A 288,358-nucleotide genomic window follows, 5' to 3' on the forward strand; every position below is an offset into this window, starting at 1 on the left:
ACAAAAATGAAGAAACGGAAAATTTTCAGTGTTCCTTTCCAATTTTCAAAAGAAATGTTAAAGAACTCCTGGTGAAGAGTGATATCGTTTATGAATGAGGAACATAATCTGAAAATGGCCTTTTTTGATGTAACTAGTATTCTTTTTTCAATCGTGTTAAATCTGGTACAAGTGTTGATTATAAATGTTTTTGGTTCTGCATGTGCATTGACAGATGTCCTGTTTTGCGCTGTACTGTAATGGGAGGTAGAGGCCTCGTCAAGCTGCAATGCCAGCTTTTTTTTCTCTACCTCCCTTCCTCCCCTTGTTTGGAGAGAAATAAACAAACTGAACTAAAGATTTGGTTGGAGGATTTTTTTTTTTTTTTTTTACTTCAATTTTTATTTGGTTAAGCTAATTTCTGCCAAGTATGTTCACTTTGAAGTCTTCTCTACTTTGTTTCAGCTCCACTCTGGGCGTGGTGGATGTTACGAACTGAGGAACGAATCAAAGAGTGCGAAAAGCGACGCCTTCTTCGAGCAAGATTGGATGATCCGGCTGAGGGGTAGGCACAAAATGACGGCGAGAGATCGCGCGCCGTCAAGTTTCGTTTTTTTCCCCTGTTTGATGGGCCCCTTGGCTCGTAACATAGGCCGTGCTCGGACGGAAGGTTGTTCGATTGAGCGTCAAGTCAAGGAGCAGATCTTCCGCTGTCACCGGAATAGCGCTTCCACGAGATGAGACGCACCGTTCGTGTATTTCATGCAGGCCTGGTGAGAACTGTACAACCATAAAGGTGCAGATAAAAGGCACAAAGTCCTTGCGAGTAAATTCTGCTTATTAAAGGAATTTGATAGATCATTTAAAAAACGAAGAGGAAAAGGTGTCTATGTTAGGAAGTTACCGCCAGCCCGCTTGATAGCAGTGTTACGGAGTTGCCACTCCCGAGTTGGAATGGTTTCGGAATCGTTCCGCCCTTCTGCGACCCCGGAATGGAATGGAAATAAAATGGCAGCAGCACTGGGAGGAATGGAATGGAATGGCGATGGTATTAGATGCAATTTGCCCGGAAGGGAGTGGGAATAGATTGGGCTCTGTTTTTATACGACCTGAGCCGATCTGGTCAAAGGGGCTTTTAAAACAGCACCATTGCGTTTTCTTTGTAACTGACGGCAGGGTTATCTGACCGGCTCATATTCCTTCGAGGATGGAAGGGAGAACTCCAGGGAAGCAACCAAAACTGTAGAGTTGCAGGCGGACAATGTCTCGTTCCTGGCACCGCAAGACGTGACAAGGTGGCTGTTGAGACGGTTATGTACCAATACGGCTGAAGTGTCCATTCAGCCGAAGCCCCCGTCAGGCTTAAAGTTTCGGTTACGTACCAATTCGGCTGAAGTGTCCATTCGGCAGACGGATCAAATCGGCTTAAAGTTTTGATTCGGCTGGGCGCTCCAATTCGGCTGGGTACGCAGTTCGGCTGGATGTTTCAATTCGGCTCGACGTTCTCAATTGGGCTTAATTCTCGGTTCAACTGAAGCACCTTAATCTGGCTATGGCTGGCTTGAGTAGTCCTTATTTGCCTTGGCAGACTAAAGTTTCACAGCAGCTCAGGAAGAAACAAGACAAACACAAATGGTAAATAAACACGGGCAGTTCGACTAGTACCAGAACTGTATTGATTTGAAACTTCAGTGTGCCAAGGCAAATGAGGAGTACTTAAGCCATCCATAGCCAGATTAAGGTGCTCCAGCTGAACCGAAAATTAAGCCCAAATGAGATCGTTGAGCCGAATTGAAACATCCAGCCGAACTGCGTACCCAGCCGAATTGGAGCGCCCAGCCGAATCGGGGCTTCAGCCGAATGAACACCTCAACCGAATCGAGATGACACCAAAGTTTTGATGGGGCTTAACGCTCCAATTCGACCGAAGCCCCGATTTGGCTGAAATGTTCAATTCGGCTTAACGCTCCCATTCAGACGAGGCCCCAGTTCGTTTGATTACCCAGTTCGGCTGGAAGCTACGATTCAATTCTGGAAGGGTAACCAAGTTAGATTTCTCAGTACGACTGACTCACTTGTACACGTAGCGGAGCGCGTTGAAAACCACAGAATACACAGAAAGAATAAAACACATGAAGGACGAACACAGACGCACACAGTTCTTTCAATGAGTATTTTGTGTATTTCTGTGTATTTTGACTCACTTGCCGTGGGGATACTTAAAGGGGCGCTGGCACTCCAAAGGTCGTATTTGTTTTTGTTGTCAAAAACGATGCAAGTTGTAGTCACAAACGCGCAGAAAATACCAGAAGGTGCAAAACAATGTTTCCACACGCGACTTGAAATCGCCCTTCTCTTCACCTCCTCGCTTTCCTTTTTTTTTTTTATCTGTGACGTAGTCGAGTACAAAATTTAGACGCTTTGTAAGCGACATTTTTGTAAAATTTAACAACGGCATTCGTAAAACACGTTTTTCATCGCAATTGCGAACGCACTTAAAATACCGAAAATCGGAGTCCGGAGTGATGTCGGCTCCTCCCTCGAAAAACATGGCGGCGCTTGACGCATGTAGCACTGAGGGTGATCGGTGAGTCGGGGAATCGGACGAAGCTCTCTTTTTTAGGTGCAAGACGACCTCTCAGATTTCAAAAAGAAACTCGTCAAACTGGAAAAACGAATGAGTTTGGTGTCTGTGTACCGTATAGTTTTGGTTGTGACTCCGCCGGGGCAGCATTTCACGCAGAACCGGCGCGACGTGGCCCCTCGCGTCGCTCACAAAAGTTTACGGCGTGTTCTCTTCAACCTCACACCGTTTCAAAGAAATTTAGATCGCTGAAAGGGCTCTAAAAGAACTTCAAACTCGAAAGTGATGTGACGACTCCTCACAGCGATAGGCGGCGCGTACGAAAAAAGGCTGATCGCTGGACGCGGGCGAACACGACACGAGGCGTGAGTGAAACTCGAGCTGCAGGACGACCCAATCTTTGACGTCACTGCACTGGCCCGGATAGCGCGGGAACTTCAAATTCGGCTTTTGGAAATTGTTTTATTACTTTACAAATACTGAGTTCCCAAGTTTCGAATTTTGAGGGCAATATTCGGGCATCGTTTTCAATCGTTTCGGATAATCAAAAAATACGATTTTGGCCAGTCAGTGCTTTTGTAAGGTGTGATTCAATACGTTTCTGCATGGCAGTCCCACATGTTTCTGACCGGCATTCTGTTTGTGTTGTTTGTCATGTTGAGCTGCTGTGCACACACCAAGTCTGTCATTCATGGTGAAATGGTTTATGAACTCGCTTACGGTACAATTCAGATGACCGAAGTCCGCGTCTTTTAGTGCTGGCCCCCCATGAGCACCAAGAAAAGAAAATTCCGGCAGTTCCGCTTGTCAAACTCACATGAAGGAAAAACAAAATGCAAGCATCAGTCACATGAAAAAGCACCGTAGCAATAACATAGCTAGGGTCCTTCGTATTCAGGTTTTATTTTTATTTTCACGTCAGCGACGTCATTTCCAGAACGGGGATTTTTTTTTTTTTTTTTTCGTTTTGAAGTTAATTTATAAACAATTACTTTTTTGTACTTTTCTTCAAATTGTTTATACTGCCACCCTAAAGAAAATAAAGGTTAAGCCGAATGGCCCGAACACGAAAATGGGCAAAACCCATTCAAGACTGTAGGAGCTTTGAAAGCTGAAACTAGGTGGCACAAAAGAGGGAGGGCAATCTTAAGCGAGAGCACACCGAGGATAATGGGGAAACAACCATCGGAACAAGATAACACTTAGACTAGGTGCTATCTTGTTCCCATGGTTGTCTCCCCATTTTTCTCAGTGTGTCCTTGTTTAGGATAGCCCTCCCGCTTTTTACTTAGTCCAGCACGCTGACCCTGCACTTCCCGAAACTATATCACAAACGGGGAAATAATGTTTTCAGTTATTTTGAGGACAAACGTTAAAATAGTTGTTAACAAAAATAAAACCCGAAAACGAAGGACCCTCCATAATATACGTGGGTTGCACCTATGCCACGGGAGGATACCAAACACCGGCTTACGCCGCGAAATTGTCCGATGCGGAGAAAAGCTCATTGGCCCTTTGACGGGCGCGGAGGAAAGCTCACCTGCGAATCGTTGAACCGAGCATTCACTCAACTGAAGAATATACACTCAACTAAATTGTGTTCGGATTCCATAGGTGCATGTGCTCATTTTGTATTTGACTAACAAATAATATAATTATAACTATATATTAATTATGCAGAATTGGTTGCATGATAAAACTAAAATTAATAAAATTATATATACCTGTAATTCAAGGATAGCCGGGGGGAAGGGGGGGGGGCATAACCTGTGTAGTAGGCTACAGTCAGTTCCTTCCTGAATTGTTATAGTATATTGAATTACCGTTCATATAGTGTTCTCTATTTACAAAACTTCCAATCTCGACATACAAGAAGGCGCGCTTTCCATATTCTAAGCTCTTACCATGAACAGCTCCAACCAAATTTATATTTCTTCTATCACTCACGAGAGAACGGTCGACATAAAAGCGGAACGAAGGCTGCACGGCTAGGAAGATCGATAGGATGACGTCTAAACGACGGTTATCATCCATGGCCGACCGTGGATGGTAATCGTCGTTGAGACGTCATTTGACCCACCTTCGTAGCCATTTCGCCACTGTCAATGCTTCGTCAACTTTCAGCTGGCGAGCCCAAAAATGCGATAAGAATAGCATCCATGGCCTTACCATTGGCTTCGGCAGCGCCCTTTACGTGCTGGTGGGATTTCAGGGCCTGATACACAGAGTGCCTGCTTGTAACATGGGAAGAAAACAAGGATTGAAGAACAATTTAAAGACCCAAGATTTATTTATCGCAATGTCATTAAAATGGCATTCTTTTTTAATACACTGAGTTAATGACCTAAACGTAAACAATGAGTGAAAAAATGGTATTTTCTTGGATATCTGTTAGGTGTGAACTGAAAGAAGAAAAATATTCTAATTTATACGGCCATACAACCAGAACATATATTCTTGTAGCACATTCCATAACATGCACAGAAGAACCTTGCTCGTATGTTTTCTCGGCTGTTATGTTCATGGACACCGGTCCTGTTGAACATCCATAAGTATAGGGTGGTTCAAGTCACCAGGCTCGATCTAAAATGGGCCGCAAAAATGGACATCTGCACGTAGCCATTTAAACTTTTCGTCAAAGGTGCATTTCAAAGGCCAGTTTTTCCTTGTAAAATTACAAAGCGTAGCTCTGCTTCTGTAAAAATAAGGCCAAGAAACTTGCCAGGGCCTACGGCGGGCAGCAACGCAGACGACAGGGGTCCAGTAGAGGGGTGTGTTTGGCGTTCGTATTGATAGATGGCCCTACCTCCTAATCGCGACGGCTCGCGACCACCATGGTTTATTAAAATGTATATAATCTTTTTGAAATGTACCTTCGATTAAAAAATGAATGTGAACAATAAAAAATGACCACACCTCCACGTGGTGAATGATGTTGATTGGGGCGAAGCTCTGGTGGTGCTGATGATACTGATTTTGTTCAAAGGTAGTGCTGATGGTGCTTATTTGTTTTATTGCTCGTTTCATGCAACGTTTCATCCATGACATCCTTAGTTCTTGAGTTACTACCACATTTCAGAGCCCACTGCTCGTCCCGCAGTCGTGGCCGAGTGGTTAAGGCGATGGACTAGAAATCCATTGGGGTCTCCCCGCACAGGTTCGAATCCTGTCGATTGGGCAAACATTTTTTTTTTCTTTTTTAAGAAGACAGATGGGATGGCAATCGATGCGAGCACGGACGCCGAACGTACAGGGCTAAACCCTAAGGAGCTTCGCCCCTAAAAAGACACGCTGATCTCCAGGCATTGTTAGAGTTCGGCTATTCTCATCACCGCAGTGGTTGGACACGAGCCACTACACGAGTGTCCGTTGAGGCATTGATCGTTAGGAGCCGAAGCCGAAGTCTAGGGCTCACGCAGCTCTCATGTCCAATCCATGAGCCGCGCTCGACTTTCGTCAGCTGTGCAAAAGAAGGCAGGACTGAAAGAAAGAGTCCTCTTTCATCCTCGCAATTTCACCGCGAAAAAAAAAAGCTTCTGAATCAGTGGCGGTCTGTGCGAGTCTACTTGGGCCAGACTAAGACCAGTACGACTCTGAAAAATCATGAACATTCCAACCCGATAATGTGTCCTGGCTTTTTTAAGCCTCTAGGGGTTACACCGCTTATACATCAGACAAAAGACAGTGTGCCGACACGAGTCCACGCAGTATCCGTTGTTCGAATGCCGCGTGCCAAGTTTCTCCTTAAACGCATTGCCATGCGGCACTCGATGCGCGGATCTCTTCGTGACTTGCGTTCGAATCTGTTTGCAGACTCTCTTTTGTATGATGTACAAGCAGCAACAAGGTAGAGGGGCTTAGAGCGAAAAACTGCATCCCGTTCACTAAGCAAAAGTGACCCCCACCTGGCTGCTACCATGTCGTACAATATTGACCACTAGACACGTGACCGTACCAAATCCTGAGGCTTTTACGCAAAACTGAGCCGAGATTTGTATTGTGAACGCTGTAAAAAACATGATAACTATTTTTTCCAATAGTGTAAGCCTCAGAGATCAGTGTCTAGCTCCGATAAAAACCCAAAATACAGCACCGCAGCTGACAGCATCTAGCGGAAGCATTGCGAAGCTGCCCGACTTTTTGACGTAAAAGCACATTTTGGACTTAAAGCAAACGAAACATGACTTATCTCGTCGGTATTGTTATTAAAGATCAATGAGCAATTATTTGTACGCTGTACTTCGTTAAAATGTAGACGTAAAACTGCAATATCGTGTGTCTATGGTATCAAAAATGTGCAACATGGGGCTGCCAATTAAGGGTTACTTTCAGATGCCACCCTGTCACTCTAAGCCCCTCTACCTCGTTGATAAGCAGTGTGACGCCGGCTTTCCAAGGTCATCGGTGGCCGAGAGTGCGAGCGCACACCAGCTCGGAGCACTTAGAGCGAAAGCTCGTGCTGCAGAATTAAGGGACCATGGGTTCAATCCCAAACCCTGACCTTCTCTATCGTAATTAGCATCGTGTCGGCGTGGGTTCGTGTGTCACTACTGCGTGGTGTTCGTTAAAGACACCAGGCTATCGATTTTACTGCACTGGCTAAATTGCTCATTGCTCAAACATACACGCAACAGAATTACACTTCGTTCGTTACACCATAGCCTGGCCAACGGCAAAACCTACGGTTTCAGCGAGTCAGTCAAAGCATCCAAACAAGACAATTGACCACTATAGCCGGTAACAGGTTAATTAAGAGTTCAGGGGAAACTCGACCCTCCCCTTTCCACTTGAGCAGATCGAACGCTGGGGAAAAGGCGACCTTTTCTCTAGCGCTCGCTCTGCTAAAGTGTAAAGAGGTGGGAGGAGCTTCCCCTGAACACTTAACCTGTTACCAACTAGTCACTATAGTGGCTTTAGTGACTACTTGACGTCATAGATACTCCTTTTGCAGAGAGCTGCCACGTGCTTCCCTCCGTCGTTCTGATTGGCTCGAGGAGGCCGTAGCGTTCGCACTTTGCCAAGCTATGGTGAAACAAAGTATGAACAAAAATATTGGGGGTCCTTCGATTTCACCACCAGACAATCAATCGTTTGATCGATTGGCAAATCGAATCTTAGAATGTTCCCGGTTTCCTTCTATGTTCGGAATCTCGGTTTGGAAGTGGGCGAATTTTGAGAACGCCTTTTTCTCACGTTTCCCTCCAAAACGTATGGCGGCACAAGGAAGCAACGCATTAGGGACTGCATAAAACATGCTGTTCCCGAACTAAGTAATCGATTTGTCCCATAGGCGTTCCCCCGCGGGGGAAGTAACACTTTTGACCGAAAACATATCGCGCGCCATATGTCGACTAATCGATACCGGGTTTGATTTCTTCAAAAGCAGCGGGCTCGGGACCCCCACGGGACACTCCAGCTCTGAGGGCACCGAAGCGACCCAGCTCCGCACCTTCGCTATGTTAGTGCAGACAGGTTCTGAACTGTAGCGTTAATAGAGAGTTTTCGTATATCGTTCCGATAATTCGATAACGATAACAACACGATGCATGCGCAAAGGCGCCGGTGGTGTATCGGGTAGCGTCGATTGGAGATATCAAAATTACCAACTAAAACTCTCTAATATGTTTTGAAGTATTGCAGGCACGAGTCGCGCGATAAACAACTCCCGCTAATGTTGTCAGTATTATCAGTAAACAACCACGAAGAGTTCACCCATTCTTACGCATCTCTTGTCGCTACATTTCCCCGTTAAAATATGCATGGGCTCTTTTCCTCGCTGAAGTCTGCTTCTAGATGAGATAATACCTTTACACGGTAAAGTTTCTTCGTAGGACAGTGTCTTCTTCGCAGTACACAGTTTAAGTAAGTAGTAAAAAGATATTAACTGGGATGTCTTGCACTGGCAGTCACAGCTTCGTTTGGGGACCCGAAGACTTTCAGCGAAACGTCGACTCCGTGTCTCAGCCTGCCCAGGAGGTTTCTATTCTGGCCCTGCTGCCTCTGTACTAACTCCGTGTAGACAGTGCACTTGGAGTTATATGTACGTGTACATCATGCATAGGTTTGCGTTCAATCTTTCCCCTTTAAAAACCACTCGCACATGTACACCAGGGTAGCCTAAGTATTCACCCCGAAATTAAGGTACACCAAAGGGTCGTCCCACGTATATTACGCTTCGGAATCGGTAGATTGAGACGTGATCGTTTATGCACCGAGGTCTTGAACATGCATTCCGATTGTGCTTTCTCGTTTGTTACGCTTTTCCATCTTATGTTTTCGCCAAGCTAAAGCTCTCCAAAACCATATTATACGTTAAAAAGCCACAATATAGCTTGAGGTAACTTCTATGGGCCCATATTAGCATTGTCTTCTACAGGCCCATATTAGTATTGTCACGGCACTCTTTCATCGAGTAAGAGGCAGAGAGATTCATATAAGTCTACATCAACGTTACGTTAGCACCAAGCGATGTGAGTTATTAGGGATCCCTCGATGGCACGTAGAAATCCCAGTGCATTTTTTCGACGACTTTTAAGAGTCATCGCTGGTCTCACGTTCAAAGTTGGAGCCTTTTTGTTACTATCTAAGGGGAGAGGGTTTGTACCCGTGGTGTATTCGAGCTCCCGGTGTACTAGCTAGGACAGTCATGGGCGGTGACCTTGGCCTGAACTGCAAGCAGGCTTCAAGCGCTCGAGCTCGTGCGGAGAGCAAGTCGTCTGCTTCTTGCGCAGGAGTTGCGGTGACGTCAGAACGACGCCGAGCTCTGATTGGCTCTGATGGAAAGAATAGCTGGTAGACCTCAATGCAACATTCCTCGAGGTCTACCCACTATTTTTTTTTTCAGTCAGCCAATAAAAGTTCGGCTTTCTTCCATCATTGCAACCTCTGCGCAGGAAGCAGACGAACTTGCGCTCCGCATATGTACGTTAAGGTAAGGCGAAGTGTAATAATCCCGGCTCAATTTGCTTACGTATCTTAACCCCGCTCTTTAAGTCACGGTAACACTGCTTAATACATCGAGCAATAGACAGCTTGAAGACACTGTTTTGGGTGTGGTTCATCTTCCTATGAACGTCCTGCCACATTGATTGTACAGAAAATACCTGCCGACATGCTAGAAGCACAAATTCGTACGAATCAAACATACTCTGAGAATCTTTTGGGGCATGCGCGCAGATGATTTTGTCATCGTGTATGGTGCATACACGATGACAAAATCATCTGCGCGTACACCGTGTCTTTTGTATGGGGTATGAGCACAGCGTGAGTACGGCTTTCTGGTCAGGTATCGCGACCTGGTCGCGGAGTCTGGAGGACCCGGCTGCGCCGTCATATGCGGGAGGCGTGGCGGCGTGTTCCGCAAGTGCGTCTGGGTCGTCGTCGTCAGCGTGCTGACCACGCTCACGTTCCGGGACTGCATCAGCGTGTTCAAGGAGTACGGGGAGTTCCCGGTCATCATCAACTACAAGTACCAGCAGGAGCTCTCTCCCAGCTTTCCCGACGTGACCATCTGCAACGCGAATCCACTGCGGAGGTCCCGACTCTGCGGAGACGAAGTCCCGAGGAACAGCGGGATTCCGGCTGACGTGCTCAAGAGGAACTGCGCCGACCCGCCGGTCTACTTGGACGTGAGTCTCGAACGAACCCCGTGTGCGCCTGTGCTCGTGACAGGTACATTCCGGCATTGACCTTGAGTATCAGACAACGTCTTTTTTTTTTTTTGTCGACTGGCTTCGTGTGGTATTTCTTTCATGCTCACGCAGAAGGTAGGCAACTCTCCGACTCAGTCTAATTTGGCGAACGGCGAAAGCTGCCATCCCTGCGATCCAATCGCGTCGTAGCGAGGCACGTGGTTAGCCTACCGTCAGAAAGCAGCCGTGTGAAACTGGTAGTGTGTGACGCTGGAGACCCCACCAGCGTCCCGCTGCTCATCTGCCTACCACGAGCCGTTTGCTTTAATTCTGGTCGCTCCCGAGGAGTCAACCGGGTGGAAGAAGAATTGCGCACCGGTAATCGCGCAAGCCGTGGCATATAGATAGCTTATGCGCGTAGTTCTACTGTTCGCTACATTGCGCCGAGGCGGTTAATAAGAATTAAATTAAATAGCACAAACATACGCACAGAGCAAAGAAAATGATACACGAATAAAATTAATTATGTTAATGTAAGCACGCCGCAGTGAAAGAAAATCTCTACGCCCGTTGCAAACAACGGTCAAGCAAATTAACTATACTGTCACGCATAAAAAAACGAGGCAACTTTGCTTCAGATTCATCGAGGTGACATAGCAGAGGGCAGTCTCCCGGACATCCCTTGTAGAAGCAGTCAGAACGGTCAGCAAGAAGCCAGACGACGCCTCCAGCTGCCTCAAGAGGCAGGCTTTAGTGGAGCCAGTAGTAGTATAGTTGCGGAGACAGAGGAATCTAAAGACGCGTTTCGTAGCCAAAGGCCTGTACGTAATACCTCATAAAAAAGGCAGTCTGCAGATACTGCCTGAGGTATTTCTTGCATGACGGTGACCGTCATGCAAGGAATACCTTAGGTCATGCAAAAACCCTCTTCAGACTTGTTCTAAGAAAAAATGCATGAAGCAAAACATTCTTCGAACATACGTGAGGTGTGTACGTAGATGATTGTGTCATTATCGAACACCCTGTCTTTTGTACGATGTATAAACAATGTCACCGCGACTTCAGGTTGGAGTTAAGGGGGGAGTGGGGGAGGAGGCAAGATTCCGGTTGGCTTCTTTTCTCTTAGGGAAGGGCCAGACCCTCTGTAGGACCATCAGCGCAGCACATCTTTACTTGTGGTTTCCATTTGAAATCTACGCGCGCGGCATTTCAGGCGACTTCATCCCTGGGTTTCTTTTGTAGCCGAATGCCGAGGACCTGGATCTGCGCGATAAGCTGAGGCTCTGGGTGGCCCAGATGAAGAAGGACGAACTGAGGACTGTGCAAAAACTGGCGCATCAGTTGGACGACGTTGTAGTCGGCTGCGAGTATGGGCGCAAGAACTGCAACGGACACAGGTATTCGTCCACTCACTCGAACTTCGGCTAAAAGCCATCCTCGTGGTTGATCGTGCATGATACGTACCGTGGTCCCAGCTTGCGTTAAACAGCTGACTATGCTGTGATTTGGCCATCGTACTCTGCTTGACTCTGCTGGTGATGTGGGTGGTGCATTTGCGCACGGAGTGAAACCAGAACGGTACAGCCATCAGCGTCAAGGTGAATATTAAAATCAATACAATTTAAATCCTGATTTGAATCACACCGATTTTTGATATGTTTTTTTTTTTTTTTTTTTTTTTTTTTTTCAAGCATTTTCTGCGAAAGTAATCCCGGAAATGTATTTTACAATTACCGTTCGTGTATAATATGTTGCTTTCTATGTGCACTTGTTTTCATTTAAATTGAAGGATCATCAGGCAAGAGAGATTTATAAGCTGGACACAAGCGAAATAGCAGTGCTCTTCTGAGCAAATCGGAGCGTTCAAATTTGTACCGTCGACTGCGTTTGTCAGTTAAGTAATGTCCTATAGAAAGAAAATCATAATGCGAAAGAAAAAGCAAATAAAGCGTTTTTCAGTGAATAAAACTGAAATTGTTTTGTTTTCTTTTTTTTTTTTGTGGCAGTGTTTACATCGAAAAGACGTTGTTAATTAAATTGTTACACTTACAGTAATTCTTTTTTTCGCGTTGTTTAGAGCGATCTAGCGGATCGATAAATCAATATGTCATGTTTAAAATGCATCTACTGATAAAGAATCACTATTTTTAAGCTACAGTGATGTAAATAATTGTAACCTAATTTTAATCAAATAAATCTGATTTAAATTTAAGAGGTCTGATTTATTTGTTTGACATTAATAAATCGTAATTTTTTTCCACCGTGCACAATAACTTTTCGGAGTCAGTGAAGAACCACGTGATACTCCTTGCATTTTTTGCTTATTCTTATGGCGTATGCGGTATAAACTTTTCTCCTAAACACGGTGCAGATATTTCGCTCCGACGTTCGACTCTCGCTTCGGCAACTGCTTCTGCTTTCATTGCAAAGTCGCCGGCGGTGTCACAGAGGATTTCTACCACTACCAGACTACGTCTAGAACCGAAGACGGTAAGGACATCAGTTCATTCGTCTGAACCCTAATTATTATATTCTTCACACGCGGAGAGCAGACGAAGCCCCAAAAAGGATCAACAGCGAGTGATAAAAAAAAGCAGAAGCACAGTTTGAACGATTAACTTACGAGTGACTGTTAAGCACCTGCCCCACCACTACCTTGGTAACTCTTCTTTTTTCTTCGGGATGAATGTATAGTCGTTGACAGGATAAGCATGCAGGAGAAGCACTTCCCCCTCTTTCCATTTTAGCAGAGCGAACGCTGGGAAGGGAGTGACCTCCTCTCCAGCGTTCACTCTGTTAAAGCAGAAAGAGGTGGGAGGAGCTTCCTTAGAAATCCAAACCTGTCACCGAGTATAGTGTATCTTGCAGGCTTGGTAGTGATGCTTGACCCTCAACTAGACGAATACCTGCCGACGTCCACTGAAGCTGGTTTCATCGTCATGGTTCACGGCCGTGGATTCCAGCCGGACATTTGCAACGACGCCGTGTTCGTGGAGCCAGGCTACTCCACCTATATTGGCCTGCGCCTGGTAAGATACGGTTCCCGATAGGGTACAGTCCCTGGTAGCCGGTACAGTTTCTGGTAGGGTACAGTCCCTGGCAAAGTGCAGCCCCTGATAGGGCACTTCATTGGCCTATAGAAAAAGTATCCACAGGCAGACAGCACAGGCAGAAATTAAGATAAAAATAAAGGTATAGGTACTTTCAATGAAGTGCATACACGATGCAGTTCAGCAAAGGTATATCGTTTAAAGTCATATATGTTCACACAAACAGCGCAGCGCTACATCAGGGCTAAGTTACGTTGAAGTTAGCGCTGCAACAGCGTTTTTCCTAGTATTCATTAGCGCTGCGCTGTTTGTGTCATGCTGGCCTTAATTCAACCCATTCTATATTGTATTTCTCCGCGTCATCGTGGTGACGCATAGACGTGTGCTACATGGTCATGTGTCCCGAGTGCAGAACAAGCGTACCTCCCTGCCAGAGCCATATCAGCACCCGTGCAGGAACACCTGGCCCAAACACTTGAAGCACTTCGTTACCAATGCCACCAGGTACACCAAAGAGGTAAGTTGCCAAAACGCTTCGACGCCACACAAAGGTGCAAAAACTTTTTGTTTCGGCCACACTACAAAAAAAAAGAGTGTGTAGACACTGTCTGTCTTCCTTGTCAGACGGTCCTGCCACATTGGTCATACAAAAACTGTTACAGAGAAGTTCCAAGCGTAGATGAAGGAAGCGTGCTTGGAATATGCTTGAGGCGTGTCGGGAGATGACTCTCATCAAGTCTGCAACGAACGCCGTGTGCCCAGCAAACAATACAGTTTTAAGAAACCGTCTTTGCACATCCGATACGGTACGAAGGGCCCTCCGGTACGCACTGCGCATGCGCGAGCCTTCTGCGGTAGCACATGCGCACTTCGTACCGGAGGCCCCATCGTACCGTATCGGATGTACAGAAACGGTTCCCTAAAACTCCCTAATACAGAGTTTTAAGAAACCGTCTTTGCACATCCCATACGGTACGAAGGGCCCTCCGGTACGCACTACGCATGCGCGAGCCTTCTGCGGTAGCATATGCGCAGTGCGTACCGGAGGGCCCATCGTACCGTATCGAATGTGCAGAAACGCTTCCCTAAAACTCCCTAATACAGAGTTTTAAGAAACCGTCTTTGCACATCCGATACGGTACGATGGGCCCTCCAATACGCACTGCGCGTGCGCGAGCCTTCTGTGGTAGCACATGCGCACTTCGTACCGGAGGGCCCATCGTACCGTATCGGATGTGCAGAAACGCTTCCCTAAAACTCCCTAATACAGAGTTTTAAGAAACTTTCTGCGGTAGCATATGCGCAGTGCGTACCGGAGGGCCCATCGTACCGTATCGGAGGTACAAACACGCTTCCCTAAAACTCCCTAATACAGAGTTTTAAGAAACCGTCTTTGCACATCCGATACGGTACAAAGGGCCCTCCAATACGCACTGCGCATGCGCGAGCCTTCTGCGGTAGCATATGCGCAGTGCGTACCGGAGGGCCCATCGTACCGTATCGGAGGTACAAACACGCTTCCCTAAAACTCCCTAATACAGAGTTTTAAGAAACCGTCTTTGCACATCTGATACGGTACAAAGGGCCCTCCAATACGCACTGCGCATGCGCGAGCCTTCTGCGGTAGCATATGCGCAGTGCGTACCGGAGGGCCCATCGTACCGTATCGAATGTGCAGAAACGCTTCCCTAAAACTCCCTAATAGAGAGTTTTAAGAAACCGTCTTTGCACATCCGATACGGTACGATGGGCCCTCCAATACGCACTGCGCGTGCGCGAGCCTTCTGTGGTAGCACATGCGCACTTCGTACCGGAGGGCCCATCGTACCGTATCGGATGTGCAGAAACGCTTCCCTAAAACTCCCTAATACAGAGTTTTAAGAAACTTTCTGCGGTAGCATATGCGCAGTGCGTACCGGAGGGCCCATCGTACCGTATCGGACGTACAAACACGCTTCCCTAAAACTCCCTAATTCAGGGTTTTAAGAAACCGTCTTTGCACATCCGATACGGTACAAAGGGCCCTCCGGTACGCACTGCGCATGCGCGAGCCTTCTGCGGTAGCACATGCGCACTTCGTACCGGAGGGCCCATCGTACCGTATCGAATGTGCAGAAACGGTTCCCTAAAACTCCCTAATACAGAGTTTTAAGAAACCGTCTTTGCACATCCGATACGGTACAAAGGGCCCTCCGGTACGCACGGCGCATGCGCGAGCCTTCTGCGGTAGCACATGCGCACTTCGTACCGGAGGGCCCATCGTACCGTATCGAATGTGCAGAAACGGTTCCCTAAAACTCCCTAATACAGAGTTTTAAGAAACCGTCTTTGCACATCCGATACGGTACGAAGGGCCCTCCGGTACGCACTGCGCATGCGCGAGCCTTCTGCGGGCGGTAGCACATGCGCACTTCGTGCCGGAGGGCCCATCGTACCGTATCGGATGTGCAGAAACGCTTCCCTAAAACTCCCTAATACAAAGTTTTAAGAAACTTTCTGCGGTAGCATATGCGCAGTGCGTACCGGAGGGCCCATCGTACCGTATCGGAGGTACAAACACGCTTCCCTAAAACTCCCTAATACAGAGTTTTAAGAAACCGTGAAACCGTCTTTGCACATCCGATACGGTACAAAGGGCCCTCCGGTACGCACTGCGCATGCGCGAGCCTTCTGCGGTAGCACATGCGCACTTCGTACCGGAGGGCCCATCGTACCGTATCGAATGTGCAGAAACGGTTCCCTAAAACTCCCTAATACAGAGTTTTAAGAAACCGTCTTTGCACATCCGATACGGTACAAAGGGCCCTCCGGTACGCACTGCGCATGCGCGAGCCTTCTGCGGTAGCACATGCGCACTTCGTACCGGAGGGCCCATCGTACCGTATCGAATGTGCAGAAACGGTTCCCTAAAACTCCCTAATACAGAGTTTTAAGAAACCGTCTTTGCACATCCGATACGGTACAAAGGGCCCTCCGGTACGCACTGCGCATGCGCGAGCCTTCTGCGGTAGCACATGCGCACTTCGTACCGGAGGGCCCATCGTACCGTATCGAATGTGCAGAAACGGTTCCCTAAAACTCCCTAATACAGAGTTTTAAGAAACCGTCTTTGCACATCCGATACGGTACAAAGGGCCCTCCGGTACGCACTGCGCATGCGCGAGCCTTCTGCGGTAGCACATGCGCACTTCGTACCGGAGGGCCCATCGTACCGTATCGAATGTGCAGAAACGGTTCCCTAAAACTCCCTAATACAGAGTTTTAAGAAACCGTCTTTGCACATCCGATACGGTACGAAGGGCCCTCCGGTACGCACTGCGCATGCGCGAGCCTTCTGCGGGCGGTAGCACATGCGCACTTCGTGCCGGAGGGCCCATCGTACCGTATCGGATGTGCAGAAACGCTTCCCTAAAACTCCCTAATACAGAGTTTTAAGAAACTTTCTGCGGTAGCATATGCGCAGTGCGTACCGGAGGGTCCACAGTACCGTATCGGATGTGCGAAAACGGTTCCCTAGAACTCTCTAGCGTCTCCAGTAAACAACGTGTCTGCAACGAAAACCGTGTCTGCCGCAAATACCTTGTCTTCTGTATTACGCATGATCAATGTGACTACTTTACATCGTTCGCATTTCACAGCCGTGGACTGCACAACAAAACACCGCCGTTTATGTAAATGCTTCTGACGGTAAAATGATGGAAAGGAAAAGGAATGAAGACTGACAATGAATAATTAGATGTAACTTCAACCAATTTTTTTTTTTTTACACTTTTACACAGCAAAAGTTTTTTCATTACAGAGATTTGTTCCCAGAGCGTGGGTTTTGCAGCTTGCCGTCCTACCAAGCAATAACATGGCAATGGCAGCGACTTTTATTTCCGAAGTGATTTGATGCATGAAATGCAGTAAATTTGTTTAAAAGACAGAGAACAGTCGTTTCGAAAAAACAAAGGGTGGGGGGGGAGAGAAAAACCAATATTTTTATGAATTTCCCCGCTAAATTAAGTGGGGGGAAACTAAACGCGTATAGGTGTTAACTTGGACTCTAAATTAATGCACGGAAGAACGGACAAAACTTTGGGACAAAATTTTGGGACTGGACTGGGACTGCGGGGGAGGGGGGGGGGGGGGGGGGGGGGGGGGTTGTAGAAGACGCGTTTTATGTTTTAGCTCTCGAAATACGATATCGGCGTATATAGGTACTCGTTTTTTTCCCAGAACTATGCGTGACTGGAATAACCTTCCGCAGAATATTGTGTCGCTAGACTGTTTACAGGAAATTGCAAATGGTATTTCAAATCATGTAATATAATCCGTTAAATACATATATAGTTTTGCTCGTTCTCATAACAGGAAGGGATAACTAGTGTTGACTGTTTGAACTTATATTTTGTACTATTGAAGTGTAGAGTGTTTCAGTTAAAGTTTTACAGGGGAGCTGTTAAGGGCTAGTTTCTCCAGGATCGTGTCACCCGCAAAGAAATGTCGACCCAAAACTCTGGACAACTACCGCCATCTATGAGCAACGGCGGCAAACCACGTATGTCGTTGCCACCGTGGCTCATAGATGGCGGCAGCCTTTCCACTCTGGCTTGCTGACTTGCGGCCGGCCATTACTTTCCATTTTACAGCTCCGCTGGTCTTCCTTCTTCACCAGAGTGGAATTTTATTGCTTTCATACGTTTTCTTGTTTGTTTTGCTTTCTGTTGTATAATTTAAGTGAACATGTATTTTAAACGCTAAAATGTGAAATTCTACTCCGCATAGTTGTCACAGCCCCCGTGAGGGGTGAACGGCATTCAGAAAATAAGATAATAATGAACCAACTCCGATGGCCCCCAGGACTGCATGAGCTTCTGCCATCAGGACCTGGTACGCCATCGGTGCGGCTGCGAGTCCCGGGACTTCCCCATAACGACCAACGCCAAGGGAAAGACGTACCCGATCTGCGAGGGTATACTCAACTAAACACTCCGCTTTCTTTAAGGCTGGTTCACACAGTCGCATTTGCTTACGACCCGGTCCTTGTGATCTCTTGCCCTCTTACGACGAGAGAACACGCTGGCGCCATGAGGTGATCCTGAAACTGCATTTTACTATAGAGCGAAGGTTTTCTGCTATTTGCGAGATCAAATGTAGGTACTATCTATGAGAAAACTTTAAAACTTTTTTCCGAGCCAATGAAGAAAGAATGATGCGCGAAATAATATACGGGAATGGCATGTGTGTTCCGCAGCTACCCGACAGATGGCGCCAGTGTGTTCTTGCCTGTCGCAAGAGTGCGAACCAGGCTAGCAGTCACCTTTTCGGTTATAAATGCACTCGTGAATTATAGAATTTTTTTTTCAGGAGTCCACTAAATAATTGGCGCCGCCATATTTTGGGCATCGCTTTCTGCGAATAGCATGTGATTGGCTTCGACTCACGCCGAACACTCTCGCAGCAGTCGTGTCTAATACGTGCTCACAGTGGATGCCCAAAATATGGCGGCTTCGGAGCAGCTGCTGAAAATGGTTATTTCTTTTATTTATTTATTTTATACCTTCGTTACCCGGTGGGCATTACAGCAATGGGGGAGGGGGTGAAAGAATACACAATACAGCTACAGGCTATGCTACATTATAAAAAGCATAGTTAAGAGCAATACGAAACTATACAAAAGATAACCATCAAAAAATAAGTAAACAGAGGGCAGCTCTATACTATCAAATCGGGCAGCATGTTCCAGTCTTGAACAACTTGAGGAAAACATTCGTATTTTAACTCGTCAGTTCGCGCGGAAAATTCTCGAATCTTCTTATCATTGTATTCACTCGGGAGAAATGCGGTGGGCTATGTATTTCTCGGCTCAATCCACTAGGTTAGCAACTTACTGGCGAAGTCTTTTCGTGTTTCATACTTATTAGGTCACGTGTGAGCCCGTCACTTATTCTCACCCCAGAGCAACATGCCTGATGTAACAATTCTCAGCTTGATTTAAAATTGAGCTTCCTATTGTCACAAATAAAAACATAAACTTGATTCCTATAACTTAAAATGAACGTTTAAGGCGGCGAACTTGTGCCGAGAAGCATAAAGTAACAAGGACCGTGCATTCTTTGACGGCGACGGAAGGACGACTGCCTCAAGCAGCCATGCGAAGCTCCTTTCGTAAGCGCATGGATATCTAGAAGCTCCCAAGCTTGAACAAACAACAAGATCCTCGAGTCATCTGGAACATTTTAGTCATGCAAACAAAAGAGAGACAAAAAGGGAAAAGCGCTGGAGGGGATCAAACCCAAGCCAGCGGCGTGGGAGTCGTGCTCGCTGCTGACTCAGCTCTTGGCAGGCGGCAATATACAGGCACGTTTTATTTTAATTCGAGCATATCTTTTGAAAAAAGGTAAGAGTTAGACGAGTGCCGTCTTCACCGTGCAATTATCAAGCTCGCCCGACATTAGATGAGGGGATAATTGTCGTGTCAATTTGGCTAATTAACTTAAATCCGTTAATTAAATGTGTCATTGCTGGTTTTAGGGGACATGTTGCAATCGGAGTATTGACGGCAATTACTATTATAGAGGCTAGACTAGGCCAGACCAATAGACCGGCGTCACCAGCTCCATGCATTGCGGCCACCGCTTCCGCAATGCATCGAGGGAGCTTTGGTCTTTCTACAGCGCGTGCGACAACCTCGCTGGAGCTCAGCGCGTGCAGAGCACGAGACAACACGAGCCATCTCGTGTACTGCCCATTTTCTTATGTGAACGAAAGCCTAGCCGAGAAGGCTATGACTAAAGTTAGGGCGGCGTCACGCATGCGCCGAACGCTTGGTGACATTGGTCTATTAAAAGGATTTGCGAAAATGTAATTTTTCTTTGGATATTATTTGATACATTTTCACGGTTTTTAGCCCTATGTAAAAATTACGCGCAATAAGAGCGCCGCAAGCCCGGCCCACAGGGACGCTAGGAAGAGTGACGCAGCCGTTCAGCCACGGTTCCCCTTCTGTCGTCGGCGCACCCCTTAATAACACGCTGCCGAGATGGCAGAGGTGGCAGTAATAAAATTAATGCAAAATAATTTAATTACTTTTTGCAATAATGAGTAATGTAAATAACTTATTTTTTCGTGTAAATAATTTAGTAATTTAATAAATTATTTTGTGAGCGGTAAGTTTTGTGCGCGTGCAGAATGCAAAGCAAGCTTAAAATAACGCAGCTCCGAGAAATTTTAAGCGGGCAAAAAGTAAAGCGGAAATGCATCAAGTGACGCGTGGATGCCAAGATTGAAATAATAAAGGAAGAGGGTGACTGTGAAAAGGTGTCATATAAAATCGGAGACACTCCGAATTCTCTGCATTGGTCTAGATATACTTACTGTTCAAGAGATGATTACGTAAGTGCAGAATGAGACTTCAGTAACGTTTCCACTATGGTCAAAAACAAGTTATTTCGGAGTAATGTCATTACTTTTCCGAAGTAATCTGTAATCGTAATTAATTACTCTATGTTGTGGCAACTTGTAGTGCAATTTAAATAGATTTGGAAAGTATTAGGTAAAGTGATTCGTAATAAAACATGCAAGCAATTTGCCAGCTCTAAGGTATAGTGACGACATGACTGAAACGACTACGGCACACTGGCTAGCGGCACTCTTTTTGCGCTCACTGTTTAAATGGGGCTAAATAACGTCAAAATGTATCAAAAACATCTCGAAAGCTATTTTTTCTTTTTTTCTTCTTTTTTTTTTTTTGCAATACCTTTGAATGGGTCTAGCCTCTAATAGAAATTTCCGTCAACACTGCAATTTCAACGCGACTTCTAAAACCAATATCGAAAAGTTAATTAAGTGATTTTAGTTAATTATCAAGTTGACTATGAGGATTATACCGTCATATCTAATGTCTTTCTCGCTTAACAAATACACGGTGAAGGCGCCACTTGTCTAGCTCTCACCCCTTTTTCCCTTCTTTTTTTTTAACAAACTGGTTTTAATTAATATTAAATACCCTGTATAACATTTGACCTGCTTGATGTCGCAATTAAAGGGGTTATGACACGCCAAAAATAAAATATTACATAACTATTCAGCTAGGACCCATTGTATGTTCCTATAATCCTTCTAAATTTGTTTTGAAAAAGACGCGAAAATTTCGTGGATAAATCGATTTATATGCGGGCCCCTCGGAGGGGCAGATCCGGGCGGACCTGGAGGCCGATGACGTAGCCAGCCTCCAGCGTGGTTTCTACTTGCACGCACTCACAGACTCGGCTCTTCTTGGCATATCAACTCTCAGCTTCCTCGTTCACCTTCCACGTTTCCAGCATCCGGTCCGTGACGATTACGTCTACGGCATCGATCGCCTTGTCGAAGTGTTCGACATTGATCGCAGCAGCGATGAGAGTGATTGCTATCAAGAGATGTTGGAAGCTGTTCCTTTTGACTGCGACCCGCTGGCGACGAGCTCCAGCGACGACGAGTTCGCCGTGGTCACCGTCGTCCGGGAATATCTCGCAGGCGCATGCAGGGTGGAAGGTCAACCGGCCGGAGGGCGAGAGCGAGAATAGCTTTCAGTTTACCGAGCTGTTTGAGCGGTTTTGTCCGTACCGCGACGAAAAGAGCTTGGGCGATCATGGGGGCGCCTAGAATGAGAGAGTGTTCATAGTCACGTGGTTTATGGACACCATGGTGTGACTAACTTGAGCAGTGTTGCCTGGTCGCCAGATGAAAATTATAAAAATTCGTAAATTGAATATTGCAATTATCAGAGCTCTAAAAATTGCGTAAAGCCTGATTCACATGGTGCGATTTTCTCCTGCGAAATCGGTGACGCGATGTACCGCACATGCGAAATTTCGCGTTTCCTTTCACATTGATTGAGAACATATGCGATTTTTCGCACTTGCGAAGCACATGGTTGGAAACCTTGAATTCGTTTGGCGATACTAATTTTGATATTTAACAAAATTATAAAATTTTCAGATTTATTTATTAGCTTCTGGTAAAAAGTACGCCGTATACTTATATTTAGGGCCGATTCAGACGTTTGCATCGACTGCATTCGCATCAACGAAAACGACGAAAACAACGAGTACGACGAACGCGACAAGGACACCGGGAGAGTCACAGCTCATAACTGCTTGAGCAAGCTTTGTTGCGTTGCTTGGCATGTCGCGCAAGGCGAACAGTTGTCCCGGTGGCTTCGTCACGTGGACGATGTTCCATATTGAAAGATGGCAAGTAGCAGCGCGTCTTGACTTTCATAGAGCATAATGGCCGCTGATGACAACGAGTTCAGACTGCTCTGTAAAAAGGAATACCTACTTCTGCGGAAAAGAAACTCCTGCTCCTAGACGGCAGCCCGCGGCGATGGCGGGTCAGGCCGTGCTGGCAAAACAGAGCCAAAGAATCGGAGTTTTACTCATTGGTAAGTCGACTTGTGCTTTTCTGCGAGCAGGTTTCTGGAATACTTTTTCTCTGCAGACCCTTTTTATGCTGCACAGCGACCCGGAGCAGCTTCGAAGATATTACTGGATAATGCGGAACGCCTTTGAAAGACTCCACACTCGCCTGGAAACAAAGCCTACGAAGCAATATGTCGTCAGAGAGCCCATTTCGTCGCGGGTGCGGCTTGCTATTACTTTGAGGTAAAACGGTATTCTCTTTAAACTTCACTGTTTGGAGTGAATACGAGGGGCAATTAAACTGGTTTATATGGCGAACTCATTACTAGTTTCTCGGCTTCCAGACATTAATGTACACAGCAATGTTTTGTTTTTATTCAGGTACCTGTCATCGGCAACGTCAATGCAGGATCTTGCACTGCAATTCAAGGTTGGAGTGTCAACAGGGGCATCCATCGTGCATGACAGATGTCCGCATATATGAAAGGTGCTTCACCCAAAACACATGAAGGTAAGCAAAGAAATCTGATTTCGTTTTTGGTAACTTGTGGAAAAGAGGACGGTTTCACATGGAGCGATTTTAGTTGCGATTTCGCAGTCGCGACGGCGCTGTTGCGGCAAACAGGCAGGTTCAATGCGATTATGAAATAATCGGAGCTGCGTCAATTGTCAAACATCTTTCGAGACGTCACCAGCGCCGCTGCGACGGTACGAAAAGACAGCCAATAAAAACGCGCCTCATCAAAAAGCAACCGTATCCTTGGTGTCGCATGCATGCTGTGAAAGAGTCGCTGGCGTGTCGTAATGAAAAAAACACTTGAAAATGGAGGTGGTATTCCGGTCGTGTGGTATTCACTGGGGGCCATAGCTTGCGCCGGTTGCTGTTGAGAGCACGTGCTGTTAGTGAATTTGCACAACGCTTCTGCAACGTATATTTCACACCGTCAAGATTGTTTATCTTTGCCAGCAGTACGTAGCAGTTCTTTTTGAGCTCTAGCTGCGAACAATGCGCGCCAATACGGCGTCCACTAAATACCGCCTTTAAAGATGTAGATCATGACGAACAACAAGACTCACAGTGGTGGTCTTGGGAAATTGATGAATTCAAGTTCCCCCCCCCCCCCCCCCCCCCTGCCCCGGTGTACTCTTTCTACACACTACCAAACCACGTAATCATCCAGAATTCTAAATCAGGGGGTGTTGCAATTATTCGGGGGGGGGGGGGGGGGGGGGGGGCTGTTGGGAGGGGGTGGCCTTAGGTCTAGATGCATTGGTCAAGAAATTCTGAGGGGTGTCGCCCCCAACCTGGAGATAAATAAGAGGGTGTTAGAAGGGGCTGGCTTTAGGTTTATATACATTGCTTAAGACATCCTGGGGGGGGGGGGGGGGGGTGTCACACCCCACCTGGAGATAATTATGGGAGTCGGGTGTACAAATCACTGCAGCTAACTCGTCCTTTGCAGCTGCTCCTAACTATTCGCAGCCGAAATATCTAAATGAATCATGTTGAAGGCTGTACTGTCAAAAATGGTTTCTCAAAAAGTTTACACAACAGAGAGCCATTGATTTATGATTCTAGGGACGAACTTGGGAAGGGAGGGCTGCAGACCTGAGGATGTTGAGGGCCCCAATGCTATTACTGCGCCACCTTCGAAAGACGGGGTCACACATTACGCATCCTACGAATACAGTTTGCAGACAAATAGTAATTTGAGGCACCGCAGCATCCCTGCTTTTTTATGTCGCACGGCAACCAATAAAAGGAGCAGCCTGTCACGCGGCTTATGAAACACAGATGCGTCAGTGAGTCGCGTTCGATCGATGTCTGCAGACTGTTTTTTGTCTTTTGTATAAGCAGTCTGACACCGGCCTGACTTGGGCATAATATGATAGCTTACAAAAGTAAGTGGTGTGTGCCTGGAGCTGGGCTAGTTGGCTAAACATGCTTCTGAAAGTTTCCAGCTGAACGTAGAAAAAAAGGAGCGAGGGAGAAAAAAAAAGACAGACACACAGCTTTTCAGATCCAGTTACAAAATTATTCGCAATTGTTAAGTGTCAACAAGTATTTCTCATATTTGAGGATGCATTTATTACCAGTATTACTATAGGTAAAGATTACATGAACGGCTTTTAAATAACAACGTAAAACCATGTGTGAACTCTGTGCTGTACTTCTAGCTCCCATTAAGAATCACAGACCAAGGGAAATTGCCAAGGGCTTTGAGACAGGGCGGAATTTTCCTCATTGTGTGGGGAACGTTGACGGAAACCACGGACATATCGAAGCCCTTGCCGATTCTTGAAGCCTGTACTATAACTACAAGGTGCTGTTTATGGGTCTACAAATTTACTTTAACACATATCATGTTTTGGAAGAGCGCATGAAGTGACGTAACATTCGGCTTTTCAGGGTAACCTGCTCTGTAGTGCTGATGGCCGTCGTGGACAGCAAGTCGAGGCTTATGGCCACAGACGCTGGAGCGTATGGCCACCAAAGTGATGGTGGCGTCTTCAAGGCATCAAGGATAGGGCAGTGCCTCAGTCAAGCTGCCTTGAATTGTCCACCACCAAATCTGCTGCCATCTTCCCATGTTATCGCCGCGTCCGTCTTCGTTGGAGACGAGGCATTTCAACTGAGGTTGGACTTTCTGAGGCCCTGTCCTGGTTGATATTTCAGCGATTATCTAAAAATATTCAACTATCGACTGTGTAGAGCGAAGTAACCTTTAGAATTGTTGCACTTGCATTATAATAACAAAAATCACAGTGTTGTCTTTGTCCCATTTCCAGAAGGTGCGTCCAGAACGCATTCGAAATTTTGGCTACTAGATTTTGCATCTTCCGCAGGCCAATCGACCTCCTCCCAGACCACGCCACTGGAGTCGCCCGCGCAGCTTGTGTACTGCACAACTACCTACAAGACGACAAGTTACACATGCTAAATGCCAATGCTGATTGAAGTCGACCACTTCGGCAACATCGTTGATGGCCAGTGGCGCAAGGAGGTCTCTCAACAGACAAACGGGTTGCTCCACCTACCGAGGCTGAGATCACGGCACGTCGACCAATCTGTCCGAAAATGCAACATAGTGGCCACCGCAGTGAGAGACCTGTACCGCAGGTACTTGGTAAAGGAAGCTGCAGTGTCATGGCAAAGGAACCGCGCTGGACTCAATTCCTAAGTAGTGTCAGTGGTACGGTGACAAATCTCGAAGTTTTCAAGTTTTTGTGTGTGAGGATCGTCTGGCCTATTTCCGAGTGGAATAGGGAGCTGAGGCCACCATTACAACAATATTCTGCCGCTGCAAGTTAGCCACTTTTGAACGGGCGCTCTGGTGTGAGACGTCTTCCGTGTGAGGCCCACTAGGACTTTGAACAGAGAAAGTGAAACATCTGTATTGTACCAAAACCGGTGCTACTGGAGGGGGATTAAATTAGGGACTCTTCCTGTTCATGTACGCTCTTAATGTGCTTAACTAGGAGTGGACGTGATTTATACTCTGCCGCCCGTGGGGGAGTGACACAGTCCTCTGAGATCCTTGGTTGGATAAGTGGGACGAGTGTTTTCAGTGCACGTTCTGCAAGATCCTGAGCTGAGGCGCAGTCCTTAAAAGGGAGCCGGAACACTTCTTAAAAAAAAAAATGAGATGGAGCTTGATTCTAGCGTAGTTTTATCCTGTCGATATGAATATCGCGTTCGTTTTCTCCGAAGATGTAACTTAACGCGAGAAAACACGAAAAACACCCGACCCGTCGTGGCGTCATAAGAGGGCCCTTCGGCCGCAAAGCTCGTGTCACTCGAGGGCCGCGCATGCAATCCCTAGCTTGCCAGGTGTATTCCCCCGTACTGGCACAAGTGTTGACATCTTTTTATGCCCTTCTTAAAAAAAAAATAGCAAGAGTACGCGTGCATAGCTGTGGTGGACGCTGCTGGAAGGAAGATCCCGAGAACTCCTTTTATGGCGACACGCTCCTGGAAGGAGGGCCTTCGGTGGTACTCTGAAAAGAATTTTCTGCAACCTCCATGCCCCAAATTATAAAAGAAATAATTTCGATATTCGAGATCCTGGAGGTAAAATGAAGCCGACTTGAATGTGTTTCCTCAAATACAAAACCGCTTCAGCTTCCTTTTAACTTGGTGTGTGAGAGTTATTTCAGTAGTCTCCGGAAGTGTGCGCATTTAGGTGGTTCAGGTAAATCTGCAACGTGCTGGAGGTAATGTAGTGTTGAGAGGGAGTGTGTTTGTACACGCCGAAGAAGCGTAGCATCTGCCCTCTCTGCAGTGTGGAGTGGGCTGTAGGGGGTTACGTGGTTACGACGAAACTATAACACAAGGCACGGCCAGTTTCCTTCTCGTCGTGCCTTGCGTTGTAGCTTCCGGGTCACGTAGGGGTCGATTTCGTCTGGCCATTGACAAGGGGTACTCGGATCGTCGGTGGCGTGCGTAGATGAGTGGGCGGCCTTGCAACACCGGCGCACAATGCAAATATTTGCCTTTTGGCGCCGGTGCACCCCATGACTCCAGCAACGTGTTATGTTCCTCTTTATTCATATTTGATGTCTGCCAAAAAGGTGAGCCTGTACTTGATATTTTTTTTCTTTTGTAATTGCATCTTTTTGGTCTTTTGTTAGTTGTTATCTTTCAACATTTAAAGCCAGCAATAAAAAATTGATTTCTGAATCACCCCTGCATCATGTCATCTCTCTAGTTCATTTCCACCCCGAACCTGTTGCCTGCAAATCAGTCAATTTTTTTTTTGTAGAAAATTGGTTGTGGTGTTTGCCCCTTTTACGGACAAACTGGCGGACACTTTTTGCGGCAGGTATAGCCCAAAGTAGATCGACAGAGTACTGGCTGATTCCCCACAGGGTAAGGTGCTATTTTACTGTTTTCGTTGGACCTACGCTGCCCAATCGGGTCTTTACCAAACACAAAATTCGTTTTATCGGCCGACTTTCATGAAATGAACGACACGCTGGACGTGCAAAACACATTCTGTACTTCCTCAGTGTAGGTCAGCATGAACAAGCTAACGTAAATATTAAGCTTTTTTTTTAATTCAAAACAATATTAGCGATTGCGAACATGACCAAAACACTGAAGATAAAGGAAACGACATAAATAAAAAAACCACAGGTTTTCAGATGCAAAAAAAAAGCCAAAACAATCATGTTAGTGAAGTAATCGCAAACTATGCACAAAACCAAATTGTCACAAGATTTCTATGACAAATGTCACGCGTGGCACGTGTGACATTTGCGTAGGGGACTCATTGAATAGTAGAAAGACCCTTTCTTGAAATCTGTTTGGGGATCTGACAGGAAGGTCTGTCCAGAAACAGAGAATCGCTGATCGGCACTTTGTAATTAAAGCCATTTTACACGCGTGTCGCTCGCGTAGCACGCGTCCAGCGCGTTTACATATCAATTAGTTATTTTCACTATACGTAAAAATGTGAAGCTCGATTTTTATCAAATGGCTTTAATAACAAGGTTCTGTTCAGCGTTTCTCAGTTTCTAGACAGACCTTCGAGTCATCTGCAAACAGATTTGAAGAAAGGATCTTTCTTCTATGCCACGAGTCCCTTACGCAAAGTGATCGAACAGAAGCGTCAATTGTTATCGCCTGCAATTTTACAAAGGAAGCAACCACAACCCTCCCGTGGTACGCAAGCGCCAGTTCGTTTTAATGCCGAACTGAAGCTTACATCCCCCGGGGAAAAAATATTCACTTGGAAGAAGCACATCCGGCGCCCCACCCCCGCAGCGAATTTCGAAGACGACGACGTAGGTGACGCATTTTTTGTATTTTTGATTCCCACGTTGCTATGGCCACCGTGACGTCTTTCACGAGCCGCGTTTGTTTGATTGGCTGTCCGTCCCCTTCGCAAGAGCGGCCGTTCGCAAGGAAAGTTTGGCAAAATACGGAGTTGCGAATTAGTCGAATTCGCACCGCAACTGCGTTGTGCCGCAAGAACGGCGTCGCAATTGCGAAATCGCAGGCAAATTCGCACCATGTGAATCAGGCATAACTTGGTATATATACTAAGTAGCCTATGAGCATTCCATTTCAAGAATAATCTATCCGTTTAATTTTCGTGTCATAACCCCTTTAACAACTTAGCGCAACAAATAAGAGCTTGATGTAACGATTACCATCTTGATATAAACAATTATCGTAGTAGGTGCAACGATAGCTGCTCCGAGGCCGCCATAGTTTGGACAAGTTCTTTGGGCATGTATTGAACACAAGTGGTGCGCCACCGTTCGGCGCTTTCTCGGATTCGACACGAGGTGTTGCTTCACCACTCGGCATGAACTCGCATCCAATCAAACGCTTCGCACAGGAAACGATGCCCAAAGTATGGCGGCCGCCAGTGTTGCTTGACAGACTTTTTCAAAGGGTCTAGTAACACGCTTGCTGTAACAATAAATATTCCTGGCGTAAAAATTAACCGGTGGAAGCACGTAATCGGCGGTTCAATGAATCAACTGCCTTTCAACTCCCGATCCATCTTTCTGGTCGCGAGTATGCGCACAAAACGTGGTCACGTGGTACTGGGTGGACGGTTGGCTGGTCCAGTCAGCGCGTAGCTTCCATTAGCTGGCGCAATCTTGTTCTAAGGTCACAGGCCCGAGTCCCACCAGAGCGACAAACAGAAACAACCGACAAGCCTCAAACATGTGCAGCACACCACGCGAAGGTGACTTTGGCAGGCTCGCAGTCACTCGCGCCACGGCCGCTCGCGCTTAGTTCAGGAGCGCCGAGAGACTGCAAGTCCGCCAAAGGTGCCATCGCGTGCATGCTGCGCGTGCTTGAGGCTTGTCGGTTGTTTCTGTTTGTCGCTCTAGTGGGGCTCGGGCATTAGTGCTATTTGAGCCAACAAGAAATGGCTCGCACGTGATGTCACCGCTCCATGCTGGTCGCTGTGATCGTATACTTGTTCTTGTCGAGAAAAGCACGTTCGGTGGTGAGAAATGTGTAGCTCCTTGAGGTACACGCCCAGCAGCGAAGCCACCGTCATGGCCGCTGACGTGACATTCAGAGCAATCCATGTGTAAGGAAGCGACTGCAGCGACGCTTTGTGCACCGGCCAATAACGGCTTGTTTCCCGTCTTGGGGCATTTAGGAGACAAGGAAGAGTGCGTTCTCCAAATCCGCGCCATCATGAACTTGCCAGTCGTCGGAAAGCACTGCCATTGCCACAGGTCTTGCGTGTACGTGAGTCGCATTGGACAGCAGGGAGACGCACCTTGCAACACCTGCTTTCACTCTGTCTTGTAAACGTCGCCATCTAATCTTTTTTTTTTCTTTTGCAGTAGCATTAAGTACAACAAGGTCGTCACCCGGACGCTGATGCCAGAGGTAACGCATGAAGCATGATAAATACATTTTGAAGCTGCGGCTATCTAATAGACCATTCCGGAAATACGCAACGCCTCATCGTTTCTTCGACGCACTACGGCAATCCAATGTACAGTCACGATCAGAAGTAATTGGAACACGGGAGCAGTGGCCCAACTGCATTGCAGCGCGATCTAGCCACGCTAGTGGGAACTGATAGGAGACTACGCGCATGCGTGTGTGCCGGCGCCAATGGCCTCTCCGCTCCTCTCAACCTATTCCTTTTACCGGCGGTTCGAATCGTTCTTTACCGCCTCTGGGACGCAAAGGTACGTCCCCGATGGCGCTGATAGCAGACAGCGGGCACGCTTCCCGCGCTCTTTAATGTCTATAATATCTTTAATATGCTCTTTAATATCTTATCTTGACACAAATAAAATAAAAACGCTGTTCGTTGCTTGGAATTAATGGTCTTTGTCAACTTTGGGTATGATTTTCTGCAGCTGGCGTTGCTATCTACTCGAGAACAATTTAAAGACCTTTTTTACGAAGCGATGCGTCACGCAGCGTTTGCCGCGTCATTGAACCAGCACCGAACCGCTTTAGAGTAGCTCCGTTTCCTCAGTTCGCGCTCGCGGGGAGCGTCCTCGTAACGCTGACGGACGCTATCAACGCCATCACGGTTGCAGTGCTGTATCTGAGAAGCAGCGAAGGATTATTTGCACCGCCGGTAAATGAAATAGATAGATCTGTGCAGAGGGACTGTCGACGCCGGCAGGTAGGCATGCGCTTAGTCTCCTATCAGTTCTTACAAACGCGGCTAGATCGCGCTGCAATGCAGTTGGGCCACCGCTCCCGTGTTCCAATTACTTCTGGTCGTGGCTGTACGGCGCGTGAAGTACCCACGAATACAAATGAGCAGCTCTTGTTGGTCTAGCGTTTTGCGATTTGAGTGCGCGAAGAAGGCAGGACGATAACAAAGCAGGGTACGCATCGGCCTTGTAATATGTTCGCTTAAAGGCCGGTTCTCATATGCAGCGAAGCGCTGATGTAGCGCTCCTCACGTGCCGTCAGCTACTTATCGTCTGCCATGAGCAACAGTTTTGACGGTGCGATACAAAGCTGGTGAACGCTCCCATCAGCACGCGCTTAGCGCGAGGTAAGCGCTATGCTTGTAGCGCTCCGCTGCATGTGGGAACAGGCCTTTACTTTCCTCGTGTTTTAAACTCGCAGTGGAAAGAGCTCGCACGAGCCGACCCAAGCGTATACGTCAGAGCTGTCCCACAATTCTCCGCGCCGCGGGGTGCAGCCTGGGGTTGACAAAAGGCCTCGTGGAATTGTCCGAAAAGGTCTATGAATCGACAGTGACGCGATGCACACCATTACGGTGTGCTAGAACTACCAGAACACCGTATAGCATCTTGTCGCCTCTCGGCGACACTTCGGGAGAAAGCCACAAACAGGATGCTATTTGAGGTGCGAATTCCGGAATTCGTTCGTAAGACACTGGGAATTAAACTTTTGTCAAGTTGGTCAGAGGTCTACTTCTCGGTCCCTAAGCGAAGCGCAGATACCCGTGAACTGCGTGAGAGTCAACGAAAATACAATGTCAGCGCTTTTTCTTTTCTTTTTTTTTTTTTCCTTTTTTTTATGAGCAGAACGGCAGGAAGATTGTTCGGTTGTTTTATACTTCCAGCGCCAGCTTCGTGTTCTCGTGAGCTTCGAGCTTGGACGCGTGTTTCATTTTTATTGCGAAAGCATTAACTACCCCATGGAGTGGAGCAGGCAGAATCTGTAACCGCAAAAGAACGCGAAAGAAATGCCCATTCTCCCATTGGCTGAGCAAAACCGCTCCTAGATAGCCATTGGCAGCCGCTTCACGAGTCGGCCGCCGCTCTCGTGTCAGGCGTTGCCAGAAAGGGGGATGGGGGGGGGGGGGGGGGGGGGGGTTGCAGCGGCCGCTTTACAAGAGCGCGCGCTCGGCAACCTCGCCAGTAGCGAAACGTGACCGTCCACGCCAGTACACCACAGACGAACTAAAGGCCCTTAAAACCTCTTACAACGAGAGCAGAGCCGTTTATTGAGAGAGTTTGGCCATACATTGGTTTGAATACGCGAGCATCTCGGGGCCCATTACAGGCCGCGAAACAGGCCCTAGCAGTGGTCGTGTGCTCTAAATATGTGACACGACTAATTTAAGTGAAAAATTTAATATGTGACACGACTAATTTAAGTGAAATAGAGTGAAACCAGCAGCAAAGCAGCAGAAACCTAGCAAAGCAACGAAAGTGACACATACACAAAAAATATGCAATGCTTGGTGACTGAAAATTTTGCGCATTTGAGGTGCTCGTCACGCCAATATTCAAGTGTATAGAATAAACGAACGTGCGCTCCAAACCAGGGCCGACTTACTAGAAACGGCGTCTCAGCTGAGACGAAGAAAGGAAGCACTGCCATAGCCAGCGCACGAGCCGAGCGTGACTCCGCGTCTCAAGACGCTTGCGCGCCCCACCCTCTGCACTGTTTTCTTTCAGCGTCTTTTAGACGCTTGCTAGAACAGCGTCTTTTAGACGCTGTTCTAGCAAGCCGGACCAGAGCAAGCTGTCACCGGTCCGATACTAATCTGCACAAACATCAGCAGTGCAGACAAAGGCATGGGCACGAGCGCGTGGCTTTGGAAAGTGCCTCCTATGCACGACTTCTCGTACAAACAAAAGCATTTCGCTGAGCTAGGCTCACGCGCCTGTGCTTTTATCTTTATTGCAGACATTTGTGAGATGGTGTAGAGGGGCCGAAACTGAACGCTTCTATTTCACGCTTTAAATGTCGTTTGCAATATTGTGACGTCGCGGTCTCCTGATTGGTCGACGCTGTGTCGTACCTTTACGCTCTAACCGCGGGGGGAGTTTTCGGCGCTGGCGGCGGCCTTGGCTCCGCCCATTGTCCAAACTCTCCTAATATACGGCTCTGAACGAGAGGACACACTAGCGCCATCTATTCGGTAGCAGTGTAAACTTGGCCGTCCGGCATATTTTCAATTTCTCTCGCCCATTACCCTTTCTTTTTTCGCTCCAAAAACTTTTGTCAACGTTATAAACGAGCCTTTCTTATAGGTATTAGGCACATTTGACCTCGGAAATCCCGCGAAACCTTCGCTCTTGTGAAATGCAGTTCCAGGGCCACCGCATTGATGGCGCCAGAATGCCAGTGTGTTCCCTTCTCCTAAAAAAAAAAAAATTAAGAAGTTTTAACAGATCTCGTCTCTCTCGGCCATACTCGGTTGCAAGAGTGTGAACGGGCCTTCAAGGAGCGGAAGAACGTCATCCATGCTTTCGCATTCACAACTCATAAGAAGTGCTTAGGTGTCCTAGGACGTTTTGTTGTCCTCGTATTTTGCGATCGCGACCGTTTCATCCTCCCCCGCATGGGTGCTGCCATCTTGGAATCACGTGACGCGGCTGCCATTAGGTCGCTTCAACTTGCTGCTCCGCTCTCCCCTCCGTGCCTTGGCGGATGCGATGTATTCGTGTTTTTCGTCGCGTTCCACCGCGCTTTCTTGCCTTACTTCGGAAATTGTAGTCCGATACGTCTACTCGACGACTAAGACATCACGAAGATTTAAAGGTCCTTATGACAACTGAGGTTCGTTTACTATTAGTGGCGGAACATTCACAGTAAGAAGCGTGTATATTTATATCGCGCATTTAGGATCGGAAGGCGTCAAGAATAGTCAGCGCAAGGAGACTATCTGTATTTCCTGAAAGTATCGTTCTTTGTATTAATAGTATGTCGAAAACAGTTTATTTTGATTATGTGAGGAAAATCGCGGAGGAGATAGGCGACGAACGTTTAACTTGTATTTTCTCTGAGACTGGAAGATTTGTTTCTTCATAATATCACACCTACATGTGTATCAGGTTTTCAATCATTTTTTTTGCGACGTAAACATTCGGTTGGTCGGTTTACTTATGAAGTTTAAAAAAAATGCATACCGTGCTAGCTCCCATTTCGACAGTCATTTAAGTGACTTATTGATTATATTTAGATAACCGGTGCCATCCACTTAATTTATTTTAACACAAATGTAGGGACTTCCCGCGTTAGAAACTGCCACAGGCAACTTAACGGTAGCGAGTCTTAGAATAGCGTGCACACAGAAATAACGTCGTTTATATTTGCACATCCAAAACTTTTTTTTTTTTTTTTGCGTACGCTGTTGTACTTTTTGCCATTGTCTAAAATTCGCAATATTTGACGCGAAAAAAAAAAAAGAAGAAAAAAGCCGTTTGCACCACAGTTATTTGAGTCTAGGATTGTCGATGTCGAATAGAGGTTTACTTTTGGTAGCTAGCGACGTCGAAATTTGCAAACCGAATGTGTTCAAACCAATAAATATTCGTTCATACAGGTCCGTGAAGTGGTGCCTAGCGCTAGAATTCAGCCAAACTATCCGAGGTATTTCTCCTACGGCGCCCTTTAATTTTATTTGGCCAATTTTACGGAAGACAGAAATGCCAGATTTAATTTGACGGGCCTGTCACTCATATCTTGAGTAAGCAAATGTTCATATAAAAATAATTTATTTCCTAGGGCCAATATTGCGAAATGCTGCTTATGAGTACCTTTAACACGGTTCATATTCAAGGAATTATGAACCGTGTTACCCCCCATTCACGCTGGAAGCGGATCCGCGTTCGCGAAGCGGTTGCGAACGCGGTTGTATAAAGATCCAGTGCAATTGCACGCGCATTTCATGTCATCAAATGCGCGTGCAATTGTACTGAATCCTTATACAACCGCGTTCGCAACCGCTTTGCGAGCGCGGATCCGCTTCCAGTGTGTATGAGCCCTTAGTCGGCCTGTCAAAACATGCTCGATTACTGAATAAAAAATTTAAAAAAGAGGCCGAGACGACACTATTTGTTTGTATAAATTATCTGCGTCATTACACGATACGATTTTAGTCTGCGAAGTTCACTAAAGGTTGAATGCCCACAAAAACCAAACAGTGAGTAGTAAACTCGCGAGTTCATCTGTTCTGGCCGATTTAGCACATTGCTAATCAAGCTGTCAATGTGATTCTTTACATTCCTGTGTTAATCTCTTCAATACTTTGTTTTTCTGTAAACTGGTGCCATCGGGCACGGCCGTAGACGATGTTAATCTTCCCTGTACATCAGTCGGACGTTTCGCAACCAATTGTAATCAGACACATCAAAGGAGTTCGTAAAAAAAAGCCCACAATTTAGGCTAAAATGCACCTCCTAGTCCTCTAGATGGGTCAGTACCACTTTTCATTGGTTGTGTGCTACAAGGGGAATATTTGTATCATAAAAATTAGCAAAAACAACGTAAAACAGCAACATAGCCGCGTCCACGTTGAAACCGAAACCAACTAAATTAAAGCAACCTAATGGCGCCGAGTGCGTCAGCGCCCTCTATCCGCCGGTGAGGCAACTACTAAAATGAAAAGGTCTATACATCATGAACCAATACCAACTCACCGAATTTTCTCTCCCTTCTGCGTGGCCAAAGCACAAGGGAATACAATTAACACGTGCTGGAGGCAGCGCATGCGAAAGATAATAATTCTGCATTACGCATATTATGTTTAGACAGTCTGAAGTAATACGCCTGTCAGACAACGGTCCAAAGCTTCTCTTCATTAACTATCCTTTCCGCTAAGGGATATTCTGATAAAAGAGCTGCTGTCAGACCGTAGGCAAAATGCTATTTATCACCGATATAGATTCCTTTGGGCCTGGTCACACGAAGATAAAACAAACACTAAAATATATTATTCTAAAATTTTATAATCGTGTAAAACATTACAAGTTAATGCTTCTGTTACGAAAATTTTCAGAAACGTAAATAATTCAAATAATAATGAAAGGTAACGTTCGCGAGAAGCTCGTGTGTCATGGCCAGACACTGACAAGCGCGAAAGTGTTCTAAATTTACAGTGCACTGAATTACTGCCTGCTGACTGAAACCTATAAAGCATTGACTAGTAGTATCTTCCCGTAGTTAAAATATGAAAATTACTTATATCCGGGTTTAATGCTTTATACCAGCCTTAGCAGAAAGAGCAGTGAGCTCGCCGGCGAGTTGTTGAATAGCGGCCGAGACGCAGTGGGAGGAGTAAGAAGGTACAGAAGATCTCTGGCACAGTTTAGGTTCTAATTATCAACGAAAGCCCTTTTCAAGGGTACAGTACCGTCAGGCAACGCCTCAAAAGAAAAATATTGAGGTGAGTCTTTCAAAGTTTTAACTCCAAGAAGCCAAAATGATGCGCCAGCTAGCGCCTATACTCTCGAAAGTGTTTTGTTTGTACTAAAGGACGCTAGCTAGCTTCTTTCTCGAAAAAGGTGAATTAGGGGAAGGAGCACTTGCGGTGACGTGTGGCACGAACTCCTTCTCCTTTTAGGAGATTGCCCTTTTCACAGGAGTATTAGACTGCTTCAATGGGCGACTTGTCTCTCAGCTGTAAATAAGAAATTTAGCCGGTGCAGTACAACCGCACAGTACTGATGCATGATCGCACGCCGACGATTATCCAGATCGAAGCAGGCAGGGGTGGGTTGCGAAGGAGACACATTGCGATGCTTGCTCAAGACATATACAAACACGCGATCGCTCGTTGCTGCTATCCGCCTCCAGAACCGGAAGGAAGGTGGAGGGTGGAATCTTTTTTTTTTTCCGAAGTAAAACAGAGTGCCGGGGCCCTAATGTACACGGCGGTCCTACGCGGGACCTGTGCATCGCCACCTGCTGCAATCGGTCAGCGGTACGGAGCTGACCAATCGCAGCAGGCAGCGATGCCCCGGTCTCTCAGTCTCGTCCTGTATACGACCTGGATGCGCATCGTATCGGCGTGCGGTTGTGTATCGCTACTGCGTGGTGCACGTTAAAGACCCCAGGCTAGCGGTTGTACTGCACTGGCTAGATTACAGCTGTGAGACTCGTCGCCCGTTGAGGCAGCACAAGTTTTAGGCTGTATAAACATACACACAACCCAATTTTTCTCGCCATGTAAATTATAGTCCCAGATGTCACTTATTTGCAGATCAAGTTTTTTTCAAAGAGTGAGAAAGAGATAGAGATAGAAGGTGTTGAATCAACACAGCTGGACATTAACAGAACACTGTGTAATTCGTGTTTTCCCTTTTTTTCTTTTCTTTTTTTCCATGCAAGTCTATTGCGTTTGGTAAAGGCACAAAAAGGTACGTTTTCCCCTTTTCCCGCCAACAACAATTACAAAAAGAAAGGTTACTACTTATACTTATTAGGTACTCCAGCCGGGCAGCCGATGCTAGGAGATGATGGGTGCGACCAATCAGACAGCTTCAAAAGTGCCTCATCATGGTGTTCCTCGTGTTTCTGTATACGAGTTATATCGTCGCTTAACCAATCATAAACAAAAAAGGCCTAGTGACTCGCGCTTTTTTTTTTTTTTTTTTTTTTTTGTAGCGTCGGCTGCGTCACGGATGAAACGGAGTATAATAATAGCGTGAAGTGTGTCACGCGGAAACGCACCGTGGTACGTTTTCCGCGTATACGATTATGGGAAAAACGAGTGGAGCGAATAACGAAACGGAATTTCGACGCAGGTTCCTGAGCCGGGTGGTCCTCTACTTTCAAACCGTCACTTCACAGAACATCAAATCCATTCCCAAATACGACGTGAGTATTTACCACCCTGCGTCGCGAAAGCTATCTCTGCTACGTGCAAAGAAAACACTTAATCGAAGTCTTTTTCCGAAAATTTTGTTAGCATTCGAAAATTTGTTTAAGCAAGAGCAATCCAGCAATCTTATGAAAGATACCGACATAGATCAACAAGGGCAAGATTTTTTCGACAGTTTTTTGCGTTGACACGATTACCTTATATTACTTTTTTAATGTCAGAGCTTTGCCAGTTTAGCATATTTTTGACTACGCACCTGGCAATAACAATTACACTCTTCATCATACTAAATGGTGTATTGCATTTATTGTAAAGCCGGGGTCACGCTGCTTATACATCATACAAAAGACAGTCTGGAAACACGAGTCACCGCGAGATCCGTGCTTCGAATGCCGCATGGCAATGAGTTCAAGGAGGAAACTTGTCAAGCGGCATTCGAAACACGGATATTCCGGTGACTCGTGTTTGCAGACTGTCTTTTGTGTGATGGGTATGAGCATTGTGACTCCGGCTTAACCTTTTCCGCTTACTCTCGCCCCCGACCACCATGTAGGCACATTCGGTATGGGCGACGAAAAAATAGAGAGTTTTAGTAGATCGTTCCGATACCTCCGATAGCCCCGATAACGATACTATGCATGCACAAGGGAGGCGGTGGCGGAGTATCGGGTATCGTTATCGAAGTTCATGGGAACGATCTACTAAAACTCTCTAATGTCAGAACGTTTCAACCTGCAAACAGTAAACAAATAGAGGGGAGGCAAAACGAGAATGCGTGACGGTTACGTTTAGGTCCTAAATGCCTTCTATTGGCGTGTCGACGGCAAAACAATGTTTTCGCCCATACTGGAAGTGACGACAATTCAAGATGGCGGCGCCCTTGCGAAAAAGGTCTATAGGCTCGTTCGATTTGCCTGCACCTCCTGCGCCGGGGCAGAAAAGTGTAAGGCTTTGCACTTCCGGTCGTATCTCAATACATATACCGGAAGTAGACCGCACTACACTTTTTTGAACCGGTGCAAGAGGTGCAAGTAAATCGAACAAGCCTAGTGTACCAACCGCGAAATATGCCTTAGATGACACGAAAAAGTGCCTTCTTCACATTCATGCACACGATACAAGAACAAATATCTGGCAGCTTGAAACTTTATTTTGATATATTTTTAAGATGCATAGCCATACAGCTGCACAATTCATACTGAGCAGCAGAACAATACTGATTTGGTGTGTGTTTTTAGTGCAAAGCAGTTGCAAGTTCAGTTGCAAGATACGCCTCGTCCTGTGTACTTTTTTCTCGGCCCCTGTGTTTTTTTGTTGTTGTTTTTTTTTTGCGTATTTACCACCATACATAAGTACCAACCAGCCCAACTTGATGTGTTAATACTAATTCATGTCAATTTTACCGTATGTAGCAGAAATTTGCATAATAGACTCGTTAATATTTAAATAAAACTGGGTCTCGTTTTGTTGTTGTTTTCTCCGCTTTTTATGCCAAGGGAAAACTTAAAGGGGCACTGACACCCCAAAGGTCGTATTTATTTTTATTGTCTAAAACGATGCAAGTTGTAGTCATAGACACGCAAAAAAAACCGCATCGCGAAAAAAAATTTTCCCGCGCGCGCGCGCGCCTTTTTATTTTTGGCGTTTGATTTTCCCGCCTTTCGCCTCCTCACTTCTTTTGATCGGTGACGTCAAAAATCAGGAAATTTAGAAGCTTTGTAGGCGACATCTCTATAACATTTAATTACGGCAATCTTAAAACATGTTTTTTAACGCAATTGCAAACGCACTACGGCCCTTCTTTTTGAAATACCAAAAATCGGGAGTTCGTTGTGGTGCCGTCTCCTGGATTTGTATCCTCCAACGGAAAACAGGCGACACCGCTCAAAACCGGACCGCCGCAACGCCGGCGCTCGCTCCTATCCTCCTCGCTTTGGGTCGCCATGGCAACAGCAGGGAGTGGTGACAGGAAAGTGGACTCTCAGGTCTCCTCAATTTTTGACGTCAAGGCACCGGCGCCGATCGCGCGGGAACTTCGAATTCGGCATTTGGAAATTGTTTTTTTACTTCACGAATACTGAATTCCCAAATCTCAAATTTTGAGGGTAATGTCCCGGCATCGTTTTCAATCGTTTCGGATAATAAAAAAAAATATGATTTTGATGTGTCAGTGCCCCTTTAAGAAACGTTTCCTGCACCCCCCCCCCCCCCCCCCCCATTTTTTTTTCGATCTCTTTTATTAATGAAGGTCGGTCTGTCTTTGAGGTGCGGCGACACTCGGTCACGCTGCAGATGAGAAACTTTGCCAGTGCAGTACCACCGATTAACGTGCATCACGCAGTGATGCTCTGCCATAAGCAGGTATAAGATGCTCATCCATATCGAAATGGGCAGCGGTGAGCACTGAAACCCAGAGTCCCTTCATTCTACCAGCGCGAGCTTTCTCTCCACGTGCTCCGAGCTGCTGTGCGCTAACACACCCTGCCAGCGATCCCCCGAAGCCCTCGCCCTCAAACGCCAGCAGAGCGCAAAATACCGAGTTTTAGTAGACCGTGTTTCCCGCTCCGCTAAACCCCTTCGCTACCCGGAACTCTACAGCCAAGGCCATCGACGCGCAGGCGCAGTGGCGGTTTCTTCGTAGCGGAGGGCTAGCGGAGCGGGAAACACGGTCTACTAAAACTCCCTAATGAAGGGGCAGTCGTGGAGCGGAATCACGCTTTCATTTTCGGAAATTTTACGAGGAGGCACGTTCGTACCCCCGCGAACAACACGAACTGAACCACCCGATTCAGCCTTTTTCTAAGGTGTGTGGTCCGCGCAAGGACTGTTATCTCTCATTTTCCCGGAACGTTTGAAGTATGTGGGACGGCTCTTTCAAAAACTGGCAGGTGCATTCCAAAAGAAGCACGAAGGACTGTTTCAGATCATATTGTTCGCGATAGTATATACTTCGGGATTCTAGCTCACTCCCCTGTTGCAAAATGGCTCCTTCCGAGTTTGAAATGTCGTCTCAAGTTTACATGATGACCAACTTGCCTGCACTTGAACTGCATTTTTATTAACCGAACTACCTACGATAAAAAGTACGCCCTGCCACGCCCGCATACCAGTTTTCTTCTTCTCGGCGTCTTGTAAGGAGTTTCCTTCATCGGGGTACAGCAGCTGTGCATGGACGCCGCCATAACTGACCTTCAGTTTTTGTTTCCTCTTATTTCGTTTATTTCACTTCATCATTACCATAGCAGGCCAGGCTATTGCCATATTAGACTCAACTGTGTCCTTTTCTAAAGCATCGGCCTTTGTAGAGGATCGTCAAGTACCGTTTCAGTTGCTCGGCATCTCGGTAAGACAAGAGAAGGTCAGCAATGGCGGCTGTAATTTGGCGCGTGTGTTGCGCCGCCATCTTGATTTGACGTCACTTCCAGTATGGCCGAAAACATTATTTTGCCTTTGCTACGCCAATAGAAGGCATTTAGGATATAGGCGTAACCGTCACACTTTCTCGGTTTGCCTCCCGTCTATTTTTTTACAATTTACAGGTTGAAACGTTTGATTATTTTATCGTCGCCCATACCGGATACGCCTATTAGGTGGCTGGAGACGAGAGTAGGCAAATTCAGCGTCCTATCCACCCATGCATCCAAAGTGGTCCCCAAGTGGCAACAAACGACGTCACAGAAGCCGAAGTTTCATGCGGTCGGATCCTTGCGGTCAGTCGCAGAAATTCCGGCAAAAAGCACGGATGGATGGATGTAACGGGCGGTAGCTCTCGCCACTTGGCACGAGCAGGCGCGAGTGTCCCTGTCGATGCGGTGCCCCAGCGTCTGGCTGCCAAAGCTTCCGTGGACTGCAACGCTGGAAGACGACTGCAGCAGAACAGGCGTCTGCCACATACACCGCAGCTATTGGTACGCCGCCAGGATCGCGACTGGCGACAGCATGACACTTCTGTGACGTCATCAGGTGGAAATCGAGGGATCACTTTTTAGACGCGGTAAACCATATCAACTGGCGCTAGTGTCTATGCGACTTCCGGGAGGCAAATCGAAGCAGACAGCAACCAATCTACTTTTGCTATGCTCCTGTGCATTCCTATGGGAAAACGCGCGTGCATTTTGTCTCTTCGCCGGGAAATAACATAAATAACTTTCGTTATTTCGGTTTATTAATATTGTGAAAGTGTATTTGCATCAGTTGCAGTATTTGTCTTTACCGCTGAACGATGTTAAACTTCGCTATATTTCAGGCCCAAACCTCTGTACAATGGCAGGTATGTATGTAAAAGCGAGCGAGGATTCTAAACAAAAATAACGATCGAAAGGAATATAGAGTGTGTTCGAGGTTCGCCAGCATTCCGTTGGCGCTTATATATGGCCAATATGCCCGTCCTGTCATTATATGATAATGACTCCGTCGTACGCAATTTTACGATCGGTTAAAAAAACATTCGAACGTAAAAAATAACGTACGTGGGCTACAAAAGTGTGTCTTTTTAGTATGTCCTATGTCGGACAGTTTTTATCGGGCACCTGTTCTCTGGCTTATCCGTATTTGCAAAGATTTGGAGCGTGCGGGTGATGATTTGAATCCAAAACAAGCATCTTCCCACATATTCATCAGCAGAAAGAATAATACAGTAGTTATTTATTGCAAATCAGACCATATTACGTGGCTTTCAATTTATTTTGATCGTCTGCATGCACAAAGAGTCACTTATCCAGTGTTACTGCGAAGTTCTTGCCGTCTCTCTTGGTTTTCCACACCGGCAACACTGCGAGGACGCAGTGTTGCCGCTAGCGCGTCTTGTAGCGTCTCACAGCGATCGCGACGCTATCACGCAGCGACGCCAAGATGGCCAAGACGGGCGCGTCTGCCACTTTAGACCAGCACCTCCTAGACAGCTTTAAAGCCTACGCGTTATGTCACATGACGTCACGTCTGGGAGACCGACACGGGTGCTGATCGGATGCGAGTACCGCGTCAGCGTTCGCTTGAAACTATGGTAGGAAACGAGGCCCACGCGAACGCTGACGCGGCACTCGTATCCAGTCAGCGCCCGGACCGTTCCCCCGGACGTGACGTCATGTGACGTAACGCGCAGGCTTTAAAGGGATACTACAACGAAATTTCGGCGCGCATTTTTTGGTCCATATGTGTTCAAAGGAGCAGTATCACATCGAACATACCAATATCTTGTTAAAAAGTCTCGAAAAGGAATTTTAAAACGAATTAAACGATTAGCAAAGAGCACCTGGTGGATGTCGATAACGCTTCGCTTGTAATGCCTGTCTAGGAACCTTGACAGCTAGTGACGGTGAGTGTCTCGCCTCCGGCCACGACGAGAGAAGAGGGGAAGGAGGAACTCCCCTCATCCCGAGAATGCCTTTTGTGTGTCGCCAGCAGTAGCTATTGTCCCCCTACAAGGTTATAGAAGATTAACCCGTCACTCAAAATTCGTACAAAAGCAGCTGCTTCGGTGGCTGGAACGACTAGGCCATCCTGTCGACGTCAGCCTCGCCGCAGCTTTGCTCGCCCCGAGACGACCTACGTCACGATTGCGTTGGCTGTCACGTGGTCTCCGCTGGGCCTTCTCCGAGCGCTTGCCAGAGTGGGCCGTTTATAACGAAAAATACAGCCACCAGGATCAAAATACAAACGTGCGATTGTCATTTACGGATATTGTGGATCATATTCAACCTATTTTTGAACACGACGGGAATATTTCCAATTTCGTTGAAGTATCCCTTTAAAGCTGTCTAGGAGGTGCTGTTTGGACAGACGTATCGAGCTTCAGCGTGTGTATGCCTCTTGGGGCGAGTCGGGGAACGCACTAATGATGACGTCAGGCTCAGGACTTGTCGTTCACATGGTATCGGTGTGGCCGGGAATAAAGCGAAGCGATTGGTTCTCCAGGGGCAGCGAATCATCGGCAGCTTCGGAGGCATCAACGGCATGTACCTGGGCGTCTCCTTCTTCATCCTGTTCCTGATGCTGGAAACGCTCGTCAGGGGGCTGGGACTCATGCGTAGGAGCAAACCAGCACAAAAGTCGGAGCGGGAACCCCCTGCGGCGCCCGAAATGCTGCCGGTGGAAAGCGTCCTCGGACGCGATCCAGCTGCGCGCGGTCGAGTCCCCGGTCGCCTCGACTATTCCCAGGGAGGTCGCCAACCGACCCTCCGGTCGCACATGGTGACGGTGCCGCCACGGGCCCGCATGCAGCAGAGACCCCCCCAGCGCTGACAAGTTGGGCAACGATTTAAACAGAGCCTCTAACATACACTCCCCCTCCCCCTTCTCCCCCCCTACATACCCAGGTCGAGTCCAACACACACCATACTTTTCTTCGAAGAGTACATAAGCCCACGGTGTACCACCCAATAGGTCTGCTTCTCTTGACCAGGTGGCGCTGTAACGCCCACGAGACGCGACCACAAAAAAGGCGCCTCCGCTAGCGGTCGCGAGACGCGACCACTTAATGGTGACGTGAAATGGCGTCCTAGCGTCCCATTGTGCACAATCTCTGGGCACAAACTAGCGTCGGTAAGGGTCCCTCAGCGCCTGTCCGCGGGCACTTACAGAGCGTTTGAAAAAACGCAACGTGACGCACAGCGGAAGCGCGACCTAAAAACATCCGACTTTAATCTCCAGGAGCGCTACTCAAAACTTCAGAGCTACACGCTTATGCCCCCCACTCCCCTTTTCCTTCCTCTCTCCAGATTGAAAAACCTAAATAAACTCATAAAACCAGAAATGACCCGATTTATGGATTAGAACGGCGAGTTGGGCTAGTTGGTTGTACATGCTTGAAGTGAGGCGCCTCATCCTGTCTGCTTCTCTCCTTGTGTCCTCGTTGTTTTGGCGCCTCACTTCAAACCGATTTATGGACTTTTGCGAATCCGGCTGAGAACAATGCTGGCATGACAATAGACGAGTGTATATTGGACAATAAAAACGCTCACTCGTGCCGTCGTTCCTGGCCAAATAAGTCTCTGACCGACACGTGTTGCCACTTATCTGTAAATCTAAAAACGGAAAAAAAAAAAAGGTTTTTGTCTTTCTTATTTCCAGAAATAATTTAACAATCCGCGACAGAGCAAACCGACATCGCCTGAGCTTCCTGACGTCATCTCTAAGGACCAGAAAGTCGCATTGCACTGAGCACCAAACTGGCGGCGCCGTTTACTAGAAGATCGGAAAACGGAATGCCGATACTCCAAGCCAGTGGTTCTCAAATGGGGTACGCGAAGGCATCCTAGGGGTCCGCGAAGCTCTGCTTCCCGATAATAAGAGTTGTCTTTTATTAGATTAAGAATAAGCGTTCCAATTTTCGGGTAAGTTTCTTCGTGTATATTTCAGTAAGAGAAGTCTATTTCACACTAACCTTTAGTTATATCTATTCATTAAATCACTATCATGATTAACCAATAATATTTTCTTCCCCTCACCTCGAACGGGGTCCTCCGTCACTCCGCCGATCCACAGGGGGTCCGCGAAGCATAAGTGGTCGAGAAACACTGCTCTAAGCCTAGCGGATTGGCTTTGCCATAGGTATACCCCAAAGCACCAATAGCGTCGTGCTTGTAGAGTGGGTTTCGCTGGCGTTCCAGAGGTATAATCCGAGCGCCTCACGATTTATTTTCAGATCATGGCGTAGGCGAAAAAACCGAACCCCCTTTTTTTTTTTTTTTTTCGCACCACAAAAATAAATTAGACATCTCGGAGAACTCAGACTCCAACAGAACATAGCCCCAGCCATTTGAGCAAGGTGCCAAAGTTTCAGCACCAACCGTTATCTTATTCAAAAGTTATAAGCGATTTTCGAAAACATTTCATTAGAAAAAGTGCAGCCGGCGAAGCTCTCGAATACATGGAGCCCTGTGGCGCCAAAAACCGAAAGCAAGCAAAAATAAGCCCCAGTTTCCCATTGAAAATTTCGCAAAATCACTTATAACTTTTGAATAAAATGGCGGTTGGTGGTGAAACTTTGGCATCTTGCTCGAACGGCTGAGGCTATGTTCTGAGAGTGTTTCAGCTCTCAGAGATGTGTCATTTATTCTTTTGTAGTGCGAAAAACAGGGTTCGGTTTTCTCGCAGGCGCGCTCGGTATTTCAGTACGCTGCGTTGGCCCAGACTTCTGCAAGAACACCAATCACCGCAATTTTGCTTTTCTTGGAAAAGGCAGGCGAGGGAAAGGTGCGATATGAAGGTTTTACAGTGCCTGACCACTTCGACACACGCGTCAGGTGTTTGAAAAACAGCGCGGTTCCGCTCAAAAAGAAAACAAAAGTTTGAATTCCCACCGCCAAAAATAGATGGCGCTACCAGTCCACCGTAAAGCTAGATAAAGTAGTTCAGTTTGGATAACATGGATAGGATCTCTCTGGTCAGGTTCTGCTTGGGTTTAGATTACAACGAGTAGGATTACATGTTTTCGGAAGGAACCGGAACCGAACTGGATACCTCACATTCGCCTGGATAAAGTGCCGAGTCAGGGGTCCCAATATGCAGTTACTGCAGTTTCGTCATAGTCTAAACCAGGGGTCTTCACACTTATTGGTTAAACGAGCCACGAAACAATATCGGGTTAGAATGTTCATGACTTTGCGGAGGCGTACTGGTCCTAGTCTGGCCCTAGTATACTCGCAGAGACCGCCACTGATTCAGAAGCTTACTTGTTGCGGTGAAGTCGCAAAGATAAAAGGAGACTATTTCTTTTAGTGTTGCTTTCGCAATGCTAGATGGCGTAATTGTGGGATTGAAATGGAAAAACAAATTGGTTTGTGTATGTTTATACAGCCTTAAGTTAATCTGCCTCAACGGGTCACTTGTCTCTCAGCTGTGCGCAGCGGAGAAACTGAATTTGTTCATATGTGACGTGGCACAAAGTTATGTGACGTAATTTTCCCCGCTAAATTTAGCGGGGAAACTGAATTGGTGTTGATGTCACGAGGCGTCAATTTTTCATCTAAATTTAGCGGGGAAACTGTGGGAGGAGGGGAGGGTGTGGAGGAGGAGGAGGAGCGGGTATGGAAGATGGGAGGGTGCGCAGGAGGCAGGAGGGGATTGTAAAAAGGAGAGGGAGGTGTTACGAGGTAGTAATAAAGACCGAGACAGGCCACGTCCGATGGTGTTCCAGGCGCATGCTGAACTGCTCGCGCCACCGGCGCCCGTGCATTGCACCTCTTTAATTTCTAACGCGCGTGTGTGTCAACGGTGCTTGCTTTTGTATATAGCAATCGTAACACTCCTTCACCCCAGATCGTTGTTCAGAGAGAATAACGACGCACTGTTTTTTTTGTGCGCGTTGATCTGCTTAGAACAGGAGAGTCTTTTGTAGCGATCGAACTCTCGACACGTGTTTGTGGAGGCAACGGCGGTGGCGTTGATGTTCTAGCCTCTGGTGGTTCATTTACTTGCACCACTGTTCCTGCGTTGGCTGGTGGTTGTTCAGCAATTGAAGTGAGTCCATTTCTTTCTGCAACTCAGGTGTGACCGGTGGGAACCTGTCGTCAAGCCTGATATGGTCGCCGTGTCTGAGCCAGTTGGTTCCGTCTTCCAGTTGTACTTCGACGGACGATGAACTTGTCGGTCTGATAACAGTGGCTGGCAACCCCGATGAACCAGGCCTGGAATTCTTTATAATGACGCTAAAGTCAGGCCTCGGCAATTCAGTACGACGTGCTCCTTTGTCCTGGTGTAGCTTCTGCTTCAGTTGTTTTACAACAACATCTTTCCTAAGGTCCGGACGCAGCGCTTTGAAAGGGGTTCTCAGCACCCTTCCCATGACTAGTTCTGCAGGCGATCGACCTGTCAGGTCATGAGGTGTCCGGTACTGAAAAAGTAACCTGGCGATCTTGGTCTGAAAGTCGCCGGGGTCAGCCTTCTTCAACTTATTTTTTACTAACTGAACTACACGTTCAGCAGCACCGTTTGATGCGGGATGGTACGGTGGTACCTTGATACCCCGGATCTGATTCCTTCTGAGGAACTCCAGGAATTTCGCACCCGTAAAGCTGTTCCGTTGTCAGATACGATAATATCTGGTATTCCATGAGTTGAAAAAATGGTCCTTAAGCAAGTTATAGTTGTTTCTGAAGATGGAGAAGACACAGGCATGACCTCAACCCACTTGGAGAAAGCGTCCACTACGACCAAGAAGTAATGACCTTGGAAAGGTCCACCGAAATCAACGTGCAGTCTGGACCACGGTTTTTCTGGAAAGGACCAAGGTGTTGACTGCACTGGTCGACGTAAGTGCTGATGTTCCTGACTAGTCGCACAGGACTTCACCTTGTATGTGATGTCTTCATCTATGTTAGGCCACCATACGTGACTTCGGGCGATAGTTTTCATCTTTTCAATGCCCAGGTGACATTCGTGAATGAGCTTCAGGACTTCCTGTCGAAGAGACGCGGGAATCACGACTCTGGTTCCCCAGAGCACGGAGTCTTCTTGTAGACTGAGCTCGTGCTCTCGAACTTTGTAGGGCATCCATTCGGCCTCCCGAGGGAGGCTGCCACCTTCCAACGAGATGTCATGAAGCCTCGACAAGAGAGGATCCCTCTTTGAAGCCTGAGCTACTACGGCTGACGACAGCACTCGAGGGTAGCACCCTTCCAACATGAAGATGTCGGCTGGCGGCTCCACGGTGATGTGCTTGCTTTTTTAATGGCAATCTGCTCAATCCATCTGCGTGTCCAATTGTCTTGCCGGGGCGGTAGACTAAGGCGTAATCGTACGCAGATAACATGAGGGCCCAACGAACCACTCTCGGAGAGCTTCGATCAGGGATGGCCTTGTTTGGGCCAAGAAGTACAAGCAGCGGCTTATGGTCTGTTACTGCTTCAAAGTGCCTTCCCCAGAGGTATTCACGGAACTTAGTTACGCCGAAGATTAAGGGCAACGCCTCTCTGTCCAGTTAGCAGTAATTCTTTTCGGCTGGCTGTAGGCTCCTGGATGCGAACGCGATAGGACGCTCCACCCCTTGGGCATTGCAGTGGGCCAAAACAGCTCCCAGACCAAATGGGGACGCGTCACAAGTAAGTGTAAGGTCCTCCTTTGGGTTATAATCGACCAACACGCTGGCCGAAGTCAAAAGTTTCTTTGTTTCAGTGAACGAAGTTTCTTGTTCATCTTTCCAGCACCATGGTGTTGCGCTTGCCAGTAGGTGATGCAAGGGATGCAGGACAGAGTTTAGGCTCGGGATAAACTTCCTGTAGTAGTTAACCAAGCCGAGGAAACTTTGTAGTTCCTCGACGTTGTTTGGTGCAGGAGCCTTTAGGACTGCTTCGACTTTGCCTGGAGCAGGGTGCAGCCCTTCTGCGTCGATGATGTGGCCCAGGTATTCGACAGCGTCCATCATGAATTTGCACTCAGTGAATTTCAGCTTGATTCCCCTATCTGACATTTGCTGGAATACCTTAGCGAGGTTGTTGAGATGATCCTTGTCATCCGTTCCCGTCACCAGAATGGCATCGAAATAGACGACGATATGGTTGAGACCTTGGAACAGGGTTTCCATCTCCCTCTGGAAGATTGGTGGTGCCGAAGAGATCCCAAATGGTAACCTCTTGTACTCAAAAAGTCCTTTGGGAGTGTTAATTGTGGTGTATTTTCGTAAAGTTGGATCGATGACCAACTGCTGGTAGGCGTCCTTCAAGTAAAGCTTGGTTGCAGACGCACGTTGCCTAGAGCTTGCGCTTTTCGTGTCTGGTCATCTGGGCATTCATTGCCGCGACTGTGGTTTACCCGACCTCCAACGGCGTGAGGTTGTTAAGCGTCATAGGGACCAGCTTACTCGGGAAATTCTATGCGGAGGGCAAGTTCGTCTGCTTCTTGCGCAGGGGGTAGAGGTGACGTCAGAACGCCGAGCCCTGATTGGCTGATCGCGACCCCCCTATCTGAGCGTCGTCTGCTCCTTTGCAACGTCGTCTGCGTCTGCCTTACCTTTCCTGCGACTTTCGGAAGTGCAGAGGCCAGATTCAAGAAACGACCTAACGCCCAAAATGTGCGTAAGACAAAACGTTAGAACAAATTCGTATTCAAGAAACGAAATTTTTGTAAGTTTTGCGCAGGTTACGACGAAATCCTACGACAGCTCAGAAGCTGTCTGACGCACTTCTTACGATCAAATCAGCATGGCCGACAGCGTCGCGGTCGCGACGACCCACGGAAGTTTATTTTTCTACGTGCGCTTCTCACGCGTCCCGACTTCAAGCAGCAAGAAAACAGTAAAAAGTACTTGAAACAGACTACGACGAACAAGAACGCTGGATCCACAAACACCCGGGAAAAGCTCCAACGTCCATGATTCCTCCGAAAGCGACCAAGCGAGCACGGCAGTTAGGCCTTGCAGGCACTCCGCGACTCGACGGTCGTCTGCCTACGACCGGCTGGCGTGCTGAACGGAATATGCCCGCGCGACCCTTGTGAACCCTTCCCGTATTATACTTTGATCGCTGACCTCAGTTTTAGATTAAGAGGCCAATTTCTTCTGCTTGTTATCTCCTTGTTTCCCGAGGCAACGGTGACTCTCGCCGGTGAAAAAGCGGTGAATCTCCAACAGACGCAGGAAAGGTAAAGCAGCCATCGCTTTGACTAACAGACGTAAAGCAGCCGACCCGCCGGCGCCGCTAAAGAATGAGGGGTCTCGCCGCTCACGAAAGGAGGGAAAAAGTATTTGGAAGGAAACTTGCGGACACAACACGGCTGTAACACGCTCACTCTCGGTTCTTAGCAAATAAACCTCGGCGCCTCGGGACACCTCGCCAGTGAGTCCTTTGATTTCCCTCCTTGATGCGCGTCTGCTAGTTGTTAGGCAAAAACAACGTACCGCTCGAGTTATTTCGTCTGCCCTCTCTGAAAGGCGAAGACGAGCTCGCTCGTAAAGACCTGCACTTTCGAAAGTCGCAGGAGAGGTAAGGCAGACGCAGACGACGTTGCGAGCAGACGACGTTGCAAAGGAGCAGACGACGCTGAGATAGGGGGTCGCGATCAGCCAATCAGGGCTCGGTGTTTTGACGTCACCGCTACTTCCTTTCTCATGCGCAGAAGACGAAAATGAGCCCACTTGCGAGGCGTATAGTTTGTCTCATCCTACGATGGACTAAAGGCCAAAGCCACGGGCCGCAGGTCCAATCACGTTCCACGCTATACTATGACGCGCTTAACATTGATTAGGAGTGGACGAATAATGCTCGAATCCAAAAGCACCGCATCCTTTCTATAGCTTCGACGCTGCAAAGAGCCTATATTTCGTTGCATTCTTTGCGATGTAAAATTGTTGAGTCACTCAGTGCACTTTTATTCGAACCATTGTCCACCCGTCCCCTCATCAGTGATCCGAGACGCAGGCACCGATACGCCGATACCCGTGCACCGAAGCGAAATACCACACAATTTCAAAGTGTCTCGTGATTGGACCTGGCGGTCCGTAGCTTTTACGTTTAGTCCATCGTAGGGTGAGACGAAGTATAGAGGCTGTTGAGATAGCGAGGTTGGGTGCAGCATGTGTAAGCAGTCCTTCTGTGGCCCTATCAGGCAAAGAGATGAATTTTCTGGTTCCCTGACTTGCTCGTTTTTTAGCACCTACTCTGTACGGCTGTGTCATGGCGCATTTTTTTATGTAGATGTATTTTTATCATTGTTTATTTTTATTGGTGATGCATCACATGGGCTGAATTCTCTCTTCTGTTTTGTTCGTGACACCGCAAATATATATTGCGATTTTGCGTTCAATAAACTCAGTTGTAAGTCAGCGCTACGTCCGTATCACTTCTTTGTCTTGTCCTCGTCTTTTCGCGCTGTTTTTAATTCCGAAATAATGCTGACGATTTGCAATGGTTGCGAAAGAGGACACAAAGCGCAATGTATACGAGAACGCGATATAATTTTAACATAGTTACTCAGACATGAAGAAGGGGGCTCAGAATGGTAAAGACAGCGATGGCAATGTTGAATCATAATATGGTGAGAGTCAATTTACTGGTATAGATAAGAGCTTTTGACAAGTAGCGAAATTCAGTGAAGCGCCGACTGCGTGACGGAGCAGGTTTTAGGAAGCAAAAGGCGGCGCACAGCAGAAGACTGAACTGAATGACGCCATCTTGTTATAGTGGAATGTGCTTTGTCATTGGTATTTGTTGTCGTTACTTCACTCTCAAGAAAAAAGGGTGTATCGTTACGCCCTTTGTCCCATATAATACACCCCAAAACTTCATTTCGACGTACAAAGCCCTATAGTCGAACAGACGGCCCCAAATTTTACGAAGGGCTTGATAGCCGTGTGGTACAACTTATGAAAATAGCTAAAGTACGCATCAAAGACCACAAAAAGAAAACACCGAGTTTTTACAGTAGAACCAAAAAAAAGCCCAATTTTTTTTTTTTAACAGTAAAACGTACATTAGCTATTTTAATAAGTTGTACCACACGGCTATCAAGCCCCTCGTAAAATTTCGAGCAGTCTGTTCAACTGTAGGGCGCTGTACGTCGAATTGAAGTTTTGGGGTGTATTATATGGGACAAAGGGTGTAACGGTACACCCTTTTTTCTTGAGAGTGTTGTAGAAAGAAGTGTCAAGAGACTCTAGGTGATAGTACCCGTGTTACGACGCAGTTTCTTTCGTTCTTTTTCGTATCTTAGTTTGCACATTTAGAGCGCGTCGCCGCCACCGTTTCTTCACGCGCACTCCTTTTTGCGCCGCAAGCAGCGGGTGCAGGAAGCCGGCCGCAGGCCCGGCTTCAGTAGAAAAACTGCGGCCAGCCGCGGGCCGGGGTTTGGAGACCAATGAATCCTAAACCCTGACGCGAGGAAAAATAATATAAAATAAGCCAATTTCGGACCAATGACAAAAGGAGGACAACAGGTCAATGCGGAATTTGCTAAACGTTTCACAGTTCCGGGTGCGAGTGTGAACCATACGGTCGGTTCTTACAAGGCAGCGGAAGCTGGGGCATGCAGCTGAAGCTTTTATATTCTCTTCCTTCGAACTGGGCGGCTAGGTGGCCACAATGCTTTATTATCGCATCTGCATCTGCAAGAAGGTTTTTTGCTGTGAAGCCGTGATGAAAGAAAAACGAAAACTTACGTCTGCGTCTCTGTATTTTTGTCTCACTTACCTTCATTTCGTTATACTTTTATTTATTCTTAGACGTAAGAAGATAATTAAATTAAGCTCCGAATTTTGAAATAACTGGGAGTTTAACAAAATTGAAAATACACCAAACACCAAATTTTTGATCAAAAAGTACTCCCGGAAACCCCTCCAAATTTTACGAAAAAATGAATACTGAAAACACGGAGCGAAAGAAAGGAAGAAAGAGTAGGAAAGAAGGAGAGAGGAAAGGGGGAGGGCGAGCCAGGCCAGGCAGGCTGGCACCACGAACGCCACCAACGCGACAATGGAAAAAAATCCCCTTTCCATCAGCCGCAGAACGGTGCATGGTGGCACAAAAGGCGGATAAAACCGGCAGCTGTAGAGCCCAGGGCGTTTACAGGCCGAATCCTCTGGAAGGAGGCTTCCGATCGCCGGATGCTCTCTTCGGGGGAGCCATGCAAAAGAGGGGAAATGGGGAAGAGCGAGGGTTGGGGGGTGGGGGGATAAAGCACGAGAGTTTGGGAGGGATCGGCGGATCGGCTCACAAGGAGGCCTTCGCCTCCTGTGTTCGCTTCCGGACCGGAGGGATCTGGCCGAACTGCAGCTGTTCGTAGGCCGAGCTTTGTCGCCGAAGTGACAGTCGTTCGGCGAGTGAAGAGAGCAGGAGGTGGCGAACACTGCACGCCTGTACCGCGCAATGTTCGACGTCGCAAGGCGACCACCGGCCCTGACAGGATTTGACGGGGCGCCGACGAGCGAACCATGAAACGCCGGGACTCTCGACCCTTCTCATCGCAAATGGTCACCGCCCGTCCACGGTCAGTGCAACAGCCGCCGTTAACTTCGGCTGGAGCATTGTCAACAAGATCTTCCTGAGAATCGAGTCAACCGAGCATCACCCGAACCGGCACAAGGAACCAACTCAACCGCACAGCTGTCACAACAACGGCGCGCAGCATGCTCCGCGTTCTGCGAGCCAATCGCCGTGCGCGACGGTTTCTCATGAGCGCACTCGCGTTCACCCTACTCTTTGCCTGCCGCGCCGACCGAGGCGTCGCTGTGCGGAAGGCGCGGCGGGACAGGGACTCCCAGATGACGTCACGGCCGACGTCACCCTTGACGTCATCAACGATTGCTCCTGCTCCCCCTTCCCACCATTCCTTCCCGTCAACGGCGAGCGGAGAGGGTCGGCAAGCGTTGCGGAGTTCGGACGGCATCTTTCGCGTCGTCGGTGCGGTCGGAGTCGTAGGAATGGTGCGTGCGGGCGTCCAAGACCAACAGGATGCCGTCGCCTGGCAGAGCCAGGCCCTCACTGTGGTCGGCCTTCTGGGCCTGGCAGTGTTCGCGGCCATCGTAGCGGTCGTCGGAAGGAAGCTGTACCGCTCGCGGAGGGACCAGCGAAGTGGTAAGTTCGTGTCCATGTTTGGTCTCGGGGAGCCTTACACAACACGGGATTCCTTCTGGCGTTGTCACGCCAATCCCGATGTTCTAGCTCGGTTAAGCTTCTACGAATGATTCCAGTTCGAAATTTCGTCGGGCACGGAATGAGGGCAACGGGGGATTTCAGTCAATCTGATTAGAGCAGCGACCGACGTTTCGAGGTCATCAGCGATGCGTGGTACGGTTATGAAGCTTTCGTTTCCTCGTGAACTTCTGCATGTAAGTTTAGAAAACGACGCTTCGTTGGTGTTTCTGGCACTATTTCGGGGAGAAGCCAAAGGCCAGCGTTGTGAGATAGAGCGTCTTGAGAAGCGAACGCCCGCGCGGTGCCGGGGCTACGGCGTGAGAGTTGGATTTTCCCACGGCATCGTGTGTACACCTTTCTGGCGAGCGCGAAAAACTCGTTTTGGGACAACCGTCGACGCTCGCGCTGGACCCGATGGAGGACGGGCCGCAACCAATGCCTGTCCACGCCTAGAAGTGCGTAAGAACACCGAAGCGGGCCAACAGACTTCGTAAAATGCAAAAATGGGCGCCTGCGGTTCGACCGGAACGATTCTTTGTCACGCACCCGTGGACGGGCTTGCGGATGTTGTCCAGCGCGACCGCCTGCATTTCTTGTTCTCGAGGGACCAATTTCTGATTTGTTTCGCGTGGTTTCGGACCGCATGCGGCAAACAGCTGTGTAGTTCACGGACAAGTTCGACGGTGCCCTAGTGAATCCACGAAAAGGTGGAGACAGCTCTACATCTCGCTCAAGCTTTTCATTGCATGCGTGTTTAACCTCTTCCACTTCCCTCTAGTGTGCGAACTATGATTATCAGAAAACGTGTGTGAAGTGGATGGTTATTCAGTGTGCGGGTATTCTAATCATTTGATGTCCAAATGTTGTGAATCCGACGGTTTACAAAGTATAAAAAAGTAACAGCGCGCGAGTCTTACAACGGGGAACATGCACTAAATTTCGACCTGTCTTTACACCCTCAATTTTCTTTTTAGGCAGTGATGTTAGGAGGTTATTCAATCAATATTTTTCTACAGCTTCACGCATATTTTTAATAAAATAAAGAAAACGCAACTGCTGGGGAGGACAAAATATGGAGTGTGTTGCCCAAAGTCACGTGGCTGTGCCACTTTTTTTTATTGTTCATTCAACATATATATATTTTTTTTAAATATTGAGTGTGTGTCTTTGATGATTGTGCAAGATTTTGATTATCTTTAGTGGTTGTGTCTAAATTATAGAAGACGGCACGTGACCTCAAAAGAGTGAGCGCGACTCAAACCGGCCAGTTCTCGATCGGCGGTTTTCGGGCGGAAAGAAATTGTGTCGTGAACAAATAAAAACCTAGGCGAGCATAAATACCCTGCCCCTTTAAACCCCGGTCGCACTGCTGATAAGTCGTACAAACGAGTCTGAAGCGTTTCTTGTTTGACGATAAGACTGCCTCCCAACGTATTCCAAGAATACATGAAGCAACATGCTTGAGCACTTGTCCGCGGGTTCGTGCAGGTTTACCAATAGATACTTATTTGACCTCTGCCTCTAGCTGATACACCAGATGAACCCAGCTTACCTAATTCTCGCGAAAAACAAAAATTGTTCGACGAACAACAGTGTTTCCATAGCTACCGAAGTCGTCAAGGGAGGGCGGGTCTACTTTGACTTGTTTTCCAGTGTGAAAGTAACAAGGGGCGTGAATGTTCATAAAGCTCGCGCCATGGACAAAACGAACCAAGGACCAAACGGAAGGAGGCGATACAAAAACGGTTTTGACAGCTACGGCCTTGCCGGGGATCAACGTGTTTTCAAAACTTCTCGAGGACACCAAGGTTATTCCCTCCTCTGAACCGGAACTGTTTGAGCGGGACGTACAGTCCAGACTACAGTCGGGTATTTATCTCTTGTCTCTTCAGTAGTGTAAAAGAGACGACCAAGGGTGAAAAAAGAAAAGAGGGAGAGAGAAAGAGATAACAAAAAGATTCTGATGAAGCACTAGACCGATCTCACAAGGAGTTGCACGACGCCACCGCTGCCGCGGTGCATTCTGGTACCTGTAGTTCTCCCCAGTCTTCTGGCCGCGTCAAGGCGCGTTGTACGTCCGGCGTTTGGGAATTTTCAGGTTAGCACGAAACTTTTAGTCGGCTTTTTACTCACGGTTTTTAATGGGTGTCTTCACCCGTTCTGTGTCAAGGTGCTACAATAACAGCACCAGGCAAAAAGGTATCGGATTTTATGTCTTCCCGGAAGAAAGCAGCCCACGAAAAGAGTGTCTAAAACAGGTAAAGAGAGCGGTAGAAGAGCGGCAGGAAAAAGCGTTTTTAGATTTGTTTCGTTATTTGATTCATAATTTATATTCACCCCATTGCACGATAACTAAAGAGTGTAAGCTTACTCAGGGCATGAGACGTAGTAGGGCGTACCAAAGTGTTCCGTACGTTGGAATCTTTCAGAGCACTCGCTCCGTAGCGGTATATCGGAACTTCCACACTGCCTTGCGGCGACCGTTTTTAATACAATGTTTGGTTGATGCATTTTGATGGTTACAACTGTTATTGATACGACATGTTTTGAGCACAACTGTGCTTCAAAAGATCAGTACAATCACCGAAGAAAGAGCAGCGATTCTCGGTATGTATATATATATAACTTGAAATAAAACAACTTTTTCAATATCAGACTTATTTTTTTTTTTTTTTAGTGGGCTATTATGCCACAATCTGATTTTGCTGGCGTTACTGATCCATTCTGTATTAACACCAATCGACACAGCGGAAAAAAAGCATACCCCGTCGGTCAGCTCTTACCGTTCGGAGCTTGAGCAAACTAAATAAAATTGAATAGAAACTGTACACAAGAGCTCATCTCTACCCGAAGTTCTCAGGCATCTCTCATGGTTACGTTTCATTTTGACAAATGCGAGTTGTTACGGCTCGTCAGGCACGTTCTTTTTGTAGATCGTTTCTTTGTGTGCACGCTTCCCCCCGCAGTTCATATGTACCCTGTCGCAAAGGCTCTCAACCAGAATAGAACGAGTTTTAGAAAACTATTGCTCTCCTAGAGTGTCTATTGAGCTCGTCTTACTTCATTGTCGTATAAAAGTTATGCCCAAGCCTGCGCACAACATAGCTCAGTGTTTCACCGACACGTTTGACGCTGTTCCGCGGTGCTACACCGAGCCGATGGTCCCTCGAATTTCGTGCTCTTTCACGTTGAGGTAGATATTCACTTGCTTCCAAGTTTATTGAGACGTAGGAGCACCCGGAGTGCTCGAGGGAGAAGGGGCCTCGTTGTTTTTGCCGCTGTTGCAGTAAGACCACAGCGTGAACGCAGTGGGTTCACGCGCGTTCACGAAGGCGAAGAAGCCGACGACGACGAAGCAGACGACAAAGCGATTCTAAAGCGATAAGACGACTGAAACTTTTTTTGCGCCTGATGACAAACTAAGACATCACACACAACACAATCTTATAAAGTACTGATATGCAGGAGAATTCAAGCTCACACCAGGGCTTCCCAAACTATGATGTACGCCCACATGAGCCCTTTTCAGCCGGGAAGCCGGGGAGCGATGACTACAAGAAGCATGGCGGCGGCAATACTTCCGGAATGCGCGCGCCTGCGCAGTTCGCTTGGTGGTATCGGCGCTCTCGAGTATCACGACCGTAATATCTGGAGAGATATGACGGTAGTAATATCTATATCTGCTTGTTTTTTCGGCTTGCTTTGCTTTATTTTATAAACACCGAAAGATAGCCCACTTCTTAATCGTAGTGTTTGAATCTATGATGGCTTCGACGCTAATGCGGCTAACCATAAAGCAGGAAACAAAAAAAAAAAAAAAAAATGACGGACAGACCTTGCTCCAAGGTTACCATGTCTTTTAACTAGCTCGCCTGCCTGCTTACTTCAACCTAGTTATGGCGGCATATAAGCAGCACCTTGCTGTCTGGGAAGTAGTCATCTTTGCTTAACTGCCCCTCGCCGCAGTAAAAAGTTTGGCAGTGACACATATTCTAAAATTAGCAATTTTTTTCAACTTTTCTTTATCGCACACATCGCACATTAAAGAGCGCACTCTTTATTTTCATTCGATTTTAGGTGATTTATCTCGGTTCATTACAGTAACTATCCTGGGCTCTTTTTTTCTAGCTTTCTTTTTTTTTTTTTTTATGTGCAGCGTTGCACGCGGTACGAATTATGGGATTCGTTACTCTTTCCCCAAAACACCTAAACGAAAGTCTATTTCTGTTTTAGCGTCGTCCGAATAGCCTGCGCTGAGTTTCCCCATTCCGGTTTCTTTCATTCGCCCGTCTTGCTAACCCAGAGGAGAATATGCGGGGCAAGGAACAAAGTTATCCTCTCTGACAGCAACGTGCACGTTTGGGTTCCTTTTCGCCCACAACGTGCACACATACGGTACCTCCAAGCAGGAGCATTCAACAAAACAGTACACCTACTGTCGGCAGTCGCGAGCGAAGGACCCGGAATGAGCAGAACGAACTAATAATAATAATAATAATAATAATAATAATAATAATACTTTACTTGTACTCAGTAGGGGCTACTAAGGCTCAAAGGGTCACAGAACGAAATCAATGCTGCGCATCCTGGAATGGCTTGTGTACCCAACCTGGGGTCCGTAACTGTCGGATGAGGTGAAATCTTCGTCGAATGACAATTCGTCACACGTCAACTGATCGCAGGGCTATTCGTCACATAGGGCGATTCGTCATAGGGAATTTCATCACTATGACATTTCTTCAAACTATTAACAGACATTTCTTATTTTTGTAGCATTTCTGGTGTTTATCGTTCATAGTTTTTCCAAGAGAGTACAATTACCAGCTACCCCCTCCTCCCTGGATTGAATTATTTCTTTCTCGACAGAAAAAATTCCAGACTTTTACTAACTTCTAATAGACACTGACTAATTATGTCTTGTCCACCAGAATCTTGCACATCTCCCAGTCACAAATAGAAACAATGGATGGCAATTTGCGAGACAATTGTGAGGTGTTGTGTGAAACGTTTCGGTCGTACATGTGCAGTCTGTCTGCTAGTCGCGCACGTGGAAGATTCTTTCCGCGTGCATGCGCAATAGCTGTGTTTCTCTCCATTAAGTTTTATTCTATGCTTCCAAAGTAAACTAAAATATTTACCAACCTAAAAAGAAACGACACCACACGAAAACTGAACAACAAGAGTGACCGAACGCTTAAAAAGATAGTACGCGGGCAACACTATCTTCAAACGTTTATTTCCGGTTTTCCGACGAGTTGTCGCAGTGACGAATCACCCTATGACGAATCGCCCTATGCGACGAATAGCCCTACTACGAGTGGCCCGATTACGAATTGTCTTTCGACGAACGGCCCGTCTCCCGAAATGCTACACTGTAGTGAAATCCACCATTTTAGAAACAAACCTTTCGCCACCTGGCAGAAAACGGGGTTCGAGGATTCCGAAGATGAAACAATGAGTTGATTACGTCTTGGAACGAAATTGCTGTCAAAAAGATAAGTCACAATGAGAACAAAAGAGACTCTTTGGAGGAGCCCAACCTAGGTCAGTGCAGGTCAATAGAGCCAGTAAGATCTTGATTCCTTCCTTGTTCGAGGGAGTGGCCCGCTCGCTTGAGCACGTGTTTATACATTTTCCTAGCAGAACCTCCTGAATCCACGATTTTCTAAACTGGTCCCTTCGCCACGGTGGCATGCTGGAAAAAAAAAAAAGTTATCAGCCCTGCATTCCGGGGGAAAACAGAAAACGATACGCGGAATGTCTCCGAAGCGATGCCCCGAGCCATATGCCCCACCACGAGACCGTGGGCTTCGAGAGGAGAGGGGGCCAAGGAATAAGCGTCGCCTCTTTGTCTGATCTCTCGAGCTGCACCGCGGGAGAGAGAGAAGCTTGTTGGGGGCACGATGACGGCCGTGCTGCTGATGCCTCTCCTTTTCGCAGCGTGAATCAGCGGCTGCCCCCCTCAGAGAAGGGAGGGAGAGGACAACAAGCGCTCCCTCGCCGGCATTTCCGGCGTGGGGCATCCCGCTGCGTCGAGGGCCTTCTTCGTAGGGGGGCAGACCTTGCCGCTCCGTCCGAAGCTCGCTATTTTGAGAGGGAACGGTTCCTTCGCTCACGGGCGGGCAACAGCAGCAGCAGCACCCGCCGGGTCATTGTTCGCCATCGGAATTGACCATTCTCATGACCATACTGTTCCACTTGAAACAACACGCAGGCATCTCAAGTACAACGTGTCCCAAAAAAATAACTACGCTTATTTATTATTATTATTATCTTTTTTTTTTTTTTTTTTTTTTTAAATCTACGATGCATTACGAACGCTTGGTCCCTACCCAACCGAAGCAGATGCCAAAGATTCGGAACTAACAGTTATTCAAAAGTTATAAATTAATATCTGAAGATTTGATTGGGAAACTGGGGCCCGCTCTTGGTGGTAGCGGGCACCATTCAGCTCCATAGATTGAAGAACTCCGTCCGCCGCCATTTAAATTTTCATATAATCGCTCGTAACTTTCGAATAAGTTAACGGTTAGTTCTGAAAGTTTTTCCGTCTGATTCCGGCCTCTAGCACTACATTGGGGCGGAGAATGAGCGTTCGACAATAAATAATTTATATTCGCGACAAAAAAAAAAAAAAAAAGTATATACTTGTTACTTTTTCGGGCCGTGGTGCTTGCATCTGCTGGCCGTAACACTGGTGGGCGACGCGAAGTTGCGAGCTGGGGCGCAAAACTCTCCCTGAAGAAGAAAAAGAAAAGAAAAGAAAAGGGGAGGGGGGGGGGGGGGGGGGGGCGAAGGCATTTCGTCACCCCGACCCTGTTTCGGAGTCCTAGCCCCCTCCGTCTCGGAGCCGTATCGCGTCGACGGGGTTGAATGCCCCTGGGACGAACCGCGTAGCGAGATGAACGCCGCGCAGGCAAAGGGGCGATGATAAACCCTGCCCAAACGTTGACCTCTTATTTTTAGAGCGTGCGTCTTGCGCGAAGGGTGCGAGCGTCACGGACTGACGGTTCACGTTGAGACGCCCGGCGCATTCCGATTGATCGATTGGAGGCTGGGGTCCACCTGTCAGCAGCCCCGTGGCCTGCGTTCATTGACGCCAGCCCATGTTTCTCAAGCCGTGCACCCGAGGCGGATCAGTTCATCGACGGATCGTCGCGTCGACACTGCGATGTTTCACCGGCGGTTCGTTTCGTCGAAAGGTTTTCGAGTTAGTTTCATCCTTGCAACGTTTCGTCGAAAGCGTCTTTCCGTGCACATCGCCTCGGTTGCCGGCATCTGAATGCCGAACCCTCGGCGGTTTCGATGAGGTGTGCTGCAAGCTCGGGCCTGAAATTATATTAACAGAGACCGCGCGTGGCGTGGTCCGTTTGGAAGTTGAGGATTAGTGCTCGCGAATTATGTTTTTTGTCCTATCGGAGCCGGCCGGGTGAGTGAGCTTCAGTTCCGGTATGCTCCCAGCAAACGAAATGAAGCCAGCAATCTAACCAAATCAACTTCGTAAAAAAAAATGTTGTGGACGAAACATCGCAGTGTCAACGTTACGGGCAAAGCGTTGCCTAAATCTCTATTGGTCGCCTAATATTTGTATTTCACTAAAAACTAAACATTCCTTGAAAAAAAAAAATGGTGTAGATGTTTTTTTTTTTTTATTTAAAAAATAGTTGCCCTTGGTCAAGGGAGGGGAGCTCGACCCAACTGATTCATCGATTGATTAATCGAATTAAAGGGTAGCGCCTAATCGGGATAACCTCGACGCCCAGCTCGAATGGTTACGCGTTTAGAAACTTTCAGTAACAAGGTAGCGTCCAAACGCCAAATATGCTGTACGGAGAGGCAGTTTTTCTGCGGGACTACGCCTGCTTTAAATGAGGTCTCCAACGTTCGTTATCATGCAGCAGTTATTATAGAAACCCGCGCCGCTTAAACGTTCTGTTTTTTTTTTGTTTTTTTTTTTTTTTTTTGTATTGTTATAATAAACCACAGTTCGGGTAAACATCCAAAATCCTGCAGTTACATTTTTTTTTTTTTTTGCTCCAAGCAATAATAAATACACACCCGCGGGAGCAGCTTAATCGACCAGAAATTGCCATCTCTGGGTCAAATAATTTCAATTCGCGATTTCTTTTCTCTTTTTTAGTTACTTGGTTTTGTTTATAGTCGCAGCCGACACTGCGATCCGAACGAGCCAATCAAGCAGTCTCAAAAGTGCACAGTCACGCCGGCCCTCGTCGTCCTTGTGCGTTCCCTTTCCCGGCTAAAACCAACCACGCGCACACACACGCTCACGAAAAATGCAGGTTCATGGAGCATTTACTGTGCGTGATTAGTTTAGCCGGGAACGCGAACAAATAATCGTGATAACTTGGGTGTAACTCCTTTTTCACACGACACGAACCTCGCGGGCTCCACGGCTTCCGTGGCGATGCATCTGCGTTGCTGCGCTTTTGGCCAAGGGGAAATAAACTGCCTTTTCGCTGCTACAGACGGTTGCAGACAACGCCGGCTTCGCTCCATGGGACAATTAACGCTTTCGCATTAAAGCAAAGCACGAATAGAAAAGATGGAGGAAAAAAAAAACGTTGGGCAAAAGCAAGCTTCCGGTATCAAACGAAGTTCAAGGTCAAACTAATGTTCCTACGTGGTTGGGTTGCGATAGTTCCTCTGTGCGCAACCGCTGTCGTTTCAGAAACCACTCGCGGATCTCGCGCAGCAAAACTTGAAAGGGGGTCGTCGTCGCCGAAAACGGGAATTGGCGATAAGATGGCACGGCGCCGAGCAATTATATTCCTCGTAACCTGCATCGACTTTCTGCTGTGACTCGGGCTCGGTAAACTCCCGCGCACGCGCGGTGCGCAGTGTCCTCACCGGGGACGCGTTTCTTGCTGTGCTCATTTCAGGCAGATCCTGAAAGATAAACTGGGAAATATCCTTAAAAGGTTAAAACAGCGCAAACGACGAGGGACGACAAGCAGGACACAGACACGGCGCTGTGTAGCTGTCCTGCTTCTTGTCTCTCGTCGTTTGCGCTGTTTTAACCTTTTCAAGATGTCACGCCATCTAACCCAAACTTCAACCTTAACCATAAAAACTATCTACGCGCAACGAAACAAAATAAAAAAATAAAAAGGCGGTAAGTAATATACTTGTTCGTTTTTGCTTCAAAAACCGTAGTAAACAACAACAAAAATAAAAACGTACGGATTTTCGCGGAACGTTACTAATTTTTTTCCTTCGTGGGAAAAATTAAGACACTTTTATGGGTACTTAAAAGCCGACGTGCAGCCTTAATAATGATGATAATACCCGGAGAAGGGGAATAAAGGCTTTAAACTGTTTGGTGGCAAAATAAACGAATTTGAATTTGAAACGCAGCTAAAGTTTTCGATCAGCTAGACCGTGCAACCTTAGTTTTGTGCAGCGAGATAATCCTCTCAGCCTCCCATTCTCCTAAATACAAAAATCGAAAAAAAGGGGGGGGAAGACAATAGAGGCAAGGACGAGGGTTGCAACTTGTCACGTCATCAACATGTACACGTATTAAACCGGGAAAGTAACGACTTTTTGTTTGCTCGTTTCAATTTGATGACAAAACCTCGTAAGAAGTACATACTTCGAGCAGCCAATGCGTAAAACTTTTATCCTTGGCTTTGTTTTTGTGTTTTTGTTTTATTTTTTTCTTTGACGCTGTGCATTGCTAAAACTTAAAAAAAAGTTACCGAACGAATTACCTACGTTAGAAGGAACCTTCTAATTCTAGCGCCTTACAATCAGCAAATAAAAAAATATGCCATTTATTCCCCATCCCAGCTACGTATACATGAAATGCCCGTCGTGCGAAAGAGCACAGCACGTCTGCGGTTCCATGCAGCGCGTTTGGGTTGTATTCAGCAGTCGTCGTTTTCTCGTCCAGAGCGCACGGAGCATCCGTTGCGCGTCGAAGGAGCAATTTTCCCCGGAGCCCGGAAGTGTTTCCCTTGGGCGAGGAGTCGGTGGCGGGTGCACCGATTGCCGCGTTCACGTGCCAGAACGTCCGTTCTAACAAGGGCGACTCGTGGTTCCCGAAATGGGTCGCGGTTTCCATTAGGCGCTTCTGCTCGTCGATTTCCCCGACCGAAACTATTTTTGCGATTGGCGCACGCGGTTTCCGCCTCGCAACGTCCCGGACTGGACGCAGAGATGTTCATTTCGGCGGCCTCCCCGTTAGGGTTCGTTTGTGACGTCACGACCCGGATTATCGATTGCCAGCGGTAATTTCCACAGTGCGTGTGTGTCTACAAAGCACTGTTAGCAAAGCGGGAGCTTGTAGTCGTCGCGTTTTAAATAAATCACCGTCATAGTTGACAATCTGACGTGCGCCAGAAGCCCCGTCGTTGGTTTGGCGCGTAAAACCCCCACATTTGACTTTCACCCGATAGTGCCCAAAAAAATGTAGATAACAGTTTGCAAATATCGGTGTAAAATGGCCAAGGTTGTGCAGTGAGAATATCGCCTCCTGTTCCGTGAAAGGTTGACGCGTGGACGTTTGTCAGCCCGTTTCCGTCGGTCATGACGCGACGAGCGGAGGATGTTTGTAATCGGAGGATGATTCAAGACAGGACACGCAATGAAGCCGACGCGTCAACGCTTTTCTTTACGGAAATCGCTGAACCGCAAGTCGTCTGCCAACGTGTCTTGGCGTCAACGAAAAGACTGACAGGAATCACGCCTCGTTTGTGCGAACAACGACGAAGCTACCAAAGTGCGGATCGATGACAGTGCGTGGACTTGCGAATAAGTTGCCTAAGTCTACGGTCACGCTGATCATAGAAAAGATAGACCGCAGACACTTTCTAATGCGCTTCTCGCGTGACTGTCACATTGGTCATACGACAAACTGTCCGCAGACATGTTCCAGGCATGCACGAAGTAAACGGGCTTCGAAAATACTTGAGACGTATCCGCAGATAGTTTCCGCCACCGTGTCTGCAACGCACACAATTTTTTTTTTTTTTTTTTTGTATATGATGTATGAGCTACGTAACTACGGCTTGAAAGTGTGGCCAGATTAACACGGACACGGCATCTATACGATGCCACTTCGTGTTCCTGCCATGGCGTTTCGTAGGCTCGGAAACCTGTATCGCTCCGGGCATTCTGCGGAGTACGAAAAAAAGAAAAGAAAAAGAAACAGAATCCAAAACAAAACAAGAACGCTGCTCTTTTTCTTTTCTTCTTATTCCTGTGAATGAAAGGGGAGGAAGAAAAAGCAAGATCCAGTTCGTGCTGCTGGGACAACGAGACGGCGCGAAGAAGCAACGCCTCGCAAGACGGCCCGCAACACACGCGAGGCCGCGCCACAGAGCGATGGCGGAACAAACGAAACAAAAACTGGTTCTGTGTACCAGGAGAAGTAGGGGAGGGGTTGCGAAATTCAGATTACTGCCACCGCTGTTCCGCCATGGAATCAAATGAGCTCGAGCGGGGTTACGCAACAAGGCCAGACAGGCTGATGCCGCTGAGTCGCCGAAAACGAGATTGGTTTCCTCGTTATTTGAGATTTCCGCCGCGTGGTTGCGAGCCTACTTTCACGGCTTCCTCTTCAGACCGCCAGGTGCCGTGAATATCTGGTTTGCCCGGAGAAGGCTGGCGATCGCGAACCTGCTGCTCCAGCTTTCTGTTCTAGCCGCTAGGTGTCGTCGGCTCTGCTCTCTGACGTCACGCCTCTGCGGTGGCGCTGTTGTCGGCACTGCGCATGCGCAGACGCTTCACCTCGCGCGAATCCGGCTTCTGCGCACGCGCAATACTCGTGTTTGCCACCCGCCATCTTGTTGCAGACGGCAGCGGTAGTGCGCCATACACGAAACTACTAGAAGCTGGTTATAACTTAAAAAAAACAAACGCCTCCTGAAAAAACCTACGTTTCGCTCAGGGACTTGGCCGAGTCCCGGCGCCATGTCGGCTGAATGTCTTCCTTGGGGTTATTCCTCTCAGCCAAAGCAGGACATCCAGTATTCCGGTACCAGACTTGTCCAGCATCAGTTCTGGTCGAGGACATCAAAGGATCTACTACTTTTATATTGGCTAGCTCCACCCACAAAAGCTATCCTCTCGACATGATTGGTGGTTTCCTCCTCTCGGGCGTTCGCTCTGTTAAAGCGGAAAGTATGCAAGTTGCTTTGAACGAAATGTGTTGCCCTCATTTTGGGTAGTACCGGTTACACTGATTATACCTTGCACTACTTATAACACATTCGCTGAGCGTTTTCTTTTTTTTTTTATTTATATGTATTGCTGGAGATGGGAAAAGCTCGGCATACCGCGTCTGCCCAGCCTTTCTTCACGATGCCCCCTTCTCCCCTTTGTTTCTTTCATCACCGGACAGTTGCTGCCATTACCTATCGCAATAGCGGGAACGGAGAACAGGGGGTATTGTATTTCGACTCTCTGGACATCCTGGTTTCTCCAGAAACTCCGAACGTCTTCGACGCTCCGGTCAATACCACCCAAAAGACAAAGACGCGCACCCCCCCCCCCTCCCCCCCCCCCCCCCAAACAATATCACTAGTGAATCTATGCCTCACCGCCTACACTCTAAAAATAATTAATATAGTCTTCACTGCCATCGACCTGACGGCCCGAACTTTTACAAGAGATTTTGATGACGGTGCGATGTTACTTACTAGACAGCTAAAGTACGTATCGGAGAAAACAACAAAAAAGTTTTACAATAAAACCAAAAAAAAGCCCCATTTTTTTTTTTTTTTTTTTGTAGACCGTAAGACGTACATTACTTATGGTGTAATACGCCAAAACAACAGGGACGAAAACGAAGATAGAACCAGACAGGACGCGGCGTAGTACATTAGTTATTTTAATATGTTGTACCACTATCAAGCCGCTCGTGAAAGTTTGTACCTTGGGCTCGACGGCAGTGTGCTGTACGTCGTACTGAAAGTTTGGTATTATATGGGACAAGGGTTGTAAGCACTACACCCCCCTATATCTGGGGGTGCTTGCGTCAGTATGGCCGCCAGTGCGTCTTGCACCGTCTCGCAACGAGCCAACGTCACGACGCATGCGTCTGCCTCTTTGTGGCGACTCTCGTCGTGCTTTGGCGTTTTTGCCGCTTGGGACGGGTCGGTGGTCCACTAAGGCTGACGTCATACACAGGCCTTGTCTTTTATGTGGTGTTGCTCAGCTGCCTTTGTCGGGGGGAGTCGTTTCCTGTACGCGCCAGGCCACACTCGCAGACGTGGCAGTTTACGCTCGTGGGGACTTGAAACAACATACTGCCTACACCGGTTATAACCAAGTCGGTTATAACGGAAGAGCGGCTAGAGTGAAGCGATCACGATTGCCCAATCCCCTTTTGCACTTCGTTATAACCAAAGTAGGTTATAACGAAATAGTGGATATAGCGAAGTGATTTCCGATTCCCGTTGACTTCGTTAGAACTGGTCTCGACAGAACCTATCTTTTACGCAGACAATAGATACAAATAACACCTTTTTTCTTATTTCTTTCACGTTGATAATTTGAGAAGCTATCGTTCGCACTCAACCTGCCCCGAGATTCCAGTAGAGATAAGACTGAAACACCCCTAACCGCGGCCAGAAGCGTTGCCCCTTTGTGTGACGAGGACATCCGTATCTGCGGCGGCCGTAAAAGGCCGTTGGCGTGGTGTGCGAGATATAAAAGCGACAATGGAAGTGGGCGATGTAGTGACGCGTTCCGTTGTTGACGTGACGTCAGTGATCGCTCCATTCTTTCGGGGAAGGGGTCGTTTCAGAGAGTTCAGCCAACGCGTGGTGGTGGGGTCATTCGTAATGTCTCGATAGGCTTTGAAAACAATCCTTGATCGCACTGCATGTACATCGTACACAAGACCGTCTGCAGAAACTTTCTGAGGGCTTCCTTGTGTGACATTGATCTTACAAAAAAAACCTTCGAAGCATGTATCGAACATGCTTAACGCGGGTGCAGCACGATTGCTCCGCGTGCAGAATTCCTGTCGCAAAAGCCCCGCGTCACCGGCCCCACCTTGAAAAAAAAAAAAAACACCCATTTACTCCGTCTTGTCTTCCCCGCGTGCCAAAAGCACGCGTCCTCGCTGTCCCCGTCCAACCCTCCCCGCGCTTCAACCAGCATTGTTCCATGTCCGACGATCAACCGACGACCAGTTCGCGCTTTCCACTTTTCTAATAATAATAACCGTCAGTACCCAACACTGGCGACACTTGCAAAATTAACTTGAACCGCAGAAAAAAAAACTTACAATGACGTACAAGTGCCCAATCGGATAAATCCGCATCGCCAGCAATGCACTCCGCTGGCATGTAGGTAGCACACACGCAGAATTAAACTTTCTTTATCTAAATAATTATTCTTATTTTTTTTTTTTTTTTTTAGAGCGACGCAAGAAGGTTGGAACTGGTGTTTGGTGCTGTGATAAGTATATTGCAATGAGCTGCAGGTTAACAGTTTCGGCACAACCCATTTTGTCAGATCTGTGAATCCGCGCTTGCTTTAGAGTCGACGAAAGCTTCGGTTCAATGTTTTCAACCACGGTTAAAGCGCTGAAAAGACGAACCCAAGAGAGAAGATAAACAGTGACAAACGAAAATCCCTCTTGTGTTCGTCTTTCTAGCGCTTTTAACCATGGTTCAAAACGTTAATCACCAACTAGCCCAACCAACAAGTACGTTGGTTCAATGCTTATTACAGCGGAGTCGTTAAGGGCTAGTTTCCCCAGTATCGTATCCCCCGCATAAAAATGAAGACACCGAACTCTGGACACCTACCGCCATCTATGAGCGACGGCGGCAAGCCACGTATCTAGGTCCCGCCGTCGCTCATAGATGGCGGCAGCCTTTCCACTCTGGCTTGCCGACTTGCAGCCGGCCATTTCTTTCCATTGTACAGCTTCGCTGGTCTTCCTTCACCAGAGTGGAAAGACTGAAAGTTTTTGATAACAGCCGTCACTTCAAATGTTTTGCCATATGTGACTGATTAACATTTTCTGCTTGTTTTCACATCCAATGTCGCAAGACGTGAATGTGTTTAGCGCACGCCTGAGCAACGGGATTTTGTTATCCAGTACTTGAGTCTTAGGCACGGCATGACACCAGGTCGCGTGCACACTTACTGCTTCTTAGTTAAAAGCAGAATGCTCCGCCGTCAGATTCAGGACCCGGCCACCTGACACGGGAGATTCGCGTCATGGGCTTCTGACACTGGGGCTTTTGAAAGCGGGGTTTTTGACATTGGGTGCCTTCGTGCACCACAAGCTTGACCCGTGACCGCCGAGAATTCTGCCATCATGTCGCCAGGGAACGGCGTGTCTTTTGTATGGTGTACGAGCAGTGCGACTCCGGCATTAGAAGTCGGGTGAAAATGGAGATATTTATTCGAAGCAAGCTCCATTATAATCAATCCATTACCGCGACGAAAGTTTATTAATACCGTTTCGATAAAAGTAGGGACATCTAAACACTGACAGTTCTGACTGGTCGTCGGAAAGATCAGTCGGCTGAGGCGTTGGTCGGCTTGCAAGCTCGAGCAGCGGCCATTTTGAACGGCCGATCGTCTCGGGCTTTGGTCTCGGGCGAGTCGGTGGGTCGCTTCAAAAACGCGATTCCATCTTCCGCTCGTCGATTCGGAGCGGGTCCCACGGAACGGAATTTTGCCTCCCCCTCGCGGATTTCGGAAAGCGCTCCGGATCTACCAGTGGAATTCTCACCGTCAGGGAACATTTTTTTTAAATAAATATTTTGATTTATTACCGAGTTTTGTGAAACTTGAAAAGTTTGGTTAGGTTCTAATACCAGACATGCACGTAACGCGTTACTAGTAACGAGTTTCGTATACCTTGTTACATTTTTTTCGGTAACGAGTAACCTTTGTAGTTACTTTCTTAGAGAAGAAACGAGTAACGTAATTATTGACTTTTTAATTTAAGTCAAGTGACGAGTAACGGTCTTTGGTTACTTTTGAGGAGGAACGTGCACAACTCCGTTTAAACAGCCTTGTTTTAGTCCTAGCCTGAAGGTTCGCTGGTTGAACCTTGTAGAATCGTGTAGAGGCCGAATGTATAAACCCGGAGTTTGCCAACGCGGGAAGGCACAGAATCCATTGTCAACCTAGAACTTTAGAAGCAGAGAAAACAAAAGAGAGAGGGGGGGGGGGGGGGGGGGGGGAGGCAGCGGAATCCCAGATTCATCAGCTCTTTCTGAAGCACAACACTGCCGTTCATTGGATCGCGTCAGTACAACTACTTTTCAGCGTCACCGGAGATGTATTCTCAACGAAGCGGGGGAACATAACGGATAAAAACTTCGAAAGGCAGCTGCTGCTTAAAATGACTACTGAAAAGAAAACAAACTATGAAACAAAAAGCAGTTTTGTTCTTGGTCATTAAAGTAACGAGAAAAGTAACTCGCTACTTTTGAGGTAAAGAACGCGTTCCTTTTGAGAATCAGTAGCGAGTAACGTATTTAGTTACTTTTTGAGCGAGTAACGTGTAACTCCATTTAGTTACTTTCTTTGGGAGCGTATCGTGTACATGTCTGCCTAATACACAAATGGCGCCGGCAGTACGGAAGAGTTGAAATTATGAACACTGGCTAGGTGGCGCAAGCCGCCGCCCGATCCAAATGATTCAGTCGCATACGAATCCATCCGTTCGGTCATCGTTCGCGTGTAAGATTTCAGTTCGTGCTACACTTTTCGTTCGGCATACATACTGATGCTCTTCCCTACGATTTGTTTTCGTTTAGCTTGGTGGTCCCCGTCGCTTACGAGGAAGCGGCGGACAACGTCGTGATCGTCGGTCGAACCGACGCGGAAACGGCCCGAAATATCCGTCTCTGCGCTTCCCTCCCCCGGACTTATGCGTACGAAATGATTTCCCTCTCCATGTTTTAGTCGTCCCGCCGTGGCCGGATCCGCCGAACTGCCGACTTGAACTGTGCGGGGGTCGACATCCAGGAAAAGGATGCCTCCCAAAATGTTTTTGAGTTTGAGGATGATCACGATCATGCCACACCGAGCGATGCGATGCTCATGTTTTAGTCTCGTGTATCTCTGGATATTTATTTTTGTGCATTGTTTGTCTGAATGTTAGATTACCTGCCGAAATCGTATTACTCGTTGGAACTGGAAGAGAAAAATATCGTGTAGCGTACGAACGTGAGGAAATGTTTACTGTTAATGTAACGCGTTCCTTTTTTTTTTCTTTTTTTTTTCTTTCTTTTATCGGGTTACGACTTTTATCTTGTCGGAAACCTGAAAATAAACAAACAAACGAAAAACCCGACATAGCTCTCTTTCTTGTGTATGGAAAAATGTCCTCTATTGGGCAGAAGATCGAACTATAAGGGGCGCTTTATCGAGCTCGTTGTCCCCAAAGCCCAGTGTTTACTAACACAGCATAACGAAGAAATTGAACATCGTCATGCACGGTCCGGGCACGAGCGCTTCGCACTGACCAGTGCTCGTCGCACGAGGAGCGGCTTTCGAATCGTCATCTTCGATTTCTCTGATCAAAAGCAGACAAGAAAAATCGGTTTGATGTCCCCGCAGCTGAAGCGTGCCGCTAGAGGCGTGTCTATTTGATCTCCTCCCCGATACTGACAAAGCCTGGCAGGTCGACACGAGACGCGGCCGCCGAAATTGAAAAGGTAGAGCGGCAGACAACGGATGAGACGAGAGCCACGTGATGGGCGCCCCGCTGCGGCCAGACGCCGAAACACACTTCTCCCGAGCGATGGAATGCAGCTTGCGCATGAACATAGCTCTGGCAAGCTTGAATTTGCACTGGCTTGTGCGCATAAGCAGAGACATGGCGGCGGCCACTGGCCTTGCTTGCGATTGTCAATACTCCGTTCATTTAAGCTCAGACTAGAAGCTCCGCCTTCAGCGCGAGCTCGCTGGCATAGCCTGGCAGTTCGACGACGGAGCCATAGAGTGCCTGGTCGCAGATTTGGTGCGCGAGGATCTGGTAGCACAGAGAATTTCTCGGGAAACCTGGACGTCAGCGCGCATCTTTCGCAGCGGCGAGGACCCGAAACATGGTTTTCAAACCCGACGAGAAAAGAGGCAGTAGGCAGGAGGAACGCGACGAGCTCGAGCGGACATTCCATCGCTCGGGGGAAGTGTGTTTCGGAGTCTCGCCGCAGCGGGGCGCCCGTCACGTGGCTCTTCTCTCATCCGTTGTCTGCCCCTCTACCTTTTCAATTTCGGCGGCCGCTTCTCGTGGCGATCTGCCAGGCTTTGTCAGTATTAGCCGCCAGATGTTTCGGTGGCGCCCTCGTTCGGTTACCTTTCGTGACGTCATTACCTTGTGAACAACAAGTTCGATGGTGTTTGTAATGGGCATGGTGGAAGCCTGAAATCACACCGAACTCAAAGCAACAGTGTTTGTAATGGGCATGGTGGAAGCCTGAAATCACACCGAACTCAAAGCAACACTGCGAACACCGTCAAAATTAAAGTTCTTACATTCCTCTTATTTCCGTCGATGAAACATCCTTTGCTGACGTCATAGTCAGCATTCGGCCAATTGTGGTGGGCCGACCACAGCGACGCTTTCGATCGCTCACGTCGCTAATAGAGGAGGCTATGCTTCCTGCATTGGTTGCGCGTGTCTGCGCGGTCATACTTGTATTAGCAAGAGCAGAAAGCTCGCGCTGAAGGCGAAGCTTCTATTCAAGGGTGAACGGAGTATAGTCGTAATGCCTATGTCCCACTAGAGCGACATACAAACAAACGACAGCGACGAGCCTCAAACGAGAGTCTTTGCCGATTTCAGAGGCTTTGTAGAATAAAGGAGGCTATGCTCAAACACGAGCATCATATGCACGCGAGGGTATCTTTGGCAGACTTGCAACCGCTCGTGCTTACTTCATGAGCACCGAACAACTAAACGCCTGCCAAAGGTACCATCGCGAGCATGCTGCATGGGTTTGAGGCTTGTCGCTGTCTTTTGTTTCTGTCTGTCGCTCTAGTGGGACGCGGGCATAAACATACAGCAAAGGAGTATATATAGACCGTTTTACTGAAAGAGAGCGAGAGAGAAAGGGGGAAAGGGCTACCGGCGCTTTCCTCCTTTCTGATTGTGTAGAACGAGTGAAAGTCCCGGATGAGAGGCTGGGCCGGTGTTGGGTGCCCGCAGCACAACAACTTCGTTCGCACTTTCTTTTCTGTTTTAAACTCGCAAACTTAATTATAGCTACGGGCTTCGATGGCAACAGTCCCCCGGTCATCGGGACACCACTGCTCGGTCATAGGGTGCACGAATAAAAACAGAAAGCGTCGAATACTGTCCGAGGACTTATGTAGCTTGCGAGGAATCCAGCAAGGAGAGAGCGGCTGCAATGTCTTGCAATGCAATATCGGGACCACGTAGAATAAGCGCCATCGCTTTCCATATGACCCCGGTTTCAGGCGGCAGTGGCCTGCGTCCGTAAACGGAAAAGGCGTTTCTTCAACGCCAACCTCTCGACTGTGCTCGGAACAGTTTGTGAATGGAGCGCGCACCGAACGCTGTACCGCCGATGAACATGGGGTACGCTCGCAAGGTGCGTGCAAGTTTTCTCGTGATAACTGCTGTTTGAGCGTGTGAAATTTTGTAACTGAATATATATTAATATTGATAATTTTCAGTGGTGACTGACTCGATTTTATCATCTACAACACTTAGTTGAAGGCTCGTTTCCGCCACCGGGTAAGGCTGGAAATTTTTGAAATGGTAGTTCTATCGGTTTTCCTGAATCGCGATTTGCGTGGTACCAGAGAGCCGGCAAAAGAGCTCCTTGGAGTGGCGCTGGTTTGTTGTTTGCTTTGATTGGGCGATTTGAAACGCCGGACAGTCGCTGCAGGGTACGACTCGTGTGTTGCGATCTGCGTTTTCGAGCCCAGTGTGCAAGTTTCTTTGTTCGAGTCATGGCATCTGTCAGTGCGGCGACGGGGGGATCAGCGGCAGCGAACGTGCCAGCGATAGAAATTGGACGTGAGTACTCAAACTATTGCATCAAATAGTAAAATTATTCGTGGCTGCTTTGAGACTTACTGCGGTTTCATATAAGTACATCTAGAACGTCCTCGTCGTTCATCCATAAGGAAATATAAGAACACGGACACGAAGATAAAAGCAACGCAGCAAAACGATCAGTAGCAGCTCCGGGTGTTTACAAAAGTTAGTTGAGGTTCCCGTTTCGTGTATCGCTTGTTGATTACTAAAATGGCTACGTTGATTACTAAAATGGCTTGTTGATTACTAAAATGGCTACGCTCATTGCAAGGAAAAATTGATAAATGGTTCACCATTTCCAGTCATGCGGAAAGCGATGGAGCATAAAAAACATTACAGCCGCACTCGCCTTGCCGGATTCCATGCAAGCTACTATAGGTCCTCGGACAGTATTCGACATTTTCTGTCATTATTCGTGCACCCTATCACCCAGCAATGGTGTCCCAATGACCGGGGGACTGTCGGCTGTCGCCATTGAAGACCATGGCTCTATAATTAAGTTTTGGGAGTTTGAAACAAAGAAGAAAGCGCGAACGAAGTTGGGGCGCTGCAGACATCCAACACCGGCCCAGCCTCTCATCCGGGACCTTCACTCTTTCTACACAATCAGAAAGGAGGAAAGCGCCGGTAGCCCTTTCCCCTTTTCTCTCTCGCTCTCAAGATGGCGCTACCCACGATAAAACGGTCTATACACCAACTCAACTCTCCTACGTCACGCCGCGGTGGTGGCGCGCCGGACGCACTTCCGGTCTGGGGCGGTGGGCAGAAGTCGCCGTGCCAGACATGCATTCCCGTGTTCCTTTGGAAGAAACGAGACAAAAAGCCTGCCTTCTCGTCAAAATGCTGCGATGGGGGCTTTACCAAGACAGTCTGGAAAGGTTTGAAGATCAGTTTTCATGTGTTTTTGCACCCTCCGTTCGTCCGAGAACGTGGATAGTAGCCATGAGAAGGGCAAACCAGACGCTGTCGAACTACGATTGCGTGTGCGGGCCACAATTTGTGGTCGCCAGATGTATTTGCTTTGTTCTAACATGAACGAGAGAAAACCCCCAAGTTGTCAGGACCACCCACGGGCTCAGCGCGTCCTCAAATTCACACGGCCGCCTGATCGTTCGAACTTTCGTCTGCTCTTTCAAAGTTGTCTGCTTTTTGTCGTCTGCTCGTTCAAACAAAAGTGGGCCGTAGACCAAACTTTGACCCCGTGATTGCAATAAGAAGTAATTGCAGGCCTCAAAAGGCTTAAGTAGGCTCGGTGTAAACAGTAGATACAAGATGTTAATTATTGGTACCGGTGGCCATCACCTACTTGTTACGCTTGGTCTGTTCCCGCTTCCGATTTTCAGTATCGACGTCGATCATCGCCGCTACCTTTTACACTTTTGCAGCACGAGCGACGTCGCGACCGAAAATCGCTACAAAAATCTTATCATGGTTTTGGCGTCCATTCTGCAGCGTTCATGCGAATGAATCGCAGCACGTCAAATTATTTACGGAAAGTTTAGCGGCGTAACGAGCCTTGATAATTTCGCTCAGGTGATTCAAGTGGTAAGACATTGCGATGAGGACGTAGAATCGACAACTCCAACGCGAAAAAGAGTATGCAGACACACACAGACGCCGACAACGTGGCATTCGAATGGTTTGTTGACGCGCGACGCGGTGCTTCCTGCCCGTACTCCATTGCGCGTGCGTTCGAACTGTCGTCTGCTCTTTCAAACTTGGCTGCTTTTTGTCGTCAGCTCGTTTAAACGACAGCGGCCCGTAAGCCAAACGTTGACCCGGTAATTGCGATAAGAACTAAGTGCAGGCCTCAAAACACATTTGAAGGTTGGTTGGGGTAAGTCGGCTAAGTGTAAACAGATACAAGAAGTTGTTGATCATTGTTACCAGTGGCCATCACCGACTTGTAATGCCCGATTCTACTTGCGGTTTTCAGTATCGATGTCCACCATCTCAGCTACGGTCCACGCTTTTGCAGTCCGAGCGACGTCGCGACTGAAAATAGCGAGCAGAATCTCATCGTGGGAGTCAGGCTTTAGCGCCCATTCTGCGGCGTCCACGTGAAATGAATCGCCGCACGTCACATTATTCACGCAAAGTTTTGCCTCGATAGTTTTGCTGAAGCCGCTCAGGTAGTCAGAAATTGCTAGGAGGACGTAGAATCAACAATTCCAACGCGAAAAAGAGCACGGGGACTCCCACCGACGCCGACAACAACGCAATTCAATGGTTTGTTTATGGGCGACGGCGGGCTTCTTGCCCACCATCCACCGCGCATGCGCGGCGCCGGTGGCGTCCGCTAGGGGCGCTCCGGTTTGTTTGTAAACATGAGTTGGTGTATAGTGGTGGTTCACACTTTCTTTCCCTCTTTTATTTCTCAGTGGCAGCAGTTTTCTTCTTTGGAAAGTTGGCCTCCCTTGGTTATCTGGCAACTAGCCATCCGTGAGGTCCGAAGCATTGCATACCGGCGTGTCGTCACGTAATCTTTAATTACCTGTGCCGAAACAGCGAGCTGAAATTTTCCTCGACGGTGTATTTCGTTGATCATCTGGTTCATCTGGTGTAATTTCCAAGCGAGACTATTTCTCATGTACAAGCAGGGAATATATTAAAGCGCCAGTCAGAATTCTGAAACAAAATGCTTCCATTACACTTTTTGTTTTGTTTTAGAGGCGTGATTGGGTTCTGACATTCCTGCTGGTCAGTTCTTATGTCGCGTCAGGCTACAAACGTTAGCGTCACTGTGAAAACGAAAGGGTCCATCTTTTGACACGTTTTGCGCTATTCCTGGTTCCATTTGTCTCCGGGGTAAAAGTTTGGAGTCTCCAAACACAAACCAGCCTGAGGAATGGTCAATTTGGCCTTGAATTGCACGCAGTAGATTAATAGAGAGTTTTAGTAGATCGTTTTGGCTCTCCCGCTACGCTATACGCTAGAGGGACGACGCTACTGCGCATGCGCGCTGCTAGCGGAAACATTGCGGAGCTGCGGAGGCTAGCGGAGGCGCGCTAGCGGGCCAAAATAGCGAGGGGCGTAGCGCGGCGCGCTAGCGTGGCTCTCGCGAGAACGAGTCTTGGCGAGATAAGGGAGACCCAGCGAGGGACGCTGTTCAAGATGGCCGCCACGCCGCGTCTACTCGGTCTGTGCTTTTCGCAATCGTCGTTCTAAGGGGTGGATTATACCTTGCTGCTGCGAGAAGTTCCCGCGACAAAGCCGCTCCACGACTGCAACAGGTAGCGATTCATGGCGGATATACTAAACGCGGCCACGGAAAGGAGAACAAAAAGAAAAAAGAAAAAGCTTCGCAGTTTTTGGTGCTGTGAGCGAAAGGTGCAGCCCCCTGCTCGGCCGCTTTGTCGTGAAGACAAAACCGACTAAGGAAGCGGAGCGAACAGGCGGATATGAGGGATTTCTGTGGCGCTTCATTTTCGGTGAACAACGACGCAACAGATGAGCTACAGTGGTTGTCCTTTATTTTTGAAGATTTTTCTCGGTGGCTTTGGCACTTGACTCATATCGGATTGGCTTGGACAGCTTGGCTGACAGTTGTATTCAATTATAAACATAATAGTCACCTACTTACAAAAGAAGCAATGATTAGCACGTTATTCAATAAAAAAAAACAATATTTTATTAAGATAACGACGTTAATAAAAACAATTGCGAAGGATTGCTTTACAAATCTGTTTTACGCGAGCCCTAGTGTCCGAAAGAGCCGCTAGTGGCGTTGCGTTAGCTCTCGTAACGTTGTAATCCGTAGCGGGTTGCGAACGTTCTACTAAAACTTAAAATGGTAGTTCCGCTACGCTACATATAGCGGAGGTCATAGCGGCTAGCGGATAGCACAGCGGGAGTGAGTGAACGATCTACTAAAACACTCTAATGTTTGGCTGACCGAGTAGCGGCGTTACGTTTGAGAAGCACTGGCTCGTATAAACAGGGGGTTGCCTGTCGCCCGCTAAGGTAACCAGCTACATAGTCGACGCACGCCAAGTGACTCCGGGGCTCTTTCATGCGGACACTGCACGACAGGAATCAGCCAAAGTATGAAGATGGCACATGGCTTCGCGGAGGGGTTTTGAGCGGCTTCTAATTAGGCGCTGGAGGCAGGGCACGGACCCTTCGTTTCCAAGGGAACCGAGGGGAGGGGGGCGAGGACGCTTTGTTCCGTAGAACAAAAGAACGAGGGTGACTGATCCGCGACTGGCCCGTGCGCGCATGCGCGGCGATGCCGGACACGGCCTCGCTTGGCCGATCTAGCGGCTGCAAAATCTGGGACAGGCTCCCAGCGAAACAACAAACAAGAACCGACTCCGGCCGCCATCTTGGACGACGCGAGAGAAGTCCCGCTCTCCCCCCTCTTTGTTTCTGTCCTCCTCGCAGCGGAGAAAGCAGTCGGGCCACGTGATGCGGAACGGCTTCTGCGTGCGTTGACTTGAGTCGGAATCGTCAAAGGGGGGGTCACGGCGTACGAAACGGCAAGCAGACGACGGAAACCGACCAACCCGTATCGTTGAGCTGCTCGAGGGACCCGCCATGTTCCTTTCGCTGGTACCTGTTTGATCGGAGGCATTAGCAACGTCCCAGTGGGCGTGTGCATTGCCCCATTCACCCGGTTCCAGACTCGGAGTGTTTCCGGGTGAGATATGTGGTCATCGTTATCGCTCGAGTACGACACGTCGAATCGCACATCCGGACACAAGGTGCGTCTGATATCAACGGGAAGCGATAAGGCCGAATTTAAAGTCGAATTTCGTTTGTTTTGAGTAGGAAAATTAATTGTATTCACAGTTTAAAACTTTTCGGCGAGCAAAGAGTCCAACTTCTTTTATATTCTTGTTTTTTCTTTTTTTTTTGTTAGCAGGTGAGTAGAAGCACTGTCGAGCATATCCATTCTGTCAGTTTGACATTTGTCGTAATCACCGAAGCGAGTCTGTTAGCATGATGTCTCCAAACATAACAAAGCCAGAGAGATAAAGATGCTGCATACGACACTCCAAATCACTGCGTCTGCGGGAGCGCTGAAGTAGGACACTGATTCGCCACGTTTTGTAGAAACAAAATGAGCTCGAAAAATAGCCAGTCACGTTTTCGTCTGTCTCGAGGGTGTGGAAGAAATCGCCTACGGCACAATGCAGCGAATCAGTGGTGATGCTTGTTGCTTGCAGGCAGTCGCGGAAGAAGGAAAGGTGCTTTGTGGCGTCACCTATCCCTTGGTGATGTTCTTTGTCAAGGTCGTCTGTCGCAATTGGGTCCTCGTAGAACCAATCGAAGTCGTCGTTAGATAATTCCATTAGGCGCTTCTAAGTGCTCAGAAGACTCATTACAGAACGTGATGGACGCTTACTACGTTGAGTCGTTAAGTTTTGACATCGAGCGTCTTTGGGGCGTTCTGGTACGAACTTCCGATGTCAACAGTGAGATTTCTTCGGTATCAGACCACGGCTGTCGTTTGGGGAGAGTTACTCAGATATGTTCATCCTTAACTTCCGTCTCAGATATAAAGAATACCGGCGTTTCTCGTGTACTAGTGTACAAGGGAATACCACGATTTACGCAGTTGGTTTTAAGCTTTGGTATGCGTTTATGAGAGATACAAGACAAAGGACGTGAACCAAGTGTGAGTAATAGAATAATTTCTGAAACACAACATCGAATATGTATTTCGCCACAACGTCTTCTGTATTAACCAACAAACACGAGAGAAAAAAAGTGGGAGACATTTTAAACCGTATCACCAGAGAAGCACAACTTTTAATTTTCATACTCTAGGATGATAATAAAACTATCTAAAGTTGTTGTTTCCCCAAATAAAAAATAAAAAAGTGCACATGTTTTTTTTTATGCATAGTATAGCTCTTACAATATTTGGTTGTCAAAGAAAAAAACAATTACGCTTTTTGTATTATTTACATTTCGATAAACTAGCAGATAACTGAGCTTAAAGGGCCCATGAAACGAATTTTGGGCTGGAATAAATCAATTAACATTGGGATTTTACTAATAGCACATCGTTCAGTGGGCCAAAAGAAAAAAGGTAGAAAGTCAAAGGCCCGACTTTCAGTGAGAAAATTTGAAAACACAGCGGACTATTTCGTACCTCCTCCCTTTCGTAAGCTCTCTGCCTTTTCACTGTGATACATCCATAATCACAAAAAAGCGTCATCGGGTCCAAACGCACGTCACACGAAACCGGACCTCACTTATTCCCTTCGCCCCTAAGCTGACATTGTGGTGGAAGCTACGCGCTTGCCGGACCAATCAGCCACCTCCCTCTCATCACCTGACCTCATTTCCTGCGCGTGGGTATCCGCGAAGGAGCGTGATCACGTGGCACGTCTGGCTGGCCCAACGAGCACGTAGCTTCCACAGCACTGTCAGCTTCGGGGTGAACGGCTTGGGGAAAGCAACCTTTGTCTGAATTTTGAGCCACGGGCTGATCTTCTAGGGTGACAGTGGCTCTGTCCGGGTAGTCAAACCACATTCCGAGCAAGAGCGGCCTCCCGTCTTTTCGTCTTCTTGAACTGTTTGGTGGAATGCGGGATTTATGAGTTGAGGAGGAAAGCTAAACAGGACAAAGTTGGAAAAGCGTTTCATGACCCCTTTAAAGGCACTTACAGGTATCTGGGTACAGAACGTAAATACGAGTAATGCTCCGCGGGAAGCGATCTTTCTAAAGCGGTAGCATTCGAGAGTTTTAGTATATCGCGTTTTCCATCCACGCTATTCGTCGCGGGAGCTCGCGCTGCCACTTTGACGGATGTTCCGAAGCGCCCGCTCGTAGCGGTTGCGAGCCTTTGAAAACGATACATTTAAACTCCCTATAATAGGGCCAACCAACCTCAGTAGCCGTGTAAGCACGAAATCTGTAGGTCGGTCAGTCCGTAACCGCTAAACGATCTTAAAAAGAAGACGGCAACCGGTGCCAGAGATCGAACCCCGGTCACCGGCGTGAAAGCCGAATGCGCTGCTGACTCAGACCCAACACGCGTGAGCGGGAGGAGCAGAACCAGGTGGTGTGAGAAAGCGCGCGGAACGGAAGGGTTGAAAAGGGCTAGCAAGAAAGGAGCAGAAACAGGTGGTGTAGCAGGAGCGCTCGGAACGAGGAGTGGAAAGGGCAGCGAGGCGCGCACCTCTCTCTTGGTGGCCCAAAGAATTCAACGCGAAGGCTTTGTATCCGGGTGGTGCTGAAGGGAAGCGCGCTCTGCGTCACAAAGAGAAAAATGGTGTGACGTAATGTTTTCTATACAAAGCTCTGCCCAATGCACCACCTGAAGCACCATCCACTCTATGAAGCTACTGCATTTAAACGAGTTTACAAAATAACAAAACATGCAGCCATTTTTGTATGGCTTTTGAGGTGAATGTGAGTCTAGCCTTATCCGCACGCCTACTCCGATGGCGTTTAAAAATCTAGGCATCTAGGTTTGGCTGATCACAAAAACAGGCTTCCTGAAGTCCGCCAGCCTGTGTGCGGGCCAGTTCCGGTTTTCCCGCGTTTAAAAACGAAAAGGAAACAATTCCGCGATCATTACCACATTCGTCCGGGTACGCGCCTACATAATATAAGCCTGTTTGACGCAGGACCACTTTCGACATTCAGCGTATTAAAACGACGCTGGAGGTTATTGTAACTCTAAGCACGAGCGCACGGTTCCGTGCTGCTAATGCGGTATACCATTGCGAAGATTGGTATGCCGACTGCACGGCGAGCTAGCCCAATACCACCTAGAAGGCCTGCTGCTCTAGGTGGGACTGGCCCCGATCCATCGCGCCTCGCTCGTGAAACAAAACAAGCGTGTACGTTGTGACGTCAATGAAGTCTGGATGCTCAAGGTAGCTCAATCTCTCCTTCTCGCGTTCTTTTTTTTTTTTTTTTTTTACTTTTTTGTGCTGCGGTAATACCCTTGCAGTACGGCGTAATTTATTTCCCGGCGGTTTTTGTCGTTTTGCGCGCAGCCGCCAATAGTTTTAGTAGCGAAGGTCGCCAAAACGAGAGCTAGAAACTCGGTATTGGGTCTTTGAATGAAAACAGCCGCTGAACGTGTTTGTTCGTGGAGATCGTTGACACGGGTCACCCCGTGTATCGCAAAAAGGAAATGTTTTGTTGGTCGGCCGCCGAACAAACCAGTTCGCACAGCAAAACGGTGACCGAACACTTCTCGAGCTCTCCTGCAGGACGCCAACTTGAACGAAGCAGCAGCGAGCGAGGTGTGCGAGTGCCGTTATCTTTCTTGGCACACGGCGGAGATCACGTAGCAGTTGCGCGGCGCTCGGGCAGCGAGGTTGGTCGAAAACTTCACGCTGTGCCTCACCGTATAAATGCCTGCGCGCGCATTTTCTTTTCCTGCCCGCTCGCTCGACTGCCCCGTACAAGAGCCACTCCGCGAACACACGCAGCATGAGCGCGGCCCGAAGAATTCGCCCGTGAACGAAGGAATCCGAGGAGCCCCCCCACGTACCCGCCATATCGGCTTTCTGGTTTTTATTGCAGCCGCCGCGGCGCCTGAGCAGCTGAGCAGGGATCAAAGAATAATAAACAGCGTGACAAAGACCATGGCAGTATATAGGAACGACACCCGGACACTATACTGCGCTGTGTCCTTCTTGCACGCGGGTCCTTGTGTACTTTGCTCGATTTATTTTTCTTCGTGTACTTCTGTAGCGACTCGCGCCATCTACGAACGTTGCTACGGCCGAGCGATCCTGGATTCAAGCCCCGCACTTGCGGGTTTCGCTATGAACTGCAATTCTGCCCTCGTGCAATTGTCACTGCTCTTCTGCGGCTGAAAAGCCAGACGCCATTTCAGAGAGGACGAACTTCTCGTTTGTTTTTCTCGGCGAACCGTAATATTACTTCCGATCGACAACTGCGATAATTTGTAACGGATAGGCGCCCTATTCCACAGCATCAATTTTTTTTTTTTTACAACAGTTTTAAATACGGGATTCTGTGCATGCCAGTTATAGGTATGGCGGATCGAGCCACTCCAGCGCGTACGCATCGTTAGGACGGAACACATACGAGCACACCGGGTTTCTATAGTCAACTACTCATCTGAACTCATCGTACAAAAGACAATGCCTGGCGACTGTCGTTTGTACGATCTATTGGGACCGTGGCTCGTAGGAAAGATTCGTGACCAGGCATCGTCGCAGCGCAACAACAACGGGACCTGTTCACCTTGCAGTGCCGCGCGAAAAAAACTGTGCTGCAAGCCGTAACAAGGGTGGGTGGACGTCGCGGGCTTCTAACAAAATGGCCGTCTGAATCGAGGACGCTGCGAAACCGGTCTAATTGGCCCTCGTTTGTTCCCCTCTTGTTTCGTGGTCGCCGTGTCGCGCACGCTCTGGTATTGACCGTGAGAAAGGGGGCGATGCTAATGGAGTGCGGACGGAGATTCCGATTAACTCTTTGTGTCGTTGACATTGATCAGCTGCGTTTCGTTCCCGACTTGGGGTGAGTCGGGAAAGATGTATAGACGCTTTACACACGCGCCAAATTACAGCCGCCATTGCTGACCTTCTCTTGTCTTACCGAGATGCCGAGCAACTAAAACGGTAGTTGACGATCCTCCACAAATGCCGATGATTTAGAAAAGGACACAGTTGAATCTAATATGGCAATAACCTGGCCTGCTATGGTAATGATGAAGTGAAATAAACGGAATAAGAGGAAACAAAAACTAAAGGTCAGTTATGGCGGCGTCCATGCACAGCTGCTGTAAAGCGTCTATACCCCGTCGACTGTAAAACGCCGCGGTCCGTGCCGCTAACGCATCGTCCAAGACAATCTGCGGGCAGTCGGAAGCGTGTTTTTTCCATGCGTGCTCGCAGATATAATTCTCTCGTCATGTCTGCGGCGAACAGCGTCTCTTTTTGTATAATGTACGAGCAGCGGCTGAAGCGGCTCAGGGTGACGGCAAGAACGTAGAGACAATGGTCCTCGGATAAAGACGTCTATTATAGACTTTTTTCAGAATCACCATCGGGAGAACCTGCGCTGCAAACTTGTAGTGTCTGATGGCGTGCGCAATGAACGCAATACACAACTATGCGAAGCGCGCATTGTTTTGTTTCTCTATTGACAAAAGATTAGCGAACAGAAAAAAAAGAAAGAAAAGCGTAATGGGTCGGTGACGCAACGAACGAAGCGTTGCTGATAGGTAAAAAGAAAAACATATTTCGGTTGCCTGCGAACACATTTATAAGGGGTCTGTTGTTTTCACCGTTTAATAACAAGACTGCGTATGTAGGCAGTGGACGAAAACAGTGCAGCGGCCCGTACTGCTTGCGCTGTCCATAATATGAGAAGGTGGGTAGAGGGAGGGAGGGAGGGTGTTCCAAGTATAAGGGACATTATAAAACGGAATGTTTCCTGCAATTCCTTTAAAGAGAAATAACAAGGGATAACGGGGAGGCATGACAAAAATGCAGTTGGGCACTAACATACAGGCGTAAGCAAGTCGCTCCAGTGGGTGCTTTGGCTGCACAAGCCCTCGTGTGTAGTCGTTGATTTGTAAACATTGGAATCGTATTTAAAACAGGTTTTAAAATTTCACTCCGTTTACTAATACTCTCTGTTAGTCTACGTTGTTGTAGATTCATGAAAGTGACCCTTTGTAGTATAAGGTCGCACACCCATCGCACGCACCAGTTTCGCTTACTCGCGACGACAAGGCACGTGGTGGTCTACGCCGAAGGCCTCGATCGCAGATCGTGCGTTCTGGACCCGATACCCTAATTGAGCGTTCTGCTTTGCAAACTTGATCGGACGTTCTGTTCGTAGCTCGGCCGTCCTTGGCGAGCGAGCCTGTTGTGCCGCGCTGCTGGAGCCGAGCCCCGAGACGCCCAGTTGGGTGTGTGGGAAAGCCAAGGGCGTTGTTCCTACGCGGTGGGACCGGCGACGGCGCATATCTCGACCAGATGGCCTTCCCGCGACTCGCGTGCATGCAGCGGTTTCGATTAACGGAGCGCAGCCAAATCTAAACGAAGCCATCTGGCTTAGGGCGCGAGCCTCGTCCGAGCCAGCGCCGCGGAGAAGACAAGGCCCGTGCCTGACGTCATCATTAGGTTTCCTTGTAAAAGAACCTTTGATTTCAGGAAAGTTTGACAAGGGAAGCGGGGCGAAAGGGAACATGGCGAGAAGAAGGTGGGTGGACCAAGCTGCAAACAGGCTGCTGAAGGTCGACGAGAGATACTTGTCCGTCTTGGTGTCACTGCGTGCTAGCGTCGCGTTCGTTGGGATGACGTTGCACGCCGCACTGGAGACGTTGCAACGCGAGCAGTGTTGGCGGTAACGGGTTACAAGTAACGGCGTTACCGGTAACGCATTTCTATTTTTTTTTTTTCGTTTTGGTGACGCGTGACGGATTTGTTACATTTTGAAAACAGTAACGGGTAACGTACTTGCGTTACTTGTTTCCAGTGGGTAACGTATAATTACGTTATTCGTTTCATTTTTTTCCCAAGACTTCAGAAAGAATTGTTTTTAAACTCCAGTTATGTAAATTTGAGTTGTTGTTTTTTGCATTTTTCTTTGCGCTTTTTTTTTCTTTCTTGTGAGTATTTAGGTGAAACCGTAAATGAAGATAAGCTAATTATGTTCTGTTTCTGCATGGACAAAATGTTTCTTGAAATATGGCGCTTATGCATGCCTGTAACGTCAAAACAGTAAAACGTGTTTATTCATAATTACAAAAAGTAACGCGCGTTACTGTTTATCGGGAACGGTGACGCCTGCTTTTATTAGCAAGTCACGAATAACGTATTTTGTTGCTTTTTTTTTTTTAACATTTACAACATTGATTGCAAGCTAGGCGGTGTTTCGTGGACCCACCAGTGATGTCGTTTGTGAGGGAAGGGCATTGTCTTCTAGGTTACCCTACTTTAGGTTACCTAAGCCCAAGAACGCCCGAGCTTACTTGGCAAAGAGCAAACGCTACGGACCCTTCGAGCCAATAGGGAGTTTTTGTGGATCGTTTCCGCTGTCCCGCAACGGTTCTCCGCATTGCGGGCAACATTGCGGAACGGCGGAAACGATCTTCAAAAACTCCCTCAAGGGAAATTCACACACTTCCCTCGAGTCCTGCCGGCTGCGAGGGTTGCTATGGCAACACCTGCGTCGGCTCCAACAACACCGGTTTTTAAGGCCCATACGCACATTCGCGTTTGAGCGCGGTGCGTTCCGTAGCGGCAAGCGGACGCGTTGCGTTGCGAAGACCGCTTGCGCCAAACTTGTACGCACAGTTGCGTTGACACGCAGTTAACCGCAGTCAAGAGCCAATAGGAACGCGCTATCGTCGCTAGTGGCTCACCAATAGTAAGCGAAATCCAAGGCAACATGGCGGCGCACGGCGACAGCGTCGAAGCGTTCGATCTTGGGACAATCTCGCCGGCTTCCCCGACGTTTTGTCAAGCTTGAACCATTGCAGCCTTGGAAAATACATTCCCCACCGCTCCCCAAAACGAAAAAGCAAGCACTGCGACCGGTGAACCGGATACGTCTCGCCGATTCGGCCGGAGCGAACACGTCACCCCCTCTCCTCTTTCGGCTTCTGATTGGTCGAACGCGCCGGAACGCACCGCAACGCTTCGGAGAGTTGAACGAGTCTCTACTCGCTTGCGTCGCGCTACCGAGCGTTGCGGGAAGGCGCGCGTCGGTCCGCAAGCGACCGCGCCTGGCCGCAAGGACTACGCAACGCACTCAAACGCGTTCAAACGCGAATGTGCGTATGGCGCTTTACTCCGTTTTGTTGGAGCCGACGCAGCTGTTGCCATAGAAACTCTCGCAGGGGGCCAGACTCGAAGCAAGTGTGTGAATCGCCCTTCGAGGCTGGTTCTAACACTGGTGTCGAGTGCGACTGCAACGGCTTGCGACGTTAATCCTTTTACGGATTTCTATGGCAACAGGCCGCTTACACCCGCCCCGTTGCCATAGCAACCCGTAAAAAGGTTAAAGTTTGGTTCACACACTTGCGCCGAGACCGACCGAGTGGAGCTGCAGCCGCTTGCAACGTACGGGTTGCTATGGCGACACTTACAACGAGCCAATGGGGAGGCCCGGTGCTGCACGACGCAACGCAGCGCAACGCAAATGTGTGAACCTGCCTTAACGTCCGTCGCAAGCCGTTGCAGTCGCTCTCGGTCGGACTCACGCGAGTGTGAACCAGCCTTTAAAGGCCCGTTCACATACTTGCAACCGAGTAGGACCGGCTGAGACCTTGCGACTGCTTAGTTCCTGCTCCGCAGCAGTGCATTCGGCCCTAAGCCGTCGCTCGAAACTTAAAAACCGGTATGGTCTCAGCCCGTCCTACTCGGCTGCAAGTGATCGAACGGGTCTTTATCAGAGCGACGGCGGTGAAGCCCGTGTCAGAGCTTACCATGGGTGCAGGGGCCAGAGCGGAATCTAATCCCAAAGCCTAGTAAAGTATTGGCTTAGCAGTTGGGGAAAGAGTTTGTGTGTACCAGACGTCGCATTTGTCCACGTCAAAAACTTCCCTGTCGTGCACGATCTAAAAAAAAGAAAAATCTCTTTCTATCTTTTTCTCTTTTTTTTTTTTTTGAGAGAGAGAGAGGGAGAAAGGGGTTGACAGGACTGCGCGCAACTTAGTCACGTGCCTTGCCCCGGCGCGCTGATTGGTTCACTGGGACGTAGCCTTTGCCGTTTACCAAGTTACTCTCTAGATTAGGGTCTTTGTAGTTCCAGCTTGGCCCACTGGGGTGAGTGGAGTTTCTCTTCTTTGCATTTATTAATAAGCTGACGCAATAAAATTGGCTTTTTTTCTCTTTTTTTTCGCGTAGATCCAATTAGTATTCAACAAGCATATTTGGAAAACAGCTTATTTGTGTGGCACTGACTGACGCAGTGCGCATCTCGAGCTTTTATTGCAGCTGTAACCATAACGAAGCGGGGTGAAGGAGATAGGAAATTATCTTTGGAAGCACGCCAGTTGGAAGGCCAAAGAGCCAACACGGGCCGCACGTACAAAAACTAAACAAAAACTTTCTTTCCCAACAAGGAAAAAAAGAAGTGGTTATTTGGAATTAACGAACCCACATATAAAGAACCCTCGCTTTAAGTTATTGTAGTATCCTGATTGATCCAAGGATATTAAACTATTAAATGAAAAACAAGGTCTCATTTCGCCAGACATGTAGGTGCTGCCGCAATCATCTGGAGCGAGTCCTAAGCCATAGTTGTCATAGTTGGATATTGTTTTCATGTGTTTCATCGAGCTGTATGTATGTCTTTGTCTTATTACATATTTATTATTTTATTTTTCATTTATTTCAAATACCTTCAAGAGAGAAGAGAGCTGTATTATATTACCTATAAAGTGCACATATTTGAGCATGGCTAAACAAAACAATATCAGTAATGTTAGCAATCGAGGCGGAAAGGTGGTTCCAGACTATAGATGTTTGAGGCATAAAAGAATATTGAAATAATCAAGTTCTAAAATTTGGAATACCAACCCTTTGGCTGTGATCAAATCGAGCGGGTTTGTAGAATGGTGTAGTAATTAGTTTGATGCAGGGTAACGTTTTGATGAAATATTTATGAAAGACACAAACGAGAGATTTTTCGGCGGTGAATTAGTAATACTAAAAACATTATTTAATACACTTGCACTTTCAGTTACTGGTGTTCGACTGGCAGTTCGGATTAGCGACATTCCAAAATTGTTTAGGATCAGTTCGCTAACATGATATTTATTGTAGGATTATAAAAAAAATCTTAGTTTACGTAATAGCTGCTGTATATTCTTGATCTGGAGTTTGTTACGCTGCCCATGTGCATCAGTGGATTATCGTTTGGCAACGCGAAACTGTTTTTTTTTTTTTTTTTCCTTATTTCGCGGACGTTTGAGATTAGCATTGAACCAAGGCGAGTTTGTGTTGCATCGGATTTTCCTTGATGGTATGTACGTTTCAATTAATAAGGAAGCAGCAGTTTCCAACACCAACCAATTAAATTAAGCGGAGCGCTCTGAAAACTAAGGTTAGTAATCATTACGAAACTCAGACATACAAGTTAATTGACGTAAAGTCAGCTCTGCTATGGTCACGGATATATTTTATGTGAATTTTAGGCGTTACGAATGGGATATTTTAGGAAAAGTGAAGAACTGAATGGTCACTGAGACGTGGCAGGTATGTTAGCGACGATATGACGCTCGGATGCTTTGTTAATACGAGATCGAGTATATTTGATTAAATGTTTGTAACCCTAGTGGGCTCTGAGACAAGTTGAGAAAAGTTGAAATCATAACAGAGTTCAATAAACATGTTAGCTTCAGATGAGAAGGGGATTGAAACAGGAGATATATTAGACCAGAAAATGTTGGAGTAACTGAAATCATCCATTAATATAATTGGCACTACTGGATATCGGATGGTAATTTGTTTAATGCAATTATATAACACATTCACAAATTAACTGCTAGTGGCAGGTCAATGACATATACCCATTATTTTTTTTTTTTTTTTGTTAAAAACAAACGCAAACCCAAACAATCTGGAGTTCACAGGCTACAATGACAAAGCGAGAAAATAAATATGAGACATCTTCGGTTCCCGTAATAGGCACCTAACTTATCGCTGCTTTTTGGGGGGATAAGACTCACTCTTGCGCTCAGGTGTGACACCTGTTTGCTGCTGCACGCTCCGATTTTTTAACGTATTACGGCGTTCTCCGAGCCCGTTGGTGTTGGCACCAGTCGTGTCCGACAGACCGGCGGGCGAACCGGACGCTGCGCGCAAATGGGCCGCGGAAGTGAAGGCACGCGCTGCCGACGCTAAATACGCCCGAGGGTGCGTCCGCTCCTTCCGCGCTTCCTCCTCCGACCGTCTGCGAAGAGCGCAGCAGCGTCGCGGCTTCGCTTTAAGCCCGCGGAAGCGCATTTCCATCTGTTGGCGCTTGGCATGGTCCGTCGAACATGATTCGGCGACTTGGTTCGACTGCGATCGGAGACAAAAGCAATCCTAGAAGGCCGGCGCCTTCCCTTGCCCCAAACGTCATCACAATAGATTCACGCAGCGCCGCCTATGCGGAGCGCAAGTCTGCTTCCTTTGCAGGGGTTGTTGATTGGCTCTGATTGAAGGATATAGTGGGTAGACCTCAAGGCTGCTTGCTTATGGGTCTACCCACTATCGTTCAATCAGAGCTCGGCGTTCTGACGTCACCTCAACCCCTGCAAAAGAAGCAGACGGACTTGCGTTCCGTATAGCTTGCGTCAGCATTGCCGCCAGCCGTCTCTCAGCGTCTCATGACGACCACGACGCTGGCAGGCGGCTACGCCAAGACGGACGCGTCGTCCGATTTGCGACGACTCGTCGAGTTTCAGCGTATTTGCCGCTTGGGGCGTCTCGGGGATCCACTAACCATGACGTCATACGCAGGCCTTGTCTTGTAGGTGGCATTGGTCCTGCCGTCTGCGAAGAGCGAAGCAGCGTCGCGGCTTCGCTTAAAGCCCGCGGAAGCGCATTTCCATCTGTTCGCGCTTGGCATGGTCCGTCGAACATCAGTCGTCGACTTGGCTCAACTGCGATAGAGGACAAGGCGGGAGAGACGGTGACAAAATGGCGTCCACAGCTTGCGCTGCTCGTACGCGCTCTTCGACAGCTGGGCCCGGAAATTCGCGACCCACTTTTTGCGGCCCTCGGTGGCGCTTTTCGTCTTCGCTTCGTTATCGAATCCCTCTTTTAAATCCGCTGGGTGCAACCTGCATACTGAATGCTTTCGAGTGTTCAAAGGGTGAAGACGAATGGGGGACAGGTTAGGCTTAGCGGAGTGTTTGGTCGCAGACGACGTCTTGGGCTTGCAGACGGCTGGCACGTCTACGGGAAGCTGCGACCAGAGTATTGACTCTTTCGACTAGCGTTTCCTGGTTTTCGCGGCTCGTTCGTGTGTTACTCTTTAGTGCCGTGGGCCATTCTGCGCTGTGCGGGATGGGGGACGAAACTTATGCGGTGGCGGCCGCAATTTTCTTCGAAGACTGCGGCGAAAAAAAAAAAAAAAAAAAGCCAGTTGTGCGCCCGGAGAAGACTAAAAATAAAGCCCGGTGCTTTTGTTCACCTCCACACCGTCAGCTCTTCCTTGTCGCATTCGACTTCTCGCGTGCGCTGTTTGGGATAAGTGCTACCAGATGGTGCTTCTTGATCAAGCGGCGTCGCTCTTGACCCTCCGCGACACCGACTTTGTCACTGGCAATGCTTGCGCTAAGAATAAAGTACAAAAAAAAAAGGAAAGGAAGACAAGAGTGTGGTGTCCTATAAACAGCTCCCTTGGATACGAAAACTTGCGCTTCTGTGGTGTCTCTCCATGCAAACGAGTTCCAACTTTCCCGAGTCTAAAAACGAAAACGTTCCCCATCAACAGCTTAAAGGCAGGTAGGTGTAAGTGAAAAACAAAGCTTAAAACAAATTTAACTGTGAGTAGCAGCGTTATTCCGACCACATCAGGGAGCTTGTTGTTTGCGCGAGTACCAACAACAAAAGTTCAATTAGGTCAATCGTACCGGTTGAGCAACTGTCAGTCGTAATTCTATGGGTTCCTAGGCTTGCTCGGTACTTATTGCAATGAAATTCCTTGTAATCGACTGCTCTTTGGAGTAATTTTGTAATAATTTGAATGTTTTATAAGTCGTCACAAGAATAGTCTGATTTATTTTGGAGGTAGGGAAATTCCTTGTAACCGCTACTATTTTCCCCTCCCCAAAGACTGGAAGATTTACAAAAATTGAAAGATTAAAGGCGCCCTCAAATGACGTTCGAGCTTCTGACCTATTGGGCTACTCGGGGAACAAGTAGTAGTCGCGAAATATTCGCGCATTATATTTTAATTCGATCAGGCAAAAACAGCTCAACGTCCGGTGGCAGCAGAGTGTTGAAAACGCGCGACCACTGACATCACCGTAAGCACTGGGTGATTGGCAATCGGCAAAAGCCGTCAGAATTTATATAAATATATGCTAAATAACGTGTATCGCTCCGTAAACCATCGTTATTCTTTTGAGAAAGCGTTTTTATCGCACGGGAGAGATGAAAAGGTGAGAAAAATATTTGTTCATATGTGCAGAAACAAGGTGAAAAAAAGACACGCCCGCTTTCCAGCGGCGGTATTAGCCAAGCCAGCCGGCGCGCATGCGCTCTAGCGCATGTAGCTGATTGACCGGTAACCGGACAAAAGCTCATCCGTTTTTTCACTGACGCGGACAAAAGCTCACCTCATTTTTTTTTTTTTTTTTTTTTTTTGCTACCCCGGGTGAAACACGGGCTAGGATAAAGTACGGACGCGATGGACATTCCACCATTTTTATCAGAACTGGCATCCCATCCCGTGCAAAGGTGTCGACGATAAGCCATTACAGACAGAGAAGCAACGATTTGGGACCAACATTTAGTTCACTGAAACTGAATGGAGCTGATAAGATCAAGCTTGCTTGACTCAAGGTATGTCGGAGCACCCGTGTGCCACGCCCAAGAAACTTCGTGAACCGAAGTTTTTGAACCCGAAGAGTGACCGAAGAAACCAAGTCACCCTTTCTTGACCTCGCTTTTTCATTGCGCTTATGTCACGCTAAACGCGCACATAAAGATTAGGCACAATGTCTCTTCATTACGAATGCATGGGTTTTCTTTAATTTAAGTTATCGTTGTATTTGAGTGTCGTAAGCATGCACCTAAGTTGTCCGCACACATGTGTTAAGACCAACATGAAATTTTCTCCTGGTGAGCTTTTGTCCGGGTCTGTGAAAAAATGGGTGAGCTTTTGTCCGGTGAGCTTTTGTCCGGGATTCGATTGACCGCTGTCTCGGAGCATGTGCGCGACCCTTATTTCTGCGATTTGAATCTGCTGTCTACAGTTCTCACCGTTCAGTATATATGGTGCCTCCGTGTTTGTGTGTTGATGTCAGACATGTACGTAGCGCGTTACTAGTGACGTGTTACTTCTAGCTAGTCACTTGTTTAGGTAACGAGTAACTCATTTCGTTACTATTTTTATAAAAAAGAGACGGTTACTTTTAAGGCCAAGTCACAAGTAACGGTATTTTGTTACTTCTGAGGAGGAACGTGTACAACAGCGTTGAATAAACAGCCTCGTTTTAATTCTAATCTGAGTATGCGTGTACTGCGACAATGGCAGATGGGCAACGCGAGAAAAACAAATAAACGCCATGACAGTATAGCAACGTTGAACACGTCATTCGAACTCTACAGCTGGGAATGTCCTTCGCCCAGGGAACGCAAGAAAGTTCGTTTGTCGAACCTTCTAGAATCGTGTACAGACTGAATATAGACCCGGAAGTTGCCAACGCGGGAAGGCAGAGAACCCGTTGTCACCTTAGGAGTTCAGAAGCAGAGCAAACAAAGGAGACAAGGAAATCCGAGATTCACGAGCTCTTCGTGAAGCGCAACACTGCCGTTCCTTCGAGCGCGTCGGTCGACTCTTCAGCGTCGCCGAAGATGTATTCTCAATGAAGCGGGAATGCATAAGTAATGAAAATTTCGGGAGGCCGCTACTGGCTTAAATGCAACGACTACTGAAAAGAAAACAATAAACCATGAAACAAAAGATATTATATTTGGCCGTCAAAGGAACGAGAAAAGTAACTCGCTACTTTTGAGGGAAAGTAACACGTCCCTTTCGAGATTCAGTAACGAGTAACCTATTTAGTTACTGCAAATAAAAAGTCTTTTTTTTTTTTTTTTTGCGGGGGGGGGGGGGGGGGGGGGGGGGGGGTAACGTTTACGTGTTTTGTTTGTGTACACAACGTCCGTGCGCTCGATTGAGCGAGTCTGTACTTGAAGGGCTCTACGCTCTACCCCGAGAAGCTTTCACGGAGTGCCAGCCAAAGGCTTGTAGCTCGATGACGAACCAAAGGTAGAGTTTATTAGAATTCAGGATGACCTCGTGTATGAGCTATGCATGATCACGTGTTAGTCGTATGTCGCCGGCATCCGTTCCCGCTCGAAACAACAAATGCCAAATGGACTAGCGGTGTGCCGTGAAAACAAAAGTTGAAGCCCGAGATGTTTATATTCGGAGTGCGCTACAATTGCGAACGCCTAAACAACGTAGTTTAGGGATCATCCGCTCACTTTTATGCAGACTTGTACACGTTACTGAAAAAGGGTAACCAATTGCAATTACAATTCCTTCCCTGTAAAAAGTAACCGATTACAATTACAGCCTCAAAAAAGTAATTGAATAATTACTCGGAAGTAATCGATTACTTTCCACGTTACTTTTCACTCAGCCTTTTTTATTACGGCAGCATAATCCGTAAAATCTCGCGCTCAATTGTTAAAAAAAAAAAAAAAAAAAAGCCTTGACCGTTTTTGTTTAGAGCTGCAGCGAGTGACGCCAACACACCCAATCCCTCTCGCGAAAAAAAAAAGATGAAATAAAAAAAAAAAAAACGCTGGCTAAATGCATTACTCGCAAGTGGCTGCGTAAGGTAATTTTTCATACTCTGACGTAGTCTCCGGTGTACCAAAAAAAAAAAATTGTACCCAAGAAACGAAGCATAGTGAAGTGACCGCTGCCCAAAGCTGAGTAACTCCAGCCCCTCTAACCCCTCCCCCCACCCCACCCCCCCCCCCCCCCCCCCCCCCAAAAAAAAAAAAAGAAAAGAAATTGAGAAAAATTGTAATGGGTAATTTTGTGATCGGTTACAGCAAAAAAGTAATTCAGTTACAATATCGTTACTCCTTAAAGGAAGTAATTGAAGCGTTACAAAATTACAGTCAAATGTCATCGATTACAAGTAATCCTTTACTTGTAACGCGTTACGTACAAGTCTGCTTTATGTAACACGTGAATCGACGTGGAAGGCTGCTGCGAAACGAAAGTCCATTGGCAAATCCGCCGAAGCTGGCCGGCGAATGCTTTGACGGACGCGACATTGTTATCTTTTTTTTTTTTTTTTTCGCTGTATTTTGTGTGATGTATGATAGAAAATATATGCTTTGCACTTGTTATCCCCAGCATTTTTTTTTTGTTTTTTTTTTTTACTTTGCACGTTGCAATTTTCTGCCTCGATTCGCTGCTTTGATTAATCTCGCTGAATTCTATGACGGGACGCGGAGAAGTGGACGACGAATATCGTTCTACGTTGGCACGCGTTGGGTTCGCCGAGGCCGAAGTATAAATAGCTCAGGTCCACTGGTAACGCCGATCGCGTTCGTTGCCTGAACTTACGGCGATGCTTTAGCAGCGAGGCCGGCGAGGCGACGATCCGTGCACGTCCTCGGTGCGGCAGCCATGAGCCTAACCCACAGGCAATTAATTGACCAGCCACTTCGCTCCAACCCTCCAATCATGGAATTTTTCTGACTGTGTCAGGGGTGAAATTGTGCGGCTTCTTTTGTAATATTAATTTGCAATGACTTCCAAAAGCATTCGAATTTTCGCAAAAACATTTTTCCCTTATGTTCCTACATTCGGTGACGTTCGTTTCGGAGCAAATTTCAGACCAGTTCAAAATTCATTGGAGGGCCCCTTCAAGTAGATCGGTAGTTTATAATTCGGTGATTCTGATTCAATAATACGCTGTACAAAAGACCCGTTTTCAAGCCGGCAGAAAACTGACATTTTGAAAATCTGAAGTATCGGAAAAGTAACGGTTACTTTTCAAGTAGCGGCCAATTAGTTTACTTCTAATCAGGTAATCTATTTGAAGACTTTTTTACCACTAGTAATTGTAATTTATTACGTTTTTTTTTTTGAGTAACGTGTACAATACTGAGAAGAATGCATGTTTCTAGCATGGAAACGAGAGCTCACCCGCGCACGCTTGCATCTTCTCAAGCATTACCAAGGAGCGTAGTTTACAAACTCTGAACATCACCATGGCCCAGGGTATACCTCGCCAATATCCGGCCCTCATATCGTGATGTGAGCGAAAAAAAAAAAGTACTTTGCGTATAACTTGGTGTACCCCTATATCGGGGTCGCACTGCTTATAAATCGTACAAAAGACAGTGTGCACACAAATTCGAACGCGAGTCACCGCGAGACCCCTGCTTCGAATGCCGCGTGGCAATGAGTTTGAGGAGAAAAATTGGCACGCGGCATTCGAACCACGGATACTGCGGTGACTCGCGTTTGCAGACTGTCGTTTGTATGATGCATGAGCAGTGTGACCCCTACTTAAAGCCGCATTCACCTTGCTAATACTTCATGCAAAATACAGTCTGTAGACACTGCCTGAGGCATGTTTGTTCCTGTTAGAACTGTCCTGTCATGTTGATCATACAAAGGCTATCTGCAGAGCTGTTCGAAGCATGCTTCGAACCTGTCCCAAATAATTCTGTCTCGCTTCTTCTGCTAGTACCGTGTCTTCTTGATGATCTATGAGCAGTGTGGTTAACGTGCCACCGACCGATGAAATCGGTCCTCAGTGGTACCCAACGGCCCTCGCTCTCAACGTCGCTTCGTTCTCTCGCAGGCACGAGGCAGCAGCAGCCCCTGTCCACGCGGTCTCGCCTGTTCTCGCGGGACCGGCTGAACACGACCGACTACATGCACACCCTGGCGACCCTGGACCGGAAGCTGGCCATGGACGAGATCCTGGAGAAGCGACGCCGCGCCGTGTTCCTCCAGCAGATCCGCTGCCACACCCCGGGAGACGAGGACGACGTCTTCCTCGAAGAGGTCCTCTTCTGTCCCGAACCATCCGAGAGACCGTCCCCCAACAACATCGACTCCGCGGCAGTCGGAGCCAGCAGGCTCTGAGTGCGGACTGCTGCGTGACACCAGACAGTGACGCCTCCTGGACGTACCGTTGTCCGTCCTCAAGGCCACAACTGCGCGGGCAGAAAACAAATCGAGCTTCGTCGAACGGTCCAGTCTTCAGCGAAGTCGACGCTCCGCGGAAGCTGGAAGCTATAGGAACGTGAACTCTGTTGGTGTTGTTGACTTGGCAGAGTTGTTGGGATTGCTGCGGTGCCTTCTTCGTCGAAGGTGCTCTGGTGTGTTCCCTGGTGCACGAGCGCCCTTGTGCATACCTTGCGTGGCCGGATACGAGTTGCATGCTTCCGCTTCTGTCGGTCAAACTTCATCAGTTCAGTGCTCGCCGCAGAAGTCCCGTACGATGAAGACGTGCTGTTCACTTTGTCATCGTATGCCATCCGCACCTGCTAGGTTATCTGTTTCTACCGTTGTGACAGTGCCCTGCCGAGGTTGACAACGCTCGTAAAATGAGCTGATTGTATACGGTGTTTCGATACAAAATGACGAATTTGATACATCTGAGTTTATTAAAGATTCGCAGTAGTAGGTAGAACGCCTCCATGGAAAGTTGCAGCCTTCACAGCTGCAATGAACAGTCATATGCGTGCTGCAAATTTGGGCTACTGGGTAATCCACTCTTAAAAACATCGAACGCATGTTCCGCCACACAATTGTGATCTGAGCAAGGAACTGGCAGCTTACTTTTGTTTTTAGGCTTTAGGGAAGGGGGGCGGGCGGGGGGGGGGGGGGGGGTGCACGGTTTTTGATAACATGTTAGCCAATGAGTCAGTTTGCTAGTGTAGGTTTCATGTGAACTTTATGTAAGGCTTTCCACAAGACTCCACTTTGTAGTATTTCCATGTACATTCCTGTACAAACTCAGGCGCTCGCAGGAAGCCGGTTCGATGCTTACCACGAAGTGCCTCAGATCTGCTCAGTGCCTTACTCTAAGCTGTTGATTTCGACTGCTGGCGATAAAAACCGCATTTCTCTCCCTGTCATTCTTGGAACTTCAAGTCCTTTGACAACCTTATTGATGCGGGCGAAGACAAACATCTAGATGTGTCATGTAGGTAGACGTTCTTTCTACAGTTAATCGGCGGGACCAAAATGGGGATATTTTATTTTTTTCTTTCCAAGTGGCACTTTCAAACGCGGAGCGGATATGTGTAAGGTCCCTCGATACATGGACTGCATGACTCGCGCTACCGAAAGGTTCCGTTTTTAGTTTCGCTACTTACGTTCTAATCTGGCGGGAACAAGGTTCATATTTTGAATAAATAAAGATGCGAATGGACGAAGTTGGTATTGAGTATTTCTTGTTGATGACTACGTTGACATCGCAGTCGGATCAGGTGAGGTTGCTTGGCTCTGCGCTTAATTTCGCGGGGTGATGGTCCGCTCGCTGCATACCACGCTGTAATAGCTCCGTTCATATTGCTTCACGACGTAAAGAGGTAAATTGGACAGCTAGGTACAACAATATAACCGAGCTCGCAGCTCACGGTATTTAAATAGGGCCTTGTGCACTCAACATGGAGGCCGTTTCATCTACACCGACACACTTGCTGCATTCTGGAGGGCCTGCGTTAGCCGAGGCACCCGGTTTTACAGTTCCCCGCTTCTAAGTTCTAACAGGTGCCCGAGGCGTGTACGGCGAAGCCCAGTAAAGTTCGGTAAGTCGCGGACACACGAGTTATCGTAGTCTGTTTTTCTCTCTCCGCTACGGACATGCCGCTACACAGTAGGGAGTTTTCGTAGATGGTTTTCGCCGTCCCGCAACGCTCTCCGCAACCCTTTCTGATACCCGGATCTCTACAGCCAAGGCCATCGGCGCTCAGGCGCAGTAGAAGCCTTGTTGTTGCGGAAGGCTTAGCGGAGGGGGAAACGTACGGTCTATGAAAACGACCCAGTGTTCTTGCTGTCCCGCTACGGCGCATGCGTGTCGCTAGCTTTGTAGAGTTCTGGATATCGTAGCGGGCTGCCGAGGGCGTTGCGGGACGGTGGGAACGATCTACGAAAGCTCACCACTAAAGGCCGGTTGACACACTTGCGACTGCTGATGACCGATTACCTTAAAACCTTTCATCTGTTACGACGAGAGGACACACTGGCGCCATCTGTCGGGTAACCGTGGAACAACTTGGCGTTTCCGTACATTGCCTTTTCTTTTTTCCCGCATCGTTTCTTCTTTTTTTTTTTATGGAAGGGGGGGGGGGGGGGGAGGAGAGACTTGAAGAGCGTCCGATAATGTTATAAACGACCGTTCCTCATAGAAGTTCGTACATTTGATCTCGCAGCTACCGCAAAGCCCTCACTCTAGTGCATGGCCCCCGAGATCCGACGTGCGCGCTTCGGGATATCGGAGGCCATGTCTAGAGTCATGTCTAGTGAAATACAATTGCAGGGCCACCTCGTAGATGACGCCAGCGTGCCAGTGTGCGCTCGCTCTCGTCGTAAAAGATTGCAAGAGCTCGGTGGTAAATGAACGCAAGTGTATAAACGAGCCTTAATTCTTATCCCGACGTAGCAACGCCTCCCAGCCTTGCAGACTGCCACGACCCCCTTAGTTACGCTCGAAGCGCTTCAAGACACTTATTTTCGTCATATAGTGGGACGTGCGGATGCACGTGCCGCGAAGGAAACCGGATGATTGACAACTGTATTTAAATCCAGCGCCTCGCGGCCTACCACGCGGTCGCGCGCGTGTGCGCGAACAGGAGCAAGTAGTAGGGTGCCATGCTGGTGGCTAGGAGGATGACCAGGGATGCTGAAGACCTTGCTCTCGTTCTTGCACTGTCGACGCAGTCGCCGCTGGAGCCGCACGACCGCTGCCCCAGGCTGCCGCTCCGGTCCATGATGGCTCCGAAGAGCACCGGTCCAGGGATCGGGCTTGGTGAGGACAGCGACCAAAGCGTCATACTGTTGTCGTCTTTCCATGATTGGCCAAACGCCCACTATGACGTCTTGAGTATGATGAACTTTCGTTAATGAGGGGGGGGGGGGGGGGGGAGCTAACGAAAGCACGCTGGGATTCCATTTCCCATGTATTTTGTCAATATAGGCAACGTGGGCGTTATTTTGTTTACATGCCACTACTAGAAGCTCGTTACATGGCACGTAAACATCGCCTCGGTAAGGATCATTGCCCGGACTCAGGGGAAAAGCACGAGCCCCATTGCCCCCCCCCCCCCCCCCCCCAAAAAAAAAAAAAAAAGTTTACGTCTTTGTTTTTCGCTACCCGGAAATCTACAGCCAAGGCCATCGGCACGCAGGCGCAGTAGCGGCTTCTTCGTTGCGGAGGGCTTAGCGGAGGGGGAAACGCGGTCTCCGAAAACTCAGTACGCCGCTAGCGATGGGCCGCCGGATCGGAGCCGTGTAATTGCGTCTTAGGAGTCTTGTGCGCGAAGAGAGCAACGAACGAGCGGTGTGTGCGACCGCGTGCGGATGCATAGGCATTTCTGAAGCTGGAAGGCTTTCTTTTATGTGCTTTCACTACATAACATAGAAAAATAAACTCCGGTTTACTGTCGACTCTTACCAGACCCCTGTAGAACCCACCCTCTCTCCGATACAAGTACCCTCCCTCTGGCTTGTAGCTTTGTACACATCTTATGCTTTCACCCGCATGCCCTTCTGCTTCGGAATCTCCGTTGCTCTCGGGCTTGGCCACAAACAAACTGTAAGAAAATGTGCTTTGACGTTTTGCCCAGTAAGAAGACAAGACACACGTCCGCTCGGCTTGAGGCTGCGACACCTGCTTCTCCATGTCATCTCCTTCAGTAGAATCATGGAAGTGCACTGTATTACCTGGCACGAAATGTATCTGCAATGGCAGGGCGCCTAGCCAAAATAACTGGAGTTCAATATTTTCCAAGCTTCCCGCCTCTAAAGAAAATAAAAAAAAGAAAGTAACTTAAAACTAACTTTAAAATGAGTACAAGTTACTTAAAAAAATATTTATGTTAGAGTTCTAAATACTGACGTTCGAAAGTATTTGCAAGATACCAAGTTACAAAAGTATTTAAGATACAGTAACTTCAGTAGAGTATTTAAGTTACGTACGAGTCTTAATAAATATGCTTTGTCCTCCTCCTCCGATCCCTACAAGCAGCGTGCCACGTCTTCCTATCACAGATGGTGCTGTGGTGATGATATCACGCACCCCCACTGTGCAGGCGCAGCGAACTTTGCAAGCTTCACAACAGCTTCCGTGAAAAAGCATTGCCTTTCTGTGCTCTTCTTTCTGCTTTATGCAAAATCATTAACTGTCCCATGGAGCGAGACGACGTCACCAGCTTTGAATCCACGCCAAATGGAAGCTAAATTTCCCTCTCCAAAAGTGAAGCTGAAATCTGATGAATAGGCTCCCATTGGCTGGCGCCAGGGATGGGCAAAATAGATGCAAATATGTGTCGAAATACAAATATAAAATACTTTGTCAAAAATGTATAATTACAAATCTAATTACATTTCTAAAAAAGCATTTAGTTACAAGATACAAATACAACCAAATATATTTGGTCTCCTCCAAATACTTTTCCAAATACATTCCTCAATATTTGCTTCAGCGACTTCAGGGCACCTGCCACGGGTTTCTGGGTATCTCATTTTAATTTTGCATCGCACACTTGGGAGTTAGTGTGCGACGCACTAGTAAAGTAACAGAAATATAATCACAAAAAAAAAAAAAAAAATTTAATCAGCTTGGACGTAATAGGTGAAAAAAGTAGAGCTTCAAGCAGCTTTTTTTGTCGATTACACTTTGGTATAGACCAACAAAGAATCGAGACGACCAAGACGCGCAGCACTAGCTAGAGAAATTTTTATTGTTGCAACTTGCACCAGTTACGAAAATCTGGACGACTTGCGCATTTAGAATGTTCCAGGCAAAACTATGGATGGAAATCAGGCTGGAAAAAAACACAGTTGTCACAGGCACTTATTTAGCCAGTCTGCCTGTGAACGTCGATTTCGTCACTATTCTTGCCCTGGACTAGCACTGTAATCACAAAGTCACTAAACGCTTGTGCTTGATTGAGAGACACTGCATTCGGTGCAGAACATAGTTTTCTTCCTGCTCTGGACAGTGCCTTTATAATAAGGCCGGAGGAGAAAAAGAAAAAAAGCCCCATGGCCGAATAACGGATGGAGACTATATCTTACAATCACATGCATAAAAACAAGATGTATTTTCGCCACCAAATTGTATTTAATTACAATTGTATTTGAAATACCCACATTTTAGTATTTAAATACACACGTCAAATACATTACCCAATTTGTAATTAAATACAAATGCAAAATACACAAAGTATTTGAAATGTGTATTTCAAATACTCGTATTTGAAATACTGCCCATCCCTGGCTGGCGCGTATCATAGTTTCAAGGAACCAGGCTCCCATTTGCCGCCGCGCGTCAGTTTCAAGGATTGCCACCCCATGGCGCTGCGGGCCCGCACTGCGAGTGCGCCGGCATTCATGCTTTCGCATTCACAACTCGTAAGAAGTGCTTAGGTGTACCTTGAGCCTTTTTCTGAAGCGCGTCCGCTTTGATTTTGGGCACACCTACTGGTTTCCACGACGAGGCATCTACGTTGCTGTGCTTTTCTTTGCGTTTTATTTCCGAGGCACGTCAGCTTTGATCTCGAGCGGCCGCGCTGGCTTCCATGACAAAGCATCCGATATGACGCGTCGCAGCCAATTTAGGTGCCAATTTTCGCGGTTACGATTTTAGGAGCAGTTTTTTCGTGGTTAGAGATGCCACCGGCTCTGCTCCATGGGACAGCGATGCGAGTCATACTCGTGCCCAACTATGTTTTGTTCACCCTCCCAGCCGAGTGAATGCCAAAGCTACGAATGCAATCTCTTTTTTTACAGCGGAGCTGCTAAGAGCCAGTTTCCCCAGGATCGTGTTCGGTACAAAAAAAATGTCGACACCCGTGGTCGACACAACACTCTGGTTGCCGCCGTTGCTTATAGATGGCGGCAGCTGTCCAGTGTTGTGTTTGCCGGTTGTCTGCTTGCCGACGTCGCTCCTAGATCGTGGCAACCAGACAACTGGTTGCTGCCGTCGCTCATAGACGGCGGCAACATTTCTTTGGAGGAAGAGCGTTAACGGAACAAGCGGCGCAAGTGGTTCCACAACCGCCGCAAGGTCGCTATCGCCTAAAGTTCGACTGCGTCAAGCACTTCAGATTCCCTTGCAAAAAAGCAGATCGCTCTCCTGGAAAGCCACCGCCGAGAACAGATGCTACTGCTCTTTCTTCTTCAACAGGGTGGAAAGGCTGAAAGTTTATTTCCAAAGAAAACCATGCTGCAAAACTACGGGTTCAATGTAACTCCAGGTCTTTGAAGCAAATGTGCCTACGAATCTATGTGGGCACCATCACCATTATGCCATCGTTTCCCAACTCCAATAATAATGGGGATGTCTGTGCAGGGTCACACGCCCCTTCAAAAGTACCAGTGCTCAACAGCTTTCCAAAACAAAGCCTAAAATGGGTGGACGAGCGAGGCCCGTAGACAAACTGTAGTGTTCAAGCTGCTTACTTGTAAGGATTTGTTTCCCCACCACGTTGTGACTTCCAGTGCAACAGAAAGTAAGCCCAATAAATGTAAAAGTCTAATTTATTGGGGGGTGTTTCAACACAAGAAAGAAAGGATTATGTACAATGTCCCGGCGTCCCAGATCCCTCTACGTTGGTAACGGCAAGGATGCTGCCACGAGGACGAGAATGTCCTCCGTCTTCTTGCGCCAGTTGACAATGTCCTTGGAGACCTTGCACCAGTTGGGGCCGTGCCTGGGCTCGGCGAGGATGCAGCGACGCTTCACCTCTTCCTGCTGCTCCTGGGTGACCAAATTGGCAAACGGGCCGGTTACAATCACCTCGAAGCAAATGCCATCGGCGCATCTACCGTATCGGCCAAACACGCCGACGCTGATTACAATCTCTTGGACACTAGGCCAACGTCACCGAGCCGCCATGTTGCCATTTCTAACTGATGCATATAAGGCACAGTTTGTCCGGGGGCTATGAGATGGTTCCGGAATTCTACGGCATGTAATATGATGACCTATCCTCGCATCAGTAAGGCCCTCTGGGCTTGATCTCGGAAAAGATGCCGGGTTTTTGTTTGCTGCCCCGCTTCAAATAGAGAACTGCGGTCAAATGACGTTTGTCACGTAGAAAAGACATACCATTTCTAATCAAACAATTATTCTTCACCATACACTGAAATTAGAGGCAACTCTAATCAAAAACAAAAAGTAGATGAACACACTATAGCAAGGAAGAAACATCAGCCACTGCTTGAAGCTCCCAATCCAGCACCAGCCGATCTCTTCGGGAAAGACATCCTAGTCCTTTTTGTTTAAACTGGTGCTTCATTGTAGGAGAGCTTGTGTAAACGTAATTCCTCGAATTATTAATATCGCAAAGAATATTAGAAGCTCACTTTTTCAGAACGTTTGTTTGCTGTACGAACATGTCTGCAGTGGGAGGATCAACGGAAGTTATTCACTCACACTGTCGCATTTGCTTTAATATCAGAACCTTTTATTGTCTACGTTATATTCAAATCTTTGTCCTTTCTAACTTTATTTCTGTTTTTATTAGACATGTACAGTGCAATACACTTATAACAATAATGAGAAAACCCAAAAATACAATCGTTATAACCGATTATCGTCGTATCTGGACTAGAAACTGATCGTTTTTAGTCTATAAACTCTATAAACTGATTGTTATAAGCAGTATATCGTTATATGTGGTATCGTTATAAGTGGATTGCACTGCATTAAAATGTTTGCTCCGCAATTGAATCCTTGGCGCTATTTGCGCCAAGGCTTGGAAAGTTTGGCGCTATTTGCGAGATCAAATGCACCTACTATCTACGAGAAATCGTTGTTAATAACATAGTCAAAAGTTTACATCTAGAAATTGTACAAAAATGCCAGGTATTCCGCAGCTTCCCAACATGACGCGAGTCACGTCAGGTAGCCGTGAAACAGTAGGCTGGTTCGCAAGTGTGCAAACCAGCCTTTGGGTCCAGTAAGCTCACCTCACTGCCGTGGAGGAGCTCAAACTTGTAGAAGTATGCCCAGGCATCGCCAAGGTCTGGTTCAATCTTGACCGTGCGGTTCAGCCACTCTCGCACCTTGTTCGTCTTGCGCTCGGTCCAGAACAGCCTGGAGTGGGTGACGGAAGAAACAAGGAAAACTTCACCTAACGCCAGAATACCGTGTTAGCACGATTCTAACGCACAGGCAGAATTAGCTCCCAGATATTTAAAAAGTAAATTGCTGCTAATTTTACCACACAGGTAAAACAATGAAGGTTGAACACATGTCTCATCGAACAGAGTTGATGAAACGCACGGCAGTACAAAAATGAATACCATGCACTAGTCGCCGTTGTCGAAGTCAGATGATGGTTCTTCACTGTCCATAGAGGTAATCCATGCTTTGGTCTAAAGGGCTAAAGTGTTTAGGTGCCGCGCCTCTTGCGCTTGTACGAGTCCACGACCGTCGTCTCTGGGAGGGTCGTCTTACAAGCAACTTTGCGCGCTTGTTGGGCCGCTGGGATTGCGAGGCCACGCAGTGCTGCTCTGTTGTTATCTTTTCCTGCCAGCGTGATGACCCTTCGTTTAAATAATGCCTCCTAGCCAAATTCCTTTTGTTTTTCCATCTTCAAAAGGCAGACACGAGTCCATAGATACGAGAGAATGCGCGTGATATGGATACCAAAATGGCAAATGTAAACAAATGGTCATGATGGCAATGGGGCTAGCCAGCTTATATCGGGTATTGCATTTTTCTTTTTCAGTTCTGTTTTTGGTTTCGATTGTAACGCGCATGAATTTTAGGGCACCAATTTTGCCGAAAAAAAGTGTGCATTAGAATCGTGCAGACGCGGTACCTTCGCTGCTCATTGAAGAGGAATCCGAAATATGAAAAAACTGGACATTACAGGCATACCGAAACTGAAGACGGGTGAATCGTTGCCAAACGTCGTCTCGTTTTTGCTGGATGACATTCAAATTCTAGAAAATTAGTCAATTAAAAGTGTGTACAAAAACAAAAAAAAGAAACCACTATAGTCGATGACAGGTTGAGAGTAAAGTGGAAGCTCCTCCCACCTCTTTCCACTTTAGCAGAGCGAATGCTCGAGAGGAGGTCGCCTCCTCTCCAGTGTTCGCTCTGCTAAAGTGGAAAAAGGTGGGAGGAGCTTCCATTTCTTTTCTTAACCTGTCACCGACTGCAGTAAATTTTGTTATGCTTGCAACTTCCCATTAAGGGGTAGTGGGTCCTTGTCAGGTAGGGAAAACCAAAGAATGACCAAATTATCAGCAATAATGACGGTGGTGCACCACCGTAGTTGATGGCGCTGTTGCGTCTGCTGAGAAATAGCGACGAAGCTCCTAACCGGAACCTTGCGTCGGCGTTCATATGAATATCCACTCGGTGCCGGTAGAACTGCTGCCGACACGCCAAAAGCAATGTATAACCTGGCAATGACCCTTCCCAAATCACCGTGACTCTTTCCACTACACAAAGTACCGAAAACACGAGCTGTGTGGAGCGAGATTATTTTGTACTGTCTTCCGTGGGAATCCCCACTCGCTTTGTACGTATGCATGCTTCAAATATGTCTCCAGACCATACTTTGTACAATGCAGCGCTTGCTTTAGGAACCTGGTCCCTACGGGGAGTGCACAGGAAATAAAAAGAGGGAGAAGGGAGGAGAGACACACTTGCTGACGGCCAGCAGCACGTAAGGGTCGTGCTCGCAGCGCTTGAGTGCGTCCACGCTCTTGGTCTTGCGCTGGGGGCGAGGCTCCATAAAGATGGCCTCCGACCACAGGATGCCGCTGCCGGGACAGTCCTGCATGGCTGCGGATGCCGACGAGCGGCCAAAAGAAACATCTATCAAGCTCGATCGTGCTGACGAAAGACCGAGGAGCACACGGTGCGTCCCGCACAAAACACTCCGTGTGTAGTTTGTCCTAGATTTTTAATTAAGTTTGATTTGTTTTCATTTTATTATTTTAGTTTTTTTTTTTTTACATATTTATGTTTTTTTACATTTTTTTATTTATTAATTTTTATTATTTTCATTCAAAATATGCCGCTCTCACTAGCACATTTGCATCCAAATAAAATCATTAACCCTCACAGAGCTGCTGCGCTACGCTGCTCAGCGGCTATAGTATCCAACTGCCCCAGCACTGATCCAAGTGCGAGTCCCACTGGGGCATCTTTCTTATTAAGGTGAAAGCCTTATACGTCTCATCGTTCGGTCGTTGAACGAAAACACGTCGGCAACACGAAAGGTACCAAAACCCACGGTTCGCCACTGGACCACAAGATGGCGTCACTCGTGCCAGAACTGGCAGAGGCACGTGCATGGCACAAACCCAGTGGGAGAGGAGGAAACTATCAAAGTTAAAGAATGCGTGTAATATGACTGGACGAGGTATTTGAAGCATACTGAATAGTGACGGTTATTTGTCTGCAAAGCTGACTTCACTAACTTAGGGGCCATACTGGGATCCAGTCAAACATCCCTTCACAAAAGTGAGCGAGTCAGTGAGTGACTCGTAAGTGACCAGTGTTGTAGGCATTACCGGAAGAAAGTAACAAAATATGTTAACCATTACGTGCAAATAAAAGGAATGTGTTACCGGTTTATGTTGCCTCAAAATAAAAATTACCGGTAAAAAGTGACTCATGTTCCTTTGGGTTACCTTTTTATATATGAACAAAAATGTTTTACTTTTTTGAGGTTTCAGGTATGCACAAGCGCAAACTTTAAAAGAAAGTGGGAGTGTTTGCGTGGGAAAAAGAGGAGCAAAATTTCTAAGGTATATGCGGCGGGGCAATAGAAAAATTTGTATGACTTGCTGCCTAAAAGCAAAACAAAAAAATTGAACTGCAATTCTTTTTTTCAAGTTTTGGGAAGATGTAAAGGGTAACCTGTTACTACCCACTAGTCGAAATAACCGACACAAGTAGGCTACACGTTACTGTTTTAAAAACGTGATGAGTGGGGTTACTACGTTATTGAAGAAAGTTCCGCATTGCCGTCAACTTCGCAAGTGACCCACCCTTGGCCATGAGGGTGAGGGCGATCTCCTTGAAGCCTGCCCTGGCCTCCACCCGAACAGCCTCCAGCCAGAGCTCGGGGTGGCAGGGGTTGCGCAGCCGTGCCTTCTCCAGCACCGAGCGGGCCTTGGTCAAAGCGCCCCCGGACTCCTCCAGCCGGGACAGGAGCAGCCACAGGGGCACCGACGTCGGGCACTTCTTCAGCTGCGCACGTCACGCAATGCTGGTGTCGAGTCGCAGTGCAGTGTGACCGCGTCGCGTGACATCAGTTCAGTCATGTGGTATCACTTGGCACCGATACCTGACACTGCGATGCCAAGTAACACCACGCGACAAACCAAAGTGCGCAAATAAAAAAATGTCGCAGAAACCCATTGTTTCTCTTGCATTACAATTCTGCACGTGAAAGTTTGATTGATAGATCAAAACAGCACACATTAAGTGCTGTCAATTTTTTTTGGAATGCTGTAGAAACTACATTAGCCTCAACAACGCCGTGAAAAGAAGTCGACGCCAAGTACGCTTCACGGAAACAGAGAGCTCTGCCCCAAAGTTGACGTTAGCAGGGGTGAGGAGATTTGAAAGGTTCGGCGTGCGTCGGCACCAGAGTCAAAAGTTAAGCAACAAAAATAAAGAATGCTAAAGGGACCGCGAAGCAATTTTTCCACTTTGGCTGGCTAGCGCTCTGGGATTAACACCTCATGCTCACGAATCATAAAACGGGAATCGGTTGTTATACAAAAAAAAAAGCATTTATGAGGACGACACTTTCTCTTCCCTCTCCAAATACCCGATCTCCCTCCCGATCAAACAACAACCAAACAATCCAAAACAAGGATCATCCCTCAGCTGAGTAGAGTCAGCTTAATCAGTATTTACGGAGGTCTTAAACAACAATGCGGTAAGTAACGAGGGAAGGAAAAAGGAAAGGATGGGGAAGGTTGAGCGGACAGGCTGCGTCTGCTTCTTGCATTGCGACTCGGTTCTGACGCGAGTGAATCTGCCCTCGTGCGGTGCCTCCCTCTTTACCCCCTGGTTGTAGGTGGCCCTGGCCTCGTCGGTCTGTCCCTGGCTCTGCAGGATCTGCCCCTTCATCATCCACAGCTTGGGGAAGTCGGCGTACAGCTTCAGGCCCTCCTCCAGAAGCTCCGAGGCCATACGCAGGTCTCCCAGGGCCCACTCCAGACGCACAGACTTCATCATCACCTGGGTGCAAGGACAACAACTCTTTCGCAACTGCTAGCCAAAATATTTTGAATTAATGACAAAGCAGGAGGGGCCCACACAAGTACTCATAGTATGCCCATTCCTCTAGAGCCCCGCCCACACAATCCTATGGTTGTGCAAACAATTCTGTAAATGTGACGGTTCAATATCTCGAGAAAACAAAGAATGGTTGCGGTTACAAAAATTATTTCGTGTTTGCAGGGTCCCACTAATACACAACAGTATGAAACCAAAGAACAAATTACCTCAAAATTCACTACGGTTATAAAGAGTCATAGTTCACAAAAAAAAAAAAAAAATTGTTTTCCACTTTTGCACGGTGCTTTAGCACCGTGTTTTAAAACAAATTCCAAAATATTGTAAAAAAAAAAAATTCGGTTTACAAATTACAACAGCATCGACTGCCTAAAACTTATTTACATGACAAAAGAGGCATCACTAGGGTCAGCGGCACCCAAGGCAAAGGCCCGCCGCGACACCCCTCCCTCCCTCCCTCCGCCTAATAACGCCACTGCATGACAGTACAGGTGTTTCCAAGCACACTTTCTAGAACACCATTTTCTTAAACCAGCTTAAACCACCAGGACAATTGCACTGGTGTTGTGTCGCGAGGGAAAGCGCCACCGACGACGACGTCGACGTTGGAACGGAAGAGCTGTAAAGATTGGTTGTCATTCGCTGAATATCAGAAACTGGAGTTGCTAAACCTTGTGCATGTGTATTGTTAACATACAGTCTACGCTCGTTATAACAGACCTTGATTTTGACCAAGATTTTGGTCTGTTGTAAAATGAGTATGTTGTATGCAGATATGAAGTTGAGTCAATAGTATGTAGAGGAAAACCAATCATACTTCACAAATCGGTATGTTATATCCAAATGTCTGTTGTAACCAGATCTGTTATAATGAGATTAGACTGTATATCTCGTTTGAAATTACTTCTCAACAAAACATTGAATACCTTGTCGCTTTGATCCTTTCCCTTTCACAATGGATTTTTCTCGTTCCTCACCCACTCCCAAGTGGTTTAAAGAAAGTGGTAAATCTACACCAGTTCGTCACCAACGTATTTTTCTACGAGACGTCACGACCGAGCCGGGGCACGCGACCGCAGCTCGGACGAGCGAGTCGTGTGACGAGGGGAAGGGCGCTCACCCTGGCGGTGGGGGCGCTGGAGCGGGCCTTAGCAAGCAGGCGGCGAGCACGCTCAAACTCGTTGTTCTCGCTCTCCAGTTTGACGGCAGCCAGCCAGATTTCCTCGCTGTTTGGGTTGGCCTGGAAGGCCAGCGACAGGATGCTCCGGGCAGCCGGGATGTCGCCCTGGGTCGGACCAAGAGTGTCGGCAAAGGCGGTGAGATCGTAGAGTTAATATAATGATCTAGAGGAAAAGGCCCCACGCGTTTTTGCCACTTCAGAACGGCGGGACACTGACGCGGACATCGGTGGTTCTAATGGGAACATATGCGAAGAGCAAGGTCGTCTGCTTCTTGTGTAGATGTTGTGGTGACGTCAGAATGACTCCAAGCTCCGACTGACAGGATAGTGGCTAGAACTTAATGCTAGATGCCTCGAGGTCTACCCACTATTTTTTTCAATCAGCCAATAAGAGCTCAACGTTCCGACATCGTTGCAGCCCCTGTGTAAGAAGCACACGACCTTGCGCTCTGCATTGCTGGAAATGCTTTGATATGCACAAAGAAGCAGGAAGACACCTTGTGCAAGGTCTGTTTTTAGGGTTTTTCTAGCTTTATTTGGCACAAAGACACCGGCGTACCGCATCATATAAAAAAAAAGAGTTGACAAGGACTCGAAGTTTAAACTTCTCGCGGCAAAATGAATGTGCCTGACCTACCTATCGCCCACCTTCTTTCTCCGCCTTTCCGTCACTCTCTTTCTCTCGGGACCACCAATGTCAACGCTTAAGATTTGTCACGTTCTGCTCCCGTTTTCACCTTCCAACCTCCCCGTCCCCCCTGGGTAAAACGACAATTTGAGCCAGTAAGGCAGTCTCGTTTAAACCAAAAAGAAACATGCGGAACATGTTGGGATCCCGGGTCAACCGGAAATCTGCAGGAAACATTCCACAAAAGGACCGCGCATTATTTTGACCAGTGGGGATTTCTCGGAGAACATCTGAAATCTTGGTTTCACAGTGGCAGGACCACAACCGGGCTTCGTCAGTAGAACTGCCTTTACTTTTGTAACTTCATAGTGTAATTTATCATAAAATACAGTATATAGACCACTTACAACGTAACCACTTATAGTGCAGGACCGGGTATAACGCGGCTTTTTTAAACCACCGGTTCGCCTCCCATAGAACTCCATGTAATTACATACTGCATAAAATGCAGGCGCGCGAAGGGAAATACCGGTTATAGTGCGGTTTCTGGAGCAGCCCGCCGACCGCGCCGACCGACCAACACAGCGAGCACGCTTCCCTGTGCGACACTAGATAACAGCGCTAGCCGCAAGTGGCACTCGCGGGGCAAGGAGGTTGCTCGAAGAAGCTGGGAGAAGCGAAGAGAGAGGCTTCAGTTGCCATAGCGACGGAGGGACGCACGCATGTGTCGTTCACGTGCGTGCTGTGCGTCCCTCCGCTCTGTGCGTTGGAAACAACTGCAACAACAGACCAATCGCAGGTCGAGGAGAAGTGTTCGCGCGCGTTGCATGCCGGCCGCGGGCCGGCTGCTTCTATCCGCAAACATGGCGTCGGTTGTGATCGTCGACGTACACGGTGTGGTGGACGCTCGTCGTTCCCCGTAAAAGCGCTATCCTTGACTGTGAATTTTCGCTGTGTGTCGCTATGATAACCCAGCACGTACTAGTAGGAAAGATCCACCTATTCGTGCGGCGATGTCGGCGGCACTCTCAAGACGGCAGAAACGCCCGTGTCGTTGTGTTTGTTTACTTCGACTACAGTGGTGCTTTTTAAGCATTTGTGTTCTCGAACATCGCCCGGATTTCTTATTTGGAGCATTTCATGCCTGTGCTCAAGTTGAAGGTATTACTGGCACATACCGTAGAAGGGATGCAAATTTTCACGCGTTTTTATCACTGGAGAAAAGTGATTAGGGTTAGCAATCCTGAACGCTCGCAACGTCCGTTCGCAACCCGCGACGCCAATAAAAGGCTGTGCCAGGCAAAAGTCGCTCATTTCTTTCAAAATGTGTGACACACTTGAGAGAGAAGTGTACTAGTCTGGTGAAATAAAGACTTTCCTCAAACTAAGCTTCATTTTTCATCTAACATAAAATAAATTGTTTTACAAAGGTAAGTTGTCTGATGGCCTGAAAAATTTATGTTTTGGTTATAGTGCGGTACCGCTCATAGTGCGGATTTTCGCGACTCCCGCCACATACGTTATATGTGGTCTACACTGTAGCCTGTAGTTTCATAACTTCATAATGTAACTTATCATAAAATTTTTTTATATTTTGTAACTTTGTGATGTAATTCATTTTCGTTACTTTGTCATGTCTGACAATGTAAGTATAGAAAAAAAAAACCTTTCTACTCTTGTTTAGCTGCACCTCCTACCTATCATGTGCCACTGGTTTTGGCTCACCAACTGTCCCCATTTTCAGTTCAAAGTTGAACAAAGGTGACCTGCCACACCTGATTACATGTTGCCTCTACAGTCATCCCAACTTCAAGCAGAGAAAGCCGTTTCGCCAAAATTGTTTCTAGACCAGCGAGTCTCTTTTGACCGGACTGACATTTCAACAAACCGAGCAGTTTTACAAAAATGGGATTGCTCGCAAAACATTTATATCCGTCATCCCGCAGCTTCTTACAAACTGAGCCGTCCCGGCAAAGTCCTGCTAGGCAACGCAGAGATCCAAAGACAGTCTCTGCTGCAAGATCAGCATTACGGCAATTTGGTCAGTCTTCAACAGTAGCGCCCATCCACAAACACGCCAACGGTACGTCGCTGGTCGGCAAAGCTCGAGGGCTGCCGGCAAGGCTCACAAGCGATACTTGTCGACCATTCCTCCCATGGGACCAGCTTGCTAAAAGTGTGCCGTACCACGCGCTGCAGACCAGCAGTGGGACGAGTGCCCAACATCAGGAAATGCAGTACTCACGGCCATCCACTTGGATTTGGCCCCCATGAGCCAGAGGACCTCCGCCTTGGGGCAGTGAGCCACGGCCCTCTGCAGAAGGGCTTCGAGCGTCTCCCTGCAGCACCAGAGCGCCACGGTTACAGCAAGCAGCGACTCGCACAGAAACATGCAACCTATCGATGCAAATTTGCTGCTACGGCGTTCATCTTGGTTAGTTTGCCGGGCGTAATGTAGGGAAAAATTCACTGCAATACTTTGGTTATACCTGACAAAATTGTCATATGTAAAAGTTTTTCGGCCGCTCAATCTCGATGCAATTGTTTGTGTACCGAGACTCGCACTGCAACGAATGCCATTGGTTGCGCTATGGTCAGACGATCGCTTATGCCAGCCAATGGCATGAGCAATTGCCACCCAGAAGGGACCCCACTGCGGCAATGACACTATATAAGGTTCTCCCATTCGCAACGCTTTTAAATCTTAGGTTTTCGCCGAGTAACCTTCATTAAATGCACGGTCAATGAAATGACAAGTTTACCAGCGTAAAAGAGCCTGGTGTCTAAGTCACACAGCCTGGGCGCAGACATCTTGTGCTCTCAGGGATATGTGCACTGACATGCACATTGGAGCGATACACCACACAGTTTCTAACTGGCCCATGACTGGACCTTGCAGCTTTTGCTTCGTCACAGTTCCTCGTAGGGTGAGACAAAGCGCAGAGCTCCCGAGGAAAAGGGGCGAGCGTCTTCACTGACCTGGTGCCGCTGCTCTTTTCGAAGTAGGCTGCCCTCAGCCAAATGCTCTTCTTGCTGGGGAACACGGACAGGGCATGGGCGTAGATGGCCCTGGCGCACTCCTGCGCCCCTTGGGCTGCCACCTGCACCGCAACACACAGACAGGCATCGGTGTTCAAGATGGGCCACATGAAACAGAGCGGCTCTCTACAACCAAAAGTTTCAGAAACCTGCATGGAACAAAAAGCAAACCAATCGGCCATTCCACATTTCGACACAAGTGTAATTTAGCTCGGTGTTGGCATCCTGACAACTCATTTGCCATATTCACGACAGGCCTCCTCAACCTTCACTGAACCCTATGAGACAAAATGAAGAAAGAAAATTTCTAAAGGAAAGTTTGGTACGATGATGCCACACATTCTCCAGTTTTTATCTTTCAGAAAGCTCTTTATTTCCTGCTTTCAGTTTAGCCTACTTTACGCAGTCTTTGCCTCGCACGATCACTGCAAATGTGAGCCATTTTCCAAACATTTGGACGGCACAGTCTATCATTACTGCTCTCCGCAATACGACACGGGAACTAGAGTAAACTCTCACTTGAGCGAACATCGGTTTAACGAATATTTCAATTCAATGAACTTGATCGGTGGACCCAGAATTATTTTTGCAATCAGTTCAACAAAGTTTTGCGCTCTGCAGTGCTGGAATAGCCGACGCCCGCTGACCCGCCGCCGTCATCTCTGCAGCGGCGGCGTATCTTCGCTGGCGTTTACAGCGCCGCCGAGGCAAAGCAGCGGTGCGGTAGACGAAAACAAACTACATGGTGTGTCTGTTTTTTCTTTGTCATCGGTTCCGTTTGGACATCTTAGTTTTAGGTAACAACGGCAGGACAGCAGTTTGTGTGCCCACTTTCATAATGAGTACAACGAAACGGAAGCGGTTGTCTATATCAGACAAGCTCAAACTCCTTCAGTGTCTGGACGACGGTCAAAGGCAAGTGGACGTTGCGAATGACTATGGGATTTCACCGTCAACGTTGTCAACGATAGTGAAGCAAAAGTAGAAGCTTAAAGGAGAAACTGCGTCATTCCCAACAGGAAACGACTCTGCATGGGATATTTCGAGCCAGTGGACGATGCCGTTGCAGTATGGCTTCGTCACAGCAACCAGCAGGGCCAGAGGAAGTGCAAAAAGAAACAGACTCTCCAGACAGCTTTGTTACTTCACGCGCTTCAAGAGTGCTGGTACAAAATGAAAATTGGATTTTTTTTCGAAATGAGGAGGGCAGCAGAGTAACTGTTATGCACTTTGCATATATCGATGAGCATGGCTCCCTAAATTGCGTTTCACACTTTTGCTCGATGTATGCTGTGCCCTATGCTGTTCCATATTCTAGTGAATATGTTCAGTTTAGTGAACTTTCAAATAAGTGAACTATGTTTTTGTGTCCCCTGAAGTTCGCTCCAGTGAAGATTTACTGTATACTGGCCGACAGTAAGTGTCCGCGTCTACCGCAAATAATGAAGTACCGGTGTTGATGTCTCCGACACTGATCGGAAACCACGGGCACCAAATCCCTAGTTCCCCCTATAGATACCGAGTTTAGCACAAAAGAAAGTCGCAAAGCCCAAGCACACGCACCGCCTCCGCATCCTCCATCCAGGCGTGCTTCCGGTCCTCGTCCTCGACGCCAATGCCCACGACTGTGCGGATGATGCCCTGGCAGGTGAGGATGGACTGGGACTTCTCGCACTCCACGGCATCCTTCAGCCACTGCTCCCGGTTGATTTCCACCCCATTCGCCCGCAACGAAGTGATGGCTGCAAGCGACACACCCGCACGCTCACTTCCATCCCGGGGGCACCTACCAAATGTCTACTGAATCGCTCCCCTCAAATTCTCCAACTTTTCCAGGTCCTCCGAAATTCCCGAACAACTGCAGGTTTTCCGGGTTGGCAGACACCCCCCCGGCCATCTATTTCGACGGGCTAACTTTCGCATGCTCAGCCCACGTACCTCTGTCGATGATCTTCTCCACCATGTGGGCGTTGTTGTTGGCCTCTTCCAGCTTGGCGGCCGTGATCCAGATCTGTCGGTCCGTGGGGATATTCTCGCGCGCCTTGTTCAGCACCTGGTAGCCACGGAAAGTTTGGAGAACGAGCGAGAGGTGCGACGCGACGTGTTTAGCCACAATGAAGTGAGGATTGACGACACCCATGAAGACAAAAAAACTACAATGACACTTAAGACTGCTAACATGTCGGAATGCGAAAGCATTCGTATAAGTAGCGTATTCCTTCAAGCTGCGTGCCGCGCTGGGTCTGGCTGGGTGACCTGTGCAGATGCTGCCCACGCAGGCAACAACACCACCCCGCTGCACCATGGCAGTGGGGTGGCGTTCCTTGGAGCTATGCCATGCACCAGCCAATGGGAGTCTATACATCAATTTGCTGTGATAGACTTCACTCCATGGGACAAGGGAATTTAGGTGCCGTTTGGCGCGGCTTCAAAAGCCGATAACACCGGTTCGCTCCATGGAACGGTTAATGCTTTCGCATTAAAAAAAGGTAGGAAAGGCTCTGCAAGGCAACAAAATGCCGATTGATCTTGTAATATAAAATAATGTGCGGAGGCGCACTATATATTGTTTGATTCCCACTGTTTAAAACCACTTCGGTCAAAATTACTGAAGACAACTTATTTTTCGCGGGCTCGATATTTCGTGATTTAGGTCAAAGCTGAAGTTTTGGAATAATTTGCGGGTTTTAATTTTCGCGACACGGTGGGATCTCAATATAGATTCCAATGTGTTTACATTTTACCGGAATTTGTCGCGAGGCATATTTTTTGCGAATTGTAGGCGATTCGCAAAATTTAAGTTGTTTAAAGTATCTGCCAATGATCCAGCGCTAGAGCTCGTGCGACGCGTGACCATCATCATCTTTCTTTTAGTCTGGTCACTACAATTTAGAGACCACCTTGTGAAGAAAACAAAGAATGCAGACTGTCTAACTACCGTAGAATACCGTTTAGTAGGGTACATAGTTAGGCTAGTTGGTTCATCTTAGTTACATATAAAATAGCGCAAAAAAGACAAGGACAAGAAGTATACAGGACAAGCGCTAACTTTCAACTAGTTTTATTCAGGAAAAGTAAACACATATATACACACGACAGGCAAAGCAGCACCACATAAAAGTTGACTAATTTTGTACACGATCATTCAAAAACTGAAACTCATTACTATGAAGTACAATAGAAGTTAGCGCTTGTCCTGTATACTTCTTGTCCTCGTCTTTTTCGTGCTATTTTATATGTTTATGTAGAATACTGTGCATCCGCCCATTCTCAAATTTGTAAGATCTGAGAAAATATGCATGGTACATTGATATGTAAAATTGATGACCGGACAAGTGCCCATCCCCCATTTTTCCACGATTATCTCTAAATTTTGAGTGGGTGCTTGCCCGGTATTTCAAGGTAGTAATTATAAAAAAATTAAAAAAAGGCAGCGGGTACCTTGCGGGCATTGTCGTAGTTCTCAAGCCGCGCCAGCGCCAGCCAGAGCTCCACGCTGGTCGGGCAACACTCCACAGCACGACTCAGCAATATTCGGGCGTCCTCCGGCTCTTCCAGCTCCACTGCTGCTTTCCACAGTCGCACGGAGTTGGGGATGGTTTCGAGGGCCTGCGAGGATTAACAATGACTACCACAACCGATTCACGAAGCAGAAAAGCGCAAGGGAAGCGAGCGTCTGCTACGGTACCTTGCGGAAGACTCTCTTCTTGGCCTTGAGCTCCCCTTCGAGTTCGGACGCCTTGATCCACAGGCGGACCGAATTGGGAATTTGCCGCACGGCCTGCGCGATCACCGCCTTGGCAAGATCTGTTGGCTGTTGGAGAAATGGGCCGATAAGCGACTAGATACCTCAAACAATGCAGACATGTAAGTCACACTGGGTACATGACTTCCATCTGTAACCACAAAACATGGAGCGACTCGAGTTACAAGTACCGTATAGCCGGGCTATAGTCCGCAGACTATACATGTTTAAAAGTTTAAATTTTAAGCTGTGCAGACTATCTATGCGTGCAGACTATACAGGAATTTTGTTGTTCAAGATCGTTCATTATCACGAGACGTGATGGATTTTGTGAATGAAAGAGTTTGTTCATGATGATTTATGGAGAATACAGTCGAATCTCGTTATAATAGACCTTGATTTTGACCAAGATTTAGATTTCTGCCCATTGTAAAAGGAGTATGTTGTATGCAGATATGAAGTTCAGTCAATCATACATAGAGGAAAACCAACTGAACTTCACAAATCGGTATGTTATATCCAAATGTCTGTTGTAACCGGGTCTGTTGTAACGAGTTTAGACTGTACAAGCTTCTTTGTGAGCTAAGAAAGCAGACATCTGTTAAGGTGCGTCGCGTAAGAGAAGATTCTCGTGTCGACTAAGCACCAGGTGCGGACTCTGCACGGCGTGCGCACTACGCACCAGATGCAGAATGTCAAAGCAAAAAAAGTTACAGGAGGACACTCAAAACTGCTTATGTGTAGGAAGGCGAAAGCAGTTTACCGTATTTACTCCCATAGGAAGCGAGCACGCCGGCCGTGTCGCGGCGGTCGCCTATTGTTCGCCGCGACCTAGCGGTAGCCGCCGCAGGAGCATCGGGGAGCAATGGCGACGAACAGCACGGCAGAGTGTCCCCGTCGTGATTACGAAGGAATTTAAGGCAGTTACGAATTCGGAAAGTTCCTTCTGTAGCCGGTGCCGTCGGCGCAGAATCATCGGGAAGTAATAGCAACGAACACCACAGAGGACAGAGGGCGATTAGGAATCCGGAAAACTTCTTCGGTAACCGGTGCAGGATCATCGGGGGGAAGCAATGGCGATGAGCCGCACAGCGGACAGTGTTCCCGGGGTGATTACGACGGGATTTAAGGCGGTTACGAATCTAGAAAGCTTCTTCCGTGGTACCAATATAAAGAAGAGATACTCCTTCGTGAACCTGACCGCGTGTACGACGTGAAGGAGGTCCGTTTCGACGGACAAGTGGATGTCACGGAGCGCCGTACTCTGCTAACAAAATTAAGCGTGCCCGCAAAAAAATGTAGTTGGCGTTGAGTGGACCATGGTAATTATGTACGTTTATTTCTGAATCAGCTTGACAATAACTGGGCGATTTTTTTCGCGCCGTTCCGCGATTCCCACTACTATCTTCCTGTAGACTGATGGAAACATCCAAGTGTAGGCTTAGGTGGGCGACCGCACTCCGCTTCTCGATTCCGGTGAAGTATTTGCCGCACACTTTAGAGTTTGCCGTCGGTGTCGATGCTGTTCCATCGTCGCTAGAATAGAAAAAAGTTAATTGTATTGTTCGTCAGCAGCTTAAACAAAGCGCGAACAGAAAGGTAAGAAACGCCACTAACCTGTATGGACGCACAAGTCGCACCTGCAGCCTGGTCGCGCAGTACTCTGCCTCGTACGGCCTCGAAGGGACGATGTAGTACTTCGTGCCGTATGCGATCTTCGACGTACAGCTGCAACGGAAAAACAGTAGCACAAGTGACCGATGAACAGGACTGCAAAATCGCAACACGCGGCGTTATTGTTCCCTAGTGCGCCGATAGCGAGAGTGCCAGTCACGGTCCATATCTCACCGCGGGGATGGCCGGCAGGAAATCGAGGGTAAGATAGCTTTCGAAATGCGGGCTGTAGGATGGGGTGCTTTCTGCCGTCCACCCCCGCGTTAAGATATGGAACGTGAATGGCCCTCTCGCTCGGGACCAACAGCGCCGCGTGTCGCGATTTTGCCGCTCCGGTCGTCGGTCACTTGTGCTACTCTTTTTCCGTTGCAACTGTACTGTTGCAGCCGACCACGCAGCAATTGTTGCGGCTTTCTTGGTGCGGAATAGCCATCTCAGAAATTACAACGCTAACCCACTACAGGGCACAACCAACGCAGCGACTGGCAGAAGCTCCCCGATGCGATGGACCCGTTTGCCGCTAGGGGCGCCCTGGTCGGGGCTTGAATTAGATGCGCACGGTTCCTATAATGAACGCATTTGTTTTCCCGAGAAATTTACACATATTTGGATGTTTGCGTTCATTATGCGGGGTAACATTTCTGCATTTACACACTTTGAGCAAATGTCATTTTAGGTGCCAATATGACACGGCAGGGTACTGTGGCACGTTTCCACTGATGGAGGCGCACCCACGGCTGGTTGGGGCGCAGCATAGTTACCATGCTCTATGAAGTGCAAACCTTTTTTAGGGCGCTTTCGGCATGCTTTTTGTAGAAGAAAAAGCGCCCTATAAAGCTCACTCAGCATGGAGAGTGACACGACCATTCTTAAGCCTAACCACTTTTATGATTTCACTATCCGAAAGCGGACCACAGACGATAACGTGTTTGTTGACATAAATGCATCCTATGGAGAAAACATATCCGGTATTGGGCTATTCCTCGACCCCAGCTTCATTAAATGTGCGCGCCGCTCGGCTTGACTGTTGATTACTTCCGCAACTACGCACTTGCAGCCATAAGAGCATGTATTTCTATGCTTGGCTTGGCGTGACGTGGCCTGGCCGCTTGGTGGCAAAAGAAAATTGGCTTGGTGGCCACGGTTGCTAGCTGAGTTAGACACAGTTTAAGACTAGCGGAGCTGAAAATTGGATGTGCGTTCATTACGCGAGGGGGGAAAACAAAGTCAAAACATTGATGCCCGTTGTGGGGGGTGCGTTCATTATGCGAGCGAATACGGTAGTCCTGCGGGAGAAATGTTTTCGAGTAATGTTTCTACACATATTAAAGTTTAGGACAACGTATAGGATGATGTCGAGGACTATCTCTCGGACGATTTTAAGGAACGTCGTCGAGGATGACGTCCTAGAGGACGACGTCAAGAACGATTTCCAGGACGACCTCAAGGACGATTTTGAGAACGACGCCTAGAGGAGGATACTTAAGGAAGCTGTGGCCTATTTGTGTGGGCGGCCACGTCTGCCTGCTGAAGTCACCGTAGATGTAGACACAGCTGCCAATGTCGAGGCCGTAGATGTAGACGCGGCTGCCAAACGGTCTATCGCACGAAGCACACAACAAGCACAGATGAAGTCCGAAGTGCAAGTTTTGTACAGGGCGCTCCAGCGGTGACATTACGCTTCTGCACTTGAGCCATCTTTCCGGCAAAACGATACCACTTTTTCGCGTAATGAGACAAGTAAGGTCGGCCTAGAGGTCTAGGACCTCAAGGACGTGGCATGTGCATGAAGGCATGTGCATGAAGGCATGTGCATGACAATAGCTACTACACACATATGGATGGATCCAGAGTTTGGGGCCGATTTGTTTAGTTTACACTTGTAAGTGGACAATATCAAATCACTAGGTCAACTCAGTTGAGGATCTCCAATGAAGGGGCCAACACCTCCCCTTTCTCCCCCTGAAAATTTTCGTTTAAAGCGCCCTCTGGACGCTGTGCTTCAACACCTGCGTATTCTACAGAGTACTCTGTAGTTACCATAGCAGTAGTCACCAAAATGTTGGCGCGTCGAACAACAGAGGTGAACCTTTGGGGGAGAAGAGAGGTAATGCTCGTGGAAACAGCATCTATGGGCCGTTCTGTAAATAAGTTGATCTATAGTAACGTTGATCAAGATCCATCTGACGAAAGAGCCAATAAGCAGACCTGAAGTCGCGATGCCTCGAGCCAGATGTCTTCGGAGTTTGGGCACATTTCTCCGCCCTTCATGATCAGATTCCTGGCTGTCTGAATCTTCCCAGTGACCTCTTCCAGACGAGCCGACGCAATCCAGGCTGTAAACGGACAGGAACATGGATCGTTAACCGCGGAGTGAGACCATTAGTTAGGTTGTTTCGCTAGTCTTTGAGGAACGAAAAAGCCTGCTGAACTCGGCTTTTGAAGTCAATTACTGTATTAACACAGAAGCTGGATCAACAGAAACAAAAGGAGAACCACGGTTCTTTCAGAAGTTTACAGAAGCACCCTAAACTCTCACCTGGAGGGTGGTTGGGGTTAGTCTCCCTCACGGACTTCAGAAGCAGGCGAGCCTTCTTGATGTCACTGAAATATAAAAAAAGAGCGAGCAAACTAAAACCCCGGTCGCAGTGAGTCAAAAGCTATCTACTCTTGCTCAAACTGATCTACTATCTGCTCTAGCTATCTGCTTTTGCATACAAAATGAAAATGAGAGCATTTTAATTTTGCAGTATCAAGCCCAAGGTTTACATACCAAAACCACAAAATTACTCCTAAGAGTCAGTTTTTGTTTTACCTTGTGTAAAAAAATAGACGACGAAAAAAAAAAAATTAAGCTTCTGTAATGTGTTTTTAGGCAAAGGATAGCCCATGTAAGCAATGCTCTCATCAGATGTCAGACTTTAAACACATTTTCTATATCAAAGGGGGCAGCACTAACAATTTCTGCAGTTCCAGTATCCTTGGGGCACAGATCAAATTAGACCTATAAAAAGACTTGGCAAAAAAACTTCTTCAGTTCAAATTCAAGCACAATGAGGACAATATGCTTTACAAAAAAGTCTCCAAGTACCGCCATCTCCAAACCTTCGGGGCTGGTTCACACACTTGCGTTTCGCTACAACCAACTGCAAGACAACCGGTTTTTAAGCCTCTTGCGACCACTTGCAACTGGCTGCGCAGCAATGCAGCCGATCATAAGCAGTCACAAGAGACTTCAACCGGTCTTTAAGCCACTCCGGTTGTAAGCAGTCGCAAGTGTGCGAACCGGCCTCGACAGTTACAGGGACAACGCATCCATTCGGCCGAGTCGCAGCCGAGCCAAAGAGTCTGGTCGAGCCGAGCGCCCACCTGATGTCCGCCCCGTGGCTGGGGATCATGGACTGCAAGTCCGTCAGGTAGCCCTTGGGGTCCACCACCGTCTGACCGCTCACGGAGTCCGAGACCTGGTTCAGCTTTATGTCCATCAGGGTGTTGCGGGCCTGGCCGATCTTGCGCAGGTCCAGGTCGGCCGACGGCGTGGCCCAGCCCGGAGTGGCCGTGCCGGGAAACGGGGTCGTCAGGCCCGATCCGTACGCCTGATCCGAGCAATTGAGAACCAATCAGATGTGAGTTACCGGACCGTGAAAGAGACTGGTTCGCATTTTTTGCGACTGCTTACGGCTAAGTGCCTTGAAACGTCTTGGGATTTCTTTCGACGAGAGAATGCACTGGCGCAATCTATTGAAGAGTCGCGGGAAACTTAGCAGTCCCATATATTCCTCTATTTTTATTTTTTTGCACATCATTTTTTTTTTCTTTGTTTGAAAACTCTTTTGATAATGTTATGAACGACCCTTTCTCGTAGATGGCACATACATTCGATCTTGCAAATTCCGCAAAACCTACGCTTTAATGAAATGCAGTTTCATTAAACGTGCAACTGTGCTCTCGTTGGAAGAAATTGCAAGAACACGATCATAAGCAAACGTGAGTGTGTGAATGGGTCTTATAGCTAGAATAACGCACTCCTGAACTCGTTCAACCATGTTTGTCATGCGATTGTGATTGAGTCAGAATAACTTTGTGAACTCGGATGAGCTTACGAAGAGTTAGTGGGCGATTTCATTATTGCGGAGTCGGCAGTGATGTCACCGGAAGAAGATCTTAATGCGGCCGAATTGCATGACGCAATGAGTGAGGGGTCCAACACAACAACAGTGCGAGTGAATTTGATGGGCCGCAGATTTGGTGATCTCGTCATGAGTGAGCTGATTCCAAATGTTGACCGATGAAAGGGAGCCCACCTGTTGTCGGGGGTCGAGAGTTGTCACCGACTCGGACCCGATCCCGGCCTTGGCCAGGATGGAATCCGGCATTGGAGTGAATCTGCAAACAAGGCGATTTTGTTGTATCGTGTTCCCAAAGACCGCGGAAAATGACATGTAGTTATTCGACGGATGTCACAACCCAGGTAGCGAAGAGATAACCTCGTCAGTGTTTGACACTGCATTCTTTGATGGTCCAACTTTGCTTCAATATTGTCTGCTTTTTTCTCCCAATGGCTCGTCCATTTCTGGCGAGAAATTAAGGAACGGCCCCCATAACCGAAACCTTTGCAACTAAAGAACACCTCATGCGATGCGCCCAAAATTAAAGCAGATCACTCTATTGGGGCTGATAATCTCCTAGAGATATGCCAGCTGCCATTTTGAAGTGCCAAAGATAATTGCTTCACCGAGTTTTTTATACCTCCTTTTGTTGCTTTGTCAAAGTAACTGCAGGTAGACAACAACTTTGATTTGTTCTTTTGAATGGGATACCCGATAAAACATAAAAATTAATGCCATAGAAAAAAATGCATGTATTTTAGTCATTTTATTTAGGGCAAACTCCGAAAGAGCAGCATAGACCATCCACTCACTTTTCGGGGCGTGGGTTCCTCTGTCGCTTGTTCCGGGCATCCCCGACTTCTGGGATGGCTTTCCAGTCGTCCTCCGTGACTTGCGACAGGTCCCGCTGCATTCACACGCAGGTGGGCGTCACCCCGGTTAAACCGATAGAGAGGTTTGATTCCTTTGGATGACAATGTGAGCCAAACAAGAGAGAAGCCTACCTTCAGGTCAGAGAACTGCTGCTGAATCTTGGGTCGTTCTTGACGATACCGTTCCAGCTCTCGGCGAAGCTTCATCTCCCTGAAGAAATGAAGAGTTACTTTTACGCGTGAAAACAAAGCCCGACTAGAAAACAGCAAGAACAAACACAATCCATGTCATGCAGAAAACCAGACAAGGGAGTCTCTTTAAAGACCTCCGAGTGGCTGGGGAGAATAACCTTCAAAAGACAAGTCTTAGGACCGACACATATCAGGTAGGGTTCTAAAAACTTGTTCCCATACACTTTTCTTTAATTTAAATTTGGTGTTTTCTTGGTGAATAACAAAAATTTTCGCCTTAAGAACCACAGTAAAGAAAGTTAGACTCCTCATAGGACGTCACTAATTTCCCTTTTTATGTGGCAAATTAAAATATTTGTATGCATATTTCATATCGCTTTTGTTCTTCTATCAAAACATGCACCTTCCAAATGCAAAAAGCATTCCATTTTTCTCCAACAACCAAATCTTGTAATAACAGCTTCGTGCAACATGTAAACTATATCCAAAACTTGTTTCTTTTTTATCTCGAAGAGACAATAAGTATGGTTGATAGGTTAAAACAGAACTTTCCTTAACAAACTAAAATAACACGTGAAATAACTCTAATTACTACTGCTTAGTATCTTATATATTCAAAAAGTCTAGGATCAAGTAAGTCATCTGCTAAGTGTCTTTGATTATTTGATCCAGATATTTTCCTTAAATGGACAGGGACGGCTATGTGCAACACCTTTTGGAGGGCTAGTTGGTTCATGTGTAGGGAAATAAATAAAATATGCTAAGGATGAGGTCAGATGCTTCCACATAGCCTCGACGGCTATGTGCAAGAGTCGAGACAAAGTATAAAAGTATGGTCCCTCAAAACCAAAGCACAAATAAGTCCCTCCTTGCTGACCAAGGTCACTCGTAACTTTTTTTCTTTTTAATCTTTAATTGGACTTTATGAGTCCAAATAAAGCTTAATTCTTAACACTGCTAGAAGTCATGCCTCCTACTAGTATGTACAGTCGGGGACAAAAGTCTCCAGGACGTGCAAGCTGCGGCTGAAACGCATTGCTCTGCCATCTGCCGGCGGGTCGCCTGGTTTCGAGATCACACGATAGCGCATGCGCGTCCTACTCTGCCAGCAAACATGTGTGTTTTCCCGCTCTTTTGCGGCACAGCACCTAACTCGGAATCGGGCGCTTGGTACCGCCTCAGAGATAGCGCTGGCGGCTGACGAGCGTCTGCTACACATTACGAAACTGGAGATACCGCCCGCGGCATCGCGCCGCATTTCGCCATGTCAGCGCACCTTGCTTTATAACCAGTTCAGCTTATCGCTCAGTTGAGCTGCCGTGACTTCTTGCTTTATAGGTGCCATGTCAGTAAGCGCTATCTCCGAGGCGGTACCACACGCCCGATTCCGACTTAGGCGCCGAACCGCAGAAGCGCGGGAAAGCGCACATGTTGGCAGGCACAGTAGGACGCGCATGCGCTTTTCTGTGATCTCGAAACCAGGCGACCCGCCGGCAGATGGCAGAGCAATGCGTTTCAGTCGCAGCTCGCACATCCTGGAGACTTTTGTCCCCGACTGTACATTCTGTGCTGGTTGCCACCATGAACATGGCTCCAACAAACAGTAGCAAGCTCCCCCACCTGTAGTCCTTCCGTTTTTCGTCCATCCGGCGATCAATCGCCTCATAAATGGCGTCTGCTTCCTCGTCGTCCTTGTCGTAGGGATCCTTACTGAACAGGCTTCCTCCGTAGCCGGCAAACTGCACAATTCACGCCACACCTCAGGACACTGGCCGAAGCGGGGGAACGATGCACGCACATTGATGACTTACCTCGTCATAGTTCGAGTCATTTAAGTCTTCTTCATCATCCTCTTCTTCTTCCTTCTGCTTCTTCGTACGCTTATTTGGAGGTGCGTGACGATCGTCGCTGAAATACCCAGAACAGCTCAGATTACCGACCAACACGCTGGTGACAAAGAAGTCCACATTTTCATGCACCAGATGCGAGCACTGCACATGCACAGTAACTAGATCGCATGAAGTGAGGTGCTTGCGTGTGCGCTATGCCGACAGTGGTAACACCGCAGTGGCACGGCATCAGAACCATGTGCTGGTGTACAAGCCGGGAACACATATGCCTAGAATACAGCATTTTATGGAGTCTACTAATGATGAGAAAAAAACTACAACTCATTTGCCAGCAACCTGGATTGTAACAAGGTTCCTCACCAGCACTGACCCTAACATAGACCTAGGTTGCCATATTGCTGCCAGATAACGACCAGACCTTGGTATCTGTTAATGTGTCTCAACATAAAAGCCATTTATGGCTGCGACCATTGATATCTAAAGCCCATAGTGACCCTAAGGTGTGCTTTGTTGAGCCTTTTTTTTATCAGAGCTCTGTGTTAAGCTTGACAAAGCTTAACTTCCCTCTTTTTTCAACCCTATGTAAAAAGTTCTGTCCTCAAGAAAGGTTTAGATCCCCGCCCCGCCCCACCCCCCCCCCCCCTCCCCCACCGTCCCCGCCCGCTTCGATCTAGACGAGTTCGTACCGGCACGCGTTCGTGTAATCACTACTGCATGACGCACGTTAAAAACCCAGGTTGTACTGCACTGGCTAAATTTCTCATCTACAGCTAAGCGACTGGTCACCCAATGAGGCGTACCAACAGCAAGGCTGTATAAACATACATAAGAGGCCAACTTTTTTAAAGGTTTAGCTGTGCTTGAGACGTTCTCCTTCTCTTCCTTGTCGTCGTCTGTCAAGGTTTTTCACAAAAATGTTTGAAGATTCTATTTTGACGCCAGTCCTGTAGTGACGTAGCCACATGTTAAAAAAGTGGAGGGTTGGGCGCTTCGATAGTCGGCGAGTATTAGGGTAGTTACTACAATCTGAATATCCTCCGGAGCCCAAAGATCATCCAACTTGTGTCGCCTAGCTTGCTTACAAGTCGTGTCTATCTAACTAACTCAAAAGAAAGACCACTACTGCAGTACATAATATATCATGTTTTCTAGTGCAGATGACGGCGAACGAGTCTTCGAACACAAAGATGAATTCTGAATTGGGTACCAGTAGAATACTTTATACAGAAGCGTTTGAACTTACGGTACGTCACTTGCATCCCTCGCAGGACCGATATCAGATCGCGTAGTGAAACCAGTGGCTCTGGAAGTAATCCCATCAGCATCAGTAACGAACACAGCTCACCGACTCGCCGTCGCCCTCAAAAATTGAACTTTAACATTCTGACGTAAAATCGTTTGGGTTAAGAAAAAATAAAAGTTAGTTACCCTCTTCCAACACCGGCCACGTATCCAAGGGGCGCGGGTATTCCGAGAAAATGCTTCTTTTTCTTCGCAACCAGAGAAGTCGGCGCCGCCATCGCCGCCATTTTGGTTTGTTTGATTATGGTTGGCCGTCCGACTGCTACAGCTCTCTGAATTGCGCTACAATTAGCGAAATGTACTTTTATCTCATTTCTTATTTTAAAACATGTTAACCAATATTTCACTTTAAAATTATTTAAATTACAAACAAAGCTGGTCATGAATACCTCACAAATTTTTGAAGTGTAGTTATTATGAATGGATAAATGTTAATAACTATACCATTTGTAACGGGCGGTAGTTTGCGCCACCCAGCCGAAGTCTTACAAGACAAACTATGATTCCCTCCTGAAGCTAATTTTCTCCCCCTACCTTCCCCGCTTCTTCCCCCCATCGAGGGAGACGCCGATTTTCCTCTGGTCAAACCTTGTCAACGTTATTCCAACACCAGACCCACTGCGAGACAGGGTTGAGACTTTGGGCATTTGCTTTGGGTCGGAGCCACGCAGGAGCGAGTCCAAATTTTCCTCTATCCCGCCTGTCCCCAGCTGTGCCAGTTAGTTGTGCATCATTAAAATTTCCCTTGATAAGTTCCACTGATCTAACCCCCTCATTTCTATGACAGTTGCTGAATCGCGCATCTCCACAGCCACGAGTGCGGCCACCGGACGGCCATCTTGCATGTAGCGAAATCGCGTTTTTGCTAACGTTGCAGAGGCCGGAGACAGCGTGCTAAAGACGTTTTCTACTCGTTCATCGTCCTTCGCCGGGAAGTTGTTTTTTCAAAACCCCTGTGTAAGTGGCGATACTTGCCGTTGTGAACACAAGAAAATTTTTCCGAAAGCTCTGTGCCGCAGAAAAGAGTCACAACTCGTTAAAAGCAAGTTTCGCTGATCTCGCGGCGTGATGAAAGCGTCCTCGGCATGGCGCAGTGCTGCGCCTGTGCCTTCGCACGTTTGGATGCCGGTTGAGAATCGTCGACACGGCAAAGTTTTGAAGGTGTAGATATCTTTGCAGCATATATCAGCCACGGAGTTCCGGATCGTCCTGCTTCCGGCGAGTTGCTATCAAAAGGAGGGGAGGGGAGGAGGGGGCAATGCAGTCACAGCCACAGGTATGGTAGCGTCCGCTTCAGCGCAAACTAAACCTATGCACGCGCACTCACCCCACTTTTGGATATGAATCTTGCAGAAATATTGGTTTGAAAGCAAATGTTTCTGGTACCTTCTTCCTTTGGCAAATGGTGAATTCCGTAAAACACTGTCTCCAACACAATTCGTAAAAAAAAAAAAAAAAAAAAAATTACACATCCAAATGAAGAGACCACTGGTGTGTATGCCTTGCTTTTCTTTCCGAAAAGGTAAATAACCATTTTCTTTTCCGTCTTACTTTTACAGGAACCCAGAGAGCCAGAAGCAAGACCACCAAGGCCCTTACTTACAAGGAGACTAAATGACCATGACATCGCCACCTGCTGGGATTAGTCAGCGGTGAGGAGCCACCCAATTGCAGCAGGTGGCGATTAGGGCCCCTGGTTTGAATGAATTACATGCCACAAACTGAAGTTAGAATGCAGACAGTACCGATAAGTCAAGTCACAATGAGACACAAGGACTTTTGGTCACACTGGTAATACATCAAACAAGAGTCCGCAGACACCGTTCGAGGCGCGTTTCTTCCTTGTACGACTGTCCCCGTCATATTGGTCATACAAAAGCTGTTTGCAGATAGGTTTGAAGCACACATACGTTTGAAGCAAACAGGTTTCGAACATACTTGAGTGTTCACAAATAATTCTGTCATATCTGCAGCGAACACCGCGTCTTTTGTTTGAAGTACAAGCAGTACGACTGTGGCTTAAGCTTATCACGCACGCTAGCTACAGCGAACACCGCGTCTTTTGTACGAAGTACAAGCAGTACGACTGTGGCTTAAGCTTATCACGCACGCTAGTCATACTTACCACACGTGCAATCTAGGATGTCGAGATCTGCCAGTGCATCTGCCGAGCAACAACCGGCTTCAGTGCAGCAAAGGAAGACACTACGAAGCAACCATTGTACTAAACTTTATTGTACTTGACTAGTTCCCTCGAAGTATTTTTTTTTCTTTTTCCACTCATTTCTTCTATTTACAAAGCCGCAACTGTGCGTGCAGTTGTGTCGATTATCAAAGGCGAAGAGCGCGTACCCAGCCAGAGCATTTCTATCTCACGCCTCCAGCCGCGGTAGCAGCAGCGAACCAACACCGCCACAGCACGAGGGAAGCGGTAGTCGCCCAACCTCTGACCACCAGCAAGCAGAACCCAAAGCCAGCACTGCCCGTGTCTCCTGACGCTCCCCAAGGCGCAACCCGTGGAATGGCTCTGTGGATCACAGCTCTAAAACACAACAACGCTATCACGGTCGCCGATGGCCCGTCCAAAGGCCCAACACTCAAATACTGCCGGACGCACAAAATCGTAGAACCATACAAGCACAAAGTAGCTTTGCATGCGGGAAGTGCTTCGAAGAAGCCGACGAAGGACCGAAGAGAAGCTCGAGAGTGAAATTGGAGCAACGTTTGTGGGGTGCCGTTCTGGACTTTTTACGAGCGCAAAGCCACCACTCGAGAAACAACAATATTTCTGCCACCCAAACAAAGGGTTGGGTGAGGCTGTTTAAGGAGCCAATACATTTCACAAAACCCAGCACCTAAGAGACAAAAAAATGCAGAAACAAACGGCAGATTTCTGCACTTTGCTTCGGCACAACCCGGCAAAGAGCAAACACTACGACCCTTTCGAGCGAGCCGATAGGAACGACGGAGCGAAGCGTACGACGGCCCTCCACGAGAGGAGTGGATTCCGACGATCCGACTGGCTCGTCGGGGTCCTAGTTGCTGCCGCTTGCCGAATCGTAGTCGAACGGAGTATGAAACGGAGCAGAACTTAACGCACAAACCCAGACTGGCACTAGAAGGCGTCTCGGCCCAAAACCGAGCCACGACCACCCGCTGGTGCTCAGAGGTTGCACGACTACAGTCACAGTCAAAGATGTCACACCAGACACACAGTCGAAAGGCACCGACGGACAGGCATATGTCCCTCTCGCGAGAATGGTGCAGCAGCAGCTGCGAGTGCTCGCGACACCGATTTGTCTACGGGTCGTCTCTCTAGGAGACGTGCCAAGGTCGGGAGAGCGGTAGTACATCAAAGGCCCCCAAGGAAACAGGCATAACAGAGCATTCAGGACTGGCTCGCACTTTGACGAGACAAGCAAGCAGGGGAACCCAGTTACTCTGCCCCGGGTCTGCCACCACTATGGTGCAAGTGGGCATCCACGGGACGATGACGACATGCGGGCCGTACTGCAATGCGGGCCGTACTGCAATGCAGGCCGTACTGCAATGCAGGCCGTACTGCAATGCAGGCCGAACCGCAATGCGGGCCGTACTGCAATGCGGGCCGTACTGCAATGCAGGCCGTACTGCAATGCAGGCCGTACTGCAATGCAGGCCGAACCGCAATGCAGGCCGTACTGCAATGCAGGCCGTACTGCAATGCAGGCCGAACCGCAATGCAGGCCGTACTGCTATGCGGGCCGAACCGCAACCCCACGATCTACGACGCCAATCGCCAGCGATTTTCAAGTCTGTCGCCCTACTTAATTGCGCTCTTCGTCTATCTCGCTCAAGTGCTACCTTACGATGGTCAAAGGGATGTCCGCACTAAAAGCCTAAAAAATATTTCCGAGATTGGTACGCATATAACTTTTTTTTTCCTAGTTTTTTTCGAGCCTGAAGATGGGGGAAGGTAAGCTAACGCTAAAGGTTTTATGCAAGATGTAGTACTCGCGCTAGGGACCGAACTCTCCGAGGCCACAACAGTCGACTAATTTCAAATTTAGGCGGGGATCTTTTGCGCTAGGGAGACTGCGGAGTACGACGCTGCGAGAAATAAGTGCCGGTGAGCCATCCAGAATGCTCGACCCACTTTCAGCCTCTAATATATATATAATATATATATATTATTTATATACATCTACGTAGTGCCGCTTTACAAAATAACCAACAATGTTGCTTCTCGAGATGACCAACAAGCTGCAGTAATTCTCGGAGAGGGAGAAAAAAATAAAGCCACCACCCAGAACGCACTTCGCTCATCTCTGTACAATTCTGGTGTGGGCATATATACTGTCTCTACAAACTCACGCATCGTCATGTCGCGTCTCGATAGGAGTAGCAGGCAAATACTGTAAGCCCCTAGAACTCGCGGAACTAAATTTTAGGAGTGCAACCCTCAACCTTCGTAACGCAACAAAAGGAAAAAAAAAGATTTTTTTTGTTTTTGTTTTTACTTTAGGGCTTAAAAGCTCAGGAGCAAAAGTAAAACACCTATAACAAAAAAAAAAAAAAGGGGGAAGACAATTGAACAACAAAGGCAGTTACCCGCAAAATGCGAGACGTCACGGTTCAACAAAACTTCGAGGAAATGTAAGGACAGTGCTACCAACAACCGCACAAAAACCATCAACGGTGAAAAAAAAAATATCAATAAATAAGAAATGGGGGAGGGCAGAAGAGGATATTTACAAACAACTCAAATGCACATAAAAAGAAAACACCCATGCGGCCTAAAACTCAACAGACAAAGAGACCTGCGCAACTAGGTCGGGAAAACAAAAAAAAAAGAATTGTGAACTACCAAACATTGCGCCAGAGTTGGACACTTCATTTTTCACCAATCTGGTGGCAACGGAGGCTCGCCTCCAGGTCATCGCTCGAGGGTGAAAACGCTCGGACCAGTGTCACTCATGCCACCGATATACCCACAGTACGTTGTGGCCCCTTTTTGCGCTTGCCAATCAATTAACTCCAAAAAATTGCGCAAAAAACAAAAGACAACAAAGAATCTATTTGAGACGAAGCACACCCATCCTGGAGGCCATCTAGCTGGTATGAGGCCAAAATGCTACTTGTCCAGAAGGGGGAATCTAAGAGGGTGACATCTAGGTCTGATGTCGGCAAAAGCGCACCAGACAGTCTGACGCGCGCTCTACGTCGGCAAGGCGCCGGCCGGCCCCGTGTACTTCCGCAAAGTACAAACACTCAACTTTCACAAAAGCAACAAAAAAAAAAAAAGAAAAAGAAAGAAATGGGGCGGGGTCTACTCCGCCCCCGCCAACACCACGCATCCTCAATGCCCTGACAGAAAGACTTATCAAACTCTGCGACTTTTTCTTTAAAAAATAGAGTATGTACATATATATCATAGTCTATCACCTCGAACCCCCCTCCTCTTCGGAGGCGAGAAAACAAAAAAATAAATACGCTTCTCATGCTGCAAACGCAAGAAGGAACGCGCCACAGCAACGGTGGCGGTCGAGAATGCCAGCGTGGGACTTCGTCTTTAAGTGTGGCGTCCTTGCATCAACGTCTGCCGTGCGGAGACGCTTCTCCTCGACGCGACCGCCGTGTCTTTCCGGTCGTGCCCCCGTCTCCGATTAATGCGGAAACAACTCGTCCCAAACGGACTCGACGACACTCCTCCGTAGTGCGGCGTCTTACGGCGGCACTTTGGAAACGTCGTCCAACGAAGCGGGGGCAAGGACGTGATGGGGCGATGCCAAACATGGCAGCCCGAACCCTGTCGCGCAATTGAAAAAATGGAACCGCAGCTAGTCACCCTCCGCCTAGACGCAAGATGTGAAAGACTCAACGTTTCGAGAGGCGCCTGTCGTAACCCCCGGGGCAGCGACGCCAGAGGCACCGTTGCTGTCGCCGGAAGAGGAACGGAGCGCACCTCGGTCCAGACGGGGTTAGCACGTGCGTCCCGGCTTCGCAATTTCGGCGAAGCCCTGACGCCGACAAGCCGCACGGCTAGAGTGCAAAACATTTGTCCGTTTTTTCACATTAAAAAATACTGCGACACGTTTTCGTACGTAATTATATCGCTAAAAAGAAAAGTTGTGTGGAAAATGATAGATGGAAGGAAATGTTCCTTCCGCACCACTGCCTCAGGGAAAAAGTATCCCGCCGAATCACAGCCGGGGTAGACGGCGGCGTGCCTTGCGGCCTTTGCTCTCGCTTAAAAGCAATGGTGGTTTTTCTATGGTGTGGGGGCATGACAATGCCACAACTTCGAGTGCAGCCCAAACCACCCTGAACAACTTGTTCCGACCAGTGCGATAGAAAGCATGTGCCCACATAGTTGTACGAAACAACAGTAAAGCGCCGATCGAAATAATTTTGGTTTACAATAAATAAACGGCCGTTTATAGACGCTTAAGGAGCTGCGTACGTGTGCTGCCATAACCAACCTTCGGTTTTTGTTTCCTATTACTTTGTTTACTTTGCATCATCGTTACAATAGCAAACCAGGTTATTGCCATTTTAGATTCTATCGTGTCCTTCTCCCCAGCATTGGCCTAAAGGTGAAGGCAGTAAGACAGCACGCCTTTCAATTCTATCCCGGCCGTGGCCAGATACGCAGCCCAACGACGCTCGCTCGTACTCTCTCCCAAACGACAGCAACGACGCCCCGCGGCATGTCGCACGCCACGCATGCGCGGTTGTTTGGCGGCTACTGCGCAGACACCGTGCTTCCGACGGCCATAGGAGTCTCCATGCCGGCCGGCGCCCTTTGCACCAACGGCGGCGAGAGTGGCGCCTGCAGGCCGTCGATCGCCAACGCATCTACCGCGGCGGCGTCTTCGTCGCCGCCGGGCGGCGCGGCAGCGGCGGAGGACGTGGGCGGGTTCTCCGTCGGCGGGCAGAGCCCCAGGGCCACGGCCAGGTCCTGGAGCACGAGGGCGTCCTTGGGGTCGACGAGGTTGAAGCGGGCGTTGAAGAGGGTGAAGTGGGCGAAGAGCGAGTGCAGGTGCCCGTGCAGCTGCAGCAGCACCATCTCCCGGAAGTGGGCGTGGTACAGGTGGGCCAGTACGTGCAGCAGCAGCCCGTGGATCTTCTTCACCAGCGACTCGAACGAACTCGGGAAGTCGCGCTCTGGACGGGAAGGGACGAGACGCAATTGGGGGAGACTCGGCACGCTTGGAAGACAGTCGGCGACTTCTCTCTCCGAGTCCCGGCGCTCGGAACTTCCCTATAGTCGGTGATTGAGGAAGCTCCTCTCATCTCTTTCCACTTCAGCAGGGCAAACACCGGAGAAGAAGCGACCTCCTCTCCAGTGTTTGCTCTGCTAAAGTGGAAAGAGGAGCTGCCTCTGAACTCTTTAACCTGTCACCGACTATGGAGACAAACTAAAATGCCGGAAGCCTTCGGTCGTTGATCAATGCTTTACGCCGAAAGTCGTTCACATACTCGCATGCTCTTGTGAAGTCCACAAAAGGCAATTTTTTCTCTACGATATCTTATCTCTGCACGCTTCATTTCACTATCCAGATTTTGTACGGGCTGTCCACAACTACTAGATAAGCTGGGGAGTGCAGAAAGTTTTGTCCTTTACACGAGGACTGACTGCTGCAGCATAATTAGGAAGTAGAACCACTGACAAATAAGCCTATGCGCGATGGTGCTTGAAACAATCCCGTCGAAGTTATTTTTTGTGTTGTCTGCTGGGCAGGTTCAGAGTTGATCAGACAACTCTCTTTCCATTATGATAAAGCTGCCATAATCTGTTCTTTTCAATATTAATAAGCATTCAACTAGAGATTGAGTAAGAAATTCTTTTTTCCATTTAATTCATAACTCAAAAAGCGAAGAACTTGTAAATTATTTTTCTAAAGAACAGTTATAAAAAACAAACAAAAGAAACATGAGCAGCAAGCATTATGTAAAATAAAATGACAGCTGGCAACACACTTCTTTAGATGAAACATCACTACTGGATGCCATCTTGTCTCTTACCAAAACTTTTCAACAGCTCATTAAAGCAATAATTGCCCACAAAAAGCACACACCATTTAACAGAACCATATCTGATCTCAGTGGAGTGGTATATTAGTCAAATTAGGTTGTAAACAATGCGGGTCTTTTTTCACAGGGTTGCGCAACATGAAGCACAGAAAAGCAGCACACCTCACAGCACCCCCCAAAAGATGATCAGCGTCAAAGTTAGAGTTATGCAGCACCTCTCGCAACACACGCCGCAAGCCAAAGGAAACTAGGGTTAAATTAAAAAGTCCCAGCTCACCAAATTTGGTCGGGAACAGAGATTCGTCGTTGACTGTCTTCTGCGTGAAGGTCATGACATAGTCGATGTACTGCGGTGCGGCAACCTTGCACTTCTTGCCCTTTTCGTCAAACCACAGGTACTGCCTGTTTCAGAGGTGAGCAAGCAAAATGTTTATCAGTTCATCCCAACAAGATAGGCAGGAGCACTGCTGAGAGCACTTTTAATTCCAGATAACATAGCAAGATGTCGCTGATGATATCCTACCCTCAATAACTGACGAAGTGTTGCGTAAAGCCACACTGTCAATTCAGAAACGACATAGTGATCAAACAAACTTCTCTGGCCTCATGATTCAGAAACAAATCGACATCCTTAAAGGGCCCCTGAAAAGAAAAATGTTTTTTCTAAAACAGTATGGTTGGGACACAGAAATAAAAAATAAATTTTAGACAAAAAAAAACGTTTTTTCAGCAATATTGACGGCGAGAGATTTATCTGAAAATCTGCGTGCAAAGTTAATGACGTCGCGGAACGGTCATTCACTCAACACGACGGTCGTTTGCTCTTTCCACCTCAACGTGAAAGTGAAGCTGATCCACCTCTCCTCCATGCACAAAAAACGCAGAGAGAAAACAAGTAGAAAGGAGGTGACCATCAACTATTGCATTCGGTCATTCTGGTGGGGGTCAAAAGACGTGTCGGGCCCCAGAAGCGCTTAAGGCGTTCAATATTTTGCGACATAATAGACTGCTCGTTTCAGTGGCCGAGGGGAAAAGCAGATATGGGTTTTTCTTTGTTCTGCAAAAGTGACTGGACTCAAACGGAAACAAATTTATTTTGCAGGTTCCAAGGGCACTCGGAACTTACTGAGGTCACTTTCGGTACAAGTTCAGAAATCATGTCATGGTCTCTTTGAGGCTGATTTGCACATTTGCACTTGATACTAGATGGAAGGTTTAGCAGCTATCTATAAGAAATGGTAGCTTATAACATTCTTAAAAAGCATTTCGAGCCCATTGTAAAAAAGTGATGCGTAAAAAAAAAGGAAAATAAATGCAAGAAAGTGACTGGGAGTGTTTTAAGATTAGACGTCGCCAGCATGGTCACTCGTCGTAGGAGGTCACAAGAGCTCACAGTCAAGTGAAGAGCTCAAAGGCGATTGCCGTTTTGGAAGGCGACAATCGAGGGGCATGAGGAGTCTCATCGTTACGTCGCCTATCCTTCCCGTGTGCCGTCGGTGGGTGGGGCAGAACGCACCTGTTTCCAGGGCCGGTCATGTCTGGACAGCCGGACATGGTGCAGAACTCCGATATCGTGCCGTACAGGAGGTTGATGTGGTCGAAGAACGCCAGTGCTGCAAGACACAAGATGTGCGAGGCAAGGTTTCAACCGTGGAAAAGACGGATCTCCCTCGGCGCTATTGCTTCGGAGGCTTTTACCTAAATTTGAATAACGATGGAAACTTTTGTATACAGACATTTCGGAAGGAGTCTTTCCTTCTTTAAGTCTGTATGAATAACAGCTTGTAGGCACTCAAAGAAGGAAAAACTTACCAAAACATCTGCACGTTAAAGTTTTTATTGTTATTGAAATTTTTCTAAACGCCTTTATTTCTCGACGAAGAATATATTTAAGTACCTTCGGAGGTTTCAAAAGTCACCATATGACACGCTAGGACACACACAAATAGAACAGTCTTTGAGGACCCATTCAAACGTGTCATTTCTTTTCACGTGAAGCACTAGGATATACGAAAAAATTGTCAAGGGGCAGGCAGGCAGGTGTATGTTGATCATGATGTTAAAATCCTGAGACTGGGAAGGAAACTTTAAAGGAAAAAGCGTAATTCACAGAAATAAGGGACATGGTGTTGAGAGACCCCACTAAAACAGTTTTGCTCCAGAGTTAACCAGACAAACAAAGTCGGGCTGGCATTGATGGCCCAGCATGAAAGATTGTAACATCAAAGACTCCAAAGCTCCATTGGCTGTCTCAATGCCTCACACTGTGCTCAAAGCTTCTCTTAACATGTTTTCGGTGCTTTTAAATTCATTTCTGCAAATTTCTTTCTTAAGATCTCTAACTCCTGAGTCTTGCATTGTCGTCGGACATGGGAAAATCCTCAGCGGCAGGTTTCTAACCAAATAATTTAGCGTGAAAAAAAAAAAAGAAAAAGATTAGATTTTGAGTTTTAAATCAATTTTTTAGATTGTCAGGCACTTTAGGGGCATCCTTCCACAAAAAAAAAAAAGAAAAAAAAGGCACGCATAAAATGTCTAGTTAGAGGCATTTTAGAATGATGTAGGAAACAAAAAGCGAGTGCCAGATTTAATGTGAGAAAGTGTGGAAACAAACAAAATTGTTTCCAAAAGAATCCTGTCCTTGGAAAAATCAAATAATAAACACCCACAAGGAACGGTAATTTTGTCATCGATGCATCATGCTTTCCAACCGCTGGCGTCTAGACCAGAGCTTCTTAAAGTATAAACCACATTTAAAGGGGCGCCCTGCAATCCTATCGTCTACCTTCCTTACGGTTTCCACATCTCTTGTAGTTCGGGCAACCCAGCGGGCATGGAGAGAATAACTAAATATCAGTGTGTCATCTTTTAACCACACGACACGGAAGCCTCCTCCACCTACGGAGGTGCCCCATGGTACCGAACACGCGCGGGCATGTGACAAGATTGTGACGTTGCTCCTGGCCAACTCCTGCCTTACGACTGGTCAGAGCCGCTAAAAGCTTTTCTTAGTTGAAATACAAAATATAAGTGGCGCGAGCCTTTTCAAGTATTTAACAAAGTAGTTTTTGTTCAGTATTTTAGATCAGAAAAGAAACAAATGCAGTTTATAAAGTACGGAAACCAGAAATGACCCGTCGACATACCCGCCACCAAGTGGCAAAAAAAGCGGCCCATACTAGAAAGGGGTAGTGGGACCAGGCACCGGGAAGCGGCGGGTGTAGAAAGGTCCCGGATGTACTTGGTGGAACTGCGGTCGTATGTGCTCGGGGATCTGACCGGTTCTAAGCGTTTCGAAGGCCTTCAGCGAGCAGGTTTGGCTTGCAATTTGGCCGTTTGGCGGTTTGGCAGCGCAAAGTGGCTCCCGTTTTGAACTGAAATTTACACTGTGCTTGCTGTCGTTTGTGGCCAATGAAGTGTCAAGCCGAATTAGTGTTTAGTCGCGCAGCAAATGCAATGCGAGCTGCCCTGGCCACCCGCTTCATCCAGCCTACCCAGCCCATGCTTTAGTGGTGCCCTCTCGAGCCCTCGAGACTGAGTGCGGCGGACGTAAGCGCTCGCCGAATTCACTAACCCTCCTCTAGTAGACGGCCACCCAAGGCAGGACCAGGGACGTCATGAAAAAGGTTACTTTTTTGCTTGTTTTCGTAATTTTACTTCGCTTAGAACTTTCTAAATAAAGCAAAATTAAAAAAAAAAAAAAAAAAAGTTTCATTAAGTTACTACGTTCAGTGCACTCAGGTTCGGTGCAAACTAAAAACCAGTCAAAAAGTCATTGCAGGGCCCCTTAAGCGATTTGGAGAACGACGAGACAAGCGACCAAGGCAATGAGCAACGTTTTCTAGAAATCTAAGATCCGAGCGACGCAACGAGCGACAGTAAGAAATCTCCGCCACTCGTCACTTGTGCCGTCTCATCGCTAGCTAAATCAACATGCGGTTCAGCCTTAAACCTTGCGTCGCTGCAGAGCCTTTAACTACCTTAGGGGTCATTCAGGAACCTCCATTGAATAAGTTGATTGTGCCTCCGACACCTTGTAGACGAGCCAAGACGAAGTTGCCTCGCAGTGGAAAGCGAAAATGGCAACACGCATCAGAGCGCTTATTCAGAGAATGGCTGCATTAAAAATGCACTTCCAACTAAAAGTCAGCAAGAGTGCTTTGCAACTCGTCAGAACTCCACTACGACTGCAAAGATGTTTGGTCTTAGGATTTCAACCCTCTTCCGTACCTTACCTGGTGGAGTGATCCCCACATCGATACGAACCCCCATTAGTGTTGCCGCAGGCTCGAGGCTCCGTAGACTACACTTTGAGAGACGGTGGTCTAGACCAGGAGTTTTCAAACTTTGGATCTCTAGGAACTCCCATGCGGCTTGACCGAAAGCTGACGAACCCCTCCCGGAATCGGCACTGATGCAATAAAGCAGTGCGAGAGCCTACAGACCTTGCAAACAATGATGCGCAAACTAAGAAGTGTTTCGCTCCTAGCTATAGACCTTTTCAGCCTCCGTCTCATGGGCGCTGCCATCTTGGAATCGCGTGACGCAGCCGCCATAAGGTGGCTTCAACTCGTCGCTCCGCTCTCCCCTCCGCGCCTTGCCGAAGGCGCTGCATCCGCATTTTTCGTCGCTTTTCACCGCGTTTCTCGCCTTACTGTAAATCGCCGCCCGTTGCTTACATTTACAACTTAATTGCATGCCATAATAATGTGCACGACAGCAACTGCAGTTAATTTTGTAACATATTTGTACTATTTTAACCGCCAGCGTACCGGATACGTAAGAGAAGGGAGGAGGTACAGGAACCAGCGTCAGCCCTGGCACATATTGAGCCCAACTATTTATGACAACTGAAGTTTGCTCAGTGATAGTGGTGGAATATTCGAAATAACTATAGTGCAATGTATATGTATAGCCGCACACTTAGGATCTTAAGGAATGTGACCAAAATACTCAGCATATGATGCTATGCGTGTTTCCTGAAAGTCTCCTGCCTGGCCTTCATAACAAACTTAAAATAGTTGTTTTTGATTATGTAGGATATATAAGATATATAAGGAAACAAACGCTTAACTCACATTTTAACTGATGCTCAGGATAATGATAACGTCCACATCAGGCGATTTGTTTACGACATTATACCTAAATTTGCTTGATTTATTTATGGATTTAGACAAATCGTACACCATGTTCGGTCCCATATCTGCAGTCATTAAAGCTTGCTGAATTTTTTTTAACACAAAAATTAATTTATTTGTTTTATTTATTTTAACACAAAGACCCCTGTGAAAAAGAAAAAAAAAAAAATCTGTCACGGGCAGCTTGGGAGTGCCTAGAGCTCACATTATGTTATGCCGAAAAGAAGCAATCTACATAGAAATAACCCGAATTCAGCGTTGTTGATTCTAGATCGCATCAGTTTCCATGGAGATCTGTCTATACAGGCTCATGAAGTCGTGCCTTGCATTCGACTTGAGCCAAATGAATGGGAGATCGCTTCTCTCGGACCCTTTAATTTTATTCGGCAAAGTTTATACAAAGACAACATTTCAGACTTCAATTGATGGGCCAGTCACTTATCTCATGTGCCAAGCATCTCGTTATCAAATATCAGTAAAACAAATAGCTCATTTTCTATTGCCAACATTGTGAAATGCTGTTAATAAGTACTTTAGCAGGGTCAATAGCTAAAGGAATTTCCCACCCGACCTAGGACGGACTATCGAAAGATTTCTCGAGTACTTAATTTCTTTAATTAAGGAAAACAGCACAAGATGATATCACTTTTTTTTTTTTACATTATCTGCGTTATTATAGGATACATTTCAAGTCTTTGGAGTTCACAAAAAGTTGGTGTCCGCGAAAATCAGACAGTGACCAGTGAGCTGGCGACTTCATGCGTTTTTCGCGATTCAGGTGGTTTTTAATCAGATTGTGGACCTGCACTTTTATTATGCACCAACTCAATAGTCTCTTTATTAGTTCATTTTGATGGAAACTAGGGTCAGTGGGTACGGCCCTAGACGACTGGAATCCTCCTTGTGCATCATAGTCGTTCCGCCACCGAACGATTTCACCAGATGCATCGTAAAGTGTCCGTAAAAAAGTCCGCGAATATGACCCGAAACCACCTTGTGGTTCTCAAATTGGCTCAGTACCACAGTTTTATCAGTTGTGTGCTATAACCGGCAGATTTTTATCACGAAATTATGCAAAAATGACATAACACAAACACAGCCACGAGCGCGCTGAAACCGAAACCAATCAAATTGAAGCCACCCAATGGCGGCGAGTGCGACAGCGCCCTCTACCCGCCGGTCGGGTAACTACTGAGATGAAAAGGTCTATACATCAATGAATGGTTCAGATCTGCTGACATAGCACTTGAACTGGAAAAGCACTACCCTTTGAGGCGAGGAAATTTGGGAGCTTGGACAACCCATAAGGGTACTTTGGACAGGGTGGAGAACAAAACTGAGTTGGTCTAAATCGTGATTTTGATTACGATTGAAATGATGATTTAAGTCGTAACACTTTATGCAATGATTTGAATCCAACGTTTGTCTCACAAATACTTCCCAAAATATTTTTTACTTAGTTTGTCTCTCATTTATGCTTTCAATATGCATTTATTTTGTACCTATGTCAAACAGAAATCAAGCAAAAAAGATTATAGCAGGCTGAACACCAGCAACAAGGAGTACTCTTATGAGATAATCAGAACGTTAAGCTTCCTTTCTAACTTCCACATCGTTCATCAGTTACATGATGTTATATTACACGCAAATTATAACAGAAAAGGACACAAAAACAAGAAATGTAACATGCTATATTGTAGCAAATAAAAACATAAAAAAATAATATTAAAGCTATTTCTTTTTTTTCAAACTAAACATGTCAAGTTGTTTTTGTTCTAGTACGGAGGGATTTACATTGACAAAAGTTGTTAATCGAAGCATACTCTAAATGTACAGTAACTGTTTCGTTCGCACCGCTGTTTAATAATCTGATGGACTATTCAATCAATCGGCCAAGTTTTAAAATACATCCATCCATAAATAGTCACTTTTTTCTAGGTATACAGTGATTTAAATCGTATTATTTAAATTAAAATCAAATAAATCTGATTTCAATAATATATATTTCATGTAATTCAAACAAATCTGACTTTAGCACGTGGTAAACATATCGACTGGTGTGTTTGTGGCCGGCCTGCAGATGACAGCGGACTTTCCGGTGACGCCTAGTCCGTGTCATAACTATGGCACGTCATCATCAGATGTACAGTGCTAATCAGACTTGTCTATAACGCGCGAGCGTGCGGCTTTCTCCGGGGAGCGCTAGACTGGTGGCATTCGCGGAAACCAAGCTAGTCACGTGGCGGAACATGGAACGGCCCGCTCGAGGGGTGTCCTGCCCACTCCATCAGCTTGATAAGCGATAAAAGTAGAGTGCTTTATAATATACTTGTTTTTTGATGACGACATCGTTGATACGCCTTCATGCTTTGGTTTTGTTATTATTCGAGCCATGATGTTTGTAAAAAGCGTGCGAGCAGCCTTCTGCGTTTGCCGCTAGCTAATAGAGTGGGCAGGACACCCCTCGAGCGGGCCGTTCCATGTTGCGCCACGTGACTAGCTTAGTTTCCGCGAATGCCACCAGTCTACCGCTCCCCGGGGAAAGCCGCACGCTCGCGCGTTATAGACAAGTGTGATTAGCACTGTATCATTCTCACTAGTCTTCTGCCCTGTGTGAAAATGACAAAAGTTCCTATGCACTTTACTTCATGCCTAGCAAAATTTCTGGGTCACACTTATTTTGTATTGTCATATTTAGCAACATATTGGATTTCAAAATAGAGTATCTGTATCATACACATATTTTTTTTTTTAAACATTTTTCCTCGTTTAAACTTTTGTGTTGAAATACCAACAAAGGTTTATTTATTCGGAGTTTCCTCATTCGTGTATTTTATTCCCGGCCCCCGAGATTGCGACAGATTCCCAAAGCGGCCGCTTGACCAAAACGCTTGGAGACCCCCAGTCAGGACCGAGGCGACCCTCTCCTGCCCCTCAGGAAGCAAGGGCCCACGGGGTGGGAAGGAGCGGGCGGTCGCACTCACTGTGGGACGCGAGCCATTCGTTGTAGTCGAGGCCCTCCGGCAGATCCACCAGGTCTCGCAGCCGAGACTCCGGGATGGTGCACTCCAGCACCGTCGACTCGAGGTACATCTTGGGCTCCTCCTGATTGGTGGCGGCAGCATCCTTGTCTTTCCGACGGGCCTTCCTGCAAGGCACGAGAGCAGCACAGCCCACCAATCAGCCGCTGCGGTCAGACGTGCCTGCCACCGGACGTCTAGCTTTCGTGTCGCGAAAACCTGTCGAGACGCAGAGACGTCCGCGAAATCGTTCAATTATTTGCTTCGAGACGTGTTAAAGCCGGCCCAAACGTTTCACCGGGACTGGTTACGTTAAAGCTGCTCGTGACTGCTTGTGACGAGATAAGGCACTGGTACCTATGTCGGGCAGCCCCGGCCCGCTTCCGGTGTGTGTGCATTTCCTCACTCTTTGCACATCATCGTTCTATCCTGGGGGCTCGAAATAGTTCTGACGTCGTAAGCAGCTACTTCTCTTAGGTAGTGCGGGGATTTCATCTTGCAAATCTACGAAACCTTCGGTGTAGTTTGGGAAATGCCTGCAGACAGGAAGTGGGCAAGTGCTAACTGGCAGGTGGTGCCGGTGTGTTACCTTCTTGTGGGCAGTCACAAGCAGTCGTCCCGCTCCAACGCAAATGTCTGAACCGGCCTTTACGTAACCGAAGATCGGACTCGAGTAGTCACAAAGGCAGTAAGTAGGCTATCGCCCGGGTTGTGCTACGAGTAACTGTGCAGGAAACTGCCCGCCACTAAATGTCGAAATTTTGTTCACCAACATATCAGACGGTGCAATTTGCTCGCTTTAAAAAGCTACTTTTACTATTACCAGAGAGAAAGAAAATAAACAAGGAAAAGGAAATAAGAAAGGGACATCAAGACGGTGTCCACATTAGATCCATTGAACTTTCTTTCGCCGTGAAAATGCTCCACATTGTGTACTACAACCGCCCTGTCAAAGAAGCCGACAACAAACAAGATCATTAAGGGAACACATCCTCAAAAAAACACCAGAAATTGCGAAAGAATAAAGTTCCCCAATCTTACGAGACGGCGAGATTTGGTAAAGCGAGTGTTTGAGGCTACAAAAAGGTTGATAATTGGGCTAGTTGGTATTTAAACATCTAAACGGTATTAGCGCACACATGTGCGCTAATACCGTCTAGATGTTTGAGGCTACCCCATGCACGTGCAACATCGCTCAATTAATGCCAATCCGTAACACTACCGCAAACATCGCCACAATACGACAAAGCTCGCCTAACCAGCAGCACGCAGCACGGAGGAAGCCGCAAGTCATCACCACGATTGGACAGCACGGCAAGAACATTGAGCCTCGCCGAAGCGAGTGTGCCCCCAAACCGAGCGCTTTTCCTCGAGTGTTGTGCAAACGTGCAGCCGGCAACAGTGAGAGCAACAAAGCCTGTCACAGCTGTCAGCCAATTGACTCTCAAGGTCACCCGGTGGCAGAGTCGATGTGCACTGGCTGTCTCGGCAGTTCCGTTCAAGCACGCCGTTACGACACGACTGCGTTTTTTTAATCTGGGAGTACTTCGAGATTGGACGGCTAATTTAGGTGGGCGCTTGGCTCAATGCCCATGCACACCGGGCTGGGAGCAGCCAATAAGGGTGGCACCAGGGGACACCCTGGAACCAAACAGGAGCAGCAAAAAGGGTCTACCAGGCGAAACAAATAAAAATTTAGGATCGGATGCCACAAACATTTGAGAAAAACTGCTCCAATACATCCGTCCATTCAATTATTCAATTCATTCAAGAGGTCGTGGAATGTGGGTACAACGAGAGGCCTGCATTTTAGGCATTGCAACGTCCTTCAACAAACTTTTGAAGCATGCCCGTTTTAACACTTAAGGCTCGTTCACACAGTTGCGTCGACTGCGTTGCGTCCTGCAGCATAGCGCCTCCTCTCTAGCTCGTCATAAGGGTTGCCATAGCAACAGCTCGACGCAAGCAGTCTTAGCGTAAGAGCGCTTGCGTGTGATCTGACACATTAACACTGTGTGATTTGACACTTAGTGTTATTCAAGACTGGCTTTCGTAAGACGAGCATGACATTACAAAAGAATCACAAAAGACAGCGACACAGTCGCTAAGTTTAGTGGACTAGTTTAGCGGACCATCAATGATTGTGAATTAAAGATAATATTTAACTATCATCCACATTTTTCTTCTTGGTACAAAACTGACAAACCAGGACGCCCAGCTTATTTACCGGCGAGAAATCACTGAAGATGCAATGACGAGGTTTTCGACTGCAAATTTAACCACAAAAATACACATGCAAAAGGTTCTCGGAGTGCAGCAGTTTCACGGTTTACAGAAGCGACTGCAGCAAAATCTATTATCTGACAAGTTTAAAAAGTGCCATAGTGTAACTTCTATATTATTTTCCAAGAGATTTCCACTACAGTCGCATCCTTTTCATATCTGTTTCCGCACGAAAATACACGCGCAAGAAATTCTTGGTGCGTTGCAGCTTCACAATTTTCAGGATCAACCACGATAAAACGTTTTATCCGACGAGTTTAAAATACGCCATAGTAGCACTTGCACGAACCCGCACAATGCATGAATGTAAACGTGGAAATGCCAGGGATCCGGTCAAGGCCGCAGCAAGTGGAGTACACCCCTTTTCCACTGACAGTGACAAATCTCCCCGGCAGCCCAACAGCCCCGAACGAACGCATGGACGCATTATCTCATGCCGGCTCGAGTCCGAGACCCTTTTTCTCTTTCTCACCTGACAAATGTCAAAGTGCAAAGAGGCAGCTGCTGCGAGCGATGATAGTAAGACAGCAAAATGAGGGGAGTGCTGACAGCTCGGAGTGATACACCCACCGGTAGATGAGCTGCTCGATACTTTAAACCTTCATTTTCTTTGTGGGGCAGGCACAGGGCTCTAAGGAGGACAGGTGTTTTGGAATGAGTCGTTCAGCACATTGATTGACAAGCTAGGCAGCTGTTGCAGGTACCCACTCTATATACTATTGCATCGCAGTGGAAAAAACAAAACGCAAGTGCTTAAAACACTTTTCCGTTTGACTGGTACATAGCTTGATGAGCTTATAATGCAGCTCAACTAGAAATAGCAGAGCTATGCTCCAACTCATTTTAAGTCTGACTGCAGTCAATGTTGCGATCTAATGGAGCCAGTCAAGCTTCATTGCCTTTGTGGGTATGCTATCAATAGTTAGACCAATCACGCATATACAAAAGCGCAGGATTGCAGTGATTAATTTAGCTGGTGATAGTAAACAAACAAAGGCGATGAGCACCACCACAATGCACTTTTGGCACCGCTCGATTGGCTACATGGGATCGTAGCAGCAGCGTCCGGACTTGAGGTGAAATGGAGTTTAGGGTCAGTTTTTCCTTAAACTCACATTCAATCATGCACAGCATAAATAATATATCTAGATATCTCAGTGCCAAAGCAGGACAGTGCTGGCAACAAAAAACAAAATGCAGGAAAAACATACCTCAAAAGCACTGCGAAAAAGTTGACAATCATAGATGAGCAGAAGGCGTGCGATTCACTGTTAACTATGTAACGTGAATGAACGTTGTGTGGACAACTGCACAAGCATCCAAAAGATTGAATACCCGAAAATCAAAACGACTTCAAATAAATTCTCAGATTTCTCCTAGATTTTGCGGGATAGAAAACGAGACATTATGATACCGAAAAACATTTAACGCTAAATGTAATTGACGACTGAAATGCAACTGCGGTAGCGAATACATACGCATCAATCGAAGGGAAAAAACAATTTTATGGCCCTTTTCACGGAGAGCGCAATCTTTAAAAATAAAATGTATGGCACTACCTGCAACATCTGTGTGCCACAGGGATTCCGGGTTAGCCACTTTTGCTGACATTTACCAAAGCTCGCAGAAAACAGAATGTGGACAGGCAGAAAACCTGCATCTGCTTGCATTACGTCTTCCAGACGCTCCCATGAACGTCAGCAGAAGTGAACGTGGCAAACTTTGCACAATCCACGTAGCATATGCACATGTTACACAAAAGGGCAGGAAAACGAAAAAACCTGCAACTGCGTGCAGCATCGCATGCAAATTTCTCTTCATTTATAGGTGCTTATGTACTAATGGACCTTTTTCCAGTAAGCTTCTGCACATATGTACGCCCTCTCCCCTGGTCCTGCTTCTCACTGTTGCCATTTTCGGAGGGCAATGTCCCGTACAAGCAACATATTCGACCTTTGCGCATATTTTGGCTTTTGAATATTGGTAGTATGGGGCATAAAAAAGCAATGTACACGGACATAACGACATGATGCAAATATGTTCTGACGGTGGAGGCATGTCAGGCTGCCCTTCATTCGTAATTTGCAAACAACTCCCCAGGGGGTGTCTCTTGCTCGAAAAAGGTTCATTGTACGAAACTAAAATTATGGTGGGACTTTATAGTATTGACTACTTTACCACTTAACCTTCATCCCCTAAAATGAATGAATGAATGAGAGAGAGAAAGAGCACAGCCAAGTGTAGGCAAACCAGTGCATCTGAAAATTTGACGACATGCCTTAGTTGCTCCATTAAACGCCCTTCTGTGCTGGCATTCACATAATACGCCACGCAGAGGAAGGCAACGAAACGGACACAGAACGCCTCTTTCAAGTTCACGTCACGCCGGGTAGGCACCATTACCTTGGGATCTAAAAATAAACGAGGCGCGCGAGGCCAGAGAAAAAAGAAATACAGCCTTCCTCATTAGTAGGCGGAACAACGCTCCTCGGAAGTGTGGGTCAGCGCACCGGACAAAGCACCGGCGCTTCCGCCGCAGCGCGCGTCAGCCAGTTTCGTTATGGCGCCATGTTTGCAGGACTGAGCGCCGCAGTTTCCTCTAAAAGCCAGACGGCCAAACGAATCGGAAGGCTTCATATGCTCGCGCGCAACAACGCTCATGTTCTCACTGCTGCCGGGCTAACAACAGGTGCGCACAGCTGCCGAACAGCACAGCGACCATAGGAGCTCCCGACCGACCACCTTAATTAAAACGAGCGTTGACAGCCAAACAAAAACGTCGCAAGTCTCGCGCGCGCGCGCGTGGCAGACGACGAGCAGAAAACAACATTGCGTCAGCGGCAACGAACTCGCCGTTTCGACACCGCTTCCCCAAAAACCGTCGGGCTCTTGCCAGAAAGGTTCGAAATCGTGTTTTCAAGCAGTTAGCGCTGCGCACCGAGGCTGCGAGACCGGCCGCAAAAAATCGCCGCGGACAGCTCTACTCTTTGCCGAAAAGAAAAACCGCTCCCCATAACGTCTCAGGTGCAGTACCCCACGACTGCTACCCTGGGGTGTGCTTCCCCGACCGCACGCCAGTTCTGCCGGTCGGTGCCATGAAAACTTTGCGTTTTTGCTGTAGTGAAAAGCAGATCTTGACTTCGTCACAACGCCTTACGAACGACGTCGCGACAGCGAAATGCCAAGTAAACTCCCGCGAGGTAGGTAAAAAGCCCATTTGAGTCGGCAAGGCCAGCGTTTTATCGAGGGTGGAATGTTGCTGCACGACCAAGGGCACGACTCTTTGACCGAAACCGAGCACAAAACGAAACCAAGTGTCACGTGATCTACAATACTAGCAATACTAGGGCTGTGGTTCTCAAATGGGGGCCCGCGGACCCAAATTCGGGTCCGCGAAGGCATTTTAGGGGTCCGCAAAGCCCTGCCTCATCAGTAGAGCCCGGCAATAAAAGTGTCTTTTTTTTTTTTTTTTTTCAGATCGAGAAGAAATGTTTCAGCCCTTAGTCATATATATTTATTAAGTCATTATTATATTTAACCTATGCCTTTCCCCTCCTCCAACAACGAACGGGGTCCTCCATCATCTCCGCCGATCGACAGGGGGTCCGCGAAACATCGATGGTTCAGAACCACTGTGCTAGGGGATTGATCAGAAACACTTTTGGTGAATCGAAAGTTTTTAACACACGATATTACACGTCTTGATTTATTTACGATGAATAAACGAGATTATCAGAACGCATGAACTGAATAAAAGTGAGAGCGACGTCAGGAAAGCCTCATCGCCATCGATTTCAACGGCAGCCTCACAAAGCGCGGGATTTTCGCCTTGCATTTCGCAGCAGGATGTGTGGAGCCCCGCCCGCCTGCCCCCCCCCCCCCCCCCCCCTTTCCCCTCCCCAACTTATGTTCCTTCCCGGCTCCAATCCAATACATGCCTTGCATCACGTGATGTCATACGGCACCGTAGCAGCCGCCGTTGCTCCGTACCATTCGTGTGCCCGTACCTTTGTACCATCGCAGCGTGGTCCGGAGCAATGGCGGCTGATGTGACGTCAATGCAAGCACACGATTCTTTCTCTATGACGCACCTAGCAGTCCTAAACGATTAGTGCTTTACTAACGCACGAACTGTGGCAGTAGATCTGGCGTGAGGGCAGGGAATTTTGGGTACGCGTTGTTTTGGAGGGAAAAGAGTTCAGGGGAAGCTCCTCCCACCTTTCTCGACTCTCGCAGAGCGAGCGCTAGCGAGGAGGTCGCCTCCTCTCCATCATAAGACGGCACACTATCGCACAAAGTCCCACACTTTTTGTTAGAGACTTCTGGCGCTTGTATCGTCCTTTGCCTCCTGCAGTCTCCGGGTTATGTTATGCCTAAACTTGCGGCCTGACTTTCTGTTGGCCCATATAGTTTCAACCCCACGATAGCTGAAAGGATGTCAGAGGTCCCAAAAGAGACAGGATCGACGCAAGCACTGGAAGCAGGGCCGTAACCAGGGGGGGGGTTAGGGGGTTCCGACTTCCCCCCCCCCCCCCCCCCCCCCCGAAATTTTTTTCTGGGTACGGCCCTGGTCGGTGCACTTGCAGCCAGCCGATTTTAATCTCCACCTCTGCGCACGCGCAGTGGCACCGGTCGGCTACCGGGTACCAAACCGGGACCGGTTCTTCGGTTTGCTATAACTCTCCATTATATGCCACCGATGCACATGATTCATAGGCGAAAACAAGACAAAATGGCCGCCGTTGTCCCCGATAACCCCCCCCCCCCCCCCCCCCCCCCGAAATTTTTTTCTGGGTACGGCCCTGACTGGAAGTCTACCGCCGACAACGTTTCGACAATGCGCCCCGTCCGGGTTGCGCAGACCCGCCTCTTCGCCTTGACCGCTCTGTCGGGCTCCACACATCCTGTCATCGGCAGGGCTGGAAGTCAACCTTACGCATATCCTTCGCGGCGCGACCTCCTTTTTTTTATTCTCTTCCGCCCAAATAGGCGTACACATACACGGCACGCGAGCACCGGCGGCCACCCGGTTCAAGGTCGCAGTCAATCGACCGCGCTCACCTACCGGCGCCATTTTAGTTTTAGTCTTGCAATCGAAAGGACCTTCATACACGTAAAAACAGGGGGAAAGCGAGGGCGGCTAGGACCACCCCACCAACTTCCCCCCCCGCAGCGCATCGATTCATGCCGAATTACCTCTACAACGGGCGGAACTATAACGCATAAAACACATTTCCCGACTTCGACGAACGCGGAGAAAAATACTCGTTGTTTATGTTTCTCGTGTCTGCGTACCGGCGTGATACATCGCGGTACGGTCAATCTCGGGGTTACCGCGTCGGGCGTCTCGGATTGGATGACGCGTTTTTCCACTTTCATCCGATTGGTTGACGTGGCATCGTCTGACCTCCGGGCCGCCATTTTTAAAGCTTTCCTCGTTTTACTTTGCACGCTGCGTAGCAAGACCCGAAAACGAGGTCGGGTTTTGCATACCGTATACACATGGCTGATGCAGCACGCTAAAGCTGCAGTGCGACTTCGGCTTTAAAGGGCTGTTTAAACTGGTAAGCCTTTCGAGAGCAACGAATACCTCAACTGGCCTATATTCTTACTCTCGCGGAAGAGCATAACCTCGCAGAAAGCACAGAACGGCGTAGAGAACTCTTTGGTAGACAGCGGCGTCACAATAGCAGTCAGAATATCGATAAAACGAATGACAGCTGAGGTTAAACCTTAAACAATCCCCCCCCCCCCCCCCCCCTCCAAAAAAAGAAAAAAAAAAAAAAGAGCTTTAGCAACTGTTTTAACGAGTCCCGAGGTCGTGGCAGTGAAACGGACGTCTTCGAAAATAGTCGATCCATCAGCACACTGGATGAGGCCATTGTTTTTCGGGCGCGGCAGCGAATACCCCCCCGAACGGCATGCAGCAGGGAGGCGTGCACGGGGCGAAGCGCGCCGAGCCCCGGCGCTGCGACCGATGCTAATGCGACACGTGCATCAGCGTTTTGCTAATGCGTCATGCAGGCCCGATGTGGGGCACGTGGACACGCCTGAGCGCAGACCCGGCATCGAACTGCCGCTGGCAGCAGGGACTCAGTTGCCAGAGCGAAGCAAACAGGCCGATTTGCGACGAGACGGATCTTACCCCTTTATGGTTCCTGCCTGCGACGCGTCACCGACCAGGGGGTTACTGATTTCCAGCGACAATATGGATGGCGTCTTTAAGAAAAGTACCGTAAAAGCCCGTAGCGAAACACCGTCAAAGATGACAGACCCAAGTCGGAGATTTTTCGTCCTACTGGTCACAATGACGTTTTTAGTCGCGCACGTCGCCAATACCTCCATCGCCTCAAGAAAAACAACCACCGAAAGTTTCCGCGAAAACGTTATTACATCATCCAGTTGTCAAACGCAATGTCATATACCACAGCGCACAAAAGCAGCACAGGCACCCAAAAACCGCTGCGTGGGTGTCTCCCTTTTTGTGCGCCCTTGCATATTCTGAGCGTGCTTTTGAGCGCTGTGACAATACGATGAATTTGGGGTTTGAAATGAGTACGCGCATGAAAGATGTAAGTATCTTAACTCACCACAAAAAGGGGCAAATTATGAACGCCTCAAGGGGCACCGAATTTTACTATAAGGTAAGAATTAGTACAGGAATTGCGCCGCGTAGATACGCTGGAAGTTTATAAAACAAAAAAGGGTTGGCATAGAACGCAATCGCCATTCTTTTTCTCCAAGGTACTGACGAAAAAAGACGCTTCTGACGTGAAAACATACTGCACGTACAGAACAAAATTGCGAATTTAAACACAAACTGTAAAGCCCTTTATTTTCGCGGCCCCTATTTTTCACGAATCGTTCACAGAGGACATAATCGCGGCCACTAAATTTCCCGAATTCCGTGCCTTTAAATTTCGCGAGCTTTTCAATTCGTTAAATTAGCAAAAATTAAGGTCTCGCGAACGTTAAGGGTTTTACAGTAATCTTTTTAGGGGTGCCCGCCATTTTAAAGCACCTTAAGGAAAAAAAAATAAACAATAATAAACTGTATTACAGAAACGGCGGAACCTGGCATCCTCTGCAGGGTGTGAACGTAAAGGTTAAAACTGCTAGGGATTTCCCGTACTTCCGGAAAAATTCGCCGAAGCACGACTTTGGACAGTGTTGCCAAACTTCTACACAAAATTGAATTAAAAAAAAAAAAGCACCATCCTTGTTTGGAGACGCAATGGGAGGAGGTCACTCGCTCTGGCAAGTCAATCTGGAGTACCTGCATTCGGATTCTCAAATTCGCTGATCTGCACAAATCTCTTAATATATAATTCCTTTTCTTTTTTTTTCGCCAGGTTTGTGTCAGTTCTAATCCCTGCAGCCCTGCCGAACACTAGCGCCTTGTACGGTGAAATCGTGAAGCTTCGGGTTTGTACAATGAACTTCAAAATTTGCGGAACGCGTCTTTTTAGCTCATTTTTTTGTTTAAAAATACTTTTCGCTAGTTTAAAAGTAAGCGATTCGACGAACGCTTACTGAATGGGTACTGCGATAGATAACATACCTTATCAAATGTCAGCATGCAAAGATTTTTTTTAATAAACGGTTAGTGCGATTTTGAAGCTCCTCGTTCAGAATTGGGTCGAAACGCAGACAAAGAGGCCGCGATCTTTAGAGGCTTGCAGCCCGGCATTTTCAACAACGTGCCGATAGGCGGCGCCAAAAATACATAAGGTCTATTACCAGTGTTTGCGCAACGTTTGATTAAACAAACATGTAAACTTTTAATGGTTAGTTTGGTAAAGTGTATCACACTCCTCCCCCGCCAGGCGGCGTCAGCTTGTTTTCATTTCGGACGCGCAGAATATTCGAACTTGAGCCGAACTTAAACATGAGCAGGTTCGCGAGATTCCTGCTTCACAACCAGGGAGCGCAATCGGCAGCAGGCAATTACACTCCCAGAGAAGTCAGTATCTAAACCCTTGTGGTTGCAACTGCTGGTCAGAGCTTCGTTCTCCGGGTGTAGTTTTAGGGACGCTGCTACTGCTACTGCTAAAGCTACTACTACTACTACTACCACCACCAGGCACGTAGCCAAGATTTTGTTTCGGGTTGGGGGGGGGGGGGGGGGGGGGCGCCCATGACAAAATTTGTATGAGGGGAAGGGGGAGAGGAGGTCACAGCAAAATCGAAGATTTAGGGGGGGGGGGGGGCGGGCCCCATGCACCCCCCCCCCCCCTCCCCCCTGGCTACGTGCCTGACCACCATCACCTCGGGGACAACCTCCTCGTGAGTTACTCATAGCTAATACACCCTTGGGAATGTAAAGGTGGCCCCTTAGTTCCATTCCCAGGGGACTAGTATTTACACCTCTGGTGGTGCAAGAGCCTACCACTGGCAGTGGCGGATCCAGAACTCCGTTTTGGGGGGCGGTAAAATTTGTGAGGATACTATTTTCCCATTCTTTCTTGTGCACCGGAGGGTTCACCCACGTCAAATTGCCATTTGAGAAGGGGGAAGGGGGGGGATCGACTTTTTATTGGGGAGGGGGGGGGGGGGGGCTGACCACTGAGTCACACTTACAGACAAGTTGGTGGGCGTAAAAGACAATTAATTCAGACAACCGACGAGAAGTACAGTTGTCTTGGGTACAGTACGGGCCGTCACGAAATGAAACGACGTGCCTGACATTTCCGGGGTGTGACATGACAGCCTCCCTATTGCGTCGCTGGTTACACCTGTAGGAGCGTCAGTCATGTGCACTTAGTTACACCCCGAAGGGTGTTATAATGTCATCAACACCCCCAAGGGGCGTAACCGCCACGTACGGGCCCAGACCATACTAAACCTAAAAACGAAGCATTAGAAGAAAAAAAAATTGCTCGATATCACATGTGGCGGCAATTCTTCGAGTGAACCACTGCCGCGCAGATATATCCACCGAAAATTCGGTGAAATGGAAACATAAAAAAAAACACGTTCGATGTTCGCTCACTGTGAAAACAAAAGCGACGCCAAGCCCGTCACCTCGACGGGACACTCGTATATCTAACGTGGAAAACTACAACCACCGGCATTTCTTGCAGGGCTATGCGCGCCTTTCAACTCCCTCGCGCCCTCTCTCCCCCGCGGCCCAACTCGGCGTGAGCCCGTCATCAAAGGGGAGGGTCGTTTTCCTGCGTGGCCCGCACCGCTTCCTTTGTTGTCCGTCCAACAGTGCGCCAGAGAAGAAGAGCGCGTGAAATATTGCGAGCGGCCAAGGTCCACGACGATCGCGCCGCCGAGCACCACCGCGTGTCTCACTCTGCACCTTTGTTGTTTTTTCCCCCGCGTCGTCCCCGCTTTGTTTCCGCTTGCACGGAAAGCGGGAGGTCGGGCGACCCCGAGCGCCAAGTTTATATCCGGCCGAGCGCCAGCACTATCGCGCCGCTCCATCAGTTCCCAAGCGCGCCGGGGATCACTGGACGGGACTCGCTGCCACCACGGCGTGGACACAAGACGCCACCAAGCGGCGCCACATCAAGCTCCAGCGCACCCAATCCAAAACACCAAATCACGAGAACACATAAGAACACACCAGAACACACACATACCAGAACACACCAGAACACACACACACACACACACACACACACACACACACACACACGCACCGCCGTCAAAATTATTTCAGGCACAAAAGTTGACTTGGGGGGGAGGCAAAGGAAGACCGAGTTGTTTTCCGACGAGGCTCCAGCCCGTTCTTACAGCACTCGGAGGAGAAACGGGAATACACAACAGAATAAACAGAAATGGACCGAGAGAACATTACGGTTCAGATAACCCAACTTCAATGTCACGGATTTTACACCAGTGATTGTACACCTTTAGGAGTCTCCCTTCTCCCTCCTCCCTCTCTTCACCCCCCCCTTTTTTTTTCCCCCGAACCGCCTTCGAATTAAAAAAAAAGTACACGGTCCCCTCGGAGTCCCTCCAGAAATTCGATTACATTTGGCTTTTAAAGTACTTATACACCCGCATAATTGCAATAATCCATCTAATCCAATATTAAAAATACAAACCTTCCTCTAAGACGGTGTGTGCGTGGTTGTCCTTTTTTTTCTTTTTTTACAGTTTAGGCGGTTTTCTTTATTTTTTTTTTTTATTATGAAGTTAATTCACCAGCTTGCCAGATATTTTTATATAGTTAAAGACACGTGCAGAGTAAAAGAAGACAGACACAAAAACCTGCGCCGACTTACAACTAAACATTATCGGTGCTCACATCGAGAATAAATACTGCCCGAGTAACAAGCCAACAAGTCAACGCTGGAGTTGGTCGGTCTCGGATCTTTTGCTCTGTCAGTGCCATTGCGCCGTTCGCACTTTTAATAATGAAGCAACTCGCCCAATCGTCTACATCAGCGGCATCGTACTCATTCGAATGTGGGGACAAGCTGGCCTAACCCCAAAAAGTCGAGGGCCGACGTAGGGCGGGAAATATAATCCAGTATTTTTCGAGAAAAAAAAAAAATAACAGCACTGGTGTTTACGTTGGTAGCAGTCACTCCCCCACTGATACCCAGTAACTTCCTAAGGAAGGGACCTCGTGTTCTCTGCTTTTTGTAAACTCGCCGTTCTGACAGTGGCATCTTTAGCTTTGATTTGCTTATACGACTACTTCGGCTTCAAACCTGATGTAATAACATGGTTTAAAACGCCAACGTGCTGGCATTTCTCAATAGAACGAGAACAAGCACACCGTCGTCGCCCTGTCGCACAATTCGCGCGGCTACGGCTCAACACTCCTGAAAAAGATCTCTCTTTATACGAGTTTTTGCTTTCCTGACGACATGTACGGCAGTATAAAAAAAAATATTTCCATGTAAAGGCATTTTCTCACGGCTAGAAATTCGTGCTCATAGGTCTGCATCATCGGCAGTTGCATGAGCGAGAGTTTTTACATATAAGAAGGAGCTGAGAAGCAAATATTTAGACGAAGCAATACTTAGTCCAAAAGAAAGCAAAACAGAGATTGGAAAAGAATCGACGATATAAAACTGTGACTTACGGCGCATCTATTTACGCTCGAAGCATGGAAGCGGGCGGGGGCTTGCAGCCACGGGACGCTTCCGGACCGCGTCCTAGAGAGCCGCGGGCCGCATGGGGCCCGGGGACAGCGCGTTTCAGACCCCCCTGGTCTACATTATTCAACTCTCATTCAGGACCGAAACACGCGCCGAAACCCGCTGGCGACCGCAGCGCCACCGGGACTCCAGCGGTTTTATATCGTACGCTAAATTATGCATTTTAAATAAACTATACAAAAATCGAAAAACACGCGCTAGAAAAAAAAAAAAAAAATTAACAGACGGGCTGGTGTCCCAAATTCGTCACTGCGTTTCTTTCTTTTTAGTGTGTGTGTGTGTGTGTGTGTATGTGTATGTGTATGTGTGTGTGTGTGTGTGTGTGTGTGTGTGTGTGTGTGTGTGTGTGTGTGGTGTGTGTGTGTGTGTGTGTATGTGTGTGTGTGTGTGTGTGTGTGTGTGTGTGTGTGTGTGTGTGTGTGTGTGTGTGTGTGTTTGTGTGTGTGTGTGTGTGTGTGTGTGTGTGTGTGTGTGTGTGTTTGTGTGTGTGTGTGTGTGTGTGTGTGTGTGCGCGCGTGCGCGTGCGCGCGCGCGCGCGCGCGTGTCTGGCGCATGGTTGTAGCTATTGGCGCGCGTCATAAAAATAAAAAAAAAATCGGGCGACAATGTTTTGCTGACAGTGCGGAGGAAGCTACCCGCTCACTGGACCATAGTCAAACCTTTTTCTTTCGTCACGTAATCACGCTACACAACTCTCCGGCGAGACGCAACTTTGGTGCAGGGTTGCCAGATTGGGCTTGTAGTATTGGACTACCTATTTTCGTAGTTGCGATGACGAAAAAAACAAAAGAACTAGTGGTTGATTATCTGGCTATTTGTAGGTTATTTCCCAACCGCGATTCGAGCAATTTCAAACATGTCTTCTAATTACGGAGAAGATGCAAGCGAGCTGGTGAACTTTCATCATTGTAAAACCCGAAAAACGGACAACACAGGTACAGGTCTCAAGTCTGTGTTGTCCCTTTTTTTTTCTTCTTTTGTCCTACGTCTCGGGTTTTACAATGATAATGTTTTCTAAGCCTTAACACACAGCATTTTCGAGCCAGGTAGGAAACAAAGATTCACCAGAAAAAGCTAAAAAAAAATATATATATATATTTAGATATGGTCGCGGATACGCGATCGTTTTTATTTGAAGAACTGCCGTCTGAAGGATTTTTTGACACGTTCAACTTTCACTACCGCAGTGATCTGTACACGTGCTGCGCCACTGGTTCTGGGAGCTAGCAATGCTTGGCTTTCTTTCTACGTTATTTCGTAAACACACGTATGACGCCCTTAGTGTTCCAAAGAATTGTTTCAAATACTTCGTATCAAGTTTTATGGACAGACGCTTCATCTCAAGCAAATATGTGGGCAAACGCGGACTTGTTTGCAAACAGCGCGGTGGTCACGTGATAGAAAGGAGGAGCTTGATTGGTCCGGCCAGTGCGTAGCTCCCGCCGCACTGTCCGGTTAGGGCTGGACAAAGAGTAGCACGAGTCCCCACGCACGCCGGCCTGCAAACGGATACGCGACGAAGCGGCGGTTCCGCATCCTCCCCTCACGCGACCGGTGTCAGCTTTCCATCGGTCGGGTCAACATATATAATATATATAAAAAAAAGCACTACCATCGCTCGCTACTTGTTGCGCACACACTTGCCGCACCTCTGCTTCGCGCACGCACCGACCAAACCGCGCCAACGGCACAAAAGCAACACGAGTGAAAGTCTCGCCAGCCGCAAAAAGAACCCGATTCCTTCCGACCCACTTTTTCGTTTCGTTGAAGTCGATCGAGTCCCTTCAGAAAAAAAAAAATAAAGGGGGTGGGCGAGTATCGTGCTTATTTTCTGTCCCCTCCCACGTGTCCATACATCCATCGGAGTCGGCACTTCTTTGTTTGGCATCCTCCAAAAACCCGTTTCATTCTCCGTTTTTCTTCCCCATCTCGCCGCTATTACATCGCTAAAAAAAAAAATAAAAAAAATATGGAAGCAATACCCCCCCCCCCCCCCCCCCCTAGAAGTCAAGGCCTGAGGCTTTCACCCCCAAACGTCATAACCAGTGGACCCCAGGCAGCGCATCTTCGCAGCCTCTCGCAGCAAGCGCGACGCTAGCAGGCGCTGACGCCAAGACGGAGACGCGTCCTTCGCGGCGTTTCTCGCCCAGTTTCAGCGTGCTCGTCGCTGGAGGGGCCGGGAATCCACTAACGATGACGTCACGAGCGGGCCTTGCCTTCCAGCTGGTATGGTTGGAACAAGTCGCTGCCCCGACGGACGTCGCACCTTCGAACTGGTCCGCGCGGGCAGCAGAGACGTCGACCTGGCCACTCTTGTCGGCGGCGGCGGGGGAGGCCGGAGGGGGGCGAACAAAGGCCCCGAAGGAGGTCGCCCGCAGCAGATAACGGGAAAGGAAGGAAGCGGCCCGCTCGAGGGAGAGGCAGGCAGGGCAGCGCTCGACGGAAAATACGGCCCGTGAGCGCTTCCCCCCCCCTCGCCCCTTTCTTCGACGCCAAAGGTGGCAGGAACTTCGGCGGGACGTCAAATACGTCTATCAAACAGGGATCGTCGGAACCGGGCCACGGACGGAGCGACGAGGGGAGAAACAAAAAGAAGAAAGTGTCGGCCCACGAGAAAAGCCCTAGCTTGCTCGCACAATGTATCCTTGGGCAGACAAACCCAAGTTCCACTTTTTCAAAACTTTAAGCAAAATTAGAAAAAAAAAAAAAAAAAAAATGGAAAATTTGCGGATATTATCTGTCGGAGGAAGAGGCGCAACGTTCATCTGATGTATTCTTTCACGTTAACAACCAACTAAAACTAAATTATTAAACGTAGTTTCCTCTAAAATTGTCTAAACATTGCTAATCATTTTCTGGTGAGTAAAACGACCTACCGTATAAAATGCAAAACGAACCTAGAATCAAGTGTTTCTTAATGAAAGTGCTTTTAAAACTTAATTTTTTTCCCTAAAATTTACATTTTTTTTGTGTGTGCATAGATTCATGCCAGCACGAATTCCGCAAGTCATTCTCATGCGAGACCCCAACCGATATCATCTACAAAACGTTTTACTGGTTTAGACAATGCATTTTAGGTTGACTGCGTATTCCTAGATTTCTCTAAAGCTTTTGATCTTAAGTCTCACCAACTACATTTTTATGTCAAGCAAACTAAACATTGACAGGAACATCAATTGGTCGGATCAAATACTTTATCTAACAGAACCCAGTTCGTAGCAGCTAATGATTTCGATTCTTCCCCTCGCGCGGTCGGCTCTGGTGAGCCGCATGGCTCGGTTCTCGGCGCCCCGCTTTTTCTTATTTGCATAAATGATTTAACTAACTCCGTAAACTCATGCATTGAATTATTTGCTGACGACTGCGTAATGTTTCGTGTTATATCCTCTAGTGCCGATACCTTCATACTTCAACCTGACCTTAAAACTTCTACTTGGTACGACACGTGGAAAATGAGTCTTAATACTAATAAATGCAAAGTAATGCAAATTACTTTGCATTACACTACTCCAACTATAACATTGTAGGGACAGTGCTGGAACAAGTGACGTACTACAAGTACCTAGGTGTCCATATCACCGCTAAACTCTCCAAGCAAACGCATATCACCTATATTGTAAACAACGCTAATCAAATGCCTGGGTGTTTACGTCGAAACTTCTCTACAAGATACTGGTCCGTTCCAAATTTGAGTACGCTTGTGCGGTATGGGATCCAAGGCCAGACTTTTGTACTATATAACCTAGAATAAGTTCAAAATTGTAGTGCACGTTTCCTTTTGTCTAAACAACATCGTGAATCAAGTGTTTCATTAATGAAAGTTACTTTAAGCCTTCCTCATCTTGCTCTACGCGGAAACGTGTCTAGACTAGCCCCTCTTCATAAGATTTATAATCAAAATCATTCACTGAAAAGCTAGCTGCTTTTAGAGCCCTCATACTTGTCATCCCGTGCGGACCATAACCATAAAGGTGTCCCTCACTGTCGCACTAACCTGCCCTTTTCATTTTAAGTTCCTAAAACAAGCAACGAATGGAAGCACCTGCCCATCTCGATCGCCACCATAACAGATCTAGTCAATTCTAAATCTGCCATTGAAACACTTTTTTTGCCTTGTTAATCTGCTTTCGTTTATTTTACGTCATCGTATTTGAGTGCATGTCGTTGTTATTGTTTTAATTTTGATTACCAGTCCCTTCTGTCACGTCTTCAGGCCCATGAAGGTATCCAAATGAAAAGAGAAAAAAAAAAAAAAAAACTTTCAGCCTTTCCACTCTGGTGAAGAAGGAAGACCAGCGAATCTGTACTATGGTGGGACGACCTCAAGGACGACTTCTAGGACAACCTCTAGGACGACCTCAAGGATGACTTTTAGGACGACCTCGAGGACAACATCAAGGACGACCCCTCAAGGATGACATCGAGGACGACGCCTAGAGAAATTCAGCCTTTCCACTCTGGTGAAAACCAGAGTGGAAAGGCTGGAAAGGTTGCCGCCATCTATGAGCGAAGCCGGTAAACCGGTTGTCTGGTTGCCGCCGTCGCTCATAGATGGCGGTAGCTGTCCAGAGTTTTGTGTCGACATTTCTTTGCGGGGGACACGATCTTTAATAAACGCTGTTTCAGTAGTTGGACAAAATTCGACAAAAAGTTGAGAGGTTCGACAAACGTTAGCAAGATCCCTATAGCTGCAACATGCATGATGTCCAAAGGGACGGACAAATTGACGTCCCCACTCACACTTTCTCCATAATGAGCCGAGGATACAAACAGGAGAACACACACACACCAAGGTCTCGCAGACACCTCACGCGTTTCGAGGTCCCCCTCCTTCGCGTGCCGCCTTTCCTCATTACCCCAGTTTAAGCGTCGTAAAATGGATTGGAGGCCAGCATCTGGCAGTTGGGTAGGAGCACGAACGAATACGAAACTGTAAAAAAGCCACCCGTGATCGAAGAACCGGACCGATCCCCCGCCAACGTCTCGATCTTCTAAAGAAGGGACGGACAAACACAAAAAAGCCAATACAGCTAAACATTTATTGCACCAAGGCGTCCTTTAGATACGCCCACGACCAGTCAAGTACACGTTTAAAGTTCACAAAACAACATAATATTCGAACTACAACTATACTCTAGTTCACCTTATGATGTACCGCAGGAAAGGCTACAAGCGCTAGCTCATTTCTCTAGGGCATATCTCGGCGGCACAAGCTCTCGTGCACTAAGGGCAGCTGTCAACGCTATGAGCTCGCGCTTCTAGCCTTCACCGCGGTACAACATAAGGTGAAACGGAGTATACCAACGACAATGAACAAAGCGCAATGTGTGTTCGGAGCTTTGTGTTTGTCCGTCCAAACATTCTCTTGCTACAGGGTTACTACGGCGATCTTCTATAATCGCGGTCGATTCAAGAAAACAGCAAGTTTTAATTATAGCTTATACGTTGCGAAAAGGTTGTTACAAGATCTGCTTGCCAAAATAAAAACAAGACGACTTTTTTTTTTTATGTGGAAACGCTGGTATATCTGACGGCTTACAGGGAGGTGGCGGCCAAGCACTGGATCACCTTGTCTTGTCGGCGTATTCTTTGATCATTTTCTGCCGAATAAATGCCCCGTTGCAAATAAACCAGCGCGCCAAGTTTGCTGTTAAGTCGTCCCCTTGACAGCATGCTGCATGAGCATACCCACACGGCGCCTACTCCCCGGGCTCCCCCGTTCTATCTTTGAGATGATCTCACCCGAACAGCAGAAATGCACTCAACCGCCACGCTGTGGTCAGCCCGTAGAAACAGTTCATTTAGGAGTGAGTAGGGAAGCTCCCGGTAGACGAGCTCTCGCGTCGTGAAGTCATTCGGCGAAGGAGCGCTTTCGACTTGGTGCGAGCGGTTCAAGAGAAGGTGATTGGGGTCGAGTCTTGGGACTCCCCCCGAACGTTTCCGCGCAGATATTTGCATCGGCAGGTAAGTTGAGTCACCTGCAATGTGTGTCACAAAACACACGCGACTTTTGCTGTGGTTCAGACAATGGAAAGCTCAGTTTCCCTCACCGCGACGCTGATTGGGGTGGAAATTCCCCGACTTTTACGGACTCGCCACATTCCCTGACAATTCCCGGTTTTCGAGGTTAATAGACTGCATAAATAAAATATATATATATAAATAGTGGTGGTTTAAAACCTGGCTTCTGTTCGTTGTTTTTGTTTTCGCACGAAAATATTCGGGTATTCGCGTCTTTTGTCTTTTTCCACGAACACGTACAGTGACAACGCAACCCTTTTTTAAGTCTTAGGCCCGACGAGGCACACGCGCATTAATAAAGAATAATATAATTAACGTAATGTAACTTTCATTAGCACTCAGGCAGCGAATGGAACGGGTAGCCGCGAATCCCTGCGTCCCCCAAACTCTCTGACGTCATATCTCTCCGCGCTGATGCCCAGGTTTCGGTTTGACCCCGTTCCTTTTCTTTTTTTTTTTTTTTTTCTTTTTTTCCAACAAATAAGCAATTTTGCAGGACGAAGGCTTTTGAACGGCGTCTGGACACCATATTTTGGTGCGCGGAAAAGGACAGACTTCTGGGATATACCAGTGCACCCCTCAGACAGTCGTGGTGAAAACACGTCCGATGTCCTCGGTCCATATCCAGTGCCCGACTGGGGGGCTATCGCAGCATTATTACTGTATTGCATAACAGTCGGACACAACCTGCAGCGCACTGTTCGTAGATGTATGCGCTACCTCCGCCCCCGAAGGATCGTTCCCACAGCCGCGTTTGACTGCGTTTTCACTTCGTTTAAAGGCCCCTATACGCACAGTTGCGTTTGAGTACGTTTGACTGCGTTGCGTCGAGAACCGAAAGCGAGTCACCGGCACATGTGTGCTTCGTATGAAGCGTGGAATCCAATTTAAGGAGTCATCTTGGCACGCGACACAAGAAACAGGACCGTCCTGGTTTCTCGCAGCCGCAACGCAGTCAAACGTAACTGTGCGTAGGGGGCCTGAGGCTATACTGACATATCTTGTGCAATGTGCACATATTTTTATGGTCTGGTCTATATAGCGTTTTCTCGTCGTGCAAGTTGCAGGTGCGAGCTTGAGAGAGAGCTATTTTCGGTGTTTGCGTTGTAGACGTTCTGCTCCAGAAATAACAAAACACCGCTTTAGGTGTAAGCTGCTTAATGTGGAAGGACTATTTCACAGATGCAAGCTGAAATCTGAGAAGCCGGTATTCTACCGAGGTTTGAACAGCCGAGAGAACGTGTCTATTCTTGAAGGTACTGGTCGATCTGAAATTGGTCTATATATGTCGACGTGCGCTGGGGTTTCGCCAGGAATTGAAATTAGGGGGGGGGGGGGGGGGGGGGGGCATTGAGAATAGAGGAGTCGTTGCGAATTAAGGGGGTGTTTTCGGAAGATTCAGTGATTTCCCTACACACACCCCTGGGGGAGGGAAATCACTGGAGGCTCGGACAGCCAGAGACAAAGGTGTTCATCTGAGCTTCGCCATTTTCGCAAAGTCGAGTTTGCGTTTAAACTGTGGAGAGTGCTCGTTAATTGTTGCAACTATCTTCTCCAAGCTTCGAATAGAAACGTTTTTTGATGATGTACTCGCAAGAAAAGATGCGAGATGACTGCCCTTAAACAGGAATATTTTGACCAGTTTGACCAAAGACGAAGCAATCGCCGAAGGCAACGTATGAAGAAAGGAACCTCCCATAATACCACTCTCCCCACCACACACCCCTAAAATAATATAAAAGTTGTGTTTTTCAAAAGAAAGATGTCTTGTTCTCGTCGTTTCTATCACTTTCCTCTTATTGATATGTCATAACAGCACGCTCCAACTCGTCGAGACCTTAAAACAACGCGGTATTCCGAACTAAAACTAAGAATAAAAAAGGAAAATAATATTTGCTTTGAACTTTGAAGACTCCAAATTTCCAAGAAGCAAACGCAACCCCACAAAACTCGAGTTCCACGCCAAACTCTACTTCACCCGAAAGAAACCCACCACATAACCAGCAGACAAAAGAAAAGGCGCTAACGAGCGAAGGAGAGAAAGGGAGGGGGGCACGGAACAATGAAATTGTCGCCAGGAGGAAGAAATCCCCAAAACAAAGGCAAGAAGAACACGACGCATCTAAAAACAACCGCTAGTTTCCCGCCACCCAGCCCAAACGACTGACACAGCCCCACACTCTCAGCCCCATGGCACCCCACGCTCGCGGTACGTACCACAGCGGTGGTCGGCGGTCCTATCGCGGAAGAAGACACCACGTGATCTCACGCGTAGCCTGGTTCCCAGGTGCGCGCCCCTTCGACAATGCGATTGTTCCGAGGCAATTTAGAACTGAAACGAGCCTTGTTCGAAAAAGAACTGCCGCTTTCTTTTGTTGTTGCTGCTGCTGCTGTTGTTGGCATAACCATTTCATCTTCCTGCTTTTTTTTTTTTTTCTCACCGCGCCGATCTCCCACCATTGTTGAGCTGCAACAAGACGCGAGATCGCCGAACGTTGCTCATCGTTGCACGTTTTTGTTTTGCTGGGATTTGATGCGCGGATGTGCATTTTCTATTTTCGCTCGAGTCCACAATCAAACTGTCAAAGTGAATTACATTGTGAGACGTCTTGCCATCGTCAGCGAAAACCCGTGAAACGAACATCCTGCGGGACAAAGCTGTCGCTAACGGCACAGCCGCCTGCCGGCGCCCCGCGTTCCGGATGCCAGCCCACGCACGTAACAGAGCCGACAGAAAACAGTCTGTGACGGTAACGAAAATTCCAAAACTGGCACCAACCTTATTGGCCTGCAACCGGACAGACGGAGAAGCTTACGCGTGTCTGCTCGAGTGGTGAGAGAGCAGACAAAGCGCTGCCCGCGGCAGCAAGTTAGCGCTCGAGCCAAGATCCTCAGAAGAGATGTCATGGTCCTCTCCGATCTTTCCCTCGTTGTACGGCGCCACCATAACGTCTCGGTCGGCTTGAAGAAAGTGTCGTACCGCAATTATAATTCCCCGACACTTCTAATGTATCTTCGCCCATTATTATCATTTTTTTTTTCAGAAATGGAATTGTTGAAGTTCCTAATAAAGAAGGCGAAGATGCTGTGCCACTGTGGATGCATGGAACATCCTGAAATTTAGAACAAAAATATAAGATCAGTCGGAGTGTGCGATTCCACGACTTGTTAGAGCTACCTTTAACCCAGATGGTTGTTCATAGTGTTCTGAACACAGGTTTCAACGTTTTTCACCAATAGACCGATCCCATTACCCAGTTTCGCTACGCCGCCGCTGTTTTGACCCCCACGCAGGAACCTTTAACCTTACAAAACATATTTCAGGTAGTCTATAGAAATCTTATTTACATTTTAACGACTGTTTCAATTTCCTATCCAATCATGTCGTATCCAAAGTTTTCAATAGATTTTCTACATACTTGCTTTCAAGTAAGTTAAGTCTATGGAGCACAGACGATAGAAATACTATAGAATTTCTATCACCACGTCGCAACAGACTTTCTGTTGCAATATGCCTACAGAATTTCTATGGGCTAGACTCGATAGAATAATAAGATACAGTGCGGAGAAGCGTCATACACGCCCAGTTGGAACCTCCTTGCAGAGGCTGCTTTTCCGACCGTGTCAAATAAGTATCGCATCTTGATAAAAATTTATAGTTGCAGGTAAATTTCCCCAACTCTAAGGAACCACATCTCGTATAAATTGTCGGTTAAAAAAATACTTGAAATCCTATTAATTCCTGAAATGGTCATCGTTTAAATGATTAGGCAACACCACCGAATTATCAGTGTTTTGGTTATCTCGGCGACGCGTGTACTTCATTTGTGATGTCAGCGTATGTACACACAGCAAGTGGCGGCTGCATGTTTCCATGAATATATCATAAAAAAGATACTGCGCAAGATTTTTTTTCCCTTTATCCCGAAAAAAACTGACCAGTTGTCCGTACAAAGAGGACAGAAAAGTCGTTAAAATGTCTCTTCTTTTTTTTTTTTTTTTATAAAATTTCTATTTAATCTTTATAAACTACGTCCTACAGAAAGTGAGAAAAAATAAGAAAAACGGCCAAACAGTGGACAGAAAAGTGGATACAATTTCTTTAGAATTCCCCAACATTATTAAAGGGTTAAAAAGACCCTGCTCCGGGCATAAAGTGGACAAAGTAACTTTATATATACATCGAAAAAAAAAAAGTTTTCGACTGTTTTCGTGAAAGGAGAACGACGAATAGCCGTTTCGAACATCAAGCTTTCCTGTTTCCGAGTAAAACGCTCCATCGGTAAGGGTATAATATAACGGTGGTGCGTATGGGCAGATAATACGGGATTGTCACTACATCCACAAATATACGAGGTTACCGATATAGCTCCTTTCTTTTTTTTTTTTTTTTTTCTTGCACAACAGCGCTAAGCGATTCGCAGAACGCCAGAAGTGCAGTGATAACGCGAAAGCACTTTTATAGGGGCATTCCGTATAAAGCGTATGTTCGCCGTGTAAAACCTACTCACACAAAGAAAGAAAAAACGCGTAGTGTAATATACTGCGCGCATCGACACTGCAGATGTAGTCTAGGTTCGCTCGATAACGCAATAGCAGACGAAACAATACCGTTCCGTTACACGCTCTGGCCGTCCGATCACGCGTCACCTTTTTGGCACGACTGTCTTTAAACACGAACCTCAAGTAGAGAAAACTAAAAATCCTCGAGTTGTTTTTCTTTTCATCACCTCCGACCGCGTCCTTTTGGCACGGCAACGAATATCGCATTTCGAAAGCCAGAAGAACGGTACATTAAAAAAAAAAAAAAAATAATAATAAAGATGATAAAGTCAGTCCCAAAGACGACCCGTCCTTGGCTAAACTCCTTCCAGTCTTTTTTTTTTTTTTTCGATTGCACGATTTGGTTTAGCATTTTGGATGCTGCAATAAAAACACGAAAAAAAACGGGCTCCGTGCATTTGAGACGAAGGTTAGGCCACGACAACCATGTCAACACGGCTGGCCACTCAGAACTCCTCCGACGAGATCAACCTTACACACACAGAGCAGTGAGTTTTTGAATCCCCCGTTATCGTCGCAGTGTACCCCAAAGCAAAGTTACGTGCACGCAGACGCGAAACGCGGTGAGCGACGATCCAGATCGACCGCATATTGAGCGGGCGCAAAGCGTCCACAACAACAACGGGTAGGATTCCATGGTCGGCTTACCAGACGAAGTTGAACATGAACATTCCTCGGTACTTGACGCGTGCCACCGCGCACATGAGCCCCGGTGCAACGGGAAGGCAGTAGGCCGTTGTCGGTCGGCGCATTACATGACGACGAGCACACACTTTTTTTTTCACACGCAGCGCAGGCGACGCGCCGACAGCCACCACCGGCGCGTTGCGGGGCGAAGAGCGTCGAGGACGACAGAAGACATGGCAGGATCGCCGACAACGTTCTCGGCGTCTCAGACACACTGGGACACTTTGGGAACGGGGGGAGAAACAAAAAGATTGCAAGCACAGAAAGCAGCCGTCCGCGCTGGCGACGTTGCCGACGGGCAAACGGAGCAGACGAAGTATTCGTTCTGACGTCACCCGCTCAGGTGATGTGCGCTCCGCGAGCGAAAACGAGAAGAGAGAGCGGCCGCCGCTTCATGGCCCCCTCGCGGAACGGGTGCGAGTTAGGCGCCTCGTTTTATTCCCGGTTTGCCGCCTCTGGCGCCTTCGGCCTGCTGAGACACTCGCGCGGTACGGTTTGCTCGAGCACCGAATGGGCTTTTTCCAAGAAGAGTTCTGGGCATGCGCGTGCTGTTTTCAAACACCGGCGAATGCTTGAACTACGCTTGATGGACCAGGATATCTCGGGAGGCCACGGGTTCACGGGAACTTCCAGGGGAGATGTGTGCGCTAACCCACATTACTGACCTTCACTTTTTGTTCGGTTTGCTTCATCGCTGTGGTACCGTGACAGGTTATTAACCTTTTAGACATCGCGGAGTACTTCGTCATTACCCATTTCAGTGGTCGAGCATAACGGTGACGCAATACAACTTCAGTCACGGTACTGTAGTCACGGCCACTCGTATCTGGCGCGCGAGAAAGGGGTCTAAGGAAACCTCCGAGAAATGAGGTTTCACGTGAAAGTAAAATTAATCATTTCATTTTCATTAGAAAAAAGTCGAACGAGTCTTTAATTTCGAAAAAAGAAAAAAAGAAAGGAAGCGAACTGATCAAACCAGGAAGTCGTAGTGGGCAAAAACCGGCGCATTTTTCTTCCGCGTTCCAAATGGGAGCATTGGGTTGGCAAAAGCCAGCTCGTTTCCAGCCCGCCTCCCCGTTTAGAAAAGAGACGTGTAAGCTTGTGTTCTTTGAGTTCTCTGCCAACAAGATGACATAAACGAAGCAACAGAAAATCACCCGATTTCCGAATCTAAACACGAAGGGAGTAACGGCGCTCGTTCCCGTCGACGCAACCGCTTCGACTGGCGCATCACGCGTGCAAACACCTACTCGCTGAGCGTGACGCAATAGGGTAGAAGTACACTACTTTTGCACTGTTATGAAAGACAAAAAGGAGACTTAAACTCGCTTGCGTTGAGTACGACCAATGCGCGTCGCCTCCAACAAAACCGGTTTTTACCCCGTTTTGTTGGAGCCGACGCAGCCGTTGCCATAGCAACCCTCGCACTAGGTCGGACTCAACGCAACTGTGTGAATAGGCCGTCCATACTTGCGTTCGCTTAGGACTGGGTTCCTGCGGTCTCTTGCGACGAGGGCACACACCGGCACGCTGGCGCCACCTATGAGGTCACCCTGGAACTGCACGTCACTAGAGCGAAGGTTTTCCGGTATTTGCGCGATCAACTGTACGTGTATCACCTACGAGAATTGGTCGCTCATAACGTTGTCAAAAGGCAAAAAAAAAAAAAAAAGAAATGCGGGAAAAAAAATTAATTGTAAGTGTTCCACGGATACCCGACAGATGGCGCCAGTATGTCACAACTATTCTAAGCTTAAATGGTAAAACAAAATGGCTAGGTGGCGTAAGCTACCGCCCGATCCAAAGGGCTCAGCCGGAATGATCCATTCATCCATCAATGTTAATAAGTGTGTGAACCAGTGGTGTGAACGGCCAAAGAACGAGCTGCTCCAACAAGGCTCTTCGCTCTTCAGAGTATCGGAGAGAACGCGAGGAGGGACTCGGCACCGTCTCCAGCGTTCTCTCTATTGGGTTGGAAACATTAGAGTGCTTTGGAGAAAGAGCTTTGTCCAGCACTCTGAACCTGCAGGAGACTGTTAGAAACAAAGCCGCGTTTGCCCGCACAAGGAGCTGGCACTGCGCGTGAACAGGAGTCTGCGCGTGCGCAGTGCCGACCGACAGCAGCGCCACGGGCGTGACGTCAGAGAGTGGCGGCCATAGCTGTGTGCGCGGCTGCTGAGCGCGTGCTGAAGGCGACCTTCCACAGTTGCAACGTGCATTCCGCACCATCGAGATTGCCGGTCTTCGCAGCTCGTCCTGAGCATGCGCTCTCGCCCTCAAATATGGCGTCCAGCGAATAATTAGGGCGTCAGTCGAGTCGACTCGGGGAAGAGAAGTCGACTGATTTAGAAAATCATCTCCAGGCCGTTTACGCACGACGTGACGAGCAACGTCACGCAAAACCTGTCGGGGCTCTCGGATCAGAAGAATGAATGGCGTATCCTCGACGCGGCTTCGTCGCTCAGGTGGCCCTTTTCCCACGGATCTTAGCGCATGTCAGCAAACCTGTCAGAAACTGCCGCCAGTCGAAACGTCGTCCAGAAAGACAGTGCGAGGGGGAAAAGGGCGCGCACGAGAAAAGCCACGGTGGAAAGAAGGTCGCGCCTCTCCACTTCAGCCTTCCTATACTCTGTGCCACTAGTTGCGTGCAGTACGGGCGAAGGCAACGACAGGCAAGGGGACATAGGGCGAGCATTAGGAAGGCTGAAGAGGAGGAGAAAAACCTCTAACCTCTCCTCTCTAACGTTCCTATAATGCTCTCCTTTTCTCCTCTCTCCCTCCAATTGCCATCCTCTCCCGTCCCGCCATCCTAGTGCTCGCCCTTTCTCTCTTCGCCTGGCGTTGCCTTCACCTGTACTGCACACAACTAGTGACGTGGAGTATAGTTTCGGCCCTTTTTCCCCTCTTTCCAGTTCAGCAGAGGGAACGCTGGAAAGGAGGTTTCCTCCCTCCCAGCGCTCGCTCTGCTGAGCTGAAAAGAGAAAGGAGGGGCTTCCTCCGAAGCCTTAAACGATAGCCTCCTCGCAGAGGGCCTGCACACCATTGCGCGACAATTTATCGAAAATATCGAGAAAGAATAGACAAAATTAAAAACTGGACCGTTCTTTTTGGCCTTTTCTAAAGGCGTTCTAAACGCATAGCACTTGCCTCTTGGCACTCCCCCTTTTGCGAGCGCAGTAAGGAGGCCACTCAAGGGCACATCGCGAGAGCTTCCATGCGACACAGTGACGTCATAAAGTCGCGTGACGGCATTCTGTCAGGTACGTTACGGTGTCACATGACGCCGTAGTTTCACGTAACGGTCTACTTTCGTATGACGTCACGAAGTCACGTGACGACATGATGTCACTTGATACTGTGACATCATCATCAAGGCTTCAGTCACAGACACAAAATCCACTATAACTTGCTATACACATGCGCTACGTAGGTCTTGTTATCATAAAATTAAACATAGCTTTGACAGGCAAACTGAACGCCTCGCAGATGCTGGATTTCCCTCCCACGTGTTAACAACGGTCGCCGAGTCTTTGCTGAAAGATATCAAGAGCAGGCCTATGACAAGTGAACAAGAGGCCAACAACAGAAAGGGAAGGGAAAGAAGAACGTTTGTGGTCATTCCCTACATACACGGCTTGTCCCACAACCTAAAACGCATTGCGGACAGGTGTGACGTCGACGTTTTATTCTCTGCTCCGGACAGGTTGTCCAGGTTGCGCAGAGCTGTTAACCCTTCTCCGAGGGCAGCCACGGCTTGCAGTACGAGGCATCGAGATCGCCTCGTCTCGTGTTCTGAGGGGGTGGTTTATTCCCTCCCTCTGACGTGTGGCAAGCGCTACGTTGGCTAGACGGGCCGCTGTCTCAATTACAGGTTAAGAGAGCACGCTTACATTGTCTCCACAACCATGTCTGGTCATCTGGGCATTCATTGCCGCGACTGTGGTTGCCTACCCGACTTCCAACGGTGTGAGGTTGTTAAGCGGCATAGGGACCAGCTTACTCGGGAAATTCTAGAGGCTGTTGAGATTGCGAGGTTGGGTGCAGTATGTGTAAGCAGTCCTTCTGTGGCCCTATCAGGCAAAGAGATGAATTATCTGGTTCCCTGACTTGCTCGTTTTTTAGCACGTACTCTGTACGGCTGTGTCCATGGCGCATTTTATATATATATATATATATATATATATATATTTTTTTTTTTTATCAGTTTTATTTTTACCGGTGATGCATCACATGGGCTGAATTCTTTCTTCTCTTTTGTTCGCGACACCGCAAATATATATTGCGATTTTGCGTTCAATAAACTCAGTTGTAAGTCAGCGCTACGTCCGTGTCACTTCTTTGCCTGGTCCTCGTCTTTTCGCGCTGTTTTTAATTCCCACTAGAAACATTAAGCATTAAAAAAGAAAAAAGAAAAATTATTCAGATAACGGACAGAATAACACGAGAATCTCGATGATTTGGTGTCGTCTTGTCCGTTCTTTTATCTCTCCGTGTCTCGGGGTTCCAGCGTACACTTTCGCTTCCATTCGGAGAACAGTCGTGTCGACAAGGGGATGTCGGCAGTCTCGAGAGGAAAGGGCACAGGTGACGATTACGCCACGGACCCGCGATACGAGAAGTCGGGGCGATACGTGAAGGGGGACGACGCTTTCCCGTCCGTCTAAAGATAGGGCGCAAACACGCGGCCGGGCGCGAAGGACGCACCAACCCCGCTGGCACGTCCAGTTGCTCCAGCGAAAGAAACGCTCCGTCATAGAAAAAAAAGAAGCGATGCACAGCGCGCCGTGGTCATAATTAGAAAACAAGGAGCAGCATTAAGACCAGACTGCTCAAACATCGGGCGAAAGAAGCCACGAGGACAAAAGTAACCGCAGATACGCCCCAAGCATGCTCGAAGCACGCTGACTTCGTACATGCTCCAAAAATGTCTGCAGAAATTTTTTTTTTTCCCCAGTTGTATATGAGCCGTGTGACCGCCGTTTTATGGAAAGGCAGGATAAAGATCCAAGATGCACAAAGATAGATTGTCTTTGCAAAAAAAAAATAATAAAATAAATCTTACAACGTGTTTGAGTCATGGTTCGTCCCCGAGTAAGTGCAACATTTCAGAAAACCCTTCGCGGCGGCCCAGACCACCCCAGATGTGCCAACTTTCTCCGCTAGGAGCCCAAGGAGGCGCCACCCGCCTCGCGGGACCCACGCTACCACTAAGGCACTATTGCGGCACCGCCGACGGAATTACGCTGGGCAGTGGGAACTCGAAACGATTCACGCTCGGAAATTGTCACGTGCCCACACGCGAGGAAGAGCTGTGCAAACACGGTCAAGCGGCGCCGCAGGGCGGCGTAGGTAGCGGCTTCTTGGCAGTCGGTAAATAGCCGTCGTCGAGGGCGGAAAGAAAAAAAAAAACGCCTCGCCTGGGTGTTGTCGCTTCACGCGCCCACGTCCCAGAAGCCGAGGCGCCCGCTGCCCTCAAATCGTTCACTGTAACTTGGCAAACGGCGAGGGCCCCAGTGAGCCAATCAGCAAGTCGGACGAAGACACGTGACCCTAGTTCACTAGTTGCGCGCAGTGTTGTCGAAGCTACGCGCGGGAGAGAGAAAAAAGCTGTATGAATTTCGAAAGTATCTGCTAATGCCAACGTCCGAGACCACTGGGACTCACAAATTAGGGTCGGGAAAAGAAGGAAGGGTCTGGTTTTTCAAAAATGTGTAACATCAACCAGCTCGCCTGCCTACACACTCTATCTACAAGGGGAGGGTTCCTTCTTTGATTTTGAGACTTTTGATTTTGAGAGTTTGAGACGTCGTCGTGTTTTTTCCACCCAGTCTCAGGTGGTCAAAAGTGGTAAACTTACACCAGCTCGCCTGCGCCCTAACTGTTTTTCCTTCTTCCCGTTTGTCCAAGTGCTTGAATTACGCTTTTGGTCAAGGCTGTCATGCAACCATGTTGAATTAACCTGAGACTGGGGTAGAGAAGAAACATCAAAACGTAGAAGGGACAGAAAATAGACAGGACGACGTCTCAAACTCAACTCTTTTGATGTTTCTTCTCTACCCCAGTCTCAGGTTAATTCAACATGGTTAATATTCACCAACTCGCCTGCACCCTCACGATATTTTGCTGTCATGTGTTTGACTCGAGGGGCCCATAGCGATCGCTCTTTGCCAAGTTCAAGTGAAACGAAGTATACAAAGAGCCAGGCACGTAGCCATGGGATTTTGTTTCGAGGGGGGGGGGGGGGGGGGGCGCCCATGACGAAATGCTGTATGAAGAGGGGGATGGGGGGAGGAGGACCCCGCAAAATGAAAAATTTCGAGGGGGGGGGGGCAGGCCCCCCCCCCCCCCCCCCCCCTTTCCCCTTCTGGCTAAGTGCCTGCAAAGAGCTTCGTCTCTATTGGGCTTCACACGAACGTGTTGCGTGTTTTAAAGCGCGCGCGAGTCTTCTGATGGTCCGCAGCGCAAACCGGAAGACTTCAATTTTGAAGCCACTGGAAGTAACGAGCCCTGCCCCGAACCCGAAATTACCCTCCAATATCGGGGAGGTCATTTAATGTCGGGGCCCATTTTTCGAGATTAGTCCGCCGGGAAAGCGCGCGGCTGCGTGTTTTCACCGCGCTCCTTCATGAAACAAGGTTGTGAAGCAGAGAAAACGAGGATTTAGAGAAAATATCGGGGCCCTTTTGGCCTTCGCCGGGCTACGAAATGGTTAGCACCAGGCTATCAGCAACTAACTGCACGTATTGTACAAAAACAAAGAAAAACACTAGCGGTGCATGTCGAGAGAGGCAGCAAATACTCAATAACAGCGATATATTTTGAACTGTAAACCTTTGTCGCTAATTTTCGCAAAAAGAACCTTTTTTTTTTTCTTTTTTTTTTTTTTAGTTTTAATGTTTTGCGCGAACGCCGTGTACGACGAAACCGTCCGATCCGACGTGCGGACTGCCGGAATGACCTTGGGGGGAGAGGGTTTTCGTAGCATTGGAGAGCGTTGAAAACCCTCGCCTCCGACCGTCGTATTGGGCGGTCGGACGTCGGATCGGACGGTTTCGTCGTACATGTGTTTCGCGCTTTAGCCTGTAGATTAGCGCCTTGTCGCGACGTGAAAGAGCAGGTCACAGAGACTACGCGCGTGTATAGCAGAAGGCACACGCCTAGCCTCGCTGACTTGCTGCTTCACGCCGCGATAAGGCTGCGCTGATCTACCGGCCGGTCGGAGTTCGAGCGATATTGTTAGAAAATCTGGAGGTTCTAAGTACTTGCTTTATGGGACACCTTTTAACTAACTGAGATAAGATTTGCGTGGTGCGAAGCTTATCCCAATCAACATGCGAAAAACATTGCTGCGGTTCTCCTTTCAGTCTCGATGATTATTGTCATGTGTGTACGCTCCTTGGCTTCCTTATTTTGCCCCAACTGAAATACAGCAGCCTTCTTAGCAGAAAGCTGCTGTATTTAGGCTGGATCCTGTACACTTTTCTTGTCCTTGTCTGTTTTGCGCTATTTTATATGTTTTACTTCTTAGCAGAAGTTCTAATCCAAATAGAAAAAATCACATACAAGGAAAAAAAAAGTTCCCCCCTTTTGTTTTCTTCTGTCCTTCTTTCTAGGTAGAGATTCACAAACACACTATGGTGTAAACTTGCGTTAAAAGCTCTGGAGAGCTTCCGGAGTAAATATAACTTTTGGAAGCGTACGAGATAAGAATTGGGAGAGGATAATGCGGAAGCAAATCTCCGGTTTATTTACACACACACAAAAAAAAAAATATATATATATATATTGCTTTTTTCAGCACGCGCTGACGCGATTATGGTGTGCTTGTTTTCTTCTTCGGTCCACGTAGTTTCAACAAACGTTTCGTCCAAGTTCAGCGTTCGTCTTGTCTACTGCCTATCTCTGTCCTATGTCACCGATTCGTAAATATAACCCCCCTGTTTTGCACAACTTTTGACAAAGAAATGTACAGCGGACTGGAATTTAGATCCCGGAACAATATAAGAGTAACTCGCTTGTTTTGTAAGACCGCTGAAAAAGGTGTAAATACTAAATACTGTAACAACGGCAGTGCAACATCCAGCCGTGCTGTAAAAACAAGACGACATTTAGAAACTTGGAAGTTGAGACTTCAAGTAGTAATAAACAGTTCAACCGTGTTCATAATTTAAACCCAAGTTGTAATTTTTTTTCTTTCGTTCTTGCGTGTGCGTGTAAGAGGGAAAGGGGGGGGGGGTCATACAAGTATTATTGTTGGTATTACTGGGCGGCATGAAATTGCGTAAGACGACGCTGTTTCGGGATCGAACAAAACTGGATGATCAGGTTGGCAAAGTGACGAAGCCTGGGTACGTGACTGGTGACAAAGCCGGTAAGCTTCCTCGACGTTTCACGTGAACGGCATTGTCCAAGAGCAGCTTCTACAAGTCGAGGGACTTCCTCTTTTCGGTTTCGTTCCGTTTTTCTTTGCGAGGTTCTCCAAAGGTCGGGACGGAAAAGCACCGAACCAAAAGAGGCAAAAAAACGAGTTTCGCGAACCAATTTCCGAAGCACTCGCGTTTCGACGGACTGTCAGCCGATCCGAAGGAACTTTGTTTATTTGTTTTATTTGCCAGTGCGGTGACCCATATCATCTGTACGTCGGTCGACCGCTGTGTTGTCTTTTGAGACATCGGAGTCATGCATATGTCACGGACGAGCGGAAGTGGAGCGCGCAACAAAATAAACGAAATCTACAGAACCAAGCGCGGCTACGGCGACCTGAATGCACAACCCGAACGCTGAACTCTGCGAAAACCAGCAGACCTTGAAAGACGTTGCTTCTCTCGAGCATAAATACCGACAAAACAAAAACACACCACACCAAACGAAGCGCGACTTTGGGGCACTGACGCTAAACAACAACAAGTCAAAGATGTCCCGTGGGGCGAGCAGTAAAAACTTCGAACATGATACCCGGAGAACGCTCGTTTCTTTCTTCGAGCGAACCTGGGACGTAAAAGCAAGCAACACCAAGTCGCCGCTTATTTTGGTAGCATCGAGGAGACAGCGACGAAGCGTTTGTTGCTGTTGTTACCGGAGCCGTCAAGCACGAAGCGGATGCTCTCAAAATGCCACCGGGGAGAAATGGTAGCGCTCGGATTAGGTAAGCGGATTAGAGAAACAGGTGCCCGGATTAGCTAGCGGTTGCTTCAAAAACTGTCCAAAAGAGAAGACCCTCTTCTTTCTTCTGTTTTTTTTTTTTTTCCCCGTTCTCGGTGGCGACGAGACAGTGCAGCCAGCGAGCAGCTTTGCGGGAGGCGGGCATAATAAACAAAAGCGGGCGTTGTGCTTACCCCATAAACCAGTCCACAGTATCGCGCAGGTATTCCGGTAGCCTATCCAGCTTGGCGGCTTGGGGCTACGCTACCACTGGGAGAAAACCTTCATCAACGGCGGCTCTGGGTTCATAACACCAATCCACACACAACATGGCCGACCAGACTTCACTCAAAGCCCGCGGACGTGGTGTGCTTTCGCGTCCCCAGATGGCGCCACAGGCTGCCGATCAGCTGACTGGCACTGCCTTCGGTCTGCTCTCCGTTCGGTTCGGTAGAGCAGATTCAAATGCGCCGATAAATATCCTTCACCAAGGAATTCACAAACGAAGAGAAAAGAGCAGCAGCAGAGGCTTACAGTAGAAGGGAAGCTCCTCCCAAAACATGTCAGACGTTCCTGCTGTTCTTTTTTTCACTTCACTAAGTTTCTACTCAAAGCAACATAAACATGTCACTTTGCTGTTAGCAAAGGAGCATGCATAAAATTTCATCTAACAAATTTAATGGAAGTAAACTTGTGAAGTGGCTCAAGTGAATGCAAAATGAGTAACGAAAGGAACTTCAAAGATTTCACGAAAAAGAAGAAAAACAAATACTTTATTACAGTGAACATTGCAACACACATGGATGAGCCAAAGATCAGATCATTACAGATCACCAAAATATAGTGACAACCTTTCCATCATTGCGCCGCTTTACTACGCAAGCATTGTGCAAGACTCGCAAACTGACAAAAAATTTCACGGTAGTTCCAGGCTACAGCCCAGCTTTTAATATCTACAACACCTTTTGAACAGTTAATATTTCGTTAAAAAAACTGAACAAAAATTTTTGTGCAAGCAAAAAGTATAGAATCATTAGCACCATCTGGAACAGATAACGACTTGAACCACAAAACAAGCAACAACCGCCAAAAAAGAAATTTGTGCTTTTCGAAACAAATGTGAAATAGATACGACAGATTTGTTAGACCCACGCTGGCCATGGCATAACCAAACAGCAGAAATAGAATAGTAACCATGCGAGGAACACTCGGGGTTCTGCTGCACCTGTTGTTATATTATTCTATTTTCCTCGGATCAATATTAAGACATGTTTGCAAGGAATGCCTCTTAGCTGACACTGTTCATAGAATACAAGCATTGCTCACCGATGACCATAGAGAGGACATACATCTTTTTGCCTGCTGCAAACTGATCCCATGGCACCCACTGCCATAGAAAAACAAACGTAGGGTGACAAGATTCAAACAACACGCACAAATACAGACGAAAGTCTCCGCTCTTGCGTTACGATACAATGCCACCGGGAAGTCAAACTGCATTGTTGTTATGAGCGAGGCCCAAGCCCCGAATCACGCAGCAAAATCAGTGCGCAATCGCTGGAAAGTGTGCCCAATGCTACCAAATGTCCCCGGGGCACCCCAAGCGGTGTGGACTGTTCATGGATCATGCTAGCAACGCATCTATCTGTACGTAATACCTGGGAAACAACAGCAGAACACCAATGTCGACTGGTGACAATCCCCTACATTAATTTCTACTTGTTCATGCCAGTGATCTTAATGGCGTGGCCAAGGTTTGCATAACTGATCATCGTGACGGCTTAGTCATCAAACATCGGAATGTGATTCAGTTTTGTACAGTTCTTCGTGGAAAATTGAAGGAGAGCTTGAGAAACAAACAAAGCAGGGACCACACATGACCCGAACGCGTTAGGAGGCGGAAATGTCAGCACCTTTGGGTGACTACTACTTCAGTGCCTGTCCCAAAATGGAAGAAAAAGAGAAGCGATAGTTGTGCTTCTGTCCCTCAATTCCTCACTCCCATTTCTTTACACTCTCACAAAAACCCTTTTAAAGCAACCGGCAGTGAAGTGCCTGCGATCACACGCGGCAGGAAGAAAAGTTCCGTCATTGTATTTTTCTGTACACTGAGCACGGCAATTTTTGGATCGGTTGTTTGCAATCAAATACAGCAGGATGAAAAGTTATGTCACCGCCTATTTGCATACACCAAACTCGGCGATTTTTGGACTGGTTGTTTGCAATCACACGCAGCAGGATGAGAAATTCCGTCGTCGTCTCTTTGCGTACACTGAACTTGGCGATGTTCGGATCGGTTGTTTACAATCACACGTGGCAGGACGAAAAGTTCCATCGTTGTCCCTTTGCATATGGTGAGCTCTACGATTCTTGGATCGGTTGTTTGTCGCTCCTCGACGTGCCGTGCAATCCGCCGTTGCGTGGATCTCGGCTGTCGCATTAACGAAGCTGGCATCAGAACCGATTGCAGTCGTAAAATGGCAAGACAACGTAAGACACCACTTGGCTCCACTCGAAGAAGTCGACGATGTTTCGATTAACCGTGCAACTGCCTCGCGAGAACCGCCAGCACTGAGCCAGTCGTCGAGAGGTGACGCGAAAGGTCCCTTTACTCTTCGTGCTCCGCGATGCGTCGAGCCGCCCACACGGATTTCAGCCGTTGTGCGGACCGCCGCCCAGGAGGTCGAGCAGCGCGGTGTCGTCCCAACCGGGGGCGCCGCCTCCCTGGGGCTGCTGGGGCGGTCCCTGGGGCGGACCGCCTCCGGGCGGTCCCCCCTGCGGTCCGCCCATGGCGGTCACCATGCCACCGCTGGCTGCCAGCTGCGCCCGGATCGTCGACTGCTGCTGCTGATTCTGCTGCTGCTGCTGCTGCATCAGCATCTGCTGCTGACGCATCTGCTGCACTTGCTAAAAGAAAAAGAAAAGATGCGACGGTATTGTTTAATGAGAAAGCTCTAAGCCTCTCAGTTGCACGAGTTCATAGAGTTATTACAATAAACGCTAGAGGTTCAGGTGGTGCTAGTGTGCTGTTGCATTTTGAAGCAGAGAGCGAGCAGTCAGAAATTGACTTCCGGTAATGCATTTCTATGGGAAAAAGCGAGTGCATTTTCTCTCTGCGCTCGATTATAGGGCAAATATCACGAATAATTTGTATGTACTTGGCACATTGGAACATTTCTCAGTCACGCAGACAAAATAATGGGTCAGTTACAGTATTTTTATTTGAAATTCGTGGCATGAAAAACGGTGCTAAAACCGTTTCGTACGTGTAACATAGTAACAGTGCGCATACTGTTAGTGCGAACACTGGTTTCAAAATGTAACAAGTATGTTACTATGTTACTGAAGAAAAATGTTGAGCCCTTCCACTTCACATAAAAGTGGAAGACCAGAGAAGCTGTTATCTTTCAACGTCTAGGATGACCTCAAGGACGACTTCTTCGACAACCCCAAGGATGACGCCTATGATGCCGAGAGGATGACGTCTAGGACAACCTCAAGGACGACTTCTAAGCCGAAGCCTAAGACGACCTCAGGGACGACCTCGAGGACACGTGTAGGATTACCTCAAGGATGACTTCTAGGACGACCTCTCAGACGACCTCAGGACGACGTGTAGGATGACTTCTAGGACAAACTCTCGGACTACCTCAAGGACGACATCTAGGACAACCTCAAGGATGACTTCTACGACGACCTCGAGGACTCCGTCTAGAGGATGAAGCCTAAAACGACCTCAGGGATGACGTGTAGGACTACCTCAAGGATGACTTCTAAAACGAGCTCTCAGACGACCTCAGAACGACGTGTAGGATGACTTCTAGGACGACCTCTCGGACAACCTCAAGGACGAAGTCTAGGACGACCTCAAGGACGACTTCTAGGATGACCTTGAGGACAACGCCTAGAGAACGTCGTCCTCTAGGCGTCGTTCTCGAGAACGACTACGCCTAGAGAAATTTAGGAAAGGCTGGAAATGTTGCCGCAATCTCTGAGCGACAGCGGCAACCAGACAACCGGCAAGGCGGTTATCTGGTTGCCGCCATCGCTCATAGATGGCGGTAACTGTCTGGAGTTTATAGGGGCAAAGCTCCTTAGGGTCTAGCCTTGTCCATACGGCATCCGTGCTCACATCGATTGCCAACAGGATTCGAAAAAATGTTTGCGCAGTCAACAGGATTCGAACCTGTGCGGGGAGACCACAATAGATTTCTAGTCCATCGCCTTAACTACTCGGCCACGACTGCGGGACGAGTAGGGGGCTCTGAGATGTGGTAGTAACTCAAGAGCTGGGGTTGTCATGGATGAAACGTTGCATGTAGCCGCTCAACATCTATACAGGAGAGGGCGCTGCGGTCAAATGCGTATATAATCGCGTTAAACTTTGCATGCATTGGCTCAACGTTTATAGACGAGAGGGCGCTGGGGTCAAATGCTCAACTGCGTATATAACCACGATCCATACCCCACATTCTCTTTCTGACATGGACCGTTGACTTAAGCGGTGGAGATGCGTTCCCACGGCTTCTAGTGGATCCAAGCTGATCCGCTAGAAGAACCACTAGTTCTGCATTTCACCGACCATAAAGCAGTAATAATGAAGTCGAAATGCAATCCGGAACTCAGCACTACCTATGAGCAATAAAAAAAATCAGCACCATCAGCACTACCTATGAACAATAAAATCACTATCATCAGCACCACCAGAGCTTCGCCTCAATCAACATCATTCACCACGTGGAGATGCAATCATTTTTTGTCAACATTTTTTTGTCCACTGTGATGATACTGGAGGGAAACTAGCCCTTAACAGCTCCACTTTAAAAGTAACGTTTAACCGGTAACGCCGTTACTTGTAACGCGTTACCGCCAACACTGCTTAGAACCAATACCAGAAAGCAACTTCCGTTCACCTGTTGCAAGATGTGCCTCAGGTTAGAATTCTGGCCAGCTTGAAACCGTTGCTGCTGCTGCTGTTGCTGTTGAAGCTGTAAAGAAAAAAAGGAACCGTTACTTCCGCAACACGCATGGTTCGTAAATAGACCCTTTGCGAAAATCCCAAAAGTCCGCTCGCACCGCGTGATGAATAATGGGAGTTTTTTGGTACGCCCTTCCCATTTTCTTTCCTCTCACTACCACGTGACAGACGTGAGCAGGCGCAGGTTACCAAGCCAACAACGTTCGAGCAGCTGAGTCGGACGAACGACTAGCCCAGGGGAATGGGGGAAAGGGTATTGCCTTGGCGATCTTGCGAGGCTGCCCAGACTGCCCCTTTCTCATCCCTCTCCTTTGTACCGGCTCCGTCGTCGAACATTGTGTGTGCCACATAAACATGCGTAATTGTTTTGTTTTGTTTTTATAACGCAAACATCATTTTAATGCAGCCGTGTACAAGTAGACAAAACGACAACCGACAACACGGCACGCATGTGCAATGAACCGCCGCCCCATGCTGTCACGCCCGCCACGTCTCCTGCAAGGGCGACAATCGCTTCTCCCGCAATAGCGCGCTTCGCAAGCAGAGCATACGCAGATACTCTAGGGGGCGACACCATTGCGGCTCCACCCAGCAAGGGCGGCACTCACCTGCTGCACTTGGTGGTTGACCACCCGCTGACGCTCGAGCATCGTCTGCTGCTCCTGTGCCGCCTTGTACTGCAGCTCCTTGGCCTGGGCCGCCTCCAGGGTCTGCTGCAGCTGCTGGATCTTCATCTGCACGGGCGAGAGGGCAATGTCGGTAGAGCCTCAACCACCATTTGGAGGCTGCCAAAGCAGCAACACTGTGCAACGAAGACCCAGACGCAGAAAGTCGGAAGGTCCGATAGACGTCTAAATTTTGGGCCCAGAGGCTGCCACTGTGTTGCGGGCGGCTGCTTTATTCGCTTAATCTCTCTAACTGTTCATTGTACAATGGTAATTGTTGGTAAAACTGAGTAAAAGTTTCCTCAGGGCCTAATTGCCATAGTGGCGCAGGCACACCTGAAGTTACAGACACCTCACTCGCAGTATTTTGGCCAACGTGGGGATGCGCATAGACAATATGAACCCAGCGCTACTTGAGAAGCGAAAGTAACAGACAACGCTGGTGCGCTGGCAGCGTTCAGAAATATCCAAATGCAATGCAATGCTCGGCTTTGCAGGTTGCTAAGGGAACCGAGCTGCAGCTCGACCCTTTCCTACGGTAATGCGTGCAACAAATTGCGGCGGGAAGCGACACGGAGTAAAGCATGGCATTACTCTGGCGGCCAACGCTGTCGTACATGGTTGCTCTGGCGCCGAGGAAACTGCGGTTTGTCGGCTGCCATTCGGCCACTTACTAGATTCTGCTGCCTCTCAGCCTCGAGCTGGGAGAGACGCACGGCCTGCTGCTGCGAGACCGAGGCTGCCTGGTTCACAGGGTGGGGCGGAGCGCCGCCGGGGGAAACCAGCGCCGCACGCGGAGGTCCCCCTGTAATGCCACCCAGCTGCTGCTGTTGCTGCTGTTGTTGTTGCTGCTGTTGTTGCTGTTGTTGTTGTTGCTGCTGTTGCTGTTGTTGTTGTTGTTGCTGCTGTTGCTGCTGCTGCTGCTGCTGTTGGGCTTGTTGCTGAGCCTGCTGCTGATTCTGCTGTGCCTGCTGCTGGGCCTGCTGCTGAGCCTGCTGCTGGGCCTGTTGCTGGGCCTGCTGCTGGGCCTGCTGCTGTGCTTGCTGCTGTGCTTGTTGATCCGGAGGCATCAGCTGGCAGGTAAAAGCACACACTGCTGTTACACCCAGGTCGCTAAGCTTTCGGTTTGAGAGGAGGAAGTGAAACCGAGATCAATGTCTCGGCTCCAGTTTTCCCTCATATTTCACATTCTGCACAGTTGTTCTGAGTCGGTTGTTTCGAGTAAGGCGGCTCTTTGTATTTTACTGTACTGCTACAGCGTTGCATCCAAATTGCATTTCATGAGATAGCAAGCCATTTTCTAACGCGATTACATTGTTTTTCTCCCATCGTGCGTCGAGTGTCACTCAAAAACATTAACCCTTTGCATAGCTATGGGTAAAAGAAACACGGCCGTGGCACGGTGGAAGTTTAATTCCTGTTCTACTTGCAGTACTAACCGATGCCAGCACCTATCCCGGTCTCTACGAGGAATCGATATAGAACCGCATAGTAAAGATGATTACCATAAATGAGTCTACCCAGTTCACAGATGAAGCCACTTTTGCTGCCTCAGTATTTCTGACAGAGGGTGCGCAGCTTTCTAATGCCCTCTTCCCCGCCCCGAGAAACACACTAGCACACATCAGAGCGGAAAACAAATCAAATAGTAGCTAGTGAAGCAACATTCGAGAACAAAGGTCAAAGGAACACTAACAAAGATAAATGCACCAATACTAAAATGAAAATAAAAAAGAAATCAGAAACGAACAAATAAAATATTTAGGAGCAAATAAGACTAGAACAAAAGACACTCTGTACCGTTTTGGCCAAAATATTGCTGCCCGGCCACATGGCAGCAGAGTACTGCTGTCCAGCCGCCGCCTGGTGAGAAAACAAGGAGCAAAAAACCAACATGCAAAACAAAGCAGAACAAAATAAAAAAAGTGCAGGAGCAAACCACACGCCACACCACAACCCTACGCAGCCCTCACCAAAGATGACCTATGCATAGTGCTTGTTCGTTCTTTTGCAGGGGTTGTAGTGACGTCAGAACGCCGAGCTTTGATTACCTCTAATTGGAAGGATAGTTGGTAGACTTCAAGGTAGCTTGCTTTCAGGTCTACCCACTATCCTTCAATTGGAGCCAATCAGAGCTCAGCATTCTGATGTCACCGCAACCCCTGCAAAGGAACCAGACGAACTTGCGCTCCGCATAGAAGTCGCCGACAAGGTGAGAACAGCAGGAAGGAGCTTCAGTTGTCACGCTTCGTCTCAAGCACGTGCCTGCAGCCAAAGCACTACATGAGGCGTGGGGTGCGTGCTAGGGGCCACGAGTTTGAAAGACATGCCCCGCCAATCTCATTATGCTGGTAACTACAGGTGCGAGTGCGAGCGCTCGTGTTGCCAGACTGCCGACGGAACTGAAGCCCCGATCAAGGTTGAACGTGGTCACCTCTGCCTTATGCTAACCAGTAACTTACACATTCTCCTCGTAATGCCTGAAATCATGGCTGCTTGCAAAGAAACACTATCAACTGGCCAATGCGGAGCGTAAGTTTGTCTGCTTCCTGCACAGGGGTTGCAACGATGTCAGGACACCGAGGTCTTATAGAGCTGATAGAAAAATAATAGTGGGTAGCCATCGAAGCACCTAGCATTGAGGTTTACCCACTATCCTTTCAATCAAAGCAAATCAGAGCTTGGTGTCGTTCTGACGTCATCGCAACCCCTGCGCAAAAAGCAGACGACTTGCTCTCCATATTGACATACTTATGCTTATATTCTGGCAGTAGTATTCTTTAGCAATTAAGATGCGTAAAAAAAGTTGAAGCAGGCCAGTGAGCATGTCAGGTTGTAAAAATTTAGGACAGGCAATTTCCTAAGCCCGTCTTATAGCTGTCGGCATGTTGGGGCACGATTAGCCAAGTATGTCCCCTCGCTAGCAATCACCCGCACACCTAAGCAACATTCTCAATCAATCACTGAGCAGCCAAACTTTCTACGTCTCCAGAGGCAAGACAACCGCGGGAAGTACGATTCCTGGAACGCGACCCCGGCTAGTGCCGGGAGCTAAATTTTTTCAGGAGCCAGCACGTCACGTCGTCGGTCGTCGCAATCTCGACGATCGGTCGTACATGCGTCCACAAACAAGACGAGCAGACGCAAACGTCGCCGCCATCGCAGCGTCCCCGCCCAAGCTGCACTGCGAGCTACGACGTAGCGGGCATCCGTACGTCCACCTCTGCCGCCCCGCCAGCTGCTGGGTCTGCAGCGTGCGACGGCAAGGCCAGAGTTTTACAGTCGTGCCTCGTTGGGCAGGAATCGAGGGACCCAAAGTGCGGAAGCGGAGTCACATTCCAGGTACCGTACAAGCGGCGCCACTCTGCGAACGACGGCCGGAGGGAGGGAGGCAGAAACAGGGAGACCTGATTGACGGCCATGGCGGGGTTTGGGACGGGCACCGGCATGTTCATGCCCCCGGCTTGGGCCATGGTCCCGCCGGACATGGTCTGCAACTGGAGACAAGGGCCCGGGCGTAACCACCCGGAAAGCGCCGCTACGACGGGCGACGCAAAGCTCACACGCAACCCACAAAATCAGCTGGTTATGTTCGATGTGTTTTGTTTCACTCACTGCAGTAAAAATGCTTGTTTAGTATAATAAGTGTGATCACTGAATATGTTATGGCGTTTCATAAATTTGCCTGGCCCCACAGACGAGCAGTCTCTGCTTTTGTGGTAGGCCATACCGTTTTGCATAAATTTTCATGAATAAAATCACCATTATTATTATTATTCTTTGTCTCGGATCCCACTTTCCAAGCTCCAGTTGCATCAACTGGCCCTTTTATAATCTGGTTGGAGAACGTAGTATTTGGTTTGTACAGAGCTGAACTTTTTAATATACTTTCGGCCTATGCAAAAGAAAAGAAAGGCTAAATTATGTAGAAATGCTCCCTTAAAAATTAATTTTCCGCATGCATACTTTGATGAGTGAATTGATTGATTCACTTAAAAGCCTCACAACTCCAAAATTATGCTTCAGCCTTTGTCGCACTTACTATCGAGTTCACAACTGCTTTAGCCTTCTATCACCAGACTTGATAAAGTTGTGAAGTTGATACTAAGTGCTTCCGTAGGCTTCGCATACTTCCAGCTCTAATTTCAGGTAAGTACCATTCGACATACTAAAACTCAAGGTGGAGGTGAAAAAGAAGGACAAACGCATCTTAAAATGTAAACAACCAGCTCTCCTGCCAGGTAACATTGTCTTCAAGTACCGTTCGTCAGAACTAGTAATTGCTCCTCCACCCCCATTTCCCCAAAACAAAGAACTGCAAATTTGTTTTGCTGATACTACCTTTTCAACAGATTCATTACTGCCGCATTAGACAAAACAATAAAGCAGGGTTCCAGGCAGAATTCCAAAGTCAAAAGTGCGCACGCAAAATGTACACTAAAACGAGACACAATGAGGACGAGCGTTCTTACCATCCACGCTGCAAAACTGGCCACCATTATACAGTTTCACGCAATAAAAATGCAACAGTGCGTTAAATGCACCAAACTAAACATCTGCTCCAATCTAATGCAACATTCCAATAATCCTTCGCTGCAAGTTAATTTGGACACCGTTTCGCCACGACAATAGCCTGGGCAGACTGGTTTACGTTTCGCCCGTCCACGGCCATAGTCGGTGACACGTCAAGAGTTCAAGGGAAGCCCCTCCCACCTCTTTCCAGTTCAGCAGAGCAAACGTCAGAGGGGAGGTGACCTCCCCACCTGCGTTCGCTCCGCCAAAGGCAAAAGGGGTGGGAGAGCTTCCCCCAAACTTTTAACCCGTCACCAACCATAGATGGCGCTGGCCAACACCCGATTCAAAGGGTTCCGCGACACGGACCCATTCGTCACAATCTTAGAGGTCTCGCAAGAGGCGCAGACGGGTGCATCCGTTGCCACACGGAGCGTCCGATGGCTCGCCCAAACAGGTGCTCGGAACGCTTCTCCGACTGGTGTGATTACTGCGCCCTAAAAAGTAGCCCCCCGATTCCCACCTCACGACGTCACTAAAGTGTCGCGTTTTCGCCGGCTGTAATCCTGGCAGTGTCGCAGCGGTGGTGTTGTGTGTGGCAGACACCCGCCCTGCTGCAGGCCGTTCTTTAGCTTGACAGTCCGTGGAAGCTTATGCAGCGAGGAGTTGAGACGCTTTCGTGACAACGGCACCCGCATTCGTTCGTAGTTTCTGCCGGAACTTCTAGCACCAACCACCGGGATCGCGACACCCGACAGCCGACAGTCTCAGCGGAACGGGACACCAAACACACCAGTCGGAGACGTGCCCCAAGCACCGTAGCGACGTCTGCATGCCAAGCGCCACGTCTGCCAGCGAGCAAGCGCAATGCTCCTTCCCACATTGTACGCAAGAGCAACAGCAAGCGCCCCGCCACCTCGGTGCTCAAGTCCAGCCCCGTTCTCGACAAACTACGGGCCTCCAGAGGAAAAGCAAAAGCGTGTAGAAGAGAGAAGCGGAAGAGCCCAAGCCCCACAGACAACTCCAGCCTAAAATTAAGTAGAATCAAATACGAGCGCCATTCGTGAGCTATCTTTTGGAATGTTGGACGGATTATGACGACGACGCGGGCCGATCGAAGGTGGGGACGTTCGAGGCTGAATGGGAGTCAGGGGAGTGAGCCCGATCGGTCAAAACGATCTGATCTTTTCAAAGGCTTCCAGTCAGTATGGCACAACCTCGTTGACATATTTTCTAGGGAATAGGAGAAAAGACCTATAATCTGGGAAAACGCGAAAACCGTCGACACTCTTGGAGGCCAAGAAATGAGAGAAATAGCATCCCTCGCGCAGCATTTCATACACTACTTCATTTTTGTTTTGAAACTGTTATCTATAAATAGACGTCTATATATTGTTGTAACCAAAAGATATTAACCTATAAGAATGAGCGAAATTTACCAGCCCATTGAGCTAACCCATGCGCTGTTGTTGTAACCAAAAGATAACTCCTTCAGTGAATGACGACGAATGAGTAGAAACCGTGTCTTCAGCTTGCTGCTGCCAGCCTCTGCCACGCTCCAAAAAGGTGATTTCACTGCTTGCAAAATGGCCGTCTGGTGGTCGCACTTGCTGCTACAGCGACCAAGCGGGATGCGTGATCCAGCAAATTGTTAAAGAGATCAGTGCACCTGACCACTGACCTCTATGACAACTGCTGGATAAGGCTTCATTCACACAGCCGGCGTTTCTTCCATCCCGGTACCGTCGCGAGGGGCGTTCCTGGCAGGGGAGAGGACTTTCGGCCCGGTTTTCTCCGGAAATCTGTGCCGCGCCGGGTGCCGGGCAACGTAGGAAGCTGCTCTACGGCACTGGCACCCCGGCGGATGACGGAGTCCCGCCCCCATCGAAAACCGAGCAATAACAAAATAGAAAAGTTTCGCTAAGTTTGGAAGATTTTTCATCGTTCGGTTGCCAACAGTCAGCCAACCCTTATTGTGTTGTTTTTCTTGTTCCTTTTCGGCAGGAATTGCTAATACCAGACGCAAATCATTAATTCACAAAAAAAGAAACGTGCACACTAATGTTCAGGCACAATTATCTCTTTATTTTGTAATTTAAGTTGAATAAATAAGCAAACCGATCCAATCCAATCCTGTCGTCGCGGCCGCCGTTGCTTTGCTTGCGTGGCCTGTTCGGACATTCTGCCGTCGCGTCCCCGCCCCGGCATGCTCCCGTGACGGTGCCGGGATGGGAGAGGCGCCGGCTGTGTGAATGAGGCCTAACACTTCCCCACTCCGCGAGTGCAGCCACCAGATGGCCATCTTGCACGTATCGAAATCAACTTTTTGGAGCATTGCAGAGGCTGGGCAGCAGCGTGCTGAAGACACGTTTTCTACTTGTTCATCGTCATTCGCTGAGAAAGTTTTTTAGAACCTTATGTAAACGGTGAGAATTGCCTTTGAGAACACGTGAAAATTTTTACGAAACATTAGCACTGCAGGAAAAAGGCGCAACTCATCAAAAGCAAGTTTCAACGGTCTTGCGGCGTGATCAAAGCTTCCTTGGCACGCCAAAGTGCTGCGTCTCTGTGCCTTCGCATGCTTAAATACTGATCAAGAATCTACGTACGTCGCGGCAAAGTTTTGAAGGTGTGTCGCACATAGATGTCTTTGCATGATATATCGGTCACAGAGTTCTGGATCCTCCAGTTGCACAGAAATAAAGATTTTTGTTCCATTGAATTGATTGCCATAAGCGTCTACATAGTAAACAAAGCAAAAATGTGCCCCCCCTTCCCTTCTCCCCCTCTTCCGTCCCCACTGGACACTGGATCAAGCTCATTTCTGGACCGCGAGTGCTGCAAGTTACAAATACAGTTGTCAGAGTAAAGTAAAACACTGCTCCAGAGGCACATACGTCTTCATGTGCATTGCACTCACGAAACAGATCCACACGGCATCGATTCTTGATTGGTATCCAAACGTGCGAAGGCACAGAGACAGAGCGCTTCGGCGTGCCAAGGAAGCTTTGATCACGCCACGCGAGACTGGCGAAACTTGTTTTCGGTGAGTTGTGCCTTTTTCCTGCGGCGGTGCACTTTCGTAAAAATATTTTACGAGTTCTTAAAGGCAATTTTTGCCATTTACAGAAGGTTTTAAACGCTTCTTCGCCAAATGACGACAAACGAGTAAAAAACGTGTCTTCAGCACGCTGCCGCCAGCCTCAGCAACGCACAAAAAAGTCGATTTTGCTACATGCAAGATGGCCGTCCGGTGGCCACACCTGCGCTGCAGCGACCAAGTGGGGATGCACGATCCAGCAAATTCCTATAGAGATTAGTGTACCCCACCGCCAATCCTACCACTTGCGTAGCCTACCCTCGAAGCTCCACCAACCTTCGACACCACTCAAGTACAACGTCGAACTCATCAGGTTATGCGTAGGTAACCATTGGCCCCACAGCCTTTACCTAAACCTCCTGCAACTTGGCAGACAAGAATCCCAAAAGGCGCAGAGGTTCTTTCCCATACAGATGTTAACTCGGCGTGACTCGCTGGGGCAATTGGGCGGATTAGGCTGGAGCAAACTCATAGACAGAACCGAAGCGCAGCAAGCAAGAGAGTGCAGAGAGAGAGTGGTTACGCCCAATGTCCGTACTCACCTCGCTGTACACATATCCCTGAAACACACAACGCTCAGAAGACGCCAGGATAAACGAAATACGGGAATGTCTGATCAAGCCCGCTGCTTTGTAATCGGGTAGGCTGTGTGCTATGATGGATTGTTTACCTGGAACATGGGGCTGGGAGCCAGAGGCACGCTTGCCATTGCAGCCTGTTTCCGAGACGAAACGTGGCCACATTCTTGTTTACAGCCAATACCGCCTTCACAAACGCCCGCCACCTCCCCACACCACTCTTATTATTTCTTGCAAGACGAACCATGCCCTTTAGGTTTTACTCTACAAGCATGCTCCATAAGACACGACTTCGTTCATGCTACATAGTTTTTCATCTTTGTCTTTAAATGAAATCACATCTGATTCAATATTTGCCCCAGTGATGTGATTGGTCTGAGCCATTTTGGAGCAGCTCTTGAAGCAGCCAAAAGTCAAATTTGGGGCAGCAAAAAAAAACTTTCGGAGCTTGGACGCACATTTAATTTGTAACTAAACTAAAAGGCAATTTGGAATACAATTTAGCGCTCAAAAAACAGGGACAAAGAGGCGAGAAACAGACAGCACAGTGCGAAGGGTGGTGCAGCATGTGTCAGCGTGGCCTCAATTGATTTACTGGACAAGGAGCGTGCGTTCCTCAATGACGCGGCCTGGCACCGGGTTGGCTAGTGGTGGAGCAAAATCAGAAACTCGGATGGCATAAAAGTGTCGTTTCACGTAATAAAATCAGTTGTTAGTAGCGCACTGTGCTGTCTGTTTCTCGCCTCTTTGTCCCTGTTTTTTGAGCGCTAAAATGTATTCCAAATTCCAAAACCAACTAGCCCAACAATCTACTCTACTAAAAGGCAATGTCTACTTTGCCCTCTCACTTACGTGGAACCCTTTGTTAGCATCAATGGCACAGCAGGAGCGATTCCCTCAAACACAGAACTAACATTCAGTTGTGTGGAGAAGCATCAGACACAACAAGAAAATGACTGATGAAGGACAGCACTAACTGCTGTAAAGGGTTATTTTAGGTATGGAATCCCAATAAAATAATGGTAGAGCACAGTAATTTCAAGCACCTAAATTATTGTTTTCTTCGTGATCTAGAGGTCGTAATAAAACTACAATGTTTCAGTTAAGAAACAAGCACTTGTCATTTGATTATGAATGTCAATTACATTTTATATGTGGAACTTTATAACAAAAATGGGCATGTGAATGATCAATATGCCTTCTTAAAATTAGTCTTGCCAAACTCAATTAGGTTCTTCCCAAGCTTCCACCCACTGCTCCTACCAATACAGTTCCATTTCACAACACCTATATAAAAATGATAACTAAACAATGGAGTTAGCATAAAAGATAAACCTAAAAAAGAGTGCATGTAAATATTCTTACAGTACAAGTATCATTGCTGAATTTCAAATCGGAAAGAGGTGCCGCCAGGATACTGCAGTCTGTCATACAAGCCAAGTTGCATTCAGAAATACTGTTGAGCCTCGCTCATGAGGAGTGCTTTTTCACTAGCACACAGGTGCACTGCGGGGAAGCAAGACACGCAAAAGTGTGACAAATACTCCGTGGTTGTCGCTTCTCTAAAGTACACCAGTGCACCGTGACAAGTGCACTCAACGAAACTAACTTACTCTTTAGAACATACCATGAACGTGAGAATTACTGCGAAACTTCCGAGTACTGTCAGTCTTTGAAACGATATGCAATCGACAGTACTATGTCATTTGAGGCGACAATCAAAAGTTCTGAAAATTTGCACGAGTGTATCGTAACGGTCCGGCTGGGTAGCGAGGCTCGAGCTATTATATTTTCAGTATTGTTAAAGTGAAATTAGGTTTTGGTGCAACGTTGGTGGAAATGTTTCATATTTCGTAAAATGTAGCAGGAAGTAGCAGGGTAAGCACTTTGGCACAGTTTTGTGTAAATGGCACAGCAATCACATCACTGTTGCCCCCTATCTTTTTAAATGTGATGAATAAAGTAGAAACTTCAGTTTGACTGATATAAAATACCATTTCAATAAATAGCCACACCCAATAAACATTTCAAATCTAGTATATCGACCTAGCTAGTTGCATAGACTAGTATATCTACAGGCAATGAGTTGCACTAATACATAAACTGAATGAACGTAAACTTTAAAAGCGTCTTGCTTTCGATCAAAGTAATATTGTTATAAAACTCCTGTTCCAATTTATCCGTCAATGCAGATGTTTTTTAGACCTCCAGAGCCTGAAATATTCTTTGCTGATGGCAATGCAACACCAAAAGTACAACACCAATACCTAAGTTGCTAATCGCTAAATAAAACTACCTAGCCCACTTGCACACGTTTTACTCACACAAATATTCTATACATTAGCATCATATTTAATGACGACCACTCCAATTACGAAGACCGTTTGCAGCTACTTGACTAGCAACTGTACCAATCATATTTAAACTTCTGGCCAGCCTGAAGAGATGCATAAAAAAATCATACTGATCCAAATTTTTGTCTACCCTGGCTTCCAGTTTGTCAGATCAAACACGGTTTGGGACCTGTTTCTCATTCGATCATCGATGCAGCTTTCGACTCATATTATCACAGCTTCCATCTGCTTCGCAACAATACCCTCTTAGGAAACCGGAAGGTTAAAAAAAATGCACTTACAGGCTCCCAATGCATCTGAAACAAGGTTGGGGGAGGGGGAAAGACAAAAGAGGCCCTTTTTGCAATTTACAATAAGATTACGGTTGCACTTATGACGGCCAAACTCCCGGGGACATCACTACGACCAAGACTTCGCGACTTGGCCACTTGGAAAGGAAGTAAGGGTAACTACCACGCACAACCTCTCACGAAAAAGGCAGAGCAAACAGACTCGTCCCTATTTCTACGCCTAACTGCTTAACTTCAAAACAGACAATAGGCTGCACCCAAGAGCAAGCTGGAACAAAGCCGCCTACACGACCAGAGAGCAGTCTGGGACTCACCATCTTGGACTTGGTCTGCTGCTGCTTGCGGTGCGTGTCGACCACCTGCTTGACGGCGCCGTACAGCGTCTCCTGGTCGTTTGCGATCATGCCCATGTAGAAGTTCTTGTCGGGCATGTACACGACCAGCATGAGCTTGATGTCGGCCGGGGGGCTGGCAAAGTGCACCAGGCCGAGCCAAGCCGAGCTCATGAAGCGCGACAGCTTGTGCAGGCCCTCCGCCGCGGCGGGGCCCCCCTCTGGGCCGCCCCCAAACGCCAGCACCACGCAGCGCGCGGCGTTCTTCACGGCCAGCACCACGTTCATCAGCATCGTCTTGGGCATCAGCTGCAGCGTGAGCTTTGGGGGCCACTTGTCCGCGCACCTGGGCAGGGAAGGGGCGGTCAACTCGACGCCTCCTGAACAGAATTCGGCGTTGGTGCTCGGACGCCAAGACGTCGGTCTGCCTTCGAGATGCGGCGAAGCCGGTTTACGTCGTGAACGAGGAATTTTGCCGGTGCGGTAAATTCAGGGTCCCTGGGCTCTGCATCGCAGGCTTTCGCTCTGCGTGTTTCGAGCTGCGGTGGGCTAACGCGCTCGCCCGCCGATCTCTCTCGGGGGTCACCCCCAAGGCCGGTCCGCGCACTCGCGACCACTTACAACCGTGTGCCTTAAAACCTTTAGGTAGCTATATAACCCTCCACAATTACATATATTTCCTATCATTGCTGCACGTACCATTCTTCCTTTCTCAGCTCGAAAAACGTCTGGCGACGTTACAGACGACCGCTTCTCACAGATAGTACCAATGTTTGATCTCGCTAATGCCACAAAAACTATCGTTCTAGTGAAATGCAGTTCTTCCAGAGTCACCTCGTATGGGATGCAGCCGTAAGGATTGACTCATTTGGCATGCCTCGCAAAATTCGAATTCGAAGCGTACGACCCAAAGTTGGGCACGCGAATGTTGATTGAACAAAAACGTTTTATGTCTATCTTTTTATAGCTCAAGTCAGGGGAGGTTAAATTTAACAGATAGAGCAAAAACATTTCGCAGTCCCGTGTTAGTCCACGCTACAGTCTTGGCCACAGCTGCAACACGTCACGGCTAAGTCGTTGGGTATCGGCGTCGCGTTCACGCACCGTGGGGCAGTGGAATGCGTGAACAGAAGCGTTCGGAACAAAATAGACATCACTTTTCTTCCGAACAGTTTTGTTTTGTTCCAGTTCGTTCCGAACGCTTTTGCTTCTTTTTTGATCCGGAGTGCTTGAAAACGCATCTCCAGGCACGAGTTCTTGTCATTGACGGTGCAATGAAAACAACTTTTCACAGGCTGCTTTTTTCTTCAGAGCACGTGGAGTGGGCATTGGTTACTACGAAAACCTTAAGTTTAGAGCGGGTTATTAACGCTGCGGCGTTGCTCGGCGGTAACGCGCCCGCTTCACACGCGCTAGATCCAGGTTCGACTCCAGCGGGCAACGGGCGTTTTTGTTTTTGAGGATTTAGCGACATCGACGACAGACGCCCTACATTGCCAATACAACATCAACGACAACAACTACTACAACGACAACATCAACTACTAATGAAACACCAATGATGGACGTCACTTCCAGTGTTGGGAAGAACCAACAACAGCTCTCGCCGTAAAATGGTAACCGTGCATTACCCATTCCTTATACCGCACCTTCGTCGTCTGCACACTGGTTTGTGAGCTTGCTCCCAGGTGGCCATGGTTCAGATGTTTCGTTAAAACTATAAATTATTACGATTATTTCGCTCATTGCCAGCCTCTTATATTGGTTTTTAGCATTTTTGCGTTCGACGAGCCACCCAGAAGTGAGTTCCTAAAGCAGTGAGCAAATGACAAGCAAGCTGGTAAGGGACATAGGAAATACACGGCCTTCGATATTGCTTTATTTTTAATATTTTGCTCCTTCTGAGTTGAGCTCTCACAAAACTACATTCGCGTATCCTGTTAAAGGTATGTTCGTTTGGAATTAGATTTTTGCGAGGCATGCCAAATGAGTTAGTCCTTACGGCCGCACCCTGTAGACGGCGCTGGCGCATCCTCTCGTCGTAAGAGAATGTAACAACTCGATCATAAGCAGACGCGGGTGTCCAAACAAGCCACGACTTGGCGACGGGTCAAGAATGCGGCCGGTCTACCGCCTCCGGCCCGAGCTTTCTGCCTTCTATAAAACTTTGTCGCACACGCAGCCGAGGTTCGGCGGAAGGCATTGAGTGCACTTCGGAGGCAGAGCTTCTGGTGGGTCCTCGACTCGTCGCCGACCGTGGATCGCCACGGAAACGCGACTCTCGAGGGTCCCGTTTCTGTATTGGGCGTGCCCTGGTACTCACACTTCGGGCTCGCCGTTGGTGACGCTGGTGGAGACGGTGCACTGGAGGGTGTACACATTGCGGGGGTTACCCGGCATCTTGTCCTGGTACTCCACCTGGCCCTGCCAGACCGTGCGGCGCTCCTTCATCGGGCCGCCCATGCCCTGCGGGGGCTGGGGTAAAGACGGGGGCAGAACGAGACGCGTTGTGAGCGCTCGGCGGTATCATGAGGAAGAACGAGGGCAACGGCAAAGCGGAGAAAGAAGACGGATGACGAGTCGGGCGCATTCGTTTTGCTGCCACGGGTCGTCGTAGCGCTCGTTGACTCTTTTTATATGACGTGCGACGCCGGTGTTTTTGTGCAAAATGGAACTACAGTAAAACCTCGTTATAACAAAATGGGATATAACAAACAAATGGATATAACAAAGTAATCATAATTCCCCTTGCTTGAATAGTTGGAAGAAATGGACATTGGCTATAACAAACTAATGGTTATAACAAAGTAATTACGACTGCTCCTTCAACTTCTTTATAACGAGGTTTTACTGTAGAACACTAACCTTGCCACTCATGTTTTCCTGCTTCTTTGTGTATATCGAAAAGTCGCCACCGACATGGTCCCCGTCGAAACTGTGGATCTTTTCCCTCTAGACTGTAACAACTCTATCAGCAGGTTCTGAAAACTCACGCCTCCGATTTCGAGAGGGCCCCCGCTACTAACTGCTGCCATCCGCGTTCCGGGAAGTGCGGCGACAAGAAATTGAATGTCTCTTTGACGTTTCTCAAACGCTTTCTAAATGCGTGGCAGTTGTATTGGTCCTCTTCACACTCCTCGTTAAACGGGCGCACTAAGGAGGTTGCCAAATGGCTGTGAATACTAATACGCGACTTTATTTCCGCAAGCACAAAAGCTCCCAATATTTTTCGAGTCGCGAAAATTTGGTTCTCGAGAAACTTAAGTTGTTTACAGTACACAAAGTCGTTGCAACATCACGTGACATCACTTTACATAATTGCATCAGGTAAAACTATATGTCAAATGATGCTTGTCACAATCTCACAGCATCGAATGACATGACCTCATGTCACGGCGTTACCTGAACTCGGCATGACCATGTGGCATGGCTTCAACCTCACATGACACGATGGCATCAAAATGTCGCAAAGATTTATAAACACAATGCGTTTAGAGTATCCTTGACACGACATCAAAGCGGCACATGACGCCGTGACATCATCGAACCTACATCCGATGAATAAAAATTCTTTAGAGCTGGCCCTGCAAGAAGTATGGGAGCTAAACTGCCATACCAATGTCTTTAGTTTCACGAGATGCGCAATAGACATACTGTTATAAGCTTTTTGTACTTCATTTTTTTTTATCTTTCATATTTTCGCATATTGCGTATTCACTTCCCGTAACTCCCCAAGAATGTCCTCTTGGCGATGTACGTAACAAAATACTGTAACAGACTTAAATTTCGCCGAATTTTAGACTCGAGAAGTACTGTCAAAAATAGATCCCACAAACATATTACCCTACAGTAACGAATGCAGGGCAAACCACTCCCAATCGAAAAAGTTTTGTGCCCACAAAATATTCATGAAACCCGCACACGACGAAATTTGCAAAATATTGAGCCCACCAAAATTAAGTCGTTTACAGTAAGTACATAAACGACTTGACCTCTGCCCAGCTGCACGGCCCGCCAGGGGTGGATCTAAGGGGGGGGTGCGACAGGGGTGACGAGGGGTCATCACCCCTCCCCTCCCCCCCCCCCCCCCCCCCAAAACGAAGTTCTGGATCCGCCCCTGCGGCCCACACGTGAAGTAGAGCGGGAGAGCTCACCCCGGGTGCGGGCTGGGGCTGCTGCTGCGGGGGCGGCGGGCCCCCCGGCTGCTGCGGCCCTCCCTGGGGCTGCATGGGCTTGGGCCCCAGGCCCCCCTGGCCGGGCGGGAACGAGGGTGGCATCTGGTTCAGCTGGGCCGCCAGGGTGCTAGGGGGGGGCGCCACACCCCCCGGGGGCACGCCCCCTCCCCCACCGGGAGGCCCCGCCATGCGCATGGGGCCACCTCGGAAGCCTGCAGGTACGGAGACGGTCCGGTAAGCGACCGCCAGGACATCCCATACACAGAATGCGCCAGCTTCACCTACGCGAATCTGGGCCTCCCGACATCGCGGTATCCAGTCGCGGCGTCGCGCTGTAGGGCTACCCGACAACAGACGTTACTCTATCTAATAGGGAGTTTTAGAATAGCGCATACTAAGTTTTGCATACACAAAGAATAGCGTTATTGCCACTGCGCATGCGCCGAACGCTAATCACATTTTGCACTTTGCAAGCGCTATTTTAGCGTACACTATTTTTTGGAAATTACGTGCCTATGCAAAGAGTCTTTGGGCTCTTCCAAGGAGGATTCGTGATGAGAAGTTGGCTAAAGCCAAGACGAGTACAGTTAAAAAAAAAATGGTGGCCCCCAGGACCATGGTTGCGGCCGCTTTAACGGTGTCATAAGGGCGACGTCGGCGACATCCTTGCGACTGCGATTTTCAATGCGGGACGACATTGCACTCAATTTGGAAAACCCAGTAAGGTGGGCAACCATCACTGGCGACTTGATGCTTGCGACGCGCAACCATTTCTCAGTGAAGGTACTGTGTGCGAAGGTCTGTACATGAGACACCTCTTGCCGAGGTGACGCGACACGACCAAACGATCACTCACGTGCGCATTCTCATGTTTAAACAAATCAAAAATGTTAATCTGGACAAAAAATTTTGTTTTTTCTTAAGTTACAGCATTTCGAGTGTGAAATAAAAATTATGACCACGTATCTTGGTGACGTTGCAAGCGCGAGACGCTTGGGCTTTTGCATCGCGGCGCAGAAACGCTAGTCTAAAACTCTCATGCGTAGCGTGTGCTAACGCAAGCGCTAAATTTAGCACTAGCCTGCGCTAAAATTGTGTACGTTATTCTAAAACACCCTAATAACGTCGCCAACGCCGTCACGAAGCGCGACCCAGGTCTGACCCGTTCTTTGCAATTCCTCGCACGTGACGAACATAACCACTAAACTACAGTTTCAAATGTTTACCGCAATTATCCACATTTTCCCAGCCTTCCTTGATTATTCTCGGCGTTCGTACACCCGGCCGTTGTCCGCTTCGGTGCCCTTCGCGTGATCGCCGCTGCGCAGCACGTGCCGAGGATCCAGATCGTCGGTGCTAACGAAGGCACAGCCGTAGATTGTGGTTCGGCACAACGCACCCTTTTCACGAGCACTCAAGGGGCAAAAGCACCTTTGAAAGCATTCACTATAGTCACAAACAAAGTGAGAACGGAAGGGAGTGCTTTTCCAACGCCCGGCCTTCAGCACGCACTCCGTGCCTTCCGCCGTAATTTGAGTGTGCGCGTGCATTTGAAATGTGCAAGACATCAAAGTGTTGTCGAAAATAGGAAGCTCACCCCCCCCCCCCCCCTTCCCCCCGCCGTTTTCAGCTTGTCAGCGACTACGGTACCGAAGACGACTCGCGAGACAGGGTTTAGCAATGTCCACCGACACCCTAGTCACACGACGCCCTTAAAAGCTTCACAATTGGGGTCAGATTTTCCTGCTGTTCAGGGTGCTTGTGTAACAAGGTTATGGTTGATAGTATGGTTGAACCCAGTTATATCGAAACGCGGGTAAGTCGAATTATTGCCCATATCGAACCCTCGCAGAATTCTGATAAAAATGCCGTGCAGTTTAGACTTTTTATATCGAACATGATCGGGCTCATAACGGATGTGTCGAACTCTCCCGCACCAGATTGTGCGCTCTGGAGGCAAGTGGCAGGCTTCCCTGCGATACATCGGCACGCAACAGTGGCGCGGCAGGTGCTCACGACTCTAACACTTGACCGGCTCTGTGCGCACATTCCATTGGCACCGGAAGCGCCACGTAGTGCACTGCGGTGTCACCGATCCCCTCGCCCACGTCCCTGCATTGTGTTCCTGTTGTTTTACTATGGTGCCTTAGTTTTGCTCGTTTCTTCCCGATTGTGATGGCTGCCAGCTTGAAGAAACGGATGTCGGCAACGACGGCGTCACGGGAACCCTGGCGGACGTGATCGACATCGATATCGCCGCCAAGGTCGTTCGGGAGCGGCCCGTTGCGAGCGGCAAGCCGTCGCACAGACGTCAAAAAACGGGCTACGCGGTTCATCTCGCCCCAATAAATGATTGTCATGTTTTTAAGAAAGTGCTCCGATCAATGGTGAAGTGCAGGCTAGTAAGAACTGCGAGTAAGCTCACAACTGTGTAAACTGCATACCCCTCACGTGCGTTTTTTTTTCTTTGTTTTGTATATAGAATTTTTCCTACCGTATTTACTCGAGTAATGGCCACACCGTTTTTGAAGAAAACCTGACGGCTCCCTTTTCCGCAGAGAACGTGGATTGCCAATTGCTGTGACAGTATGATTTCGCCAATTTACGGGACAGAATTGACATCCTTGCACGAATGTACCATCTCTGAAGATTGCATTTTTATACAGAATCATGTTCTCGACCTAGTTATTTGCTACGTTATTTATGCTCAACGCGACAATTGGCCGTATGTGTTCTGCAGCAAAGGGCCGCAGAGCACTGCAAGGGACTCGCTCATAAATAGTGGGGCCATTACTCAAGTAAATACGGTATGTCAAACTATTTTATGATTTTTGCACAGTGATATAAGTGGGCTTGACTGTAACTCCAACCATACTTACGCTTAACTGCATTTAAAATGCCCGTCGGATACACTTTACTGCGGTCGAGTCTGACCTCAGTCACGTTACACGGGCAGTTAAGCGCGATTGAGGTCAAATTAGACACGGTCTAACCCGTGTAATCCTGGTTAAACGGATTAAACCGTGTAACCAGGGTGTTAAAGTACTACCTAGGTACAAGTAATTGGAAATCAGTATCTTGGTACTTTTGTTGTACCTGAGGTACAAACCTGGATACTTTCATTTCTCGGTACCTGTATCTGTATCTAAGGTACATTTTCTAGTAACTTGTAACTAAGTGAAGTTACTTTTTTCAGGTACTTTTCTATTCACTTCGTCAAAATGGTAGAAACTGTAAATCTTGAAGTATTAACACCCTACCATGTGCCGTGATTAACGTTGAGTTGGGTACGACCTGGGAGGCACTGACTTGATTGAACGACGTTATAGCGAACGAAGCCCCGCCCATGATGTTTCATTGAACGACACTTTAGCGAATGGCGGTGTTCATTCGAGTGAACGGTGGATTAGCGATGCCATTCTAGCGGCATCAATTCATTGAATCGCTCCGGAACTCTGTTTAGGAAAAATAGCGACCTGCTTCCTTCACCTCAAACCGAAATCAACTTCACTGCGTGTTCGAAGCTCCTCTGACAGCTATACAAGGGAGGAGATAACTTGAAAGATGTGCACAGTTTCTGTTGCCTGCATCTTGTCCTGGTGGTGGCCCTCTTCTGCCATAAATACAATATAAAATGTAATTGAAAATAAATTACAATTACAATCGTAAAGCAATGTAACATCACGTATATAATACAGCTTCCACTCAATTGGAAGAAAAAAAAGGTAATTTTTCTTCCGACCAAGGAAAGAAAAAAAACAAGGAAGCTTGAAGCCTGTCGCTCGTCCTCGCAAAGGTTAGGTGCATATGCACTCGACTCATGCGTTTCTTCATGCGGCCGATGTCTTCTGGGCCCGTCGATGTCAGCACTGGCTCCGACGGCAAAAAAGTCAACAAGCGAGTTTCGCAGTATCGGCGTGACAAGCTAAACAGTGGAAGGCTGTGGCCTCGGTGAACCAATTGCAGCGTGGGGATAAGGCACATGAGGACTCGACTCCGATGTGGACATCGCATTGACACCAATAAAGCACACTTCTCAAACTCGGTTTTGTAAGTATCCTTAGTATAACAAGTTTTACTTCCACTGTATTCCGGCAAACTTGAGGAAAATAAATGAAATATTTTTGAAGTAACTGTACCTGAATCTAGGTACATTTCTAAGCGAGTACCTAGGTACCTTTTTGTATGGGTAACTGTAACTGTATCTTAGGGACATTTCTGAAATAACTCTTACAACCCTGCGTGTAACTAGGGCACAGTTGGCGGTAACTGCTAATCATACTTACACATTGACTGTGGTTTAGGATACCCGTCAGACACCTTTGACCGCAGTTAAGTCTGACCTCCGATGGGCACCCCTGACTGCGGTTAAGGGTGCCCATGTAACCGAGGCATGGTTTCTCAGACTGGCTTCCGAGGAACACACGGGCTACCCAAGCTCTCAAATTTTCTCGACTGCCCCTAAGTAAAACTTTAGCTACAATTCGAACATATCACCTATTGATGCATTCCCTAGTATGTTCATTCCTGTTAACAAGCTTCGAAGGCTCCCGAACAGCTTTAATATAGTAAGGGTGCAGACGAGCTGGTGAATGTTAACCACGTTGAATAAACCTGAAACTGGGGCAGAAATAAACAGATAAGTCGAAGAATTTTGAGACATCGTCCTGTCCTCTTCTGTTTCTTCGACTTGTGTGTTCATTTCTGCCACAGTCTCAGGTTTATTCAACATGCTGAACAGCTTGACTGCACCAATGCCAACGCAAGGAGGGATTCCTCGGATGTCGGTCGAGGCAAGCATCCCTGAAATTGAATAGTTGGGGAACCCCCAATTAGGGCTCGGAGCCTACGAAATAGCCGGGAAGGCGGGTGGCATCACCTGTCTGCATCTGTGAGCCGGAAACGTAGGTGACGGTGGTGGGCAGGGCGGGACGCATGGGGGCCCCGCTGGCCATGGGGGCGTTGGACAGCTGGCTCGCCAGCAGGGGCATGCTGGTCGGGGGCGTGGACACGGAGGGGGGCGGGCCCCCGCTCCAGGGCATGCGCACCCCTGCGCCACCTGGACGCACGAGGGCCAGGCGTCACGAGGGGGGACTAGTGTACCTAGGCCACGGCTCAAGTGAGAAGACGGAAGACTAGAGGAAGGAGTGCACAAACGCAGCGCTGAATTATAATTAACTGTTGGGCTAGTTGAGTAAAAATCTTTAATACAAAAGCGTAAAGGACAAGGACAAAACAAAGACACGGACAGGACAAGCGCTTACTATCAACTGATTGTTTCATGCGTGAAAAGGAAAAACGAGAGTGATAGGACAAAGACAAAAATATATTGCTAAAGGCATTCGCACAAAAATTTCAAAAAATATTTAAAAATATAAAAAAATAGAAAAATTAACATAATTAAATTAAAAAAAGAGAGAGATAGAAGAGTTTTTTTTTATTTCGTTCTCATTTCTTTCTTCCCATTTCTTTCTCAGACAGTGATATTGATGGTCTGCTAATGCACGTGTCTCCTTTTTCTATTATAAATTTTGCCTAAAAAAATTCTCTGACTCTCTTGCTCCAAATGCGACTAAAGACTTTTGTTTGATTAAAGGGAAGCTGAAAAGGTTCATGATAAAAATGAGTTGGAGGTGAATTTTAGAGTTCTCCCATAAACATGAATATCATGTTTGTTTTCTCAGAAAATGAAACTAAATGCGAGAAAACACAAAAGACCTCCGACCAGTCGCTGTTACGTCATAAAGGGATATTTCAGCCGCCAAGCGCGTTCCCTCGTGCAGGCAGCGCGTGCAATTGCAAGCTTGCCAGGTATATTCCCCCGCACTGACACCAGTCGTGATGTCCTTTTCTGATCTTTTTTGAAAATAGCAAGAGTGCGCGTGCACAGCTTTAATAGGCGCTGAAGATGTGGCAGAGCGGAGATTTCGAAAACTCTTTATGACAAAACGTTTCGGGAAGCGGTACTTTGAAAATTACTTTCTGCAGCCTTCGTGCACCAAATTAAAAAAATAACCTCGATATTCGTGATCCTGAAGGCCAAATGAAGACGATTCAAGTGTTTTAACTCAAATACAGAACCGCTTCAGCTTTCGTTTAAATAGGAGATAAGTAGGAAAAGGTCATGCTGTTGTAGTCTTACATTAATGCAGCGCCCACATTGACCAACATACAATCTCCCGCATGTGCACGGCGCTGACTGGCAACTAAAATTTTACTCCTGCACAAAGCAGCGAGCAAACGAGATGTAAAAGGTAGAAAAAAACCTAACAACCCGACAAAAACACACCCAGCATGCTGACACGTGCCGAAAGAACCTTGCTGCACCCCTTCATAAAATCTACCTCGTCACTAGCCGAGCTCGGCGACGGGACGCTAACTCACGTGCCTGCTTCGTAACTGTCAATAAAGAAAACCTCGTCGATTTCCCTCGCCATCTCATTTTTGTGTCGCGCTAAAATCCTGATTTGTTCGAACAATGGTGAACACGCACGTCCGTCGAGGCGGATCGCAAGATGCCCCGACGGCGAGGTGCGCAGGAGCGCAGCGAAAGGTGGCGTTCTCCCGCCCGGATGTTTGCACACCTCCCCGCTTGATCAATGTACACTTTGCTACGGGACAGGATAGGGAAAACAATTAAATTACAGTGCTCCCACTGCTCCGTACTGCGAACAGCTTCCAACTGTTTGCATTACGGGCTGTGAGGAGGTGACGAAAGTGTTGATCGCCTGCAAGCGTCTTCACCTCGCCACCTGCTTTGCTCCTCGCCATACGACAACAAAACGCATACTCACTTGCGACCAATCGGTGCAGGAGCAGTGGTTTAACCAGGGGGGGTGGGGGAGGAGGTCTTACGTGGTTTCAGCACCTCCTCCTCCTCCAACTCCTTCCCGCACCCAAAGCCATGGATATCTCAGGAACCTCAAGCACCACCCTCCCCCCCCTAAAAAATAATTCCTGGCCACACACTTCGTTCCACAGGTGTCCACAACTGAATTGCAAACACTCTCCATTGTTTAAGTTGCTCTCTCTCTTAATTATTTGTTTCTTTACCCTGAGCTTGTGGTGCTCCGAATATCGACGGTTTCGAAACTTTTGTTCAAAAAAGACACATAAGACTGCTAACGTGTAAAAATGCGTAAGCATTCGTATACATAGCGTATTCCTCCAAGCAGCGCGCTGCGCTAAGTCCGGCCGGGCGACCTCTGTGCAGCCAGCCTGGGCGGGCTCTGCGGCCGGCCGCTCTGCAGAGCCCCACCACCCTCTTCCTCTAACCGGCGGCTGGGCCGCTGCACCATGCCATGGGGTGACATTCCTTGGAACTACACCACGCGCCAGCCAATGGGAGTTTTCTATCAATTCTCCGCTACAGACTACAGGCTTCGCTTCATGGGACAGGGGAATTTAACGGCTTCAAGAGCCGATAACGCCAGTTCGCTCCATGGGACCAGTTAATGCTTTCGCATTAAAACTGACATAACCCCCTCCTGCTTGGATGGTGAAAAACCATCCGCAGTATTTCTTAAGTAAATAAAGATAAATAAAGTATGCTCTACCGTATTTCAACCCGTCAGAGCTACGAAATACCGAGCACTTTCCACGGAGCAGAAGTTACGGCATGCGTGTGTTCTTACCTGTGGGACACTGAACATCTGTTGCGGTACGAGTAAGAATCCAGCAAAAGCTTGCCGCTCGTAGTTCATTTGGAAAGTCGGGACAAGGCACTCACCAATTGTGACTGGAGATCGGTTCTGAGTTGCTCTGTTCATGGAGTCCGGAATGGATCGCAGAGTCACGTTGGGTGGATTCGGCTGCATCGATGGACGAGCCGAACAGCCGGGAATTAGTGTCACCCCCAACAACACAGAGGCAACGAGTACATTCGAGCCCGGTCATATCACACCCGGGTATTTTGAATTATTGTTTATATCGAACAGTCCAAACATCCCCTTGAAAATCACATGTAATGCTAAGGAGCGTTGTCTTTTTGTATCGAATTCCCATGGCGGGGACTCTCGATATAGCGAATGAAGCCTGGCCGCCCGTTGCTTTTACTGCGATCCGATCCAACTGCGCCGGTGGCGAGCACATCACTTGCGTTGTAAGGCTGGCAGACCATTAAGCCAGCATACACGCGGCAAGATACGCAGCGAAACAGCAGTTGTGAAAAATGAGAAACAATGAGCCATAAAAAATAAAATAAAGTGGAGCATGGCAAAAGAAAGGGGAAGTGCACATAGGGAGAGTGCGTAGGGAGAGCAAGAGCACGTAGGGAGAGCAGGGAGTACCCGCTGTCGGGACGGTAACCTGCGCCCTTTCCCCGAACTCTGCTAATGCTGCGTAACTCCCTAACCCTAAAATAATATGAGCAAAAAGAAAAAAAGTCTTCGGCAAGTTGAGTGTTACCACAACGGTTGTGCAATCGCACTTCCACTTCCACGCCTTCTCTTTGTTTACCTTTTTCTTTTGCCAATATTGCATTGCCCCCCCCTTTTTTTTTTTTTTGCTTTTTTTTTTTTTTTGTTACTTGAATTTGGTGAGCTTTCTTTTTTGATGCTAGCTTAACTTTTTTTTATTCACCTTGCTTTTATATTTTTCTTTCATTTTCTTTTCACTGTTTTCGTGTTGTGTCACTGATGCTGTTTGGAGGCCCCAGCCAGGTTGCGCGTGTAAGCGCGCCGGTGTTTGCGGTCTCCACCAATTACGCTCTACTATATTTAGCGGCTCTTGGATGCTCTATTTCGAAAGCTCCTGTTTGTCGCAACCTTCGGTATTAGCAGTGATGCCAGAAAATTTCACCTCGAGCTTAATTTAACGTATTTTTGTATATCAAATTACTGATATATCGAACTATTTTACGATTCCCTTTGAATTCAATATATCCGGGTTCCATTGTATTCCGAATGGGCGATTAGGCCTCGTGACATCAGATCGTGTGACGCCGATTTGCCCTTTAAATTTAGCGGGGAAACTGAATTGGCGTACAGGTCAGGTGACATCATTTTCCCCGCCAAATTTAGGGGGGAAACTCAATTGGTGTATACGTCTTACGACATCAGGTCACACAATGTCAATTTCCCCGCTAGATTTAGTAGAAAGTGCATGGACGGATGGAAGGACAAATCCGTTAAAAAGCATCCTTTACATTCTTTTCTCCCCAGATTCCACCACCCTGGACCTGGTGTCCCAGCATGGCACGAGGACTGCACCTGATTGATGGCTGCCAAGTGAGATGTGGGCGGAGTTGGCACCCCAGGTCGAGACCCCTGGTTCTGGAAGGCCAGGGGCCCTGGAGGCTGCTGGGGCGAGCCCCCCATGGTGCTCATGGGGGACGCTGAAAGCAAACGCGTCGTCACGTTCTCCGTTTCGAGGGCAACAAAGCCTCAATAAGACATCCCAACAGCTGCAACAAGGACGTACAGCTCAAGCCTGCAGCTGAAATGATACAAAGGCTCTCGATAGATGGCACTCAAATGGCACGACGCTCACTGCCGAGGTTGGGAAAGTAAGCAAACTCAACTTCCCTCTAACCGTGGAACGTGTTCTGCAGCTTCTTCCTGCTGTCTCAAATTCGGGACACCCAAACCGCCGGAATGCACGGAGCTAGCTCGAGTGCCCCACGCAATGCGGGCGAGCGAAGGTCAGGCTGGAAGGCATCTTGGGGCTCACCCTGGGAAGTGGGCTGCTTGAACACCTTGGCCTCTCGGGGGTTGGGGGGAGAGCCACCGGCGGGGCGCTTCTGTGCCACGGCCGTGGTGGCCGGACTACGAGGGTTGAGTGGCGGGGCCGCGGGAGGCGGGCTCGGCTCGACCTTGACCTCTGACACGACGGCCTGAGGACTCACCGGGCGCTCTGCCAAAGGGAAAAACAAGCCACTAGGCTCATGCGAATATTCACGCTTTCTGAAGCGTCGACTGCGGCGGGTCAGCCCCGTCAAGTGCACTTCTGACCGAGCGGGCTCTGTGGGTATTGCTTCCCTGCAGTGCATAGGTGCACGGTGAAAACCGCACTCAACAGGGCTCACCCAACGCAATCGTGCGAGGATGGTAGGCTTTGATGCCTCAGCAACCCTCAATCGTAATTCACGCCTTTTATTTTTCATTCAAATTTTAAATTCGTGGCTTCCGTGACAAATCCTTGAACGGACGTCGGTGGGTTGCGTACGAGTCCACCGAAGATGTCATCCTTCACGCCGCGCATCAGAATACGCAGCTTCTTTTCGTCGGTGGCCTGAGGGTCGGCGCGGGAGCTCAGGTGCAGGACATCTTCCACGAAACTCGTGACGCTCTCATTGGGGCGCTGGGTCCAGGATTGCAGCAGATCTTCGGCCCTCTCCCTCCGATGTTGATTGGCGAACGTACGCGTCAGCTCGTTCTTGCAAAGCTCTCATGAAGTCACGGAAGCTTCGTGGTTTTCGAACCAGCGCCTTCCAGGTTCTGCTGGCGCTGTTCGCCACTCAACCCGTTGTGGCGAGCCACGCGTCGGTACTAGTTGATCCAGTCTTCGACGTCCTCGTAGGTCTCGCCGAGGAAGGGAGAGGGCGATCGCGGAGAAACGGGCAGGACGACGACGGGCGGGGTGGTCATTGTCGGGATCTTCTCCTTCGCCTTGAGCAGCAGGGGTCCGGATTGCGGGAGTTGAACTACGGTACGGCGGCTTCTTCGGGCTTCGGCGTCTTCGACAAAGGGTAGCCTTCCGGGGCTGAGCACGTCGCTTGGCCGGGATGTCTTCGGAGGGGTACGCTTAACGGGCATAGAATGCACTACCCCGCACCTCCACCGAAATGTCACGAATGACAAGTGATGAGGCGATAATAACTGAAGAAACTAAATGTTTAATGGGGTGAACTTGTACCCAAAAATAAAAAGGAAACAGAAGATAACAGCACAGCGTCGCGGGCGTCAAGGTCGGCGAAAGAGCAGAGTCGAACGCTGGGGCGAAAACCGACTCGACAATGTCGCGGGCGGCATCTTATCTAGAGTGAGTCACTATCTCGAAGATTCGGCGGAGAAGGTTCGAGCGTAGCGCGCTCGGGGCGAGAATGAACACGCACTTTCTAGAACAACAATGGCAGGGATAAACGATTGAATTTATGTCCGAAGCAAGAATAAACGAGAAAGTTCTAGAAGTCCGTGACCCTGCGCGCGGCAATATGTTCTCGGTTGATACGTTTTCCCGGCTGTTACGTTCAAAAACGCTGGTCCCATTTTACTTCCGTAGAGATACATGTATTAGTTTCCTGCCTGTTACGTTTGCTTTCCCGGTTGTTACGTCCAAAAGTGTCGGCATCGCGGCGCCTCGGCGCGCCAGATGCCAGGCTGACACGCTGGCTTCGAAGCGAAGCTAGCAGAGCAAAGCCGAACCATGCAATGCGGGTCGCACGGCACGCGTAGGAACGCAGACGCCCGTCTTCCCCCTTTTACCACTCTTTTCCGTCTCTCTGTCTCCTCGCAGGGCTCTGCTGAGCTCTACCACAGCTTCTCATCCTGCCCGAGTGTGACCTTGGAGCACTGCTCGGACGGGGAGCAAGGCTGGCAAGGCGGCAAACGCTCGTTCTCTTTTGCTCTCTCTTTCATCTGACCTTCTCTTTCTCTGGCACGAGGTGCACTCGCATGCAAGCTGCGCTTCTAGTTTCTGTTCCGCTCGATCGCGTGAACAGTGGTGTTTCGGAGTATGTGCACTTTGCACCCATAAAAGGAAGGCACTCTCTTTTAAAGAGAAATTTTTGATATACTTCAGACGGTGGATTGCAATCCTAGCCGGAAGGAATCTGACATCGCAAGAGACCTCAGACGCATGCCGTCAACTTTGAACAGCATCGTCGCCATCACATACTGTGAATATGCGTCGCCTGACGACAATGGCGTTATTTCTGAACCGCAGAGCGTAGCGGAGATTGTGGCCGACCTCACTACTGCTGATAACAAAGAAAGTGATGAAGATGTTGAGCAAGAAACAAACAATTACGCTGCACCCACGTCTGCACATGCGATCGTTGCTTGGGACACCTTGCGCTGCTACAAAAATGTTCACGACTGCACGGAGAGTGAGAGAGGACTGCGTCTCCTGGAGAAACGTCTTTTACTGCTAAACATTCATTCGAAGCAGCAGGCGGACATTATGCACTTTCGTGAACATGTCCGAGTCCTCAACAGTTCTGGAAATACACATAAAATAAACCCTTGTATAAGAGCTGCTTTCTATCTCATGTAAAGCTCCCCTAACTGCGTTATCAGTTGTTACGTTTTCCCAGATGATACTTTTTTTTTTTTTTTTTGTGGATTTCTGAAAAACATATTAATGAGGTTCTGCTGTATTTTTAAATTGGTCTAGCTTAGAAGTGGACAAGTCTAAGGTTGAGAACAACCTTCACGCGTTCAGTCGAATTTTTGTTTAAGCACAATGCATGGTAGTGAAAAGTTTAGAGCAACTATTTGATATTCAATTCAAAAATACTTGGCCAAAACCACTATTTGCTTCGAATTCGCTTCAGACTCAAAATATACTATCTGCCTGTGCCTACACACTGCAATCCCCAAAGTCAAATCTGGGGTTCTATGAGCCAGACTCACGAAGCATCTGGTACGCTCCAGCAGACGACCAAGGATTCATTTCGACCACCCGAGAATCTTTCAACGTGCGACCAAAACCTTGGTAATGTGGCTCCTCCTCCGAATGCGGCTCCATCAGATTGCGGACACCTCGGCCAAGATTCAAACTCACCACAGCGGGACTTGTAGGCCGACACTTTGCCTCAAAGCCAAACAGCGATAGAAAATGAAAAACGAAACATGCGACAGCATAGGCACTCAGCAGTATGTAATGGCGAATTCCGCTCGCTGATTTGGATCACTCCAAGAGTGTCCCCTTTGGAGCACACATCTTCCGTTGGCAGATCTGGCTCCAGTTGGTCACCTTCAGCTCGTAGATTCGTGGCAGCGCCCGCCGCGTGGAGTGCCTCCAACCCCGCTGAACTTGATCCGTGGAATTTTACGAAGCTTGGCGAAAGTCGACAGAAGCGTGCTACGTCATTTTTTTTAACTGAGCGGTGTGCACGCGCGGCGAGGTCGCCAGACTGGTCGGGCTGTAGAGCAGTTGGACCTGTTCAGATGCATCGGTTGTTTACGCAGGATTGTGATGCACACTCAAATGCTTCTACCTCGCGTAGATCAGGGGTGCAGAGCCAGGACTGGAGCGCGACAAATTGTAAGCACTGACTTCTGTGGTCGTGAAAGGAAGAACAAGAAAAAGGACCACAGAAAATCTCAAGGAAGCAGACGCAAGGTTAGGCCTGTTCATTTTGCCACAATTGATTGTTTACCCTTTCACACTGCATGCCGCCAGCGTTTTCTTGCACAATAAAGCAAGAACTGACAAGGAAACAACTGTGCAAGTGATGGTTTGTCACGTCTTTATGTTTATTAAAGTCTCACCAGCAATCTAGGTTCCACTGAATGTGATCGCTGTGCATGCCCTGCCGCTTTGAGGCGGCCAAAAAGTATGCGACAGTGGAGAATGCGGACATCCTCCTTGTCACTTGCGACATGGGCTCCCTGGTATGGATACTGCGCCCAGTCTGTGCCGCGTGTTATTTCCATAGCTAAACAGTGAAAGTAGTGACTGGTCATCGGTTAGCCCAGTTGGCCAAGGCGTTGGTAGGCTGGTCAAGTACGAGCAGCAGCCATTTTGAACGGCAGACCGTCTCGCGCGGGTCGCTCCAAAAATGCGAGTCCATCTTCCGCTCGTTCATTCAGAGCGGGTCCCATTGAGCAGATTTTTGCCTCCCATGCAAAATCTGGAAAGCGCTCCGGACCTACCAGCAGAATTCACCAAAAGATATGTATGAAGTAGTGGCCACTCTGACTGACCCTTTGCTCCCCAATGCCGTTTCATTTCGAGCTCTCGAAAATAAAATACTAGGTAGACCCTTTTCTTTTTTTTATACCCGCAGGTGGCATTGGGTCCCCTTGTAGGGTCTCAGTGCTTTGCGTTGCTCGTACGACAAAGGAGAGTAGTTCGATGTTCTCGTAGAACCCAAACAGCTCGCAGGCATTTTGAAGAAAAGTTTGTGGCTTCTTATTTTAGTGTTTCAAACAGCCCGGACAATGCCAACGTCGGCTGTGACGACAATGACAAACAATACCTTGCAACTGGTAGCCCCTGAGCAGGACCATGTGTCTCCGGTCTTTGGCGTAGTTCTTGGCCAGAGCCAGCTGCAAGTCTCCTCCAGCCTGGGCGAAAGACGCGTATCATCAAGCCCCCGCAGCTTCATCCAGAGACGAGAGAGATGGCCTTAATGCCCTTACCTTTTCGTAGAGCTTGTACAGGGCCGGGATCTTTCTTGGCGAGAGAATGCTGAAGTTGACCTGCCGCTAGAAACGCAAATTTTCAATTCAATCCGGTAAGTGAAAAGCCGAGTTTATGAGCCAGTTGAAGTCACATTAACCATAATTCTCTCGTTATTATGCTGTCGAAGATGCATTACACAATGTGATGCATGCAGAACCTAAAGAAAAAAACCTTCGAAAACATTATTACAGTCTAAGCTCGTTATAACAGACCTTGATTTTGACCGAGATTCCGGTCTGTTGTAAAAGGAGTACTATGTAGTATGCAGATACGAAGTTGAGTCAATGGTGCATAGAGGAAAACCAACCAAACTTCACAAATCGGTATGTTATATCCAAATGTCTGTTGTAACTAGGTCTGTTGTAATGAGCTTAGACTGTATTTTGAGAAGTCTCCGGTAGCCCAGCCTGTCCAGTGAAATAAATACTGGCGCAGCGTATTTGGGCGGCACGAGCGCGATTCTCGCAGCGGCCAGTATAGGTACGGACAGACACTGTTCCCGCATGTACTTGAGCGATGGATCGCTACTGCTTGATGGACACTAAAAATCTAAGTAAGGAGTCACGCGAAATTTCTGTTCCCACAAGGCGGAATACAAGAGTTGTCTATCTTAAGCAACCATAGAGCTTCACTTGCAAAGCAGAGCGTCGCGATCCTCTGCCATTTCATGTCAGATTATCGCGAAAGTGACTGTCGTGCTGCATTAAAATGCGTAAAAGTGAGGCGCTTGAACGTCTGGCTTGCACAGGCAACGTTGTGCCTTGCATACTGCAAATCAGAAGAGTGCTTGCACAAAGTCTGTTCAATGGAACTTTGCAATAGACAAATCAAAACGTTCTCCACGTCACAAGGAACAAAATTACACACTACCCAGCCTGTACGCAGAGCGTTCAAAGGCCTAAGAAGCCACTGGATCGTCGGACTTGAGTGCAAGACCTACACTTTGCGAACCCGCAGCGAAAAATATGCTCCACCCATGACTCGGTGCTCTGCAAGGCTCTTTCGAGTTTTTGTACCGTGACTGCCTCTCAACCAGTCTGAAGTCGGGGGCAGAAGAGAAAGGACACCGCCATCTTGGTCCCTCGCCTGCCGAGCTCTTACCTCCGCCATGATGCCAGCCAGCTGATCCACGGTGTGGCCGGCATACACGGGGCTCTCCAGCGACGGCAGGCGGTAGGGAGGGGAGTTGCACACCAGCACGCAGTGCTTCTGTACCACCACACTGAAATCGCAGCAAAGTGCAACAGGGTTTTAACGACAGTGTTAGGGGGGAATGACATAAGTGGCGAGATGTATCGTTCTGTCCTCGTCATTCACCTAATGCTCCTCGTAGCCTTACCAGCACGCTCCATTTCCACGAGGTTTTAACAAGGGCCCTAAGAGGAGGGACCCAGCCAGTTCCCAGATCTCCAGAAATGGCCTTTAACACAGAACATATTTTACAAGTCGTTTTTACCATAAAATTGTCACGAACGAGCGTTATAAACGAGTGATGTGCTAGGAGCATTGCAGACGTTAAGGTTAAAGTTTGAGCCCTGGCACGGCTCAAACCCGGGCTGGTATGGTGGCAGTCGGATGCTATAGCCACCGAGCTACTGGCGCAGCTGGTTTGGAAGGGTGGCAGGTTTTGGGCATAATTATTAAAATAAAGTAATAAATAAAATAAAATATTTAAAAATTAAATAAATTAACAATAAAAGTAAAATAGATAAATAAAAATAAATTGATGGAGCTTGATTTATCACTAGCAGTGATTGCTGAAACTTCAGCCCTGTTGTCTGTCTCTGGGTTCATGAGGTAAGAAAAAATGTGAAACTTGAGGCATCAGACAAAATGCCCTGAAATCCACTGGCCAAACCTCAAGTAAAAAAAAATGTTGTAGCTGAAACTCTCGAAGTCTTTGAGAACGCAATACGTACGATCAAATAGAAAAACTGAACACCCCGCTCAGTAAACAAGGGAGCAAAAGAAGGAGAGGTATTCTACGAACGAGCCCCACACTGGGAAACCTTTGAGGTAAGCAGCACAGACGGGGGGGGGGGGGGGGGGGGGTAAGAAAGGGCAAACCTTGGTTCACGAAGTGCCTGGAAATCGTCGAAGACCTGAAGTGCAGTCCCGAGTCCTTCCGCGATGTGGCTGCATGACTCTCCGCCACCGCCGACGAAGCTGCATTTTGGTGTGGAGACAGATGCGAATATTTAGTTGCCACAACATTTCGGCCATGTTTACCCCACTGTTACAGGCATTAGTTGAGTACATATTAATACTGCAGAATGGGCGAGTTGGTAAGGCATATTTACGAACCAGCGCACAGGTAGATAGTTGCTCAAAACTCCAAACGCACAAAAAAATATACTCACACAGCGCTGAACTATCAACTCATCTGTATTTATCCAAATTTCATCTTCTTCGACCCCAAGGAATAGGAACAGTTCAGTGCTGTGCGAGTGTATTTTTTTTGTGTACTTGAATTTTTGAGCAAGTGTCCACCTGTGCGCTGGCTTGTAATTATGAGTACATATTAGTGAAGAGTCAGCTTTAACTGTTAGAAGTTCTTTTATTATGATGGCGGCAGGAGAAGTTGGAAGCACTGCATCGTTTCTTGGTCCCTTTAAAGGCCGACGTAAATAATGCGCACTACCTACTTTTGCTTGCCTTGTCCTTGTTGGCTTTACAGATCCATTTGCGAGTGTCTGATCCATTTCCTTCGAAGCAAAGGATTTAAGTAGCGATGCAGGCGAGTCAATTCGAGCTCAAAAGAACCTTCTCAAAATTCAGTGCCATCTGGTAGCTCAAGAAGCAGTTTTGCTTTTGACAAACTAATCCGCCACTTTTGCGTGTCAGCGGCAGATGAGAATTGGTTCTTCAATAACCTCATATTCCTTCCTCAACTCGTTTATTTTTATGATGTGACTATTAGAAACAGACCAGCACAAAGCAGCAACCCATAAGCGGCTTTATTAAATTTCCGCCGTCAAAAGGCTTCAGAGTGAAACTTGTGCCAAGAGATTGATTGGACCGAACTTCGAAATAAACGCTTGTGCAGCTGTGTGTCTAATTCATGCATCGTGATGTACTGACGTCTCGAACATACAGACCTCGTGTACCCTCAGCTCGGCGGTATTTTTAAATTCTTTCTTCACCGGCCTCAAGAAGACCGCCATTAGTTTGGCACAGACGCCATACACTGAGATAAGAAAAGTGATTGAAGTTATTGGACTGAATTTCGAAAAATCTAACAAAATGTTAACAGAATGGAAAAAAAGAAATGATGATTTTGTTTTTACTTGTCTTTGTCTCTTTTGCACGGTGTGCATTTCATTATCCGAGCATAGAGCAAGTGGAGCAGAGAGGTGGCCCTCCCTCAAGTCGCTCGCCTGCAGGTTTAAGAGAGGCGGAGGCTGAGAGGAGCTTCTGCCTTGCAGAAGATCAAGGCTTGCATGCCAGCCAGAGGATCCAAAGTTCAAACAAAAGCAAAACGTGCAAGTGTGAAAAGTGTGGACGTACGAAACACGGTCAAACCAGGAAAGCAGCTTGGCCACGTTCGTTGTGGGAGCATTGCAGGTGGCAGCCGGCTCAGTGGCGCAGTCCGCCGCCATGAACACCACCAAGGCATAAGTCGTGCTGTTTGTCTGAAAGAGAAGCCACTGGATGAATGCATAGGGCTAAACCCTTGTAATCGGGCGGCGGCTTATGCCACCTAGCCAAAGCTTATAATCTCAACATTTATCTACATGTTCATGCTATGTTTCTTGTTGTATTTTCTTGAGTGTCATTAGAATATTATGACAATTGTACATTAATAACTTTGTGTTAACATTTTTTTTTTTTTGTCTATGGTATAGCAGTGTTTGCTGCTCGCTAACACAATGTTTTCTGTTGTTTTCTTTTCTAATTGTCTTAAAGTCTGTATGGTCCCACGGTCAAGCATTTATTGCGTTTGTGAGCCATATTTCTGCATGCGCTTCAAAAGAAAAAGTTATCATTATTATCATCATTATTACTATTAGTATTATTACCTCCCTTCTAAAGTATGCTCACCTTTCTGTAAATAAGGGGAAACAAAAAGACGATGGCAAAACGGCCAGCTGAGCCATGTTGAACGTATACTGAGGTTCAAACAGAATAAGCCAAATTATGTGGTAGTATGTTTGTTTGTTCTTAAATAGATGTATACAGAATTAATGTGAGCCTTCTGTGGATAAAGGGACAGTACTCTTTTTTTTTTCTGCTGATTTTAGATTAAGGGCATTAAGTTCGCTTTGCAATTCAGGCATGTTTAAAAAAAAAACAAGCAATGCACTTACATCATAGCCGCAGTCTCTGTCGTCAATCGGACCACCGTTGAAGTACCTTGAGAACGAAGCAAGAATGAATGAATTACACAGCCAGAATGAACCACAATGTCTTCGACATAGAAACCATAGACCATTCCATTTAGCACTCTCAGGGCGGCGCCATTTTGTTAGACCGCAGCACCCTCTCAACACATCCGGGAAGCTCAGCAGTTTCGGCAGGGTAAAACGAGAGAGGGCACGCGCCCAACTCCACTAGCAGACGAAAAACCGAGAAGTTGCCGTTCTCCATCTTTGGGCTGAACCGGCGGGCTGTACCGAATATCGAACTCTCGCTCGTGGCTGCCGTTATGAAGTGGTTCGCGTTCTTAGAATATGTATGGCTACTCCAAAATTAGCCTTTAGCGCTCTGTTGCTTTATTTCAGTAAATTATCAACTAGCGTATCTTTCTTCCGTTATTTCAACAGCAGTGAAGTCAGCCAGCACCTCAACCACTGCGTCTATTCTGCCATGAGAGCATGTTTTTATTTATTTCAGATTTCCGCTCATTGTCGCTAAAGGCCTACACCAGTACGAGCTTCGTATAGTAAATGAGCTACAGCAACCGGATTTACTTTTCGCCGGAGCAACCAACCACTCTAACACAGCTTTCAAATTTTTTCTTTTGTTTATTCGCCTGCAGGTAACATTGCAATTAGACTCGGTTAATCTTTTTATCGAGCACAGCATTACACAATAACTTGCACATAAAAATCCGTGCATCTGCGCTTAAAATTTCCAAGATGATGCAATTTTAAACCGAGTTTGAACGCCAGCCAGATGTTAGGTACAGCCCACTCGGTGGAGCAGACGAAGCGCGGGGTGAGAGGGGGAGGGCATTTTTTCTCTCTCCGCTCTTCCTAGTGGAACGGTCTATACATGGCTTGCATTGACGCGACGTCAGCCGCCGTTGCTCTGTACCATGTTCCAATGCCCGTACATTCTGCGGCATACATTTGGCACCATCGAATTTATTCTTCTCCTCAGGGCTTGCAAGGAATAATGAGTTTGATTTTGTGAAGTGTATGCTGCTGAAGGTACGGGCACAGGAGGGTATTGATGTCGCTGGCCTGTAATAAGGCGGAGCCTCCGGGGCAATAACGGGGGCGCGCGTTAACCCATCCGCCGCGCTGCGCTTTACGCCGCTTCGCGGCGACAGTCTGAGGCGGCTCATTACAAAAAATGTGAACCCACATGTGTGTGTGTATTGGCCCACACGTAAACGCCGCTTTGCGCCGCCCAACTATTCGCTAAAGTATCATTCGGTGAACCGCCCCCTCAGGAGGCTCCGCCTTATTACAGGCCAGCGACATCAACACCCACAGGAGCGTGGTATGGAGCAACGGCGGCTGGTACAGCGCCATATGAGGTTACGTGCAAGGCATGTATTGCACGTTGCTTTCACACAGGTTGCACGCACACATGGTAAGGCCAGAATGGGTATGTCTTTTTGTGATCTGGAATATTCTTTTATATTTTTTTGCATTCAGAAGAGGTTAAAGGATGACAGCCCCAGGTGAGAGTGGTGCTCGGGTTGATCCACCTAGAAGGAAAGGCCTGCGCATGACGTCATCACTTGTTCCTCGACCCGCCTCAGGCGGCAAACAAGTTCGCCGAGAGTTGCCGCAAACCGCAAACGCGGTCTTGGCGTCGCCGTGTGCTAGCGTCGCGATCGGTGTGAAACGCTGCAAGAGGCACTAGCGGCGGTAGTGGTAAACTGAGCTGTGTGGATTTACTAATGAGGACAACAAAGTGCAGGTCTTGCTTCTTGAAGGGTGATCGGAGCCAGAAACCAAAAGCGCACACAGACATCGAACCTCACTTGCATACCCAGAAGACAGGCTGTACTCACTCTAGCGTTGGTACGATGTAGTGGCTCTTCAGGCTGTCAACGTAAGGGCTCAGGTTTGCGGTGCCTTCGACGACGATCACGACATCGGCCACCCAGTTGCCTTGCTCCGCCACAACCATGATTCCGCCGAGAAGCGACGAGCAACGCTAAAGCGACTTCACCTGCGTTTGCGCACCATGCTGTCGATGTCCACCCGCTGCGCTGCGACCATGGCAACCTCTGCAAACTCCCTCGGGTCGTGGGAATCACGCGGAGATACGAAGTTTCAAGCACTTTGGCACTGCACACGCTCAGTACGGAAACAAGACGACCATGACGACCATGACACCATGAGAACGCGTCACAGCGTCACCGGCGTCCAAACTCGCTAATGTCAACCGCTATCACAACTCGTAAACGACCAAGGAGGTAAAATCCGTAAAATAGTGCCCCTGGATCCTGGATCCCACTGCTGGATCCCTGCTAGGCACCCTAGGGCTGTGTTCCAAAATTTACTCGATCATACTCCAGGGTAAGGGTTTTGTACCTTGGCGTTCTAAAACCTACCCGCGTCCAGCACTTTTCAATTTGTGTTGTCACGTGACACGACCCGCGCCGCCAGAGTACGGTGCCTGGAACGTGTCTCCGACTGGTGTGTTTACCGTGCCCAAAAAAGTGGTCCCTCGATTTCCGCCTGATGACGTCATAAACTTTTCATGTTGTCGCCAGTCGCGACCCTGGCGGTGTCTCAGCAGCTGTGGTGGATATCGCAGACGCCTGTTCTGCTGCAGGTCGCTCCCCACTGTGACAGTCCACAGAAGTTACAGCAGCCGAAAGATGGAACGCCTGGGACGCCGCGACAACAGCGACACTCGCGTTCGCTCGCGCTTTTTGCCAGCATTTCTACGGCCGACCGCCAGGATCGCGACAGGCAACAGCAGGACACTCCGGCTTCTGTGACGTCATTTGTTGCCACTTGGGGACCACTTTTTAATGTATGGGCACTGGGCGGAGACGCATGTAATGGATCACAGATAGCGAGTTCGTTTCACGGCACTCGTGCCCATCCCACTCGCAGCGTGGAGCGGGTTCGTTTCAGCCGGCACTCCACGAGTGGTCGCACTCTCCGAGTTCGTTTCAGTGCTGGTACCCCACGCGTGCATGCACTCGCTGCACCGAGAAAATCGGGAGTGCGCCAGAATGCAATCCCGTCATGCCTCGCTCCGGCGAGGAGCGGGAGCAGACGGCGAGGGTTCGTCTGCTACGATGTGTCGCGGAACCGAAAGGAAAAAAAGTAGATTTTCTGATATAAATTGCGTCCCGCGGGCAACGGAATCAAATGCGAGCTTGAATTGTGAGCGTCTGCTATTTTATGAAGGAAGCAATTGACAAACCGTGCTTTATTTACAGGTTTTAAGTCACTTTGTTGCCGTGCAGACGCTAAAATATACCAGTGTGTAAAGAAATGCCCAGAACAGACGCATCAGCGGCTCCCGAGATGTTTATCACCATCCGTGTGCGGGTGAAAAATTGAACATTTGTCGACAAAACTCTTCCAGCAGAAGCTTGTGACTGCCCAATAAGCAACAGAGAAAGGTAAACATAGTGGCTTTACCCGAGGCTTGGGCAACATTATCATGTTTAACATTTACCTACGTCAGCTAACTTGCATTTTGTTCGAGAAAGCTCGTTCTCGACGCCCTCACCAAGGCTGATATCTGATCCACCTGTAATGACGATCGACATCGAAAGTCCCACGAAAGGTTTTGCTGGATATTCCAACAGACTAGTTTTAAGCCGTACCCTTTCAGACTGCAACGACAAACAAATAACAACGCGCGCATAAACGAAGATAGAGCAGTGGCAAATAGCGAGCGCTCGGCGCGCGCTAGCCGAGCGGATTCTTGTTTCCCTCGCGAGATGAGAGCGATCTCTCCATGTGCCGCTTGTAGATCTGGGGCTAGTGGGGCGCTCGCCGAGTGGCTCCAACCGCTCCGTGGAAAAGTGGCGGAGCGCGTCGAGCGGTCCGGAGTAGTTCTCCGCGCAGCCTTTTTCGGAGGAGTACGATCTGTAGTCGTCTCTCGCAACGTTTCAATTTCGTTATCGACATTCCCGCGGGGGAGTGAAGGAGTTTCGCGGCTTTTTTGTTTCGATTGCTGGGTGGGCTCTCTTGGTGTGCTTGCTTTCGTTCCCCTCGTCATGACCGACTCGCCCGAGCAAACTGCGGCGATGACATTGTTGCTGTTAATTTCAGGAGGTATAATAAAACGCAGTGACAGCGACGAAGATACCAGCTTAGCTCCAGCTCGAGTGACGACGAGGCAGCCGTTCTCGGCGAAGTGTTTGCCGAGTCGTTTGGCTGGCCAGCGAAGAGGCCCAAGATACCGCGTTACGTCGAAGGCGTTGTGCGCGCCTATTCGGATGAAGAGCTAGGTATATGTCGTTTGTTCGTTTTGTGGTCTCTGTAATGTTAAAAGACAACACGCCAAATACTCCGCAGATGGAAGTCGCCTTCGGAGATGACGATCGCTTCACGGCATACGTGTTTGGTATTGCATCCTACGGCTCGTACAAGCACTTCTTGTTGTCTTCATCGGGCTTATATAACTGTAAAGAAAAATAAATTGTGTCTTAACGTCGGGGTCGCCGTTAATCAAGTAGTAAACAATCAATTTTTTTGTGAAAGCATAAAGTTCCGATCAGAACTTCATGCTTTCAGCAAACGCTCCTAGGCCGCCGCCATGTTGCTGATGCTGATGCGGCTGCGGCTGGTGCGACTCTCGCGCCCTCAATCAGCTAGAAATTTTCTGCCACTCTCTGGGGCTGTGAAGTGCCGCTCAGCGCGCTTCTCTACCTACGTTTTTGCGGTTTTGCATTCGACGTTTTCTCGCCCCTCTTGAAAGTTTCCACTTAATTTTTTTTTAATGTGTGCTGCGTACCCTTTTTGTGTTATCTTCCATTGTGAGAAATAAGGCTGGGAAGTGCCTGCCATTCAAGCTTTTCTGCTCGACATTCATGGTAAACGAAGGAGGTGAAGGACGTCGAACGACCCTCGACGCGATTTCGCGAACATTGTTCTCCCCCCTCCCAAAGATAATCCGCGTAGAATCTTCAGTCATCTCCAAAAATAGTTGTCCGGGTTGGGGTGAGAAACGGGTTAGTCGCATTTGTTTCTTTGCCTTGGTGCGGTTGTGAAAAAAGGAAGCTCTCCCCAAAACGGGCCCCAAAATGAAGTCATCTCGGATTTCGTCCGATCGTCAAGATGTGACTGTCGCCGTCTGCGACTGTGTTATTTGAGATCTTTCTCAAATAAATTATTTTCGGATAACGCTGCATCGTGCAGTACGTACGATATATTATTCGAATGTTAACACTTCCTTAATTGTATGTCCGTGTCCAGTCCATCGGTAAACACGTTATTTGTGAGCGTGAAAAATGCATGCCTTTCGGCCCTCTTCTGTTGCAATTTATTTTTGACAGCAAAGTGCTTTGTCGTTTCACATGCGGCAAATCCCGCGGCGCCGTCAAAGCTTATCGTAAGAAGAAAAAAAAAAAAAAGAACATTCCAGTCGCATTTGTTCTGTCGCGCGCGTACCCAACAAAAGTAATTTAGATTTTTTTTTTGCTTTTTTTATGTTTTTTAATGTCCTCGGGAAGATACATGTACCGTGAAACACAAAACATAGCGGGAAAATACGAGAATTTAGCCGCCAGCAGCGTTTGAAACTGCGCCTATTGAAATCACAGTCCACTCGGTTAGGGTTAGGAGGGACACCGGTGAGAGTCTAGCCTCAAACTCAGTGACTGGGCTCGAAAACGGCTTGTTGCCCCTGGGGTCGAGTGTTTTTTGGAAAGGTGTATAAGCGGCAGTCTCGAACGAAGCGATTTACAGCGGGCGTCCCTGGTTTTGAGAGGGTACGTCAGTGTTGCCCGACTGCGCTGAGCTGTGGGTTTTCTAGTCAGTGGGCTGTGGCAGCCTGCGTAGGCGCACTTCCGGGAGCTGGTGGAGGCTAAATTGCCACGTTCTATATTTTATTTCGTGTTCTATGGGAAATAGAATTTCTCTGTGTTTTTAAAAATGCATTGGTACTATTTTTGGGAACAAAAACGAAGAAATAAAAGCTGTTTTGGTGAGTCGGTGCGCGACAGAACAAATACAACTGGAAAATTTGTTTCCTTTTATGTTGATCTTTTTACGGCACCGTACACTCAGCTGTGTCAATTTACAAAGGTCTTAGCCGTCGAAAATATTTGACTACACCGAATATCCGAACTGCATGGATATTCCCCGCCCACAACATGAAATTCAACGAGTATCATCAATCGAACAACATATAGATATATTGTACGTAACCAACGGTGCCACGTTATCCAAACAGGACTTGAGAAAGGTCTCAATTAACACAGCATGTCCAATATACAGTGTCGACAATCGCCGAGAGTCACTTCACGACAATCGGACGGAATCCGGTGTGTTTTGGGGAACATTGTGGTTCACCTTGGGGCCACTGCCTTTGGGAGTACCACGTTCGCGGCGAGACGCTCTACCGCGAAGCGGGTTCGTGCTCGCGTGGCATGTTGCTCGTCGAGCGCAAACAAACACCAGTCACGTTGGTAACGGTGATAAACTGTTTATTTACAATGAAACAAATAACAACAACACAGCGGCTATAAGCTGGTGAACGCCGTCGGTGTGGAGATCGCCCACGGCCGAACGGTCGTTCACAAAGGTACAAAGTACGGGGTAAACGCTCACCGGTGCGCCGGAAGGGTCCCCGTTGTCGCCACCGCCGAATCCCAGGAAGAAGCCCGAAGCGAGACCGCTGTCCGCTGGTTTTAAGATAACGGCGGGGGCGAAGTGGCCAATCAAGGAGCGACACGTCGATCTCCTTTGTGCGGGGGTTCGTTACGGAAATCGCCCCAAGGGGGGAGAGGAGGAAGCCACTCACAGCAGAGCCGTGTATTGGGAGAGTTTGGCCAATAGGCGGAGCAAAGGCCGCCGCCAGCGCCGAATAGTCCCCCTGCGCTTAGAGCGTAAACTAAATTTGTGACACAGCGTCGACCAATCAGGAGACCGCGACGTCACAATATTGCGAACGACATTCAAAGCGTGAAATAGACGCGTTCAATCTCGGTCTCTCTGCTCCATCTCACAAATGTCGGCAGTGAAGACAAAGGTACAGGCGCGTGAACCTAGCTCAGCAAAACGCTTTTGTTTGTACGAGAACTTCTGCATAGGAGCCACTTTCCGAAGCCACGCGCTCGTGCTCATGTTTTTCTCTGCGCCGCTGATGTTGGATTGTTAGAACAGCGTCCTGTGACTGGCGGAAAGAAAACAGTGCAAAGGGTGGGACGCGCGAGCGTCTGGAGACGCGGAGTCCCGCTCGACTCGTGCGCTGGCTTTGGCAGTGCTTTCTTTCATCGTCTCAGCTGAGACGCTGTTTCTAGCAAGTTAGCCCTGGTTTGGAGCGCACGTTCATTTATTCTACACTTGAATATTGGCGTGACGGAAACCTCGCACGCAAAAAGTTTTCAGTCACTGAGAGTCACACTTTTTAACTCTAGCGACGCTGAAACGGCTTGAATTAGTCGTGTCAAAAATTTAGAGCTCACGACCACCGCTAGGGGCTGTTTCGCGGCCTGTAATTGGCCCCGAGATGCTCGCCTATTCAAACCAATGTATGGCCAAACTCTCTCGATAAACGGCTCTGCCACTCACAGTAGTAAGCAGCGCCACCTCTCGCTACGCCAGCGCGGCCGCCACGGCGCGCCAAAACGCTGACGCGACAGAATGTTGAGGGATCACAATCCCCACAACATCTAGAAGAGAGCTGCTTTTTCGCACAGCTTCAAAGTAACTGTACGAACGTGTCTATTCCGTCGCCACAACCTGGACCCGACCCTATCAGCTATTTTTCGCGAAGACCCGGAACATAGCCGGGAAGGCTTTTGGGGGATTATCTCAACATAAATAATCCTCCAAGAACGTCGAACTGCCTGCGTCGCGGGCTGCTTGACGTTCGCTCTCTTCGTTCGTTTCTTGTGAAGGCCGAGTAGGCTACGAGCCCTGGTATTCCCTGGTTCTCACAGTGGTAGATAACATACAAAGGGTAAGCATCCTAAACAGGCGAATAAAGTAAAAACTTCCAAGAAAAGCCGGCGAACTCCGAATGCAAAATGCAGGTGGGGAGTCACGCTGACCGGGCTTCCACAGCTCAGGCGGGTGCCAGAAATTTCGGGCTGATAGGGGTCGCTCTATTCGCAAAATGGCACTGCTTGTGGAGAGGAGGACGAGACGGCTGAGCACTTGATACTCTACTGTAAAGGGCTTCACCCTATGCCTACCGAAGACAACATAGATTTAATAAACTCATTGGGGTTTAGAGACAGCGAAGGGAGAGTGGATTTCAAGACTGTAGAGATTACCAAGAAATCGAGAAAAACTAGGTATTTTCTTATTCACTGATGGCAAGGGGGTTTCATAGCCTCACTTTCTTTGCACTGCGGAGTGAATATAGATTTCACATTTAAATATTCTAAGCTTAAATGGTAAAACAAAATGGCTAGGTGGCGTAAGCTACCGCCCGATCCAAAGGGCTCAGCCGTATTCATCCACCCATCCATCCATCCGGCGGCGGCCCCGAGAAGTTCGCGTGGCGCCCCCTTACGGCGAACCGGTGTGACGTCACGGCGAGGAGAGAAATTTTCCCCGACTCGGCCCGCTCGCCCTGTGGAGGCTGTGACGACGCTAGCTGACGGCGCGCTCGTTTCTATTTATTTTTTTTTGGCGTGTTTTTCGTAGGAAGTGTAAATTTTTTTATGTGCCTTTATTGAGGTATGGCCTGTAGCTACAGGCGAAACTTCAACCAACATTTTAAGCATGGTTGACAGGGCAGGCAACGCATGAATCACAGCTGGTATATGAAAATAAAGAAATATGGCCACAATTGCAGGAGCATCACTATAGATTTACATCTCCCACAATAAATTCTGCTGATGGTATGAATGAATTGGCAGGTTATGTATACTACTTTTTTTTTGTATCTCTGTTTTTAAACAAGTCGCCGAAGCAGAAAAGCTGCGTGCTGCTCGAGCAACATGCTAAATACAGTCTGGGCCATCAGGAAAGAATCACAAGTAAGACAGCCCTAGTGCAGGGGAAAAAAAAAAAAAAAAAACAAGGAACATTTATTATATACATTGCTTGCATTTGACCATTGCTGGATTCGGATAGTATTTCAATGGACTACACGGGTGGTATTTGTGGACTTGTTTATATCAACCCTAGTAATGTATAACAAACGTAAGCGAAGGTGTCTAGCTCGTTATTAGCCCCTTAAGCCCTAAAATTGAGATTTTACTTAAATCGAATTGTCCTGAAGCTAAAATACCAGAAGCTTTTCTCACTCTGACTGTCGCCCTTCACAGGTTCCACATTTTCTGCTGCTAGTGCTGCATCTACCGCTGGACAGACGTTCGAATGCTTGCTTTTACTCCTGTTTTCCTCTGATGTCAGAGAGTCCAGCTGTAGGGAGTTTGGAGGCTGAGGAAGCTTTTGGGGACCTGCAGCAGTGTCTCTTTTAATTGGAAATGGCAATTCAAACTATACGGTGTATTTTCGGAATAGGCTGGAATAAAGAATGTCAGGAAAAAGTATAAACATTCCATATTACGGCACTATTGCCGTGCATAGTTTGGCAGTTCAATACATATCATACAGACAACTGAGGGCAATTCGGCCGTTTTTGCTGCTACCATACAAACTAATTTCCAGCAATTGCGCAGCTTCTAAGAAATATGCCTGCATACGTGTATAAACTATATAATTAATTTGCGAGGAAGCTACATTTATGTAAAACAACCCTGTTCCACGAGCACTTTCAAGAACATCAGACGCACGGCCTTTAAAACATCTGCGAACCAGCGCATGCAGAGTGGCAGCGCAGAGTCAGGGTCGCGAGCTAATTTGCCGACCACCCAAAGGCCCATGATATAAATGCCACTTCAAATGCCTTGAAAGCGGGATCTAATATCGTCTTAAATCATGAACGTGCAAGGAACAGAATTCCAGCGTCTGAAACGCTTGCGCCATCGCTTCACCGACCCCTCGCAAGATTGCCTTGTGTCGTGTGAAGGGACGGGGAGGTTCATCGGCGGAATTGCCTCCGCCGAAAGCTTTCGGGATTTGTAACCCAATTTTAAAGGTAAAAGGGACAAGCAGGCTTATAAAATGTACGGAAGCACGTCAATACCGGCCTAACTCAACGTCTTGCACACTAGGTAAAAGAAGTTCAGCTCCTCGAAGAGCTTGCGGCACACAACGCCAAACCAGGAAACCGGTGCTGGGAGGCGAGCCGATGCGAGATCGCGGAGCGGAGTACTCCCCCTGACGTCACAGTACACCTCACCCAATCCGGGCGCCGCGACCGCAGCGACGCTTGTGCTCGCTTTCGGGGCTATATGAAGGGTAGGAGAGGGCATGACGTCGCCGCGTAGCCTCTACAAGCCATGCTCCCTTGACGCCTCGCCTCTTTCTAATTTTCCTCCTTACTCTGCTCACTTATCAGGACAACGTGACCACATCACGTGACCGTAGCTAGCCTTCGTCTAGCCTTCGATCTGATAAAACCTACCGGACGGAGCGCGCGCAAGCCTGCAAGCAATCCTTCTAGAAGCAATCATCCATCTCACACGTGACATGTCGCGCGCACCAATAGCCAGAGAGATCTAGTCGCGTTGGCCACATCTATTCTCTTCATACATAACAACGCTTAGTAGTAGTAGTAGTTTAAACTTTTTATGACTAGGCTTCACCAATATTGCAACGTGCCCTCTCATAGTACTTCTAACCTCCTTGTTCAGCACGCAGACCACCATAAATTTATTGCACTGCAGCGTAAAGTCGGTGTTACATATGAAAGCAAAGCGAGTTTTCGACGGTAGAAACCTTCTTCTAATAGTGAGTCCGTAGAAATTACACGGCGGAAACAAAAGTAATTACTGGAAACGATGTTTGTTGTTATGCTGCCTACGAGAACAAGGGGGGGGGGGGGGGAGGAGGGAGAGGGAACGCGGCGCAACGTGATAGTAGCCACATTAAAACCGCTTACGTTGCAGCATAGGCTTAGCAGCGAAGAAGTTGCTGCCATGTACGGCGGACTGAGTTTTACTTTTTTTTTTTCGCTTTGGAAAGATAATGTATTGTTGTGTTACATAAGTCCTCCTGCATACAGACAATGAAGTTTCATTATATTTGTCTTGTTTACTTAGTTTGAAACCCTAAAAACGGGCTTTTGACAACTTATTGCTTCCGTCATCTCGCTGCTCTGGTTTCGGTAACAAAAGCAAAGCGAAACGCTCGTAGTTCCCGCCCTCAGTGCACGTTGCACATCTTCCACATTGTGACATCGGATAACTGGATGAACGAGGATTTGCATTTACTCAGAGGACACCCTCGCCGCTTCCTCACCGTTGAGCAACCGGATGAGCTGGCGGCAAGCCTCGGGTGAAATGCTTGAGCATCAACAGCCCAAATGCACTCAGTGCCGATGCGGGCTTCTGTCAACCGGTAGCCCAGCACAAACCGTGAACGTTCCAGCTCTTTGTCATGACACGGTGTAGCAGAAAGCAGGGTAAAATACAACTAGACGGACCACCGAAGCAAAAACGCACTGTTATCGTAAATCTTGGCTTGTGAATGCGCCTTTGTAGATCACCTTATTATTCGCTTTGCTGGAGAGACGCAAACGACGTGCATAACAAAATCCTTTGCATATTCCGCACCCCTCGCAAAAACACTTACCCAGTGACCTTGCGAAAAGCGCGAAACACGGAGTCCGCACCGTCCTGACTTACCAGTCTTTTACCTGCTTTAGCAGTTTGTACCTGCTAGTAGGTATGTCTACTGAAACTGAACCTTGAAAGCAGTGCCAGAGAGAAAAGAGACAAAGTTGGGAAAGCTTGCTCGCTCTCCCTAATTTCTCAACTCTCGAGTGATTGTACCATGATAAATTCAGTAACACCTCCTCCCAAAACAAAGAAAAAGCACTATATTCACTTCATAAAAAAATGGTTTCAGTTCATGCATCTGTGGGCAGGTAGGAAATATTTCCCTAATTTATTCACGCCGCATGATGAGCGCAACAAACTCCCACGAGATTTGCAGAAAAATATCGGTGGTGACTTAAGTTTCCCTGAAGCTCAGGTTAACCGGTCGTTTGCAGGACCGAACCATCTACTCGAGCGGTGTGCGTCGCTGTGCAAACGCAGTTTAACAACACGAAGCATAAAAACGGCAGATTTAGGACAACAATCCGGAGTTCATTGTTCAATTAAAACGACGTAATTTTGTTGAAAACGCCCGCAGCTTTTTACTCACCGCATGCGTCGGGAATCTTCCAGATTTTGAAACGAAACGAAGGAAGATTTACTTTTAGAAACGCTCGCTGCGTCCCCCCGGACCAGCTGAACCGGATCAGCTGACGACAACGGAACTGAACCCGTTGAAACTCAACCCTACAACAACCAATTTGCGCTCCGTGTTAGTGTAGGCTTCTATACCTCCAAGCACCGCACCACACACCAGGAACGTTTAAGCTCTTTGTCGCATCGCCCTGTTGCACCAAACAGAACGAGATCACCGAAGTCAACGCAGCGCCAGCGGCGTAGACTTTTTATTTTCCCGGTGGGGGCAGGCTGAGAAGTTCTCCAGGGGGGGGGGGGGGTTGCTTTTTCGCGCAATTTTTTTACACCGGCAATTATCAGTAGTTTATTTTAGGGGGATACATTTTACAGTGCATGTATATTCATTCATTCATTCATTTATTGTACCCTTAAGGGCCCTTCTTCATAGGCATTACATAAGGGGGGGGGGGGGGTGATACATAAAAAAATACAAAAACAAAGCACCAGGTGTTGCAGCTAACAGTGCTGCACTTGCATAAGATGTGAAAAAAAAAAAATACTATGATTGATTCTTAGTAAAAACGTGAAATTATAGCACCACAAAACAAGGTGTGTCCGTCGCTGTGTGCGTTATTTTGTTTACATGCCACTACTAGAAGCTCGTTACATGGCACGTAAACAGCGCCTCAGTAGCGATCATAGCCCGGGAAAGCTCTGCCCCCCCCCCCCCCCGCCCCCCGGATTTCACCAGGGGGGGGGGGGCACAAGCCCCGATGCCCCCCCCCCCCCCCCACCCCCCCGTAGTCTACGCCTATGACCAGCGCTATGTTGAACGTGTGTTGTTGCTAGGTTTTCTCCGACCAAACAAAAACAACGAAAGCAAACCGGCTCTAGCTTCCAGCGTATACATCGGCGTTGCGCCGTGGCCAGATTGTCTGAGGAAGGCGCATGGGAAGCGGCGGCAACTCCCCCCCCCCCCTTCATGTGGAAGCCGGAATCGGGAAGGACCAGGGAGCAGGAGAGGTGTCTCTCATAACTCTTTTTATATACATAGGGACAAGTTCAACATCTAGAGAGCACGCGCCAACAGCCGCCTGCTGCTCCTTTTATCTCGTCACATTTCCCCACATCCCTAGCAGGGAATTTCCAGGGTTCAGGCCTTCACAAAGACTGTGGGGCCATTGTTCCTAACCATTCAGGTATGCCCTTCCCCGCTCTCTCACACACTGTCACACGCGGCACACACACGGAAGGGCCAGACATCCGGCGTCGCCGGTCAATCTCGGCGGACATCGAAGTCCGGACGGCGGGCGTCCTGGCTTCCGCGCGTTAGGGGATAATCCCATGGGCGATCTAAGCTGGAGAAAGCGTTCCAAGGCTGCCGGGGCGCCGTGCGTCGAGGCCGACGGAAGCAGGAAGGTGAGGGGCCGGAAGGTCAAGCCGTCTCGATGACACTGGCATCCGTCAACTCGATGATCCTTCGCAGAAGGTCACGTCGTCCCCCTGTACAAGGCTCGTTGGCTACCCCAAGGCGCCTCTCGCGTTGCTTCGGGGCACAGCTGACCGTGACCACCTGGCGACGACTCTCCAGGGCATTCACCTGTGGCGGTTGGACTCTACGGCGAAACTTGCCTTCCGGGGCCTTTCACAACTCCTCCTCTTAGAGTACTGCACGGGTCGGAATTTCTAAACCCGGCCCGACCCGGCCCGGTAGAGGCACGGCCCGGGCCCGACCCAAGCCCGATAGAATATTTAATTCCTAGGCCCGACCCTTCCCGGAAAACACACGGCCCGAGACCGACCTTTTTTTTTTTTTTTTTTTTTCAATAAAAGTTTGAGCCGGCTTGAGCCCGGCAGATTATATACATGAGCCCCAAAAAGTTTGCAGGCTTTAACCTAAAAACTGTCTAAGCATAAAACGAGCATATTTGATTTAAATTTCTTTTAAACTTGGACTGAGTATCTTTGACACGATAAATATCCCGACTTAGTCCATGTGTTTTCGGGAATATGTGCGAAATATGCAATTCATAAATAATTTTGAGAAAAAAAAAAAAAAAAAAAAAACGGGCAATATTTTATTTATGGGTGGTTTCATCTTAACTCAGGCCGGGATTCGGGGTCGAATTTTTAACTTTGACAGAAAAATATATGTTTTGGGGGAAACCCTTCTGTGGCAGGGAGTGCAAACCTCAAGTTCGGGCGATTTTTTGTTCTCGAGTTATGGACATCTCAAGCAGCCGAGGCGCAAACTGACCTTTCTCTCGCCTGTCACTCCTTTCTACTTTTTGCCTTTTTTTGGTAGTGCAATGTAACTTTTTTTACCACTCTCAGAATAGGGATCAGTTATGGTCAATAATTTTATTGGGATTATTTATCTTCACTTTTGTTTTAAATACTGTCAAAGTGTGTCCCTTTGACCATATTTGTCAAAGTTTATCAGCTCTTCGGTGTGACCTCATATTTATTTAGTATTTTCAGAAAGCTTAGATTATTCTCATTGTAATGATAACAAAGTTGATGTTGTGTGTAAAAAAGAAAGAGCAGTATTTACCTGGAAAGCAAGGGCTATTTCAAAAAAGTTTTGCGAATTGGAGGTCGATTTTCTAAAAAGCCTACCTTTTATTTGGCTAATTATTTTTCTCTTGGCAGTGCTTTATAAGGTAAAATAAACATAAAATTTAATATTTTGTTTGTATAGCGGCTATAAAACCTTACATTTTGGTTTTTGTTCACTTGTCGCCCAGTAATGCAAGTAACTATAGTCCGTTGCAACCTAAGAACGAAGGGCGAGGGTAAGACGGGCCGGGGCTTTTTAGTAGCTACCTTTAAATTCCTTTAATAAAAGAAAAGTCACACGACGAGTTATGCTAATTAAGCGTCTAAGTCATAATACCTTTATTTTTTTTTAATTGTCAAACCGCCTCTCTGCAACAAGGTTTGGCGAAGTTGAGTAAGCTGTACTGTGTGACCTAATCAATATAATTTTATGATCTTTACATCACCGTAAAGCTCAAATTATGCTCTTTGTTTTGAGTAGAATTTGAATATTTTGCGCTAAACATATAACGCCGAACATTTGCCTGAAAAACGAATATTTAGAAGAAAAAAAAAAACACAAAAAAACTTGCAAGTTTTAAGTCGATTTTCTAAAAAGAAAAACACCTTTTATTTTTTATATATTATTATTCACTACTTACTACCAACAGAAATTGTAATATATTGTTTGTATGGCCACTATTAGGACTCGAACCTCGTGCTATGTGAGTTTTGAACAGGACTTCACATAGACGCCCAGGTGAGCAGAATTTTGACCTATGTAAGGTTTTCTATTTAATGTTAGTAAAGAGCTTAATAGCCTTCTACGCCATTTAAACCGATAAAAAATTAAAGAAATAACCATAAAGCCGGGGTCACACTGCTCATACAGAAGACAGTCTGCAAACACGATCGTCACAGCAATATCTCTTTCGAATGCCGCGCACCAAGTTTCTCCATGAATTCTGTGTCATGCGGCATTCCAAGCACGGATTTTGCAGGGATTCGCATTCGAATTTGTATGCAGACTGTCTTTTCTATGGTGTATAAGCAGTGTGACCCCGACTTAAATGGTATGCTGAAACCTGGACATAGCACTTGCTAATGCATTGAACGATTATTTCGCTAACCTTGTAAGATATGACTAATCTTCAATAAACGGATCACTGAATACATTCCTTTTTTCCTTCCAATGTAAGCGGATTTGTTTTTCTTTCCTACCACAAAAGAATATTAAAAAATAGCATCAGAACTGTCGATATCATGGGTTCTATATGAAGCAAATCAAATTTGTTATAAGATTTACTTGATGCAGTATTAACATACATACACATGCACTAAGGTAATGGAAACTAGCACTTCCCCTAAGCAAATGAAACACGCTAAATTAACCATTCTGCATAAAGGTGGTGACGAAAGTAATTTATCGAGTTGCCGATTCATATTCATTCTGCCTGTGTTTACATAAGGTTTTGAGCGGATTAAGCGCACAATACTAACGTATTTTTTAGATAAACATAATATAATATTGGACTTTCAATTTGGTTTCCGAAAAATATAAATCCACGGGAATTGCGTTATTACGTCAAAAATAGTTTATTGTTATGCACTTGAGGATAAAAAGTATGTTCTTGGAATTTTCGTGAACTTAACAAAGGCCTTCGACCAGATAGGTCATAATATGTTACTAAGAAAGCTGGATAGATAAGGTATTAGGGGCAAGTAGCTTTTTTTCTTCATTAAAACTTACCTTCTTAGTCGAAAACAGTGTGTTTTTCCTGATTCTTTGGTACTATCTGCATGATTCATTACGTCAGGAGTACCCCAGCCTCCCAGGGTAACATTCTTGGGCCGCTTTTTTCAATATTTACATAAATGATCTTTTCAATCATTCTGACAGAGCTCATTACATAACATATGCTGACGACGCTAGGTTATTGTTTTTTTATGGACGACAATCCCAATCAACTAATCAGTCCTGCAAACTCGGCTTTAGTGTTATTAAAAGAATGGACTTATAGTAATTATTTGAACATAAATGTAAATATAACGACGGCTATCATATTTCGGTCTCATAACAAACAATTAAATATCACTGCCCATATCCACCTGGAGACTGACCAAATTGAAATAGTTAGCGTTGTCAAGACTATTGGCGTCTTCTTTTCGGAGCATCTAGCCTGGGAGCGTCACACGAACACTTCTTTTAGATTTCAAAATACTGAAAATAATCAATAAGTCGGCGGTGAAAACAAATAGCTATGCCAGGGGTGGCCAAGCCGCGGCTCTTCGCGTGCTAAATGGCGGCTCGCACACCTCCTCCTTCACTTTGGCAATAGCGTCTGCCATGCACTTCCCTGACTGGGCCACTACGTTTACTTAGGGTGCCTACATGTTTCCGCTCCGCTTTAAGGTGGCGCCAACTTCTTGTTACCCTTTCCCAGATCCTCTCCCACCGCCATTTTTTCCCACGTCTTAGTTCGCTAAACGTACACAACGTTGAGTTTCTGTAGTCTCGACACACCGGCAACACTGTGAGGGCACTTCCGTTTCCGTTCATAAGAGGAGTCGGAGGCCCAGCTGGCTCAGCGGGACGGCGATAATCGTGGCTGTCGCTCTCTTTATTCGGGTATTTCATATTTTCAGGTTGCGAGCAGGAAGTGTGCGTTGATTTTATCGAAACGCGAGTTCCCGCGACAAAATGGAACGCCACAGACCGGCATTGAACGCCGAAACCTCGCTGTCGGGACGAGAGCGGTGAGCGCTCCCTAGTCCGAACGCACGACCGGCGAGTGTGACAAAATGGTCGACGAAAACAGCGGAGGTTGCCATGGTAACGAGGTAGGCAACACTGGTTTTTCGGCAACAGGTCACAAACGTTGTCCCCAGGGCCGTACCCAGAAAAAAATTTCAGGGGGGGGTTTTCGGGGACAACGGCGGCCATTTTGTTATTTTCGCCTATGAATCATGCGCATCGGTGGCCTATAATGGAGAGTTATAGCAAACCGAAGAACCGGTCCCGGTTTGGTACCCGGTAGCCGACCGGTGCCGCTGCGCGTGCGCAGATGTGGAGATTAAAATCGGCTGGCTGCAAGTGCACCGACCAGGGCCGTACCCATAAAAAAATTTTGGGGGGGGGTGGGTGTGGGGGGGTCAGAACCCCCTAACCCCCCCCTGGTTACGGCCCTGGTTGTCCCCACCGTAAACAGCGGAAACATGTAGGCACCATAGAGTTATTATAATGTACGCTAGAGGTTCAACTGGCGCTAGTGTCTATGCGACTTCCGGGAGGAAAATTGAAGCAGACAGCAACCAGTCTACTTTTGCGGTGCTCCTGTGCATTCCTATGGGAAAACGCAAGCGCATTTTGTCTCTTCACCGGAAAACAACATGAACAAGTTTTGTTATTTCTTTCGTACCGAATAGTGTGTACCTTTATAGGTATTGTGAAAGTGTAATTGCTTTAGTTACAGCATTTTTCTTTACCGCTGAACGATGTTAAACTTCGCTATATTTCAGGCCCAAACCTCAGTTCCACGGCAGGTATGTAAAAACAAGCGACGATTCTAAGCAAAATAACGATCGAAAGGAATGCAGAGTGTGTTCAAGCTTCGCTAGCATTCCGCCCGTCCTGTCATTATATAAAATGACTCGGTCGTGCGCATCTTTACGATCGGTTAAAAAACATTTGAACATAAAATATAAAGTATGTTGGCCACAAAAGGTGTGTCTTTTTATTATTTCCTATGTCGGGCAGCTTTTATCGGGCACCTGTTCTCTGGCCTCTCCCTATTCGGAAAGATTTGGAGCGTACGGGTGATGCTTTGAACCCAGAACAAGCATCTTCGCTCATGAGTAGAAAGAATAGAGCAGTACTTATTTAATGGAAATTGGACTATATTACGTGGCTTTCAAGTTATTTTGATCGTCTGCATGCACAAGGAGTTACTTATCCAGTATTACTGCGAAGTTCTTGCCGTCTCTTGGTTTTCCAGATGTCCTTCTTTCGTTTGACACGTATATCCCCGATGCTGAAAGCGCCGACGCCGTGTTCGCGCTAACAGTGTCCGACAGTGCACATATATACACGTACGAAGCGGTTTTAGCACCGTTTTTCAGGCCACGAATTTAAAATAAAAAACGCCGTAAGTGACCAATTATTTTGTCTGCGTGACTGAGAAATGTTGCAAGCTACCTAGTACGTACGAATTATTCGTGATATTTGCCCTTATAATCGAGCGCAGAGAGAAAACGCACTGGCTTTTTCCCATAGAAATACATTACCGGAAGTCAATTTCGGACTGGTTGCTGTCTGCTTCAATTTGCAGCAGCACACTAGCGCCAGTTGAACCTCTAGCCTACATTATAATAACTCTATGGTAGGCACCCTACGTTTACCCTCCCATCCCCTTGCATCCTCTCCAGCAGCCCCTCCTTAATTAACCCTCGTTATGTTCCAGCCTTTTACCACCAGCACCCACTTCAACCCCGACTGCCTGTTTTCACTAGGGTGCCTGCATGTTTCCGCCGCCTTCACTACCTCCAGCTATTTGCGCTTTCTCTGCCTCTGCTGCTTTCCTCGGACTCTGCTGTACTGCTGCCCCCTGTCTAAGCTCCTTACCTGTCGCTCAAGCTCGGCTCGCTGCTCCCGTTCTTGCCTAAGTTCTCCGCCACTCTCTCTACCTTGCTTTCCCATTCTCTGGTCATCTCCGCGTCCGCTTCGGCCCGCTTAATCAAATCTCCGACCAGCGCCTCGAGCTGAACCCGCTTCTCCCGCTCTACCCCTATCTCCCGCTTCAACTCCTCGAGCGTACCCGCCCATTCCACTTCTATTCTCTTGAAATCGTCCTCGACCTTCGCGCAACTCCGGCATGTGAAGCTGCTCCCTTCGGATTCTACTACATTTCAAACACCGTCTCCATCATGCTGCAGCATGATGGAGACGGAGTTCGAAAGCGGCCACACTCCTCACATGCTACATCGGGTCCTTCTTTTGCTTTAGGCTTCGCCTCCTTCTTCCGTCGCGTATTCACCATCGCCTACCGACACACAGCGCAACCCCCCAAAAATATCTCTACAAAACTCCCCAAACCAAGAAAGCTCGCCAAAAATTGAAAACGTGCCCGTGGTTCGGTTTTGTGACCGTACCTTAAAAGACTACTTTAACCCAACTCTCTTATCCTACCGCTACTTTAAAAACAGATTTCTACCACCCCATAGACACACACGCGACTAAGCTAAATATACCAAAAAGTCACTTATCTTCGCAGGAGCTCCGGGAAACACGTCCTCTTCCTCAGGCGTTCACGGCGAGGTTTTTTTAATTTAGTTCTGGCGTTGCCAGACTTGTACACTCAATCAATTTTGGCGGAATTTCCGACTATAGTCCGTTGCAACTCAAGAAGGTAGGGCGAGGGTAAGACGGGCCGGGGAGGAGGAAGCAGACGGAATGCTAGAAAAGAGAGGGGGAAACCTCCTTCTCGCTTTAGCTTTTCGTCTGCTTCCGCCTCCCCGGCCCGTCTTACCCTCGCCCTACCTTGTCCATAATATGCAGAATTAGGTTGAGCCACGGCCGGACTGGAAGCGCGCGCTCTCTTTCTCTTCCTGCGGCCTTTGCAATTGGGGCAATCGCCACCTCCTGCCGCAATTCGCGGGGGGCGTTGTCACCTCACCCTGGGTTGTCGTTTGCACAAAGCGCGTCTGACAATGTATCTCAACGCTGTCGCAACTTGCGGCCGAGATTTTTATAGCCTTTGACACCTGATCCTTACGTTTAGACCCTCAGCCACTATCTAATCCGCTTCTCATGAGTCCAAAACGGTGAATATTTAACGCACAACTCCGAGATATTCGGGAGAAAAAATAGAGACAGCGAATGCAATTGCGGTCGTCTTTACCTCCAGGACTTCTGTTGCAAATCAAGAGCAGGAGGAGACGGACCCCTTCTACGTGGAGGCACTTTAAATGATGAATAATTCGTGCACTCTCGTGAAATGTAAGCAGGCCCAATCTGTCTATTTCCGTGATCTGCATCGTCATTTCATAGTCCGCACATGAAGTCGGTCAGCTGCTCTAGACGACGGTGTAGTAGTCTGCACAATTTTCGCACAGTGCCTATTACAGCCTAAAGTGCTTCTTCGAGGGCTTGTGCACATATCCAGCTGATTTTTCGTTTCTGTCCGTGACCGTCTTTGCATGGTTAATCAGAAGTATTCTGAGGAACCGTTGCCAAAGCAACAACCTACGAAGCTCGAACACCACGCAAAGCAGCTCGAAGGGACTCTCCGAGTGGGGTGAAGTGGGGTGAGGTGGTTTAGCCCCTGGCGGCAAGCAAGTGAACTACGTACAGAGAAAAAATGCCATTGACTCCCGGGCGATTACAAAGGCCATAAGAAGAGAAAGAGAGCGCGCGCTTTCAGTCCGGCAGTGGTTGAGCGTTGCCAGGATGGTTGAGTATCTAAAAGGTTAATTCTGGTCAAAAATCAAATAAAAATAAATGACTAATATCGATTTACGGAGAATGGGAAACCGCGATTCACTCTAAAACTGATATTGAAATGTTACCACCAGCTTCTTAGCGGGTCTGTCCTCTCCCCTGAGCCGTGCAGCTGATCATGAGGGTTGCCATCATTCTCGAGCTGGTAGTCTCAGTTTCGCCGGAGAATCCCAAAACCAAACTTTGAGATAAGATATCTACCTAACTACACAAGGAACCAAAAAAAAAAAAAAAATACACCTCGTTTTTTGCCGACAATTCCTGCACTAAAATCAGTTGTAACCCTAAAATCGAGGAATACGTACCGGTGTTACCCTTTTACGGCAATTGGAGAACACTCCACCCCTCTTGCAACACTGTTCCCTCCCGCACTCTTCTAGGTTTTATGTTGCCAGACTGGAGGAGAATCCTGACAGCTTAGCAGGAATTCAACCCAATAGTGTTTCAGGACTGGTGAAGGACCAATCTTGGCGGAATTTTTAACATGCTGGTAAGACATGCCCAGTGCTGCATACAGAGTGTTGCCAGACTGCAGGGAGATCTGCCGATTTAGCTAAAATTCTTCGATAGTCTGGCAACTCTGTTCCTATGTCCCTCCGCATTAGGTAGTTTTCTCAGTCTGGTGAGGGATTCTGTCAAAATGTTTAATTGGGCAGCCAGCCCAACCGTCTGTCAACCATGAAACAGTGCGTAGCCTACGAGTTCGTACCTTTCCGCTAAAAGTACTACATTTCACTATTTTTAGAGCGCAGCTCTTAGGCGCCCGTTTTCGCATATAGCGGTATGGGCGTCGCCGTCGGCGTGACCGCGCGCGTTGCATTATGGGACGTTACAAACCTAGCAAACACCGATTCGATTCTCTGCTAAGTTTAGCCAAGAAACTGATTTGTGTGTATGTCTGTGATGTCCCATAAGGCAACACTGCGCATTCAGTTACCCCGCTAAGTTTAGCGGCAAAACTAACGTCACGTGACCTCAACACCAATTCAGTTTCCCGCTAAATTTAGCTGGGGAATTAAATTGGTGTTGAAGTCATGTGACGTCAATTTTCCCGCTAAATCTAGCGGGGAAACTGAAACTCTTAGTAGCTCGTTCCCATGTTTTGCGGCGTTGGCGTTGCCGTAACCGGAGGAGGAGGGTAGGGTACGCAGGAGGAGGGGGGGTACAGGGGAGGAGGTGAGGGTATGGAGCAGAAGGAGGGGAGGGTACACAGGAGGAGAAGGGGAGGATACTGAGGAGGGCACGAAGGAGGAGGGGAGGGTATGGAGAGAAGCGGGGGAGGGTACAGAGGAGAAGGAGGGTAGGGTACGGAAGAGTAGAAGGGGAGGATACGGAGTAGGAGGACACGGAATAGGAGGAGGGGAGGTTCCGTCCCCTCCTCTTCTCCTTCTAAAGAGCTGCGCTCTAATTTCGCATTACGGATTTGTTAACGTTTTTCATTTTTCCCTCCTCCTCCTCCGGTTACGGAGTCGGCGTCGCCGTAACCCGAGGGTACACAGGAGGAGGAGAGGGTACAGGGGAGGAGGGGAGGGTATGGAGGACGAGTAGGGGAGGGTACGAAGGAGGAGGAGAGGTTATGGAGAGGAGTAGAGGAGGGGGCGGAGGAGGAGGGGAGGGTACGAAGGAGGCGGGTACGGAAGAGAAGGATACGGAGGAGTAGGGGTGCTTCCGTACCCTTCCCTCCTCCTCCTCAAGAGCTGCGCTTTAATTTCGCATTACAGGTTTATAAACGTCTTTCATTTTTTTTTATTCAGAATAGAAACAAGTAATAAGTAAGTTCCAGGGGGTGCCGCCGAAGTGCTCCTGTTGACTTGATGATTTGCTGGAGGCACTCCATGGAGGTGGTATAACCGCCATAAATACGCAGAAACGGCGTTGCATCGCGGCTGGTGCGGACGCAGTCATTATTGACTTACCTGCTTCCTGTCAGACAGAACGCTTATGATACCTTTTGAATAGCGCATTCATGCGTTTTCGTTGTGTCAGAGAGTCGTGCGAGATTGCTGTCTGACAGCAACAAAGATGGTCGTAGGACGTAATGTGAACTCATGACGCCATTCCGTGGTAGGTAAAAAGGACAAATTTGTTGCGTGGATGTTTAGACTGGGCATCTTCAACCAAGCTCCAGTAATGAGCTGTCGATACAGTTTTGGGGAAACTGTTACAAGCAATGAGAGTTGACCACTCTGCTTACGCAGTCTGCGTGCAGTTAGACTTACCCTGCATGTACCACCCCTGGCGGTGCAAGAATGATATACAGGGTGTTTCTTTTAGTCTTAACAAATTTCTTTTAAAAATAATTCGTGAAAGCTACAGTAATGCGACCTTTGCAGATGAGTTATACGACCAGGGAACAAGAGACAGGGGACTAATCGTCACGATAAGTCAAATAATGAACTCAAGCTTTTTAATTAACTTCTTAATTGGTGAAAATAAACATGTGGCTACAATTAGAAACTTGCTGAGCATAATCGAACACTAAATTAGTAATTTTCAGGAAGACTTTGAGCACGCGGAAAGCGCTGTAGTGCGCTGAAGTTCCCACTCGTGCCAACAGGCACAATACTGATAAGACAGTGAAAAACCCCGCGGGCGCGTTATCGCACCCGTAGCCTTGCCCCTGCTGCACGGGTGGCAAGTTTAGCGCTCCACCATGCTTCCCAGGTGCTCAAGAATTTTCGAAGTTGGCTGGTTTAGTGGTTTTCGACGACGCTCAGCCACTTTGTAATTAGAACCATTGGTGTGTCTTTTTTTCACAAATTAAAAAAGTTATTTAACGTGTAGTTAATTATGCGGCTTATCTTGAGGATGTGCCTTCTATATTACGTCCCCCTTTTCGTAACTCCCCTGCACGAATCGTATTTACGGCTTTTTTGAAGGAATCTCTAAAGCTTATAAAATACACACTGTATAAAATCTCTTTTGGGACCCAAACCCGATGTAAAAGGAAATGTAGTAGAATATGATACTCTATAATATGCACAATAGGGACTTTTAGCAAACCGTTACCGCGTTCCGCGTACCGCACTACCGGAGCCTTTGAGGCATGCTTTTAAGCACGTGCCCCGCGGTCGCAGTATCACCCGGGTGCGCGCTTTGAAGCACGCTTCAAAGGCTCCGGTAGTGAAATACGCGGAACACGGTAACGATTTGCTAAAAGTTCCTAATGTCCGCGACCAACATCGTTCCAAATTTGCTACCAGTGCATCGTAAGCAACGAGCGCGTGCTGTTTTTGGCTTCTGCCGCAGAAGCATGTTCTGATGTTGCTGTTGTTCCAACGTCGCTTGGAACAAATTTCTCCCGGACGCACCCGCACTGCGTTGAATCACAAGAAGCGTTCACCCCAGTCAGCAACAAAAACGAGCACCGCCCCCTTGAAGCAGCATCCCACCTAGAACAGCCATATTTCGATAGGCCGAGCCACGCTCGCTGGTGGACCTATGCCATAACCGGATTTTCGCTCATTGCACATCGCCCGATGCACTCGCTGTAGGGTCCGCTGTTACCAATCGTATATTTACAAACAGCAAAGACCACAGCGCAGCCGTTGTGGACAGACGAGATCATGAGACAGGCTCGAGTCGCTTTGGCGAGAACAGTCTCTCTCGCGCCTTCCGCATGCATCCCCTGAGCCAACGAAACGACTCACGGAGTGATGTCACAATACTTCGTAACTAAATGAAGAGCCTCGAGCCGGACTCAGTCCAACTTGTGGCACTCGAAGAGCATGACGCTCTTCTTCTTGCGGTACGTGTCGAAGTAGAAGATCATGAACCAGACGAAGAAGACGAGTCCCTCGAACACCAGGATGACCGAGAACTCGCGCACAAATTGGCCCTCGAAGAAGAGCGGCAGGCTGTTGTGCAGCATGAGCACGATGAACTGGGCCAGCTGGATTTGGGTAAGGTAGCGCTTCCACCAGAGGAACGGCTGCACCCGGGGGCCCAGGGCCGATAGGAAGTAATACGAGTACATGAGCAGGTGCACGAAGGTGTTCATGCACGTCACGAAGAGCGTCTGCGCCTGGCCGCCGTACGTCACGCAGATCCACATGTTCCAGGCGATGATGCAGTGGTGGGTCACGTGCAGCCCGCTCACCTGCGACGGTTGGAGGAGAGTACCATGTGACATCGATGAGAGGTTGATGCAAAGTCGAAGACTAAGGAACTAGGCGTGCCTGATCGTACCACTTGGGGGTGATAAGAGCAACTTTTGTCTACGGGATTTATTGTGTGCCTCCTTAACATTCAGCACTTTTAAAGGGGTTAGGATACGAAAACGAAATGGGTAGATTAATCTTATTTAAATTGAATGCTCATAGCTATTTAGTATACGTATACACTAAGTTTCGTTGATTATTTTAGTCTGGCGACTAGACAACACTGCTCATGTTAGCCGCACCATGGCGCCCATAAACCACGTGATTATCCCATTTAGTTGAACGCTCTCTCATTCTAGGCGCCCCAAATGCTTGCCCAAGCTCGCCTCACCACGGTACGATCCCGCAGTCTCTCCTTGCCCTTCCACCCTGCATGCACGTGCGAGATCGTCGCGGATGATGGCCAGTCGTTCGTGACAATCTCGTCGTCACTGGAGCTGGTCGCGAGCGGGTCGAAGTCAAAATGACTTCGACCCGCTGGGAAGTTTGTGTTTGTCCGTCCCTGCTCGCTTTGTTCCTCAAGTTTAATTGTCCCTACCAACCCGCTCGTCCTGCCCTTAAAATGACCAGGTTCCAACATCCTTTGATAACAATACGGAGTTTTAGTGGATCGTGTTTTCAGGCCGCGCTCTTTGTAGCGGTAGCTCGCGCTGCCACTTCGATGCGTGCTCTGGGGCGCGCGCCCGTGGCGATAGCGGGCCTTCGAAAACGTTCTACTAAAACTCCCTAATCACACTTATCGCTGCAGCAATCAGCATCAAAGTCTGACGAAGGAAGCGATGCCGTAGATGTTATCGTCTCGAAATTGCGTGCTCGAAATGGGGAGGGCAAACGAGGAAGCTGAAGCGAGAGACGCCGAGAGAACCACGTCTGCGAAGAGACGCCGTGCGTTGGGCGAATTACGTCACCGGCCCAACAAACATGGCGGCATTTTCGGATGGGGCGGCTCCGATCGATTTATCCACGAAGCTATCGCACCGTTTGCAAAACAAATTTATCAGAAGAAACGAAAGAAGTTTACAATTCTCTGTAATGCCGAATTATAGCGCAGCTCTTGAGGAGGAGGAGGGGAGGGTACGAAAGGAAAGGTCACGCACGTGACCTTTTCACACGTGTGACGTGTAGCTTGTGTAGCACGTGTGACGTCACACGTGCTAAATATAGCGGGGAAAATTTCCTGCTAAATTTAGTGGAAGAATTTTCCCGCTAAATTTATCGAAAAATTTTGCCCTCGTGACGTCACACGTGACGTTACGTGTGGTGTCATTAGCGGAAACGGCCGATGATGCAACGCGCGGTTACGCCGACGGCGACGCCGCTTAAAACAGGAAACATGTGCCTTAGAGCTGCGCTCTAATATAGGGACATGCAATGGGTCCTAGCAGTACAGTTATCTCATGCATTATTTTTAGCGTGTCCTAACCCCTTTAGGAATGTCCTTGCGTATACTTAGTAGCAGAGCAGTGGAGAGTCAATCACTGCAACCTTCGAGGAGAGCGCGTCGAGTAACGAGTTCAAAAATATGCTTAGACCTACAAATATAGTCCGCAATGTGATATTGAGCGTATCGTGGACATGGTCTGTGCGACGCGCACGACAAAATGAAAGAACCGTGGAGCCTTCTCAGGAAATGTGGCTATTTCGGCGCAGGCGTACGTTTTCAGGCCCGTTCAGACACTCGCGGCTCCCGAGGACCGAGTGCCTGGAAACGACTTAAAATCTCTTACGACGAGAGAATTCAGACGCATGCTGGCGCCATCTATGAGTGACCCTGGAACTCCATTTTACTAGGGCGGAGGTTGGGCAGTATTTGCGAGGTCGCATGCACATACTAGTCATAAGAAATGGTCGCCTATCACATTGACAAAATATTTTCGAGCCAAAAGAAGAAAGAATAATATGAAAAAAAAAAAAGGAAATATACGGGACCACCAAGTGGTCCACCCGGTAGGTGGCGCCAATGTGTTCTCTCGTCTAGAATAACTAGTTACCCCGCTCTCGTCATAAGAGACCTTAAAGGGGCACTGAAGTCATTTTTGAAAAAGGTCGGTTTGTATTGTTGTCTTGTATCTTGTATTGTTTAAAATGTTTTAGTTTCCGCATATACCAAGTCCTATATTACAAAACCGCCTACTCATCTCAAGGCAAGAGAAAAGCACGTGGACTCTTTTTTCTCGCGAACTACATTGCGTGGACCAATGAAAGCCGTACAATACGCGCAGATTCCGAATGATTTTATTATAACTCGTTTCGAAGAGAGTCTCATAGGTACACATTCGGTTAAGACTACTCTTTTTTACCGCGGGAGAAGCCATCGCTTGCCACTCGCCGACAAGCGCCCTTCGTTGACCACTTCACTCGGAAGAAAAAATTTTTCCCAAAAGCGCGTGTTGATAACTTTGAACAAGCTTTCAACGAGGAAATAAGCTACGCACGGTTGTGGTTTTGGGTTTGTTGGGATGCTTAGACCGTCTGGAGTGAGTTGTCACCACAAAAGGATGATCTCCGAGTCGACTTCAGTGCCCCTTTAAGAGGTTACAAGGCACACGGTTCTAAGGAGTCGCCAGACCTACAAAAAATAGTTTCCGCATGGTAGGAAAATCCATCTCGCCACCCTTCCCATTTCCCCTGTCCCACTGCCATCTTGAGGCGAGGAACACCTTTTGTTGCTGCATCTTGGGGCTGGATAAGCTGGGATCTCGACGTATCCAGCCCCAAGACGTAGCAACGAAAGGAGTCCCCTCCCTTAGGTCACTTGGTACCCACATCGGCTATACACAAACAGGGGCTCCACACTAAGGAGACTGAGGCGTCAAATTTCTTCCCTTCTATCCTTGTCTGTATTACGCTCATCACGAAGCGAATTTTTATCGTTCACGCGATGAGCGTAAAGCCGATCTGCACGATCTGCCCTTAGCTATCACGCAGCAGCGGGAGCCACTCGCTTGGTTCGAATAATGCATCCGGGTAATGACCGATGCCTCAACGGTGCAACGGACCCAAGCTACCCCGAGTGTAAGTACTTCCTCGGGATAATTATTCGTCGACGGGGCACTGGTCGTCTTCCTTGTGCTGGTGGAAGCGGAAGGTCTATGATGGTTCGTAAGGTCGGCGGGCAGATCTATTTACCTCTGGGTTTTTGGTCTACGAGAGGTCCCACCACCACGTGACTGAGAATGTGGAAGAGAGAATGACGAGATACTAAAGAGAAAGAAAGGTGTAAACAGCGCCTTGTCTGTGTGTTTTCTCGTACTCCTCCTAGGTCTTTTAACGCTACTCCCACCAAATAAGTATGCACCACCAACAAGCCCAACTACGTGCATTGTTTGAATTTCAGTGGCGTACGTAGCAGAAGGGGGAGAAGGGGGAGGGGGGGTTGGACGGGGATATCAAATCTTTGTAATGTATTTGGGTCATGCTTAGACGAATCCATCTGAACAAAAGGACGACGAAAGGAGCCAGCAGACGTTCAGCCCTATCCTTGCTATTAAAAAAAAATAATCCAACATTTATTTTATTTTCCTCCGGACGTTTCCAATGTTCATTACCGCAGAGTCTAATCCTTCTGTCGCTCATCGTTAGAGAATAGGAAGGTCTCACCATTTTCAGGGAAGGGACAAATGCAGCAATAAACACTTGACACAAAATGACATTTCTAAATTTTCGCCGAATGCAAATGCCCTCATCTCATCCTCCTTTCTCTTTCAACACTTACGCCGTCGCCCTTTAGTTACCTCAGGTTGGGGGGACCGGTGGTCGAGTGGGCTAGCGAACGCCAGCTGGGAGGAGCGAAAGCTCGCGCTGCAGAACCCAGGGTACAGTGTACCCAGGCTCCAATTCCCACCCCTGCCTGTTCCGATCCGGATGGCCAACGTACAGGAGTGCGGTCATGTATCATTAGGGAGTTTTCGTAGATCGTTTTCGTCCCTGTACGGTACCCGAACCTCTACAGCCAAGGCCATCGGCGCGCAAGCGCGGTAGCGGCTTCTTCGTTGCGGAGGGCTTAGCGAAGCGGGAAACGCGGTCCACGAAAGCTCCCTGTTACTGCGCGAGGCACGTTAAAGACCCCAGGCTAGCAGTTGTACTCCACTGGATAAATTTGTTACCTACAGTGGGTAACAATGTCGCCACGTTTCTGGTGGATTAACCTTCCACTGTATAAACAACTAACGACTAATTGCTTTTAGCTGGGTTCGTTCGAGTTTAGTGTTCAGTGCACGCGCCCCTCTCCCTTCGTTGTTTCTCTTTCAACTTTCCATGGCGACATAAAGAATTACCGACTAGCGCACTGCGTTTCCGCGGTCAAGGTCAATCGCACCGCTTCGTCGCTCGTAGATGTTCGAGGCGGAGCCCGACTGCGCCTTTGTTTTGCAACTCCAGCTGGCCACCTGGGCCACCTCTCTTGCGTGGAGCAGTGAGTGCGATACTCTGCTTTTTGTCGCGTGTCTGTCGCGGCACCGTTAACACAAACAGACACATGTGTCTGTTCGTGCTACCGGTGCCAGGGCAGACACATGCGTCAATCTTTTCACTGTGGTCCCTGCTTTTGTTGACGTAACCTTAGACTAGGTGTCTGTCTGGATGAACAAAGAGGTCATGGCACCACATGTCATCGAAACAAGCGACACACGCGTGTAGTTAAGTTGTTCTTTGTAATCAACGGCGTATGTTTTGTTTTTTCTTTTCGTCGTGACGGATATTTTTACGGACAAGAAAGAAGAGTCCTGCTTTCTTTGTACTGCGTCAGTCTCCCCTGTCCGAAATCTGCCTCCTCCCAAATCCTGCCGCCCAAGGCTTCAGGCCTTGAGTTTGCCACTGAAGGACTGAGATAACTAAAGCTTCAGTCACTTCAGATGCGAACCGTCACTGCAGTGTGCGACGGCTCGACTATTTCTACGCGGAAGTTGTATAATATCGTGTATACACATACTCGTATGCACGATTTCATCTGAAGATACGTGCCTATGGAAAGACATTGACAGCCTTGGCCATAATATAGCAACAAAAAGGACGCTGTCGGACGGGTTGCGGGATCCCAAGACTGGCTGTTCATATGGAAAAGAATCCCGCGAAACGTCGGGAATGCAACAGTAGTAGAGCATTGAACGTGAAACCACCCAGAAGCCCGAGAAATATGGCAGGCACTTATTTAATTTTTTTTTTGTATTTTGTGTGTGTTTATACACCTGGAAGTAATCAGTCCCAATGGGCGTCTGCTGTCTCAGCTGTAGATACGTAATGTAGCCAGTGCAGTACAACCACTAACTAGCCTGGGGTCTTTAACGTGCAGAACACAGGAGTGATACACGACCGCACGTACGTTGATTATCCATATCGAAACGGGCAGGGGTGGGGATTGAACCCAGGGTCCTTGGATTCTGGCTCCGAGCTGGTGTGCGCTAGACAACTCGGCCACCGATTCCCCCTGTACTTACTTGTATATACAGTATATTGTAAGACAAACTGCCCCCCCCCCCCCCCACACACACACGCAAACACGCTTACTCGTATATACGGTATATAGTGTGTTTGTGTGTGTGTGTACGTCACATTCAAGAGGGCTGAATGTGTCTTCCCACACTGGTCTACATCACCTCGCTTACATTTGGCGATGAAGTAATAAGGGGTAGGAAAATGGCTTAACGGCATCATGCTTTTTTATAAAGCGTTCTAAAGTTCCGCCAAAAAGATTGAAAAAAAAAAACTTGTCGTTTTTGTTTTATTTTTGAAGATTTTGTTCTTTTTCATCTCGTGTAAATAGAAAACCCCACCTCTTGCGGTTTATTACAATTTAAGAGTATTTTGTTTTCTAAAACTATCACTTCTGCAACTAATTTCTATTTCAGTTAGAGCACTTTCATCTTCTACTGGAAATTTGATTACCTGCTATACAAGCATAACCAGTTTAAAAAGTTTAGTTTACTTCTTCGGGAGTTTTTGCCTGCGTACGCCGCTGGGTTGAACGTTAAAGGGCAAATCCGGTGCAAAACAAAACCAAAATAAATGACTGGTATCGCGGCACGAAATATGACCACAGCCGAAATCCTACGTCAAAGTGAAGCCGCGTACTCCACTGAAACCGATTTTAAAAAGCGACCAGCTGACTTTCAGCCAGCGGCAAGCGGGGTAGCTCTTAGTCAAGGAACACTGGGCGACACGACCGCAGCACCTCCGTGACGTCATAAGTCGTGGTGGAGCTGCGGTTGATTCTGCATGTTGTACCGCGGCTCGCAGCACCACGGTGACGTAATGTCTCGGCCGTACAGCTGATTATCAGTGTTGTCATCCCTCTAGCAGATACTTTCGGTTTTGCCGTAGACGCCCGAAAGACAGCTTTGAGCCGTGATACTGATAAAACTACACCCAATATCGAAAAAAAATTACACCTTGTAATTCAGGGACAACGAATGTGCTGAAAACAGTCGTAATCCGAAATTCGAAAATATTGACCGGAGTTTCCCTTTAAAGGCCGGGGAAGTCAGCGCAGGTGTACCACATTAACGTGCAATCGTGCGGAAACACAGAATAGCGCTAAGGAAATGTACTTAAGATACAAATATGAGAAATACGCCCCGTGGTGAAAAAGTGAGGAAGGAAAGAGTGAAAATAAAGTAATTTCGACGTGCTAAAAAAATATACTTTTTAAGTCTGCGTCTTGCATTCCGTTTTTATTATGCTGTTTCACCACGGGGTCCTCGAAAATGTCACATGAAAGCGTGTACAGGTCTGACGCCACAGACCAGCGTGGAAGGTCGTGCATATAAGGTGAAAAGATTGTGCATGACCAAAGTGTCATTATCAAGCGAATATGCGACATAGCATTTCCATAATTTTAAAGTGTACGCGAATGGACTGAAACCAACCCGGTGTTTGCGTTCTCTCCAAAGTTAACTCAAGAAGCCGCCATTGATGTTCATACATGGGTAACTTTTTCAATCACTGCACCACTGCGCAATGAAATGGTGAGGTCATAAAATTGTTAGGCCAGAAAAAGCGTTAAAAAAGAGGGGGGGGGGGGGGGAATTAGCAGGGTAGGATCAAGATGTCACGCGGGCTTTTGAAACGTTCGACTGTAGTCTCTGACCCAAATTACTCACCTGGTTGTTCTTCTTTTTGAGCACGAAGAACACAGTCTCCGTGAACTCAAAGATCCTGAACAGGTAGTACCACCAGGACAGAGAGACTAGCCGCATGGTGGCGGGAGTCTCCGACTTGTCCACCTCCTGCAGCAGCAGGTTGTAGCCGTTATGAACGTAGGCCAGTCGCACGAACTCTTCCAGGAAGAAGGCACAGTTCAAGACCATGAAGAGGTTGTATAATAGCACCATCCGCTGAATCTCGAAGGGCTTCCTGTGCTTCATCATGCGGGGGCCTACTACTTTGACGCCGTACACGTAGAGCGCCACTAGGCTCGCCAGTGGCCATAGATTGCCGGTGAGGAACCATCCTTCTGACCGGTGGTCCTTCTCCGGAAACCATGGGTCCGTAAGGACTGACTCGAGTCCCAACATGGCGGCGACCTTTGGTTAGCAGACGAAAATGTCCTCCCTCGGCAATATGGCGACGATCTTCTTCAGGAAGTAGACGACGCCCAGGTCTTATTGTCGAGGGTACGCCTCTGCTGTCTTTTTTGGTGCGGTTTCTGGGTGAACCTGCAAAAAAAAAAAAATGTGGAGAAGGCACATGTTAGGGGCGTTGTACGCTGAGTCCAGGTCCCGTGCACGCATCGCGACATAAAACATAAACGGGCTTGCGCCGGATTTTCTCATTCTTCTCTCAGAGCAATAAGGCTGTCATCCAAACAACTAGCGTGCTATAAGTCGCTTACGTCGGACATAAACGTTGGTGGGGAAAAATTGATGATCAACGCTAACTTTCACTAATCAAACGCGAAGAACCGCCAATGTCATGTGCTCGCTATAGCTGTATCGTGCAGTATATATAGAGGAGTATGAATTTGAAAACAACAGTCGACTCGTACCGCGCGAAGGGGGAAGCTTAGCATGTGCTAGTTATTTTCATCGTATGTTTGTTTTGCGGGTACCAGATGTGCCACGTGTCGTGATTGTCATATCTGCGGTACTGACGATGAGGGCATGCTATGAGAATGCACAGCCTACAGGTGCTTTGAGAAGGCACCTCCGTCATCAAATGTGCACAAGTTTTCCAACCAAATTCCGGGTCGGGTGAGGTGGGATAGAGGTTTAGAGAGAGCGTAGATCGGCGGGATATAACCAGCTTTCCCGGACACGCCCGCCTAGATCCAGGTTTTTATTTAAATAAAAACCTGGATCTAGGTTTTTATTATTGTTATTATTATTTTATTGAATCCTCCCCCCGGAGAGGGGGGAGGATCTAAAATCCTCCTCCCTCTCCGCCCCCCCCCCCCCTCCCAGATATTTCGGACTGTTAAAGGAAACAATACGGGGAAAGAGGGCGTGGTCGAGCTTATTTTAATCTAAAATTGTTTATGCATATGTATAGCTACTGTCGCTCTTCACTGCATAAAACATCGCGTAGATCAGGGGTCTCAAACTCATTTGAGTGCAGGGGCCAGATAGCCCACTCCCGAAAGGTCGAGGGCCAACCTGCGGGGGAGGGGGGGGGGGGGGGGGCGGAGAGGGGGGAGGATTTTGAGGAGGAACCTCATGCTCCATTTTTTTTTCTTTTTTAAACTCGCAGTGTAGTTACTGACATCTTCAGCTTTGATTTGCTTATAGGACTAATTTGGGTCCAGGCCTGATGTGATAACAAGATTTAAAATGGCACCACTCCTACGAGAGCAATCTCACTGCCGTTTTTTGTTCACCAATTAATTTGGAACTTATTCAAGCTCTAGATTTAGATTTATTAAAAAAAGGAGGAAATCTCTTCATATGACAGCGCTTTGTTCCCCGGGGATCCTTGATAGCAGCAGTCTAAAAAAATACTTGTAGTCGAATGCAGGGTGTCGAACCGGAAGCGAACCGAACCGAAAACCGGAACCGAAACGGTATTTTTTCCGGAACTGAACCCGAACCCGAACCGTTATATTGTTATCGCGATGAACCCGAACCGGAACTAAACCGGAAAAAAAATAACGGTTACCGGCTCACGTCAAAACGGTTCGGCCACGCGCTGTTGACAATGAATGTGCTATCAATGCCATTTGTTTTTTAAGTGCCGTCAACTGACACACACCTCGCTTACATATTTTTCTTCTCCACTCAGTCTTAGGAATATAAACGCTGCATCCATGAATCTTGACAAACGCTGCATCCATGAATCTTGACATAGGAACCAGTATTGCGCTGGTCGCGGCTGTGCAAAAAAAAAGAAAAAAGAAAATCGCGTCACGGCATTTTATTTTTTTACAATCTCGTAAATCCTAAATGCTGCTGCGTGCTCATTTCATAACACGTTTCTAGAACGCGCGAGTTCTTGAAGCTTGCTTCCATCGGAATGAGAAAAGAAAAGGCTGTGGAGTTTGATAATAATGCATCCGGTTTCGTATAGGCGCTTAGAAGCTAACATATTTGTGAGACAGCGAACTCTTCTATTTTAATATTTATCCAATTACGTCCTTCTGGCGTTGCGTTCGGTGAAGTGTTTTTCATATTTCGTATCTTGTTTAATGAAAACTTCTTTAAGGGTCTATTTTGAGTTACCGAAGGCTAGTTCAAATAAAGAAAGCTGTATTTTCTCCCCACTGTTCCTTCAATTGCTTACACGCCGAGGTGGCGGGATAGTTAACGAGTTGTACTTGTAAGTGGGTTTGTAAGGAGGTCGCGGATTTTACAGCTACTGCGTCGGGCCCAATTAGATGAAGTCCGAATGCGTAAACGTCGGTGAAATTACCTTTGAGTGCACATAAAGAAACCATTCCTGGTAGAAATCCCTGAGCCTTACACTACGATGTATCCCGTTTCGTATGTGCTAATTTCAGATGTTTTATTTGTAATTTATTTTGATGTTGCAATTTGTCATTTATAATTTCCGAACCGGTTCGCAAACCGGTTCAGCGCCCCGAACCGGTTCGCGAACCGGTTCGCGGATCGAATTAATCGAACCGGAACTGAACCGGAACAAAATAAATTTACCTGAACCTGAACCGTAACCGAACCCGTATTTTTTTCGGTTCGACACACTGGTCGAATGGTGATTTCTTCTTAAGGTAAAAATCTCAAGCTCTTAGCTCTATCATTGACCCTTCCTCTGCTGAGTGAGAGTTAGTGCAGCCAAAGTGTGTCCTTGAGCGAAGTGCTCGTGCTTGCAGCCTAATAGCGAAATTGTGGTACAGGTCAGGGGTAATGTGAGAAAACTTGGGGAAGCAAAGTATAAAAAAAGACACAAGGCCAATGAAAACAGAAAGGTAACTGTGTAAATTCGTTATAAGAGTAGAGCTATGTTTCGAGCCGGCAATAAGTCAGCAACATGAGATCATTATAGCGCATGCCATTTCTTGCGCTCAAGGCATGGGAACGAGGGCTCACTGACCGTTGCCCGCGGGTCGCGTCCCAGCGACTAGCGGGCCGCGTGTTTGACCAATACCAGTTTGAGACCCCTGGCGTAGATGGTCATTGTTAGAAACTCGTTGTCAGAGGGCACTACTTGTCACATACTTAGTGGTTTGGAAGTTCAAAGCTATGTCTTTTCAACCTAAATAACTGTGCCATAAGTAAAAAAAAAAAAAAAAAAAAAATAAACATAACAATAAATGCGTGTATGAAAAGCTGGAGAAAAAAGAAACTATCAAAAACCCGCCGGAAGTGGTGTATTCTTGCATATTCAGAGGCCCAGAACTCTCAAACAAGTTTCTCCTACCAAAAACGTGTACAGGCTGAAAGAAATACGTCCCGGAAACGTAAAACGAGAGAAAAAAAAATGCTTTGTTTTTTAATGACGTGCTGAACTTGAACAATATTAGAAATCTTCCCCCATGAGTTAATTTATTCCTCAGCGTGAAAAAAAAAAACAATAAATACATTATTTTGTATTCTGCACATGGCAATGATATCTACTGTCTGTGGTGTTAATTTAAATGCGGTACCTCACACAATTTAGACGAAAACAATTACCAAGTTTAGGGCATAATTGCCCGTAGATACGTGTTTGGACATTTCTTCGAAACTCATCTTGAACAACAATAATTATATTTTAGGACGACAATTACCTAGGCTATACATAGATCATCTAAAAAAAAATGTTTAGCAGCTCTACCACAAATAGCTTCGGCTATAGCGCGCTTCAAATATGGCACAAACGTCAATTGACAAAAACCCGTCGTCCTTCCTCGCTCCTTCGGGAATTAATTTATTTAACACTAAGCATGCCAGAACATTGAAATAAACGGCATTGTCTTTCGCAAAAAATGCGAAATTGCATGTAAAAAAAAAGGAAAAAATTACGAATGTATCTCGCTGCTTGAATCAAAATGATACCGCCCGCCGGACGTTCGAAGTTCAACGAACTTCGAACTCTTACCCTAGAAGTTCGAAGTTCGTCGACCTTTTGATTTCTCAGGGTTCGAAAGTTCGACAAATTTTCGAATACTTTAGATAAATAAGTTCGAAAATTATCGAATTTCTTAGCGTAGGAAGTCGAAAGTTCGAAAAGCTTCGAACTCTTTTATGCAAGAAATTCGAAAGTTCGAAAATCATAAAAGCTTTTAGTGTATCAAGTTCGAAAGTTCGACAAGCATCGAATTTTGCAGCTTAATAGGGTCGAAAGTCTGAAAAGAATCGAACTTTTTAGTGTAATAAGGTCGAAGGTTCGAAAAACATTGAATTTCTGGACGTGCGAAGTTCGAAAATTCGAAAAGCGTCGAACTTCTTTGTTTAATAAGGTCGAAAATTAGACTTCGGTCAAATTTCTCGATATGGAAAGTGCAAAAATCGAAATCTTTCGAACCTTTCGAACCGCTTGATTCGATCATCGACCCTTCGGTTCGAAAAAAGTTCGCGGCATCCCTAACTACGACCGACTTCGACCCAGCCGGCTTTTAAGCCGCTTACGACCGCCATCGCTACTGCTGCGCCGCCTGTCCTAAGCAGACACAGGAGGCTTAAAAACAGACTTTGTCGGAGCCGGTCGCAAGTGTGTGAACCACGCCAACGCGTTTGCTTCTATACGCGGTACTAAAACTCTCTAGTACCATACAATCCCATACCGGCTGCAGCACTACATTGGGACAGTGAAGAGTGTTGTTTGCATCCAGAAATCTCTGTCGGCGAGCCAACATCGCGAACAGTTCCACCGTGTTCGCCGAGCAGGAGAGCAAGGGGACCCTCACTAGAGCGCTTCCCGTTTTCGCCACGAGAGGGCGAGCAACGAGCTGGAGACGCGACTCCCTAATATGCACGAGCATTTATCGGGCACAGCGCACGAAAGTATGATGAAATCAAAACGAACTCAGACGCGAGAAAAAGCAAACAACGACAACACCGACCACGCGAGAGCGCCACTTTCCTTATCCGTACGCATACACGCGAAGAAAATTGAACGACAATCCGCGACGTGCAAGAACTTTCTAATCTTGACCTTGGCGTGGTCCAAGCGCGCCTCCGCTTCCTGCAGCAGACGAAGCGGGAAGTCCTGAGTCCCCGATTCTTCCTCGTTCCGTGCATCAATCTTTTTGGAGTCGCGCTTACGGGCGCCTATGTGGGTCTCTGCGTAACACACATCGTATAATGCGTTGATTGTGGCACGGACATGCAGCCTCTCTTCCCTGACCGGCCTCGCGCGTCATTCGTAGGTTGTTGTATACCACGATCCTGAGATGCCGATGTTTAGTGTAGTACAGTCCTTGTCATTAGAGAAGGCGGAGATCGTGTGATGGTGCTTTTGAATGGGGAAGGGTGCGTAACGTTGAACATAGGCGCATTTGGTGGCCTGCCAAACCAATAATGAACGCACGTGAACGACAGAACGCGTTGTTTGTCTTCCTTCAGGAAACCAAGTTAATTGCTCCTATAGGTAGCGGACTTACCGAATTCGGTAAGCATTATTATTAACGTTTTCTTGTTTTTCGTCTTTTTAAAGACGCGTTATTTGCAGTTTTTATTCTCAGGAGCGCGAACATCTTATTAGGGCATCTTGACCTCTCCATATTAAGCGCGCGTGCGACCGCTCTTTCGCGTGAACGTCAAAAAGAAAAGAAAATGCACACGGATCGCGCACGAGGGCATACATACGTTTACCTATTTCTATATTAGCCTGGCATCAAGGAGAATGCAGGGATTGGTGTTCCACGCGCCGCACGTGCTGGCCTCAGCAGTAGTAACTTTTCTAAAGCAAAAACCTAAAACAAATGGCATCTGGCACGCGCTTTCGTCAACGCTTTCTTTTTGTTATTTACTTGGAATCTTTTATACGGGGAAGGCGTGCGCGTGTGGCGCGTGGAACACCAATCCCTGCATTCTCGTTGATGCTTGGGTAATATAGCAATAGGTCTATCGGGTTGACATACTCAGCAAGAGGACGTCGTGTCGTGAAAGTAACACCTAGGTTCTTGTATGAGGGGACTGTTTAAATGGTAACAAAGTATGCGCATTAAGTACCAAACTCAACGAAAACACGTGAAAACATTCGGCCATGATGTCTAGGACCTCTGAGTCGCTGGAATGCATAGTGCGGCGGTGTACAACACAATTGTCAGCGAAAAGTCGAACAGATGACGAGATCAGTGGGTTAGAAGGGGAAAGTCGTTTTAATTGTTTGAGTAGATCGCTCCAATAACTACGATAACGATAGCCGATACTCGTCCGGCGCCTCTGCTATAATAATAATAATAAACTTTATTCAGACTCAGTAGTCTGGACTGGCTGGGCAAAAGGCGATTTAACGCCGCCTGACGAGGCTCCACCAGCCGTGCACATCATTCAGCAGCAGAGGGGAATAAAAAAAAAAAAAATATAATAAAAAAATTCAACAGCATTCCGACAATGATAGGACAAAGTCTAAAATGTTAGCGCTAGAAGTAATATAAATACACATAACACTCGGGTACCAAGTCCAAGTCAAAAGTAATAATGCATTTACATGAACACACGTCATACCGTCTACGTCACAACCGTACAATCAACAATAGTAGAAAAAAACACTAGCCAAAATTCAACCAGAAGTAAGCTTTCACACACTTTTTAAAGTTATAAGACAATACAGCATCTTTAAATATTTCTTCAATTTCTAAATGCTTATACAAAAATTCAGGAACTTGATGTGCTAATCTTTGTATACCGTAATTAGCTTGAAATTTCGGTGTCCTATAATTTTAGTCCCTGAGATTATAAGGCGTAACTTTACGTTGATGGAGCTCGTAGAATGCCGCCTGGTCACTACTAATTTGTTTATATATTTCTACCGCAAGTTTAACATTGAAAAGCTGATCAATACGCAGTATACGATACTTCGAAAAACAAGGGGCTGTATGCTCTTTGGATGATACGCTTTCAATGATGCGTACAGCTTTATTTTTTTTTTTTTTTTTGGTGGTAGTGGATTGTATACGGGTATCGGGTATCGTTATCGGAGTTATCGGAAAGATCTTATAAAACTCCCAATGGACCGTTCAGTGGCACTCGCGCTCGTACTCGAATAGCACGAGATGAGGTGCCTACATGTGCGCGCTGATGCCCACGAGTAAGAAATTCAAACAAATCCGATGGATAACATCGCGGCTTATTTTTAGTAGAGAAAATGTACGAAGTAACCGTTGATGAGGGACAGCACAGCAACGACGACTTTTGCGCAATAATTAAAAATTGCGTCAGGGTACAGTACGGTCGTTCGAAGTCCATTGGCGATGGTTACAATTCGAGAATGTGACATCCCGATATCTGAATACGATGTCTGGAGGCTCAGGTGATGTGGTTTTGCCATTTTGTTGACTGTTTAATAATTCTGATGGAACCATTTTTTTTAATTGCAAATAAAGCTTTAGATAACTGGGAGCAAGGATTTCGAGCGCCATGCAAATAGGCTGCATTAAAGGGTTACTTCGGCGATTTCTGCATGATCCTTGATTTGCTTGAAAACTTGCTCAACACACCAACGAACATCGCTGAAACAGTATGCAAAATATTAGATCAAAATATTCGTTTTTTACGAAGTTATTGAATTGATCCTCACCGCGTTTTTCAAACTGAAAATCTATATACTGGCAACAACGAAAATGTGACGGCAGTGTCGCCCCTTCCCGAGGGGGCAACAAACGTACCGATGGCCCTCGATTTCGATGGAGAAGATGGATGGACGGATTATAAAAAAGTAGAGGCAACAACGAGGAGATTGGAGTGCTGGTGGAAATTGTCTAGGGAAAATTTAACTAAGTACAACTAACTGGCACAGCTGGGGGACAGGCGGGACAGAGCAAAATTTGGTCTCCCTCCCGCGTGGGTCCGGCCCAAAGTCTCAACCCTTGTCCCCCAGAAGGTCGAGCGTTAGGTGACGCCCACAAGGATCGACCAGAGAAAAAATGGTGACTCCTTCGCCGGGGGGGAGAAGGCAGGCGGTGATGCTTTCAGTTTTCTTGCCGGTCCTCCAAAGGTCTGCCTGGCGATCATCTCCATGTCCTGGTGATAGTCGGACAAATGAATTGGCTTGGAAGGAGAAATCGGGTTTTTGTCATTGTTTCTAGGCTAAGTGGCGCAAGCTGCCACCTCTTACAAAGGGTGCAGCCGTTATCATCCATCCATCCATCCGTGGAAGGCATAGGTTTACTCTCTGGACTGTAGATTTTGTTCCCAAATGATTCTAAGCAGTTTCATGGTGTCAAATTAGTGCTTCGGAAGTTCGCTCCAGTACCCGCGCACTAGCACGGAAAAAAATGCTTGGCATAAGCTATTTCTTTAGACTGCTTGCTCGACTAGCAAGCCTGCCTTCCACTGACGTGGCGGCATTGAAAAGTGTGGATATACCTATTTGAATGTTGCTTTTTGCAAATTTTCATTTGCCGATTTTACAATAACTACTACAAATTTCGCGATCCTAAATAGCATAGCGGAAAGGGTAAAGGCCAGGGATTCCGAAAATATCGTTTGTTGGGCGAGCTAAAAAAGAAACGCCAGAGTACTCCTTTAAGCGTCATTACACTCTGAAGCGTGGGTCATTATTTCGCGGCTCTAATTGCCCGACAGAGGGAAGCGGAAGCGGTTCCCGTTGCACCGATCCAAGACGTAACAGTCGTGCCTTCTGTTGCATCGGTCAGAAAGAAAGATTGAGAGACAACGATAGAATCACGTCGCTGCACTTGCTGCCTTTACCAGCTCCTATGGACCCTTAAAGCAAGAGGTCCCGGAAGTTCACATTATGTCGTGCTCGTCGGGTCGTTCATACTTCAAAAATAAACGTTCGCCATGTAATGGCAAACGCGTAGATGGACATCGGCTGCCGGCGATCAGTGCTCATGAAGCGGGAAAAATGAGAAACTGAGCCGCGCAGATCGTGGGAGACTTTCGACGCTGTGCGCGTAATCGGAGCACCCCGGGCAAAAAAAGGCGCTTTCTGGGGCACAGCTGTCGTCGAAGAACGGAGTTTGTTTCCTCCACCGTATGTACCCCGGCCAGCGTCGGACCTGCACTTCGCACTTGAATGGATGCACATGTGCACGTGATGCAGCAATGTTTATTCTCCCGACTTCGTGAGACGGTAAGCGATTCGAGGCGAAAGCAACAAACGTCGCAGCAGTGAAAGTGAAATATGACATAGGAGTAGTAGATAAATTCATGTATTGTTAACATAGACCACGTGAATAGGGACTTTTTGCTGGTCGTTTCGATAACTCCGATAACGGCATCCGATACTCCGCCCAAACCTTTGTGCATTCGTCGTATCGTTGTCGGGTATCGTTATATACTAAAACTCCATAATATAGACTCCCAGATATATAGCAGGCACAATATTCGGGGACCAACGGTATACGTGCATTTTACAGTGGAGCTGTTAAGGGCTAGTTTCCTCAGTTTCGTGTCCGTGGACAAATAAATCTCGACAGAACCCCCGGGCAGCTACCGCCATCTATGAGCGACGGCGCATAGTACAGCTCCACTGCTCTTCCTTCTTCACCAGAGTGGAAAAGCTGAAAGTTTTTTGTCTCCTCATTATGGACAACTCACACTGTGATGTGGGCCGGCGAACGCGGCCGGAAGGCCGCAGAACAATGACTGACACAAGACAGGAGCTGCACGGTGACTGATCTTTATGCCGATGGTGATGCTCTTATATGCAATTGGTAATACATGAATTCAGCGCCCTCTATACACAACATATCCCCCCCCCCCCTTAAAAAAAACACCAGTAACTAAAACATAAATTTAATTAATAATTTACTTCAGTAGTGTTGACGATTGGGCTAGTTGGTCATTCATATTAACGGAAAACAAACAGCGCAAGGACAAGGACAGAGTAGAAGGCGGTAGACACACACCTTCTACTCTGTCCTTGTCCTTGCGCTGTTTGTTTTCCGCTAATAATAATTTACAGTTATTTACATAGATCTGCAAATACTATAACAGATAACTCTAGTGCAAAACATAGTCATGGTATCCTCCGGGCATTCTTCTTTGTTGCTGAGGCCTGCTGTACTACGGTGCCGTGGTCAACAACTCCTGTTGGCCGGCGGTGTCCTCCGCTTCAACTTGCTCTGGAGCTGGCGCTGACTCTCCTGGTGTCGACAAGATTTCAGTCTCCTGAAGTGTAGCGTCTGGAAGTGTCTCAGCACCCCGTGCAGCTTCCGCTCTGTGCGTACCGACGGTAGCGCTCTCGTCACCTGGCGATAGTGTCTCTGGGGTTCTGGTAGTTGTGACGTCCTGTGGTGATGGCGGTTGTGATGCCCCCTCTTCAGTGGGCGAATCCAGGTCAGATAACTGGTCCGTTACCGCCCCACGTCGTTCCATAACTTTTTCTATCAAGTTCCGGGCACCTGGTGCTCCTCCTTTGGCCACTACTGTCAACTTTGCGGCGTTCCATTGCTTCCCATTGTCTAACAGGAACTTTTTCCCACGCGTTTTATTAGTTCTATTGGCAAAGAAAACCTCTGCTGTCCTTTTGGTCCTCCCCACCTCTTTATTTGTACAAAGTCGCCGTGTTCAATGATGGAGCGCCTGGCACCCCGTCTTTCATCGGAGTATTTCTTTGTCATCTTGTAAACCCTGAGATGGGGAACGATAAAAAAACGGACGAACACAACGAAATCTCAATTTTGAGATTTTGTTGTGTTCGTCTGTTTTTTTATTGTTCCCCATCTCAGGGTTTACAAGATGTCGATTGATTACCAGCTCGCCTGCACTCTCTCACTGCTTACAATTATATTTCTTTGTCCTCTGCTGTTGCTCTTTGACACGGCGTTGCAGTTCGGCGACGTGAGACCGCGGTTCGTCGAAAAAACCCTGTCTCCGGCAGTCCCACGACGTCCAGTCTTGTTCGTGGCCACCTTCCGTGTTGCGAATACGCCGGAGACATGTAGGTGGTCGCATGGGGAGTTGCCCTGTAAATACTCAGGTACTCCAGAATCGCCTCCTTAAGTGGTCTCCGCTCCAGTGCCGCCACCTGAATATACTCCTGAGACGCGGTTAAATCGTTCTATTTGACCGTTGCACTGCGGGTAGTACAGCGAGGCCACAGAGTGTTCAATTCATGTGTCTTGTAGGAACCGTTCAAAATGTGTCGACATAAATTTCTGCCGTTGTCAGTGACAACACTCTTTGGGTATCCTTTCCTCACGAATAGCTCCAGTAACATTTTCACCACCGACTGAGAAGTTATCGATGACACAAAAAAGACCCCAGGCCATTTACTGTGATAATCAATCACAGTTACTGCAAATCTGCACTCTGAGGAGCTCGTTCCATCGGGCCCACAATATCCATGCCCAGCTTTTCCCAGGGCTTTTGTGGCCATTGCACTGATTGTAGAGGGGTCACCGCGGTCTTTGCAGAATTGTCTGATGCCTTGCACATAGCGCAGCTTCTAATTCAGTTTTCCACATCTTCGTCCATCCCAGGCCACCAGTACTGCTCCCGGAGTCGCTGCTTTGTCCTGACGATGCCCGGATGGGATTCGTGGGCCATCATAATGAATCTGGACACCAATGTCGATGGAGGCACCACCCGCTCTGCACGAAACAGCAACCCCTCTAGAACAGAAAGCTCTTCTTGAATCCGACAAAATGATAGTAGCTTTCCTGACAGACATTTCTTTTCTGGCCACATAGACGTGACATACTGCATCACCTTCCGTAACACGCCGTCCTTCTCTGTCTCCACTTGCAATTAGTTCTTTGTCACCATGCTTGAAACCACAGCAATGACCTCCTCTACTGGCTCGCACTCTGTGGGCAGCAAGGGCAACCGGGAGAGTGCGTCAGTGACTACATTATCTTCTCCTTTCGTGTATTGTACAGTAAAATTGTACCTCATCAGCCTTGCACACCATCGCTCTATCCGAAGGGGCCGCCTTCCGGTGCCTTTAGTATAGAGCCATGTTACCAATGCCTGGTGGTCCGTTCGGAACAAAAAATTCTGCCCCCCAAGTGCACATGCCAGTGCTCGCAAGCCCATAGACATGCCAGGGCTTCTCGTTCTCCCGTAGAGTATTTGCGTTCTTGTGGCGTCAACGTCCTTGATGCAAATGCTATCGCACGCGTCTCACCGCCAAATACCTGTTGTAGTACCGCTCCCAGCCCATATGCCGATGCGTCAGTTGTTACCTGTACAGGTAAGGACCGGTCAAACATGGATACCGCGCTGCACGACGCCAGTAGATTCTTAGCCTTGCGGAAGCTTTCCTCGGCGTTCTGGTCCCAGATGAACTCCTGGCCCTTGCGAAGAAGGCGCCGCAGTGGCTCCACCACTTATGAATAATGAGGGAGGAAATGAGAGTAGTAACCCGTGAGCCCAAGAAAAGAACGTGATCCTACCAAATCCGTTGGCGTCTGTGCATTGATAATTGCGTCCACTTTTGATTTGAGGGGTGCGAGACCCTTTGCGTTCACATGGTGACCCAAGGACGACAATTCCTCTACCCCAAAGACACATTTCTTGTTCAGTTGTAGACCAGCGGCCGCCATTTGTTGCAAGACCTCACGCAGATGACGGTTGCGTCCTTCCTCATTTTTGCCAAAGACAATAATATCGTCAATATATAATAGGACGTTTTTGCTACCTTTCAATATTTCTTCCATTATCCGCTGAAACGCGGCGGCCGCCGAAGCAAGGCCAGAACAAACTCTACGGAACTGAAACAGTCCCTTATGTGTGGTAAACGTCGTCAGTGCCCGACTGTCTTCTGACAACTCGACCTCAAGATAGGCTGACGCCAGGTCCAGTTTAGAGAACCATGCTGCTCCTTTCAGAGCGTGCAAAAGCTCCTCTGTGTGCGGCAACGGAAAGCCGTCAACGGCATTGGCCTTGTTTGGCTCCCGTAAATCTATGCAGGGTTGGATGCTCCCGTCTTTCTTTTTTACCACCACTATCGGAGACACACACTCAGAAGCGTTTACCCGTTCAATAATGCCTTCACGCTCTAATCTTAACAACTTAGCAGAGAATTGTTCTCGTAACATAAACGGTAACCGCCTTGCTTTTGCTGATACTGGTTTGACGTTGGGGCGTAGTTTAACTTCGTGTACCACGTTTTTAGCCCCTAATTTCCCCGCAAAAAGGAATGAAAACTGACAAAGTTCAGGGGGTAGAGGTTGCGGCCACGCCGTTGTCTGTAGGCACGCCAGCGATGCGCCGTCGATATGTAGTCGTAGTTGTTGCACGGCACCCAGTCCCAGCAACGCCATGCCCTTTGAAACCATACAGAAGCGAATGTTTGACGGCACGCCTCCACACGCAGCTTGACCTACAAAACATACCAAGACTGAAATTCTTTGCTGTGAAAAGTCCCGTAGAGTCACCGTTGCTGGAGCCAAGGCGAACCGTCTTGCAAATTTTTCTTGATAGATGTTTTCTGGCAAGATAAACAGTGACGAGCCTGTGACCACGACAAGCTGAATCACTTCGTCCTCGACGCAAACGTCGACAATCAGAGTGGTTCGCTCGTTCTGTGTAACTGTTAGGACACCCAACTCTTCGACCCCGTCTGTGTCTTGAACCGCTTGCACTCGCGCTTGCCCGGTACTTCTACTATACCGCTTGAAAATGTCCAACCTTGTGACACCTCGAACACCGCTACTTTCGCGCTCTGCATTCCCGTGCACTGGCTAGGTGTCCTGATAGAGGAAGCCGAAACTCGGCACATCGTTGACAGTTGTTTCCCAGAATGCTCCTCAGCCGCCAGGGTTCCAACGACGTTGCACATTGACTATTAGTCTTTAGATCAGAGCCTACCAGATATTGAGACGTGCAGGCTCATTTTAACATCCAGATCTCAATCGCTTACAGATGCGAACGCCGTGGTCCGGCTTTTGTAGAAGTTACACGAGACTCCAGGTTGTGCGAGTAACGAATCGTGGCGTGTCACGTGGCCAATTGGTGGAATCGGAGTAATCAAAGTTCCGGTTAATCGATCCTATTGTCAGGTCAGGGTTGCGGTTAGTAGCCCGTACGTCTCCCCAGCGCTCTGCTGAAAACTCCTCGCAAAAAATCCATGTAAAAAAAAAAAAAGTTTTTTTTGAATATGCGTATTAAATGTTCGTTTATATACAATCGTGCGCTTGTCGAAGCCAGGGGCTCCGGACACTCGGCGAGAAATCTGGCGGCCGCGATTGGCCGGCGCCGCACTTGACCTTGGCGCCGGCCAATCACAGCCGCCGGACTTCTCGTCGACTTTTCCGCCAAGTGTCCACATTTGGGGCCCCAGGTGCGAGCAATGAGCGCGCACAGAAACCAGCCTTTGGACAGACAAAATGTTCGCGTCCGCGCAGTAACGTCAGAAACAGTCTCACTATTCGAAACGTTTTTGTTTTTTTTTTAATCGGGTTTTTTTAAACGGTCTGATTGAAGACGCCAATGGCTGAGTGAAGTGGTGGTCCGAGCGTCTTGTCTTGGAACAATTAGTCACTGACAGCACGCTTGTTGCTTTGCGGTTGGTGGCGTTCGTGTCGGCTGATGCTGACATCTCATTGGCTGCGGAGCACTAATGAGATGCAATCAGGTGCTCTGGACATACGGCGAACAACTGTTCTGGAGCGCGTCTTTCGCGCACCGGAACGGGGACACGCCAATCAATCGGGCAACACAGAGAACGCGTAGAGAACGCACGATGACGAGGCAGCCAGGCTCGCGCCATGATTGGTAGTTGTGCGTGTCTAACGAACGCGCGAGGTGCGCAAGGAGCAGGCCAACTTGCACGCTGTACAGCCGAGAAGGAGCGAACTCTTTTGACGAAAAACAGCTACTTTCTCGTGTGCCAGCACCTACTATCAGACGCTCGGGAGACAACAAAAAAGTCAGTCATCGCCCAAGAAAGCAGTTTAGTCCCCGTGGAAAGGAAGTGAAAGTGGCTGAGTGTGCCAACAAGTGACTTGCACGACCGACCAAGCGATGCACGGCGACCGGACCGCCGCGTACCACTTCCGGTTGAAGCAATCAGGCAGAGAAAAGCCTCGCGTCGCTCACATTGTAACGCGGGGGCGCCGTCGGTCCTGCAGGAAGTCTAGCTCTGCGCACTGCCGAACGACCTGACATGAGTGATGGACCAGTGCAACCAGGCGTGCACTTAGCCCGTTACTAAGAAAACAAGCAATGAACTGTAAAGGCCCGCTCACACACTTGCGCTTGACTAATACCGACTGAAACAAGACCGATTTTTAAGCCACTTGTGACGTCTTACGATCAGCTCCGCAGCAGCGCATTCCGGTCGTAAGAGGCTTAAAAACCCGTAGTGTCTCATTCGGTCGTACTCGCTTGCAAGTGTGTGAACGGGCATAAAGGCTCGTTCACACACCTGCAAAGGCTCGCTCACATACTTGCAGCCGAGTAGCACCGGCTGAGACGAGACCGGTTTTTAAGCCTCTTGTGACGGCTTAGGACCTGCCCCTCAGCAGCGCATCTCGTCCTACGCCGTCGCAAGAAGCTTGAAAACCGGTCTTGTCTCACTCGATCGTACTCGGTTGCAAGTCTGTCTGTGGACGGGCCTTAACCGAGAACGACTGAGAGAGACAGGACCGGTTTTTAAGCATCTTGCGATGTCTTAGGACCGGGTGCGCTGCTGCGGAGCTGGTCCTAAGACGTCGTAAGAGGCTTAAAAACCGGTCTCGTCTCTCTCAGTCCTACTCGGTTGCAAGTGTGTGAATGGCGCTTTACCTTGCAGTCATGTTTTCTAACCGCCGTCATTTTAGGATGCAATATCTCTAAAATCTGCAGTCCTATTAGTTTTTCAATTCAATTCAATGTTTATTTGATGAGTTGAAGAGTTTGGTCCCATATGCTGGGACCGGCAACTTCAAATCAAATAATGCACAGTATGAACAATGTATAACATCCGATTATAAAATCAAAACATCATGAATAATACTCTCAGTTACCGTACAGGCACAAAAAAAAAAAATACGCGGTAAGAGAAGGGATTACGCAATAAATACATATGCAGATATGTACAATAGATTACTCTAACAGTAATAAAATTACAATAAAAAACGCAGTTATCTTTTAAGGGCGCGTCGTGCGTATTTTGACCTTCTAATAATACCTAATATCTGTCAACTATCTTTGTTTCAGTAAAAAAATCACGTAGTAAAGTTGATGTCCTCTTCTGGCTTTTTAGGTCCGGCCAAAGGCCCTAAACATTGGCCAAAGAAAAAGAGCGATTGTCGAGTATGCTTAGTCCCACTCGTAATTCAGCTCGCCACTGGTCGTATCTTGGAAACTCCATTATTATGCGCTCAACCGTCTTCCACGGGATGGCCACACGTGCAGCTCGGTGTTTCCACCTGTTGAATTCGGCAAAGAAATCTGCCGGTGTACGTGAAATTTAGTCGTAGGCGATGAATTAATGTTTCAATAGGCCCGCTCAAGTAATTGTCAACTGGACACCGAAGGTCTGGGTCAATTAAAGGAGTAGTTTCTGTTCCGAGATGCTCTTGAGCTACGTGTCAGGAGACATCCTGTTTCTCAGACAACGAAAGCTGTGAGCTGGACGTTGTTGCTTGTATAGGCATCCGTGGCCAGTTGGTCAGCTTGGGTGTTTCCTGAAACACCGCTATGTTCAGGAACCCATTGAAGGTGTACAGTATGTACAAATCCTATTGCTTCCTCAAGTTCTTCACAAATTCGGTACACAACAGACATTTTCGTTGTGAGTTTTCAGGGTCTTAATGGATTGCAGTGCTGGCTCGGAGTTGATGTACATTGCAGCCGCGAGTAAAGCATGCAATTCTGCGGTAGTTGAAGAAGTATGATGTGACAACCGAAAGGATGACCAATGGTTGCAATGGGGTACCACAAAGGCTGATGTTGATCCTTCATCCTTGGTTGATCCGTCGGTATACACGTGGATGTTGTCGTCGTAGTTTTGCTGCAAATGTGCAAGAGTCAATGTCCTTGCAACGTGTGTATTGACCGATGCTTTTGTTTCCATGCCTGGAATGCTCATGTTGATGTCTAGTAATGGTAGCATCCATGGTGGATTATGAATGTCCTGAACCCAGTGTGTTTGTTCAGGGATTAACAGGGGCACAAAATTTAATGTTCGAAGAAAGTTCGTCCCTTTGCGAGAAAGAATTTCATTAAAAACGGGCCGCGCAGAAAGTCTAAAAAAATCACGACACACTTCCTGGATTCTTAGGATAGTTACTGGTGGTTCTTTGGCTGTAGCGAGTACAAGCGCACCGAATGTTGCTCGCGGAAGACCTAAGCATACTCTTAGACTTGTTGCAAGTATATAAGTAAGGCGAGCTTCTGACAGTGTTGTACACGTTCCTCAAAAAAAGGAACGAAAGCTCGTTCCTCGTTCCTTCTGATTTTTGGAACGCGTTCCCGTTACAAGTTCCCTATGGGAAAAAGGAACTCGTTCCCGTTACAGTTAAAAAAAATGAAACGTATCGTTACATATACGTTACATTTGTTTTTTTTTTTGCTAATTACCATATTTAGTTAAATCAAGTAGAGTTTTTTTATCTATCCCCTTAATAGTCAGTATACGAGTTTGTATGTCGTGATGGAAAGGCACCAGGAGAAGAAAACACGCGTAAGCAGGGTTTCATTTGTTGATATGCTCATGTTAAAAATCTTGGCTATTAACCATGTCCACCTTTGGAGTGGACAATTCAGACGAGCCGAATGTACTTTTACCCAAGATTGCACGAGCGTTTTATAACAACCTCACACGTTTCAATTAACAAAGTCCCGTGTTAGAACTTTACAACAGTTGCTTCTCGATGTTGCTGTCCGCAAGACGAGCAAGTGAAGGAGGGGGGTGAGGGTTTTTGGAAAGACGGTCTTGAAAGCTACAAATATTTTTTTGTGAAGGTTGGATTTGTTGTTCAGTCTGAAGGTGGGGACAAGAGAAGGAATAAAGGTTATTTTTTTGTGTATCTTTTAAGTGACCAATGTTGGGGATAGAAGGGTGAGTCCGATGGCTGTCCATTTGTGATCTTGTTGTAATCGTAGGTCTCGTTATTGAAGTTCAAAAATGGCTGTAGTTGGAATAAGATTTCTGGGTGCATGAGGATTCGTGGAACCAAAGAAAGTAGCTGAGTTTGAAACGACTCTCTTTTTTTGTCTTTTCCTACGACTAAACGTTTCGCTTTTTGTATTTTTGGGCACTCAAAAAAGAATCAATGCTTTCCAGCTCTCCTGCACCCAAAACTGTTTGCAAGCGAAGACCACACAAAATAATCCATAAGATTAGTAGCCAAAAAGTTAACGAGATCCTGCTCTTCGTAACGATATTGTTTTTGTACATTCATACTTTCCCTGTTAGAAATAAAAATGAAAATTACCCCACTGGACGAAAAAAAGGAACGCCATTACTCTATCCGTTCCACTAAAAATGTAACGCGTTCCCGTTCCAGTTCCAGCGATGCAAAATGGAACGGCGGCGTTCCTTCGTTCCTCCTAAAAGGAACGCGTTCCAGGAACGCCGTTCCTTGGAACGCCGTTCCGTACAAGACTGGCTTCTGATGTGTTTCTAAAGCCCCTGTAACACAGGTATAGAATAGGAAATCGCTTGTCGCACTAGCGCCGTGTGGAATGAGAGCATTGAATCTATTGAGGCTCCCCATTTTGCACCTGCGATGCATCAAAAACATTAATCACACTATTAATTTTCCCCTCCAGCATATCTATATGTTTGGACCAAGTCAGCGATTGATCCAGTAAAACTCCAAGAAATTTGTATGATTGAACTCCCTGAATTGAGTCTTCATTTACATTAAGTTCAAAACCAGGAAGTTTTTTCTGGTAAATGGTATAAATGCCGATTTCGTGGCAGATAGCTCCATTCCTCGCTCTCTTAAAAAATTGTTTGTTTTTTCTAAGGCTATCTGTAACTGATTCTTTAAAATATCTAGGGATGAGCCAAAGATCCAGATACAAATATCGTCAGCATGTATAGATATTCGTAAAGGTGGCTGGAATTTCTGTGGTAACTGCGCCATTACGACATTAAAAAGAGTAGGGCTCAACACGCTACCTTGGGGTACTCCATGGTGCAGTTCATGATGCATGCTATCTCCATCATTTGTACACACTACGATGTTCCTGCATCGAAGAAACTCTTCTATCCAGCGAAGCATACGTCCGTGTACACCCAGAAGCACAAGTCCTTCAAGAACATGAACGTGACTAACCATATCAAATGCTCGGTGAATATCTAGGAACACTGCCACTGTAATGTTTCCGTTATCTCGTCCATTCTCTACACAGGTGGTGAGGTCTAAGATGCCGTCCATTGTGCATCTACGTGGGCGAAATCCTGGAATTTCTTCGCGAAACGCTTTACTAGTTTCCAACCACCACTGCAAGCGGTTATGTAAGATCTTCTTGAGCAGATTTCCGACGCAACTGGTTAAACTTACAGGGCGGAAGGAATCCAGGCTCAGTGGTGATTTCCCAGGTTTTAAGAGTGGAACTATTTTAGCTAGCTTCCACAATTCCGGTATTGTCTCTGTTCTCCATGTTCCGAGAAGAGTGCTGGTGGCATCGGGGCCGAGATTTGCTAGTGCATCGTAAGTGATCTTATCGATACTAGGAGCTGCAGACTTGCGGGTGTTGTGAAGCGCACAATAAATTTCACGTATGTTGATTTCATGATCTAGCTCTGGATGCACTAGATGCCTCTCGTTCTCGAAAATACGAGTAGCCTGCGTCTTGGAAAATTGGTATGGGGAAGTTGTTACCACATCGCTTGTTGTGCTAATAGAGCGCAAAATTCATCCCCGATTGTCACTTCTGATATGCCCCACAGAAGAGCTTTTGGTTCTACAGCGTGTCCCTCCGCCCCCCCCCCCCCCCCCCCCCCCCCGCCCCTACCCAATAAAAGTGCAGTGTTTTTTTTTTTTTTTTTGTTTTTTTTTGTTTTTACCGCAAAAATAAACTACGCATTGCCGAACGCTCACTCTCCTCTCAAACGTAGTGGTAGCGATTCGAACCAGATGCCAAAATTTCTGAGCTAACCGTTATCTCGTTTAAAAAGTTACAAGTGAATTTCTGAACATTTTAATGGGAACATGGAGCCCGTTTTTTTGCCCGTTCGGCTTCATGTATTCGAGAGCTCCGCGGGCCGCCATTTTCCCATTCAAAATTTTTGTAAATTACTTATAAATTTTTGAAGAAAATAACGGTTAGTTCTGAAATTTCAGCATCTGGCCAGATTTCCATTGCTACCTTTGTATAGGAGAATCAACGTTCCGCAATGCGTACTTTACTTTAACGGCGAAAAAGAAAAAAAAAGGCGTATTGTATTTGTCTTTTTTTTTTTTAAGCCTTCGTGTTGGGCTTTAGAAGTGTTTAACTCTAACTTACTCGCCTGCCTTTTTACGTTAACTTAAACTTCTTTTCTTTTTTTTTTTTTGGTGGGAGGGGGGGGGGTGCATTTTGTACTTATGCAGAACGCAAGTTCGTTTTCTTCTTGCACAGAGGTTGCTATGATGTCAGAACGCCAACCTCTTATTGGCTGACTAAAAAAAAAAAAAGAGTGGGCAGACTTTAGGCCATTTAGCATTGACGTAGACCCGCTATCCAATCAATCAGAACCAATCAGGCCTCGCCGTCGTTCCCACGTCACCGTAACCCTTGCGCAAGAAGCACACGACTTGCTCTCCGAATTGGTTGGAACAAAGTATAGAGCCAAAACTGGGTTTTAATCTTGACACCCTTTTCATCAAGCCCTAGATGGGAGGGCAGTTTTTGTTTCTTTTTTATCTATCGGTTTTATGCGGGCAGAAACTGAGGAAAGGAGGAAACGAGAGAGCGCGGGGACGCCGAACTCTGGCTGGAACGATGAGTGGGTAACAGCTAGCTGCCTCTGTCTCCACTGAGCCCGTCGAAAGCATTCGATTCCGAGAGCCAAACGCCGGTCGCTGGCGTTCCGTGTTTTAAGGCGTTGGACGAGTGCAGCGAGAACAAAGACAGCTTTCGTTTCCCCTGCATTCTTCGAACGCGAACGCAAAACGCCAGTGTCCCGCTTTCTTACACCTTCGACGAGTGCGGTGGAGACAAAGGCAGCTAGCTTTTACCCACTAATCATTCCAGTCAGAGTTCAGCGTCCCCGCGTCCTCTCGTTTCCTCCTTTCCCTCAGCGTCTCCCCGCATACTCCGTCACAAAGGGTTATTATTCGCCGTTTGTAAACAAGCTAGCTTCCGCCACTACCGTTGACCCCTTGTGCACTTCCGTTTTTTCTTCTCTTTATTTTTCTGCGTATTTTTTCTTTTTTTGTTTTTAGAAGCGTCGCCTTTCCCGATCGCTGTGCGCGACGAAAGAACAATAGAGAGTTTTCGTAGACCGCGTTTCCCCCTCCGCTAAGCCCTCCACAACGAAGCCGCTACTGCGCCTGCGCGCCGATGGCAATAAGGAGTTTTCGTAGATCGTTTTCGGCGTCTCGTAAGGCCCTCCGTAACCCGCTACGATAGCGGGAACTTTACAGTCAAGGCTATCGGCGCGCAGGCGCAGTAGCAACTTCTTCGTTGCGGAACGCTTAGCAGAGGGGGCAGCGCGGTCCACGAGAACTCCCTAATGTAGAATTTCGGGTATCGTAGCGGGTTGCAGAGAGAGTTGCGGGACGGCAAAAACCATCTACGAAAACTCCCTAATGGCGCACTAGAGGAAATCTACTTGGGCCCAAAATGATACTCGTACTATCAAGTTCAATTAGACATGTTTAAGCCTGGAGTGTGGGGACAAGGAGGACAAACACGACACAGATATATTCAACCAGCTCGCCTGCCCCCTTGCTTTAACTTCAGTACAAGTTCAATTCCCGGCGAACATATTCAGAATTGTACGGAGCGAACCGTCCCTGTAAGGTAGCCAATGATAATAGGGCATTAGCCGATAAAAATGCCAAAGAGAAAATCAGGAAGCCTCGTTACGATAGGATTGCCCTGCGTTTCTTCAGCTGGCAGAGACCATATTGTGAAGTGAAGTAACTTCAGGGAGAGCGTTGAAGCTTCAGCTACGCGCAAAGTAGCTCCAGGCAGGGCCGGCCCTGCACCATCAAGCGCCCTGGGCGAACTTAACGAAGCACGACATCGCGGTGTTAGCAAAAATGTGAGTATAGGCCAAACACGAGCGTTTCGTCAGACGAGAACCGCGTTCCAAAAACGAAGGGCGATCGAGCAGACAGCGTCGTGTCGGGCGCCGTATTCAAATAAATCGAAACGCCAAAAGAAATACGAAAAGGAGGCGAAGCGGCGCCCTCCCTTCGATGGCACCCTGGGCGACCGCCCACGCCGCCCATCCGAGCCGGCCCTGACTTCAGGAAGTGCCTTCAAACTTCACAGGTCACTTTTTGCCCAGGTTCCTTTATGTGACAACAGAAAAACGCTAGAATTCAGGATCTGCCTAGCGCTGTATAAGTTCTCCTTTTGTTTGATCGTCATTTTGTGTAAAAATATTTAATTCGTCGAATGGATCTTCGTGCATTGCAGCGTGGGACGTACGATTCGTAGACCCCTGGGCGATGCAAAACTTCAGAAATCGAAGATAATTCAGAATGAACGACGAGACATATACTGTATTTACAGCATATGCCGTCTTGAATAAAACTGTGTTTGATCGGACTGTTTTTGCACTCCCGTTACTGCGCGAGAACTTTTGCGCGTGTGGATATCGGATACTGTTATCCGAATGCAAAACCCAAATGCTAGAAAGCTCTATCTAAGTTTCCGCCATTCAGTCTCTAATGAATCCGGCGGACAGTCAGCCATACGATAACCCAACCGTCTCCCCTTTTAGCAGAATGTCGTGACGTCCTCGATTGCCGAGCCGAGGATTTTGAGATGCGGAATTAATGCTCGGAAACGGAAATCTAGGTTGTAGTTTCCGCGGCGGTACGCAACTCCTAATGACTCAACGTGTCGTTAAATTTGAAAACATACTTTTTCTTTTTTTATGTTTTTATTTAGCGACTTATTTCTCGAAACCTCGAGGAGTTTCATCTGTATGTCGGTACGTGGATAACCTTGTGGAATATTCTCCCCCACTTCAGTCGAAGGTCGAGGAGCTTAACTACGCTGTTTACGACCTAGCTATTTGGCATTAGGCGGAAGCTGACAGCTTCGTCCACACCTGCCATTTCTTCTCTCCCACTGTACAAGGCTGCAGCGAGCGTGTGGTGCGAGCATTGACGACGGTGGCGAGGTCACGCCGACGACTCTTTCCAAAAAATGCCCGAAACCTTTCGCGAGCGTGCTAGACGCCCTTCCGTTCACACCTGGGTTGACGGTGCGGTGGCAGCAACGCGCTCAGCCCTTTCGTCTCCTGCGCCCACTCTCTCCGCGTGGTTATGGGGCGGGAGAGTGATCACGTGGTGAAAGGCAGACTCATGATTGGTCTAGCGAACACGTAGCCTCCACCACACTGCCAGCCTAGGGGTGGACGGAATCGCTCCGCCCTCACTCCTTCGAAGGGTTGGGCCCCGAAGCAATACGAGACAAGGCCTACGCCTCCCCCCCCCCCCCCCGCCCTAAACGTCATTACTAGTGGATCCACGAAGCGTCGCCTAGCTTGCGTTAGCATCGGAGCCGGCGTGTCGCGCACTGTCTCGCACCGACATTAGCGCGCGGCGGCACGCACCAAGACGTCTGCCGCGTATGAGTTCCAGCCTGTTTGAGGCTTGAACAGGTTCCACTAACGATGACGTCATACGCAGGCCTTGGCTTCTAGGTGAGATTGCCCGAAGGCTACGTTGGCTCATTCGATTACGAGGCCCGCTCGTGGAGGCGTACAATACCTTCAAGGCTGACTTGTCAGTGACCTCGTAATGCGATGCCGGCTTACGCGCGAGCGAGGGAGACAAGGAAATAAGCGAAGCGAAGCCGCAGCTTTCATGTCTGAGCCTCGAGCGCAGCTTTAGAACTATCTGTCTGTGTATTGTTATGGAACGTAGCTCACGCAATAGAGTCATTTCTGGGCCCCGAGGAAGCGTGCGAGATGCTCTGTGTAGCGTTCTCGAAGGCGCACGCCTGCTGCTTCGCGCTGGTGCCGATGAAAATGGCTGTCATCTCGACAATCGACGCCAGACAGCAGTATCAGATCAGATCTTTGACGAGTAAGTTGTGCTAATTTTGCCAGCTGCGAGTATTTTTTTTCGAGTCCTACGTCATTCTTTGGCGTCAAAAAAGTGTAAGCAAATAACTTTATTACGAAGCGGATCATCGAAGTAGAGGGTGCGATTGCCGACACGGTGGTGAGACTAACGCCATGGATGAAAGTGGCGAATTCTCGAAAGTTGACGGCTGAAAGTTGCGAATTGAGACCAATGTTGCCCGCCCGACAGCGATTCCGAGTCTTCCCGTGCTTGCTGCATTACCTCTCACGACGCTGCACTCCTGAAATAGGCGTACATCACGAAAGATAACCGTACGGAATGGGAAAAAAAAGAAGAAAACAATGCAAATAGTCACAATGCATGTAGATTCAGCAATCTGCATATAAAAGCAGCATTCGAAGCACGTGGCAGGATGGCCTCATTGTTTCCTTTGCGAAGCCGGAGACATGCGGCCATCATCGTGGGCATCCATAGGAAACGCTCAAAGCCACGCAAGTTCGAACAAGCAATCTTGAACATCCCGGAAACTCTGGCTTTTTGTCCGCGCGTGCGCCGGGTGAAGGTAACGAATGGAGCTCGTAATACGTGCGCATGAGTGTGTAAATATTGTGGACGCCTTTATCGGTGTTTTTACTTGGCAGAAGTTTACGCCAACGAGGTAAGCATGATTCAAACCAAAAGCACTCCACCGGGATGGCACCAGATTTCGGTTGTACATGAACGTCCGCATTTACATAAAAAAAAGCAAAAAAAAAAAAAAAAAGCTGCAAGCCAAAGAATTAAGTTTGCGCTGAAAAACAAAATATATATACATGTTTTTTTAAATATTAATTCACCGATGCAATAACTAAAAAAAGAAAATATGTTGCACTTCCAGGGAGAAATGGGGCGAATGGTGTATTCGTCCCATTTCTCTCTGGAAGTGCAACAACAGAGAAGAAATGCAACAAATACCTGGTCACGATGAACAATGAACCATGGGAACGACGTAATGTGATCCTAAGCTCATTATTCGTCATGTACTTCATGGAATCTTCCCATGGGACGTCCCTTTGCAAGAACTAAATCCCAACTCCAAAGCCAAGTATCGATGGACGAAGAGCGTGTTGGTGCATGTCAAGATTGAAGAATCAACGAGTGGGACGAAGACGACACGACCCCATCTTTCAACTGGCAACGAACATAGAGGATTTCCAAAAGCGAGCAACCGATTTCAGGCGGGAAAATCTTGGAAAGGGAAGTAACTAAAAAGAGAGGAAGGAAGGAAGGAAGAGGCGGCAGACCCCAGCTAGCCTGCAGGTGTCTTCAAAGTGCATCACGCAGCAGTGATACACGAACAGCACGCTGGTGGGATGTTCATCCGTATCGCCTCGGGCAGGGTGGGGATTTGAACCACGGAGATAACCCAGGATTCTGGGGTTCTGCAGCGCGAGCTTTCGGCCTACGTGCTCCGAAGTGCGGTGCGCTAACACGCTTGGCCACCGATCACCCGGAATTCGAACTCACAACGCTCGCATGCATCGGAAGTTTTTTTTGTGCATATTCACTGGACGCCATATTTGAGGGCGATGTTTAGAGCGTATGCTCAGAACGAGCTCCCATTAATAGCCTGCTAAGACCGGCAACCTTGATGGTGCTAAGTGCACGCTCCAAAGGGACTGCGGAAGCTCGCCGTCAGCACGCGCTCAGCAGCAGCGCACACGGATATGGCCGCCAGTGCCTGTTGCGTATGAAATGCGTATTTCCCGAGTGATGTTCATTGCCGAGCGATTTCCGCTAACACAGAAACGACGAATGGCAAGAAAGCAAAAGAACCCTTTGCTAGATCGACATCGGTAAGAGACTCGAGAGATCTCATTTGAGCCGGTCCGATTGCGTGCACGTTCAAGGCTCGCTCAATGACACTGTCCTCAATGCGAGCTCGTCGCCGCGAGCGAGCGCTGTCACGTTTCGCCGAGGTCATACTACCGCATAACAGCCGCAAAGCGATGCTGCCTTCCGCAGGTTATACAGGTTGCCCGTACAATATTTTTTCTAATTTTGGAGAAATAATGCGGAGCATAATGTTTACGATCAATTGATCTCCGCAGAACGTGACCTGACTGCAAAAGTTCATAATCATCTTATAATTTTGTGTTTTAAGTACTCCCAGTGAAGTGAAGAATACTTGTGTGTGTGTGAGTGTATGCGTGAGTGAAATGGCTTCCCTACAGGAAAAGGTGCAGTGTGCGTCTTGGTTCATTGAGACTAAATGTACGATATATACTCAGGGGAAACTAGAAAACAACCTCTACCATCGCATCAGCCTGTTCACCTGTGCCATAACAAATCATTCGCGCACGCGATAAATGGCTTTACCCGATGTCCTTGGTCGACCACATTTCTATTTATTCCGCTCTGATCTTGTTTCCATAAATTCATCGTGCCACTGACGAATAAAGATGCCATTTTAGAAGTCCTCCGTACTTCCTTCGATATTACGGTAAAAAAAGAGGGACATTCAAGACAAACAGACAACATAGGCTAGAATGCCCCTCCTTTCCTTATCGTAAATTAGAAAGGGACACGCTCACCCATCTGCACCTCCCTTCCATGCATTCCGTGCGACGCGACCGGCGCGCCGCCGTTACCAAAGGTAGGCAGTGAGAACCCCAGCGAAACGAAACCACGCCGTATACATTGGCACGCATTGAAGTCTGTAGTAAATTTATTTTCAATAGACCAAGACGCACGATACTCCTTTTCCTATATGGAAGCCGCAGACACACATGCACATATTGTTTCTTACCTCATTGGGAGCCCCTTGAACATAAAAAGGTAACGCGAGAGTAAACTTCCATAGTCCTCTAATATTACGTGAAAATCATTCAAATACAGTAAACACTCTGGTCTCAACTATTTTTTACAGTTGATAAGAAACTTTATAGGCACCTTTTATAATGATAAAAAAAAAAGAGCTTCAGAGATTAAGCTTGCTTTGCTCAAACGGATACATCGCGAGAATAATTCCAAACTCAGAGATAAATCCTAGATTCATTCTCTCCGCCACGCACGTTTCTACATAGATGAGAATCAGTCACGTACCGGCGTGCGCGACGCTCAAGGTTTGCAGTTCTACTACGCTAGCTAAACGCAGCGTAAACCATTGTGTGGTTTACGCACAGCGTAAACCAGTGTCGCCATACACCGAAGGCAGATTGACCTCTGGCTGTCTATACATTCAGCGTGTAGTTCGTTCGAACCCCAGATGCTAGCGGGGCAGGAACTCAAAGTGCCCGAACGTCTCGTATGCTCGTGATCGTGCGGCGAAAGCGCCGGCCCAGATAACGACCTCGGGGTGTAGCTTTGGGCGTCGCGTATGCGACCTTATCAAAGCCACACGCGTTCTCACCAGTAGCCGCGAACGCATTCATGGCGCTGTCCTTGATCCCCGTAACTTTACCAGGCACGCTCTAATTTGTCGACGCTATGTATGAACGGAGTGCAGTCAGCCTTGGCGCCGCCTCCGTTGTGCCTGTCCCTCCTTTAAACAAAATTTCAGCAATTCCTTTTCAGTAAAGCCAATTAAAAAAAAAATCGCGGTGACGCTCAAGGCGAGACAGGAGACAGGCAACATTCCGACTGCCTCGTCCAGGGGCATAGCCAAAGGGGAAAAGCTTAATGGACTCCGCCCCCCCCCCCCTCCCCCCCCTCCGCACTCCAAGTCATGGACATCCCAGTCACCTCAACCCCCCCCCCCCCCCCCCCCCCCCCTTAAAAAAATTCCTCGCTAAGACAGGAATTTTTACTGGCCTCGTCCTTGTTCGCACTTGAGCTCGTCGAAGAGCGCGCACTCACCGGCAGCGAGACGCAGGTGCGCGCAAAATCCCGAAATCCGGTGGTCCGGCGAAGTCCGGGCTTCCTGGTTTCCACGAGTGATCTGTTCACGTCCAGGGAATCGGCCATAGAGACTCGGAAGAAATCTCCCTCCCTCATCTGGGTCAGCTGTTGGCAGCGTCGGTGGAAAACCCTCTCCCCTTTCACTACCCTCCCCCGATTCGAGAATAAAGGGACCCTTTCACTTTCGCCGCTTTCCCTGCCTTCTCTCCGCTGTGGCTGCTGTTTTTATTTTACTTTTTAACCGGAGGCAGCGGCAGGTGCCCATGTATAGGAACTTCGTAGATATTAAAATTCCGGGTATAGTGACATTATTGTAGATCATCACGAAGACGCTATGGGTTAAAGCCGTTAGGCAAGTGGCATATTTGTTAAGTACGTGGTACAAGTAATTGGTTAATTACTTTTATAACTAATCTTCTGTAATTGTTCAATCTCCATCATCTCCATCTGGCTGCTTATAAGGGAGCTTACATTACTATCAACGGTCAGCTGATTAAGGTGACGGGTGAAGTACCGAAGTGGATACTTCTCGCACCTTTTTCCACCTTAGCAGACCGAACGCTGGAGAGGAGGTCGTCTCTTCTTCCACCTTAATGGGGTGGGAGGTGGAAAGAAGTGGACGAGGTAGGCATGACTGTTGGCGTCGTATGCGACCCGAAGTGTCGGTGTGGTCCACTGACCGATCTCACCTTTTGGCGCATGCATGAGGCAGCCATAACTTTACCTGAGAAGGGGCAGGCACGAGTGCACGAGACGTGCTCTTCTGCCGTGCTTCGTTCCGTGCTCTACACACGCGCAGAGCTCCAGCAAGGCTGTCGCACGCGCAGAGAGAGTAAAGTTCACTCGATACATTGCGGCAGCGGTGGCGTAGTCAAACTGACTGGTGAGATCGCTCTGCTGACTGAAATAAGAGTAATGTCAGACTGTCAAGAGTGGTGGTGTAGTTTCAAGAACGCGCTGACTCCAAGCTTTCATCGTACATCATCGAACACGCACCATTGAACTTGTCTTTTACAACTGATAGGGTGGGAACTAGAGTAAGAGGGCACCAGCGAAGCACCTGCACACCACGTACGAGCTCTGACATGCAATTTGCTTGGAAGTCTGTCATGGCGGCTCGTGAGTTCTTAGAAAACGAACTGTTTTCATTCCAGAAACTTTTTAAAGATTATTTTAAAAAAAAGATGGATATGAGGTGCTGTTCATCGTCGTCGCTCAGACGACGATGATGAACGACGGCTCTCAGCAGCAGTGGCGTCGAAACGGAGATGGGGGAGCGATTACCCCCTTCCCTGCCCTCCCCTCTCTGCGGCATCGCCCTCTTTCTCCTCCTCCTCCCTCTCACGCGGTGCATTGTGGGAAACGTCCCATAATGCAACGCGCGCGTCACAACGGTGCATTAAGGCGCATTCATACTGAGCAAAAAACGCGCGTTACGGCCGACGTCGACGCCGGCGTCGTAAAATAAGAAGCAGTCACACAGGGCCAGCTGACGGCGGCGTCTTCTCGGGTAATCTCGCGTTTGTCGAGAGAACACGATATTTTTTATTTGTCTGCTTCGCACGATTTTTGGGGCCTTGCCTTCCTGATCGCATATGCGGGGGAGACGACCGTCTTCACTGAATGGACAACGGCGATGATTACATATACGTTTCCACTCCGGTTATATGCAGCAACGGCGAAAGGCAGGAACTCGAACGGGCAGCTTCAGAAGGTGCTCGTTTGCCGCGTTTTTATGCAAACAAAGCACGGTGCTACGCCGGCGCGTCCCAGAGCCTTCGCGTGCGTACCTTTAACACTGCACTCAGCTTGTGCGAGAGTGTTTTCGATGGAGAACTATTAGCCCCGTGCGCGACCGAAAGCGTCGCTGTGGTCGGCCTTCCACGATTGGCCGAACGCTGACTCTGACGTAGGAAAGGGGATTTATCATCGACGGAAATAAGAGGAATGAAAGAACTTTAATTTTGACGGTGTTGGCAGTGTTGCTTTCAGAATGCAAAGATTTCAAGCTTCCACCATGCTATTTAAAAACACCATCGAACTTGTTGTTTGCAAGGTAATGACGTAACAAGGGGGAACCATAGGAGGGCGCCACCAAAGCATCTCGCCGCTAATTGTATTCCGTAGTGGTGGGTGCACACAAAGACTACACAACAAAATTTTGGGACTAGTGATCGCTCCCGCACAGTCGGAGGTCGGAACACACAACGGAACTTCGGTGGCAGCTTTCGCGCAAACGATGAAGAGTAGTTTCACGGCGTCGTACACGCACATAAAACACTGCTCACAGTCAGATGTTCCCATCGGCTTGCTTCTTTCCACGCTGAAATGCTTCCATCCACGTTTGGCGACTGCATGTCTCCCTCGAAACCTCTGGCCTTTCGCCTTTATTGTGGGTCGAAAATAAAAACAGCGAAAATATGTCCTAACCGTAAAAGGGCGACACGTCACGTCCGGACGCTCGCTGAGTGGCTCAAGCGCGCGCGTCGAGGGAAAACTTGGGTTCCGAGGCGTCGTCCCCCTGCGTCGTCCTCCTCGGCGCGCGACTTTTTTTCAATACAAAAATAAGCAAAAAATCACCTCACGACGCGCGTCTTTCCGCCGTGTGAATGCGCTTTTATGGGACGTTTCCCATGATGCACCGCGCATTTACGGCGACGGCGGCGGCGAGTCGGCGACGCGTCACGCCGACGCGTTCGGTTACGACGGCGACGCCGCTCAAGCCGGAAACGGGCGCCTGAGACCTGGGCTCTAAAATTGAAAAATTTAGAGTGCCTTCATACGCACGCGCGCTTTCCCTAGAAAAATTGTAGCGTTTTAAGAAAACGAATTGATGTATTGGAGTTCTCTGTCAGATAAGGCTACTGACGGTGCGCTAATGGCAAGCGTCCCCTCTGGCTTTGATGATTTGAGCCTCATAGGTCTCCTTGGCTCTCGGGTTGTGGTGTTGCTTAAAGGGATACTTCAACGAAATTTGAAATATTCCCGTCGTGTTCAAAAATAGGTTGAATATGATCCACAATATCCGTAAATGACAATCGCACGTTTCTTTTTTGATCCTGGTGGCTGTATTTTTCGTTATAAACGGCCCACTCTGGCAAGCGCTCGGAGAAGGCCCAGCTTAGAGCACGTGACATCCAACGCAATCGTGACGTAGGTCGTCTCGAGACGAGCAAAGCTACGGCGAGGCTGACGTGGAGAGGATGGCCTAGTCGTTCCAGCCACCGAAGCGGCTGCTTTTGTACGAATTTTGAGTGACGGGTTAATCTTCTATAATCTTGTAGGGGGACAATAGCGACTTCTGCGACACACAAAATGCATTCTCCGGAAGAAGGGAGTTCCTCCTTTCCCTCTTCTGTCGTCGTGGCCGAAGACGAGACAACCTCCGTCACTAGCTGTCAAGGTTCCTAGACGAGCATTACAAACGAGGCGTTAGCGACATCCACCAGGTGCTCTTTGCTAATTGTTTAATTCGTTTTAAAATTCCTTTTCGAGACATTTTTAACGAGATATTGGTATGTTCCATGTGATACTGCTCTTTTGAACACATATAGACCAAAAAAATGAGTACCGAAATTTCGTTGTAGTATCCCTTTAAAGGGGACATGAAACGATTTTCCTAGTTCTGCCTTCTTAGCTTTAATCCTCAACTCAAATGCGAATTGTGAAATTACGTCGTTGTAACATTCTTCGGCACCGGTGCGATGACTCCTAGCTTCCACCGTGCTTTTTATGCACAGCATAGAACTTGTCATTCCCCAGTGACGATAAGTTCCGTCAGGGCACTCATGGCCACGAACGCGAATCCGAATATTCGTCGACGGATTGATTGTTGACGAGAGCATACGTCCGAGGGACGCAGTTCTCGTGTCCAATGCGTGAGCTGGGCTCGGCTGACGTCAGGTTGGCACCGCTGACGCGCTTTGGGAACCGCGGATGTATCATAGTGAAAAGGCGGAGAGCTTTCGTAGGAAAGAAGGTACAAAATAGTCCGCCATGTTTTCAAATGTTCGTAACGAAAAGCTGGCTGTTGACTTTCTACCCTCTTTCTTTTGGCGAACTAAACGATATGCGATTAGTAAAGTTCCAATTTAAAATCATTTATCCCAGCCCAAAATTCGTTTCATGGCCCCTTTAAGGATTCTGGTTTTAGCAAACCCAGGGTGCATTTGCAGTCTCGGATACGTAAGGCGAGGTGTCCTGCCAGAGATGATCTTAGTGAAAGGGCGTGGTCACGGAGTCTGATGTTGACACACCGGCAACATCAGACTACCTGAACACGCACTTTCACAACAATCATCTCCGGCAGGAAACCTCGCCCTAGAATCTCCACGTTCGTTCTCTTCTTTCACATTAAAAAACGCCAGTTGATAGGGCTTTGTCGTGTCCTGTCCTGTTCTTCTACTTGTCCGCGTCTTTTGCGCTCTTGTCCTCTATATTGCATTACCAACTAGCCCAGTCGTAAATTCTGACGCAGTTACACAGACTGGGAACAGCCTATTCAAACACCACCACCAGCGTTTGCACCTCGTCAAACGACCAAGCACGTCAAATTCTAGATCGTGCAATGAATCGGAGGCTACATGGTCTACTCTATATCTAGGCATGTCCAACGCATGCTGATCGGAAAACGCCTCATTTTCTGAAACTCTAAGCCAACTCGGCATGCCTGCACAGCAGCAAAACGCGAAGAATAGGTGTTCCCGGCAGAAATATAGCGAGATGCCGCATGCGGTACCTTCGATATGCTAAGCTATGAAACAAACCGCTAGTCCATTCCAACACCTTTTTTTTTAAGAGCTTAAAAAGACCCTAACCCCTCCCTTCCCCCCCCCCCCCCCCCTTACCACCTATTCCTTTTTTTAAATTTTTTCCAGGCAGTTTGGTGTGGTTTCCGGAGACTACCTAATTAATGTTTTGCTAGATAGACATGTATATTTCCAATATAGAGAAAACTCTAAACTGCTCGAAACCGAAACATGAGCACGGAGGCTCATGACCGCGACATGTGGACGACGTGAACCGAGGAGGAAGGAGAAATGTAAAGGAGGGGAGAGTTGCCGGAAGTCACGTGACTACACCAAACAGCATTTTTTTTTTACTTCTTTGGTTTCGTTAATCAGACGACGACGTAGCGTATGCACCATTTGTCGCTCGATAGTTTCGAACTTATATCTGTTCCAATCGCTGTTCTGCGCTTGAAGATCGATTTAGCGGTACCGCGAACGACAGTTCCGGAGTAGCTGTCCAATGTCCGGCCGTCGAAACGTTGGTCCGCGTGCGCCGCCATTGCGTCGTTCAGAACCGGTGCTTCGCAATATTGAGGATGACACGCGCTTCCTGTGATCTGTGCAACACTTGGTTTGAACCGACGTGTTTGTAGCTTCTTGGAAGCCATAATATACCGGTTTCATATTCATTTCTAATTTTAATATTGAATGTCTTCCTCAGATGACCCAGGACTTGGATTATAGTTGGTACTTGCGTCTGAACGGCACGTGAGCATAGAGAAGAGAGTCAGCGCGGCTCAAACCGTTCAGTTCTCAACCGGTGGCTTTCGGGAGAGAAGAAAACAATTTGAGCCGCAAATTGTGTTTTGGGTAGCTGGGCTCTCGTATGGCATGTATACAAAGAAAAACCTCGACGAGCGTAAATACCCTATCAGTGTCTCTTTATGGCCTTTTCTGTCGCGCCGGCTGGAGCGCCGCTTGACCTTACACGGGACAAGCGTTCCGCAGCTCTCCGGGCGGCATGCTCGACTTCTCGGCCCCTCTCTTTTAGACATTGGAAGCAAGTGACACTCGAAGTGCACACGGCTGTGTTGCTCTTTTATGTCGTTTTCGCTTAATTTTGGAATACTAATATGTCCCTAGTAGCATACAGCCAATAAAACAGTGGTACAAAGCCCCTCTTAGAACCACGAAGTGGTTTCGAGCCTAAATCGTGGGTTTTTTTACGAAAACATTTGATGCATCTGATTCCATTATTCGTTGATTTCGTCCATTTTTTTTCTTTTGGAGAGGGGGGGGGGGGGGGGGGGGCGAAACGACTGAACTGGTGAACAGAGAGGATAACCATCAGAAGCTGAAGGGTGTATATATATATATATATAAACCTTGTTCGTGCCTGCACCGATATGTTTTCTCTGGCCAAAAAGCAATCATGTCGTTTAAGACCTCAAGCTGTAACGCAGAAAAGGAAAAAAAAAGTTTTTCCGTTGAACGTTTTACTCTCTTCTTTCTTTTCCTTTTACAACAAAAGAGCTACCCCCCAATATAAGAGGTTAATATTTTGCCGTGCGCTTTCTATTTTTTGTTGTTGTTGTTGTAATTTTACTTTATTAGAACATAAACAACGTCAACTCTAAGCGTCCCGGTGAAATGCAATCAAGAACAGCCGATGGGGTGATAACCACAGGGCCCAATAAAGTAATCGGAATGGTAATGGCAATTCCATACGTAATTGTTCGATCGCTTTTGTCGCCGGAATTGAAATCAAAACTCTTTATTTTATTTTGTAGAGGATCGGCAGGGGAAAAAAAGCAACTGAGATGTTGCTTGACAATTCTTTGCGTCCCCACAGTAGCAGAGGAAACAACGTGGACTTGCAGAATTTTCGTAATACTAACGACGCGTTAGTATTATTAGCGTGCTTATTATTAGTACTATCATTACTAACGCAATAATACTCACGGCACGCAAAAAAACAAAAGCAACAACAACATAAAAAGTACATTCCAGAAGCCTGATTCACACGATGCGAATTTTCTCGCGATTTCCCAGCTGCATGCGTTGAGAGCCGCAGCCTCCACCACGCTCTTTTTCTGCAGCTCGAGCGACGTCGCAACCGCGAATTCGCGAGTAAAATCGCACAATGCGAATCGGGCATTAAAGAAAAAGCGCGAAGTAATCAACTCATCCAGATTTCCGTCGTGCACAACAATCGCTGGAAACTCTTCATTTCAAGAAGTAATTGCGTCGGGTGTTTGTTTCGACAGTGGGAACTTAGATAGCCGTCTGCAGTGTCTCCGCTGTTCATGAAACACTTAGTTATCGTATACTAACTCTTTACTCCACTTACTCGACATTAAAAAAGTTAGTGAGTGGTGCCGCACATGGCAAATGTGTCTAAACATTAACAAAGGCGTACACCTCTGCTTCACACGTTCTACCTCTCAGCCCTTTAACTCATTAACACTCAACAGCACTCATTCAGACTGCTACACAGTACAAGAATCTTGGTGTTCATTTAACCAGTAATTATGTGCTGGAATGTTCATTTCGACTAGACTATATCATCTGCAAACCGCTCAAATGGATATATATTCGTCGCCATTTCAAGTCTGCCCCTTTTGACTTAAAACGTCTCATTTGCGTCACGCTTCTTCGCCCTAGAGTATGCGTCGGCTATCTGGCACCCAGATCAGTCTTTTCTTAGCTAACGCAATCGAATCTGTTCAAAATCGAGCTGCTCGACTTATTCTTTCTAACCTGAATCCCGCTCGCACGTGCTCTGCCGGCTTTCGCCCAGAGAGACGTAAGCTGGCCGGGTAAGAAAGTGACGCCAAGGATGCGGCCGCCATCTCGCCGTTGCGTACGCCACGAGGTCGTGATCTCGGCCAGGAATAAGATGGAAGCCCGCGAGGAAAGCTTATTTTCGAGCCAGAGGCGAGAAATTAGAGCCCCGTGGCTTACGTGTGCGACGCGCTAGCTCATATAGGGCCGTGAGCGAATTCGCCACGCCTGTAAATGTGTGTATTTAACGGTATACCTGTTTCCGCACTTCTGCGCTTCCTACTTCTTTACTTGCGCTCGCGTGCGCGTGTGTCTGTTTGTATCGTGCGTTTATACGCATCTATATTTCCGTCTGCCCGTAGGCGAGCGTGAGTGTTCGTGCGTGCGTTGCGTATTTTCACTTCTTGGACATATACGCGCGTGAGTGTACGTGCTTAGACTGCTATTTAGGTGCGTGGCTCTGCGTATTGGTGTTTTATTTCGCGTGTCTGCGAGCGTAAGTGTCAAAATTACTTCCTGGAATATATACTGCTATTTAGGTGTCTGTGTGTACGTGTTTTTTTTATTTATTTACATTATGTATTTCACAGCACCCGTGAGGGCACAGTTGGGTATACTAGAGTAACTGTGTATGGTCCGGCCTATACTCTAAGTGTCTACAGCATACATGCTTCGTCGTGTATGAGCCCAAATGTTAGAACAATTTTTTGTACGCATTTTATTTTTATGTCCGTGCATGGTGTGTTGAGCTAAATCTTTTCATAAACGAGTTTAAGCAGCAAACTTTGCTTAAATTATACTGTAGCCCGTCCTCGATGTAGAGAGAAGCAGTTGTTTTATTTCAGTCGATTAAATTCTGCTTTGTACTATTCAGCGGCGAATCGGAACTGTCGAGGGCCACAACATATACAAAGACTGAGAAGCACAACAGCGATAGAGGTTCCGCCCCAAAGTGACGTCAGAGGCAGCTGCAGCTGATGTTCTCGATTTGTGCCTCCCAGACATAGATAACGCAAGTGTGACTCAGTGTAAGGTATAAGTTGCAACCACGGATAAGTATCGTCCCGCACTAGAACTGGCTTTCCCGATTTCTCATGCCTTAAAGGGCAACTCCGCTCAATTCCGAAGATTTCTGGGTAATGAATGATTTCGCATTAGAAAGCCTCAGTAAAATACACTACGTTATTTGCTTCGCGAAAAATGAGATATATATTTTTAAATGTTATTTCAAACATGATCAGAAATCGAAACCGAAACTTCGGCTCCGTCCGGCAACATTGGCCTCGGGTCGTCAAGAACATGGCTATCACGTGGTTCGAGATGTCACGTGATTCTTTACGCAACGGCGGGCCGGATTGGGGCGCGTTTGGTGTTAGTTTGTGCCAGCCGCAAGTGTCGTCTGCACCGCGCTGTTCACCACGTTTTGATGCCTACGACATTTGACGACTTCTGCTTCTGCATAACTGCGGCATAAGCCTGCGCACGTAGTGTCGGTAGTGTGAACCAAACTCCGAGAGGAAAATCTCTAATGGTCAGACGACGGTAACGGCGGGACTGCGGCGAGACGACCGCGGACGGTTCCCATGAAGCGCGCTGCGCATGCGCGTTATTACGCCAATCACGTGGACAGCACTGAGCGCCGAGAGGAAACGTTGCTGACGTCACTCTCCCGTTACGCTTGTCCGGAGAAGTAGAACAAGCAAAAGGGGGCAATGGTGATGATGTTTAGCTAAATGTTGGCTCCACCTACAGCGTAGCCTTGACTGCGCTCTTGGTTGCGCCTCAATTCGCCCGCTCGAGTCAGCCGATTTCGGCAACTTGGCGAGTTGCAAAGTTTGCCGAAGCATGTAGACAGAACTAGGTCGTAATATTTGACGTGTGGTCTTCCGGCGTGATACTGGAGAGAAGTGCATTGTTTTTTTTTTGTTTGTTTTTTTCAAAAACAAAAATGAAGCGGAGTTGCCCTTTAAACAGCACCAACTCTAGTGATTCTATTTCGCACAAGGTTTACAACTTTACCGCGGAGGACTTAAATATGGTTTATATTACCATATTTAGAAAGTTGACTGGGATAAAATTTTAGGATGCCACGACGTTAATGCTCAGGCCGCCGAATCGACCAAAATAATTCAGAACGGTATGGACAGCTATATATCCCGATGAAGGCAAATCACGGCCCTAAATTCCCTTACTGGTTTTCTTTTGAGCTGAGAACCTTCTTAAAAAGAAAAATCCTTCCTCCATCGTAAGTTTAAGAAAAGTGGTCTCCCGAAATTGAAAATTGGATTAAAACACTGCAGGAA

At 47.8% G+C, this 288,358-nt stretch overlaps 6 protein-coding genes across 7 annotated transcripts; 2 read left to right on the forward strand and 4 right to left on the reverse strand.

The window, feature by feature from the left end:
• Positions 1-8,452: 8,452 nt before the first annotated feature.
• On the forward strand, positions 8,453-43,905 carry LOC8040204 (acid-sensing ion channel 4-B-like). The gene is made up of 12 exons (XM_040220760.1): positions 8,453-8,565; positions 9,849-10,191; positions 11,437-11,591; positions 12,566-12,684; positions 13,063-13,223; positions 13,657-13,761; positions 18,087-18,198; positions 29,761-29,848; positions 29,951-29,996; positions 37,173-37,201; positions 37,589-37,661; positions 43,579-43,905. The coding sequence occupies exons 1-12, from the start codon at positions 8,453-8,455 to the stop codon at positions 43,903-43,905; spliced, it is 1,671 nt and encodes a 556-aa protein (XP_040076694.1).
• A 9,952-nt stretch (positions 43,906-53,857) lies between these two features.
• Positions 53,858-98,280, forward strand: LOC115313594. The gene is made up of 2 exons (XM_029972603.3): positions 53,858-54,167; positions 96,696-98,280. Exons 1-2 carry the CDS (start codon positions 54,014-54,016, stop codon positions 96,980-96,982), a joined length of 441 nt encoding a protein of 146 aa, XP_029828463.1. The 5' UTR covers positions 53,858-54,013; the 3' UTR covers positions 96,983-98,280.
• A 5,311-nt stretch (positions 98,281-103,591) lies between these two features.
• LOC115327363 (pre-mRNA-processing factor 6) lies at positions 103,592-128,205 on the reverse strand. The gene is made up of 22 exons (XM_029988380.3): positions 128,067-128,205; positions 127,882-127,941; positions 126,600-126,696; positions 126,409-126,527; positions 124,729-124,807; positions 124,537-124,631; positions 123,920-124,001; positions 122,985-123,211; positions 122,155-122,219; positions 121,824-121,951; positions 117,885-118,010; positions 117,638-117,805; positions 116,135-116,249; positions 115,760-115,938; positions 114,137-114,258; positions 113,403-113,496; positions 110,470-110,634; positions 109,116-109,292; positions 108,089-108,290; positions 106,736-106,874; positions 105,044-105,170; positions 103,592-103,829 (listed from the first exon to the last, which is right to left on the reverse strand). The coding sequence occupies exons 1-22, from the start codon at positions 128,165-128,167 to the stop codon at positions 103,677-103,679; spliced, it is 2,820 nt and encodes a 939-aa protein (XP_029844240.2). The 5' UTR covers positions 128,168-128,205; the 3' UTR covers positions 103,592-103,676.
• A 1,949-nt stretch (positions 128,206-130,154) lies between these two features.
• On the reverse strand, positions 130,155-178,278 carry LOC8040206 (MOB kinase activator-like 2). 2 transcript variants are annotated; one of them, XM_029972601.3, is made up of 5 exons: positions 178,127-178,278; positions 144,079-144,242; positions 137,473-137,569; positions 136,234-136,358; positions 130,155-135,086 (listed from the first exon to the last, which is right to left on the reverse strand). In XM_029972601.3, the coding sequence occupies exons 1-5, from the start codon at positions 178,129-178,131 to the stop codon at positions 134,665-134,667; spliced, it is 813 nt and encodes a 270-aa protein (XP_029828461.2). In that variant the 5' UTR covers positions 178,132-178,278; the 3' UTR covers positions 130,155-134,664. The 2 variants fall into 2 exon arrangements, with proteins under 2 accessions (XP_029828461.2, XP_002414073.3); XM_002414028.5 differs by lacking the exon at positions 178,127-178,278 and adding an exon at positions 168,753-169,137.
• A 398-nt stretch (positions 178,279-178,676) lies between these two features.
• LOC8040215 (mediator of RNA polymerase II transcription subunit 25) lies at positions 178,677-220,009 on the reverse strand. Its single transcript, XM_029972606.3, has 20 exons — positions 219,453-220,009; positions 217,573-217,618; positions 216,773-216,897; positions 215,333-215,431; positions 214,367-214,487; positions 213,223-213,288; positions 213,060-213,147; positions 208,586-208,768; positions 208,126-208,250; positions 206,646-206,727; positions 203,796-203,975; positions 198,896-199,128; positions 197,065-197,216; positions 194,724-195,087; positions 186,983-187,072; positions 185,376-185,438; positions 184,250-184,648; positions 183,519-183,644; positions 182,846-182,920; positions 178,677-180,839 (listed from the first exon to the last, which is right to left on the reverse strand). Exons 1-20 carry the CDS (start codon positions 219,569-219,571, stop codon positions 180,585-180,587), a joined length of 2,991 nt encoding a protein of 996 aa, XP_029828466.2. The 5' UTR covers positions 219,572-220,009; the 3' UTR covers positions 178,677-180,584.
• Positions 220,010-242,569: 22,560 nt separating this feature from the next.
• LOC8040209 (elongation of very long chain fatty acids protein 7) lies at positions 242,570-250,540 on the reverse strand. The gene is made up of 2 exons (XM_040504666.2): positions 250,127-250,540; positions 242,570-242,968 (listed from the first exon to the last, which is right to left on the reverse strand). Exons 1-2 carry the CDS (start codon positions 250,538-250,540, stop codon positions 242,570-242,572), a joined length of 813 nt encoding a protein of 270 aa, XP_040360600.1.
• Positions 250,541-288,358: the final 37,818 nt, after the last annotated feature.

Source organism: Ixodes scapularis, unplaced genomic scaffold, assembly GCF_016920785.2.
Source record: "Ixodes scapularis isolate PalLabHiFi unplaced genomic scaffold, ASM1692078v2 PGA_scaffold7__128_contigs__length_106722199, whole genome shotgun sequence".
Classification (NCBI taxonomy): domain Eukaryota; kingdom Metazoa; phylum Arthropoda; class Arachnida; order Ixodida; family Ixodidae; genus Ixodes; species Ixodes scapularis.

Bases quoted from the DNA above. Each gene is read 5' to 3' on its own strand.
- LOC8040204 (XM_040220760.1), top strand. From the start codon at position 8,453: ATGTCTTGCACTGGCAGTCACAGCTTCGTTTGGGGACCCGAAGACTTT. The intron at 12,685-13,062 runs GTAAGGACATCA...TGTATCTTGCAG, and splicing joins TACGTCTAGAACCGAAGACG to GCTTGGTAGTGATGCTTGAC. The intron at 13,762-18,086 runs GTAAGTTGCCAA...GATGGCCCCCAG, and splicing joins CCACCAGGTACACCAAAGAG to GACTGCATGAGCTTCTGCCA.
- LOC115313594 (XM_029972603.3), top strand. From the start codon at position 54,014: ATGGTGCGTGCGGGCGTCCAAGACCAACAGGATGCCGTCGCCTGGCAG. The intron at 54,168-96,695 runs GTAAGTTCGTGT...GTTCTCTCGCAG, and splicing joins GCGGAGGGACCAGCGAAGTG to GCACGAGGCAGCAGCAGCCC.
- LOC8040206 (XM_002414028.5), bottom strand. From the start codon at position 168,856: ATGCGCCGACCGACAACGGCCTACTGCCTTCCCGTTGCACCGGGGCTC. The intron at 136,359-137,472 runs GTGCGTTCTGCC...CCTCTGAAACAG, and splicing joins ATGACCGGCCCTGGAAACAG to GCAGTACCTGTGGTTTGACG. The intron at 135,087-136,233 runs GTGAGCTGGGAC...CTTCCCGTCCAG, and splicing joins TCTGTTCCCGACCAAATTTG to AGCGCGACTTCCCGAGTTCG.
- LOC115327363 (XM_029988380.3), bottom strand. From the start codon at position 128,167: ATGGCGGCGATGGCGGCGCCGACTTCTCTGGTTGCGAAGAAAAAGAAG. The intron at 121,952-122,154 runs GTGAGAGTTTAG...GTCCGTTTACAG, and splicing joins TAACCCCAACCACCCTCCAG to CCTGGATTGCGTCGGCTCGT. The intron at 113,497-114,136 runs GTCAGTGAAGAC...CTGGTGCTGCAG, and splicing joins GAAAAGAGCAGCGGCACCAG to GGAGACGCTCGAAGCCCTTC.
- LOC8040209 (XM_040504666.2), bottom strand. From the start codon at position 250,540: ATGTTGGGACTCGAGTCAGTCCTTACGGACCCATGGTTTCCGGAGAAG. The intron at 242,969-250,126 runs GTGAGTAATTTG...CAACCGTCGCAG, and splicing joins TCAAAAAGAAGAACAACCAG to GTGAGCGGGCTGCACGTGAC.
- LOC8040215 (XM_029972606.3), bottom strand. From the start codon at position 219,571: ATGGTTGTGGCGGAGCAAGGCAACTGGGTGGCCGATGTCGTGATCGTC. The intron at 217,619-219,452 runs GTGAGTACAGCC...TTCGTTCTCAAG, and splicing joins TACATCGTACCAACGCTAGA to GTACTTCAACGGTGGTCCGA. The intron at 216,898-217,572 runs GTAAGTGCATTG...CTTCTCTTTCAG, and splicing joins ACAGAGACTGCGGCTATGAT to ACAAACAGCACGACTTATGC.